The sequence below is a fragment of the Podarcis gaigeae genome (genome assembly GCF_964106915.1).
Source record: "Podarcis gaigeae genome assembly, chromosome: 2".
Classification (NCBI taxonomy): Eukaryota; Metazoa; Chordata; class Lepidosauria; order Squamata; family Lacertidae; genus Podarcis; species Podarcis gaigeae.
In genome coordinates this window covers 23,869,125-24,113,209 of record NC_139679.1, presented here as the reverse complement: position 1 = coordinate 24,113,209, position 244,085 = coordinate 23,869,125, and the positions used below count along the sequence as shown (strand labels likewise).

The window sequence follows — 244,085 nt, the reverse complement described above, 5'->3', positions numbered from 1 at the left end:
GCTGATCTGACTAGATCATTGTTTTTAATCACAAGCAGCTATCTTCAGCACAGACAGCACATTGTTCCCTAGGAATGCGTCCTTTTTAATTTTAATCTTTGCTCTAATATTCTTTGACCTGGAATTTTTTCAGTTAGTACAGCTGCAGTCCAGAGCCTACTTAAAAGGTAAAGGGACCCCTGACCATTAGGTCCAGTCGTGGCTGACTCTGGGCTTGCGGCGCTCATCTCGCTTTATTGGCCGAGGGAGCCGGCGTACAGCTTCTGGGTCATGTGGCCAGCATGACTAAGCTGCTTTTGGTGAACCAGAGCAGCGCACGGAAACGCCGTTTACCTTCCCGCCAGAGCTGTACCTATTTATCTATTTGCACTTTGACGTGCTTTCGAACTGCTAGGTTGGCAGGAGCAAGGACCGAGCAACGGGAGCTCACCCCGTCGTGGGGATTCGAACCACCGACCTTATGATTGGCAAGCCCTAGGCTCTGTGGTTTAACCCACAGCGCCACCAGCGTCCCTAAAGCCCACTTACCTAGGAGTAAAAAAAAGGTTAAAAGGTTACTTCCCTGGGAGTAAGCCCCATTGAATGCCGCAGGATTTACGTCCAACTAGACTTGGGACGCGGGTGGCGCTGTGGGTAAAACCTTAGCACCTAGGACTTGCCGATCGCATGGTCGGCGGTTCGAATCCCCGCGGCGGGGTGAGCTCCCGTCGTTCGGTCCCAGCTCCTGCCCAGCCCACCTAGCAGTTCGAAAGCACCCTTAAGTGCAAGTAGATAAATAGGTACCGCTTTCTAGTGGGAAGGTAAACGGTGTTTCCGTGTGCTGCTCTAGTGCCGGTTCGCCAGAGCAGCCTCGTCACGCTGGCCACGTGACCAGGAAGTGTCTGTGGACAGCACTGGCCCCCAGCCTCTAGAGTGAGATGAGAGCACAACCCTAGAGTCTGTCAAGACTGGCCCGTACGGGCAGGGGTACCTTTACCTTTTGACTTGGTTAGGTTGCACTTTTAATGCGCCTCAAACTACAGGGACTGTTAAGTACAGCTGCACTGCCAGGGCAGGGAGGGGCAATAACACATAATTTAATTTCCCCTGACTAGCACCGGGTAGAACTAATTTTTTTCCTGTGCTCATAAGCATCAGGGATAAACCATGCTTTGTTTAATACTAGCATTTTCTTTGTGCTGTTAAGATTTTAACAATCCCTGCCCCCTCCCAGGCTCACAATCGTAATAAACACAGCAGAAAAACACAAGGAACAGGGAGAGAGCAAGAGTTGAAGAACATGTGTTCCTTCTGTGACTGATGAATGGAGCCAGGTTGTCTTCTCTCTTCCAGGGATGCAGGGATTGCAGCCTCCCTACAGCCTTAAGTCTCACGACTGGTTGTTGTTGTTTAGTCGTTTAGTTGTGTCCGACTCTTCGTGACCCCATGGACCAGAGCATGCCAGGCACTCCTGTCTTCCACTGCCTCCCCCAGTTTGGTCAAACTCATGTTCGTAGCTTCGAGAACACTGTCCAACCATCTCGTCCTCTGTTGTCCCCTTCTCCTTGTGATCTTTCCCAACATCAGGGTCTTTTCCAGGGAGTCTTCTCTTCTCATGAGGTGGCCAAAGTATTGGAACCTCAGCTTCAGGATCTGTCCTTCCTCAGCTTCAGGATCTGTCCTTCCAGAGCACTCAGGGCTGATTTCCTTCAGAATGGAGAGGTTTGATTTGCTTGCAGTCCATGGGACTGGTAGCAGAGGCCAAAGTGTACTTCCCTTTCGTCTCTGCCAAACGTGGTGGCTGACACTCTTTAGTTCTCCTGAGTAGCGTTCGTGCTGGATACTGGGAAAGTATAAGTCGGCACCCAGAATCTGGATAAAAGGGAAAAATCTGTAATGCAGGGCAGTTGTCCAAGCTACACAGCTTGCATCAATGGATACCTCATTCATTCATGGTGCAAGCACATTGAGGAAGGCTCTGCGACAAGTTTGGGTCCCTTTCCTCACACGAAAGGACTCCTTTGATTTTTCCCTCTGGGCACACCTAGGCCACTTTACAGTATATAATTGGGCCCTTAGAATTTGTATGGCATGGGATCAGCCACAATGCCCATTCCATGCAAGCAATTCACACTTTTAAAATAATATATGAAATAATAAAATAATATACTTTAGAAATATTTCAGGACACACACCCCTTCCCCAATAATGGATGACTAAAATTCCAGGCTGCCCAGCCATCCGTGCAGGTGAACGTGCTCTGGGTTGATGCCCATTTTTAACAATTTGGGGCCCAGTTCGAAGAGTTCCTGGTCCTCCCTTTGCATGGTGACATTTTCACAGAACGCTGCCTCGAAATGCATCCAAAGGATGTGCCTCATCAGGAGGAGTGCATAAATGTAGCAGGAGCAAGGCGCTTAAAAAAAAAAGTGCTGTCTCGTTTCTTGAGTGCTTTGCATGATACCACGTCAGAAATGTGCGACTTGTTGTTTGTGTTTTAGGCACTGAAATAAAGAGCTGTAATACCTATAATTAATTAATTAATTAATTAATTAATTAATTAATAGGACCCTTAATATAATAGCCAAGGGTCTGCTAAAAGCTAGATCTATGTACTGCATGAAACTCAATAAGATCCATTTAGGTTGTCTCCATCGTGTGTTGATCTGATGCTGGTGAATGAGTCCCTAGCCAGCTGGAGACTGACCTCTATCAGTGAACATTGGATTAGGCAGCATCACCCTTTGATTCCTCTCTTTAATAGTATGATATAGCTAGCTTAATATGTGTGGTTTATGAATATGCTTCTCAAATGGCTTTAAACCATTCCCCCCCCCCCCAGACGCCTTCATTAAGAGCCATAGGAAACATTGTCACAGGGACTGATGAACAGACACAGATTGTAATAGATTCGGGAGCACTCGCTGTCTTCCCCAGCCTGCTTACTCACCACAAAAACAACATCCAGAAAGAGGCAGCCTGGACCATGTCTAACATCACTGCCGGCCGGCAGGACCAGATCCAGAAGGTTGTGGACCACGGGCTTGTCCAATATCTCGTTGCCATATTGACAAAGGTAAAAAAAGGAACCTAAACCTAATTCCCACCCCCCCAATGTGTCATTTCTGCCGCAGACGAACACTGCTTTTTAAAACTTTTAAGACCAATATTTTTGTTGCCAATATGTTTGGATCAGTTAGATCCCAGAGATTTGGGCTGAGGTTTGGAAAGCACACAGAGGTTAAAAGAAGTAACAGGAAAGAGCATCACTCTCTCAACTTCTTCCTTTTAGCCCTATGTATTTTTCAAGAAAGAAAAATGATAAGTTCTGCGGGGGCGGGGGCTCTATCTTCATGGGCACAAGGTGAAGGTTGCAAGAGTACCATTTTATTCATGGGCACCAGGTTGGTTGACCTCCGGCTTAGGGTAAAAAAAAAAAGGAAGGCCCTCTTGGGACACAGTAAAGCATATAAAAAAATACCATTGCTTTAATACTGCGTTTTTTAAAGAAAACTTTCCTCAAGCGCATTCATTGGCCGCATTTAACACATTCAACTATAATAACATTCATGAACTGGAACAAGCCCAAGCAACTCTTCACAACCATCAATGTGGTTTTTTAAAAAAATATTATTAGAAAGCACTTTGAAGGGCTGAACAGAAGCTGTAACAATTAGCTATAAACGGTTTCATTGACTTTAGTAAGCACCTCCCCAGATATTTTTTCCTGAGTTTTTCAACATGAAGTATCTCGTGACCAAACCTCCCTTTGACTTCTTCCTGACCATCATTGCTAGCTCTATGTAATAATACTCTTGTGTGTATTAAAACAGGGAGACTTCAAATCTCAAAAAGAAGCGGTGTGGGCTGTGACCAACTTCACAAGTGGTGGAACAATTGGCCAGATCATATACCTTGTTCAGGCTGGTGTGGTGGAACCACTGTTGAACCTGCTGGTGGTTAAGGATAGCAAAACCATCCTAGTGATCCTGGATGCCATTAATAATATTTTTGCGGTAAGTTGACCCAAAGAAGCCTGGGGGCCGGTTCCAAATGCTCAGTACTGTTAATAGTGAAGGAGCATCATTTAAAGAAGATTGAAAAATGTTTGTTGAATATATGGGGGGGGGGGTTGTGTACGCTTGAAAACGTTGGCAGCATTAAGATAAATTCAACAGTGTAAATAAGTTTTAATGGAAGTAATAATGGAATACTGAATGGTTTAGTTTATGTAAAATATGCAGTGATTTATGTTATGCAAAATGAACCATGGAAAGAGAAGAAGGTAAGTCATTGATATTTTAAGGTTGTTTAAATGAATATTCTGAATTGTTATACACACACATACACACACACAGTGCTTTTTTCTTTAAAAATGTTTAGGGATACTTTCATTTTGACACAATAAAAACCACCATTTTATAGTTCAAATTGTGAAAAATAAATACAGTAAATGGACAAAAATGTTTAGGGGTCTGCGTACCCCTGCGTCCCCCCCATAAAAAGCACTCTGTGTGTGAGTGTGAAGGAACATTGGCTAACAGAAGCTGCAGGTCTCAAGTTATTTTACCTGTGTGAAATCTCAATAATTTGCCTACTCAAAGGAACTGCCTCAACAGTATCCTGAAGTGTTGGGCAATTGCTTCTAACTGTAACAGCAAGAAAGCCCATGATGGTTAAAGTTGCATCAGCGCCTCTGCTTATGGTCATATAGGCATACACAGTATTTTCCATAACTGCTGTTATCTGTACTATAAGGCTTTGAATCGAGGATGGGGTTTGCAGATGGATCGATAACGGTGCTACCAAATGTTACGTATTATTCTGACAGGCAGCTGAGAAGATAGGCGAGACCGAAAAGCTTTGCCTCATGGTTGAAGAGTATGGTGGCTTGGATAAGATTGAAGCTCTACAGTCCCATGAAAACGAGCAGGTGTACAAGTCTGCGGCAAACCTGATTGAAAAGTATTTCTCGGCAGAGGTGAGCAAGCTCTGAGCTGGCCAAGTGGCAGCTGTACCATATAAGAGATTCCATCATACTGATCAGGGGTTAAAGCGTGTTCTGATAGCTGTCAGTGCACGGATGGTGCTGTGGTCTAATCCATTGAGCCTCTTGGGCTTGCTGATTGGAAGGTCGGCGGTTCGAATCCCGGGTGAGCTCCCGTTGCTCTGTCCCTTCTCCTGCCAACCTAGCAGTTCGAAAGTACGCCAGTGCAAGTAGTTAAATAGGTATCACTGTGGCGGGAAGATAAACAGCATTTCCGTGTGCACCGTTTTCCATCATGATGTTCTGTTGTGCCAGAAGCGGTTTATTCATGCTGACCACATGACCTGGAAAGTTGTCTGTGGACAAACGCCGGCTCCCTCGGCCTGAAAAGCAAGATGAGCGCTGCAACCCCATAGTTGCCTTTGACTAGACTGGGGTCCTTTACCTGTTTTTACTTTTACTACTGTAGGGTTTTAGCTGGTTGTTAAATTGTTGCACTGTAAATAAAAAGCAAAAAAAAAGCTATTGGGTGGCAAAGAGGAGGAATGTTCGCGCCAGATGTACAAAGGCCATCTTGCACCTTTTTAAAAAAAGGTTTGTATGTGCCAGCTTGCGCTAAATCAGGTTGAAGCTAATGGACACACTGACTTTGCTCCTAACTGGCTCTAGCCATCTTATTGGTTGTTGTATCTGCACACTGATTATTATACTTAAAAGTTTCTTCTGCTTGTTTAGGAAGGAGAAGATGAGAGTGTCGTCCCGGAATCCAGCACTGATGCATACAATTTCCAGATTCAGGACACTTCCAACGCGTTCAACTTCTAGCTGTTCTGTGTGACACCGCATTCAACCTCTCTAATCTGTCTTTGTCTGTCTCCTTCATCTTCTTTTTACTGCCTTTCTTGTTTTTTTTACGTGAAATGTGAAGTAGCACTTCGTTACAACTGAAATGTACTTGAACAGTTCATGGCAGAGTGTTTATGCTTTGCGAACTGGCCAGCTGTCTTCCTCTACCTGTTTTTTTGTATAATTGTAAATTCTTCAGTTCTGTTTCTTTGAACTAACCGTCAGCAGCGAAGGATTTGCTGGGATTTAGGCTGCTCCATATGGTATTTGGAAGACTTTAAAAACAGCATGTGGGATCTGGACTTCCCGATAACCTCCCAAGCCTGCTAAACACACATGCACACAGAGCACAAGGGATGTAGTCATATCCTGGCAACATAGCCATCTCAATGGAGTTTGTGCTTCCTTGGCTTTCAGGTCAAAGCCTTCCAAATACTATTTTTAAAGAGTTCTTGTTCAAACTTAATAAACTGGTATCTGCATATAAGCAAAGTTGTTAAACTCTTCTTTGAAGATGCAAAATAGTGCCTGTAGCTGTTGAACTATAAATACAATGATTAAAAGACGCAGTAACAATTCAGTTGGGAAAATAAAGCATGCAACAAAAGAGACAATTTGAAAGCATGATGAAACGGTTTTTAAAAAATTGAAATGAAAAAATGGGTGTGTAAAGAGGTAGGGAGCAATGCAATGGTTGGATTACTCCTCCTCTTCCCACAAAGGGCAGGCTCTTTAGGAGAAGCAAAGTGATCGTTTTTGCTTTTGTCACCATCTGTCTCCAGTACTAAGCTTGTTAAAGGAGTTTGGTTGCATGCTGTTCTAGATAACACACTTAGAATAGCGATAGCTGGTGGAAAAGGAGGCTCACCTTTGTCCCTGCCTTGCTGCTGGCTGGATCCTACCTGACTAGCTCCACCTGTTCTCATCTGCCTCTTAACTATAGTGACCCCAAAGACTGTTCCTTGGTAAGAACAGCATCTGGCATTGTTCTGATAGTAAATATAAAGTGTATTTGTGGCGCTGTGGGCTAAACCACAGAGCCTAGGACTTACCGATCAGAAGGTCGGCAGTTCGAATCCCCGCAATGGGGTGAGCTCCTGTTGCTTGGTCCCAGCTCCTGCCAACCTAGCAGTTCGAAAGCACGTCAAAGTGCAAGTAGATAAATAGGTACCGCTCTGGTAGGAAGGTAAATGGCATTTCCGTGCGCTGCTCTGGTTAGCCAGAAAGCGGCTTAGTCATGCTGGCCACATGACCCGGAAGCTGTACGCCGGCTCCCTCGGCCAATAAAGCGAGATGAGTGCCGCAACCCCAGAGTTGGCCACGACTGGACCTTACGGTCAGGGGTCCCTTTACCTTTTTAAAGCTACTTGAGCTACAGCTACAGGCAGTGCTAGAAATGGAGATATGAAAGCTAGGAGCTAAATGGCAACTTAAACATAGGTTGTGGGCCCAACAATGCAATGTCTAAGTGTGCTTTTTTATAGCAAGAATGCAAAGCTGAAAATGAATGAACTGCAGCTAAAATATTATGTTCATGTTTCACATGGTCTAGTCCCTCCCCTGCCCCACCGTCCTAATATTCATCTCCAGTCTTTAGAGAGTATCTGGAAGTGAGGAGGCAGAAAAAGGTCCTCCTTTTCTTCCACTCTGCAGTTTTTAATCAGAAATCTTAGACGCACACCCAGAGCTCTGAATTTGCTCACCTTAATGAAGTTCCCTGTTGCAAAATGCGCCTAGAACAATGGGAGTTTCAAACGCTGGTTAAAGGCAAGTAACTTCGGCACCTTGCCTTTTCCCGAAGCTGAAATGGCCATCTGCTGGCTTCTCTGGAAAAAACCCTTTAAATGTGAAATGGGTACTGGCTAATCTTCACAGATCAACATGGATGGAAACTGGGGAAAGCACTCTGTGCTGTTCTAGTGGGACTGGCACTGGCTTCTGCTAGCACAATGAATTAGTTGAAGGGCTTCATTGATTGAAGGAATTTCCTGGGTGGAAATGAGCTTTTGGGGGATAAATCTGTTGTGCTTGTGTTTTTAATATAATGGCTGTTTATATCCTGTGAGGCTCTATCCTTTAGTCAACAGTCAACCTCTTGTTAAACCCAGCAGAGCTTCAGAGTTTGTGATATAGCTGTGAGCTGTGGGGATCACTTCCAGAGTGTTAGCCTGGATCTATAATTCTTCATTAGACAATCAAGTTCAATATACAGTGGTACCTCAGGTTACATACACTTCAGGTTACAGACTCCGCTAACCCAGAAATATTACCTCGGGTTAAGAACTTTGCTTCAGGATGAGAACAGAAATCGTGCTCCAGCGGCAGCAGGAGGCCCCATTAGCTAAAGTGGTGCTTCAGGTTAAGAACAGTTTCAGGTTAAGAACAGACCTTCAGAACGAATTAAGTACTTAACCCGAGGTACCACTGTATTTCCTGCCTAGTGCCTGATCTTGACTATTAGAGTGTTGTCAATCCTGTGTAATCCCTGCCGCCACCGCCGAAAGATTAGTTGGGTTTCTCTCAACTTACTAAAATTATAGTCTTCCATTTTTCTTTTTGCAGTGTCTGGATGGTAGGGAAGTGTTGCAAAATGCTTGAATCAGGCTTCGAACAGGCATCAGCTGTCCAGGAAATACTCTGAATAGTTGCTTGCCCTAGAGAATAAAAAGCCAGAACGTTGGAATGTATTATTGCTCTCCTTTTTGTTAAAGGGGTGCGGGGCAGAGAGAAGTACTCTGAGGCTGCTGCCTCTGAGGCAGACAGCAACCTTGTAATGCTCTTCTTTCTAAAGGAAGTTCTCCCTTGCTACAAGATTGGCTTGGCAAGTATTGAACGCTACTTAAGTCTCACATTATAAAATGTGAAGAAGCTGAGTAATAGCAAGACTTCACAAAATTATGAGACCTTGAAAAAACATGTTTAGCTCTAAACCGCAGAGCCTAGGACTTGCCGATCAGAAGGTTGGCAGTTCGAATCCCCGCGACGGGGTGAGCTCCCATTGCTCGGTCCCTGCTCCTGCCAACCTAGCAGTTCAAAAGCACGTCAAAGTGCAAGTAGATAAATAGGTACTGCTCCAGCGGGAAGGTAAATGGCGTTTCCGTACACTGCTCTGGTTTGCCAGAAGCGGCTTAGTCATGCTGTCCACATGACCCGGAAGCTGTCTGCGGACAAACGCCGGCTCCCTCGGCCTATAGAGCGAGATGAGCGCGCAACCCCAGAGTCGTCAGCGACTGGACCTAATGGTCAGGGGTCCCTTTACCTTTTATTCCATACAATGGTAATAAGAAAAACATGACTGGAAAATCCAGGCCAAAATGCGAACCTTTAAGAGGAGTTCTACTTTCTTCCGGGTCGTTCACCTCCTGACAAGTGGATAGGAGGACTCTGTTGCAACAGAGAATGAAAACCAGCCTTGCTTTCACTGGATTTCTGCCTCGGCTCATTTATCTCTGACCGGTAATGAACTTGGGGAGATGGGCCATCATTGTAGGCGCACAGACACCCCTATGTTCTAGTCACAACCCCCAATGCATTTGAAACAATTGTGTGGACTGCAATTGAATTTGTTTTTAAGAACACGCACCCTCAAAGATGATTTCCAGGTTGCCAGAAGCGGTATCTTTCAACCAGCAAATACCGGGGTGAAATCCAATACTTTAAAAAATGGTATGCGAATGCTTTAAATATATGCTGTGGCAACTTATGACCCGAGCAGAATAGGGTACATCTGTCTGCATCTTTAGCAGGGAGATAAACAAGTGTGAAAAGGATGGAAAGCGCTTATGAGTACAGAGAACAAGAAACAATATTTCTAGTATAGTCAAACCTCGGTTTTTGAGCGTCTCAGAAGCCAAACCCTTGAAGGTGACCCGGAAACTGCAATTAATCCAGAATGCAGCAGCTAGACTGGTGACTGGGAGTGGCCGCCGGGACCACATAACACTGGTTCTGAGAGATCTGCACTGGCTCCCAGTACGTTTCCAAGCACGATTCAAAAGTGTTGGTGCTGACCTTTAAAGCCCTAAACGGCCTCGGTCCTGTATACCTGAAGGAGCGTCTCCACCCCCATCGTTCAGCCCGGACACTGAGATCCAGCGCTGAGGGCCTTCTGGCGGTTCCCTCATTGTGAGAAGTGAGGCTACAGGGAACCAGACAGAGGGCCTTCTCGGTAGTGGTGCCCGCCCTGTGGAACACCCTCCCGTCAGATGTCAAAGAGATAAAGAATTACCTGACATTCAGAAGACATCTTAAGGCAGCCCTGTTCAGGGAAGTTTTTAATATGTAATGCTGTACTGTTTTTAACACTGATTGGGAGCCGCCCAGAGTGGCTGGGGAAACTCAGCCAGATGGGCGGGGTATAAATAATTATTATTATTATTATTATTATTATTATTATTATTATTATTATTATTATTATTAAACATTTCAGAAGCTGAACACCAAAAACCCAGAAGTGAATGCACCTCGGCACCTCGAACGGCTTCTGAGGCACTTTTCTCAATTTTCCCCATTGATCTTGTTGACAGCCGTTCGATTCTCAATTTTTTTAACATTTCAGAAGTTTGAAAACCGTATTTCTACTGTACAGCAAACAAGTTAAAGAAAACGATATTGCAGGCATTGCAGAGGGAGAGATTATGAAAACAGTACAATGTTTTTAAGGAAGTAGAACAGGATCCTGGTATGATATATTTTGCACCTGTGCAGAGGATCTTGGGGTCTCTGATTTCTGCCCTCCAGACAGCACCATGGAGGTCTATGACAATATTTTCACTGTTAATGTGGAGACCATTTCAGTACCCTGATTTCTGACTGTAGTACGGAAGAAGGCCATGAGAGGGCAGTATGCCCTGACTTTCAACCCAGCTTTAGTAAGCTTGGACTTTTCCCAGCAGTATGCTTTACCCTGTATTGTGAGCATTACATCTAGACGAGGAATGACCCTGCACCTCCTAAGCAGCTTGCTTGATGTGTGTCCATCTTCCCAGGATTACAGTCAGGTGGTCAGTGATGGATTGAACAAGCCCTTGGGTTCCTTCCAATGCACAGGTAAAGTTGACAGGTTTTATATGGTAAAGACATTGTGCGGATTTCTTGGTAACCCTCTGGATCATGGGTAGGCAAACTAAGGCCCGGGGGCCGGATCCGGCCCAATCACTGTCTAAATCCGGCCCGTGGAAGGTCCGGGAATCAGCGTGTTTTTACATGAGTAGAATGTGTGCTTTTATTTAAAATGCATCTCTGGGTTATTTGTGGGGCATAGGAAGTCATTCATTTTTATTTTTTTATTTTCAAAATATAGTCCGGCCCCCCACAAGGTCTAAGCGACAGTGGATCGGCCCCCTGCTGGTAAAGTTTGCTGACCCCTGGTCTGGATGCTTCAGCCTATATCTTCATGCTTCACCCCCTTTTTATAGCAAGACATCTCAGCCTCAATATTCAATAGGAGCAAACCAATGTTTAGGAGAGAGTATCATTGAATGAATTAAACGAACCTTTATTCTGCCCTTTTTTCCAAGGCGTTCCGTCACCCCCGCCCATTATTTCTTTAAAACAGCCCAGGAAGGTAGGTGATTCAGCTACGGATAGTGAGTGACCGGCCAAAGTTCCACACTGAAAGCTTCATGCCAAAGTGGGGATTTTGTGTTGTTGTCATTTTGTAGAACTTCAGCTACAGGAGACAGAGGCACTACAGTGGTACCTTGGTTGTTGAATGGCTTGGCTCCTGAACAAATCAGCTCCCGAACGCCACAAACCCGGAAGTAAGTGTTCTGGTTTGCAAATGTTTTTCGGAAGCCAAACCTCTGACACAGCTTCCTGTTGAGTGCAGGAAGCTCCTGCAGCTAATCGGAAGCCGCACCTTGGTTTTTGAATGGTTTGACAACCAAGGTACCACTGTATTTGGTTGCAGGGGGGAAAGCTAGACGCATTGTGAAGAACTGTGCAATGGCTTTCCGGGTTGTAGTTCAGCAATTACATTGAGGAGAGATCACCTAAAGTCATGGATGTAGGCCCAGGGAGCCTCGAGGAACTGGAAAAGAGAAGGTCGAGAAAACTTCCTTAGCTTTTCTTCATCCCACTGAAATTCTCCCATGCCAATCAAAATCTTTCAGTAATCGGTTAAATAAGTACAGCTGGCCCAACACAAATGCAATGCGTAAGCGATAAAATGTGCACATCGTGGTGGGGGGGGGGAGAGAATTTAAGCTGATATGGCATCCTGTGCTTAAGTTTGCTTTCCTGATAGCTTGCTTATGCTGCTGTATTCAAATACTGTGAAGAGAGAGAGAGAGAGAGAGAGAGAGAGAGAGAGAGAGAGAGTACCCTGCCAGGTAAGAAGGGGTGAGGGAAGAGCTACATCAGGGACAAAGGAGGAAGAAAGATCAACAATTGGGATCTGTTGCCTCTGTGGATCCTACGACTCGAGTAGAGTAGAGGTACTCTCTTCACCTTGCCTCATGTGTGTTTGGAAAGGTAATAAGACAATGAACGAGCCTTCCCTTCTTTTGTTCTCCACTATCACATCCTGTGAAGGGACGGGGTGGCGCTGTGGGTTAAACCACAGAGCCTAGGGTTTACCAATCAGAAGGTCGGCAGTTTGAATCCTCATGACGGGGTGAGCTCCATTTGCTCGGTCCCTGCTCCTGCCAACCTAGCAGTTTAAAAGCAAATCAAAGTGCAAGTAGATACATAGGTACTGCTCTAGCGGAAAGGTAAACGGCATTTCCGTGCGCTGCTCTGGTTTGCCAGAAGCGGCTTAGTCATGTTGGCCACATGACCTGGAAGCTGTACACCGGCTACCTCAGCCAATAAAGCGAGATGAGCGCCGCAACCCCAAAGTCAGCCACGACTGGACCTAATGGTCAGGGTCCCTTTACCTTTACCTATCACATCCTGTAGGGGATTGATCATTTAGCAATATCAACAGCCTCAAGTCCACACTTCCCCAAGTTGTGCACTAGTCCAGATAGGAGGTGCTGGACTTTTTAAAAATTTATTTCAATAATTTTGCAACCAGTTTAACATTTCAAAACTCAACTTCCTTCCCCCTCTTTCTGCGGTTCCTTACATTTATTTATTTTTATTTCCTGCATATTCCAAATGAACTTCATCATTTGTTCCATCTACGTTAAACGTATACTCTTATAAAACTGCCAAGGTTCTTATCTGTTTACAGTTTGTTTGTCAATCAGAGGCTCTAGACCTGCCAGAAAACCATGAAGAAGAATCACCAGAGTGCTTCTCCATCATCTAGATAATGTCACCTTCACCCACTATTATGAAGCAGATGTAAAAAGAGTGCTTTTCAACCGTTGGATTGGCTAACACAGCTTTGGGCCACAGACAGCCAAGCAATCCTTCTCTTAGTGCTGCGTGGATTAATCAGAAGCAGTGATTCCCCATGAAATGTCCCCCCTTCCTTCCTTCCTTCTCTCCCCTCTCCGTCTTGGAGCAGAAACAATACTCGGATTGAACTTGACATTCTTCCTTTCTGAATAGACTCTCTAGGAATGGGGAAGGGCTTTGAATCACCTCCGCATACCATTTAATTTCCTCTAGTGGCTAGAAAAAGAACATTGTTTCAGCCAATATAACTTACCGCAAGGAGAGTATTAGAAAGAGTAGCATCTGCCCCCCCTGGGGGAAAAATGCAGCATGGCATGGAATAGATTATAGTTTTTTTAAATATATACATTTTTAGTTTTACTGCTTTTCTTATTGTTGTTTATAGTCACATTTTGTTATGCTTATTTGTTGGTTTTCCCCACCTCGGCACCTTATCTGTTGGTTCTGACTTATATACGCATGTTGTGCAGATTAATTTACACACACACACACACACACACACACATTTTCCGCTGCCCTGGAACTTTTGGGCAAAAAAACATTTCAAATAGAAACAAATAAGGACCTTTTTGCACTGTGAACATTGCAGCCAGGCTTTTTTCCAACTGGGGTGGCAGAAAAGGGCACAGTGTTAAGAAAATTAATATGAGAGGTAAATGGATTACTTATGGTGAATTGACAATGAAAGAAGGAGGAAAATGGAAATTAAAACCATAGGAACAAGTTAAAGAATATGTTTATGATTGGTTGCATTATTTTCAGGTTAATGAAATGTTTAAAAAAGATATTAAAGAATGCGGTTATGCAGAAAAAGACTCTAAGTTTCAAATTGATATAATAAACAATGATTGTAAAATTCTGTAAAAAATGTATGATATTGTTGGAATGGCATACTAAAGACGAAGAAGTTAAGTCGGTAATGAAACAATGGGCAAGGGATTTCGGTTATAATATACAATTTGAGGATTGGGAAAAATTATGGAAAGAAAACTTAAAATTCACTGCATGTACGGCGTTAAAGGAAAATGTGATGAAAATGTTTTATAGATCGTATATAACACCAGTAAAATTGGCAAAAATGTTTAAGACATCTAATAAGTGTTGGAAATGTAAAGAAAAAGAAGGAACGTTTTATCATATGTGGTGGGATTGCAAGAAAGTTAAAAGTTTATGGGAGATGATATATAATGAGTTGAAAAAGATGTTAAAGTATACATTTGTAAAGAAACCAGAGGCTTTTCTTTTAGGGATGACAGGAAATGAGATAAGAAGAAAAGACTGTAAACTCTTTCAATACACTGTTACAGCTGCAAGGATTCTACTGGCCCAGAAATGGAAACAAGAGGAAATACCGATGATAGAAGACTGGAGATCGAAACTGACGGACTATGCAGAATTGGATAAGCTAACTAGGAAAATTAGATATCTTAAAGACCAAAAGTTTATCGAAGACTGGGGGAAATTTGTAGAATATCTGAAAAATATATGTGATGTGCAAACAACGTTAGTGGGATTTAAAGAAGCACTGTGAAATTTGAGAGGTATTGTCAAAAGCAATAGCTGTGGGAGGGAAGACTAAAGACAATACTAAAGGAGAAGGAATGCGTAATTAAGAGGTATAGATGGATGATTGTCAGAGAAGCTGAAGGAAGTCCAAAAAAGAGAGAATTTGTTTGTTAAAAATTGGACAAAATTGTATATCTGTGTTGTAAAACAATAAAAAATTATTATATATATAAAAAAGAAAAGGGCACAGTTTTGGGCAGGAAAATGTATTGGGTGTAACAGTGTACATAGCTGAAGGTAGATGCTGTCTATTCAAACCGTGTGGCTTTCAATGGGATGGGTATTTTAATGGGCATCTTTGGCCAAATTCTGGCACAACTAATCACACGGCTAGATTTGGAGGGGGATGCTAAAATATTTCTTAACAACCATTGGGAAGGAAGATAAATTGGTCTTTGGTGGACCTGTCAAAGGATAAAAGAGTATTAGGAAATAATCATAATGAATTGAAAAAAACATGTTTAAAAGTACTTTTCCATTAAAAAAAAAAACAGAGTCCTTTTCGTTGGGGATAATTCAGAGGGCAATTCCCATATATCACAAATTGTTATTTATGTATGCCACTACTGCAGCCATGTTTCTTTAGCCCCCAAATGGAAAGCGAGCGAGGTCCCAACTAAAAAAGAATGGCAACTTAAGATGACGGAATATGTGCAGCTTGCAGACTTAACATATAGAATAAGAGAACAAGAAGAACATACATATAGACAAGATTGGAAAATGTTTATTGAATATAAGGGGAACTTGAAAACATTGGCAGCATTAAGATAAATTCAACAGTGAAAATAATTTATGGTGGGTGTGATAATGAAATACTGAAAGGTTTAGTTTTTGTAAAGCATGCAGGGATTTATGATATGCAAAATGAACCATGGAAAGAGGAGGGAAGTCATTTAAGGATGTTTAAATGAGTATTCTAAGTTGTAAAACGGAAAATTTAATAAAAATTAGAAGATGATAGATGATAGATAGATGATAGATGATAGATAGATAGAAGATAGATAGATGATAGATAGATAGATAGATAGATAGATAGATAGATAGATAGATAGATAGATAGATGGATGATAGATAGACAGACAGATGATAGATAGACAGACAGATGATAGATAGGTAGATAGATAGATAGTTTAGATAGATAGAGATAAATTGGTCTTAAAAACTAAATAATAATAAATCTATGTTAATGTGTTTCAGTGACCAAGTAGGCAGCTTCACAGCCCAGTGTTTTATGTATGTGAAGAGGCTCCCCCGCTATGCAGTTCAGGAGATCTTTAACCAGGTCAATATAGCCTTTTCTGCAGTTTCCAGGCTTATGCTGATGTGGTTCAAAGTACCCCAAACTGCATCAATGATCCACCATGCGGAAATCCCTCCAGGGCGCTTTGTGTCTGGCAGCCTCCTGCTCCATATGGCTGCTTGAAGATATGAATCAATACAGATGTTTCGCTAGACAACATCCTGATGTCGCAACTGGACAGGACTCCGTGTGGCAAAGTTTCTGCATGCGAACAGGTCAGCCTGTGAAAGGTGCTTAGCTGCTTATGCATTTCTGTAAAGGCTTCGATCACACAGGAATCATCATCATCATCATTATTATTTTTTAAATTGATTTCTGACCTGGCTTTTAGCATAAAGTCCCAGGGTTGGGTTACAACCATGTAAAATGCAATATTTGAATAATGGAAATGTTTAAGCACACAGTTTTGGTGATCCAGATCTTTGTAGATTCTTTTATTACGTGGTAGATCAGAACAGACAGTGTTATAGGGCTCATATCGCCTTCAGGCCGAGGGAACTGGCGTTTGTCCACAGACAGCTTTCCAGGTCATGTGGCCAGCATGACTACAGTGATACCTCTAGTTACAAACTTAATTCGTTCCGGAGGTCTGTTCTTAACCTGAAACTGTTCTTAACTAGAGGCGTGCTTTCGCTAATGGGGCCTCTTGCTGCCGCTGCACCGCCGGCACATGATTTCCGTTCTCATCCTGGGGCAAATTTATCAACTTGAGGTAACTGTTCCAGGTTAATGGAGTTTGTAACCTGAAGTGTTTGCAACTTGAGACGTTCATAGCTCGAGGTACTACAGTGGTACTTCGGGTTACATACGCTTCAGGTTACAGACTCTGCTAACCCAAAAATATTACCCAGGGTTAAGAACTGTGCTTCAGGATGAGAACCGAAATTGTGCTCCAGTGGCGCAGCGGCAGTGGGAGGCCACATTAGCTAAAGTGGTGCTTCAGGTTAAGAGCAGTTTTAGGTTAGGAACGGACCTCCGGAACGAATTAAGTACTTAACCCGAGGTACCACTGTACTGTAAACCACTTCTGGCACAATGGAACACCGTGACAGAAACCAGAGCACACAGAAATGCTGTTTACCTTCCCGTTGCAGTGGTACCTATTTATCTACTTGCACTGGTGTGCTTTTGTACTGCTAGGTTGGCAGGTGCTGGGACAGAGCAATGGGAACTCACCCTGTCATGGGGATTCAAACTGCCGACCTTCAGCAATCCCAAGAGGCTCAGTGGTTTAGACCACAGCGCCACCCAGATCAAAACAGATAGTGGTATAGAGCTTGGGCTAAACTCTCGGAACAGTTCCTGGAAAGGGGAAACTTTGTCAAAGGCCACATGCTGAGTCCGTTGGGCATTGCTAGCTCGCCAGGATTTCAGGGGGCTAAGGAGAGTGGAGACAGCCTTGAGCTATAAGGTCCATGGGTCTGACTAAGTCTGAAGCACACTTTTCAAATAGTGCTCAAAGTTTGGGAAGGGTGAAAAACACTTGACCTTCAAACACAACAATCAGTTGGGCTGGCCTAGTTTTGAATTAAGTTAGAAGAGGGGGAAATGCCAGAACAGGTGAGGGTTGGAAGACATTATTACCTTGCGCAAACAGGTACTACAAGCAAATAAATAATTATGGGACAAAGTTAAGAAAGACCTGAGTGAGACAAGGTATGGGGAAATCACCCAGTCCATTCTCCACAGCTCAGGAACATTTGCTTCCAATGCCATATTCCTCCCCCCCCCCCCAGCTTCCTTGTACTTTGTCCAGACTAGTTTTGAAATACTTTCGGTCTGGTGTAACCAAGAGCACATGTTGTATTTTAAACAAGCAGACAAGGCTCAGTTCTGTCTGCTGCTAGACTGCAGTGGCCTTTTACTAGATCAGTGAAACAGAGGGATGGGCACTCAAGTCTCTTGCTGCCATTCATAGGTACCTTATATTCCTTTGAGATAGTCCTTACTTTTATTTTTTTTTAAAGCAACAAGGAAAAGGAGAAACCCCGATTGCAGCATTCTTTGCACACCCAAAAACCTCTCTGAGTAACCGGGGCGAATTTCCGAAAAGCGGCGCTTTGTCCTGGATCTTAGGCAAGTTGATTGAAAAGCTCAACAATTTTCGGGATGTCCTAGTTTTTTGAAATAGGGCAATCCTACTACCACTGGTCTACACAGATAGGCAGTAGCTCTCCAGGATTTTGAATCAGGGGCTTTCCAAGCCCCAGTCATCAGAGACACTAGGGATTGAACCTGAGAACTTTTGCATGCAAAACGGAAATCTACCCCTGAGCTAGTTACCAACATGGCATTTTCAATTGCATTTGCCCAGTACCAAGCAGCTGGGCAAAATGCAGCTTTGGGTTTCTCAGCTATTACAAAAGACGCAACCAAGCCCATTTATATGTTTTCCTTTGCTCTAAATGACCCTGGATAACAGCTGAATAACGATGAACATGTCTGCTCAGCATTCCAAAACATCAGATGACTAAGAATTGTTTGCATTATTGTTTCCGAAATAGTTTCCATATTTGGAAAGCTAGTTAACATTTTTAGATGGTAGAACTAAGGTCAGGGATATGAACAGATAATTCAGTTCTGGGGTACGTTCACAATTCATATGGTATTCATCATCATCATTATGATGTAAAGAGACTTCTGAGTGGGTTACAGCAACTGGAAGTGAGACTAACATTCTGACTTCTTGTTATATTTGACTTTATTGTACCATTACATCACTGAACCTCTCTCTCTCTCTCTCTCTCTCTCTCTATATATATATATATATATATATGAGAGAGAGATTCAACAAAGTTTGGGAATAATAAAGTTTTAATAAGCATGCATACATTTTGGTTCTTGCATCATGTACACCCATAATTTCAAAACCTCGATATCTATAAAATAATAGATCTGATGGTGCAATGGTGCAATAAAACACAGACAAATAAAACAGAGACAGGACTATTTTCTCCCAAGCTTTCCTTCTTGCATCTTTACCAGCAGATGTTCAAGGGTATGATGTGACATATTAAAACATCCCAGAATCTAAGGATCTTCAAGGCCATCAACCTGACCATGGTTTTATGGATCAAAAGCTTCATCCACATTTCCTCAATGTTTGAAACTGCTTGACAAAACACAACATTGCAATCTGGGATGTGCAAAGGTTTATCTTGCCTCTTCCACCATTCCAAATAACCGTTTCATTTCGGGCCACTTTGAAAAGGAAAAAGTGATGAGTAGGAAAGTCAATTTATGAGTCAACTTTATCCTCAAGATAATTGGATAATTTGCAAAACGCGTCTAGCCACCTGGTGTCCCTGATCCTATATATTTGGGCAGCTGCAATGATGGCAACTCTAGCAAGTGCTTCTGCAGCTACATCATCATTTTGTGTCTGGTAAACAGGGCAGAGGAGACCTGCCAGTAGAAGCCTCATTACCCTTCCGACAGCAGGACTTAGGACCTTTCCAGACGATGTTCCTCTTGCATAAGGCATATGTAATTGTTATCGGTCTGCCGGAGGGCAACCAGATGATGTTCCTCCCACATAGTGTATCCGTTCCTAGGAAATAATATTTTCCCTGCGGTCAGAATCCAATCCTGAGAGGGAGCTAAGCAATGATGGGCTGCTTGTATAAAGGAAAAGTGACACACACACACCTCATTCTAAGCCGCTCCAAACTTTCGAACAGAAGATTGGGTTTTATGTACAGAAAATAAACACGGACATTTAAATATAGGACTTGGTGGTTACTTTAGTTACACAGAATTTACTTCACAAGGTCTCAAAGTAAATGCATTAGAAGTTCTAATTTTGGCATGCTATTGCAAGAGCGTTTTCCAATTTTTGGACCATTAATCAAAGATGTACTTCCGTTTCCTAATAATCTGTATCACCGCCTAGCAATATATTTTATCAACATAGTCACGCAGAAAGTTCCATCGATACAAGTAAGGAACTGAATATCTGTGCATCATACACAAATATGCCAAGGATGGACTTGCAGGGTGACTAACTGTTGGAAAATCCTGTTGAATGGCAGCTGCTCCCCCCCTTCTCCCTCTAGCCACAGCTGCAGTCATTTCCCTTTGCAGATGCATAATTTTCCCGAGACACATCCTGTCTCACAGGGCATTGGTGTCTGTGTCTGTTGCTCCAATTTTTTGTCTCATTCATTCAGCAGCTTGCCAATGCGCAAGGTTATCTTCAGATCCTGGTCTTAATGTTACTCACTAGTCTCAGTGACTTTTTACAGAAACACTTCTTTCTGCAACTCAGAAGGCCAGGATTAATCCTTTGGAACCTCTATAAGTGTGTTGGGTCCAGTACGAGGACATCAACAGCTTCAACTTTTAGTGGCACAACTGAGAAATGGGTACTATGACCTTTGAAGTGAATCCTAATAGTATATTTGTGATGAATGCCAGGGGCGTGTGGTCATTGGACTAAGGGGACTAAATAATAATAATAATAATAATAACAACAACAATTTATACCCTGCCCATCTGGCTGGGTTTCCTCAGCCACTCTGGGCAGCTCCCAACAAAAGATTAAAAATACATTAAAATATCAGTCATTAAAAACTTCCCTAAGGCTGCCTTCAAATGTCTTCTAAAAGTCAGCTAGTTGTTTCCTTGACATCTGATGGGAGGGTGTTCCACAGGGCGGGCGCCGCTACCAAGAAGGCCCACTGCCTGGTTCCCTGTAACCTCACTTCTTGCAGTGAGGAAACCGCCAGAAGGCCCTCGGCGTTAGACCTCAGTGTCTGGGCAGAACGATGGGGGTGGAGACTCTCAATCATGTATTCTGGGCCAAGGCCATTTAGGGCTTTAAAGGTCAACACCAACACTTTCAATTGTGCTCAGAAACGTACTGGGAGTCCCCTAAATGTTCCCCTGGCGCCTCCTTCTCAAAGCCTGGGAAGCTTCCGCCCGGCTAAGGGAGGGAGGTGCAAGGCTCACGTGTGTGATGTCAGGACGCCACAATGTCACACACATGACATTAATAATAATAATAATAATAATAATAATAATAATAATAATTTATTATTTATATCCCGCCCATCCGGCTGGGTTTCCCCAGACACTCTGGGCGGGCTTGTTTCAGATGTCTTCTAAAAGTCTGGTAGTTGTTGTTCTCTTTGACATCTGGTGGGAGGCGTTCCACAGGGCGGGTGCCACTACTGAGAAGGCCCTATGCCTGGTTCCCTGTAACTTGGCTTCTCACAGTGAGGGAACCGCCAGAAGGCCCTCGGTGCTGGACTTCAGTGTCCGGGCAGAACGATGGGGGTGGAGACACTCCTTCAGATATACTGGACCGAGGCCGTTTAGGGCTTTAAAGGTCAGCACCAACCCTCCACGCCCCTCGCACATTCTCTTCCCACTTTTAAGAACAAATCATAAAACTGTGAACTTATTAAGGTGTCTTGTGTTTTCACGGTGCATTTATACTTTGTTCATATGTCCCCTAGGATCATCCAGATCCCCGACAGACCCTAAGGATTTCTCCACTTGCCCTTCCTCTACACATTGGAGATACACATACTCAATTACTAGCCTTTTGGCGGCTGTGGGATGAGTGGAAGGAACTCCCTTTTGAGCTTGTCAGTGTTGTGATCATCCAAAAAGTGAGCTGTTGGGTGATACAAGGCACTCCCTTCCCTTTGGGACTGTACTCTTTACCTCATCTTGAAAGGATTTTGTTGCTCGGTGATATCAGCCTAGAGTGAAACAGAGACCACTTGACAGAATTTAATGTTAATACTTGAATGCTCACATCACAGAACCCACTCCATAAAACACACACAGTGACTCCTATTTCTTTCTTTCTTTTTATTTGCCACTTGGCTTTGAACGTTCAAATATGCCTCATACATCTGAGACCCTGCACAATCTTAATTTAAGAACGGATGCCTCTGTCAAAATGTAGATGATAGCAGGGCGGAGTAGCAGGGGGAATCATTAGAGGTGAAGACAGAAAACACCCTGAGTTACCGCCGGTCACAGAATTTCCATTGCATTATTTCATGGAGAAGGAAGACGACTGCTTTGTAGAAGTGCCAAATGTTTCATTCCATACCCTCCAGCATTTATCCGATGGAAATAGGGACGTCCCATTCCATAATGATAATTTTACTGTTTAAACCCCACATATCCCCACATATCCTACGTCCCATTCCATAATGATAATTTTACTGTTTAAACCCCACATATCTTACTGGGTTGCCCCAGCCACACTGAGCGGCTTCCAACATATATAAAAACATAATAAAACATTAAACTTTAGGCAAACTTCCATGTACAGGATTGCCTTCAGACGGCTCGGGAGTCGGGTAACTACATACCCTCCGACATTTATCCAATGAAAATAGGGACGTGTGGCGCTGTGGGTTAAACCACAGAGCTTAAGACTTGCCGATCAGAAGGTCGGCGGTTTGAATCCCCGTGACGGGATGAGCTCCCGTTGCTCGGTCCCTGTTCCTGCCAACTTAGCAGTTCGAAAGCACATCAAAGTGCAAGTAGATAAATAGGTACAGCTCCGGTGGGAAGGTAAACAGCATTTCCGTGCGCTGCTCTGTTTCGCCAGAAGCGGCTTAGTCATGCTGTACACCGGCTCCCTCGGCCAATAAAGCGAGATGAGTGCCGCAACCCCAGAGTCGGCCACGACTGGACCTAATGGTCTGGGGTCCCTTTACCTTTACCTTTAAGGAAAAGCAGAAGAATCTGGAATCAAACCAGAAACCGGGATGGTTTCTCTAAATCAGAGACATCCCTGGTAAATAGGGACACTTGGAAGGTCTGTCATTCCACTAACAAGTTGTGGCATACAGATGTTGTAGAACAGGGGTGGACTGACATCAGAACTGTGTGACGGTATCATTTTATCATCTTTATGTTTACAAAGCAAGAGCGGGTGCTTAGGATTTATCCACAGTCAACTAATCTCTGTGCAGTGATTCTGAGTAATGTTATGTACCTTAGCTCAAGAAGTGAAGAACATACCTGCTGAATTGAACCAAGTAAGGCCCAACTGGTCCCTCAACATGTCTCTCACAGTGGACATCTTGCTGTCCTTGGAAAACTCAGGCCCTAGAATGAAATGCATTATATACATGTAAAATATCAGAGGGTATGTAGCAGATTGATGCTCCCATCCTATATACTCATAAATTAAATAGATTTGTTACAGACTACAAGTTAAAGTCTCATAGCTCTTTTCTGCCCATAATAATTTAGATTAGAATGTATCGGTGAAAATATAACAGTCTAAAATGCAATACTTATGGTAAACCGTTATCTCTTAAAATACGTAGCAGGAACAGTACATAGACAAGAATTAGTATCAAGTGTATATAGCGGATGTATATAACACCGGTCCTAAAGGATCTTCACTGGCTCCCAGTACCTTTATGAGCACAATTAAAAGTGTTGGTGCTGACCTTTAAACCCCTAAATGGCCTCAGCCCTGTATACCTGAAGGAGTGTCTCCAACTCCATCGTTCAGCTCCGAGGGCCTTCTGGCAGTTTCCTCCCTGAGAGAAGCGAGGTTACAGGGAACCAGGAAAAGGGCCTTCTTGGTAGTGGCGCCCACCCTGTGGAACACCCTCCCTTCAGATGTCAAGGAAATAACTATCTGACTTTTAGAAGACATCTGAAGGCAGCCCTGTATCGGGAAGTTTTTAAGGATTGATGTTTTAGTATGTTCTGATATGTGCTGTAGCCACCCAGAGTGGCTGGGGAAAAAAAAAATAAAAAAAATATTAATTACAATTATAATAATAAAAATTATTATTTCTACAAAGGACTCCCCCACCTCAAAATCTGGACTGAGTGGAGACAGGTGGTTCAGAGATGCATAGTTACACCTATATTCAAGGTAGACAAGGTAGGATCACTGTGCCACCCTCTGCCACCTTTCCACACAACCCTATTGAGACAATATTAGCATCAATACCAGATATCCATTGAGGTAAATGGTTTTCAGAATTACCACAGCAGTTGCTGCCTTAATAACGAGGGACAGAAATGTGCTTGCTCTATTTCCTTTGAGCCGTTATTTGAAACACTGACTCGAGTCATGTTCTTCTAAGCATGCTTAATGCTGATACATTAAATAGGAATGATTGTTTGTAGGCCTGTGACATTCTTAAACCACTTCCAACGGGATTGCTCTAGAAGTAAGTACATCAGCATGGATGATGTAACTATCAGAATATTCAAAAGAGCAGAGGGGCAACTTTGAAGTTAGCCACATGCCACCTCATGTAGGGTGAGTAATAATAATTCTTTCTAGTGAACTAGTTGTCAGACCCTCTGATCAAGCTGCCCTGTGACATATGGGGATGGGTGGATGTTATTTTTTTGGCAGTTATCTGCAAGTGTACCTCATGGTTTCATTAAAGGTCAGGATAATAGGAATAGATTTGCTTCTGCCAGACTGTTGTAGAGTTAATAGGTGTAGATATTAAGAACGCTAGCTAGACATTCTGAATAACCCCTATAGAGATTAAGATATCATCCCCAAAATCTTCAAGAATTCCCAAAGATCATTCTAGAAGGACTGTGTAGGAGGGGGGAAAATCCTAGTGGAAAACTATACTTGATGAATCTGGTGTGAAGGTAATACATAAATTATTTCCTCTGAAACAATGGAGGATTAATTTTTGTTGTGAGTGAGAGGAGGAATATATGGACCTATGCTACAGGCAGAGTACTCCAATATGACAATATGAAGTTATGCCATAGACAGACCACCACCATTTTTTACCAGTGTATGGAGGGAGATCTGCCTAACTCCCATCTCTATGAGCATAGCTGTCAACGTTTCCCTTTTTTAAAGGGAAATTCCCTTATTCCGAATAGGATTCCTTACAAGAAAAGGGGAAAGTTGACAGCTATGTCTATGGGACGGGTAGGGCTTGCACCACTTCCGAAAGCTACTCAGCTGACATAACTGCAGCATAGGATTGCTTCCTAAATTTATGAGCTAACAGTAAGAGCGTAACAATTGATCAGAAATGGGAAGCCATCATTTAATACTGAAATATAGCTCTGCAAAGAATGAGATACTAATGCACCTGAAAATATATATTAAAACATAACAATAACAATAATTTTATTGTTTATACCCTGTCCATCTGGCTGGGTTTCCCCAGCCACTCTGAGTGGCTGCATGGCTTGGAAGACATTAAATTCATCAAAGGAAGCAGAGTAGATGCAGCTAACTGGTCCATCTAGCATACTGTAGGACTGTTTATTTCTTTTTTTAAAAAAATTCTCTTTATTAATTTTCATACACACATATGTACAGAAAATAAATTATTCATAAAAAAAACAATAATAAGAACAACATAACTTAATTATAAGAAAACAAACAAAAAACAAACAAACAAAGACAAACATGTAAGTTATTGACTTCCCTCCTGTTTATTTCAATGGCCAGAGGGTGTAGCAAAGACTTGATTTATACTAGCCTGTCACTTTAAGATCTCATTCTTCATTCCTTCCAAACAGGAGGTCAGATTTATCCTTGAATATACTGAATAGGTTCTGCCTGGCAAAGGAAATGCAGTAATGGGAGGTAGTTAACACTGTAATCTTTCCCATCTTTCTGGTTCCAAGAGGTGTCAGAAAACATCTCTGCAACTGACTCCTGCTTGACTAGACACAACCACTTGTCAATCAACTCACCTGGGTCAGAAACTCTTGATTTACATGACTGTTTCCAAACAGTCATTTGTCCTTCAAATCCCCCAAATGATCATCTGCTACAGGAGATCAGAAATCTGCCTGTAAGTAGCTGCAATAGGATCGTCTTCAAGGGAACTGAAACATTTCCTCCCTTTTTAAAGTACAATTGTGCCTTTACCTTTGTCCTCCTTTCTTTTCATTCAAAATAGACTTCTTAAAATTGGTGTTTGGCTCATGGGTACATTTCTGCTAGCCTCAAAGGAAATGTTCCCTTCAAGTGCCTGGATTGACTTCGTTCATGCTACAGGTGTGTTTAGGTGGGAGTTTGGCAGTGAAAAGCAGGCTACACCAGCCTCTGGAGAGAGACAGGCAAGCTGGATATTCTGTTTTCTCATGTATTTGCCTTGGATCCCAGGAAAGCACTTTCCTCTGTTTGGCATGACTGGCCTACCTAAAGTGGAAGTTGGGGAAGAAAGGGAGCAAAATCTCCCCCCCCTTGCTTTATCAGCTCTGAGATCTAACTAGAGAAGGGTTAAACGTGGTACCAGGGCCAGCCCACCCAGTGGGCAGCAGGATCCCCAGAGGCAACAGATCCCAATGTAGATCTTTTACCTCCCTCCTTGTTTCTGATGTAGATCATCACTCCTTCCATGGCAGGGAGGGGAATGCCATTTTGTGGTTCATTTCAGGTGCCAAAATGTCTTGGGTCAGCCCTGCCTGGTACCTCCTATACACAATGCACCGTGTGTGCCCTCTGGCACTGAGCTAAAGCTCCACCCCAACACCTTCTGAAGCACCCCATCCTTTGCCAGGCTCAGGTAAGTACCCTGCAGTTTGCCAGGTGAGAACAGTGCAACGGAAGCAGAGAACATGTGGTTCTACAGAGGTGCAGCTGGACTACAACTCCCCTGACCCCTGGCCCTGTTGGTTGGGAAGCAGGTAGGAGTTGGGAGTCCAACAGCATCTGGGAAACAAAGGATCAGCTGGTTAAAGTTTCAATGACCCACTGGACATAGGGCATGATATGGATTTAAACCTCTGGGAGAAACTTTGGAAGAACAATTTAAAATCTGCTGCATGCTACACATTGAAAGAGAATTATATGAAAATGATTCACAGGTGGTATTCAACCCCAAGTAGACTGGCTAATAAGAATCAGATCTGTGTTGGAAATGTAAAGAAATGGAGCTTAAAGAATACTGGGAAATGATTCATAATGAGATGAAAAAAATGTTTAAAGCTACCTTCCCGGAAAGACCAGAGGCATTTTTGTTAGGAATCGTTCAGACAGATGTTCCTAGGTGCCAGAAATCCTGCAATCCTGTGGACACCTGACTAGGATCAGGTAAGTACCACTTGTAAAAAGTGCATCAAAAGCTTTGGAATTCAGAGGAATCTTTATTTGCGCCAGACACTAGCCATAGCAATAAAATAAAATACAATGTACAGAAGATAGAGGTAAAAACTTAACTATACAAAATACATTCTGGAGGTTTACATCAATAATCAAATAATAGATCAAAATAAAAACAACCACCCAATAACCCCCACCCCTCAAAATACCCCACATTTTAAAAGGGCATAGTATGTCAATCAAATCAACCAAAGGCTGGTTAAAAATGAACGTTTTTGCCTGGTACCTAAAGTTGTATAATGAAGGCGCCAGGCAAATTTCCCTGGGGAAAGCATACCACAGTGGGGAGCCACTGCAGAGAAGGCCCGTTCTTGTGTTGCCATCTTCTAGATCTCTTGAGGAGGCACACGAAGAAGGGCCTCAGAAGATAATGTCAGGGTCTGGGTAGGTTCATATGGAAAGAGGTGGGCCTTGAGATATTGTGGTCCTGAGCCGTTTAAGGCTTTATAGGTCAAAACCAGCACTTTGAACTGGGCCCCGAAACTCAATGCTAGCCGATATGCTCAAACTGTCTTGCTCCAGCGAGCAACCTGGCTGCCAGATTCTGCATTAGCTGAAGTTTCCAAATCATCTTCAGGGGCAGCCCTACATATAACGCATTGCAGTAATCTAACCTCGAGGTTAGCAGAGCATAGTATACTAACAGTAGTCAGGCTCTCCCTGTCCAGATAGGGGACATTATCATTGTATTGCTTGATATCGTAGAGGGGCTGTCTGATGAACTAATGTGCTTTGCTGAAGCCCAGTGTGAAGAATTTGTGGCGGCGAAAGCAAAAGCTTTGGAGCTGTGGTGCCTGAAGCAGCTTCTTCTTCCTTTGGTGATCACTTGTAGCCAAGCAAGATTGTTTTCCTTGAACACGGTCTTAACAGTGTGTCCATAAGTGGAGGCCAATTCTGGATGTTCTCCAATTGGAGCGCTCGCAGGCGAGTGTTTCCCAATTGCTGGTGTTTATACTACATTTTTTAAAATTTACCTTGATCTGTAAACCCTTTTTGTTGACCACCAACATTATGCTTTCCATTCTTAAGTTCAGAATAGAGTAGTTGCTCTAGAAGACGATAATCAGACATCCGAACAACACAACCAGTCCAACGAAGTTGATGTTGAAGAATCATTGCTTTGACACTGGTGATACTTGCTTCTTCCGGTACCCTGGCATTAGTTCACCTGTTTTCCCAAGTGATATGTAAATTTTTTTGGAGACACCATTGATGCAATCTTTTGAGGAGCTGGTGTTTATAAGTGGTCCAAGCATACAGTAAGCTTGGTAGCATGATAACTTTGTAAACGAGCATTTTGGTTTCCCTGCGAACATCCCGGTCCTTAAACACTCTGCGCTTCCGTCCGGACAAAACTGCGCTCGCTGATGCCGGATTTTGGCATCAGCCTTTGCGGAAAGGTAGGAGAAGCGACCAACACTTTCCAACCTTACACCACCATTGAGTTGGGTTTGTGGTGCTGCAGAGGGCTTGTTGGTGCAGCTCGTTGGCTTTTTGGGGGATGTCGAGGGATAGACCCAGCTTTTCTAGGAAGCTTCTGCTGTTCCCCAAGTGGAGCGCTGGCAGATTGTTTCCCCATTGTGGGCGTTTATATGACATTTTTTGAGAGAGTTTTTAAGCTTCTTTTGTTGGACAGCCGGCATCACGGAGCTGGCCGTGCCTGGAGTTCTCGCAAAGCGCGCTGGGGGTCGGGCCCCCATCGATGTTCTTCCGCGCGGCCTCGGGAGGCTCCAGAACGAGGGGGCCTTTCACCTAAGGGCCGCCCGCGACGCCTCGCCGCCGCCGCCTTGAAAGGGGGGCCCTGTCGTTACTGCTGCTCCTTCACGAGGAGGCGAGGCCTATGAGGAACTGGGCCTGAGGCGGCGAAGCGGGAGGGGGGGGGGAGAGAGCGAAGTGGCCGGCCGGCCTTGGCGCGAGCGACTCCGCCGCTCCCCCCTCAGGCTTCTCCCCCGTCTGCCGCTTTGTTGTACTCGCCGCCTCAGCCTCGGGCGGGAAGGGAAGGGCAAGGCGGCTGTGCCTCCGCCTCCTGACGCTCATGGCGACAGTGGGCACATCCGGGCTTTTCTCCATTCGGCGTCGTGAGGCGCGTCCAGCCCGACTCCATTAGAGACTCTCTTTCCCTTTCCCTCCCGCGCCGCCCCCGTCCCCGGCGGCAGGGAAGGAGGGTTACCGCCGGGCTCTCGGGAGGGATTCCCGGGGGTCATGTCCAACCAAGGGGCGAGGAGGAACGGGCCCGTCAAGCTGCGACTGACAGGTGAGAGGAGCCGTTGCGCGCGGCGGGGCGGGCGGGCGGGCGGGCAGGCAGGCGGCGCGCACGCTTCGCTCCCGATACACACGTTACGAGGAGGAGAGCGAGGCCCGAGGGGCCTCGTTTGCCTTGTGGGGTGGGGTATGGGGGGGGAGCGGGTCGGCTTTGACAATGGAAGGGCCACCCGAGAAGAAAGAGGCGTTGTGTGGGGAAAGAAGGGTGTTGCGAGGGGAATATAATTCGGGTCTGTGGAGAAGCCGTTCGGAAGTTGCGGGACGCTGAAGAGGGCGGTGGGGGTGGGGAGAGAAAAGGGCCCCAGGTTTGGTGAGGAAAGGAGAGAGAATTTCGCCGTTTGTTTTCCAAAACAATAATAAGGGAAACGTGAGGTGTTTGTGTGTGTTTGTGTTTCAACCCACTGGCCGGGAGCCTCGAGGAGCGAGCTGCTTCCCCCACTGCCTTGTGTATGTGAGACTCTCTCGAAAGCTTCCAGGCCTCGGGAGAAAAGTAAGCTCTTCACCCCACGCTCCCACCTCGCGATCTCAGCTATCGTGGGTGGGGGGGGGGTGAAGAGTTTGCCGAGGGGTGCGAGCTTCCAGGTGCAACGGCTGCTGCACACGACGCCCTGAAGGGACGCATCCTGCAAAGCGTCGGACTCTTCCGATAAAGCCAGTCTGAAACTCCAGGGCTCGAGCATCGTGAGAGGTTTTTCCTTTCTCTATCTCTCCAGCATCTGGATTGCTCAACCGGTTCGTTAGGATGTGAGGCCGCTTTGGGACGTGGGTTTAAGTGTAAGTTGTGAAGCGAGGGGAGGGTTAGAGAGAGTTTGATCCTTTTCCTCTGGCAGCTTAAACTTGAATGAGTCTCTGCTGCTTTGCGCCCTTGTTTTCGCCCTGCTGGAAATCCACTTCCGCAAAGGAAGGTTGTGTAAGGTTGTGCCTTGATGAGATGGAGAGGGCAAGAGCACGAACCTTTGGGGTATTTTCTTTCTTTCTAATACTGTATATATATATAGATGTATGTGTTTGGGTCTCCAAAGAAGTCTGGAGATGGAAGGAAAGGCTTTTTGGAACAAGCTGGTTTGACTGGAATGTGCAATAGCTGTGGTTCTGTTTTGATGCTTATGCTACCATAGCGCAGAGCAAAAACTTGCTTTTAAGCTTTGAAAATAATATTTTTTCAAGTTTATTACTGTTACTGTTACTATTATTGATTTTTACAAAGTAATAAAAAAAGGGCCACCCCACACCCGATACCATTCCATCGTAACTATCCAGCCTCCCAACATGTCAACACCTCTTGCGATGGTTTGACCCCTTTCCGTTTAACAGTACAAATTCTACAAATACCTTCCATATCTCCTCAAAATAATTTCTCCTCATATTCTCTGTCTTAACCTTAATAGCACATCTTTTAAAATCTTCAAATGCCTTGATTGGAAAATGTTTTGAGGCAGTTGTCTTGAAGGACTCCTACTTCAGTTTCTATTTCCACCTCACATGTTAGGATTTAGGATTCATATCCATGCTTGTTTGTTACAGTAAAAAAAGACTTTTTAAACAAAAAAGATATGTGTTTTTAAGCCAGTGTCTCATCTACTAGATGAGAGCCTTGGGAAAATGATGATAGCGCTTTCTTTCTACTGTATACTGTGTACTGTATTTCAGGTAAACCTTGTGAAATACGGTCGCTTACATAAAATATTAAAAAAGTAAGCATAAATTAAAACTAACAAAACACACATATGTATGCTCTGGATTAATTTATATGAAAGTTAGATTGCATCTCCCCTCAGGGCAATATTGTTTTCAGGTAGCACTATGATGGCTGTAAATCATTATTAAAAGCAGACCTGTCCCCAGCCTGGCAGAGGTTGTTCTTACTAATAGCTTGTATTATCATCAACCATTTTTGAATGGTACCATCTTGCAGTCTCTATAATCTCTTGTGCATTTTACTAACATATGCATTCTTGTTTGTGTGGCTCTAGTTCTAATTCTGCAAGAACATAATTGGGAAATTTCCAAAGTTGATATATGCATATTTATTGGGGGGACGGGACTTGTGGCCCTGCACATGCATAGCTCAGTTGTCAGGGATGATGGGAGTTGTAGTCCAGCATCATTTGTTGTTTAGTTGTTTAGTCATGTCCTACTCTTTTTGACCCCATGAACCAGAGCATGCCAGGCACTCCTGTCTTCCACTGCCTCCTGCACTTTGGTCAAACTCATGTTAGTAGCTTCGAGAACAGTGTTCAACCATCTCGTCCTCTGTCGTCCCCTTCTCCTTGTGCCCTCCATCTTTCCCAACATCAGGGTCTTTTCCAGGGATTATTCTCTTTTCATGAGGTGGCCAAAGTATTGGAGCCTCAGCTTCAGGATCTGTCCTTCCAATGAGCACTCAGGGCTGATTTCCTTAAGAATGGGTAGGTTTGATCTTCTTGCAGGCGAAGAATGGATAGGTTTGATATTCTTGCAGCACCATAATTCAGAAGCATCAATTCTTCCGGTGATCAGCCTTCTTTGTGGTCCATATGATGTCCAGCATCATATGCAGAGCCAAAGAAATCAGGTAAAGCTGCAGAAAGAAGTTTGGGCAAATGCACTTTGTGGAGCGCAACATCCTTGGTCTAAAAATTGGCAGAAGGACTGTTTTGCAGCTGGTATTGCCGCTGCTCTGGAGAAGGAACAGTGAAGTTCAACAAAGACTGGATTTACCAAAGACGTGCTTTACAATCTTTTTAAACCAACAAGTGGATAGGTAGTCATTACGTCTGTCCCTTCCCCTTGCACATTTTCTAATGCTCTCAGATTTGTAATTTTGGAACTATAGAAGCTTGTCTCAGGGGAAGGATTAATTAGTATTCAAAGTACATTACACTACTTAAGTATTAGAAAAAAATTATAGGCAATTGTAAAATTATAGACAGCAAGCAGACACCCTATGACCTTTTAAAATGTGTTTTTTTGGGGGGGTGTTATTGGGTTGTTCATTTTATTTTGATTATATATTTTGTCGTTTTATATTTTGATTTTGTTCTGTGAACTGCCCTGAGACCCCCAGGTATTGGGCAGTATATAAATTCAATAAATAAATAAATAAATGCAGACAAAAACCCTTGATACTATTAAGATTAAATATTCTGTATTTTGGCTAACTTTAAATGTGCATGTCATGCATCACATTCTTTTTTGTAGGGAAGCTTTAAATACATAAGGAATGTTGCTATAGAAAAAATATTGTTAAGTATTTGAAAGTAAGTAATATTGAACTCAGTGGGACATCTAAGTAAACATTTATAGGGGTGGCTGAAAGTGGTTTTCTTAGGATTTGCTTTAGAATATCTAAATCTCATATACTTTGTGGTTTTGATAATCCATTTTGGTATGAAACATACTTCAGGAACTTCTAAATGCTAAAACTATATTGAGCTAAAGTTCTTCCTTGAGTGTGATTAGAAGTAGTTTACTATAAGAATGTTGACATATCTAGTTTCAGTGTTTTTAAATTTTATGAGGCTAGCAGTCTTCTGTTTTGGCTTCAACCTTTTTTTCTTGTCCCAGTTTAATTCTGTAAGCAATATGTAGTATTTATTTATTTCACATTTATTATCTTGGTATTTGATAGTATAGACTGTGAAAACTGGATTGGAAAAACTGGATTCAATTAGCAGTTTTCAAGACGTAAACATTAAAAGTTCTAGATGGAAACATTGTTTTGACTGACTGGATAAATGACAGGATAGTGTTTGATGTGAGGCCAGGAACTGATTTGGAGCTAATGCCCAACTTCTATGTCCATCTTGAGGAGCCAAATAAAATATTTAGCCTAGGCCTGATTTAGAAGAAAAGGTTGATTCTTTTGAGGCTTTAAGAATGTTCTGAGAAATGTTTGGCATACCTTTGCACTAAGTGTTTAACAGTTTATTTAGATCTCTGTTTTATAACCACTGTAGAGACATAACTTTGAATTTTACTGGATGTCCAGCTTATTCATAGTTCTTCTGTATCTTTGTTCACTGTGTGTCTTATTTACTTGTCAAAACATCAGTGTGCAGTCTACAACAAGTTGCCATGTGTTTGGCTACTGACAATGCGCCGATATATGAAAATAACACTAAGAATATTATTAGAATGAGAATAGGTTTCTGGTTGTGCACTATTTTTCAAGCAGATCTGAACTTGCACTTTTACTACTCTTGATTTATGGGGATGGGTCACCATCTGCCTTCTATAACTGGATGTTGAAAATGGGCTAGCTGTTTGAGAAGGCTATTCCCCCCCCCCAAAAAAAAATGCTATTGAATTAAGTTGGATATCCAAAATACTATGAAAAACTACGTTGTGTATAATGTATTTTAGTTTTAAAACAGAGTTTTGCTTTGCTGCCTATACTGAAACTGCAGCATTCAGAAGTGTTTCATTGCAGACGAAAAGTAAGGCTGAAATCCTATTTAACTTGGTGGGATTTACTTATGCATAAGATTGTGCTTCATGTATCATGAAAATGCTCTAAACTGACATACCAGTAATTAAAAGTTTGGGATGGTAATTGTATTGCTAAAGTATCAATCTGGATGAAATGTGCTGGTTAGATGTTTTGATGCATTAGGTTTACTCAGGTAACTGTAAATACTGCGGATATTTTCCTTTCAATTCCAGTATGAATTCATGGGTCCACAAGGATGCTGACTCCTAAGCTTAGCGGTGAAGTATTTGTGCTTTTTAAATAGATGTGGTGCATCATTAAGGACAACAGCAGAACTATTGGATAGCCACTTAGTTAATGAGACTGTGCTGCTGCTGGTGAAGTTTTAGTATAATCATATTAGATTCTTAGTTCTCTTTTAAAGGCAACTGAAAGGGATTTTTTTTTTATTGGGGAAGCAGATGCCATTGAGGAATATATCCTAATAAGGACTATATCACACATACTTCTGTACTTCACGTGAGAAATCCTGACTTTCCATCCAGTAACATGTATGGACTATAATGTGAATGCAGACTTGAAAGCAATTCCTGTGATTCTGTTGGCTAGAGAAAGAGCAGTTTCAAAAGTAGGACAGTCAGGATTGCTAAAGTGTAGAGTAAAATGTCTTCTCTAAACCTTCTTTTAGGTTCTTCTTCATTACATTATTTATAAACAACTAGTGTTTTCCCCCTTCTATAACCTTGTCTCTACCATTTGTAATTTCATATCTTTTCTTTATAAAAAAATCTCTCTTTCTGAGCTGTCATTATCAGTTTCGGCTTCTTCATATTTGTTATCATATTTATTATGGATTTGTTGTCTCTCATGAGCTTATATTCCTAGGGGGAACATGAAAACATAAAGCTTCTGATTTTTTATTGTTAACCCAAAAGGCCGAGACGATCTCAAAAGATTCCGGTTCTTTCTTAAAGGGGATGTTGTCAAAGGGTCTGTAACCAATAAGGCCAGGTCATCTGCACACAGATTTAATAGGTGGGCTCATCTTGTAATACTATTATACAAAATAATTTAACAAAATTAGTAAGCTTTATTGTACTTAGAAACACCAAATTTTCAATAGCAATTGAAAGGTACCCTCCTTTTTCCAATTACAGTGGTACCTCGGATTACATAGGCTTCAGGTTACATACGCTTTAGGTTACAGACTCCGCTAACCCAGAAATAGTGCTAAAGTGGTGCTCCAGGTTAAGAACATTTTCAGGTTAAGAGCAGACCTCCAGAACGAATTAAGTACTTAACCCGAGGTACCACTGTATAACTGATAGATATTATAATCACCAGGAAATTATGTTTCATTTATATGACCAAAAAGAATGTGCAAGGGATCTACTGAGAGTTAATAGCCTGTAATGTCCCTGCTCCTGCCAACCTAACAGTTCGAAAGCACGTCAAAGTGCAAGTAGATAAATAGGTACCGCTCTGGCGGGAAGGTAAACGGCATTTCCGTGCACTGCTCTGGTTTGCCAAAAGTGGCTTAGTCATGCTGGCCACATGACCTGGAAGCTGTCTGCGGACAAATGCCAGCTCCCTTGGCCAATAAAGTTAGATGAGAGCCGCAATCCCAGAGTCGTCCGCGACTGGACCTAACGGTCAGGGGTCCCTTTACCTTAATGTATTCTATATGATCCACAACTGATTTCCAAAATGTATTTCTTTTAGGACAAACCCAATATATATTGAGAGTGGCTAACATGGCATTCAAATGTTGTTAAACTACAGCTTCCATACTCTCTAACCATTTGCCAACTAAATGTTGCTGTTTGTTTTCTATACTTTATATCCCTTTCTTCTGTTAGAGCAGGAATGAGGAATCTGTGGCCATCCAGATGCTGTTGGATTCCATCTGTCCCAGCCATCCTGGCCAATGGTCAGGGATGATGAAAGCTGTAGTCCAACAACACCTGGAGGATCATAGCTTAGCCAGTCTTGTAATATATATTGATGAGATCCGCTCTGTCTGCTTGGCAGTGCCAACAAGTGTCCTTTGTTCCTGGGTATTTTCTACTTGGTTTCAGTGGTGTTAGATACCATCTATAAAAGCTTTTATGGGAACTTTCCTTAAGGTAGGCTTGCCATATTTCAAACAGTGAAAATACACAGAAAAGTTGTTGAGCTTCTTTTGGCAAAGTTGTTGAGCAGTTTTTTAGGTATTTTTATGGAAAGTCACCAAAAACGGCACTGCTGATATGGGCTGCCATACATCCGGATTTTTCCAGACATTTTAATGATTTCTGCCCGGACACTACTGAGGACTGCAGAATTCCAGATATGTCCGGGAAATCCCAGACATATAGCAACCTTACTTAAGGTTCATGCTTGAAGTCATTTGTGGGAATTCTATATACCTTTCCAGTTGCCTAGAGAAGTACTTATCTGTAGATCTCTCTCCAATTTAACTTCATAGGGATTTGGGTGCAGGTGTGACTCAAATAGCATTTTATATAGTTTACAATGAAATTCTCAAAATTCATTTATGTAGGGGGCAGTATTAACCATGGCTGATGTTAATTTAGCCCTATGACTAAGCATAGTTGAGGCTGGCAAGGGAGGGAAGAATTTTCATGTTCATGCGGAGAGCAGCTAGCTGGTATGATACCAGGGAAGAATAAGGTCAAAGACAGGAAATGCTTCCTCAGGAACTTCTGTTCCTATACCATATTGGTTTTTGGTTTTGTTTTTGTTCACTGCTTAAGCGCTTTCTTGCAATCAAGTGGCATATAAATTTTGTAAAATAAAATAAAATGCTAAGCCAGTGCTTGTGTCCCATTTCTGCTCCTTTCTCACTGAACCTGCAACTGAAAAAACACTTCCTTCCTTTGGAATCTCTGCCACTCTCTCCTTTCTATATTTTTTTCTGTCATGAATTAAGGATATCTCAGGGTGGATTGGTTTAAACTGGTGATTGAAATCATGATTTAAATTACCCTGGAAAAAAGAGAGATGCTTAAATCAGCAATTTAAGTCAACTTTCTGATTTTGAAAATCATAAAACAACTGCAACTTGCTAGTTCCTGGCCACCAGTATAAACCCAATTTATAAATAAATTTATAAATAAAAAACTAGCATACTATGGCTTGTGTTTGTTTATCAGATCAGGATTATAGATCAGGATTCCTGACATTACATCAGAACCAAGCTTAGATTCCTTACATTTAAATGCTATATTTGGATTAAACTGATGCAGGTTATGGTGTGAGTAAGTCCCTAAAGCAGCACTGTGTGTGGTATCTTTCTGCAAACTTGTGGACACCAATTGTAGTGCTGGTTTCGTCCTCTAGTGCCATATATGAGCCCAGTACATCTGAGATTGTTGCCAAAAGTCTTATTGCTGAGGGTCTTATTTATATTCCAAGCAAGGAAAACAAAGGCCCTTGAGAGGGGTAAGACCTCACTAGCTCTCCTATGCCTGTGAAATTTGCTCATCTTTGCATATCTCTTAGAAATGTCTTTAAAAAAATTTTTTTTAACTGGCTGTTGGTGGCTGAGGTTTTAACATTTGTTATGCACATTCATGTGTTTGTTTTCAGAAATAGGACATGGTAGAAAACATGGCAACTAAAATCTTGTTTCCTACAGCAAAAAATGTGTGTGTGCGAAACAGTGTAGGAGTATTTCTAAGATGTGAGATGCTTTTAGCAGGTGTTTGCTTTCTGGAGAGGTGGAAGAGTAAAAAAGACTTTGGATGGAAGAACAGGACTGGCTGAAAATATGTGCAACTGTGCCAAGGTGTTTGTGGACACAATTTAACTGTATAAGAAATGTGGCAGACTGCCACTGGGAATTACAGCCTTGTGTCAGATGCCCCATATCCCCCATAGTTTCCTTGTGTCCTGACACCATTACATTTGTTTGCTGTCTTGCTCCACAGGAGTGTGGGTAATTCAAAGTGTAATGGTCATCTACAGTTATGCAGTCTTAAATCATTTCTGAAGTTAAAGTGACATGTGACATTTGTGGGAAAGCTAGGGATAAGTAACTCATGAATAAATATTGATAATGAATTAAACCTCTCCTCCCATCCACATTTTCTGTGATTTTAGAATGATTGAGTTTTGATATTAAGTGTTTTAGTTAAATAGATATGTTGTTCAGAATGACATAATCTCCTCTCCCCCTTTGTACAATGTGAGTTGAAGTAAACCAGTAGATCACAGTGCTAATGATTGACTAAGCTGACTGAACAGATAGAGTATATTTCTTTATTTGCTGTATGTGTATAATATAGAGAGAGCAATAGTTTATGGATAACACATAGAGTATGTTCAGGTTAATTATCCTTGATTGTGCTAAGTGGGTCCAAAATGCTGGGGAATGTCTCCTGGCTCTTAAGGAGGAAAAAGCAGGTTTCTGAATACACTGCTGATCTCAGCTGATTGCTGTAGTTGCATTCCATTTTGTATAGTTTTTAAAACATCTGTGCTTGTTGTAAAAAGCACAAGTCGCCACAGTGAATATAGTAAGACTGCCGCAGTCTTTCAAACAGAATGAAAAAGGTTACTAAACAACTTACACTGTCTAGAAAGTAGCAAAAGTGACTTCAGACTTACTTTTGTGTCTGTTAATGTGCGGTAACTACAAAGTTAATAGTAGTTTCCTTTGCCTTAGCTCTCTAATTTCCTGTTCACCAGTATCAGTTGCTATAAGCAGCCACTTCTTTTATTTTGAACAATATTATGTAATACTGTTTGTATGATTTTCCTCCTTCTGTTTTATTTTGGTCTTGGAATAAAAGCTAGAAGCGCCTTTTATCAGTGCCTAAAGTGCCTTTAATCAACTGCAGTTGGTATGACAGCCACTACACTACCTGGACTGGGAAAGCTTGGCCACATTAGTTCATGCATTTGATTCTTCAAGACTGGTTCACTGCAGTGTACCAGTGTAGGACTTCCCTTGTGCTTGATCTGAAAGCTGCTGTCAGGGCAGAATCCCGGAGCACGTTTGCTGACAGTAGTGAGATCCTTTTAGAATAGAACATTTATGCTCAGAGACTTATACTGGTTCCTGATTTGCTACTGGACCAAGTTCAAGTTGTGACTATTAGTATATAAAACCCTTAACAGCTTGGGACTAGTTTACCTTTGAGGTCGCCTTCCCCCATATGTACCCACTTGACTGTTTCAATCTGTGGAATTGGCACTGTTACAAGGTGCCACATAATATTCATTCCACATTTGCAATAAATCAGTGTTTTAGTGTGACAACACCTAGACTTTGGAACTCCCTGTCTGTTGACATCAGTTTAAACAAACCTACTCAGGTATGTAGAATGCTAATGTGTGTTTTAATCTATTTTTAGTTTGTCACTGATTATAGTTTTTTTGAATGCTTTAAATAGTCTTTTTTAACTGTTTTTCAAATTATATTTTATTACTTTCTAAAACGTATATGAACAATAAAACACAATTTAGCCTGCAGCATATGAAACATAACTGGATTTCATAAAGTTTACATTAGAGTTACAAAAATAGATGTCCAGATTTGATACAATGTGTCAGTGTCAAAGTCTATCTGGAAGTGAATGACTGTATTCTCAAAGTATTTCACTGAATGATCACAGTCATTCTTTGGGGGTAGCAGAGGATTATCTGCCATTACTGGCCATTTTGTGATACAATAGGAGGTAAATTGTTTCAGTGCTTAAAATATTTGGGGGCATTGCTGAAATTGTTTCTGTGAATAACCCTAAAAATGTACCATATTTACTTGGATCTAATGCACAATCAAATCTAATGCGCACCTCAATTTTCAAAACCTTGAAACCAAAAAAGTATTTGCTGGTGAATGTAAATGTGCCATCAAATTTAACACATGCCCTAATTTTTGCGAAGTAGTTTGGCCGAAAGGTGCACATTACATTCAAGTAAATACGGTAATTTAATTTCAAGAGAATCAAGTTATTGGTTGGCTTCCATGGTTTTCTCAGTTGTCTATGTTTCAATTCTTAATAGAAAAATGCCTTTATTATTATTTTTATAACAAGCTGTTTTTTTATTTCCTTCAGTCTTGCATTGCCTTACATTATTAACTTGAAAACACTTTACAGAGTGCCATAAAGAAGGAACAATTATTTTTCTGCTTTCCAGTGATGTATTAGATTATCTATGTGCAGGTAGTAGCTACCAACATTCTTTATGGAATAGAAATGTAGTATTGAATACAACCCTTTTTTTCTTTTAAAAGTTTTATCAAATCAGCAATTTCCTGTGCAAATAGATTTTAAACTTCACAGTTTTTTTGTGAAATAAATATTAATTGAGTTACGTTTCTAAGTATTTGAATCAAAATGTGTAAGCCTACCACAGTCCTTCACTGTTATGCACATATAATCCTGTGGGAAAGGGGTGCACGGTTGTGGTTACTGGTTTTTACTAAGGACCTCAGCTACATCACCAAAGGTGTATAATTCTCACACTTAGTTCTCAACATTCTCGATGGGAAGTTCCCCTAGAAATTACATCAAAAGGAGTTTATGTGAGCATCATTACAGTGAGATTGCATGTCAGTATGTGTCTGTACTAAATCTGTATAATTTGTTAAAGTTTTGCTTATATGACAGGAAAAAGGGTAAAAACATTGCCACTTTATATTAACAGTAAGAATCATCTATCAATCCTGTCTTAAATGTAAAAATTAATACAAGAAGCCCATACGTTCAAATAGGTATCTAAACATGATTGTAAGCCATGTGTTCAAGTGTAGAAAGGGCAGTGAGAGCTTCAGGCCACAGATTAATGGATAGTGATTTTTAATCCTTTCAGCCTTGCCACCATAAGGACTCACAGGATCCACTTTTGTTGTCCATTTGTTAGTGTCCATGCCATAGGAATATAATTTAAGAGTGTCAATATCTACCAATATCAAGGACCTCTCCAAAGTAAAATTAATATGAACAATATTTTCTGACTTGAAATTGAATGACAGGGTGGAGGACAAGTCCACATTATATGCCTATTTGTGCCCCACACTCAGATTTCTCCTAATAACTAGCAATGCTAAATCTGGATATCAATGCATTAACTCTACATTTAATTTCTAAACTGAATCAGTGATCCATTTTTAACATAATGAATAACCATGATGCACCATTAAACACACCAGCCTCTGTGAACCCCAGTGAAGCCTCAGACTCAAGTGCTCCCTCATCCCTTCATCCGCATGGCTACAAATAAGAATAAACCACAATTCAGTTTCATTTTCCATAATTCCTCAGGTTTGTTAAACCAGTTTCAGAAGCATAATTCAAAGCCTGCTTTTTTGCAACTGAAGTTTGTTTGAGCTCACAGAAGCTTGTGCACAGAACCCTAAACAGTGGTTGATTCCTATGTGTGAACAAGGCTAATTGATTTTACCAGACAGAGTTAAAGGAGCCTTTTCTATGTAAACGAAGAACCAGTTTGTTCAGTTCTCATCTATGAATATTTACCCTCTACTTATGTATTTTGTTTTCACCTCATAAAAATGTAGTCTTCCCAGTAACTATCAGGTATTGTTTCAACATATCAGTCATGGACATTTCTTTTTTGCTTGCTGCTTTGGATTTGTGGTAGCAGAGTAAAAGAGAAGCACTGGAAAGAAGACAGTAGCATTGTTCAGCATGCAGATTCCTGCATTCTCATATTTGATCTCTCAAACTGTCATGGGCGCTGTATCGGAATATTAAAAAAAAACCTATGTGTTGCATTCAATGCTTCATGAATAGATTTCTGCTCACACAATAGAACTTCCCTTCTCCTGCAGCCTCCCCCCCCCCATAGGGTACCCAACAAGCTTTTTCCACTCATACAGTGGTAGCATTGGATACAACACAGTTCCTTCATAGGTAGAATGTATAAAATGAATGCAGTACAACAAAGAGATGCAAGGTCAGTTGTAAGAATAAAATTATGTAAGTGATACAAAACTTAATTGTTACTTAACATGGTTTAGTAGCCAGATTTGCACCATCGTTGAGGAAATATATGAAGTGGAAAATCTGTTTTACATCAGCACTTTTCTTGAAGATTTGAACTGCCATTATTTAAATTGATTCACTCTGTGGAGGAGTCCCCTTCCACAATGAACCCTTCCATTTGTACAAGGGACCCTCTGGGTACAACCAAGAGCGATAAGGGTAAATTGTTTCTTATTCTAGATTTCAATATTTTTAGGCAGTTGGAACAGAGGTAGAGGGTGACTTGGAGGCTTTCAGGAAGATGTCTAGACAAGCTTTGCTAATAAAAATGGGCATTTCACTGTAGAACGATATCCCTTTAAAGTTGTTACCTTGAGCCTGATGTGGTGATGCAAAAAATGAATTTTGGTACAGTACTGCTTTGGCCTTACCTGTTTTCTCCCTCCCAAAGTTGGGCTGAATCCAAATGTTCCCTTCCTACAACAGAGGAAGAAATTTACTAATCAAAATTCATTGTTAAGGCACTTAAGGGTATTCATTATTTGAGATGCAAAAATATAACTTGTGTTTCCAGTTTTCAAGACTATCCATTTCATCAGTTATCCTTCTAGTGCACTTGCATGGCATGAATCAAGGTTCACATTTCCATATGTGTATTTGAGTTTAATCACAGCAATAGCTACCATTGCTTCTAAGTAGCTGGTTTATCCAAGGCCCTTAAGGTGCAATGATGGGCCCTCTAAAAGTATTCAGATTGGAGTTAGGTCAGTAACACAGAAACAGGTTTACTTTTGTGAAACAGACGCTAATGACTTGTAAAACCTAAGTGTTGCTACATGTTGGTTCTCTTTAAAGTATGACTTTGTAGATTTAGCTTAGTTATGTTTAAACAGATAGGCTGCCAAATTCCTTCAGTCTGTACAGAGTGTAATTTTTTAATGCTCTTTCTCTCTCCTCTCCTCTCCTACTCTCTAAGCTTCTGTCCACACACACAAAAATAAAGATGAACTATTCAGCTGACAAGAATAACCCTAAGAAACTCCAATTTTACACTTCTCTGTATAGCGCCACCTTCAGAATTAGTGTCTTAAATCAGATACAGTCAATAAATTATTATTATTTTTCTGTTGGGGAAAAGCTGTGATTTATTCAAATTTTTCAGACTAAGGAAACCTAGAGTACAATATTTGGAAAATGGCGAACTAGGATTATTCTAAAGTGCTTCTGTCACTTTAGCAGAAAGGGATGATTAATGATGTCTGATAAAACAGCACAAGGTCTGGTCTGTCAATTGGCAGTAGGAGTTTTTACTTAAAACCAGGTATACAGAAGTAGTTAACCTATAACAAGGATACAGGAAAAGCCTCACAAGTCAGCCATGTAGGCAGAAAGGATGCCAAATGGGAAATGATTCACCGTCTCCGAATGGGATGAGCAATGAGCAGAAACAGTTTAAATTTCAGACTTTGGGCTGGATTCAGCTAACTGGTCCTGCTAGTGGAAGTTTGCATAAGAACTTCCGCTATTGCAGTGGGGTTTCCCCTGTCTCCTCTCCATGGGCACCCCCAAAATTGGCTGGGGGAGGGGTCAGGAGAACCTCCAAAAGAGCATGCGAGAGGAGAAGAGGGGAGATCTATCAGGCAAGCAGAAATGCTTGTATTGCCCAAGCATTCGGCTTATTTCTATGTTGAATTTCTACCTTATCATTTGGCTCATTACTAACAAAAAACAGTGGTACCTCTGATTGCAGACGGGATCTGTTCCGGAGGTCCGATCGGATCCTGAGGTTTCTGCAACCTGTGGACCGCTTCTGCGCATGCATGCGGCGAAACCCGGTAAAATACTTCCGGGTTTGCTGCATGTGCACCCCGAAGTTTACGTAACCAGAGTTACATAAATGGAGGTACAACTGTATATGATCATGCCTGTATCCATCTTACCCTATGTCTCAGTGTGCCCTGTGCTTCAAAATTCTTAATGAAACATGGATGAAAGGCTAGTGTAGTAGCGGCAAAGAAATCAGTTTAGTTTGTGTGAGGTATATATTTTTACATTCAGCAGATGTTCGTGGCCTTTGTAAATTATGCATGTGGCGAAAACCACACAATATAACGTGCCAGCTATTCAGATGACAATCAGGCTCTCAGATTGATTGTTTCAGAATGTGGAATCTTCCTGAGTTTCAGTCATGTATGTGCATGCAACACATGCGTAGACAAGTGCACAAACCTTTAAGAGTGTGTGCATCTCAATCTTGTACATCTTTACTTGAAAAGTTCCGCTTGTGAAGAAAGACCCTGATCTGCCCCACCATTTCTCTAAGGCAGCTTGTCACATATCTCCTGCTGGCCTCATCAAACACATGTTGGGGAAAGAGGGAGAGAATTAAGGCAAGCTTTATTCCACCTCCACCCCACTTGGAACCCCTTTTGCAATCTCTGCACCTTCCTCCTCATTTCAGTAGCTTCCTTCATCTTGTAATTCCCGGAAGGATCCTCGGCTGCCATTCTAGACTCACTTAACCCAAGAGCCTTAATCCCATTGAAGTCAGTGAACAGAGGGACAGTTAAGTCATTTTGGACTCTTGCCCTTGTGAGGGTCTTACAGGGGAGGTGGGCCCTGGACTTTTCACTTGCTTCAATAGGTGGATGACTGCTGAGAGGCCCTCCTACTTATTCTGCTGGGGGGGGGGACACTTGGATTTCTGCCCCACCCTGAGAATATCACTGTCGGTGGAATTATGGAATTGTATAGCAGGAAGTGTCCCCAAGGACCCCAACCTTGCAAGAATGCAATGCAAGAATCTCAACACATAGTCCCCCATCCTATTTGAAACCGTACCTGACATTGCTTAGCTTTACAAATGTGCTAGCAGTTTTGTTGCTGCAGGAGGTAAGTATATCTAACAGGACTGCAGAATGAGGGAGAGCCCGCCTCCTTTCTTTTGTTGCAATTTTAGGAAGAAGGAAAAAGCAGGGGAAGAAGAGAGTAAAAATAAAATGCCCCTGCCCTGCAGTCTTGGTAATATATTTTAAAGAATAATACTTCACATTTTTTTCCCCTTGATGGAGGCGATGATAGCCACTTCAAGCTACCCATTGCAAATAAACTCTGGGAAAGGGGGGAGCGCTGGAGGGAGCTTTGCACCATGGTGCCGGATATGCTTACGATGGCCCTGTCTGGGAGACACTCAGGGAGTGTGGACTGCTCTTCAAAATATGGCAATCCTAGACTGTAAGGGCAAGAATAATGGTAGAGGAGTATAAAATTCAGTGCAACAGTTGTGCTAGCAGAAACTTCCTGTTGCACAACAAGCATCAGGGCCACACAGCAGTCTGTTGCACAGCCAGCTGTGAGAAGTATGCTGACTTCATGTGCATTCTTTTTTGGAAGTCATTCTGCTAGTATAGGTAGTACTAAGGGCACTATATTGAATTCCTCCCCCTCTGCGCAATGGGACTTATTCACAGGAAGGTGTGCTTAGTATTATACCATTAAATCTTCAGGATCTATTCTAGGAGATGCCATGTTCAGATAACTGATGGGCAAATCAGGAGTAACATGTCTTTTGCTGCTGCTGTGCCCAGCAGACCAGCTGATTGCAGCCAGGCAGGTGGAGATGCTAAGTGTCAAGTGTGGCGATGGACATCTCCATCCAGTTACAAAAGGCCAGTTGCCAGTTGCAAAATGCGCCTGGCTAATTTCGAACGCTGATCTTACCAGGAAATTGTTCTTCACAATGTCGGAATCAGGCCTTTGGTTGTTGTGACACCCACCCTTCGGAATTTAATCCTTTCGAATATTAGGCATTTATGTTGTCTTTTGGGCACCTGCTGGAGACCTTCCCTTCCAACAAGCATTTTAAGTTGTGGTCTTTCCCAGTCTGCATATGCATTATAATTATTTTAAAGATTTTTTTTATTGTTTGTTAACCTTGGGCTTGTTGAGAGGAAGGGTGGGAGACAAATTTAATAAATAAATAGGTTAGCGTTTTATTTGATTTGCAGCTGGTCATGCACAAAGAAATGAACACTCATTCATACTCAGGAAGTTCAATTATAGAATCATAGACTTGTGGTGTTCTTTCTATGTGTCTGATTATGTTGTTACAAATCCATATGGCAGGTTGATTTTTGTGGGAAGGCATCTATAGTTATGTTGAACCCAGAAAATATCAGACACATGTTATAGACACATTCAGTGAGGAAAATGACAACATCCTTAGCTAATCTCAGACCTCTCACATTATTATAAATAATCTCATATCTACATACATCAGGGTGTCTAGATGATGTGCATTTATCATGTTGCTTTAGTTGCTATATTCCTATAATTTAAAAGTTCTGTCAAAAGGTTTTCTCCAGTAATGTATAGTAAACCAAAATGTATAATATATCCTTGTACTCTGAGGTTCTTTGCTTAAGCAAGAGGCAAACAATTAAGTGGGAAGGCACAATAATGTCTTACTGTGTCTTTGCTTCACTTCTAAATGAGAGAAAGGAGGAGAAAATAGGGGTCTGCTGCTTTCAGTAGCAGTCATGTGGCTTCCACATTCTTTTTCCTCCCTTAGAGTAGTTACTAAGATCACAAACATGAAAATGGAACACTGAAGGTAGTGGATTTTTGTCTTTTGTGGAACTGAAGGAGGAAGAGGAAGGGAACCTACAAAATTATTAACTTTGTTTTTTCTTAAAGAAAAGAGAACCTTGATCTTGGCAGGGAAATGGGAGGAAACTTTCCTATTCCTGAAGAGTTTATCTGTAAATGTAAATATACACTGGTTAATATTTAAGCCATTTACCTTTTCACACAAGCTCTGTGAATCCATGCTATGTATTGCAAAGAGAGCATAGTTTCTAGAACTACTGCAGGTAGTCTCTTAAGTTTCTGTACCGTTATTATAAATATTTCATTAGTTGTATCCAGTAACAACTAGATTGCTAGGATTTCTTGTGTCTTTCTATTCAGGATCCAGCATAACCCGTCCAAATCTTATTGTCAAAAATCTTTCTTTTTAAACTGTATATTAGAGTGTGCTTAAAAAAAAAAGGTGTAATCTCTCTCCTGGTTTTAAAACGTAACCCATGAGCAAGTTTTAGAGTGACATTCGATGTTAGTCGCCCTTGGAGTAGACCCACTAAGTAACAAGTCCATAAATTTCAGTAGGCCAATTTTGAGTATGACTTAGTTGGATATTACCCTGAGAGTTGAAGGTATCTCTTGGGTCATATAAAATATGAATAGTATTTGAATTTTTGAAAGTCACTTCCACGCTAATCCTGGGACGTAGCTATGTAATATTGTAAATAAGTTTTGAGAAACAAAAATGCAAAACAGTACAATTCAGTCCTGATTTCTGAGGGAGATGCAAAAAGATAAAATTCCTAAAACTCTTGTGTGAATGGGTCATCCCAATACGAGGCAGCACTGAAATTCTTTCCTAAAAGAATACAGTGGACCCTCTGGATACAAACGTAATTCATTCCGGGGGTCCGTCCGGAACCTGACAAGTCTGTATCCAGAAGCGCTGCTTCCGCTCACATGCACGACATGATAGAGCATTTCTGTGTGCTCACACAGTGCGAAACCCGGAAGTATACACTTCCAGATTTGCCACGTTCGCAACCCAAAGTTTACGTATCCGGAGGGATACATAAGTAGAGGTACGACTGTATAATGGAGTCTAGATTTATTTATTTCCACATTTAGCCGTCTCTCATAGAGATTTCCATTAAGGGAACAGAGCGTTGTCTGTTTCATACACTTTCCTTACCATTATCCCAAAGATGCAGTCTTTTAGATCTTAAAACATCCTTTGAATGACTACGAGCAACCTCATTTTTCAGTGTAATATGAGAACCACTGTATTATATTCAGAATTTAAGGAATAGCACTGACAGCTATGGGTGCCCACTTCTGCAAAGGATGGTAAATACTAGCTGCGATGCCCTATTGTCCAGAAGGTGTAAAATTGCTCTCAATTTAATTTTAAAAGTGAATTTGTTTAAGTATTCTGCCTTGTTACCATAATGCCCCCCGAGTGGCCTATAAATAATATTTCAATCAATACTTAAAATTTCAAAAATGTTAAAACAGCTTTTAAAAATATACAAAGCATAGTGTAGCAAAGAAGAAGAAGAAGAAGAAGAAGAAGAAGAAGAAGAAGAAGAAGAAGAAGAAGAAAATTGAGTTCAGTCAACTACTCTGAAACACTTGGGCATATGTAACCATATATTTCTGATGGTGAACTAATAGTTCAGCAAGCACCTGATTTGGAGAGAAAGTTCCCTAACAAGGTGCTGCTACTGAGATCACCCTGTCCTTATTGGGCACCCCCTAATGGCTCTCCTCACCCAGTAGTTGTCTTTTTTTGTATATATATTTTATATTTGCAACACTTTCTCTACTGAAAACTGAGGAATCAAACAGTAAGTTTCAAAATAACTTAAGTATCATGGCACTTTCAATGTTGTTTCTCTAGAAGAAATAAGAAATGTGTAATGGAGAGGCCAATCTATCAGTTTCAAAAGCAATATTGTTGACTGCTATTTTGCTCCCAAAAGGCTGTTGCCTCCAAGTATAGTAGTTAGCTAGTTCGAATCCCTGCGACAGGGTGAGCTCCCATTGCTTCCAGCTCCTGCCAACCTAGCAGTTTGAAAGCATGCCAGTGCAAGTAGATAAATAAGTACCGCTGCGGTGGGAAGGTAAACAGCATTTCCATGCGCTCTGGCTTCCGTCAGTGTTCCGTTGTGCCAGAAGCGGTTTAGTCATGCTGGCTACATGACCCAGAAAGCTGTCTGCAGACAAACGCCAGCTCCCTCGGCCTGGAAGCGAGATGAGCGCTACAACCCCATAGTCACCTTTGACTGGACTTAACCGTCCAGGGGTCCTTTACCTTACCTTACCTTACCTGGTTAGCTAGTTGTCTAGTTTCCTTTAAGGAACTGAAAGGCTGAGACTATTTAAATAGAGAATTAAAGTTTACCAATGGAGATTGAATATAATTTACACAAAAGGTAAGCAATTTCATTTGCTTAGGCAATCAGCGAGTTCAGTGTTCATTCTGAAAGATGAATTTTGTTGCCTTAGCTTATAGCGGCGATGGTTTTAGTAAGTGTCTTCTGATTAAATAAAATAAACATAATCCAATTTAAACAGTGCGCGTAAGGTTAAACGGGAGCTACCAAGAGCAACACAACTCATTGCTTGTTCAAACACATGGGTAGTTTGACAGATACTATGTATCTCATACTGCAATTTTCCAAGAACCTAGAAGTAGCAATTAGTAATTTCTAGACTGGGGTCCTCAAACTTTTTGAACAGGTGGCCAGTTCACTGTCCCTCAGACACTGTTGTGGGCCCGACTATAGTTTGAAAAAAATACAGTGGTGCCCCGTAAGACGAACGCCTCGCAAGACAGAAAACCCGCTAGACGAAAGGGTTTTCCGTTTTGGAGGCACTTCGCAAAACGAATTTCCCTATGGGGTTGCTTCGCAAGATGAAAAAAATATTGCGAGTTCCTGCGGGTTTTTCCCGCTTTCCCCCCCTTTTCCTAAGCTGCTTAACAGCTGATCGCTAGAAGCCGCTAGACTGCTGTAGCGCTAATCCGCTAAGTTGTCAATGGGCTTGCTTCGCAAGACGAAAAAACCGCTAGATGAAGAGAATCGCAGAACGGATTATTTTCATCTTGCGAGGCACCACTGTATGAACAAATATTTAACTCACCTGCTTTTGAAGGTTTGTGGCCTTCCCACTCCCCAGCCTTATGGCAAAAACGCAGGGAGGCTTTGCTACAGCTGGCTGGAAGCATGTCCCACCTTTAGCTGGCACTGAATCCTCGAGATGCCCGTCTCTCCCTGGAGCCTTCGTGCAGAGGAGGAGGTCCTCCTCCCCCCTCGGGTTGTTCTGCCTTGGAGGTTACCTCCCCCAACCCCATCCCTTGAGCACATGCCTGCTTTTTCTACCCTGCCCCGCTCCTTTGTACCGGTACCCGTAGAGGGACAAGGCCAAAGGCAGCAAGAGGCCTCTTGCCAGTGCCCTGGAGAAGTGCTCTCCCTTGCAGGCAGGCTACCAGCCAGGTCCCCCAGCTGGGGCAGGAAAAACCCGGGACTCTCCTGGCCTGCAGTCTTTTGGGGGTGGGTGGGGTGGGGGTCCCGCTGCTGCTACTGCTGCTGCATTTGGAGCCCTTAAGTCTTCTTGATTGCCGCTGCGGCAGCCAATAGACAGTTGCCCTTGTTGCAGCAAGTGGGAGTGTGATTGGCGGCTGCTGGTGGCGATTGGGCACCTGATAGGTGGTTTCTGTGACGCAAGCAGTTGTGTGCTGCTTTCCAGCGGGTGAGCGATTTTCGGGCCCCCCCCAACAATCAAGCAGCCAATGCCGAAAATCACTCACCCGCTGAAACGAAGTGCGAGCCCAAGATTGTAAGCGGCGATTGGCCGCTTGATTGTTGGGGGGGGGGAGGATTCTGAAATCGCTCACCCACCTAACCACAGCACACAGCCACTGGCGGTGAGCGTGAGGAGGAGAAGTCCAAGAGCGACCCTGCCAGACAGCGCCCTATTGGTTGGCGCCAAAGCCCGTCAGACGTGTTGCGGTGCTCGGATTGACTCTTTCCATGTTAAACAGCGGTGGGTTCTGCAATGGCCGGGCAGACTGGGTTCAAGACCCTGGCGGGTTGGATCTGGCCTATGGACCATACTTTGAGGACCCCTAGACCTCATGTGGTGCCTGCTCACGTTGCTTGATAGGCAAATATTGAGAAAGATTGCTTTGATATACTGGGATTTTGAATCTTTAAGCAGGCATTATGTATTCATATATACTAAACAGCAACAAGCAGTGGAAATTTCCTCTGTTTGCTGAATATCCTAGATTTTTTAAATGCTAAATAGGGGTTGACCTTACCTGGGATGTTGCTTGTGCCTTTTCCCCATGCTAGTCAAAAGTGCAGGCAAATTGTGCACAGGGGGAGTGAACTCTGGAGTGTGAAACCAACAACAATGGCATCAAATACTTGTGAAATCCTGTTCATATGAGGTGCTCTTTGGTTTCAGGATTTAAACACTTTACAGAGTTGCCATTGGTGGGGAAGCAGACATCTGAAAGAACTTTTAGAGACAAAGATTTTATTTCTCAAGTTTTTATAGAAGGTGCTTTCAAGTTTAATTTCCAGTGTTCTTTTTGACAACTGTATTAAATTAGCGAGCAGAACTAATGCAAAAATGACATGAATTCATCATTGATCACATTGAAGAAATATGAATGTATTATGTCTCTGGGAATTCAGTGTGCATGTTTTCTTTTTTCTTTTAATTTTGGCTTAGAAAGTAGAAAATGGGAGGAGGAGTGGAAAAGGAAGCCTTTTGTTTACTTCAAAACAATACTGTGAAGTAGACATGATGTTTAAAACAGGAGTCTAAACATGGCAAATGTAGGCAGACTGTGTCCACAAGTTACTCAGGAATCCTAAGTGCAGATTGCTGGAGTCTGATATTTCTGAAGAAAATTCAGATTTACTTTTAAGAGGAAATTTACCCCAGAATTTTATCACATTCATTTCCAGGTTTGAAGTGTTTGGGTTCCAAATAGTTTGAGAACTAAGCTGTTCAAAAACCGAGGTACCGCTGTATTGCTCCACTCTCTCCCCACATGGATGCACCAACCTCCCCTTCTAAACTAAAACCTTAGTACAGTGGAACCTCTACTTACAGACGTAATCAGATCCAGAGGTCCATCAGTAAGTCAATCCGGGTCGCTGGTAGAAGAACTTTTGTTCGGCAGCAGCGCGCTTCTGTGCATGTCAGATGGCGGCAGCCGCTTCTGCGCATGCGCAAATGGCAGAAGCCGCTTCTGCGCATACACGAATCGCAGCAAATCCGGTACAGTGGTACCTCGGGTTACAGATGCTTCGGGTTACAAACTCCACTAACCAGGAAGTGATTGTTCCAGGTTAAGAACTTTGCCCCAGGATAAGAACAGAAATTGTGTGCCAGCAGCAGCAAGAGTGAAAGCGCGCCTCAGGTTAAGAACTGTTTCAGGTTAAGAACGGACCTCTGGAACGAATTAAGGTCTTAACCCGAGGTACCACTGTATTTACTTCTGGGTTTGCCATGGTCGCAACTTGGATCGGGCCCAAGTAGAGGTGGTTGTAAGTAGAGGGTCTACTGTATTCAGGTTAAATTGCCGTGTTGGCACTTTGCAATAAATAAGTGGGTTTTGGGTTGCAGTTTGGGCACTCGGTCTCTAAAAGGTTTGCCATCACTGCTCTAGAGACTCTGTGATGTTACATAGTGGATGTAGCAGGAAAGGAGACTTGGTATAAAGTGGAGAACCCTCCCTTGAGCTGTCATTTCATTGGATTCAAGCCATTGCGTGAAGGGTGGGGAGCTGTTGCAGTTGGTAGACGGAACATTTCTCAACAAATTTAATTCACTTTTGCCACATGTTTTCTAGAAAGGAGAATATTAATGGCTAAAGTTTTATTGTCAAGTGTTTCCAGCTAGCTACAATTCCCTTTAGAAAGCTTGGTTCATATCATCTCTGGAATTGTGATGTGCTCTGGAAGGCAAATCACAGAAAAAATGTAAGTGGCTGTGTAGCTTGCCAGCAGTTCAGCAAAAACATAGGAATTTGGTTAGAAGTACTGAAAAAAAGCCTAGGGTATTCTCTGTGCTCTCTTCTGAAGTTTTTCTTTTTCTAAGAGACCTCTTCTATAAAGCCTGGTAAAATGTCGCAAACATTTAAACATGTATTATCAACGTGTTTAAATTGCCAGTGTTGCTCTTAGGTTTCAGAAGCATATTTTGAAATAGAGAATTTCCTATTTTTTTCCTCTCTTTTCTCTCCAGCGCACCCCCACCCCCTGCCCAAGTAGCTTCATTCCAATCAGCAGTGTAATTGGAATGCAACCACAGTCTGGAGGAGGAAAGGAAATTTTTGGCAAGAGGCAGCAGAGCAGTTGGGAGATTTATTCAGATTAAAGCATAGTCTATTCATTATCAGCGCAGCGCACATTAACAGCAGTGTAGCATTGTGTTTCTACAGCTGGGACCTATTTTTAATTATTATATTCCTTGCATAATGCATGCAAAACAGCTGGGAACCAATCAGCAAAAGCCATGGTAATGAATTTCAGTGAAAGATTATTTTGGATAGCCTAGGGATTTCCCACCCACCCCCCTCAAGCTTGTGGTGCAGAACTTACCCTTTTTTGTCTTGTCCTCTTTCTTACCAATTTTAAAATGCATCCTTTGAGAAGCAAGAATAATGTATTATTGAATCTTTTGTTTTATTTTGGTGGAGCTAATGATTGACTTCACAAAGATTCAGTTGTTTTCCTGCAGTGATGACATCAGAAAACTAGAGGATTAGAAAACAAATTTATCTTTGGACCAGGTTACTTTTTTCTGCTGTAATGTTGCTGTTTGCCAGCATGAAATTTGTTACTTTCAGACATTAGTAATAACAATAATGTAACAGTTCATAGATCAGCCTTATGTTTCAACAGTGGATAAGACTTAATGACTGTCTTTGATTTTTTTGTTTTAAAATGGTGTAAAATTATAAAAATGAAAACAGGATTATAAACATTTGTTCTATGTTAATTGATGTTAAGCATGTTAATTGTATGGAGTGTTGACACTAAAGACATTTTAATTTAAGGTCTTCTAAGTTATTTACGGTATATGGGCCTTTAAAAATTCCAAGTGCTCGGTTGCCCAGGTTTCTAAAACCATGATGCTGGTGCCTTCATATGTAAACATTTTCTCAGTTTGTTCCTTGAAATTGGATATATTTCTCCAGACATATTATTGATTACATTTCAGGGCTTTTTATGCAGTGTTTTAGCATGGAAACTTTAGTAAGCGCTGCATAAGAAAATCTACAAGAAAAAGTATAATTTTAATAATGTTAGTTGCATTCCATTTTTAATGAAAAGAAGCTGTCACTCAAACTATCCCCAGAAAAGTGCTTCTCATTCAATTAAATGTTCACCAAAATATTTTTGCTTGGATTATTTCTGCTTCTGTAGACTTTTAGTTTTGAAAAATATTCAATGTCAAGTAAGCTGTTTGCCTGAGGCAAGTTGCAGTTACCCTGGATGGAAAACAGTAAATTCATGTAGGCAGTCATCATCTGAGCTTGGCCTTGAGGCTTAACTGTGTTTGTTTTTAACTTTGAACAAACCACACCTGTAAGCTATGGGTTTTTTGTTTATAAACTCTTGTTAAATTTAACTGTGTTGTAGTGTTAGGGGTGAGTCTGGTCCTTGTGTTGTTCTAAGGGGGAAAGCATCGTGTGTCACCTCGGAAAGCAGATGAGTGCATTTGCTTGTGGTATGTGGATTGGGCAAGTAGGGTGACTGTCTCCTGAACAATTATTTGCAAGGATTGAATTAAACATTAGAGTGTAGGGTAGACTCTACAGTGTACCTAACAAATTCCAAATTCTCAGTGGGAACGCAACTATTTAAATCCAGATACATGAGTTCCTTAAAATTGCAACCCCTCCCCCCCTTTTCCTTCTTTAATGGCATTGCACTTTCTGCCTCCAGCGATATAATATTTGTTCAGATTGATTGTTCAGCATGTTGTTTATAGTCAGTAAGAACAGCAGTTTCAAAAATGGTTCTGCCTCTATCAACTTTTCTCTCTCTACTACCTGCCCCCTGATTTTGTGGTGCTTTGCAAGAAAGGAACATGCAGAACTACACCTGCAACAAATGTTGCTTAGAGAGAGCTTCTGTGCCCCCCTCCCCATAAACTAAAGCTTTACTTGATTATAGTAAAAAGGCTCATTTACTCGTTTTTTGTTCTGGTGCCCTTCTACAACTGGGAAGAAAAGATAATACTGTAGTAATGTTGGTTTCTGGCAATTAATAATGAGTTCTCTTGCTTCCTCCAGTGTCTCAAAAAGGCACCTACATTAAAATTGTTTGGAGTGTGCAATTCAAATGTTTGACAGCTCTAGCGTTTATGAATTTCCTTTTGGAAAGTTTGATTGTAGGATTCCTGGTTTGGAGGCAAGGGAAGACAATGGCACTCATTTTTTAAAGGCAAATGATTTTTAAAAAATTTCTAAGGACCTTAAAAAATATTGGGTACCTTCCCATTAATCTGGAGACACTGTAAATTGCCATAGCTGCAGACAGAATGTTGGGTAATGTGGACATATGTTCTTTAAAAGTCAAGTTGAGTGGAGTTTTGGTTTAGTCCCTGAGCATGAACCAGAAACAGAATGCCATATTTAGGATCCCAAAGGAATTTTTCTTGGGTCAAATTAAGGAGAATGTGATTGCCTTCAGTGTGTAGCGTGTGCCCTTGTTTGATTACGTCATCTGCAGTTCTGCTGGTATCTTTCTGTAGAACACCTACTCTGCTTGTGACATATTTAAGGTTAGGAATGTATAGACCCGGCTTGCAATAGAGGTTTAGACCTTGTACTCCTTACATGTTGTCACTTTATAATATAAACCAATCTCCAAAGAAAGTTCTATTAAAATATAGGGATTGGATTCGGAGACTCCCTGGGTGGAGTTCCGCTCACAGGATGTTCTTGTTTATGCCCCTATCACCCCCTGTGCCCTATAGAGAAAGTGTAATGCAATGTGGTTCTGAAAAAGTAAAGTGTCAATGGTTGCCAAATGTTGTTAACCTGTGCTATGTCTTTGGCTTTTCCTGAGAGGCCCAGGTAATGAAAGCCACGTGTTTCTTCCCTCCCTTCACCCCAATTATGAACAAAATGTGTGAAATTGCAATGTATACTTGTCAGGATTGTAGTAAATGTTTGGAATTAATATGCATATTTGGAATGAATTAGAAATATCTGTTCAGACTAGCAAGAATGAAAATATTTATTTGAGTGTGGGCGAGATGCTCTAAAAATACTGTTCCCCTTAAATGACTAGGAGAGGTTCCTAACACTACCAGATAATTTCTCTTCGCTGTAAGATGCAAATGAAATTGTCGTTCATTGCCCACAACTCAAGAGGTATAACATTTTGTGTGTGTGTGTGTTCAGATCGCTATGTTCCATGCACAAAGTTGGCGGGACATAGCCCATTGGACAGTGTTGTTCTCTCCCCTTTCATGACTCTTCATTGTTGACACACAACCCTCTCTCAACACTTCGAAGTGGGTGCTTGTTACCACCATTTTAGCATTGTGGGTGTATGTTTGTTTTTACGAGTTTCAAATTGGTGCACATGCACTGTTCTTAATTTTGTGTGTGTATTCCACCACAGTGCAATTGCACAGCTCTGAGAACTGGATGTTTTTACAAACCGTTTGTGGCAGAGGGCAAGAGGATTACAGTCTTACTTTCCAATAAACATTATTGCATTCAGACTTCAGGTCCTGAGTTTTTCTAGTAAGTTTCACCACCCAACTAGGAAACTTGCCCACTTGTTTTTTCTAGTCAGTTTCACAACACCGTTAGTTAATATTGTTATTCCACTCTTACTATAATCTAAAAAAGAAAGGACAGGGAAGCAAGCAGTGTTGTGGGAGTTGAGGACAGCTCATACCAAGAGAAGAAGCAATCAATTAAACTTTTTGAGAGCTGAAATCCATAAGCAAAACATTGCAAAGGAGCCAAAAAGCAAAGCTCTTTAGGGAAAGGACTTTCAGTAAAAGAAACGAAATGGTTCTACAACTGGTTGATGGCAAGAAACCTGATGGCAATAAATAAAGGAAGGGCCTCACCAACACGTCATCCAATTTCCCCAGGGACCACTTCTCTCACCTTACCTCAGTTGTACATTTTTCTGTTTGCACCTGGAGAGAGATTGCTATGTTGCTCTTTCCCTCCATAATGGATTTTTCTGTGGTAAGAAAAAAGATGCAGCAGTGGGAAAATATAAGTTTTGTACAAATGGATCATAACAACTTGCTCCCTTTGGTGTAATTAAAAGAAACAAACCATAGCAATTGGACAATAAGCATATTGTCTGGAAGCACTCTATGAAAACAATGACTGCAACCATAACTGAGGTCAAAGCCCTGGTCATTTTAATGGAATGATGCAAGTGTGTGGAGAAATGGGGCATGTGTTTGAGGAAGAAAGACAAAAATACAATTCTGATGTGTTAACATATTAGTTCTATATCTTCTTCTTTCTTTGGTGATCACTTGTAGCCAAGTAAGATTGTCTTCCATGAACATAGTCTTAATGGTGTGTCCATAGGTAGCTGTGGATTCCAATTCTGGATCCACATGTGTGGTAGGGTTATAAGTTTCTGGGCAGGAGTTGATCATGGTGAGGGTTTTGCCAAATGTGCCTTCCTCTTTGGTTGTTTCTGCCTTTCATCCTGAGTTTGAGTGTCTTCAGAGTCCATTACACCTTTGGTAAAGGCTGTTCTCCAATTGGATTGAACAGTGTTTCACAGTTGTTGTTGTTGTTGTTGTGTTGTTGTTGTTGTTGTCATTTTTAAAGATTTGCCTTGAAGAGAGTCTTTAAACCTCTTTTGTTGACCATCAGCATTACGCTTTCCATTTTTAAGTTTAGTATAGCATAATTGCTTTGGAAGACAATAATCAGGCATCCAAACAACATGACCAGTCCTGCAAAGTTGATGTTGAAGAATCATTGCTTCGACACTAGTAATTTTTGCTTCTTCCAGTACACTGGCATTAGTTCACCTGTCTTCCCAAATGATATGTAAATTTTTTGGGAGACACCATTGATGGAATCTTTTGAGGAGTTGGAGATGGCGTTTATAAGTGGTCTGTGTTTCACAAGCATACAGTAAGGTTGGTAGTACAATAATTTTGTAAACAAGCATTTTGGTTTCCCTGTGAATGTCCCAGTCCTCAAACACTCTAAACTTCAGTCAGGAGAAAGCTGCACTTGCAGAGCTCAGGCAGTGCTGGATTTTGGCATCTTTGTGGAAAGATAGCCGCCCAGGTAGGAGAAGTGATCAACATTTTCCAACATTACACCATTAAATTGGATTCGTGGCATTGCAGAGGGGTTGTGTTGTGCTTGTTGGTGCAGCACTTTGGTTTTTTGGATGTTGAGCAATAGACCAAGCCTTTTGTAAGCTTCTGGAAAGATATTTAGGATGGCTTGGAGGTCATCCTCTGAGTGTGCGCACACTACGTTGTCAGCATATTGAAGCTCTGTGGTGAAAGTTATGGTCACCTTCCTCTTTGCTTTCAGCCTACTCAAGTTAAAGAGCTTTCCATGTGTTTGATATACGATTTCTACCCCGGTGGGGAGTTTCCCTTTGACAATGTGTAGGATCTTGGCAATGAAAATAATAAGAGTTGGGGCGATAACACATCCCTGTTTAACACCTGATCCCACTGTGAATGGTTCTGTATACATCTTCACAGATCATGATTTTCTATCATGCAAATGAGTTCCGATTTGTGGTGTTAAATTGTCGGGCTTGCTGGCTTAACACTAGTATGTCCTGTGTACTAAGGAAATAGTGTTTGCTATAAAATAAACAACTGGTGAATTTTTCTCCAAGTCACAATCATTCAACCTTCTCCCCCAATTGTCATTGCCATTATACATAGCGCTCTACCCAGTAGCATAAGCAAAAAGACAATTGTCTCTCTGAGGATCTTCATTTACATTTCATAAAGGGAAAAGCAAGAGAGGAGCGTGGTGTTAGTAGAAATGAATGAAAATGAGGACGTGAGTTAGGGTTGATCCCTAGTCCTTAATTCAAATTTTATTTTAGCTGAAGTCTTCAAGGGAAAGGTGACTTTTGAGAAGGGATTTGAAGAAAGAACTATTCAAGGAGTGTAGCAGTGAGTTTCAGCGGAATAGATAGTGTCATCTGGGTGGGCAGGAGACACTGAATTGTCTAGAGGGTGGTAAAGTTGCAGGGACAATAATTATAGGCAAGAACATACCGTAAATTTCGCTCTATAACACGCAGATTTTTTCTCCTAAAAAGGAAGGGGAAATGTCTGTGCGTGTTATAGAGCGAATGTGTGGTCCCTGGAGCCGAAAAATCAAGCAAAAATCAAATCGCGGGGCTGCACGCTGCACAGAGAAGCGAAACTTGAAAAGAGGAAGCGGCTGCTTTCCTGCATTCTGCCTCAGGGTCTTACTGCCCACCCTTCTCTGTTTCCTTGCTGTGTTTGCTGAAACGGAACAAAGAGCAGGGAAAGCCCCTCCCCTCCAGGCAAGCTCCGGTGCTGCTGGGGGAGAGGGAGAGAGAGGGGGGAAGGGAGAGAGAGAGAGGGGGGGAGGGAGGGAGGGAGGGAGAGAGAGAGAGAGAGAGAGAGAGAGAGAGAGAGAGAGAGAGAGATGGCTGGCTGGCTGGCTTGGGTGGGGGAAAACTTTTGCCTTCCTTTCCTCCCTACCCCTCTCCTGCATTCTTATCAGCTGCTTCTCTGCACACCCCTCTCCTGCTCCTTGTCCCTTCTGTGTTTTTCCTTCCCTCCCCACTTAAAATGTGGTTACAAAGCATAGATCCTCAGGATCCTTGCATTGGGTCACCCCAAATTCACCATCAGATCACATAGCATGTCCATGGCTACAGCCTGCCCCCCCAAAATCACGCACCCACTGTTGCCTGGGGCTGCAATGGTGCAAAAACGTGGTTAAAAAGCATGGATCCACAGGGATTCTCAGGATCCTTGCATTGGGTCACCCCAAATTCACCATCAGATCACATAGCATGTCCATGGCTACAGCCTGCCCCCCCAAAATCACGCACCCACTGTTGCATGGGGCTGCAATGGTGCAAAAACGTGGTTAAAAAGCATAGATCCACAGGGATTCTCAGGATCTTTGCATTGGGTCACCCCAAATTCACCATCAGATCACATAGCATGTCCATGGCTACAGCCTGCCCCCCCAAAATCACGCACCCACTGTTGCCTGGGGCTGCAATGGTGCAAAAACGTGGTTAAAAAGCATGGATCCACAGGGATTCTCAGGATCCTTGCATTGGGTCACCCCAAATTCACCATCAGATCACATAGCATGTCCATGGCTACAGCCTGCCCCCCCAAAATCACGCACCCACTGTTGCATGGGGCTGCAATGGTGCAAAAACGTGGTTAAAAAGCATAGATCCACAGGGATTCTCAGGATCTTTGCATTGGGTCACCCCAAATTCAACATCAGATCACATAGCATGTCCATGGCTACAGCCTGCACCAAAAAAATCACGCACCCACTGTTGCCTGGGGCTGCAATGGTGCAAAAACGTGGTTACAGAGCATGGATCCACAGGGATTCTCAGGATCTTTGCATTGGGTCATCCCAAATTCACCATCAGATCACATGTCTGTGGCCACAGCATGAAGCCCAAAAATGATACATCCACTGTTTCATTCAGAATGTTTTTTCCCTTGTTTTCCTCCTCTAAAAACAATGTGCGTGTTATGGTCAGGTGCGTGTTATAGAGCGAAAAATACGGTAATTGGAAATAAGGATAGAGCAATAGTGGTTAAGGCTCTAGATAACTATGAATGTACAGACAATACATTTTTGCTGGATCAGGAAGGGGATGAGAAACTGATGTCAATATTTGGGAAAGACAATCACATGATCTGATCAGGAGAAGTTACCATAGTTCAGGTAATATGCACAGAGAAGCAATAGGACTTGGTAGTGGATTGAATACTGAGAGCAAAGGAAAGGCGGAAATCAAAGATAAAGCCTGGGTTTCATGCTTGGTCAGCTAAATGGATGGTGACAATATCAGTTGATACGGGGAACAGTTGAGGAAATTACTTGGCACAGTTGAGTCTTGGATGCATAGAATTTGAGACAATGGTAATATCCATTCAGAAATGTTGGAAATCCTTCTAGGATTTGGTCAGGCTATATAAAGCATATTCTGAATTGAAATGTTCTGTTTAGGCATTGATTGACCTCTCCTCTGTGAGTTTATCTGGTCTCCTTTTAAAGCCATCTGAATCAGTGACCATCAATATATCTTTTGAGCATGAACTCCATAACACAAATAGAACACTATAATAATAAGTAGAAGCTTTTATTTTCAGGTGGTCTTGGCATGTGGGTGTCTTTAGAAAGTCTGTCTTCAAACATAAGTCATTTTGGACAGATAGTGACATTTAGTACTAATTTGTCATCTTTCACTGATGAAAATTGAACCACAACTACAAGATATACAGGATACATGTTAGTAGATTATATGTAGATAAACTATTTGTATTCCATCTGGTGTGCTCTGTGTTTTTATTCTCAAATGAAAACTGGGGATTTTAAAAAGATTTTTTAAAAAAACATGGTTTGTTTAAATCAGGAGATTCAGAATATGCAGGCCATATTTACATGTGGGTGGGACCAACCACCTGTCAATCACCTGACATCATAGGATACCAGGGAATTCAAAGTTCAGTCTGGAAGCAGGGAGAGGCTTATTTCCAATCTTAGCACTGTAGTTCCACAATATGGATTAACACCAGGTGTTTTCAGACTGTTACTGTCTGCTCTTTATTATTTAAGATTGCACCTAAAAATCTGATAAAGTCTGATAAAATCCTATGAACATTTCTAATAAATCATATACAGATGTGGGCCTGGTTTGCATGTCACATTAAACCATAGGGTTTTTTATTTTAAAAAAACCTATGGTTTATTGTGAATGTTCAGAAATGAACCATAAGCATAGGTTTGGATGTCTCAACAAGCCAGACTTCTTTTTGGTGGCATGGCAGTGGTAGGAACAGGGAAGCGGCAGAATGAGAACCCTTTGCATTCACATTTAAGTCATAGTTTATAAATGTGGATTAACGTGATGTTTAGCAATACAGTACATGTGATTGTGTTGCTGTTCTTTTGTAAATGCTTTATAGATAAATCTTCATAATGTGTTTTGTTTTTCTTACAGTTCTGTGTGCAAAAAACTTGGTGAAAAAAGATTTCTTCCGTAAGTAAATGCTTATGTATTTGTATCCGAATTCTGTTACACAAGGTTTGAATGTCTCTTTGCCTTGGCTACCATGTGGTAATCAGCCAGCTAAGTCAGAGAGCACTAATGTGATTTTAAATGAATGGCCACAATTTTTGTGGTAATCTAAAGTTCAAGGCAATGATCCAAAGGGCTATGCATGTTTATTGCACACACAATGCACAGAGTTGGGTTTTTTTTTGTAGTATTGCTTTTTTAAAAGCTGTTATCTCAAAACATGAAAAGAACTCAGAAAGAAAGGTGGAAATTATTAGGAGAGAAGCTGAACAGGGGGGCAGCAGACTAGTGTGAAGAATGCTTTCATTCAGGCTTCCCTTTAGTAAATGTGGTGTGAGATCATGTAAAAAGCCTTGGTTCTAGCTGTAGTCTCTTGTGTACTATGTAATATTTATAAATTTGTAAATTGTTATATACGTTACTTAGTCTGTGGTTACATAATCAGGTGTATTGATTTTGGAACTACTGAAAGAGTCTTCCCATTCTTTGAAGTATTTGATTAGTGAAAACATTTGTAAAGAACCACTTTTCTTCTAGTATTTGGGGATCATGGCCTACTGTGTCTTGAGGCACCTATGCCACGAGTCCAAGCAAGCAAACTCTGAATGGCATGTGAGTTGTAATAAATAAGTAAATAGAAAGGCCAGGCTTATGGACTTCCTTATGGACTTTATTGTAGAAAAGGCACCAGGGGGTCTCTCTTTTTCCTTTTTTTTTCAATGTTACATTTGGCAACAATGCTGAAAGGTTTGATGCCTTGAAGAAGAGAGATGACTGAGTTACAGAAGCAAGTTGAAAGGCTTCGAAGTTTCTTAACATTCCTAGGATAATGTAAGAATACTAGTACTGTTCAGTGAAAAAGGGATAACTTGGAAGAATCAAAATATGTTATAAAAAGCCAATATTTGGCAGCCATTCATGATTAAGATGACCTAATTTAATTATACTCCCACCCTATTATGTATTTTTCCTCCCTTCTGACAGGGCTTCCTGATCCATTTGCTAAAGTGGTGGTTGACGGATCTGGCCAGTGCCATTCTACAGATACTGTGAAGAATACCCTTGATCCAAAGTGGAATCAGCATTATGACTTGTAGGTGTTGATAGGAGTGATCACAATATAGCTAGAATTCGAGCTGGGCATTGATTATAGACTAGAAATGTATAGCATTAGGTAGCCCCTGATAATTTATCTGAGAGTTGGTAAATGTTTATTAGCTTTTAAAAGCTTTAAAAGCACAGTAACTAGCTAATTCTGTTGTGGTGCTTTTACATCTGTAGCTATCAAAGTGCTTAATGGACACGGTGAGTATCTATTCTGACAATTGATGAACACAGGCATGGGATGAACAGCTGTGCTACCATACATACATGTGAACGTGCACACACCTCTTTCTGGTCTCTCAGTTTATTTGTGCAGTATGTTACTGGCATAAAATTAGTTAGGCTTTTATTGTAGCGTTTTCTTTCGTACGTAAAATATTCTGCATCTACTTGCATTATAGCCCAAAAAGAGTCAAGATCATAGAAACAGGATTGCAGTGTTTGAAGGGACCACAAAGGTCTGAACCCCCTACAATGCAGGAATCTTTTTGCCCAGTGTGGGCCTCGAAGCCACAACCTTGAGATTAAGAATCCCATGCTTTACCAACTGAGCTGAACAGGAGGAAAATTGGTGAGGGAAATGCTAGACAGTATTGTGCACCACACAGGGGAATGCGAGGTCCAGGAGCAGTGAACAGACTGAGGCCTGTAGTGAGTTAAACATGGCCACAACTTTATCGGTTACAACATACCAGAACTTTTCATGCATAGGGCAAAACTCCTTCTGCTGGACAGCCTGCCCACTGGCAGATGTTTCTTCCGCAGCCTGCCTGCAGGGGAAAGAGCCGCTGTGCACATAGAGTCTCGACCCACTGCAATGCAGACTGCTCTGGTTGGCCCCATCCACAACATGACCGTGTGGCAGCCAACCTCAGCCCTCTGAGTGAAGCTGTTGGCACCTGCAGCTTGGTACAAATCTATATCCCAGACGTGGACTGTATAAGTCTCTCTCCAGTCTGCTCCTCAGGCCTCCTGTCAGACAGCTAGCCAAAGCCTCTGATTAGCCCCAAGTGGGGTCAGGGGTCTGTCTGGTTGTCCCCTTATCTGCCTTGGTAGCTGAGTCTGTAGAAAAGAATACAAGCCCCATGTTGGGCAAAAGATTCCTGCACTGCAGGGAGTAGGACGAGATGACCCTTTTGTTCCCTTCGGACTCTACATTTCTGTGATTCTCCATTTTCTCTGCAGACAGCATAAATGAGGCTAGCTGTGGCAATGGCATTGTCTAGGAAGTTCTGCTGTTTATACTTAAATAGTTGCAGCAGAGGGGCAAATGTTGCAGTTCTGTATTAGCCTGGGTTTGTGATTCCCTAAAGTCAGGAGGCTTGTTGGGTCACAAGGTGACCCAACTTTTCATACCAAGTGGGCCACAAGAGTACCTTGACACTGAACACACGGGCCGCACACTGCCTTGTCATCCAATGGGAGGTGATGAAGTCAAAATTTGACACACCCACCCTCCCCTCTTGCTGCCTTCCTAAAAGTGGGCTGAGCAATGCACCGGGCTTTTTGAAGGAGGCCCTAGGGCTGGGACGTGAGGCGACAGATGTTACTGAGGGCCTCAGGGCTGCATGTTGGACCACCCTGGTTTACTAAGTGCTTGGGTCCCCAGCTCAAATGTTTGTATGTTGACAAATGTATGTTGACAGCATACATTGCTATGTCAGGACAAAAGTCCTGGGACTAAGTCCGGTTGGATCTAACGGGCTTACCTCTGAGCAACCATGCATAGGACTTTGCTGATGATCTTTGCTTTTAAGTAACCTTACAGTAATTAAGGGTGTTGATGGAGAAAGGATGCAACCCCCCAAAAAAACCCTCCCATGTCATTTAAATGTATTTATTTCAACATAACTTGGCCTTCTGTAACCTGATGAGCTTCAGCTGTTTCAGACTACAACTCCCATCAGCTGTGCACTGGATAGAGTTGATGGGAGTTGTAGTATAAAAATCAAATCAAATCTGGTGGGCAGCAGGTTGCAGAAGGCTGACGTACGGTAACTCTTGCAAGTTCCCAACTCTTTGTGGAGAACATATATTCAGTATTTCTTTTCATTCACAGAAAATTACATAGTACAGGTAATATGTAGTTTTCTGCCAAACATTGGTGATTAACCCAGAAGTCTGTGATTATTTGCTGTACTATCCATTTCATACAGTAGATTTTGAAAGTATAATAATGTTTACCCTAACAACACACTGTTGCATGGGAATGCTGGTCTCTGACCTATGACACATTCATAGTTATAGGAAATAACTTGCTTGGCAGTCAGTGAACATTTCCCCCCCTTATGGATACTGAAACTATGGCTGTGTACATAGTACACATTTAAACCACATAGCTTCCCGCAAAGAATCGTGGGAACTGTAGTTTGCCCCCAGAGTTATAATTCACAGCTCCCTCAACAAACTACAGTTCCCAGGATTCTTTAGGGGAAGTAATGTGCTTTAAATGTGTGGTGTGTACACGGCCTAAGTGTGAAATGGATTTGTTGTGATGTGAAACAATGTTTAAATTGTGTTGCATGTACTTGGATTTCTGTAAACTCTTTTAAATTATATTTTGGTATTACAAGAGGCATGAAATTAATGTAATATCTAACTTAGGTTTTGATGAGAGGGAACTGAAATAAAAAGATGATAGAATTAGTTCAGACTAGTTAGTGGAAAAATCTAGGCCCTCTTCCAGAATTATGTCCTCTTTTATGTCATCAACTTGAATGTCAACAAAATGTTGCCCATTTTTGTTAAGCACTCCTCTAATGCAATCTTCTTATTTCCCATTTCTTAGAATTTTCAAAAAAACAAGCATGACGTTGGTTAGATCAATTTGATGCTGTAAATGGAGACGTCAAGGCAATAAAAAGCTTTTGTCAGAGAGGATTAAAAATCAGTTTCTGTTGGTTTCTTGCTGTAGATAGAAATATTGTCTCTATCCTGACAAGCAAAGTGGGCTTTTCCAACACAGATTTTTCATACTTAGTGGCTGCCTACATTTGGTTTCCCCCTCCCAAACAGAGTTCTGTCACAGATTTTTAGTTGGGTGAAGAACACAGTTGGTTAACCAGTTTGTTGAAAATTGGATCCAGTGAAACAAATATATTGATTTATTGTCTAGATTTGAAACTAGTTTCTGGGACACTAGCATTCATAACTTTGTCTTTGCTCACATACATGCTTCCATTATCCAAATTTATGTCAAAGATTAGAAGACCGAGGAGTGATGTGCAGCATTAGATGGATAAATAATGAGAGAGTCAAGTGAATGATTGGTCTTAGCTGCTATTTGGTACAATTTCTGGTTTTTCATTTTTTGTCATTGTTTCGTTTCAGTTTGATTCAAAATAAAGATACATAATTTTATCAGCCTTCAAGTGAACAGTAGGCTAGACGAAAAGCTTTTTTTCCAAAAAGCTCAACGCAACCATAAAGGAAATGTTTTTCTTCCTCTGGAAAAACATTATTTACTTGGCAAGACGACTTTGCATTGATTCCTATGCTAAACACAGGGACTGTGTGTCCTTTAGCAATTCCTCAGTTTCTTTGAATCAGCTAGATCCAATAGGCATAGCAGCCTCTATCCTGAACAAACAAGACTTGCGCAGAACATTGTAATAGCAGAAAACGTAAATATATTATATTTATAAAGTTATGTATTAAATACATTTACCATATGCCTTCATGTTATGATTTTTTTTTAAGAGCGCTGGAAAAGGCTTTACAGTGAGCACAGTTTTTATTTAGCGCCCTGTAACTTGTTATGGTTTAAAGTAGGCGGACAGAATATGAAACAAGATCAGCTTCACTTTTCCTATTGCTTATCGAGCACTCTTGACTTCTGAATAGAATTATATTGGAATAGTCAAGGTGGAATAGTCAAGGTGAAATCAAAATATGACCTGTCAGAAAACTACATTAATTTCTGTTTATGTGGCTGACAACTAATAATTTATTGCCTTCCTCTTTGGGGAGGAATGGTGGGATATAAATTAAATAACTAAATAAATAAAATTAAATAACTGAATAATACAAAGCTGTGCATTGCTTTAAATCTAAATATAACTAGATTTCAATTCCACCCCCTTCTCAGTAGCACTGTTCCCTCCTGTGATTGTTTGCTGATTGTTATGCAAGCTGCCAACAGAAATCTTGGTCCTTTTTTTGCATGCAGGCCTTCAGATAGTGTGGGGCAGGGTGGGGGCAGCAGTGAGGTGGGAGGAAGTGTTCCCTGAACTTGAAAAAAAAAAATTACCCTTGTAAGTCTTGGAAGGTACAACAGGGTTTTGGTCTGCCAGTCCTGACAGCTTCATTTATGGTTAGATAACTAAAGATATATTACAGCTCTGCGGGTGGGGGAAGTAGATAATTTAAATGGGTGAATGTAGGAGGATATGCTTTTAGTAAGTGAAATACTTGGATGTTTGTACTAACAGGGAATGTGTAATGGAAGAAGACTGCTAAACATCTCTCAGGGAGAACCATAATTCTTAAATTTTATATCCCCCCCAGGATTAAACACCCAATGATATACCAGCCATTTGCACTTAGACATACTGTCATTGTCTAGCCAAAGGACGACCGTGTTTGATTTACGCAAGACATTTTGAAAAGCTCTTTTGAAATTCCTTCGTGTAAAATCTGTTTTACAAATAAATTACTTGGGGAGCTTTTGCCAATCTGTAGCATGCAGTTCCTGTGAATCTGACCTCTTCTGCCAGGGGAAACCGTGTTTACACTTCTTAGCTGCAAAAACACACTGAAGTAAAAAAAATAAAGTGTATTCCATAGACTGTCCAAAGAGTGCAGTTAACAATTTGTGTTGCTCCAATTCTTGTCCTTTTTCAGATACATTGGGAAGTCAGATTCGATAACGATCAGTGTATGGAACCACAAGAAAATTCATAAAAAACAGGGAGCTGGTTTTCTGGGCTGCGTAAGACTTCTTTCCAATGCCATAAACCGCCTTAAAGACACTGGTTGTGAGTAGACCCTGCTTTGGAATGAGCTTTTTAGAATTTAAAATTTATTATTATATAAAAGCAATCTTTTATGAAAACAAGCATGCTTTCCCCTCACTTAATAAAGTACAGACATGTTTAGGCAAAGAATGATGCACAAAACTTTATAGTATATGCGAGTATTAAGTGATTGTTGTAGATTGTAAGCTGTGCTGTTTTTCCTCCATAGATCAGAGGTTGGATCTGTGCAAACTTGGGCCAAATGACAATGATACCGTTAGGGGACAGATTGTAGGTAAGTGCAGATTTGATTTTGCTAATTTGAATATGTGGTTTTAACACGTAGTTAAAATATCAAAGATTTTAGCATCTGAATTTGAAAAAGTGTGCACGCAGAGGCCAGTTCCCCCTATTACTGACATGTGTTTGGGCTCCTGTGTGGAGAGCCTGCAATCTTAAGAGGCATGGGGTTTGATGAATCCCTACTCAGTTTGGGCAGAAAATCCCACTTACGTTGTGTGATGCAGCTGCCATAGCTACGAAACATAGGCAAAAGTTTGGCAAGGCTGTCATGGTACAGACTTGGCTGTAGTTATGATTTTATGATTTATTGCATTTATAGCCTATCTTTTCCCCCTCCTCAGTTAATCCCCACAACAAACCGGTGAGGTGGGCTAGGCTGAGTGGCAGTGACTGAACCGAGGTCACTCCTTGAGCTTCATGGCCAAGTGGGGAATTTGAACCTCGGGCTCCTGGGACCTAGTCCAACGCACTGACCACTATACCACACTGTGTCTTACTAAGTTGTTCCTGCCTTTTTCCTCCTGCTGCATATGGGACACGTGAGGCAGGACAGCCTTTTGGAGAGCTGTACAGTACAAAGGTTTACAGTGTCCAAAAGAGGGTCGGGGGGGGGGGGATGGAACATGCTGGGAATCACAAGATTGGACTCAGGTCTGTTTTTGGGCTTCTCGTGGGCATCTAATTGGCCTCTGTGAAAAGAGGATGCTGAGCTGTGGATCTGATCAAGCCGGCTCTAATATTGTTCTTAGAAATGGAGCATACTAAACCAGGTTGTATCCAGTATTCACAGAAGATTCTTTGATCCAGTGAAGTATCCCATGAACAAAAGCAGAAGTGCGGTATTTCTTCAGATTCTCCCGCAACCCCCTGTTTACCTCCCAAACTATTCTCAAGGGTTATCCAAGTCTCTGTAGCAGATTGTGGGGGGCGGGGAGTGGGGAGCGCAGAAGGAAACAGGAATAATAGCCTCTCCCTGTTCTATTCATGAAAATGTCTGCTGGCTTAAATTACCTTCTGTGAATGGAAAGATGGCATTGGATGCAATCTTCTAAATCTGTGTATCATCTTCCTTGCATTTATGTTTGTGAACACTATCTTGATTTTCTTCATGGATAATAGAATGAACTCCATTGCGAGCCTTTCCTAACGTGTTATTATTACTACCTTTATTTGATTGGGAAAATGTCTAGCACCCATAGATTTTGCAATGATGATGTATCAGGCAAGGATTAAGGTTCTTTTCGGAGATTTAAAGTTCAACCTACTTTGAATGCTTTTGAAGCTTCATTAATTTGCAGTGGGAGAGAGATAAGCAGAGTACTATTTCCCCATTGAAATCAGTAGGCCTTAACATTGCTTAACTTGAGCTGGATCAAATCCATTATATTTCAGCCCTTGAAAACCTACCTGCTGCCTATGTGAGTGTTTTGTTTGAATAAAGGTAAAGGTAAAGGTACCCCTGCCCGTACGGGCCAGTCTTGACAGACTCTAGGGTTGTGCGCCCATCTCACTCAAGAGGCTGGGGGCCAGCGCTGTCCGGAGACACTTCTGGGTCACGTGGCCAGCGTGACAAGCTGCATCTGGCGAGCCAGCGCAGCACACGGAAACGCCGTTTACCTTCCCGCCAGTAAGCGGTCTCTATTTATCTACTTGCACCTGGGGGTGCTTTCGAACTGCTAGGTTGGCAGGCGCTAGGACCGAGCAACGGGAGTGCACCCCGCCGTGGGGATTCGAACCGCCGACCTTTCGATCGGCAAGCCCTAGGCACTGAGGCTTTTACCCACAGCACCACCCACGTCCCTTTTTGTTTGAATAGGAACAGACAAAAGTTAAGTCTGCAAATGTTGCTCTGGTGCTTTCAAGTGATGGTGCCCTGAAAGAGGAAGCTATTTGACAACATCATTGTGAAAAATAACACATTATATATTATACATTATGTTTTTAGACCATTACTGCATCTATGATAAAAAAGAACAATAGTGGATTTTACCTAAAGGTCCTTGGATGGAATGAATTTCCATTCATAGGAGGAGACTTCACAAAATGGAGCCTTTGGATCCAACCCAGAATATCTTACAGTTTGATTTAATTTTAAGAGCTCACTTATGTACTTAAGTGGTTGAGGTGAAATGATTTGACTTAAATGATACAACAAAGCAAAGTACTAGATTATGTTAATTGATATCTCGGTTATCTCATAACATTTGCATACTCAAGTCTGCCTGGGGAATGTTGCCACTTGGGCAAGTGGATCTGCAAGGTTTTTGTTTGCAAATGGTGCCTCCCATTCAGAAAGTTGGCATGTCTTTTGCTTGAAAGGGGGCCCAGCTTCTCTTATTATCTTTTGCTGGACAGGTGCTCATTTTGGTCTAGACACAAGCATTCACTTCCAATCTAAACAGGATTAGGAAAAGCACATTAATCTTAATGCCACAGAAACCACAAATAATGTCGTGTGTTCAGTTTCATTCTTGACTAACCTGTTTATAAAATAAACCTAGCTACTTAGGCTTTCACAGGCAGCCTTTATTTTACTGTTCACAGCACTTCAGGCACAAAATTGCCAGGCTGATGTTCTATTGAGAAAAATCTTCAGGCATAAGAAATACTACCAAATGGATAAAGCTTACCATTTTTTAAAGGGATGTTCATATGTATTTTTTCTGGAACTGTGAGCTGCGTATTTAGACCCTTTTTACTTCTACAGTGTTCTCTGTCCAGCACTTCTTATAGGCGTATTTAATGTCTAAAAGTAATACACTGCTTTGTTTCCATAATGCTGATCAAGAATCTAAATACGGTTCCATCTTGTAAAATACAAGTGCCAGTCCATATTAAAGGGCAAAGTAATTCTAAATTCAGTGAGGATTCCATATTTTAATGATTCTTGAAGCCATGTTTACTTTTGGTGCTGTGGTCTTTACAGAAACATACTCTTCTCCCTATAGGGTTCTTGTCAGTGGAGGGTAGACCCCAAATATTAAAGAGTGATGAGTTGGTTGAGATCCTACTTCATTTTTAAGTTCAAGCCAATCAGCCAAACCTCTCTGTGGAGGGAATTCCACAAACAGGGCACCACCACTGAAGGCTTTTTCTCTGGTTGCCACCCACCTTACCATAGATGGCAGAGGTACCTCCAGAGATGATTTCAGCATGTGGGAATATTAGTAGGTGTTCCTCATGTACCTGGGTCCTAAATTTTATAGGGCTTTAAAGGCCAGTACTCTGAATGGCGTTTGGAAACAGACCGGAAGCCAAGTGCAGCCTCATGCACAACCACACCTAGATGTCACCAAGTGAAGCTGCAGCTGGTGTACCAGCCTCAGTGGATGAAATGCACTTTTACCAGAGAGGATACCTGGATTCTGGGTTCATGTATCATGAGAACCCAAGGTTATTGCAGCTTTTTGGTCCCACTTGTTCAAAGACAGCAGCAAAGCTGGAATGATTAAGTAGAGTGCCCCAGTATGCTGCTTATTCCCAACAAACCAGAATAAACTGTCAATCCTGCCTCAGTATGGCATTTGAATGGGGCCAGTCTCATCATGTCTCTGTTGAAATGGTGTGTAAAAAAATAATCAACTGAAAAGAAGGCTTTTAAGATTGAATCAACAAGTTGTGTCATTTCTTTCCAAATACAGTTGTGATTTGAATTGTATTGTTGTATCTCTAATTTTGGCCTTTGTTTGTTTGTTTGGTAGTAAGTCTTCAATCCAGAGACCGGATAGGTACTGGAGGGCAAGTTGTGGACTGCAGTAGATTATTTGACAATGATCTACCTGATGGGTAAGGTAACCCTTTTTACATTTCATAAATGCCGTTTACATATTTGTCTGATAATTGCAGTGATGAAAAAGGGAGGGAAGAATACTAGTGTGTTCTAAAAAAATATTTTACATGTAGACTTATTTTGGAGTTAGAGATGCCAACCAGCAATTTAACTTCATCAAAATACTGGACTACAAACTCCCATTATCCCTGAGCATTTGCGATGGCTGCTTGAGTTCAAAACATCTGGACAGCATTGGTTGGAAAAGGCAACTTCACCATTAGAAGAAACTCGGGGGGGGGGGTGAATCCTGATAAAACTGAAACTAAATCCTGATAAGATAGACACAGTAAGCCCCCACATCCAGTAACTTGTATGTTTGCTTACCCTCAACACTGCTGTCCCTGAAAGAGCAGGTATGTGATTTGGGAGTGCTGCTAGATTTATCACTTTCAGTTGATGGGCGAATGACCTTGATAGCAAGGAGTACCTATTACTAACTATGGTTGCTTTGCCAACCGCCGGCTTTCTGGATAGAGTCAGTTCAGCAACTATGATATATGCACTGCTAACCTCATGATCTTCTAGATGGCACTGTAAAGCCCCAAACAACTTGGGTCAAGGTTAGCTAAAGTACTGTCCTTCTCTGTACAGCCCCCTATACAGTCAGATATATGGAGAAGGCCTTTCTGATGGTGCATTCTGCAATATGCAGAATGCCACCTACTGGCAACATAAAAGAGGGCCTTATCCCTGGTGGCTCCTACCCTTAGGAATGTCCTCTCCTGTGATTTGGGAGGTACCAGTAGTTGGGCACTTCTGAAGTTTAGTAGTAGCCATGTTGTAGAAGTTGATTAGTAGCCCTGATGCTACTGCCCTATATTATGGCTTGTCTCTGTAACATTAACATTATTTTTAACTGTATAGTTCTTTTTATCTTTGTAAAAATACATTTAAATAAAAATGAGTAATATAAAAATAGTGTGGATAGTTAGCCAACCGTAATGTTCATGTTATGGTATCTGTTGGCTAAAGACTTATTTAAAACAAACTTCTTCTAAATATGGTGATTTTCTTTCAATGTATAATTCTAGTTGGGAAGAAAGGAGGACGGCCTCTGGAAGAATTCAGTATTTAAATCATATTACACGAACAACACAGTGGGAGCGACCAACCCGGTAAGAATTATTAGAGAACACTGTACAGTAAATTTTTCAGTGACTCAAGCTGAGCACTTGGGCTTCTTGTGGATTTAATTGGTAGGAGCCCATCATTCCCTGAAATTGTTGCTAGTTATTACCTCAGTTCCACATCTACCAAATAGAGGTTCCTCCCAAATATTGCTCCTATAATGTAAATCCTTCCTATATCCCTCTTACAGAGTCGGATGTGGATATAATGGACTTGCGCTGCATTACTAGAGTTTATAAATGGGACACAGGTGGCTCTTTGCTTGGCAGTTAGAATCTGTGCAACCAGATGAGCTCCCGTTGCTCTTCCCAGCTTCTGCCAACCTAGCAGTTTGAAAGCACACCAGTGCAAGTAGATAAATAGGTACTGCTGTGGTGGGGAAGTAAACAGCATTTCCGTGCGCTCTGGTTTCCGTCATGGTGCTCTGTTGCTCCAGGAGCAGCTTAGTCATGCTGGCCACATAACCTGGAAAGTGTCTGTGGACAAACACAGGCTCCCTCGGTCTGAAAGTGAGATGAGCGCTGCAACCCCATACTCGCCTTTGACTGGACTTAACTATCCAGGGGTTCTTTACCGTTATCTACCTTTTCCTGACTAGAGTTTATATTGCTAGGCCATTCCCACAAACCCCTCACCCCTGCCCCACAGATAGGGTTCTGGCCCACTGGCCCCCAAACGTTCCCTGCCCCTCACAAATGAAAACTGTAAAATAAGAAGGCAATGTTGGCATTACTGTTTTGCATTAGATAAATGACACTTGGTTATGAGCCAGGTTAGTATACTTTTCCTTGTGGAAAGTAATTTAGTAATATGGGAGAAGGGAATTGGGAATCGGGACTGGTCCATATTTGAGTTGCTGCCATCAGGCCATTATTTCATTCAGTGAGGATTAGTCTGTACGTTAGTTGTCACACATCAGTTTTCTGTTGGCTCCTTACTTGGTTTTAAGTATTACTTATTATGTTGTTAGATTGTGCATCTGTTGAAAATATTGTCAGGTCCCTTATCGTTGCACGCTCTCCCACTTGCTCCATATGTAATAGGATACAAGCAGGGCATATGTTTCTCTGCAAAATAGCTCTGGGCATCTTGTGGCCACAAGCGGCACTTGATTTTTATTACCATGCTTCTGAATAGCATAGGAATCCAAACTTGTGTGTTGCCTCGGCATGTGTATTATATCAGTGATGCATAACTTTTTAATTGAAGCTACCCACAGTTTAGGAGTCACCAGTGCGATGACCGCAGGCATCCATGTACTCACAGAAGACTTTGCTCAGAATTCCCTGCCCTTGCTGATGAAATGAGTCTTGAAAGAAGGGTGATTTTATAGCCAGAGAGTACGGTTGTGGGTGTGTGGTTGCCTAGAACAATTTCTCCCGTTTGCAAATTGCCCCATGCATCCAAAATGGTTGGCAATCTATGGTTTAGAGACAGTTCTCTAAAACAGAGAGGTCTCAAAAACATTATTACTGTTAACAGGCCAGCATCGGAATATTCAAGTCCAGGTCGACCACTGAGCTGCTTTGTGGATGAGAACACACCGCTTACGGGAATAAATGGCGCGACATGTGGACAGGCATCAGATCCCAGGCTAGCAGAGAGAAGAGTGAGGTCTCAGAGGCACAGGAATTACATGAGCAGGACCCATCTACATACACCTCCAGATTTACCGGAAGGATATGGTACGCATTTCTAAAACTGCGTAACTATCTGTCTATCTGTTTTTCAAAGGCTATGTACTTCAAACGACTATTATTCTGAAGATCTAATGAGAGGGATTTCCCCCTTCACACTTTCATGATACTGGCCCCAGTCCAGCTCTGGTGATTTAATTACTGTATGGTACACCCATGGTATCCTGCTGGAGCTTTGCTGTGTGAGAGAAAAATAGTGTTAGTTCCTATTCTGCCCGTTGCTTCTTTCCCTTCAACCATGGAGTGGTGAAATTCACTAGTCCAGATCTCAGGCTTCTAATTTAATCAGTCTCAGTGCAAGGCGAGGGAAGAACAGAAAACTTTTTGAACGGAATAGGTGATATTACCAAGAGAGAGCATAACACATTTTGTGTATGTTTCTTTCTCAAAGGCTTAAAGATGTTATTTTTTAAAAAATGAAACAACAAATTTATGTTTATTGTCCAGAAAAGCACACCTGTTATATCTTGTGCTAAGATTTTATCATGTGTTGTAAGTAGATGCTTTCCAATGTACATGTATAGGAAAATCTGTGTTATAATTGAAATGCATTCCCAAATTAAGCATGTCTGAGGGACTGGTAATAAAGATTAAAATATTTTATTTGAATTCAGCTTCTGGTAGCTTTGCTCACAGAACAGAAAAATTCTCTGGCTGCAGTGGTTTCTAAATCGTAATTATGTAGCAATAGCAACAGTTTTAAAACTTTCCTGCACCTAAATTATGCTTGGTGTAAAACTTGGTGTGGGATTTTGGATGAAAGGAGAACTTGGTCTGATCACAAAGTTTTTAAATTCTTAGTTTATGACTACCCAGATGAGCCACTACGGTGGTATCTTGGGTTAAGTACTTAATTTGTTCTGGAGGTCCGTACTTAACCTGAAACTCTTCTTAACCTGAAGCACCACTTTAGCTAATGGGGCCTCCCACTGCCGCTGCGCCGCTGCAGCACGATTTCTGTTCTCATCCTGAAGCAAAGTTCTTAACCTGAAGCACTATTTCTGGGTTAGCGGAGTCTGTAACCTGAAGTGTATGTATCCTGAAGCGTATGTAAGCCGAGGTACCACTGTATTTTGACCTGCCTCTGGTTGGAGTACCTCTCCAATCCCTTGTATAGACATTGTAGAGGAATAAAATGGGCAGGCATTAATGAAACATCCAGGAAGACATGTTAATGAACAGAGCTTTGCTGCAGATGGTGATAGAGGCATATTGCACAGAGTATCAATAGATGATATGAGGGAACTGGGAATGGCCTTAGAGAACTGCATTAAATGCTAACCACTTCCAGGTTACGTCCCACCATTAATGCCATTGCATGAAAGGCAGTGCAGAAATACAAGAAACAGCTTTTCTCACTCTTTGAGAGAAAGTTTTGGTGTTGCATTTTTCCTTGTATCCTTGAAGGCTAATAAACACCTTTAAAATACCTAGACATATCCTATAGTACAAAGCAATGGGTTGGAACAGACCAAAGTGTGTTACTTTGGGCCTATTGAAACTAATGGGACAAGTTAGCAATGGCTAATTCAATCTGGATCCAGTCCAGTGTATTTTATGGTATGGCCATAAATATGCAAATTTCCAACTTTCTCTTTAATATGATCCTCTATTATTACACCAGTTTAGGGAAAGGTAAAGTTTAGGGCTGCGTGTGGTGCTATGGTCTAAACCACTAAGCCTCTTGGGCTTGCCGATCGGAAGGTTGGTGCTTTGAATCCATGTGATGGGGTGAGCTCCCGTTGCTCTCTCCCAGCTCCTGCCAACCTAGCAGTTCAAAAGCATACCAGTGCAAGCAGATAAATAGGTACCGCTGTGGTGGGAAGGAAAACGGCATTTCCGTGTCCTGTTGTGCCAGAAGCGGTTTAGTCATGCTGACCACATGACCCGGAAATCTGTCTGTGGAGAAACACCGGCTCCCTTGGCCTGAAAGTGAGATGAGTGACGCACCCCATAGTCGTCTTTGAGTGGACTTAACCATCCAGGGGTCCTTTATCTTTAACTTTTGATACCAGTTTAAGAATGTAACTCCATATGTGTTAAAAATTCTCAGGAAAAATTAACTCGTGCATTATTATACTACCCTTGACTTCCAAAGAAATTCTTCAGAATTTTCAGTTCATAAAATATTTCAAAATCCTTTGAGACCCACTTTAAATTGCAGTTCACTGATGTTGCTATGGCTCAGTGTTTCCACGTAATCTTCCTCTCTGTGTATATGTGTGTCTCCTGCCCTATGATCTAATCATAAGGCGAATACATGAAAACTTTACCTCTAAAGTGAGAGTTTCAACCCCACCCCAAGCTGCTCCAGAGGATTAGGGGAAACCCCCAGAATAGATGATGGGTACAGGGGAAAGAGGAGGAAATGTCCTGCTGAGTCGGCAGAAACGCGTTTTGCTAAGGGGACAATTTTGTTGGATCCAGCCCAGAATACAATAGCCAACTGGGAAAATATATTGTTTAAAAATTAAACTACCTCTACTCTTGCTTTGCTCTGGCTATTAAAGCTAGACCAAGCACGAAAGTATTTAACTGTTCTTCTCAAAGACATTCAGGTTTTGACAAATCTCAAGGGGAAGGGAATTTATATAGTTATTTCAAGTCTGTGAACTTGTTAACCTTTTGCATGGGATTTTCACTAGTAAACGAAGTAATCTTTTGTTTCCACTTTGGCACGTCTGAATGAACAGAGCAAAGGACAACTCAGCAAGGGCAAGTGTATTTCCTACATACTCAGACTGGTGTAAGCACATGGCATGATCCACGCGTACCGAGGTAAGCGGATAATCTGCCCTTTGATGCTGTAAGTTAAATAAAGTTGCTGTACAAATCAAATTAGTAATATATACATTGGCTATAATAGCCTGTTGGCAGGATGTATGTTATCTATGAACCTGTGCAAGCCCAGATTTTGGAAGTGGTATTAGAAAATTCAGACTCCTAAGAAGCTCTGATATAATTTAAAGCAAGAGAAACAGAAAGCTTACAGCCCCAGACTCTGAAGCAATGTAGTGTTTGCAGTGCTTAGTGAATTCACAGAGATCTGAGAGGGACGGAGTCAGACTTTTCACTGATCAGATTTTAGTGCCTTCCATCCTTTCCCTTTCTGTGTCAAGTGAGCAGTTTAAAACAGACCTGTGCAGAACCTTTGCATACTTGCCTCAGAATTCTAAGGGAGGTTTTTTGGGGGGCACAGAATATTCAAATATTTTTTAACAGTATGCACAGCGCTGACTGATCGCTGAAATGTTGATTATGCATTTTTTCTTTTAATATTAATTGACACGGGCATAAAGTAATTTCGGTAAATCACCTGCTGTGTACATATTTAGAGCTAACTTGTTCAGTTCCTTGCAGCACTAGCATGGTGTAGTGATCTGAGTGTTTGACTTGGACTGATGAGATCCGAGTTCATATCCCCACTCGACCATGAATCTCATTAAGAGACCTTGGGCTAGTCCCTGTCTCTCATCCTACCCTTCTTTACCTTTACCTAGTGAGGGCAAAATTTTTGGGGAGAGCCATGTAGGCTACCTTGAGCTCTTTGGAAGGAAGATAGGATATGAATGATATAAACATTGCTACAGGTTAGGATGTTTAATCTCTTTAGTAGATTGGGAGGTCCTGTACAGTGAAAACTGTGTTATACAGAGCTTTAGTGATGGAGTGCCTGAAATCACTAGCCCCAGATCCCTCTGCCTGATTTGAGGCAATTTCTTCCCCTTCCACAGCAGTTCTGTTCAGGCTCCCTACTCCCCAGGAGAGCATTTGGGGGGGGGGGGACAAGAGGAAAAGAGAGACTGAGGGCTCAGCTGCTACACAGCTGCAAATAAAATGTTTTAAGTGTGTTTTAAGTGCAACATACAATGTGACACTAGATAGTGATGGTGAGCCTTATGGAAAATTCAATGTATTTTTAAAAATAAAACCATTTTTCAGAATGGTTTTTATATGTTTGTAGATTCCACCTGACTGTGTGATTGTCTTCTAGTCTTGCAATAACTGGACACAACCCTTCTGGGATTATGTTTTTTTACGACAACTAGTGGCTAGTTTTCTTAGTTGGCGAAAATTGTCTGTGGCACACATGCATAAATCTTCATGGAAAACACCGGTATTGACAAATGTGTCTGTCCGCCTCCCACTGTTTCTAAAAAAACCAGAACTATTCCGATGTCCTTTAAAAACTGGCATTAAGAACATGCAGCTCCTGTAGGAAAAGGGATTTTGTTTTCGTTTTAAGTCAGTATCCCATTAATTACCGATGTAGTTATTTTCTTTTTAAAGCAAAAAACATAGGTTGCGCGATAACAGTTTTTCCAAGACCAGTGTAGCGGGATGTTTTTCTGAGAGTACGCTTTTCTTTTCCTTTGGTGGGCTTGCTCCTTGAGAGTAGACATTCCAGCTGTATAGATCAAGTTTCCGAAACAATGCATACTCTCAGACTTCATGGAATTGTAATGTTACTTTTACACTGGTTTGGCTCAGAGGCCAAATACTGAGGGTTTTTTTCTCTCTCATTTTTATGTTTGTTTTTGCAGGGATCTTAGCAACATCAATTGTGAAGAGCTTGGTCCTCTGCCTCCTGGATGGGAGATCCGGAATACAGCAACAGGCAGAGTTTATTTTGTTGACCATAACAACAGAACAACGCAATTCACAGATCCACGGCTATCGGCTAACTTGCACCTGGTTCTAAAGTGAGTTCATGATGTCACCAGCACATGCAGATTAATGTTTTGGAGCACGAAAGTGGTTCTCTGGGAATGTGCAATAGGTTGATTCTGCCACCTTGGGTTATATAACTCCTTTGTGTTGACTTAAGATCTCTTGAGACTTTGTAGTCCTGGGGGGAAGCAATCTGAAATATATATTATTGAGGGAATATGTGGAAGAATAATTATACAACAAGGTATTACTGAAGCTTAGTGATTTGCATTGTCTGCCTTTAATATTTTAAACCAATACAAAATAAGCGCTTAGAAATAATTCTTGGTAGACAAGATTTTTTGGTTTCACTTTGAAAGAACTGATTGTTGCCCTCGAGGAAGAGTTTTAATCTGAAACGCATAGGGCAATAAAATGGCCTTGTCGTCACCATCTGAGCTCTTCTTTCCATTCACTTTGCGTTTAATGCCTTCCTTGCTTTACTCTGTTAGCCATGTTTCCAAAAGCAGAAGAGACTATATAAATCAAAATTGCCATTGTCTAGACAGAACGATCCGTTTGTTCAGACACTCCTGGAATTTTATTTCATTGTTCTTCGCTTTAACACCTTTTAAATGCTATTTTAGGAAACACCTGCATAGTATTAAGTAAATACTCCACAAAAGCTGGGTGGCTAGAATGTGACTGGGCATAAGAATTTGCAGAGCTAGACTAGTGATGAGACTCTGGCACCACTTTTTTATAGGAAGGGAGGCTGTGGAAGGTAAAAAAGTAAAAGTTAAATTGTCTTCAGTATAACTGAAAATGCTTAGTGTACCTTATGTGCAAATATGCACATAGTTTTGTAAGCTATTACAGAATCAAATTTCTTTGGAATTTTTTTTGGGGGGGGGGTTTTACTCAGACCCATTAAAATTAATGAACACTAACTTAGGCCCATTGATTTTAATGGGTCTACTCTGAGTAAACATTAGTTAATTAAAGTCTCAGGGCTGTGGTCATCTCTTGGCTAGAATGTTGAGCGAATTCAAATATAATGTGTGATATTTGAGGAGTCTGTAGTTACCTACTGAAGAAGAATGTAATTTTAAAAATATATATATTCCTATTCTAAGATAGTAATTTGCATTTGTTGTTGTTTTTAATTTTCAGTTTCCTAGCAGTAACCAATTTACATCTATAAAATTGTGATCCTTATAGATTTCCAAGATAGCTTTGACAACCTTCAGGTTGTCTTTCAGTAGGATAAACCTCAAGCTGCAAAATCACAGATCTTTTTTGCACTTCTCAGCCTTTTGCTACAACATTTAAGCTTTTTCATTCATACATCTGTCTTTCATTATGAAAGGATTTCAGAAATCCAACCAATAGTGTCATCAGCAAAGTCCTCAGTCTGATAAATTTTCTCCAGTGTGTGTTACTGTCTGCTACAGTAAGGCGAGATATGTGAAGATGATTTCTCCCTTCTTTTCACTAAAGGGGAGATAATTTTTGTGGTTTCGATATATCCAAAGCTTTAAATTAGTTAAAAAAACAAATGTATCTGTCTCAGTGAAATTATACATGGCTTCAGTTGCCTGTCCAACCTCAAAGTACGTAAGTTTAGCATGTAGTGTTAAATTTAGGGAACTCTAAATTTAAGAATTGGGGAGTGGAAGAACAGAAACTTCAGAGCTCAGTGTAAAAAAAAAAAAATAGCCAGTATAAAGTGGACTGGGTGGAAGTAATTTGTTGCTGACATACTAAGTGCTCTCAGGGTCTGCTGTCCAGGCAGACGGATGGATAACTGAGCAAAGGCGTGACTCGTTATCATGGCAAGTATAAGCCAATCCCACTGTACCTCAACCCAAGGGCAAAGCTGGAAACAGATCTTCATGGTGGATGTGGACCAATTAGCCAAGCCCCAAGAACCAGCATTTCTTACAAGTTGCAGTTTATTTTGGAGCAGAACAAATTGCAATCCCTGGTTTGGACATAATGTTAAGCAAGGAGTTGTGGTTCACTTCCCACACTCAACACTAGGACAGAGTGAAGCAGGAGCAACCTGGGCATTCCCAGTAAACCGTTAACGAGAGCTTCATTTGCATGTCACAATGAATCACAGTTAAGTGCTATGCAGATCTCAGGTGGTACTAAGGGCTGCTGGCCAGGTACAATCTTTGTCAAATGTTCTGTGCAAGCGTTTTTGTAAGCAAATTCTTCTTTAAAATGTAAGGTTGTATCAAATTTAAATTGGCTGTGCCTCGACCTAACCCTGAACATTGACATGAACAACAATAAAACATGCAAAACAAATATGAAAGAGCTTCTGAGCAGCAGGTTGTCAATATGGTGCTGCAATCTGCTTAGCAGAAATGTTCAAAACCCCTCAAAGCTGGTTGAAAACGATCAAGACAGACAGATGGATATGTTCTTAGTCTCCTTTAGGAAACATTAGTGGAAAAGCAGGACACTCACATAGAAACCATTGTTACACTTGCCTCAAAATGTTGGTTGAAAGGCATATTAATTTATTGGGGGGGGGAGATAATGGGAAGTCTTGAATTACTGACAGCAGCTGCCATTCTTTTCAGTCGCCAGAACCAACTTAAGGATCAACAGCAGCAGCAGCAGCAGCAGGTAGTATCGCTTTGCCAGCTTCCAGATGAGGCCGAGTGCCTGACTGTGCCCAGGTATAAGCGGGACCTTGTGCAGAAACTCAAGATTCTGAGACAGGAGCTATCCCAGCAGCAGCCCCAAGCTGGACACTGCCGCATAGAAGTCTCCAGGGAAGAAATTTTTGAGGTAACTTTCGGTAGAGTTATCTTAGGTGTTAAATAATGCGGGGGAACATCCTGCCGCCGGGATGGATCTTGCTTTTTTTGGCAATGTGAATGGACAAAGATTATGTGGAAACGTCTGAACTACAGCACATTTTTTGAGATTTCATGGTGAGCAATGTGATAAAGTGAGGAGGCTGAATCTTATTCGTGTATCGTCAGGCATCATTCATGTATCGTCAGGCATCATTTTACTGAATCTAAGGCTGCAGTCCTATACATGCTTTCTTGGAAGCACAATCTATAATTTAAAGCAGGGGTCTGCAAACTTTTTCAGCAGGGGGCCAGTCCATTGTCCCTCAGACCTCGTGGGGGGCTGGACTATTTTTTTGGGGGGGGGATGAATGAATTTCTATGCCCCACAAATAACCCAGAGATGCATTTTAAATAAAAGCACACATTCTACTCATGTAAAAACATGCTGAAGGCCAGACCGCCCACGGGTTGGATTTAGAAGGCGATTGGGCCAGATCCGGCCCCTGGGCCTGAGTTTGCCTATTCATGATTTAAAGCAAGCACCTGAATTTTACAGGCATAGAATCAGGCTGCACAAACTTGAGATGGTTTCGGTGCACTGATGTATGAACTGCCCCCCTTTCTTGTGGCTGTAAGGAATAAACATCCAGCCATGTTGGACCAGGATTGCTTCTTGTGTTCTCATTCAGCAAGGATTGTGAAAACCTTCTCACCACAAACGTATTATGCCAAACTACTTTTCAAGTACACCCAGAATAATCTCAAAACATTAGCAATTCATGTAAGCTGCGCAAGAAAATGGGCAAGATACCCCTGCAGGTTAAAAGGCATTTTTAAATGCATGTGGCAATGACAAAAGATCCTCACATGTCTGCTTATATATTATGATGCCACCTGCTGTAAGTTTTGGATACTCTGATTTTTTCTTTCTTTAGAATCATGAGCAGAGGAACATCAGAGTAAGGACTATGATAATATTGTTAAATGTATTATCTGGTGTAATTCCAGGAGTCTTACAGACAAGTCATGAAGATGAGGCCCAAAGACCTGTGGAAGAGATTAATGATAAAATTTCGTGGGGAAGAAGGCCTTGACTATGGAGGAGTTGCCAGGTAAATAATAATAATGTGCTACCTAAAATGCCTTAGGTCTGCCTCCTAAACCAGGATCAAGCAGCATCCAGAGTTGCTGTTGAAATAAATTCTGATACTTGGAGATTGATCTGAAGGCCCTGAGAACAGCAGAGCTCAGCAATATATGGCAAGTCTGGGGAGAGAGGGAAAAACAGGCATGCTGGTTCTCTCCCTACCCCTATCCTGGCTCCCCAAGTTCATTCATCTCTAGCAGTAGCCTGTATTCAAAGCCCAACCCCTTATTTTGATTGTCAGGAATGAATGCATTAGTATATATTTACTCTTAGAAAATGAGCCACAATTTTTCTTACTCTCAGAAGAACCTCTCTATGGTCGGAAGTAATTTATGGTCCTACTGACCTTGAGACTCAAGGCATGTTATCTGCCAACACTCAACATACTACAAATGGTAAAATTTCATTAATAATGGGGGAATCAATTGTTGCATGTAAGGGTTTAACGGATTATGTTAGAGCTCTGTCAACTCTGTTGAGCATATCCGTTTCAAGGTAACAGGCTGGATAAAACTGTTCTGTGAATGGTGGTCGTCTTCCACTCCCGGAATGGAATCTTGGCTCCAATATGTTGTGATTTCCCCCCATCTAGTTAGTATAGATTAGAGAACAGAAGGTTTGCAATTTTTAAATTTTTTAAAAAAGGTTTGCAATGTTAAGAATTGCATTCTGTGTTAATAATTTCTTGCAAGAAGGAAGGTCCGTGTAGGCTTCAAACAAACAAGGAAACGGGAATGACCTTTCCCTGCTTGCTGCATACCATGAGATCTTTTCTGCTGTGTGTTTGGACTAAACATTCAGTTGCCGCAATTCCAAGTAACAGAATAGGGCTGGGGAGTGCAACACTACATTTTCAGAATCAGCAATGCAAGTAGGCTCTGACCCCTGATTGTGAAACAATATAATGTGGAGTGTTTTTAGTGTGCTGTGGCTTTTCTGTTCACAAAAGGGACTGTGCGAAAGAGCACAAGCTACAGCCTGGAACATGAGAGGGAAGGGAAACTAATCACCCAAGGACCAACCCCTCCTTTTTCTTCACCACTGCCACCAAGTGGATGTCTTTAGTAGGAGGGAACTAGTTTTACAGTTTGAATAGCTATCCATAAGCTCAAACATATGCATTCTGCTATACCTCTTCTATAATGTTTCCCTATCTAAGCCAATACTCATCAATTTGCATCCCTTAATTGAGCTTCTGCATCCCTTTGTAGTTCTCTCCTGTAGTATCCAACTCTGCTCCCTTAACATTTTTTCAACGTTTCGGCCCTTTTCTCACTTGCAGCTTCTCAACTCTCGTTCTTGAAGTTTCCGACTCCGCAACCTTTTGACCAACTAGGCTGTTTCCTAGCTTGACTTGCGCACAATATTTTCACTTCTCCACCAAATGTGTTAGCGAATCAGGAGGAGAGGAGTGTTTCAGTTGTGTTTCTATTCCCCCTTAATTGTCAGGATAAATCTTTGACCCTTCTGTGCAGATGTGAGCAAGATACCCCTTGGCACTTTTAACTCTCCTTGAACTTTTGATTCCCATATGCACAAAACTCTTTAAAGCCAAAAGTAACCATTTTGCAGCCCAAGTTTTCCAACCAGAAGCCCACCACAAAATGACATAAAATTCTATTCCTTCACAGACTATTCCTTTTCAGTGCCCACAAAGCCCTCTTCAGCCAAGGCCTTCCCTTATCAGCCCCACACCTGATGTCTGGTTTAGGGCAGGTGGAAATGTTTTGCCCAAAACTGCCTCAAAGCATGTAGGGTAACAGGGATGAAGGTTGGCAATTAATTTCAGATTTCAGGTGCACTTCTTATCACATTGTTTGAACGGAATTCTTTTTATTTTACATCCAGATATGTTAAGACTGCCACTCAGGGGTAGTTTTTATTATTCAATATCTGCCCTCAACTTCGCTGCTCAGAGGTTCCCAGCAGATGTTTTTATTGGGTTTCTTGTAACATCACCAGTGGGCCTTTTCTCTCTTTTCTCCCCCTAACTCCACTGGCAGGATATGAGCCTCCCTTTCCTTAAATTCCAAAGCACCTGCATTTACCTCCAGCTTTCATTATGGACACCTAATAGTTGAACAAATGCTTGTAGTTCAGTTACTTATCAATTCCAAAGACCAGAAGCAGAGGAGTGTTCTCTCGGGTGATCTGAGGAGTCTGCCATCAATTCCATTTGGCATAAGCTGGCCTGTTGGCAATGAGCTTTAGTGATCCGTGCCAGGAAAGTAAATCTCAGAAGCGCTGTGAAATTCTGTGAATTTTTTTGCTGTTAGCTATACCAATATTTACCAACTGGAGCAAATTTATTTAGCACTTTAAATTTTAAGCTTTTAAAGTAATAGTCCTTCAGGTAATGGGTATATTTCAGCATACAGTTAATATCTGTTCAGTACAGTGCATTAAACTGCATTCAGTGTGACTATCACAATCTGAAGAAGGTATCTGAAGAAGTGTGCATGCACACGAAAGCTTATACCCAAAACAAACTTAGTTGGTCTCTAAGGTGCTATATATATATCACAATCAGAGTTCTATTCACACTATGCTGAAACAGTAGAAGGTCTGTATTCAGTTAATTTAAAGCCTTCCAAAAGAACTGTGAATTAGAATGTCAATTAAGCTCTTAAGTTTCACATTTAACAATATATAGATACTCCAACTTTGTTTATGATTGGAACAATGATCTTAAAAACTTTCTTTACATATTTTTTATTCTTTTTCCTTCTTGTACATTTGCAAATCTGTATGTTTTGTTAATAAATGAAAGACAACAATGGCTCCCTTTATCTAAAAAATTATTGTCTTTTCACCCCTGCTTGAATCATGCCATAACCTTCAAGTGTCCCGATTCCCCTGGCACATTCCTGGAATTTCAGAAGCCCCCCTGGTTTCTGATTTGATTCTGGGATATCCCATTTCCCCCCTCCAGCGCCACCATGGAGCTGAAGGAGGAGGATGAACCAGTGCTTGCAATTGCAGTGGTCCTGCAAGGGTATCTTATACAGTGGTACCTTGGGTTACATACGCTTCAGGTTACAGACTCCGCTAACCCAGAAATAGTACCTTGGGTTAAGAACTTTGTTTCAGGATGAGAACAGAAATTGCGCAGCGGTGGCAGGGGAAGGCCCCATTAGCTAAAGTGGTACCTCAGGTTAAGAACAGTTTCAGGATAAGAATGGACCTCCGGAACGAATTAAGTTCTTAAACCCGAGGTACCACTGTAGTAGGAAGCAAGCTAAGGTGTGGTGTGGCGCACCCAGACCTTTTCTCGCTGCCTTCTCAGGCCCGGCCCTGCTGGAGTGGATGTGCGCAACCCTCTTATTGGCCCCTCTGCTGCCGCCACTGTCCTGGCGGCCTGAGGTGCGGCGCAGGCGGAGGAAGCGAGCAGAGAGGTAAGGGAGCAAGCAACTGCCAGGTAGTGGATGCAGCAGGGGAAGCAGCCAGCTGACTCGTGCAGCGGCAGGGCACACAAAGGGATGTGCCTTTTGGCACCGTGCTCCGGCTTGCGTGGGAACGCGGCACCAAAAGACACGCATCCTGATTTTCATCTCAGGAATATCAGAAGGTTAGTCTCCCATACGTCCCGACATTTCCCCGGACATTTCTGAGATTTCAAAGGCGGAATTGATGCCTCAGGGGGTGGTAGTTCCCAAAATGTGTCACTTTGTCCTGGATCTTAGGCAAGTCAATCGGAAAATAGTGGGTATCTTGGTGTTTTTTCTTTTAATTTTTTTTTTAATAAAAGCTCAATGACTTTCGGGGTGTCCTGGTTTTTACTTTTTGAAATATGGCAATCCTCCTACCACTAGTCTACACAGATAGGCAGTAGCTCTCCAGGGCTTTGGACCAGGGCTCTCCAGTCACCAGAGACCCTAGGGATTGAACTAGAGAACTTTTGCATGCAAAACAGGGGCTCTAGTTACCATCATGCCAAACTTTGTTGTCTAAAAAACAAGCTCCACAGCTTTGGGGTTTCCTTTAAAAAAAGCAAGCTCAACAATTCTGGGGATGTCCTGGTTTTTACTTTTTGAAATATGGCAACCCTATTGGAGGGTAAGTCACGTACTATATAAGTTTTTCTTTGTCACTGCTTCCTTCCCTGTGTGGTTCTTTGTTTTACATCTTTTTATTCTGGTGCAAGGTACGGAAATAGTTGCTTCCTTTCTTTTTGCCCCCTCAAATCCCCACCCCCAAATTCAAGCCCATCTTCAACACCCTGTTAATAAAGGGCACACAACCGATTACTGTGCATAGCTAGTGCAGTTATACAGCACACAGCTTTTGACATATGCAACTAAAGAGAGTGGACAGGTCTGCAAGATGCATAGTTGAGAGAAACTGAAACAAGAAATTCTGAAAATGTGCTTATGAGACAGTTGTGAATAAATGCTTTTCCCATTACCACATTCTGTTGTCATTGATTAAGAAATTATTTATCACTGAAGACCTGTGTTTTTCTGCATCAGTTTAACAGTGTTTGACCCTTAAAATGTTTTCTTTTTTTCAGGGAATGGCTCTATTTGCTCTCCCATGAAATGCTGAATCCGTATTATGGCCTTTTCCAGTATTCGCGTGATGACATCTATACACTACAGATAAACCCAGATTCTGCTGTTAACCCGGTATGGAAATGTATCCCATGTTTGTGGCCAGCAGTTCCTTTTTAATAGTTTTGGTGTGCTAGCTTTATGCAAATCTGAATTACTTTAGTGACGTTCAACTTCTTTTTTAGAACAGATAGAAACTGCTTTGGGAGTTCCCTTTTTGTTTTTGCTTTGAAGTGCAGGGTATAATCATGAAAATTAATGAATGCTGCAGGTTTGTTAAACCTTAGACAAGAAATAAAGGTGTTAAGTTGTAGCAGGAAACTTTGAGGTCAAATATAAGAGGAAGTGTTGTAATCCTAAGAATAGCTGTTTAGAGGAAGTGTTTTCAAGTGAAAGTGGAAGTTTATACAACACTAGGGGCTGCACCCTTGCTCACTAGCCAGTATTGTTATGCAGCACAGCAAATCCTGCAATAGGGACTGTACAGTCTCGTATAGATAGATAGATAGATAGATAGATAGATAGATAGATAGTCTTGATGGAAGTGAAGCAGGCACCTTAACATATTTTAAAGCTTTTTATTTTATTTTTCGGACTCTTCATTGTAACTTTTAAGTAAATCTTACTGCATACTAAAGAAAAGGTTCTTGTTGAAAAATCTGAATGCTTCATCAGTTTTGGAATCAAGCCATGAACCCTAGCATGAGTACATTTTTCCCTTCAATTCTAGGAACACTTATCCTACTTCCATTTTGTCGGACGGATCATGGGGATGGCTGTGTTTCACGGACATTATATTGATGGGGGCTTCACATTGCCTTTTTACAAGCAGTTGCTAGGAAAGCCAATTACGTTGGATGACATGGAATTGGTTGACCCAGATCTTCACAACAGCTTAGTATGGATACTGTATGTACTGATCTCTTTGAAATGATGCTTATTATTTAGAATGGTTGTATTCTGCTTTAATTCATTTGCTATAAATGGGCAGGCTGTAAATAGAATTTTTGCTGGGGGGGGGGGGACTATAGGTAAGCCATGGGAACTTAAGTCTTCTAATCCAAATCATTATTAGAAAGACTGGGACAGATGTAACGTGACACATTTGGTAGCCCCATTGGGGAAGCCTGCCAGTTTTAGGCAATCTGAGCCACGATGGAGTGACTTGAGGTATGTGTGTGTATTTTGCATAGGACTGGCTAGGGAACCAGCCATAGTCTTCTACAGAACGTTCTTCTTAGTTGTCAAAACAACACGGCTACCTATCTGTAACTTCTTAGTTGTGTCCTGGCACATAGGGTCTGTCCTCCCTTGTTACTTCTGAGCATTCCACAAGCTTTGTAATCAGAGGGGATTTTTATCATGGAATAAAATAATTTTGGGGTACATTTATGTTAAAGAATACACACCCTCCAAAGTATTGGATTCATAGAGGCAGTATAAGCAATTTTATTTATATATATATTTTAATGGCAGGCTATAGGATGTATGGTTAGGTATGCCTGAGACGTTTAGAATTCATATAATTTTGCTTTCTCTACTTCAGTGAGAACGATACTACTGGAGTCTTGGACCATACATTTTGTGTGGAACATAATGCGTACGGTGAAATTATACAACATGAACTGAAACCTAATGGCAAAAGCATTCCTGTCACAGAAGAGAGTAAAAAGGAATACGTCAGGTATCAAAAACTATAGTCTTAAAAAACCCCAAAAGGTTTCTGTTACAGTGCTCTGTGCAGAGGGTAATACGGTATGCTTAAATTAATAGAGTGACTTTGTCATGTTAATGGCTGCTTAACTTTGGCCCTACAGATGTTGCTGAACTATAACACCCTTTATCTCTGACTACTCTGGCTGGGGTTGATGGGAGTTTTAGTCCAACTATTCCAACAACATTTGCACGGCCTCTAGCCTGTCTATGTAGATGCTTGGTTGAATAGTTTGTAGTAATGTTTGCAGCTTGGGATCAAGCATCTAAGTTGTTGAGTGGGAAGACACTCCTTTGCAAATAGGACTTGTAATTTATTGCAGGCTTTATGTAAACTGGCGATTTTTACGAGGGATTGAAGCTCAGTTTCTGGCTCTGCAGAAGGGATTTAATGAAGTAATCCCACAACATCTGCTGAAGACATTTGATGAGAAGGAGCTAGAGGTCAGTACATTAATGATATGCTAGGCCATCAAGTGTAACAAGAAAAAAAGCATTCTTCTTGAATTTTGCGTATGCAAAGTTCATCCCCAATGCTTCTAGGGATGAAGGATTTGCAGTACCGTATTTCTCGCCCTATAGGACGCACTTTTTTCCCCTCCGAAAATGAAGGGGAAACCTGGGTGCATGCTATGGGGCGAATGCAGGCTTTCACTGAAGCTTGGAGAGCGAGAGGGGTCGGTGTGCACCGACCCCTCTCGCTCTCCAGGCTTCAGGAAGACGTCCGCAGCCTAGGCAGCCCTGCGGGAGTTCCCGCAGGGCTGTCTAGGCTGCGGATAGCAGCCTGCCGCCCGGCGCGAAGGGGACCCTGAAGCAGAGCGCCCCTCGCGCCGGGCAGACATCGGCCAGCCCCACAAGCTCGGGGGACAGCAGGGAGGCGCAGCGCCGCCATCCCGCTGTTCCTCGACCTGGTTCGGTTTCCCCGACCTGGTTTTGGGGGGAAAATAAAGGAAAATTTCCCCCCCTTTATTTCCCCCCCAAAAAACTAGGTGCGTCCTATGGGGCGGAGCGTCCTATGGGACGAAAAATACGGTAATTTTAACCATGGTTAACATACCAAATCACCAAAGGGTTGGGATTCCTTTTTTCTTTACATTTTGTAGACGGGCTTCTTAATAATACTCTTGTCTTGCTAGTTAATGACTTTAAAATGCTATTTTTGATAGAATACATCACATACTTTGGAGGGCTATTTTTTATTTCCCTTAGCATTATTTTGAGTGTTTTACAATTCCTTTAAGAAACAGATTCTTAATATTGTACAATAAGTGCTGGATGATAAAAGTTGAAATAGTAAAATTTTGTAGTTCTTAATGGTTGGGCAGAAAAAAACCTAAATTGTGCGGTGTGAGTCAAAGGATATCTTGGAAACTAAAATGTGTCTCTGTAGGAATGTATTTTCTGGTAACCATAGATAAACATATTCTATTTCCTGTAGAGAACATATTGGGGAGGGTGTCTGAGCCACCCTACTATTAGTCCCATTTGCTGAAGATAGCACAGAACATGCAAGACACCCATGGGAACTCTTTCATTGCCCTCTTCTTCTTCGGCGATCACTCGTAGCCGAGTAAGATTGTCTTCCATGAACACGGTCTTAACAGTGAGTCTGTAAGTGACTGTGGAGGCCAATTCTGGATCCACACGTCCTTCCACAGTGGGGACATAGGTTTCCGGGCAGGAGTTGATCACGGTGAGGATTTGCCAAGCATGCTCTTAGCTCATTCCTCCCTTTTGTCCTGAGTTCGAGCATCTTCAAAAGTCCATGACGCCTTTGGTAAAGGCTGTTCTCCATCTGGAGCTCTCGCAGGCCAGTGTTTTCCAGTTGTTGGTGTTTATAGTACATTTTTTTTTTAGATTTGTCTTGAGAGAGTCTTTAAACCTCTTTTGTTGACCACCAGCGTTACACTTCCCATTTTTAAGTTCGGAATAGAGTAGTTGCTTCGGAAGACAATAATCGGACAGGAGAGAGGCACAAACCCACACCTCTTGTTTTTACTGTCCTGTGCATGTGTGCCAGCCAAGCAGGGCATGTGAGAGAGGCAAACACACATGAGACTTTTATATGCTTTGCTCCTGGTTGGGGCAGGAGGGGAATTCACGGTGCATGAGAGATGGGGTGATAATGGCACATGGATACACCCGTTTACCCTATACAAAACCCATGAAGACCTTATTCTTGGCTAGGCTGCCTTTCTCCCATTGCTGCCCTTGCTCCCAACCACTCATCTCAACCCTTTTAAATGTTGCACGCTATAATACCCCCTCCCACCCTCTTTTCGGGAAGGGATGATGGAGATGCATGGCTGTCGGGTTAGAAAGTTGTAGGGGAATAGAATGTGTGGGAGAAGGAAAAATCAGCCCAAGAAACCTGCATATAAGCAAAAAGGGGGCTGGATAGCAAGGGCTTGCTATGGATCAGGATCTGTTCGCTGCTCACCTTTGGTGAAATCTGTTTCTTATTTCTAAGACTTCTATAATGCACAGATGAAGCTGACTATATTGTTTGCTATTCCACTTAGAAAACTAGGGTTATGTACTTTGCAAGCTTAAACTGACTTGTCATTTCCTACTGGCCAACATTTCATATAACAAAAGTTTTTTAAAAAAGAAAAGAAAAAGAAAAGTTTTGTCATTTAGAGGGATAACTTTCTATTTTTGGCAGATTTGTGGGGGTGGGGGTGGGGTGTATTGACTGCACGCAGTCCTCCACTGACTGATATTTGTACCGTTATGAACAGCTCATCATTTGTGGCCTTGGGAAGATAGATGTTAATGACTGGAAGGCCAACACCAGGTTAAAACACTGCACGCCAGACAGCAACATTGTGAAGTGGTTTTGGAAAGCCGTGGAGCTCTTTGATGAAGAAAGGAGAGCCCGATTACTGCAGTTTGTGACTGGGTCATCCAGAGTACCTCTGCAGGGTTTCAAAGCATTACAAGGTTAAAAAAAAAAAGCACAAAAGCAAATTTCTTTTGAATCGCTGTCCACAATCCCATTCCTTTTTTCAGTTACTGCTTTTTCAATCTTGTAACATTTGTGGTATATTCAGAATACATTATGAAATGCATAGCTATGACTTTCCGTCAAAAGTCTTAAATCTGTAGGCTTGTGTGTGTTTTTGTCTGGTATGCCCGATGCACTGGTTTCCCAAATGCATCTACTAGTCCAACTACTGCAGCATTTTATCATAAATATATTGATAACTGTTGTTCCTGGCTCTGTGTGATTTTCTGGCTGTTATAAGACTTGGCAGCATATGATGCTCAATTCAGAAGGCCTCTTAAGATAGCCTACCTTACAGCATAGCTGTCAAGCGTCCCTTATTTGGCGGGACAGTCCCTTATCCCAGTGCCATGTCCCGCCGCTGTCCCTTATTGATGATGTCCCTTAAATAAGCTACTGAAGGTAATGGGGCCCTTTCTATCTCCAGCTGTCCTTTGTCAACAACAAATTGTTGCTGTTTTTTGTGTTGAATATATGCTATATGGTAATTTATGGACCTAATAGGTATCTAAAGCCATTTGCATGCAACAGAATATGTATTTTATCAAAGTAATTGTTGGTCCCTTATTTTGGCTGCTGATCCCTTATTTTCGAGGCTGCTGGTCCCTTATTTTCAAATCTGTAAGTTGACAGCTATGCCTTAGAGCTCTTGTAACATGGTAAGGGGCAGTCAAAAGCCCTTTGCGTGTCTGTGTATCAGAGCCATCGTTTTCACTTACTGAAAGGAATGGAAGGTTGGGGGGTATATGGGGTATTCACTTTTCTAATATGTTCTAGAAAGCCTTAAATCGGCACGTATCAAATTGGAGATGTACAGGTCACACTCCATGGATGCTGCTTTGTCTGTCACCTTCCAAAGCTTGCTTCTCTGGCCAGTCTTTTACATGTTTTGGTTGTGCTCCAAAGTACTGGACAGTAATGCCCAATTTCTGATCCATTTGCAGGTGCTGCTGGTCCAAGACTATTCACAATTCACCAGATTGATGCTAGCACAAATAACCTGCCAAAAGCTCACACTTGGTAAGCTTTATAGATGCATTACTGTGCTCATTCTTTTCTACATGAATATTGAATTTGCCACTAATTAGAGAAGAAATTCATTAATAATCCAGCTTCAGAAATAGGTTACTATGAATAATCTACCTGCATATAATTAGCATATCATCAAAACCATTAGAAGAAAGAAATAAGCATTTATGATTTTTCTTTCTGCACATTGTAGCCTAGTCATCAGTAGATTCTCTGTGCTACGTTTTTGTGGGAAACTGTTTTTTTCCAGCAGTCTTTATCCATTCATTACTTACAACACCATGTGTGTTTTTAATTCTTTGTCAAAACGGATCAACATGGGCATAGTTCTATTTAGAAGACAATGTTAGCGGTGGGGGAGGTAACTGTGTTCTTTTAACTGTAGCAGCCTGCTTGAAATATATTACTTATTACTGCCATTCAGCGTAAATTCAGTGTGTATATATTATTGAAAGCCTATTAAAGCTTTTGTTCTCTGTGTGCAGCTTCAATCGAATAGACATTCCTCCTTATGAAAGCTACGAGAAGCTCTATGAAAAGCTGCTAACCGCCATTGAAGAAACATGTGGGTTTGCTGTGGAATGAACATTTGCAGACTTACCTGGGACTGTATTTGTACTCCGTCAAGCAGAAAATCCTCTCCTCAGCCATGACACAGTTAAATGCTTGAAATATAGGAAACTTTTTCCCCCCACTCCCTTTTCTACTTTAGGACGATATGAGGGAAAGGACAATTTTTGGAGTTCTTCATTCAAGAAAATGTCCTGTGGCTCCTGCCAAGGAATCATTCAGCTGCTATTAAAAACAAGTATCTTGAATATACAGAATGCTGACTTTTCCTTCCTTTCAACAGCAGTATTCTTCTCTCAAAAAGACGACTACTATTTTTGTAAAAGGTGATCTGATCTATTTGCTTACCTGATTTCTATTCTCACAGGTCCAAGATATAGCTGTCGGTACAAGTCACGTTCCAGCCTACTTAAGTAAACATGTGATACTGAACAGCATCTATACCTGCTATTTTTTTAAATAAAATATTTTGATTATTCTAATTTTTTCATATAATTGGCTAAGCAAACCATAACCCTTTTAAATTAAGGCCACTTAACGTACAAACTGTGTTTTCTTATAGTGAATGATTTAATTCTCTGTTATGAGTTAAACTTCAATGTTACTTCTATAAGGATTTTTATATTTCTCAAGCATGAATTACAGGTTTTGGCTCCTGTTTTTCTCTTGTCCAGTTTCTTTAGCAGAATCCTAGTCGGAGTTAACTTGCACTGTATTTGGTACAGTACTTTGTGGTAAACGTGGAAACCCCCCTTTTTTAAAGCATCTAGCATTTTTTAAAATGAGCGTTTTTGTAAAAAGTCAATACTTGAGTTTTTTTTAATTTGCTTTCCATTTTAAATGGAACTTGCTGCATTTTGTAAACTCCTAAATGTATGTTGATGATATCAACAGCCTTCTGCCAGGTCGTCAGTTCATTTTTCAAAACTCTCTGTGGATGTCATACCAACCAAAGTTTTTCTGTTCCGATACAGTGAATCTGCATTGTATATTAGTTGTTGCAAAACAATATTATCAGGTTAAAACGTCTTTATTTTAAATGGCGTGTGACATATGGGTTTGTGCTAGCTACAACTAAGGGAAAAAATAGTGATGCAATGGACTTAAAAGCAGAGCTTCTGTACATTTTGTGATGTGCTCCAATAAATAGCTGACTGGAGCACCCCAGAAATCATCCTTGCATTGAGGGTAAATATATGCAAAATAGTTAAAATAAAGGGGGCACGTTTAGATGAAATATATTGCACAGTTAATTGACAGTCATGCAAGGAATAATATATATCAATAACTAAAGTGGTTGAGCTTGTAACTTGGGGATAGCTCATAAGTACACTTCTCTTTGCAATAGTGTGTTTAGTTGCTGTGAAAAGTGCAGCTTCTCTTGCTGAAATCATTGCTGGCTGTTTCTGGTACGCTGGCAAGCACAGATTATTTCTTCCTAGTTTTATGTACCCAACTGCGTGGAGAGGAAAGCGGAACTTGCATGTGCAAACTAGCTCTCACTGAACAACATTGAGAACGTCTAGCGAACTGTCAGCACAGTTGTTCGGTTGCTCATCTTCTCGTGCAAAAGCAAGTAATGACAAACAACAGCAAGGCATATGGTAGTAATTAATCACAAGTAACCATCTAAAACCACCCACTTTTTCTGTGTGAATGATCAATCAAGTGTGCCACGTATATGGAGGCAACAGATTGAAAACTATTAGCGCAGCCCTGCTTATCTTGAAGGTTTTCTTGGAGATGGCCTTTTTCCTTGTCTAAAATTGGGATAAGAGAAAGCAAGTTAAGTCAAAAGGACATTCGCTAGATGTAGACGTGTGTAGCCTGCTCTGACTTGAATCCGGCAGGTTGTACGTTAACAACCAGTCTTGTAGGCTCAAGATGTAGAAGTGGGAGAGGCGAGGGTGAACAATCATTTCCATTTGTTGCATTGGTTCCGAAACAGCCTCGCTCCTACGTCGTATTGAATTATGCAGCAATTACACAAATTAGCCATAGTAAAAATAAATAAAAGATGGTGACTGGTGGTCTGTTTAGTATTAGATGGTCCAGCATTTGGAATAGCTAAGTCTGACTTCGTCTTCCTTTGCTCATGGACTGCAGCAGAACTGTAAGTCTACATTGATTGCTCCGAGTAGACTTAAGGCGGATTTTGGAATGCAAGCCTAAGTCCCAGTTAGGGAATCTGCTCTGGTTCTAGGCTGGCAGATACGATCCTTTCTATCGGAGCAGATCCATCTGCTTCCACTGTTCTTTCAGGTTTCAGGAATAGCATTGTGTTGATTTCTCTCTACTGTTGTCTTAAATTAAAAGCTGGTAGAATACTGGTTTCCATATCCACAGCCGTGTGCGGCTACTGTTCTGCATATCTTTCAGGAGTTATCGTTCTGCCTGTGCACAGGTTGATGTAGGGCTTCTTGTTAACCATGTTTTGTACCAGGCCTTACTTGCTGCTTGTCAGCTGTGTACTTCCTTCTCTGAAAAATTATCACTTGATCCAAGATGATAGCCTCGCCCTTACCTCATGGGAAGATGCCTCTTGTTCTGCATCAGATTGTGCTGAATGTTGTGGCCTCCACTGCTCATCTTACAATATCTTGTATTATTTCATAAGGAGATGTAGCCTAATAACCACAGAACGATTAACGAGAGCCTGTGACAGACCGCACTGACAGGTCTCCGGGAAGGAGTTTGCGTTACAGGGTTTTGATAAGGCGGACTCAAGTCGGGTCTGAGATCAAAACTTGAGAGCAATTTCATTGTCGTCCTGCTTTAAACACATTGTGTCCAGAGATTCTTCCGTCATTACAGGGCTAACTTTGCAAAATCTGATTCTAATAGGCAAACCACGAACATTTCTGCATATTGCTTTGACTGCTATGCTGAGCAGACTGATGCAAATTGAATATCGGGTCTCCTGAGTGCCTTCTTATCTGCATAACCATTAAAATGCTTTAAATCACACAACCTGTCAGAAGCTTCTCTAGACCCATTGAGTGTAGTCCCACGGCCATGCCACTTTTCCCGTTGACAAGTGCTAAACCCAATATTATGTTAAGACCTTTGGATTTTCAACCCAGATTTAAATGTGAATATTTATTTCCAGCTTGTCCCTCTTCCTACACGGTTTTTTCATCCATCCTAAATTTGCATTAAGTGGTTAAGAGAGATGCATTAAATGGTTACAAGAGAGATGTCACCTCACATTTCCATGCTTCCTTTTCAGAAATGAATGTTTTTTAAATATAGTGACTATTTTGTAGGATTCAGATATACAGTACTCAGTTGTGTTTCAGATTTAATTTTTAGATGTAAAGTTTTGTAATGGTGCTTTGTACAGTATGTATTCTATTTTTTTGCACATAGGTTCAGTTTCCCTAAACCGATCATATTTTTACCAAAATGTTGTGTTGTACTGGAGTCCAGAGCACACAGGATGCCCCCCCAACACTACATCTGTTAAACCTCTGGTGCATTAAAACTGGCTGCATTAATGGAAGTAAAAGCGTTGCTTCTATATCATACATCATAATGTAGCATGACCCCGTTGCTTCAGACTTTAAACCGCACCATATAGATAACAGGTGCAGTTTGTACTTAACACAATCTCTTTATTAGATTTCCGACTCTGCCAAATTCTAAGAGCTTTGTCTATAGCTAAAACTAGTCTATATTTGGTATGATTTTTCCTTCTTCCACAGACTGGGGTTTTTTGTTCTTTTTTAGTTGCATTTCTATTGTATTTATTGCAGAGTGTTTTTAGCATTGATATACATTGTATTTTCACCAAGCTGTTACATGAGCTTTAACAATACATCTGTATAAAATGTTTTTTTGTTTTTAAAAAAGTATGTACTCATGCAGAAGTTGAGCAATAAAATTGTATGCTGTTTGCACTGTCACAGCATCAATGGTTTTTAAAAAACTGGGATTTTTTGCATTTACTTCATTTTTAAGTAAAAGCAACACTGGTGATCGTGTAATTTAGTTGGTATGTTTTTAAAGAGGATACGTGCAGAGGCTCCCTGGATATGCTTAACAGCAGCTTTATGTGGAGGAAAAATAATCACTTGCAACAGCTGTAACCACTGTATTATATGAAGAAAAAATTGAACTTTTTGAAGGTCAGTTCATTGATGTTCCTTTAATATACAGACGTAAGAAGAACCTGCTGGATTTAGCCAATGGCCAATCTAACCCAGCATCCTGTTCCCACAGTGGCCAAGCAGGTATCTATGGGGAAAGCAGGATATTCACACTTGTGATTCCTGGCAACTAGTATTCAGAAGGATACCGCCACCAACAGTTGGGGGTAGAACACAGTCATTGTGCTTAGTAGCCTGGTCCTCCATGAATTTGCCTAATCCTTGTTTGAAGTTAGTGGACATCACTGTTTCTTGTGAGAGTGAATGTTTTAATTCTAAGTACAGTGGTACCTCGGGTTACATATGCTTCAGGTTACAGACTCCACTAACCCAGAAATAGTACCTCGCGTTAAGAACTTTGCTTCAGGATGAGAACAGAAATCGCGCAGCAGCGGCGCGGCGGCCCCATTAGCTAAAGTGGTACCTCAGGTTAAGAGCAGTTTCAGGTTAAGAACGGACCTTCGGAACGAATTAAGTACTTAACCCAAGGTACCACTGTATGTGCTGCATGAAGTTCTTTTTTTGTTGGGTTGCCGTATTTCAAAAAGTAAAAACCACCATTTTTTTTTTTTTTGTTTGCTTGCCGAAGATCCAGGAAAAACTGCCCCCTTCCAGAAATCCCCCCTGGACGCCACTTCCACCTTTGAGCTCCCGGTAATGTTCAGGGAAATCCAGACGTACGGCAGCCCAATTTTTTGCTTTCCTTCTCTGTCCCGAATCTGCCAACATTAAGCTTCCTTAGACATCCCAGAGTTCTAGTGTTAAGAGAGAGGGCGAGAAGCTTGTCTCTCCTCTCCTCATGCCGTGCATAATTTTATATAACCCTATCATGTTCTTTTTTAGTTGCATTTCTATTGTATTTATTGCAGAGTGTTTTTAGCATTGTCCTTCTCTCCAGTCCAAAATATTGTAAACTTTCCTCATAGAGGATTTGTTCCATCACCTTTTTCTGAATCTCTTCCAGCTCATTTTGAGGTGAGGCGACCAGAAATGTACACAGTGTTCCAAGCGTGGTCATAAAATATCGCATTTACTCCAATGTAATGCGCACCTTTTGGGGGGGCCAAATTGATATTATGTTTGCTAGAATTTATCTTTTAAACATGCCCAGTCTTGATTTAAATGCATCATCAGTTAGCTATACTTAAGCAATAAGATTAATAAGATTAATATTTGGAGTAACCTGGAAGAAAGCTTCACTAGCTTAGTTTTGACGGTTGAGAAGGTAACCTTTATTGAAAAAGTCTTGCTTTTTAAAAAATCATTTTGAAAATATCAGTTCAATATTTCCATGACACTGTCTATGGATTCTGGGCAGCAAAACAAGCTACTAACTTCATACTTCAGGTTGTGTACCACCCAGTATCATTTTTAAATATAAAAAGCATATTTGCCAGAAACAAGAGGCATTCCAACACTTAAAGGAACTGGTAGTTTTTGCTATATTGAAAGGAAGCCACTAGGAGTCTGGTTTTTAGGCGATCAGCTTCCAGTTCTCGGAAGAATGAATCATCATCATCACGTGTGATCATGTCCTGCAGTTCTTTAATCTCCTTCTCCATCTTTGATCTCAGCTCACGTTTCACTTTGTTTAATGTCTGAAAGAGACCATTAGGATTAAGTCTAGTACAAGGTTTCCCTAACATGGGTCTCCAGCTGGTTGTTTTTTTGACTACAATTCCCACCATCCCTGACCCCTGGTCCTGCTAGCTAGTGATGATGGGAGATGTAGTCCAACTGCAGCTGGACGATTTTGGGAAACACTGGTCCAGGAGTTGGTCAGCAAGGCAGAAAGTTTAGAGCAATAAGACTTACTGTTGCCTGTGCTTTCTCTCTGGTTTGGATTTCTCGACGTTCTTCAGAAACAGCTTCTGCCAGCATTGAAAACTAAGCAGAGCGCAAGAAAAACAAATTAATTAGGTGAAGATTACATTAGTTTATCCTTGTGTTGTAAGGAAGAAGCAAGCCTACCTGGTCCTTATAGTAGCACTCCATGGCCTCTAGCTCAGCCTGATGTTCTCTCTTTTGCTCAGCTCGCTTGTCCTTGGCATACGATCTCAGCTCATGCAGCCTCTGCTTCTGAATTTCCAAGCCTTCTTCAAACAGGTTTTTAAATATCTGCCAAACAAAACATGGCAGCCGCAAACATAAGAAAACCTCAGCCCAGGTGACCAAGTGAAGAAAGCTAGTGACGCTCAAACCTATTAGTTCCAAGAGAACGTAACCTGCTTTGCAACAGGCGGTCAAGTCGGTTTGCTTCCTTGACCGTGGATCAGTAGCTACAACGTGTCAACTAATATTTTTTTTAGCTTATTAAATAAGACTTGGTGATTACATGGTTCATTATGTGAAAGTGCATTTGCGTGTTCCTAAAAGGCACCTTTGAGATGCTCAAAGTAGTGTAGGAACTTAAGCTAACAAAGTCACAATTCATTTTACTTTCTTGACAAGTTTCCCCCTAGCTCTTAATCTCAAAGGAGATTACAAAGGAAATATCTATGTATTATCGCCGTCACAAAGCTGATCTGCAGTGGGCAGGTCTCATCCCACCCTGCCAAGGAATGGGTAAGCTAGATCATGTGGTACTTTGCAAACTAGTGTCACAACCCCAACAGCACCAGCACACCTAGTGCAAGAAATAGCCATATGATGGCAGCCTACTTACATGATGAATACATTCCTAAGTTACCAGAGTGGTGGGAGAGTTGCCCATGGAGAAGGAGGAGCTATGCAGCTGCGATCAGAGCATGTTGGAAAACATGGAAGCTGGCCTGCAGTCTCAATACAGTCCTTAGAATCTCAGCTGGACTTCCTGAGAGGAAGAGCAGGAGTCCCCCTTCCTGCGGCGCAGGTTCCCCTCAACTTACACGTTCCTCGCGTGTCCTGGCTCTCATCATCTTTGCCCGCAGCTGAACTCTGTAATCCTGGTAGTATTTTTTGGCTCGGACAATTTGCTGTCGTCTCTCCTTCATTTTGTTCTGGGCACATTTCTGCCGATTTATGTGTTGCTTCAACTCTTGCTAAAGACAAAAACAGAGAAACACAATTCAAGTTTCCCTAAGGAGAAGAGAGAAGGTATTAACTATTTTCTGAAATAGGTGCAGAGACCAGAAAAGATGAATTCCCTTCTTGATCTTCATCTAGAGGAACTATAGCTGGGCAAAAGAGTTTAGGTGGGAAGGCCGTTTTTCAGAAATTTGGCTGTCTAGTTTTTCACTCCCATTTGCTGCAGGATTATAGAGCACAATGTCCTGCTGAGCAATTGGTAAATCCCGAAACTAGATGAGGGTGTGGCAATATGCTTCACCCAGCAGAATTAGGGGTGTCTGAGGACCTGGCTCGCCCAACTTGAAAGCATTGCTCTGAGAAAATAACTCACGACCTACCAAACCAAGTGCAGTAGTCTTTCCCCCCCCCCCCACAAAGAAGAAACGTTTGTGGTCCCAAGCAGGTGCCATAACCAGCCCCACCTCCTGCAAGATCTCTGAACATACCAGTCTCCTGTTATGAGCCTGCTCTTTCTTAATGAGGTCAACAAGCAGTTCATGCCTTTTCAATGTTTCTAGTGCCTAAAAGTGGGGGGAAGTAAAGAAACCTGATTAATATTGGTTTTGCACATGTCAATCTTCTGCATACTATAATGAACTCATAAAAGGACCCTGACCATTAGTTCCAGTCGTGACCGACTCTGGGGTTGCGGCGCTCATCTTGCTTTATTGGCCGAGGGAGCCGGCGTACAGCTTCCGGGTCATGTGGCCAGCATGATTAAGCCGCTTCTGGCGAACCAGAGCAGCGCATGGAAATGCCGTTTACCTTCTCGCCGGAGCGGTACCTATTTATCTACTTGCACTTTGACATGCTTTCGAACTGCTAGGTTGGCAGGAACAGGGACCAAGCAACGGGAGCTCACCCCGTGGCGGGGATTCGAACCGCCGACCTTCTGATCGGCAAGTCCTAGGCTCTGTGGTTTAACCCACAGTGCCACCCGCGTCCCTCAATGAACTCATGTAACACCTTAAAAACAAAAAGTGCCCTTCCTCCTTTTTAACCCACGTTTGGATCTACAGTTTCTCTCAGAAACTCTGTATGTTCTCTGCTCCCTCTGTGAGCAGGAAAGCAGTCACACTGAAAGCCGATCCACTTCCAAGAGGAAAGGCGCATGCCGCTCTAAAATCCCCTTCTGCTTTCCTCCAGTCACCCTCTCTCATCTCTTGCCACAGCAGGAGATAGTTGAGCCCTGCCACAAAGGTACCTAGCTGCGTGGTCCAGTTCCCTCTTTGCTTCCCATCTCTTTTATGCCTCAACCTCCTCATCTCATCAGAACTAGCTCCTTGTGGAAAGAATTTGCTCAGGTGGAATCCGGAAAAGTCTCCTCCCCCCCCTTTATAGCCTTATCAGTCTTGCAGTGAAGAAAAACCAAGCAGAAGACTCGGGTACCGATCAGCACATTTTGCAATGCCATCTTATGCATTTACTCAAAAGAAAATCCTTCTCCCACACCTCTGGAAGGCATGCATAGGATTGGAGCCTAATATGGCTGGAACACACGACCCCACCTGATCTTTAAAAGACCGTGACCTTCCTTGGCCTGAGCAGAGTAACTCACTTCACTCTGCAGTTTGAATTTGTTTTTACTGCCGGTTGACTTCAGGTGGTCTATCTGTGCCAGCTGCTGGTGCCACATCTTGTTCATGACAGGGCGGGAAATGTGTAGGTGGGGGAAATCCTCCAGGAGCAGAGGCAAGAGGTCGTTCTCCTTGACCTTCACTGCAAGAGAGAGAAAGGCAGGTGTCAGCCACCCAGCTCTGGAAGACAAGGGCAGGGCAGCATAGCCTGAGGTCCCAGTCCTCAAGCTGTCAGCATCTTGTCTAAGGAAGATGTTGCAGGTCTATGTCCCTGGAGAATAAATATGTACGGAGGGCATTGTTAAAAAGGAAAAAAGAAAAATAACTGCCTCAAAGTGTGGGTAGGACCTAGCTATTATGTTTGCTGCACGAAGAAACAAACTCTGCACAGAAAAATGGTGGACATTGGAAAAATTAAGCCCAGGCTCACATTGTCTTGTCTGTGCTTTGTCTCAAAGCTGTTTCCCCCTTTTTTTAAAAAAAAAAAGAAGCAGCTGTCAGATTCTGTTAGACATGTGCATGTAATGTGCAATCAGTCTCTCAAATACCATTTTACTCCATGCAATACCTCGAAATAGGGAGCTGCACACTTATTGGAGGTATCACACTTGACCAACAAAGCTGGAGTCGCTTGGACTGTGGCTTTTCACTGCAAATGGAGAACATGCAAGGTGAAAAGTGAGCGTGCAATTTATGGAGCGCGCTCTTTTCTTGGACAGCAACCTCTCCCAGCATTCTTGCGGTGACCACCACAATTGCAGCCTCTGTTTTCCTAGTCAGCTACAGGTGTGGAGCAAAGGAAAACAGGTTTGCCCATATTGGCACAGATGCTTTCAGTATCTTTCGGAAGAACATCAAGCTGTATAAGCACGGCTGGCATATGTTGCTTGGGCGCTTAATTTTAAAGCAACAAACCCTTGCCAGCTCCCGAAGCAGAGAGGAGTGTGGTGGTGGGAGCCTTGGCTTCTCTGATGGCTTTTGGGAAAGGGGTTGGGATGAGCTGTGTGCCCTTGGTTAGAAACTGGTACATGAATTTGCTTCCCTTACACAAGTCTAGACATATGGAGGTCATAAGGCAAGAAGCCAGTATTCTTGGCCTTCAGCCGACGCTTTCAAAAGGTGCCAATCTTTCTACTAAGGAGCTCTCTGTAGTTCTTACTTGGAGCTGCTTTCTTTGGCTTTGCAAACCCTCCTCTTGAAATCCACTGGCTGAGTTTGGGATTCCGAGGACCATTTTTTCTAGAATAAATCTTTGCTGCTTGCGAGGCTCTTGGAGGTTCTTTAAATAATTTCTCCTTGTATTTTTGTTCCTGGATGCAGACAGACACGAAGAACAAGTTACTGAAAGGCAAGCATTTCCAAAAATAGCCACTGGCTACTTGTAAGGAGATTTACGCGGACTGGGCCAAATTCTTCCTGTAGGGCAACTGGATTCTGAGCAAGGAAGAGGAGCATTTCTATGCACCTTGAAAGAGAGGAAACCCACCCTCAGAATCCCAGGAATTCAGAGACCAGTGCAAGAGAGACACACCACCCCCAACTCCTTCATTCTCTTCTTCTCCCCCTTACAATTTCCTTCGCCTTGGCTTTCAGCTCTGCCAGTTCGAATTTCTCACGAGCCTCGTAAGCTCTTAATTCATCCTCGTAGGCTTTGGTCAAGAGCTGGAAGGCAAAAAACAAAGCCTGGTCAATGTCCACAACAAGTGTGTCGATTTAGCAAAACATTCTATGCCACTTTTCCACGTTTCTACTCCCAGGGCAGGTAAACATCAATTAAACCATATAAAAACAGCAAGTCAACGTACCAAAGCAGAATCCAAACATAAAGGTATAAAAGCTTCACAGAAGAATAAAAGGTCTGGGTTTTTTCAAGGCCTGGGAAAATAGACCGGCCCCAAAACACAGCTGCCAGACGAGCCTCCACAAAGAAAACACAGCACAGCTAAGGCAGGACAGCTCTTGCCAGTTGCTGCAACTCTCCTCTCAGAAGGCCAGAGCACTGAGAGGAGGCCCGAAAAAGGTTAGCTTTAATGCACAGGCAGAGGAATGCAGGGTACCAAAGTCCCAAACCATGTAGAGCTTTAAAAAGGTAAGGGTAAAGGGACCCCTGACCATTAGGTCCTGTCGTGGCCGACTCTGGGTTTGCGGAGCTCATCTCGCTTTATTGGCCGAGGGAGCCGGCATACAGCTGGGTCATGTGGACAGCATGACTAAGCCGCTTCTGGCGAACCAGAGCAGCGCACGGAAACGCCGTTTACCTTCCCGCCGGAGCGGTACCTATTTATCTACTCGCACTTTGATGTGCTTTCGAACTGCTAGGTTGGCAGGAGCAGGGACCGAGCAACGGGAGCTCACCCCGTTGCAGGGATTCGAACCACCAACCTTATGATTGGCAAGTCCTAGGCTCTGTGGTTTAACCCACAACGCCACCTGCATCCCTTTAAAAAGGTAGGGGTCAGGAATTGGAACAGTGCTCAGAAACAGACCCAACAGCCAGATTGGCCCTTGTATGACTCACACCAATTAAGCCCAATACCACCAGTGCAGAGAACAGCCATGAAGTAGAGGCTTAGGTTTGCAGGGTGATGCTTGTATTGTTATGTGTCAGCAAAAATATATTCAGCACTGCAGTTCTGTTGGGCCAATGGACTTCTCTGTGTGCATCTAAGGTTCCCCTTCCTCCCCCTGCACACCTTCAAAATCAGCTCCATGGGGCTTGGGGGAACCCCCTGGAGTAGACTGTGGGGTCATAAAGGAAGGGCAAGACTCATAATCCCATCAGAATTACATGTATGTAGCACTGGGTACAACCCATAAAAACAAAGCAATTGGCAAATGAAACTGAATGTGTCTCCCCACAAAGTGAGATCTATGTTTGCTGCAGCTAATATTGGGAATGTTAATGCATATGCCGTTGCCAATTCATATATGTTAAAAAATACCAAGCTGGCACATATGAACATTTCAAAGAGCTAGTTTCTTAATAGCTAACAGCACCAGGAGGCTGCAGCCCACTGGACCCCCTGCCCCCGCAAAGCATCAGATGTGGGAAGGAATTTTGCTAAGGCCTGAACCAAACCTTTGCCTGTACTGGGCTGGATCTTGCAATGCTAATCTGGGCATAAGATCCTTTTCAAGAAATTAGAAAGCCAAACAATCCAGAAACATGGCGGCAAAGATTAACAGCCAGTCAAACTCTGACGCAGTTTAGAAGAGGGTATTTGATAAGGGAAACATCAGAAGTCAGCACATCAGAGAAATAAAAGCTGAAGAATTATTTAAGCTGTTTTATTACTTGGCTGCTTAAGTACAGGCTAGAAAGCTGATAATAGGTGCCAAAGCACTTTGCTCAAGCCGCGTAACAAATCCAAAACAGAATTGAATGCCTCTTGTTTTCCAGGGTGTCTGTGTCACATCACAACTCTAGCAAATTCACAGGGTGGATGTTGAAGCAGATAACAGATCTCTGGGCATGCTTCCCACCCCCCCACCCTTTTTTAAAAATAAAACCTTACAACCTCCCCTATGGGCAAGCAGATAAAACATCTGCATCCCTAGTGCCAGAGACCTGGGAAGGCTCTTCAGTGTTGGGTATGCTTACCTGCCTATTGAGGCTATCGGCCATTCACCCAGAAGGCTGCATTTTGCAATCCTGCTGCCCTTACCTTTGCTCTTAACTTCCTCTGGTCTTTTTCCTTTTGCACACGGTCTCGCATTCTTCCCATTGGCCCTCGTACATCTTTCCAAAGTGCACCACCCGATTCAGGGGTTAGGTGGTGGCTTGATGGAGGGGGTGAAGCAGAAAGTGACCGCCGTCTGCTGGGTGCCCTTCCGAAACGTAGCACACCTGCAAAAGAAACTAGCTCTGAGAGTTCCTAGTAGCAGCAGCAGAAACGAGAGGCGCTTGCAGACATGCTCTTATTTGGTTCGCATGTAATGTGAAGGCAGATTGGCTTTGGGCAGAGAAAAGCTGGCTCCCGCTTTGCTCCTCCTTTGGTCCTGCAAGCTAAGCCACGGCTTGGCTTAGTCTGTTGTCTGAACCCAGGTTCATGGTTTGTCTTGCACCAGACAAACCATGAGCTGTGAAATGAGGTTTGTTCATTGGAACAAAGCAAAGCATGTCCCTGGGTTTGGACAGCATGCTAAACCAAAGCATAGTTTAGCTCAGGGGTCAGCAAACTTTTGCAGTGGGGGGCAAGTCCACTGTCCCTCAGACCTTGTGCGGCGCCAGACTATATTTGGGGGGGGGGGGGAGAACAAATTCCTATGCCCCACAAATAACCCAGAGATGCATTTTAAATAAAAGCACACATTCTACTAATGTAAAAACACACTGATTCCCAGACCGTCCATGGGCCGGATTTAGAAGGCGATTGGGCTGGATCTGGCCCCTGGGCCTTAGTTTGCCTACCCATGGTTTAGCTCGTGGCAATTCAGCACAGCTGAAGGAGGTTCAAAGCAACTGTACTTCCTCAGGGAGCCACACAGTTGTGAATTTGTGTTGAGCTAGGGTTGCCATATTTCAAAAAGTAAAATTTGTGACACCCGCAAAGCTGTTGATTTTTTTTTTAAAGAAACCCACCAAAATTGTTAAGCTTTTTTAGGGGAAACTGTCACAGAAATTGTGATTTTAAGCTTTCGGAGCGGTTTCTGCTGCTTTTTCTATTGCGTAGCCATACATCTGGGTTTCCCGACATTTTGCCAATTTGGCAAAATTCCCCCCAATGTCATTTTTACACCCCAAAACCAGGGCATGTCAGGAATTTTCCTGACCTATGGCAAGCCTATATTAAGTCATGGTTTATATTAACATCGTGTGCCAGCTGAGCCACAGAGGAGTGAGAGCTCTTTACGGTGAATGCCCTTCAGTTGCCAGTGGGACTCTCTGGGACCAAATACTCTACTGCCTCATATTCCAATGTAACATTCCTTCCTTTCACTTTAGGCGTTGGATCCACACTTTGCCAATCAAGGCTCAGCAGCAGGCTTGCAATTTACTGAAGGAATCCAAATGCACATGCAGAAGGAACAGCTGGTTTTCGCCTGGAGGGCGTTTCTTTCAGGTGTTGGGACACACAGCATTGGTGGGTTGTGCTGCCCCTCTTGTGGCCATCTGCATCCTCTCTCTTTCACCACAAGAGGGCAGTATAACCCACCACAACGTGCGCACATCACCTGGCAAAGAAAGGGGCAGGTCACCAGGATGTCGTCAAACTTAACACTCTGAATTGTTACCTGATTCCGGTTTCCTTCGGCGGTAATCCATGATGCTATCGCTGTGCTGAGAAAGATTATCTTCATCGGCTGATGACCCTTCCTCCTCCTCCTTGCTTTGCTCGCCCAGAGCATGCTTTAACATCTGTCATTTAAAGAGATCTGTCAAGAATGCATTCCAGTGGCACAACCTAGTACTAACTGTTTAGTATAATAATAATAATTTATTATTTATACCCCACCCACCTGGCTGGGTTTCCCCAGCCACTCTGGGCGGCTCCCAACAGAATGTTAAAAACACAGCAAAACATCAAACATGAAAAGCTTCCCTAACCAGGGCTGCCTTCAGATGTCTTCTAAAAGTAATATAGTTGTTTATTTCCTTGACATCTGATGGGAGGGTGTTCAAAACATCCGTCCGGTGTTCAAAACATCCGTCTGAAAACTTCAGCCTCAAGTATATAGTGTCATATTTACTACCAAAACCAAGGTTGGCACCTTGCGGTAACTTGCTTGAATTTATTGCAGCCTGGCCTATGCATGCGGCAGAATGGTTGGCAGAATCACAAGGTGGCAGAACGGACTGTGCCGCTACAGTACTACTACAAAATGCAGGCAGGAATGCTTCCGAGTACCGCAGGAGAGTTTTCTGCAAGCATCTGGGTGGCCATTGCGAGAAGAGGATGCTGGACGAGGTGGACCTCTGGCCTGATCCAGCAGGCTCTTCTTATGTCCTTCAACTTCTCATTGTTTTGGGTAGCAGTTTTTATACTGGACTGTCTCTCTTTGGAAAAAGTCAGTACAAGGAAGGAGTAATTGACCTAACATGCTACATATATTGATTTTATTAGAATGTTTAGTAAAGCCCAGGGACGCGGGTGGCGCTGTGGGTTAAACCACAGAGTCTAGGACTTGCCGATCAGAAGGTCGGCGGTTCGAATCCCCATAACGGGGTGAGCTCCTGTTGCTCAGTCCCTGCTCCTGCTAACCTAGCAGTTTGAAAGCACATCAAAGTGCCAAGTAGATAAATAGGTACCGCTCCGGCGGGAAGGTAAACAGCGTTTCCGTGCGCTGCTCTGGTTCGCCAGAAGCAGCTTAGTCATGCTGGCCACATGTCCCGGAAGCTGTATGCCAGCTCCCTTGGCCAATAAAGCGAGATGAGCGCCGCAACCCCAAAGTTGGCCATGACTGGACCTAATGGTCAGGGGTCCCTTTACCTTTACCTTTAGTAAAGCCCAGGGTGGACACCAAATGGTTTCCCATCTGGTCCTTGGATACCAGGGGCTACTAAAGGATTTTAAATTCACCCCACCCCTTTAACTAGGTTTTCTCACAAGTTGTTGACAACAGGAGAGCTGCACTGTATTGGGAGAAGGTGCTGTCAAGAATAGATGGGGCTTACTTACTCCTTCTAGTTCGTTCATCCGGCGGGACAGTTTGTCCGACATCTCCTTCAGCTCCTGTTCAGACAGCTTTTCCTTTTCCGTTTGGTGTGAAGAAGCTTCCTCTGCAAGCGAGTCTGTGATGGAGCGTTCTTTCTGGCTGAGAAACCACATGGGGTCAACAGGCTGAAAATGAATCTTGCTTTTTCTATCAAAGACCTCATTTCAGCAACACTCGGACAGCCTTCCCAGGAGTTCATCTTGGCAGCGATACAATGAGAGTTCATACATGGACCCCAGGGATCACACTGGCCTCCCTAAATATTTAGCTACATATCTGACATGCTATTTCTTCCGATGAGGGGGGAAAACTTGTGTTGCAAGAATCAGTGCCCAGGTTGCATGAATGGGCTTTTGAGGAAATAAAGAATATGACAACTGTTATTAGCATGTACCACCTTAAACTGCTGATAACATCGCTGGTTTGGGAGGAAGAGGCAAATACTGAGGTTTTAAGACAGGAGGAAATAACCTTTTTTTTGTTGTTGTTGAGGACTACATTCCCCTTGGAGGGAACCTACGTGGAACAGAGCCAGATCATCAGCACTTCAAATACCCTCCTTTTCTCTCTCACTACCTCATACTTAATAATCTTGGTAGTTCCCCACCTCTGTCTTAAACAATGCAAGAAAACCTTTAGGATTTCAGACGATCTAGGAAATGCATACCTTTTCCCAGGAAGCAGATTCCTTTGTTTTGGTCTTGTGCTTTGCTTTGTTGCAAACTCTGGCAACCTGCCCTTCTCAAAGCAAGGAGCTGGTGTGTATGGAACATTCTCATTCCTTTCCTTTTAGATGAGAGGGAGGGGAAAAAAGCTCTCACTGAAGAAGTCAAGAATAAATTAAAGAGAATGCCTGGTGTTAAAACTGAGCAGTGAGTACCACACCATATACTGAGGGGCTGCCAAATGGAATTGCTGGTAATATTAAAGCAGCTTTTAGGGCATTAGCAGTCCTTCAAAGGATGATATTCATTTACAGTGGTACCTCGGGCTAAGAACTTAATTTGTTCTGGAGGTCCGTTCTTAACCTGAAACTCTTCTTAACCTGAAGCACCACTTTAGCTAATGGGGCCTCCTGCTGCTGCTGCGCTGCCGCACAATTTCTGTTCTCATCCTGAAGCAAAGTTCTTAACCCGAGGTAATATTTCTGGGTTAGCGGAGTCTGTAACCTGAAGCGTATGTAACCCGAGGTACCACTGTATTGCAGTGTTGTTTGTCAGCCTAGAAATATATTTTGGGTGTTGTTTGTCAGCCTAGAAATATATTTTGGGTTCTGAGAAGCCAGCACTATGTGTACTCTCTCTCTTTCTGAGCAAAATGAAAATCAGAAATGCAGCCTTTTAAAATCTAAGCATTCCTGAGTTTGACTCACAAGCAAAACCTGTCAAATGTTTTAGAATCTTAGAGTTGGGCCCAAGGGTTGATTCACCTAGTCCAGCCCCCTGCAATGCAGGAATCTCAGCGAAAGCATCCATGACAGATGGCCACCCAACCTCTGCTTAAAAACCTCCAAGGAAGGAGAGTTCACCACCTCTCGTGGGAGTCGGTTCTATTGCTGAACAGCTCTTACTGTCAGAAAGTTTTTCTGAATGTTTAGTCAGAATCTTCTTTCTTGCAACTTGAAGCCATTGGTTTCGAGTTCTACCCTCCAGAGCAGGAGAAAACAAGCCTGCTCCCTCCTCCATGTCGCAGCCCTTAAGATATTTGAAGATGGCTATCCTCTCAGTCTCCTCTTTTCCAGGCTAAACATACCCAACTCCTTCAACTGCTCCTCATAAGGCTGAGTTTCCTGACCCTTTGTCGCCCTCCTCTGCACAAGTTCCAGCTTGTCAACATCCTTTTTAAATCGTGGTGCCCAGAACTGGACACAGTATTCCAGGTGTGGTCTGACCAAGGCACAATAGAGTGGTACTATTACTTCCCTTGATCTGGACACTGTACTTATGTTGATGCAACCTAGAATAGTGTTAGCTTTTTTTTGGCTGCTGCATCACACTGTTCAAATACAGTCATACCTCTTGTTACGTTCGATTTAGGTTACATCTTTTCAGGTTGCGTCCCGTGGTGACCCAGAAGTACCAGAAGGGTTACTTCTGGGTTTCGCCACTCATGCATGCGCAGAAGCGGCAAATCGCAACCTGCGCATGCGCAGGTTGCGTTCCTTTCAGGTTGCAAACAGGGCTCCAGAACGGATCCTGTTTGCAATCAGAGGTACCACTGTACTTTAATTCAAATACTATAAACATGTAAGGTAAAAGATAAAGAACTCCTGGATGGTTAAGTCCAGTTAAAGGCAACTATGAAGTTGCAGCGTTCATCTCGCTTTCAGGCCGAGGGACCCGGTGTCTGTCCACAGATAGCTTTCCGGGTCATGTGGCCAGCAAGACTAAATGGCTTCTGGTGCAACAGAACACCATAACAGAAGCCAGAGCACACAGAAATGCCGTTTACCTTCCTGCCGCAGTGGTACCTATTTATCTACTTGCACTGGCGTGCTTTCGAACTGCTAGGTTGGCAGAAACTGGGACAGAGCAACGGGAGCTTACCCTGTCGTGGGAATCCGAACTACCAATTTTCTGATTGGCAAGCCCAAGAGGCTCAGTAGTTTAGATGACAGCACCACCCGCATCCCTATATAAACATGTATCTACACCCAACAGGGTATGAATTAACAGTTACCTTTCCTGCATCATCTATGGTGTCTTCTAGCACTGACTCATCAGCTTCTTCATTCACACCAGTTTCAGATGCAGGTTCATTATCTACAGCTGGAAGAGCCAACAGCAGAAGCCACAAGAAATTAGTTTACATAATTCACTTCTTTACGCAACTAGAGACAAACCCAAGTCCCAAAAAACTAAACACACTTGTCACAGCATATGCAAACAGGATAACACAGTGACTAGTGACTTGTAAAACTACCTCCACATGAAGACTTCTATAATTTTTTCTGCAAGGATCATTGGCAACAATAAGTTTAACTTGTAAACATAATACAAACCTCCAAATAAGAAGTTTGGTGGGGAGTCAATTTGTTTTCTCTGGCTGTGCCTATCACATGATGGTTAATCACATTTTCTAGAATGGTTTCTGTTCAGCAATTTTTTTTGCTAATGTTAGTTCAGTAATGTAATTACCCAAGAAGGTGAGCAGGGAAAAGAAAGGCTTAAAGGTGAAAGATAATCAAACGTTCTTGCCAACAAGAATTGGTGCCTTTGTTAATGCTGCATTTGAACTGTGTTTAAAGTGATAAAGGGTAGCAACATGGTGCCCTCCAAATGCTGGACTCCAATTTCCATCCGCCTCAGCCAACGGCCAGGGATGATGGGAGTTGTGATGCAGCAACATCAGTACTGGTTTACAATGCAATCCTATATAATCTGCCAAAGAAAGTAACTGACACTGAGTTCAGTGGGACCAGCTCCTGGTTTGTTGAAAAGTCTCTTTGGGATAATGCAGAGCTCTTGGAGGGAAGTGAGTTTCTGACAGAATTCGCCATACCGTTATAAAAACTTCACTACCCAAGGTATCCTTGGGAAGGTGAAAAATGAAACTGAACATAGGCATACAGTGATGTTCCCTGGCAAATGAGAACATTTTGAAAGTACATTAAAAAGAAAGAAAGATAGATCCACAAGTAGTTGCTTTTACAAGCACTTTTCAAAAGTCTCTTTCTCCCTATGTCAGTAGCTTTAATTAGAGTAGTAAAAGTAAAGAGGACCCCTGACCATTAGGTCCAGTCGTGGCTGACTCTGGGGTTGCGGCGCTCATCTCGCTTTATTGGCCAAGGGAGCCAGTGTACAGCTTCTAGGTCATGTGGCCAGCATGACTAAGCCACTTCTGGCGAACCAGAGCAGTGCACGGAAATGCCATTTACCTTCCCGCCGGAGCGGTACCTATTTATCTACTTGCACTTTGACATGCTTTCGAACTGCTAGGTTGGCAGGAGCAGGGACCAAGCAACAGGAGCTCACCCCGTTATGGGGATTCGAACCACCAACCTTCTGATCAGCAAGCCCTGGGCTCAGTGGTTTAACCCACAGTGCCACCTGCGTCCCTAATTAGAGTAGTAGAAGAGATATTAAGATTACACTTTTCAATAACTCAAGGAATGTTCTTACCGGAAGTGATCGTGGATAAAGAAAGGATGTCACCTGAGAGAGTTCCAGACTCTTCCCCAAGGGACTCTGCAGGCTGTTAAAAAATGTGGGACATGTAAATTTTGTGTGGCATTTGCTTGTTTGTTTTTTTAAAATGCATATATGAGCAACTTCCTGTTTGCATGGGGGTTGCATTCCAGGTCATCGTGCATGTCAACAGTCGCACGCCAATCAAACACCTGCAAAATGGTCACTGCTTGTGCATAAAATATTATCCAAACCGTAAAAATAACCAGATGTATTGACACCACATTAAAATTTATTTGCGTTTGGTGTAGGCCTTGTCACTTCTCATCTAAATAGCTAATAACACCGATGGTATATTATGACCGACACACACACTCCAAAAGTAAGTGAAATAATTGCCAATTCTCTTAACAGGTTATTCACCTTATTCATCCTTTCTCTTCCATCCAGATACGAGTTTGCTTCAACATACAGAGAACACCCCTGATTCTCCTTGTGCAATTAGAAAGGCTTTGGCTTACTTCCATTGACTAGTCATCTCATTCCTTGGTACTGCTAGTAGATTAATCATTGCCTTTTGATGTCCTGTTCAAACAATATCTTCTATATTCCCTAAATGACTTATTGCTTTAAGAGGAACTCACTATGAAGATGTGCCTCTTCCCACACCATTTGGACAGTGTTAGAAACTGAGATATTAAAGCTAGGAGCTAAAGGGCACCTTAAACCCAGGTTGTGGGCCCAACAATGGAATGTCTAGGCGTGCTTTTTTATAACAAGAAAATGAATGAACTGCAGCTAAAACCTTATGTTCATTTTTCACATGGTCTAGTCCCTCCCCTGCCCCACCCGCCCTAATATTCTTAAGAGGGTCTCTTCTCCAGTCTTCAGAGAGTAGCTGGAAGTAAGGAGGCAGAAAAAGGTCCTTCTTTCCTTCCACTCCGCAGTTTTAATCTGAAAATCTTTGGTGCAGTTCTGCGCCCAGAAACTGCATGTCCTAATGAAATTCCCTGTCGCAAAATACGCCTAGAACAATGGCAGTTTCAAACACAGCATTTGAGACTCTATCATGATTCTTATATATTGGTTTTATCTTAAATCAGCAGGTGTGGTAGTGGTTTAATACGCTTAGACAGCGTACTGTAACTCAGTCAGAAATACACTCTTCCACCTACGTTCTGAAAGTGAAACATACTGTATTTTTCGTTCTATAAGACGTGCCAGGCCATAAGACGCACCTAGCTTTTGGAAGAGGAAAACAAGAACAAAAAAAATTTTAATCCCAGAAGCCAGAACAGCAAGAGGGATCGCTGCGCAGCAAAAGCAGCGATCCCTCTTGCTGTTCTGGCTTCTGGGATAGCCGCGCCAAGCCTCTTCAGGACAGGGGGAGTGTTCCTCCCATTGCATTGAAGAGACTTCGCAAAAGCAATGCAAAGCCTCTTGAGTGAAGATTGAGGAGCGCTCCCGCTGCACTCAAGAGGCTTTGCGTGGCTATCCCTGAAGCCAGAAGAGCAAGAAGGATCGGTGTGTGTGCAGTGATCCCTCTTGCTCTTCTGGCTTCAGCGATAGCTGCGCAGCCTGCATTCGCTTCATAAGACGCATACACATCCCCCCTTACTTTTTAGGAGGGAAAAAGTGTGTCTTACAGAGCGAAAAATACGGTACATATTGAGCTTCCTGGACAAAGGAAGGCCTAGCAGCGTTAACCTGGAAGCAGTCTGAATTAAGGATCCCAAGGCAATGCATTTCTACAAAGGCTGACAATACTAACAGAAAAAAAGGAAACTTGAGCACTTACATCAGAGGACGCAAGTCTGCAAGGTTTAGCTGGTGGCGGCGAACGTCTGCCTGAACTTCCAGCGCCTCTTTCAGTTAGGTAAGAGGGTCTGGTTGCAGAAGGCTGGAATGGTGGCTGCAAAGGAATAGCTGGGCGGATTGGTTCCCCAAGCTTTTTTGCATTAGAACACAACTGCTCCTTAGACGACAAAGCAGTTTTGGCTGTTCCTTAGGAAAGACAAGCAGTTTAGAGGTTCAGTCCATGTACTTTTAACAAAAGGGGGGCATATAATTATTATAATTAATCACTCTGCTGGGTTTCCTTTAGAAATTTTGGGCCCAATGCTGGAAGCAAGCGATTTATGGGATTTCATAGAATTGATTAGGATATTTCCCTCACAGGTCCTATCAACTTAGCCCAGCCAGACTTTTCACACACAAAAAGAATGGCTTTATTTAACTGAATAAGATGCACAGGTAAGATGAAAGATAGTAGCAAACTTAAGCCAGTTCTCTTTCCCCCACCAGATCACCCAGGTGGTAAAACAAAGGGAACCCTTACTTGATTAAAATACAATGGACACAAGAAAAGGCCAGTAATATATTTTAAATATATATTTCTGAGGTTCTTTGGTATACACTCACCTTGAGTTTCTCTGACAAGAGCTCTTCTGCCACTAGATGGTCCCCCAAAAGCCACAAGATCTTCAGGTTTTGTAATCTTCTTCGAGATGTCTCTTTCTGCAGGTAACTCTGTAAGAAATTGAAATTTTAAGGGCAGCATTTGGAGGTGACTACGTGCAGAGGGAGCGCGCGAGTCAAACATTTGTGTTTGACTCTTTCACTGCTAATTACGAAGAAGATGTATTATCCAACCAGACTACTGCTGTAACAGGGAGCAGAAAAAGAGAATAAAATATTAAGTTGGCATTTTGTGCAAGGAATCCCGCACATAGCAAATGCTGCCAATTCCACCATGCTGCAGCCCACAGTGCTTCATCTCATTGCATTTCACAAGGTCCTTTAACCCTCAGGAGCAGCTTGGGATATATGTGTAGATGCTGAGAGCAGAAATAGGAAGGAGCCAGGTAAGCCCCACAGCTCCCCTGGCACTTTTTGGGTTCAACCCAGTGAGGGATCCTGAAAGTTACCATATTGTAAGTACCCTTATACATTTATTTTATTTTATTTTATTTCTACACTGCTCTCCATCCGAAGATCACAGGGCGGTTTTCAATATAAAAGCCACAAAGATACATACCATAATAATAAACCAAAACAATACCCCCCCAGTTTAAAAGGTCACAGACTGTTTAATTAGCCAAAGGCCTGGGAGAAGTGGAATGCTTTTGCATGGAGCAGGAGATATGTAATGCAGGCACCAGGCACCTGGAAAGAGCATTTCACAAGCGAGGAGACACTGCAGAAACATCCCATTCTCGTGTTGCTGCCCTCCAGACCTCTCGCAGAAGAGGCACACCAATAACAGCCTCAGATCATGATTGCATGGTCCAGGTCAGTTCATAAGGGAAGAGGTGTTCCTTCTGGTATTGTGCTCCTGAGCATTACCGTATCTTGAAAATATGCATGCTAAGGTTTGGGGAACATGCAAAAGCCAGTGTAAATGTTCAAAACTGATGGGTTTAAATGCAGATCCAACAACTAAAAATCTTGAGTAAGTTAGTAATTTAATCAACCACTCAGTGTGCTATCTGACTAACACCCCAGCAAGTTACCATTTTTATCAACCAGCTTGTTCCATTTAATCACAAAATGTCCAAGAACCCAAAGAGAGAAACAGACAGAGAAATGTAGACGGTAGTGTGTAAATATGTCCTGGATGAGTCCAAACCCAGCAATGAACTCTGGAAGTCGGGAATTTACAATAATTCCAAGTCAGCAAGTAGTAGTATTTCCATAAATGACGATTAAGATATGATCTTCCCGCAAAAGAGGGGCCAAAAGGGACCACTGGTTTCCCCACATAACTTTGTGACTCGGCATATTGTTGCATGAATCTGACATAAACATTATACCCCGTACTTCTGCTAATACTATCTGCAGCAGAGATGGGTGTTTTTATTTATAGCCTGCCAAATGTGTTGATTTCAAGTATTAGTTACTTGTGGAGTTATATAGACTACTCAAATGAATTACATCTCTAGCTTCCCGTTTCAGGCCATTAAGATGCTGGTTTCAATTGTATGCTAATAAGCAGAATTGGTGGGGATCTCAAACTTTGTTCAACCTCTTACACTATTTCGATCCTTGAGTACCAGCTTCCAATTGACACCAGGATCTTAAAAAAAAAAAGTGTTTTCATTTGTGTTTGTAGTTAAAGGGTTACAATTTATTCCATCTACTGATCAGAGTGACTGACCTTGTGACTCTTCCGGTTTTTTACTACTGCGCTAGAATATATTACAAAAAACCACAGATTTCATAATCGTTTGTCTCATGCCTGTTCATCTCAAGTAATTTGTGAATGTGGGGAGAGAAACTGCCAGTTCCCTGTAGCAAGCTGCTGCATACCAACAGTTTTTGTTTGCGGGGAAAGTGCCTGCACAGGGAAGAAACTATTTAAAGTGGTCTCCATTCAGTTACTCGGATCTGGCTGCTCTTGTGTGTTGCTTGAACTCACCTTCATTTCTTAGAGAAAACAAATAAGCAGTGTCGCCAAGCTTAATGAGCTCACTTGTAGATTCCGAACCATCTACCTCGTATGATGGAACGTCTATCTCTGACAACCGAGAAGACCTAAACAGAATGCAAGGAAGTAAATTTGTTTACTTGACTTGGCCACAAGGTGGTGCTTCTAGCTGAGAGGAGCACACTTCCAACGCCAAGGATCACCGCTACATGTTTATCAACTGAAGAACACCACATGAACTGGAGAAAACGCATTTTCCCAGGTGACAACTACGTTTAGCCATTCTACACAACTGGGAACAGGGACAGCATCTGGCAATCGGTTGCACCAGTGTGTTGGTTGCAGAGCCAATGTCATGTCATGGCATTGCGGTGGAGGAAGAAAGCTGCAGCAATATCCTCTCTGAGAAGCCAAGCAGAAATGTTGAGTTCAGTGCATTCCATCAGCTTGCAGAGGCTCTCAGTGTTTCTCAATCTGTGGGTCCCCAGATGTTGTTGGACTACAACTCCCATCATTCCTAACCAGCATGACCAGTGGTCAGGGATGATGGGAGTTGTAGTCCAACAACATCTGGGGACCCACAGGTTAAGAACCACTAACATATCAGAAATGCAGAAGCAGTTGTGGAGCAAGCAATGGTGGGGAGCGAGAAGAAGAGAGGTGTTAACTGTATGCTTCACAACTAAAGTGGTGACCATGGTCATCGAAAGGCCATAGTCTAAAATTTACCTAGCTGCACCACTGCCTCACCTATGGAAGCAGAGAACAGTGGTACTAACATGTTGCACACTCTGCAACCTAGTAAAGACTTGGGAAGCTAAGGGAACTATGAACCTGCCTTACCCTGAGGTAGACGGAAGTGTCAGGGAGGGAACTGGCACATCATGAACACCATCTTCTTCCTTTTCAAGACCGGTAGTCTGGACTTCATCTTCAGCCCTCTGGTTAAGATCTTCTGTTCATAAACAAAACTATTATGAGCAAGGAGCAAGACAGACTTCTGCCTGCCACAAAGATGACCGTGACAATATCAATCCCCTCCTCAGCCCACACATCTGCAGTGGCATATTGGTCAGCGTATGATTAACACAGCAAAATATTTATTCTGGCACAGAAGCTTATATGATGCACTGTCTGTTTATGTAAGGTGTGCTGGCACTGTTGTAAAAACCCAGTTTCATCCGGTACCAGCCACTTGAGCTTTAAATCTGACAGGCTTGATTGCTTTGCAACCAATATTGTTAAATAAAAACTACTTGCTAAGAAATTTAGCATAGTTTTACTCCATATTTTGTGGTTATATATTTTGATTTTGTTGTGTGAACCGCCCTGAGACCTCTGGGTACAGGGCGGTATATGAATTCAATAACTAATAATAAGCTTTTTCTTTCTTTTCTATTCTTTCCTATGCTCTTATTTTTTTGTTCCTGTGATTACAGCCTGACAGTGACTGAGAGGCACTGCAAGTCTTTTCACTTTATACCAACATACTGATGCTAAGCAAGGCACTGAAAGTGCTCTCTCTTTTTAAGAATACCCCTCTAGGTGCAAAAAGTGATACTACTACATACAAATAACCAGAATACACTATCTGCGCAGAGGAAGCACATGCCATTGATTATGCCCCTTCTCTCACCGCCATTCTGAGAAGCCGTCTCACTGATTTCTTCTGTCAGGTACTCGAGCAAGCCATCAAATATTTCCAAGAGATTTCTGATGGACTCCTTATTTCCTCTCACAATGTTCTCCCCTTGACAAAAATCAGTGTTAATAGATTGGCAGAGAATGGGGGGGGGGGACATGGGTAGCGTATGCCTTTCACAACCGGGAGAATGATGGGCAGGGCTGGGCTCCATGCAAATGGCTCAAAGTCCTGCTTGAATCAAGCCTAATGCAACAGTCGGCGTAAAGGAATCCGTGTTGTGGATTGTTCTCTCTGCTCATTGCGATTAGATGAAGTAAAGGGAAAATCATGCAGAGGATGTTTTCCTTTCTCATTCCAAATCCCTCAGAATGCCTTTTTAAAAAAATTGGAAGCCCTTGGGAAACATCTGAGGCTGCTCTGTGGAGCATAGTGTTGGAAAGGAAACTCACAACAGGTTTCAAGTAATCTCACCTCTGAGTCACAGTTCTAAAATGGAAGGAAAGGGTAGCAGCAGGGAATGTCAACTCTGTGGCTTTGTTTAATGAGCTGCATTAGAACACTTGGGGCACAATCCTGCATGCCAAGAATTCTTGTAAGCTCCATCTCCCCAACAAGGTGCAATTGTTTTGCTAGGAGAGGGATAACCGTTTCTGACATAAGTATATTTGTATGCCTTGGTGGGGGCTTGACCCTCCTTCCGGTGCTAACAAGAGAGATCCATGAACAAACCCATTATCCAAAGCAGTGACATTTCCTCTTTAGATAACTGCTGATATAGGGAAGAGTCAGCCAGAAAGAAATGCAACTGGTATTGTGTCCCAAATGTCTTTCATGCCTAACAAAATCCTTGCGCTAACAGAGCTACTTCATGGGATACTGCCCTCTGAATGTGTTTTAGCTAATGAAAGATTTAGGTCCTAAATCTTTCAGTAAGTTGGATATACTTCCTAGATTTTAGGAAGGCCCTATCAATTTGTCTTACTGGGAAAAGGTGCTCTATTGAGCAGCATGATCCCCTGTGCGCTTTTACGCAGAAACACAGAGACGCACTCCCTGGTGTGTTTAGGATTGCAGCCCAGGTCACACATTTCCAGTAAGTGAAAACATTGATTAAAAATGTGGGAGGAGGAAATTGCCAAGTTCATACAGAGACTAAATATTGGTCCCTAAGTGGACAGGGTTATATCCTACCAAGTTATTGCAGAAGCAACCCCCCCCCCCCAATCTCTCTCTTCTTCCCTTTCCTACAATATGCTCTGTATTGGTTCCCACAACCAAGACACATGGAGTTCCTCAGTAAACTGGACTGCAGTTCTTTATATACCACAGATTCAGGAGGCAATGGGGATACATGTATCATATCAAGGTGATACTCTTAGTATCTTATCATCATAAGCCAACTTATCTTATCAAGCCCGTATCAACTTGAGACCAGTTTACCTACGAGATCGCTTTACCCCACAGGTGCCCACTTGAACCCTTTGATCAGCAGAATTGGTACAAGAGCCACGTAATACCCCTTCCGCATCTGTAAAAACTTGATCATTTAGTTTGGCAGCGCCTAAATTTCAGAACTCCCTGCTTATTGAGATCAAGCAGGTGTCTTCACTGTACAGTGGATGCTCAGGTTGTGAACGTGATCCGTGCAGGAAGCACGTTCGCAACCTGTATCTGCGCATGTGCAGGTTGCGAATCAGAGCTTCTGCGCAAAGCGCGATCTAGCACTTAGGCGTATGCGCAACTGCCGAAACCCAGAAGTAACCCGTTCCGGTACTTCTGGGTTTCGGCAGTCCATAACCCGAAAAAATGCAACCTGAAGCATCTGTATCCCGAAATATGACTGTATTCTTTTTGGTGCCTGCTAAAAGCATTATTGTTTAGAAAAGCCTATCCAGATACTTAGATAGTTGAGGTGATCTTAATTTGCTTTAGTACTTTAACTTTTTAAGGAAATTTTTCTCCATTTTATCTTTTTGTAAACCACTTTGAACTTTTGTTTATAATTAAGTGAATTCATAAAGGTTAATGAACTTCATGAAATAAATAAATATTGCACTGTCAGACTTACATACATCCAGCATAATTAAATTATTGCTCGCACCAACCATAAAAGTACATATAATTTTTTATTATTAATTTTTTTTCAATAGCAATCATAGAATGGTAGAGTTGGAAGGGCTTCTGAGGGTCATCTAGTCCAACTCCCTGCCATGCAGGAATCTCAACTAGATCACAAATGATAGGTACCCACCAGTTATATGCGATAAGCTGATCTGCAAATAGTCCAAAGCCAAAGAATCTATTACTGCCTGCACATTATGGGCATCGTCTTCAGGGCAAAGAGGTGTGGCTATGACATCTATAAAAGAATGGGAGTGCATCATGCTATTATTTCACAGAACGGTATACTGCGTAAGCTGCTTTCTATGGAATCTGAGAGCAAGTCTGCACAGACCCCCATGAGTCACTTGGCAGAAATCTATATAACAGCGGATTGTGTATAATCGTTCAGAGCTTTCTTGTGCCAATGTTGTTAAAAAGAAGTTTAGAGCAAAGTTTCCATTTGTGTTTAGCTACAATTGGGGGTATATTCAGAGATATATATATTTCTCATTATGTTATTAAAAGCTCTTGGATATAGAACATATGATGCCTATTTAAATCCAAATCTCACAGCATTACTATTTATTTCAAATATACATAGACAATAGGGGGGGAAACATTACCCTAGAAAACAAAGACATTGTTGGAGGCATGCATTCTTACCTGGCACTCTCTCTCCCAGTATCGATTCATAAAGATGAATAAACACTTTAGCTCCACAGTCAGAGAGATTGCTAACATGCAGATCTATGTTACATTTTGTCAGGAGATCATTGGCAACATTGACCCATTCTATTAAAATAAGAGAGATGAAACATTATGGCTTTTCAGAGAATGTGTTTGCATAAAAAAGGCTACAAAATCTTCTATCAAGGACCCAAAAAGGACTTAACAATTTTTTTTGAATCTCCATCAAAAACAAGTTTTCTGAAATAATGGGTGCAAAATTGCCATTTATCTCATAATGCATATATTAATCTCCAGCAATTGAACTGGTAGGCCTATTTGTTAATTACCAATGCAGTAGCGCATGATGAACCAACATTCTCACCAATCTTGTTGGGTAGGAAAAGTGGTGTTTGGAGGTCAAGATCAAACTCGTATAGGAGTATCAAGTCTAGTAATTAAAAATATATTTTAAAAAATATATTATCACATTTTTAAAATAACTCTCTAGTCTAGACCTTATCATTCATCTTATTACAAATGCATGTAAAATACTAGCTTAAAATGTAGCATGTGTTTCTTCTGTCAGCCTGGTATGATACTGCAGACAATTCAGGAAGGAATATGTAGTAGTGTTGCTTCTTTTAATGATTGATTTATTATCTTCAGATTCCTTTTTTTATGCTTAGAGGGATTACTAGAAAGAAAAAAGGTAATATGATAGTTGATTGCACAATTCTCTTCAGGCTGCATGCCATCCAAATGTAAGAATCTGGTCTTTTCACATTTGTCTTTACTATATTTTTTCAGCTGTAAGCCCTTTGGAAACAGCAATGGAAAGTATTTTTTTCTACCCAACACTAACCATGCTGGTAGGGAATCTGCAGGTCAAATTAAGCACCCGAGGCTGCCTAATTTGGCCTGTGAGGCCATTTTCATTCACACCAATCAGATGTGGGACTCGTATAGTTGTGGGTGCCAATGAAGAACCAGGAACATAAAGCTCAGTATATGCTCCTGATTGTTCCTTCTCAGCAGGCGTTTGCATTCCTGAGCAGATCCAATTATTGCCAAAAGTAATTGCACTTGCCAACCGGGCATTAAGTGGTGTGTCAGTCATTTTATAGTAATAATAATTCACTGACAAATTTAAGCAATGCCAAATGTCAGCCTTGCTGCAGAAAAGCAATCAGGAGAGCATGGCTTAGAATCATAACTTTGAATCATAACTGCAGGTGACTGACAGGTGGGTGGCCCCACCCTCCTGACAAATGTGGCCTGACAAAAGTGGCTCCCCATCCCTGACCTAGCATTATGTTGGGTCTATAACATGCAGTAGGAAACCAAAACTAAATATATTTTGATGAATGATAAAGGTTGTAATGCCATTGTGACCATTTTAGTTTAGCTTTTGCAGGCATTGTTTTAATGATCTAGACCACTTCGGGTATCAAAACATTGGTGAGCTACTATATTTAGATTGTGATGTACTAAATCTTATTTCTGAGTATAAATAAATGGTTTAAGAAAGAAAAATATTAGTGAGCCTGCAAACTTTTAGCCAATTTCCAGTTTCTGAAACAAACTCTGTTAAAAGACTACTACCTAATTTGGGATGCATTCTGTTCTCAAATATATGGAAATCTGATAAACCTTGCCAGATAATATAAGTTTAATATAGAGCCCTGTGAACCAGTTCTGGGATATCATGTTGCAATTGCATACTTGTTTTTGTATAGTCACTGTCAAAACCTGTTGGAAGGAGCTGCAAGCAACAGATCTCTCAGAGCAATGCCAAATATACTCTCTTAGATTAATGCCAAGTGAGGAAGCCAAGACAAAAACCAGGACAGCACTATGTGCTCAGTTTTCTAAGAACGTGAGCTTCCCCCCCTCCCAGTGCAATCCTATACAGATATACTCAAAATTAAGTGCAAATAACTTCAGTGGGGCTCGTTCGCAGGCAAGAGTGTTATTCATACACATAAGATACCTTGTAAAGGCACAAATTAAAGAGAAAACATACACAACCAACGAAAGCTTGCTTATATTGCTAAATGGAAACATACATGTTAATTACAAATATAATGAAAAATGGTTGTTTCCAATGTGCTAAAAGAAGCAGCATTTTATCAGGTGTTTAGTTACCTGAAGGCAAGGAATCAATCATATATTTATTGTAAGCACTCACAATTGGAATAGCCATAGGGATTGATTCCCTTTTAACTGTGCATTGTTAAGAGAACAAAATTCCTCTAAGAGTAGCTTTCTCATCTGTGTCATCAGACAAGTTAAAAGAATTACTGTATTTACCAGCACTTCACAGGCAAGAGCGATAAAGACATGCAATAGATTGGTCACATATATGTGCTTCTTGGTCACCTTGTGTTTTCCTAGATGAGGGCCCTCCTCACCATACCTGATGAAGTTGGTTCAAATCCACAGACACTTATACCATACTAGATAGACTTAACATATAGCTCTCTTGACTTTGCCAGTGTGGAGTCAGATTGTATGCCTAGAGATGAATTACAGGGATGTGTGGTGCAGAATTCCCCTCCAACAAATTCATTATTAGCAACCATTCATGGATACTGATTGCAAAAACAATATTGGGCAACCCAGTATTTGTGTTGATTGGAAGTTCGGCTTCTGCCCACCTTGCAGTTCAAAAGCAGATAAATAGGTACCGCTGCAGCGGGAAGGTAAACGGCGTTTCTGTGCACTCTGGAACGGTGTCCCATTGCGCCAGAAGTGGTTTAGTCATGCTGGCCGCATGACCCAGGAAAGCTGTCTGAGGGCAAATGCTAGCTCCCTTGGCCTGAAAATCGAAATGAGCACTGGAACCCCATAGTTGCCTTTAACCGGACTTAACGGTCCAAGTGTCCTTTACCAATTTACCTTTTTACCTTTACTGGGTTGTTTCAAAGTTGGTTAGGTCTTTTTTTATAAAAAAGGGAAAATAACCATGTTAAATTAGATCACACTGTAGTACAGCACCAGAAGATTTCCAGACAGGAACGGGGCTGGGAGGATCTGATGCTTTTTCTATCGAGATAGGGGCTGATGTGGCCCCGCTGTTTTACATAGGTAAAAAGGTAAAGGACCGCTGGATGGTGAAGTCCAGCTGGCAGAAGCTGGGACGGAGCAATGTTTGGAGTTCACTCCGTCGCGCGGATTCGAACCGCCGACCTTCCGAACAGCAAGCCCAAGAGACTCGACGGTTTTGCTCGCTCCCGTGCTAAGGGAGAGCAATACGGACAGCATTATTACCACAGGGAACGGGAACCTGTGGACCCTCCACCCCGGAGCTGTTGAACCCCGACTCCTGTCAGCTGAGGGGCAACAGGTGTTATGAGAACGTGGGAATGGGGTGAGGGAGGAAATGGGTGTCGCCCTCCCTACTCCCGCCTCCGAAATTAGGGTCCCTCGCCTTCGGGGGGGTTCCTTCCTGCGCCCCCCCCCCGCCCGGAACTCGTCGGAGCGGGCCCGCCCACCTCTTTCAGCGGCGCCCATCTTGGGACGCGGAGGCGACTTAATCTCCCGCAGCCGGGCCCAAACGAGCAGCCCCCTCACCTCCCGCTTCCTTCGCCCTTAAGCGATGCCCAGGGATATTTAAACGATTGGCCCGCTCAACGGCCTTTTGCTCTGCGATTGGCCAGCCGGGAGCGGAAGAGGCAGGACTTCCTTTTGTCACTGTCGGCTCGCGCCTTCCCCGCCCCCCTTCCTGCCCGCCTTGTTGCCGCGACTGTTTATTTTCCAGGCCGCTCCGGTTGCCGTGGCAACGGCGGCGGGGGAATTGATGGCGGGATGGAGCGGGAACGAGCCTCCCGTTTTGCCTTGTTCGATTTGCGTGCTGGTTTTTTTGCCCTGCCTTTCCTTCGGGGCCCCTCAGGGCGTCCTCCCCTATCCCACGCGCTCTTTATCCGCACAACAACCCTGTGAGGTGGGCTAGGGAGACAGAGGCAGCGAGCGGCCTACGGTCACACACACAGACACAAAAACACCATGCGGCCCAGCTAGGGTTGCCATGCGTCCTCTTTTTCCAGGAAACATCCTCCTTTTTAAGGTAAAGGGACCCCTGACCATTGGGTCCAGTCATGAACGACTCTGGGCTTGCGGCGCTCATCTTGCTTTATTGGCCAAGGGAGCCGGCTACAGCTTCCAGGTCATGTGGCCAGCAGGACTAAGCTGCTTCTGGCGAACCAGAGCAGTGCACAGAAACACTGTTTACCTTCCCTCTGGAGTGGTACCTATTTATCTACTTGCAGTTTGACGTGCTTTCGAACTGCTAGGTTGACAGGAGCAGGGACCGAGCAACGGGAGCTCACCCCGTCACGGGGATTCAAACCACGACCTTTTGATCGGCAAGTCCTAGGCTCTGGTTTAACCCACAGCGCCACCCGCATCTCCTTTTTACAGGTATGTAAAAGGAGAGTCGTCATAGTTAAAAGTAGAAGTCAGCAAAGGTGTCCTCTTTTTTTGCAGACCTAGGCCACTGCCCAGTGGTGCCTGGGTCCACCGACAGGTTTCCAGACAGGGCAGAAGAAACCGCTTGTCTTCGGATGGTGGCATTTGTGTCGATTTTGAAAGATGTAAACCAGCGGAACAGGCCCCTTGGCAGACCTTATTTTGGATTATCAAGGACATTGTGCCAGCCTTGAGAGCGCCTGCTCCTGCTGTCAACTAGCCACGGAGCACATGCTTATAGGTTGGAAGGCAAGGGAAGGTGGGCAGGAGAATTAAGGCTTGCGTGGCACATTGGGCACATGTGACTTAACAGAGAGCCAAGACGAGCCTAGCAAGGTCAAAACTGCAGGAGTCTTGGAAGGCGATTCCTCTGAGAAAGAGAACAGTTTTCAGCATTTCATCTGAGGGATCTGAGGAGTTTGCTTGATATTCATTTGATTTTAGAGTGTAAGCAAAATTGGAAGTCTGCTATATCCCATCCTAGGCCTTTGTTCTTAATGTTCCATTGGAGTCTATAAAACTAACCTTAACAATTTCTATTCTCTAGCTGTCGTAGAACCATTTTGCTTAAATGCCTATTCCAAAGAAATAAAATTGAGAAGCGTGATAGTTTCCCCCCAAAATCTTCATTTGTGACTTCATGGAATTCACTGTTTTATCCATTCATGTTTCACATTGTCCAGAAACATAACACTTGATTTTAGATTTATAACCTTTGTATACTATTGAGTTTTGATAATAATGGTTTTGGATTTAGCATCCATGTTGTAGCTGAGTTCAGTCACAACAGAGATAAAGCTAAAGACTGAAAACACTTGATTAAAATGAGTCTAATGTCTCAAAACATTGTTGTATTTCCTTTAGTCCAGGAAATACCAGCAACACATGCTGAACTACACAATTGTGTGTAGTTTTGCAATATCCTAAAGTAATATTCATTGTCCTGGGCATTGCCCAAGTACTGATTCTACATCTTGACTTATGGTAGGTTGTACTTGGAGTAGACCCATTATTATCAATGAATATGGCTAACTTGGGTCCATTCATTTCAGCATTGGCTACAACCTTGTGTAAACCAAGTATGTACTTCATGGGTATTTGTGGATACAGTACTGTCACTTGAGGCCTTGGTGGTGAGAAGTGTCTCTTTCCAGTTTCAAGTAGTTCACCAGCTACAACCGTTCCTGTACAGGGATAGTCTGACCACAGTGGTCCTTGCCTTGGTAACTTTCTCTTTTGATTATTGCAATAAATTATCCTTGAAGCCAGAGAGTCAATTAGTGCTGAATGCAATTACCAGATGTTTAATAGGTATGGACAGCATGGTTCATATTTCACTGATCCTTAAAACAACTGCATTGGCTGCATATTCAATTACAAGCCCAATCTAAGGTGCTGATATTACCTTTAAAGCCATAGCTACATTGCAACTAAAAACACGAAGTGGTACCTCTCCCTGTAGTAGTCTGCTGGTGCTTTAAGATCCAGGGGTGTGGTGGATTTCTCTTTATAATTTATGCTGTACTGATAGGACTAATAAAGTCCAGGCTACAAACTTTTGAAGAAATAAAGACTTATGCTTGGGGAATTTATCTGGGACCTGTTGCATACTAGAGCTAGCACTGAGTTTTTGCTTTCCTTTTCCATGTGTGGTTACTGCTTTGATGATGCAATCCCTTAGTCTGTTGTAAGCCTTTAGCTGACACTTAAACTAGTGTACACATGTACACACACACACACTGTCTATGATAATTTGAAATTCCCAAGGTAGGTATAGTGTGGGGGTACAGGGGTGTGGGGGTGCTCAATCACCAGTATAGTATTAGCACTGCTGATTTTATAAACCTGACCTCAGCTCTCCTTTTCCAAAAATGGATTCTGCACTTAAATGGTGTTGTTTGTAGCTGCTGTTGGGAGTCCCACTGGTATCTTTATCCAGAGGCATGAAGGTCTTCTGGGAAATCTGATAATTGCTGTACTGTTACTCTGCTTTTTGGCTTTGTTTGTTGCTTTGTTTGTTGTATGGGTATTCTTTGCTTGGCTCTGTGCGCTTTCAATGTCTATTCCAATCATCATTTTTCCTTTATAATACTAATAGTCCTGGCACTCCAGTCATGTTCTGCACCCTTACTCAAACTGAATTGATTCCTGGATAATACCAAAATAGGCTTTGGATGAGTAAATAAAAATAATAAAATGTGGGGGGAGGAGTTATTCTTGTTTTTATTATTTCTTTTGTCTTTTTTTATCTTGTATATGTTGTGAACCACTCTGAGATCTATAGATAAAGGGAAGTGTACAATTTTTTATTATTATTATTATTAATAATAATAATAATTTTGTGCTGCCATCTTGTTTCCAAAGGGTAGTCTTTAGATAGGTTCTCACCAAACGTTTAAAGCACATCCAATACACATCATTCCTCAAAAAAACCCTGAGACCATAGCTATAATTCCCAGCACCTTTAAAAAACCCCAAGTTATCAGGATTCTTTGGGGAAGTCATGTGTTTTAAAAGTGTGTTAGATGTGCTTTAAATATAGGGTGTGGATCAGCCTCAAGTTTCCTGTGAGTTGTGTGAGAGCAGAATGCTATGGTCTTATGCCATGTGTCTTATTTCTTTTTAAATACCTGTTTTGGCTCACCCTCCATCAGATGACCCCAGGGCAGTTAAAAACACAAATGTATGCACTCTCTTTCCTTTCTACAGCTCATATGCACTTCTGGTAGTGACCTCTGCAATGACTCTTTTCAGTGCTGCAAGTTGGCCTGTTACATTCCAGTATCGTGATGGATGCTGTCATCATCCAGAGGGGTGTGCCCTTCCCCTCTCCTATCCTGTGTTAAGTCCTCTCTGCTGCTGCTTTTGTACCACTGGTGCCATCCACATAACCTGTTGTTTCATGTTCTGAACTACATTCAAGACAAAATTGTCATTATTGCTACATGTTTTGGCAAGTGAAAAGGGAAGAGAGTGGGGTGCTTGGGAATGGGGAAATGAGCCTGTTGCCTTGGGGCAACACTATTCCCGCAGAAAGATCACTCTGCAGTTGAAATTTAGAAGCAACTTTGCTGAAGAGGAGCACGATGCACAAAATTAATAGGATTGGGTTCTCATCAGGTCAGGGACGCGAGACTTTTTTATTACTGCTGTTAAGTGCAGTGCAGTCAGGGGTTCTTGCCCTGACAATAGGATTGGACTTTCCAAAGCGGGTATTGTGGTGAGTAGGCCTTTTGTTAGTGGGCAGAACCTGAGTTTGCTAGAAGGCTGATCGCCGAAGAATTGATGCTTTTGAATTATGGTGCTGGAGGAGACTCTTGAGAGTCCCATGGACTGCAAGAAGATCAGACCTATCCATTCCAAAGGAAATCAGCCCTGAGTGCTCATTAGAAGGACAGATCCTGAAGCTGAGGCTCCAATACTTTGGCCACCTCACAAGAAGAGAAGACTCCCTGGAAAAGACCCTGATGTTGGGAAAGATGGAGAGCACAAGAAGGGGACGACAGAGACGAGATGGCTGGACAGTGTTCTCCAACCTACGAACATGAGTTTGACCAAGCTGCGGAAGGCAGTGGAAGACAGGAGTGCCTGGCGTGCTCTGGTCCATGGGGTCACGAAGAGTCGGACATAACTAAACAACGAATAGATTGTGGGGGCAGCTGCCCCTCGCTTGGCTAGGCCCATAGCGGATGTTGTACTTTTCCTGGAAACCTATGCGCTAGGAAGGGCTTCCTCCGTTACCATCGCTTTGAAAGGCTCCCTAAGCCGGGAAGGGTTCACCATTACCGTTAATCGCACAGTATTTCTCTTCCCGGGGGCGCAGGCAGCTCGCTCCCTAAGGTGTGCGGGGGCGACCCTCCTTTCGGTTTTAAATGGGGGGAGTAGCATAAAGTGGGGGGGGGAGGAAAGCCCTACAGCTCGTTTCAGGCCGAGACTCTTCCTGGGCCGGCGCTGATGGCTACCCGGACAAGGAGAGCCGCTTCCGTTTGGCCTAGTTTACAACCACCCGGCACGCCGGCCGGCCGGCTTCGAGGACGAGAACGTGCGCATGCGCGCCCCCTTCCCTGCCCCGCCTTTCGAGGAACAGCAGAGGAGAATCTTGCGGGGGCGGGGGAAGAGGGCGCGAACGAGCTCGTCGCTGACGTCACGAGCCGGCTTCCCGGCATTCGCGGCGGCGCCGGGTATATAACCGGCATCCGCCCGGCCGGACCCTCCCCATTCAGTCGCCCTCGTCATCGGCGTTTCGCTTGTGGATCGTCCGTGCCGTTTCATCCTCGACGTCTTGATCGCCGCCGTCGCCGTCAGCATGCCTGGGTATTCCAGTGAGAGGGACCGCGGGTGAGCCTGAGGGGCTCGGTTCACTTAACACGCGGCCGGCTCCCCGAGGCTCCCGTCTTAAAATACCGTCTGGGGCTGGGATGGCGGGGGTCGTTAAAATGGCGGCGGCGAGAAGCAGCCGTTTCCCGGCGACCGCTCGAGGCGCACGGAATGGGGGGAGGGGGCGGAGGAGAAGGATGAGCGACCGCCTCAGGGACGTCGTCGCTGGCCGAGGCCCGATAGTTAGGATGGGCGGGGGGGAGAAACGGGAGGTTAATTTGACGGTGGTGTTCCGCTGAGGGGGGGGAGAGAAAAAAGGCGATTTAGGCGGGGGGCGGGGAAGAGAAGCGCAGCGGGCAGGAGGCGGAAAAGGACGTGCGGACTGGAATTTATCTTCTCGCCGAAACCGGTTTCCCCTCCCCCCCCTTTTTTTTTGTCTCTGGACTCGGGCGGATGTCAATGGCTGGCCCCGCCATGCGGCGACCGAGGGGGAAATCAAAATGCCGGCGGCTGCCTTTGTTCCTCCTCCTCCGTCTGCTTCTCTCTATCCCCGCCCCGGCGTCAAAATGGACGCGCCGACTAGAAAATGTGGCGTAGACGGAAAAGACAAAAGCGGGAGGGAGGGAGAGAGAGAGATGGAGGGAGGGGGGAGACGCCTCTCGGCCTCCTTTGTGTGCGGTTTGGCGCGTTTGGGCGGGCGGCCTCCCCCGGCGCCACCCCTCTCCCCTGCCACGCGCCCCGGACAAAAAAGCCCAGTCTAGAAATGGGATTAATTTAGGGGACGAAGGTTAGGCAGGGGGTAGGCTAAGCGGGATTTAGAAGCCCTTTTGGGTGCGCGCAGGCGCCTTAAGCGCCGTGCTTCGAATTTCTCCCCCGGCTCTGAATGAAGCGTTAAGATATGTGTCTAAAAAGAGAAGTAGCCTAATCCCGCCGCTTGAAAAAGCTAGCTTCTTACCGGAACCGTATAGGTTTCATAACCATCCCCGCCCACTTAGGAGCCTGACGCAAAGAGGGAGTGCCCGGCAATTACCGACGGCGACGTTTGTTTTTGTAGCGTTAACCCAACTTCAGTTCTCTTTTCTAGTATCTTACCAGCTCTGAACCTTACTGTGTTTTTAACTTTTGGGTTGGAAGCTATGGGGTACATAGATGCCAGCGATCGTTTTTTAATATGTCCCTTAACCATGGCTACTTATGACACTGAAATAAATTTTGCTTTGGCAGGTTTGGTGGCCCTCGTTTTGGAGGAAGTCGAGGGGGATCTTTAGGTGGGAAGAAGTTTGGGAACCCTGGAGAAAAGCTTACAAAGAAAAAATGGAATCTAGATGAGCTTCCTAAATTTGAAAAGAACTTCTACCAGGAACATCCTGACGTTGCCAGACGTCCTATGGTATGAAAACTACTAACTTTGTAGACAATGTTGCTTGAATTGTGCTGTAATTAAAGTGTGCTTAAATCACTGCTTTAGTGAATATTATGCCTGATGAGTCGTGGTTTTTTTATTTGCAGCAAGAGATTGAACAATACAGAGCAGGAAAAGAGATCACAGTTAAAGGCCACAATTGTCCAAAACCAGTTATGAATTTCTATGAAGCTAACTTTCCAGGTAAGTAGTAAATTTATTGGTAGTAAATACATATTTGTATAACCTCTTTAATAAAGTTGTTGGACTTAACTAGCATACTTCCTTGCATTTTAGCAAACGTTATGGAAGTTATTCAGAGACAGAACTTTACAGAACCAACTGCTATTCAGGCACAAGGTTGGCCTGTTGCCTTGAGTGGACTGGATATGGTTGGCGTAGCACAAACTGGATCGGGGAAAACACTGTCTGTAAGTACTTCTGTTTAGCTGTTCAGATGACTTAAATGAATATTTTTTTCCTTGAACTAAGATCCTTCCTTTTTCCCCAACAGTATTTGTTGCCTGCCATAGTACACATAAACCATCAGCCATTCCTAGAACGAGGAGATGGGCCCATTGTAAGTATTGAGCAACATAAAATTTGTAGTGTGGCAGGGGTAACGAAAACTTAACCTTGGATGTCATGGCTGTAGAAACTTGTATTTGTGATAGGATCAAGCTGAAAGTTTGGTTTTTTTATCTTTGGGCTCATGGGGGTGCAGCTTGAACAGGAGGACTAAAACGGGCAGGGATCTCCTGTTGAAAGTTCTGCGAAGAAATAATGGGAGCATGTCTATTTCATTACCTTTTAAAGCTGCTGAGTCTTCTCAGCAGCTTCCATTTTTTCCTAGAGTGCCACAGAACAGTACTGCCACTGCAGTATTGATGAGTTTTGCTTTGCTCCCTATAACCTTCCAGTGGCCAAATTCCCTATTACAGTAGTATAAACACAGTTCATTACATCTTCTATAGCAGTTGTTCAAGCCATATGATTTATTTGTCCATCACAAACTTGCAGACAGATGGAAAAACGCTAACCAAAAGGCATAAAGTCGTAATGAGCTTTACTGCCATAAGTGAATCTGCACCAGTGTATTTACTTTACTTTGAAGAATGAAGTAAAAAAGTAAAGAAGAATGAAGTAAAAAATAGAATGTCCTATCATTTTCAGTGCAATCTGTACCAGTAATTACCCAGAGTACAGTATGACTATATTTGTACTTCTGTTCCACAGTGTTTGGTGCTGGCACCAACTCGAGAGCTGGCTCAGCAGGTGCAGCAAGTGGCTGCAGAATATGGCAGAGCCTGCCGTTTGAAGTCTACTTGTATTTATGGAGGTGCTCCTAAGGGACCACAAATACGTGACCTGGAAAGAGGTATGAAAATGACAGCTGAGCAAAGTTCTAGTATGTTAAGCCTCACCATGATAGCTTATAAGCTACAAAGAGTGTAAAATCATTTTGAGAAATGACTACTAAGTAACTTATATTTTGCTTTCAGGTGTGGAGATTTGCATTGCAACACCTGGTAGGCTCATAGACTTCTTGGAAGCTGGAAAAACCAATCTCCGGCGATGCACTTACCTTGTTCTTGATGAAGCTGACAGAATGCTTGATATGGGATTTGAGCCTCAGATTCGAAAAATTGTAGAACAGATTAGAGTAAGTTCACAGTATTATTGGACACAGTCGGGAAGTTGTGCCCAGGAACTTGCTAGTTCTAGGAGCTGGGCAACTGACAGAATGTTAAAAAATATCCATTTACTTCCAGCCTGACAGGCAGACTCTGATGTGGAGTGCAACATGGCCCAAAGAAGTTAGGCAGCTTGCAGAAGATTTCTTAAAAGAACATGTACACATCAACATTGGCGCATTGGAACTAAGTGCAAACCACAATATTCTGCAGATAGTGGATGTATGTCATGATGTAGAGAAAGATGATAAGTAAGTAAAATTGGAAATGCTTTTAGTTGAAAGAATAGTTGAAGCATTCTGCAGATCTTTAAATGTCTTATACTCTGAAGTAATTTGCATTAATCCCATACTTTTTTGATACTACTGTTTCTTACAACAGGCTTATTCGGTTGATGGAAGAAATAATGAGCGAGAAAGAAAACAAAACTATTGTCTTTGTGGAGACCAAAAGAAGATGTGATGATCTTACTAGAAAAATGAGGAGAGATGGGTAAATATTTCCAGTGAACCAAATTAGCATAGGCATTTGAAGGAATAATTCAGTTAATTAAATATGAAAAAAATTGTATACCTGAAATGTGGGGAGGGGTAGCCTATTCCGTGGTACCCATGCTGGTGCTGCAGAACCCAAAGCAGTTATGTCTCCCTACCATAATTCCAGAACTGTCAGGTCAAGATTAATATAATTCTATATTTCAAGAGCAATGTTTTCCAATAGATTTTTATGAAGTGTGAATTTTGTAGCAGGATAAGGACTATAGAAGTGTCTTCCTGATAAAAGTGGAAGAACTTGCTGGGGTAGGGGTGCCATGTACGTTTACTGGCTGTGCAAGGACAAAATAAAAGGTCACTGCTTATGTATTACTGGTTAATTTAGTGACTTTGATAAAAGATACTTATGTGACGGTAAATATTACTGCAGGTGGCCAGCAATGGGTATCCATGGTGACAAAAGTCAACAGGAGCGCGACTGGGTTCTAAATGGTGAGTAATTCAGAACGGCTTCTAAATTATGAATTCAGAGGGTTATTCTGCTAGAATACCAAATGTTTTTTTAAAATGAATTAATACGGTTTTCTTTGTTTCAGAATTCAAACACGGAAAGGCTCCTATCCTGATTGCTACAGATGTGGCCTCCAGAGGTCTAGGTTAGTACAACTATTTTGGGTGACAGACAACTTTAAAGAAAGTTCGTTGCTTTCTTTAACCTCTGCATTTTTCTAAGTTTTTTCACATAAAGGTGCAGTCTTTGTGGCAAGGCCTAGGCATGACAATCGGAGGACTCGAGGGGGATGGAGGACTAGTGGAAGTGATCGTCTGGACGCTTCCAGTCCAATAGAGAGGTGAAAGTTGAACATTGTGTGCCAGTAATCTTCAAAAGGCAAAGACAAAAACTACGAGCCCATAAACTGTTCTCTCAAACGGTAGCATCATTCACGGTTCACTTTTGCCCGGTTATTTCTACTGTTCCATGCTTTGCATGACTGCCATGGTGCACTGCTGTTTAGTCTGTGTGCATACTGTTTGCTGTGGTCCGTGAGTCTTTGGATTTCAGTGAGTTTGCTGAAATGTCGAAGAATTAAACTACAGTGATCTCTGGTTTTTTTTCCAACCTTTGAAATGGAGAGAGAGCAGCTTTAAAATGTACTGAGCCTTGTACAAATTGGTGAGTACTGGCACATGAAATTTGAAAGTCCACCTCTCAATTTTACAAGTTGGGGTGGGAAAAGCAGTGGCTTTTCAAACCTGGAGTTCCTCCGTCACCTATACCCTAACCGTCATGTCGAGACCTGCCAGAGAGAGACACACACTCAAGTGAACGCTGGCTTCTTGGAAGCGCTTGCCTAGACGAGACACAGTGCATGAAAACAACTTGATGACCTTTCAGGGACAGGTATGTTTTTCTTGCAGCTGCGGTTGAAAGGTCTTGGCAAGACAAGCAGTGTGGCCCTCTATTAGAGCTTCTGGTGTGTGGCAAGGCCTCTTTTTTTTATATACCGAGGTCCTTTGGAGCACACGGAAGAGGCTACTGTGAACTTATTTGGTCTTACTGCAAGAAGCATTCAGATGTCACTTGACTTGTTAGGGGCACTCTGGTAAGGATTTAGATCACGGGGTGAATTGCAAAGAGGTTCAGAGGAGGGAGAGCATCCATGATCTCAGGTGTTGTGGTTTTTATTATTTTTTAATTTTTTTCAGGAATAGATAATTAACATTCTTTACAGCAGTTACCATCTTAAAATCTATTACTGTCTAACTTGCTTTTTCATCTGGCTGTTGTGGTGTGCAAAATTTTGTACATTGCTTTTTGCCGCACTGCAACACTTTACAGATGTGGAAGATGTGAAATTTGTCATCAATTATGACTACCCTAACTCCTCTGAGGACTATATCCACCGAATTGGACGAACTGCCCGCAGTACCAAAACAGGCACAGCATACACATTCTTTACACCTAACAATATAAAGCAAGTAAGCGACCTCATCTCTGTACTTCGTGAAGCAAATCAGGCAATCAACCCAAAATTGCTCCAGTTGGTTGAAGACAGAGGTTCAGGTAAATCTTGTCTTAGTATATTTCTAGGATTTGATTCTTCCATTGCATGTGTTATTTAATGGACATCAGAATTCCTTTTTGCCCTAAAATGGATCTTCCTGAAATATCACAGTAGAAAATAACTCTTTAACAGTAGCTTTCAGTGCTTAAATATGTAACCAGTAATGACGTGTTCAGTTCTAGTCCTTATTCCTTTGTGGTTGTATTGTTTTTAAGCTTTTTCAAAATACAACTTTTGCCTTGCTCCCGTTAGGAGTTGGAGATCCCAAATTGCAACAAGGGGTTTTCTTAACTTGCCTTCTAATTTTTCTGCAGGTCGTTCCAGAGGTGACCGCCGTGACAGATACTCTGCGGGCAAAAGAGGTGGATTTGGTTTTAGAGAGAGGGAAAACTTTGAAAGAACCTATGGTGCAGTGGGCAAGAGAGACTTCGGTGCAAAAGCTCAGAATGGTGGCTATGGTGCTCAAGGTTTTGGTAACGGAACTGCCTTTGGAAACAACTTTGGAGGAGCTGGCATGCAGGGTGGATTTAGGGCTGGCACACCAGCTTATCAGAATGGTTATGATCAGCAGTATGGGAATAACATGGCAAACATGCACGGTGCAATGAACCAGCAGCAGTATGCGTACCCTGCAACTGGCACCACGCCAATGATAGGTTATCCAATGCCAGCAAACTATACCCAATAACTTAGAAGTATATTTAAGTGTCTTGTTTTTCATAATTGCTCTTTATATTGTGTGTTGAGACAGGATAGTTATTTAAAATCTTATGGAACATGCAGACATGTCTGCAGTGCAGCTGTTAACTATGGTGCACTTTTCCGCTATTTAAGTTGAATATTCTCTACATTCCTGAACAATTTTTAGTTTTTTGTACTAGAAAATGCAGCCAGTGTTTTCACAAAGTAAATGTACAGTGATTTGAAATACAGCAACTGGGGGCAATGCATGGCCTTCCAATAAAGATATTTGAAAACACAATTGGTGTTCTATATGATTCTGAGCACAAATAAATTAAGCAAGCTGACGATCAGTGGTGAACGCTTTCTATCTAATGGGGGGGGAGGGGACTCATACTTGGAAGGACAAGAAAGGTTTAACTACTTTGAGCTCTTCATTTTGCTCTAGCTGCTATCCAACTAAATGGTTGAAAAAGATGGGTTGGTGTGGACTGGAAGTAGCTCCCACAATGTTAATGTTTTGATCAGTCCTTCATGTCTTAACTGCCTCCCCCCACCCACACATTTTTCTTGGCGGTTTAGGAGACAAAATACCATTTCTCAAACTTAGTGTAACACAGCCTTTGCAGCAACAGGGAAACCTGATGAGCTAATAAAGTAACAGTAACCAAATTTCCAGTGTCGAAGCTCCCCTGCCCAGCCTGTGGCGGAAGGCAGGATGATGAACCTTGGCTTTGTGTTGGATTTCCTTTGCTAAAAATATTTCATAACCTCTGGATTTTGACATAGTGATCTCATACATGCTTTGTCTTGCATTTCCAGTTTACTGGTTCACCCATAATAGGATTACTCGGATTCACTGTAACTTAACAATGTCTGATTTCCCTCCATCCTTGATAACAAGCTCAGCAGGTTTAATGCTGCTCCATAAGCTCCACCTAATGGAAGTAGGTTATAACCATGATTTAACAAATCTTGTATGGTGGAAATTTCCACTGGCCTGCTGATGAGTCAGTGCCAAACGAGAATAATTAATGCTGGCAAAGCAACCTTACATACTTCATCCTGTGGAGTATACTTCTAAATCTGGTTTACCGATTAGTAACTCAACAAGAGGCAGTCAACCACAACAAGATTTTTATTTTTGTTTGCTTTATACCTAAATCTCCAATGCACGGCCCTAAGGGGTCTGGAGTTTCAGCATTAGACCTACATGTTTCAGCCAAATGACTTTCAGATACATGTAACGCTTTGCTGTGCAAAGTTTACACGGATAATGTTCTGAATTGGAAGTGTGTATCTGACTAATCTGTTCACAGATCTCAAGATGGTGAAAGAAGGAACATGTTGCTTATGCAAGAGAGTTTCACACTCCTGTTAGCTGTCCCAGCTACCTGTCTGATCTGGCTCCCTTGCTGTCAAACACACCTCTCAAGATGCATCAGCTGTTACCACTTAAGCATGCTGTTAATGCTGCAGTCTTCTATTTGTGCTCTTTACCTTCTAATGGTCCTTGCTTTGATCAGCTTACTAGCTGTACCCCTCTAACCCAGATCTCTCTCTTGCACGCCCCCCCCCCCACTTCAGTCCAGCAGCAGTGTCAGTCAGCAAATCTGCACACTTATCAGTGCAGGTCATCTTGAGCTTAGAGCAGCATCCTTTTTCAGTACTTGCTTGAAGACCTGGCAGGGAGATCTCGCTCATCCCTCTAGGTAAGCCCCACTTAGTTTAATGGGGCTTGCTTCCAAGTGACTGCATAGGTACTGATGCAATATTGGAGGAAGCACTAAAAGTGCTGCTCTGCTACCTAGTTAACACACATTTGTCCACATCAGTAACACATGAACTGAGCTATGGTGATGAAGAAATCAGAGGAACAACTAAAAAAGACACAAAGGTACACCTTGGGTTGCAGCAAAGTCCAAGCTAATTTAATTGCTACTTCAAATCTGGCTCCAAATAAGCAAATGTGCCTTCACCACTTGCAGACATGGTAGTGTCGACACTACTCCAGTACCATCAATACAGCAGGAACATGCATGACGCGCCAGCACCGGAAGAGGGAAAAGCTTATAGCAGTTTTTTCAAAAAATAGACCAGAGGCAATTGTACTTCATCCAGCATAGCTTTACTGCTACTGAACTCAAATTAGCATAATTGTCACAAATCCAGTACATGCAGGATTGGCACAGTCCATAAAATCCAGTTGCAGCACTTAACAATAAAACTTACAGAAACAAGACTAAACCTTAACACGATAGCATGCAGAAACACTAGAACAAAGTGAGTGAAAACCCAGGCTCCTCCTGGCCTGACTTACAGTCAGTACAACCTTGACAGAAAGATCAACCAGTTTAAACCAGCTGTATTCAGCTTCCCAGAAGAACAAATCCAAACAAGAACCTTCTGCCTGTTTCTTTCACATAGAAAGAAAACCACCTAGAATCCTCTTGAATTAATCAGAATAGGAAAAATCTCTACACATCAGATCATTACTTTCTGTACTAAGAAATGAAAACTGACATTCCCTCCATTTATTAGGTGCAGGAAGTATAAAACACATATAGAAAAATATTGTATGCACACCTTCCTTCCCCAATAATAAAACCTAACCTTTTGTTGCTACACCTGCAATTCAGCAGCAGAAAAACAGCCTTATAAGGTCTTCTGTTACTCTAACCTTCCTGCCTCTATGTTCCTAAAGCCTTCGCAATCATGGAGATCAATGGGATCTGACACAAAACTTTATTTTCCTGTCTTTACTAGCAATCACAGCACACCACAGTCCTCATTCTACTTTTAATTTGAAAGCTGCCATAGCTGAGTGTCTTGTCTCCATCAATGCCTACCACATTCAATCTGGAACCAGAACTGTGGCCATGATTTCATTTACTCTTGTCTTGGATGCTTCCCAATGGCATGCAAAATGTTTCTACTGAACCATTTTTTTACCTAAATGAGCCACCCCTTGGTTCTAATTGAGAACACATTTTAAAATACATCTGGGGTGCAAATGGGCACTGTGCAAATCAATACAGAAACTCGAGATTTCATCACAACTGTGATTGGACAGCATTAGCAAAGAGAGGAACTCATGATCTTCCTAACTCAGGTCTTTTGTGATCCATTACTGTATGAGGGATGCGGGTGGCACTGTGGGTTACACCACAGAGCCTAGGACTTGCCAATCAGAAGGCTGACAGTTCGAATCCCCGCAACGGGGTGAGCTCCCGTTGCCTGGTCCCTGCTCCTGCTAACCTAGCAGTTCAAAAGCACATCAAAGTGCAAATAGATAAATAGGTACTGCTCCGGCGAGAAGGTAAACAGCGTTTCCGTTGTGCTGCTCTGATTTGTCAGAAGCCGCTTAGTCATGCTGGCCACATGACCTGGAAGCTGTATGCCGGCTCCCTTGGCCAATAAAGCGAGATGAGTGCTGCAACCCCAGAGTCGGGCATGACTAGACCTAATAGTCAGGGGTTCCTTTACCTTTTACTATATCTCCATAATGCAAGTTGGAGGAGACTAATTTAAAAAGTGGTTTACAACAGCCCTATAATGTATAATTGATGTCAGGTTGTGGTCAGGAGACTGCTTTTCAACATTGCAATGTACTCTGCTTCTATTACCATATTGGAAATGAGTATGAGAGAAGCTTATAACATCTCTGCAGTGTTGTCCATTGTTACTCCCACATTTCAAGTTGAGGATCCCGAGAGAGAAGCTTATGATACTGTAAACACTAGAGGTCAAATGTGGGGTTGAGATTTGTATGGCTTTCCACTCAAAATTCATCCATATAATCCCCTCCCATCGAGTTACAACAAATTCGGTCTACATTCATTCATTGATGTACAGTATTAATAGTCCGCTCTTTCATTGTATGTCAAGGCTGTATACAGTATATACATGGTCATAATAAAACCAGTAATTTTTTTACAAACAAATTGTAAACAAATTAAGACATTAGCAGGATTATTGTAAAAACTTGGAGTTTCTAAAACATATATGAAACAGATGAGGAAAAGAATAAATAGAGTTAACCGGGATATGCAGAAGTAGAAAAGGTAGGTAAATTCATGGAACCTCTGAAAGGGGGGAGGGAAGTCGAGGTTTGATAGGTGAGAATTGTTTTAATTTTTTGTTGAAATGCTTATTTGTTAAAAATGAAAATTATAAACTTATAAAAAATAAAACCAGTAAAGCACAAATTAAAAGCATCAATAGTGGCTGGTTAAAAGAGGCAGGGAATTGTGTTGTAAAGGCCTCTTCAAACAATAGTTTTCAGGAGAAAAACCTAAAATGCAAGGATAGCTCTCATCAAACCGCATTCCTCCTGAAGAAGAAGAAGAAGAGTTTGGATTTGATATCCCGCCTTTCACTCCCTTTAAGGAGTCTCAAAGCGGCTAACATTCTCCTTTCCCTTCCTCCCCCACAACAAACACTCTGTGAGGTGAGTGGGGCTGAGAGACTTCAGCTAGATTCATAGGCCTCCTACTGCTTTGACTGCTGAGTTGTTGACAGACACCACTTTGAAATACCCCCAAAGGAGGTTGCAATCTTATCCCCACTTACCTGGGAGCCAGCCCTTTTGAACTCAGTAAGTATTAATGTGCTGCTCTGGTTCACCAGAAGTGGCTTAGTCATGCTGACCACATGACCCGGAAGCTGTACGCCGGTTCCCTCGGACAATAAAGCAAGATGAGCGCCGCAACCCCAGAGTCGGCCACGACTGGACCTAATGGTCAGGGGTCCCTTTACCTTTAAGTATTAATGCATACATATGATTGTGCTGAAAAGGTCTCGCATGAAAAACAAAGACTAATGTCTTCCCCTAAGATGATAGAATTTGCAAAACTAGCAGGTTTAACATACAGAATAAGAGAACAAGAAGAGACTCTATATAAATAGAGGAGTGGAAAATCTTTGCTGAGTATTTGGAAAATAACTGTACAGCTGAAGATGCAGCATTAGGAGAAATTCAACAGTGTGATTAATATTTGAATGATGTAAACTGGAGAATGACTAAAATGGTTACAGTAAAATATGCAGGAATGCTAGGCAAATAAAATGAACCATGGAAGGAGGGAAGTCACTGCATATATGCTATTATGTGCTTTATGAATTCTAAGGTCTCAAATACAGAATAAATGTTCATAAATATACAATGCAAACAGACATACATAAGTATATAAACCATGTGTCTGAAATAGTACAGGAGAGCAATTCTGAAGCCATTTTGACTCTCCCAAATTGACCTCAAATATTTCTATGTAAGGAGGAAGGAAATGGGAAAAGCTTTCCAATTGTCTTTGGATTGTAGGGGCTTACACCTCCCTGCAAATACTGTCTGGCAAGTATCTGATAAGCTGAGGAAACTATCAATATGTGTAAGAGATTAAGGAACTAAGGTACCGTATTTTTCGCCCTATAGGACGCACTTTTTCCCCTCCAAAAATGAAGGGGAAATGTGTGTGCGTCCTATGGGGCGAATGCAGGCTTTCGCTGAAGCCTGGAGAGTGAGAGGGGTCAGTGCGCACCGACGCCTCTCGCTCTCCAGGCTTCGCAGACCTCTCCGCAAGCAGCGGGAGCCTGACACTGGGCTCCCGCTGCTTGCGGAGAGTTGCCTGCATGCGGCTTGCAGAGAGCTGCCTGTTTGGGGCCTGGGGTTGGGGGAAGCTCGGGCTTCCCCCGCCCCAGCCCCGCGCCTGGGGGAGAAATAATTCCCCCCCCTTTATTTCACGCCCCAAAAAACTAGGTGCGCCTTATGGGACGGTGCGTCCTATAGGGCGAAAAATATGGTATTTACCATCTTCAAGGAATGACCCTACCCAGAAAATGCAAACAAGTAAGGCATTATCAGGTATCCTGGCAGACAGGAGAGAAGCAACACTCAATTTTCTGCCCGAGACACCTCCTGTGATGTATGTAGGATGTTTTGGGGTGGTGGTCTTGGACTACAGGGTGGGCAATTTCAAAAGTCTTTATAGGAGCTTTGCACACCATTGTTCTATGTTTCTCTTGCCTCCTTGCTAGGAAGGAGGGAGGGGACTCTGTTGCAACAGAAAAATAAAGATTTGCCTTACAGTCATACCTCATGTTACATTTGCTTCATGTTACGTTCTTTCAGGTTACGTCCTGCGGCGACCCGGAAGTACCGGAAAGGGTTGCTTCTGGGTTTCCTCGCTCACGCATGTGCGCAAAATGACATCACACATATGCGCAGAAGTGGCGAATTGCAACCCACGCATGCACAGACACGCCACTGCAGATTGCGCTCTTTTCATGTTGCGAACAGGATCCATTCCGGAGGTACCAGTGTACTTTCCACTGGATCTGGCCCCCATCCATTCATCTCTGACCGATCATAAACTTTAGAGGACTCAGTCCCTTGGGGAGTTGGCCAGCAAAAGCCAACTACCTCTATTTTTCCACATGTAAAATGTTTGAGATGTATAATTTGAAAACTTAATAAAAATAAAAAACCAAGAATCCTGACAGCATACAAATTAATCTGGTTTACCAGACCAGGCAGCAGCCAAGCACAGACAACCAACCACACCCTGCCCCCCAATACCTCACTACCAAGGAAATGTAATAAACGTATAGAAAGAGAACCTACCCAGTTGACTCTGACACAAAACCCCACATTTACACAATACAAAATAATATAAGCCTCTCCCCACCCTCCTTTCCCCCTATCTTATACTGTACACGACACAAAAGCCTCACAAAAAAGGTAGCTGATTTGTAAGAAAGGCTGTACAACCTGAAAAAAGGCAAGGCATGTACCTTTGTAAACCAAGAAAATATTTAATATATATATATATTTTAAAAACCCACACACAACAACCCTGTGAGGTAGGTTAGGCAGAGAGAGTAATTTCATTGCTTATGTGGGGATTTGAACCTGGCTATTCCCAAACCTAGTCTGACACTCTGAGGTAGATTATAATAGGAAAAAACCCAAAACCTTATTCTCCCTACAGGCCACAGAGGAGCAGGGAACCCCCCCCCCCGCCATGAAACCGGAAACCAGCCCAGTGGTTGCGTCTAGGAAGTCACATCTCTATGCACCGGCCTCTGCGTTCCAGCCCACGGGGTCTGAGAAGCGGCGCAAGCGCTACGCGGCTCGCCTGTTGTTTCTTTTTGAAAAAAGGGGGCGGGGCCAGCAGAGCGCCGCCGCGCTTCAGAGACATGTTACCCCGCCGCTTCGTTTCCTTCTTCAGCACCGGTGGCTGTGGTCTCCGCAGGGTCCAAAAGCCCGTCCGACGCGGGTGGCCGGAGGGAGAGAGGCTCCTGACAGGAGAGCGCGGGGGGCAGCCGCCGGGGCGTTTCCTGAGCGGCTCTGCGGGCCCTGTGTCTTCATCCCCCGGCAGCGCCGACGAGGAGGCCCGCGGCTTTCCCGAAGCGCTCCTGGGCTTGTGTCAGAGGAGGCGCTTCCTGCGAGGAGCCGAAGGTCCCCAGAAGCTCACCTGGGACTCTCACCTGAGCGGGGAGCACCCGGGATTGGGGCCTCTGGGCGTCGAGCTGAGGAAGAACCTCGCCGCCCGGTGGTGGGAGTCCGTGGTCACGTCCAGGGAGCAGGTGCTGGGGGTGGATGGCCCGCTCTGCCGTTCTCCTCTCGCGGGCCAAGGGCCGCCCGCGGAGGCTCTCCTTGCGCTGCGCCCCAGAGGCGTTCGGGAAATTTTGGAGAATGACCAGCTAAGCAAAGAGCAGGTGCTGGGCTCTCTGAGGAAGATGCTGGAGGCGTCTAGGGTGCTGCGGGACAGCCTCCTTCACGGTATGGCTCTCTGTCTCTCTTTCCAGAATGCCATTGTTGTTGTTGTTTAATCGTTTAGTCGACTCTTCGTGACCCCCTGGACCAGAGCACGCCAGGCACTCCTGTCTTCCACTGCCTCCCGCAGTTTGGTCAAACTCATGCTGGTAGCTTCGAGAACACTGTCCAACCATCTCGTCCTCTGTCGTCTCCTTCTCCTTGTTGTGCCCTCCATCTTTCCCAACATCAGGGTCTTTTCCAGGGAGTCTTCTCTTCTTGTGAGGTGGCCAAAGTATTGGAGTCTCACCTTCATGATCTGTCCTTCCAGTGAGCACTCAGGGCTGATTTCCTTAAGAATGGATAGGTTTGATCTTCTTGCAGTCCATGGGACTCTCAAGAGTCTCCTCCAGCACCATAATTCAAAAGCATCAATTCTTTGGTGATCAGCCGCCTTTATGGTCCAGCTCTCACTTCTATACATCACTACTGGGAAAACCATAGCTTTTACTATACGGACCTTTGTTGGCAAGGTGATGTCTCTACATACCTAAGTTTTATCACGGATGGAGGGGTTGTATTAGGATGGCAGCCCCTTAACACAGGTCCTCTTATAGTAGGTTTGCAGACCGGAGAACGAAAGGTTTGGTGAAAAGGCAGCTGTTCGAAATGGTGAAAAGCATCTTGAAAAGGTTCCTTTCTTCTCTCATCTGTAGGAACGAAAAAGTTAACATATGGACCCACAAAGGGGAAGGGGGGGAAGTCCAGGGGATTCTACAGAATTCTTTTTATTTTGGTTGTTTGACAATTGTTTGTAAATTTTAAAATTTGAAAAACTAAATAGTTTTTTTTAATAAATAAAAAGATTCCTTTTTAGCTGCAAGGGGGGAGGGGAATATGAAGCAAACCTGCAGCACAGATTAAAAGATGTTAAAAAGGCTGGGGTGAATAAAAAAGTATTTTTTAACTTTCTTTGCACTCCTATAAAAAGTTCGGCCTGCATCTTTGACCGCAGTAATTCCTCCTCTTTTCTTTTTTAAAGATGGAAAGGTGAGGTTGAGCAGCATCAGCTCAGCCAAAAATAAATATGTCATTTTAACAGATGGCAAAGGTCTATTTGGCAAAGTGTTTTGTGACTATTCCGAAATGCAGGTGTTTATGTTGGCAGATTTGCTGTGCAGTAGTGCTGTCCTCTACAATTAACAAACCAGGTGCTGTCTTCGATATACAGCCTGGCTGAAAGGAATGCCTACTAGATCGTCTTCAAACCCTTCTTCAACAAACCTGGTATTAAAATAGTATAAGGACAAGCAGATGAAGGTTATTTTATTGACCGTTTGTACTGTTTCATAACTTGCAGCAACAAACACTGATAACTAATGAGATACCAATAGAAAACTTTGGTGATAAAAAAATATTTCACCTATTATGCAGATGCCTTGTTTCAGAGTCAGCATCTTGAATTGTTATATGAAACACTTGTGCTGTATTTCATTATAGAAAATGCAGGCATTTAGACAGCTGGTTGATTTATGAACTCCCCATTGACTGCTTCTGAAGTTGCAATGCCCAAAGACTTGCTCACATTTGCGTATTAGGTTAACAGTGGAGCGTTCTGGGGAGTTGGCTGTGTTGAATTAGTTACGATGAATTCTGCCAAACCTGCAGCTCCAAAGGTGTTATATATCTATATATATATATATATTGTCAAAAGTGCCTTTCCACCACTCCACACCATTTGAAGTTTAGTGCTGCAGTTGATGGGATATGCAACTCCCCAAGTACAGCTAATGTTCTGCTACCCCTCTGGAAAATATAGCTAAGGTTTTTGTATCTCAATGTGCGCATGCTGGAATGTGTCAATTCTATCACACGTTTATATTATAATATTGGAACTTTCAGTTGAAAAAGGGTACATTTTTTAACACTTCTCTGAAAATACAGATACAAAACATATTTAAAACATAGCACTAAACTCAGAAGTAACCCAGTGTACAGTTGTATATAACAAAGTAATTGTAAGTTTGTGTGAAAAGGTAGTGTATAGCTGTGACACTACTTGGTGTAGTTGCTAGGCTGTCTATGTTCCAGATTCTTTTCCATTATAAAACAGATTAACATATAGGAGCTGTTAACACTTCCTATGAATGCTGACGCCTTTTTATTATTGATTGATTGATTGATTGATTGATTGATTGATTGATAGGTGCCTTACAGCAATACATTGAGTGCCTGGAACTGGTCAACAAGAGATTGCCTTTTGGGGTTGCTCAGATAGGAGTATGTTTCCATCCAGTAAGAAATAATGAAAACGTGAATTACATGAGGTACGTAATTTATGTTCCTAAATAGGCTTTGGTAGAATATTTGGCCACAGGTGCTTATCTCTGCATGTCTCTTCTATTTCTGGAAGAAAAATAATCTCTTCCATTTATTTGTGTTTTAAAGTGTTAATTTGATGGCCTCATGCTGTTGTTTAAAGCACAGGTGAAAGCACGATGACTTCCCTAGTGTGGTACAGCTCTGCTAGAACTGCTGGACAGTGGCTGGACTACTGGTTACGTCAGCGTCTCCAGTGGTGGAGAAAGGTATTCAGTATAGTACTTGCATTATAAGCTTTTAAGGTACAAAGAGAGTGAATTGTCTGCCACTGTTTTTATATGTCCTAAGGAGGCTGCTGAAGGTTAACAGGCTGTAGGTCATTGCCTTCAATATTAGAATAATGATGAACAAACCCACTTTTAGCACTCAAGCAATCATTTGCTTAATTTAAAATATATGAAGCCAACAAGATCCTCAATTAGACTTGCAAGTAGTTCTGCCTCCCGCAGTTACTAAAAATTAGATCCAACTATATGCAAGGATGTGACTTACTAAAAATTCTTCTGGACTGGCAACTAACGTAGAATTATTTGCAAGCTTTCCAAACAAAAAGTATAGTCCAGCAAAAGGAAAGTAAGGCGTTACTGCTGCAATCCTAGATGGCGTTTTATACTTCAGCTCGCTACATTGTCTTTCACAGTCTGTGTATGGTTCCTTCCCACTAATGGATAGTATTCTTGTCACCTCTGATCTCCGTCTGACATGAGAAGTTGTGAAGCATTGGGCATTAGTCTCCTGTGCTTTGAATTATCAGCCAAGTTCTCACCCTCACACATGCCATCCCCCCATGAAATTACAGCTGAAATTTCCCCATGTTTGTTTTACTCCACACCCTGTCTCCACTGATATACACTCCATCTATTCCTTGCATTGGAGTAGGTTGTGGAACTTCTGACTGCACTGTGCCAAAGAAGCAGTTTTTGCCAGGATTTAGGTAGGGAAGGAAAGGGCTAATTTTCTCCCTTGCTCCCTGCTACAGTTCTAATAATTCCCCCAGGGCAGGGGTTATCAGCCTATTTAGGACTTGAGAGCACTTTTGCAAACTGGAGAAATTGTGGTGGGCAACACCTATCCTATTGGCTATAATGGATTGCTTATTTCATGCATAATTGCATCAAAGATAGGGACGCTGTATTGCCCAGGAAGGAAAGGTGTGGGTGCACTTGTGGGGGTCACATTGGTGACCGCAGCATAGTGGCTACTGGTTGTTGTGCATTAAATGTGTGTCTCGTTTGTCCTTGAGCCACAGCCGATATACAGACATGCCACTTTCTGTCAGAGTGAAAAGACAGCTAACTAAAGAATAAGGTTAAACATTAATGCATATGCTTCTGTTTAGACCAGGAAAAAACACAGTGTAGTTAGCATAAATGTCATCTGCACATTCACAGATCCTTCTGTTACTTTTCTGTAGTTTGCAATAAGCCCATCCAGCTTCACCAGTAGTGATCATCATGATGAAGAAGGAAGAAGAAGCAGCAATCTCTATTATAACTTTCCTTGGGGGAAGGAAGTCATAGAAACTCTGAGCAACCTAGGGGATAATGAACTGCTACAAATGTATACAGGAAAAGAATCCAGTTTGCATGTAAGTTTTATTAAATTTATTTTATTTTAAGAGCATTTCTAGGCAGCTTTTCAGTCCCAAACAAGAGCTGCCAAAGTGGTTTACAACATGCATTGCTTAACTAATATACATTCAAGTGAAGCAGATGGGATAAAAACTTTGCCCGGGGGACAGTTTCAAGACTATAAATGATCAACAAGACTCGAAGTAGAAGCAATTCCCCAATTCGAAGTCACTAAGTGCAGAATTATCATGAAGGTGGCAAGCAGGAAGGCAGCAGGTGCTGAGTGGCGTGTTTCTTTCATTGGAAATGAACAAATTAAATATGTAGACACTTTTTCTCTGCTCATCACACATTCCAGCTCTTTTAGAAACACCTTTTAACCTATCTCCCCTTCTCTCCCACCATCACTGTGAACTCTTTTTTTATTGAGTCAGCATGTCAAATGAATGGAAGTTAATCTGCTTATTTACATCTTTCTTATTGTAGAATGTATTCCTGGGTTTTAAAGATTGCCAAATGCACATTTTTGTTTTTTCTCCTTCAGGGTCGAGATGGGAGGAAGAATGTTGTTCCTCATATCCTGTCTGTGAGTGGCAATCTGGACTATGGAGTGTTAGCATATCTCTGTGATGGTATGCAGTTGGCTGAAAATGCTTCAACAAGGAAGAAAGCTCTGCAGAGAAAGGTGATCTTCCTCTTAATGCATATGTAGGCCAGCTAGGAGGTTGAAAAATTAATATACACTGTGGCAGCCTATAACTAAAACACTTGGGTCACTCCTACACAGATGAAAACTAATGGGCGTTATTCTTGTGTTGGATTGTGACCTAGCATATTGCATTATGTGATTAGGGTATTGAATTTTCTATAAAAGGTGATATTGCCCATATTCACTCACCATTATAAAGCATATTCCAGTGCCAAGTGAATGAACAGCAGCAAGCACCGGGCTCAAATGCTACTGAGTTCAGAATGTTTGTTTTTGCCTTAATCAAAGGCAAAGTGCAGCTTGGGACGTGGGTGGCGCTGTGGGTTAAACCACAGAGCCTAGGACTTGCTGATCAGATGGTCAGTGGTTCGAATCCCCGCGAGGGGGTGAGCTCCCGTTGCTCGGTCCTGCTCCTGCCAACCTAGCAGTTCGAAAGCACGTCAAAATGAAAGTAGATAAATAGGTATCGCTCCGGCGGGAAGGTAAACGGTGTTTCCGTGCGCTGCTCTGGTTCGCCAGAAGCAGCTTAGTCATGCTGGCCACATGACCCGGAAGCTGTACGCCGGCTCCCTCGGCCAATAAAGCGAGATGAGCGTCGCAACCCCAGAGTCGGCCACGACTGGACCTAATGGTCAGGGGTCCCTTTACCTTTAAATGCAGCTTGATCTGTTATATGCAGCCAGAACTGTAGTTGAACTCAACTAAGGTTAGTTTAAGCAAGCCTACTTCAATTGTTAGAAGTTGTAACCAGCCATCGCTAAAGTTAACCAGTTTATCAGTTCAGACAACACAACAAACTGGTCAAGCAAAAGCTGCCAAGCTCCTCATTCTTGCCACACAGGAAGGGCAGGGGAAGCATGCAGTCCTGAGAATGTAAACATTCCCATTCTCTTTCTTAGGCTTAACTGGCCATGTTAATTCCCTGGCTTGGGCTCCATTTCCTATGGGTTCAAAAATGAAAATGAACATTATATACTGCCAGTGATTTGTATAGTCCTGGGAATGTTTCATGGTTGTGTATCTCTTTTACTGTTTTGCATTTCAGGTACTTAAACTTCACCCATGTTTGACGCCAATCAAAGTAGCTTTGGATGTGGGAAGAGGCCCTACAATAGAGCTGAGGCAGGTAAGCTATGAAAGTAGGTATGCATATTTTATTCTAATGCAGGAATTTTAATGTAGATAAGCACAGCTTCAGTTCATGTGGCTCAAATGCTGCATCCAATCTTTTTGTCCTAGCTACTATGAAAGGCACTGGCCTTGTTTGGCCAACCAATGGATTACTTAAGAAGGATTGCACAAATGTGCAGGTTCTCAGAGTCACTTGCTTAAAGGTAAAGGTAAAGGTACCCCTGCCCGTACGGGCCAGTCTTGACAGACTCTGGGGTTGTGCGCCCATCTCACTTAAGAGGCCAGGGGCCAGCTCTGTCCGAAGACACTTCCGGGTCACGTGGCCAGCGTGACATCGCTGCTCTAGCGAGCCAGAGCCGCACACGGAAACGCCGTTTACCTTCCCGCTGGTAAGCGGTCCCTATTTATCTACTTGCACCCGGAGGTGCTTTCGAACTGCTAGGTTGGCAGGCGGTCACTTGCTTAGGCACGTATAAATCTTGTCCCTAGTTATTACTTTCTTGCAGGAGTTGTACTGGGGATAAACTTCACACAGCTGATGATCCTAGGGATTAGCATTAATTGCTTAGGAAGCAGAGTAACTGTATACAAAATAAAGAGGGAAAATATTTTCATCGGTTCCTAAGTTAATTTCTATTGCCAAAAACAAGGAAATGTCAAATATATTTGAGGTAAATGAACCAAGGTTAAATTGTTGACATTAGGTGATTTCTTTTTTTGGCTCTTTCTCCTCCAGAATGTATCTTGAATGTTTTTACATCATTAATACTGTCAATTAATTTATTATAATTAAAAAGCTCTGTTTGTTTTCCAGTTTAACATTCCAATCACCGACAGTGTTTCCTTCTTGTAGGTGTGCAAGGGATTGTTCAATGAATTGTTAGAAAATGGGATTTCTGTTTGGCCTGGATATCTCGAAACCGTGCAGTCGTCACTGGAGCAGCTTTTTGCAAAGTAAGAAACATGGGATCGTAGAGCTGTAGAGCTGGAAGAGACCACAAGGATCATCCATTCCAACCCCCTGCAATGCAGTAATATTTTGCCCAATGGTGGGGGTAAAGCTGTGATATAAAATCCAGGCACTGGTCCAGAGACCACATAACCTCTCCTGATTCAGATGTTATGGAGAAATAGTGCTGATCGCGCCCTTCCCCAAAACTTCTAATGACCACTCCCAGCAGCTTCTTATAGCTATTACGTAACATTAGTGATAAGAGAGTACTCTGCAGCACCACATAATGTAACCATTAGGCAGCCAAAAAGCACTCTTCCAATGCTGCTCTCTGGACTCTGCCCAGAGGTAGGACCAGAACAACAGTAACACAGCACCCCCAATTCCCATTCCCCAGAGCCAGTAGGATACCATGGCCAATGGTATCAAAAGCTGAAGAGAGATTAAAGAGCAGGAGCAAGGTCCCGCTCCCACTGTCCCACTGTCTGCAGAGATTAGGGTTGCCATATGTCCGGAATTTCCCTGACATAGTCGGTATTCTGCCCTTGTAAACAGTGTCTGGGCAGAAATTGCTGAAAGTGTAGATTTTGACGGATTTCATTAATATTAGCTCAAAATCTCATTTTTAGCCAAAGTAGCTCAACAACCTTTGTGTCCAGATTTTCACTTTTTGAAATATGGCAACCCTAGTGGAGGTCCTTCAACAGGGTGACCAAGGTTGACTCACTGCCATGTTTTAATAATCATTTGTTACAATATACTCAGTACACTGTCTTGCTTGCCTTAAAAAAAATACCTGAACTGCTTTTGAGAAATCCTATTTTTTATTATCTTAGCATTGCAAATACTTTTGCAGTGGGTCATCACACTTCTGCAGCCTTTCTCCTACCAACATGCTATAGCCCTAGACTGTTTTGTGGCTCCTACACTGGCTCACAAATTGGTATAGCCTTCTATTGCTGTTCTCAGGTTGGGAAAGCAAGATATGGGAATACCAAGGCTGTTCATGCTCTCTGTTGTATCCTTAAAAGTTCAGAGATAGCAGGGTGGTGGCCTGTGGGAGATGAACAGGATAGTAAACGGTGTCTGGGAAAGAAGGAGCCCTGTGCAGTTTTCTTAGAGACAGTGGGCAAACTTCACCTCTACATTACCTTCATCTGCTCCAGTATTGAGTGACTCACTTGGCGTGAAATTGATCTTGGGTTAACAATGGCAACATTGAATCCTGAAAATCTTTCAACAGGTCAATTAGTAAACAAACCCTTTTCCCCCCAAGGAGAAGTGAATGCCTTATAGCAATATTTCTGTAAGTTATTTTTAAAAACCACAAACTCCTGGAAAGTGCTGGTTTTTAATGTACAGAATGCCTAGCTTATTCTTTCAGTGTGTCTCCCCTAATATAAATTTGTCATACTGCTACTGAATACAAGAGCACCAGTTCCACAGGCTTGTTTTTTTGTTTGCAGGTATGATGAAATGAGTATCCTCTTCACAATCCTTGTCAGTGATACCACACTAGAGAATGGTGTTGTCCAGCTAAGGAACAGAGACACCACAATGAAAGAAATGATGCATATATCCCGATTAAAGGACTTCTTAACCAAGTACATTTCAGCAGCTAAAAACATCTGACCTTACAATAAAGACAGTTTCTCTCCTTCCTGACTGAATGGATCTTTCCCCTGATTGTAGCTAACAAAAGCCAGGAAAATTGACTTCTTTTTCTGATACAGTGGTACCTCAGGTTACATATGCTTCAGGTTACAGATACCGCTAACCCAGAAATATTGCTTCAGGTTAAGAACTTTGCTTCAGGATGAGAACAGAAATCATGCTCCGGTGGTGCGGCGGCGGCAGCAAGAGGCCACATTAGCTAAAGTGGTGCTTCAGGTTAAGAACAGTTTCAGGTTAAGTACGGACCTCCGGAACGAATTAAGTACTTAACCTGAGGTACCACTGTACATTGTTCTGTTCTCTAGGGGGCTCTCTTGCATCATGCAATAAGATGAGGCAAAACCATGCAAATGGAAAGCCACAGCTTTCAGTTCATAGTAATATTACAAAACATCTAAGAAGCAGAGGGCAAGCAAAGATATAACTATCCTTTGATAACTAGCAGTTTGGCGCCTTCCAGACCCCAGGAGATCTTAATATTTTCACAACATAGCAACATCTTCATCTGAAAGGAATTAGTGCACTGTTGATCAATAAATTTGTCTTTTTATATAGTAGAAATAGGCATGGATGACTTGTGTGCAGTGGAGCAGTTGTCATCTGAACATGGACCCATCATAAACTTGTTAACCAAATTAATTCTGCTTCCATTTCCAACATAAGCATATATAAATGGCATTCCCATAAACTGGAATATACATTAGCTTAAGTGTCCCAGGTTCATATGCAAAATCATTCTCCATTGTAATTGAATGGTGGGGGGGGGGGGAGAGACTTGGAACCAATGAAGTGAGGTGGTGGTTTTCCACTTCCTTGATTGCTGATGTGTCAGTTTGAATAAATGCTGAACATCAGGTTGGAGACACGTAGCAGGGGCAAGCAGGTAATATTGAACTTGTCAAAAGGTAAAGGAAAGGTTCTAGATCTGCTGTGTCATCTTGGCTGTAGTATCTCGAGACAACTGGTATCAAACTAGAGTCCTGTAAAGACAAACAAACGGACATGGGCTTTGTTGAAGAATATTCTAAAGCTACTGGGAAACAGTCAGGTTTAGAGGAACAATTGGCAGCTTCCTACTGGTGGGGTAATCTAATCAATATATGAAAAACAATTCTTAAGAGATTAGGTGGGGAGTAAGGCAGTGACTGCAAAAAAATTGAGTGATTTTATATATATATATATATATATATTTGAGTGATTATATATATATATATATATATATATATATATATATATAAAATAATATTGAAAAAATGAAGGTTTCGCTGCTGTTTCTACACTCTTGAGTAGTATGCCTTTTGGTTTGTGGTTCCTTCCCACACCCCATATTTCCCCCCCAAGGCGTTGCAAATCACTAGAAACTACTGGTATTTTTGGATATAATACTCGAGCTTCAGTTTTATAAGCTTCCTCCTCCCTTTATGTGTTCTGAATCCCTCTTTTTTGCATCCAAATTATAGTTTGTGCATGTCCTCCAAACCACATTTATAAATCATAGCTTGGTTCTGGTGGTCTGTAATATAGAATGAAGTAGTAGAGTGTTGGGGACAACAACGATGACAAAATGAGACCAAGTCTTGCTTTTGTCTGAACCAAACTTTGGACATTCCAGTGGCTGAATTGGTTATCTAGCATTTAAGAGAAAAAGAGGATACTATCTTTAACACATGACAAATAGTAAGTAAATTAAAGATTTGTGCCTACCCACTACAGGCAGAAACATTATCAAAATGGACATAATTGGAGAATCTGAGAAAAACCCCAGTTGCTTGTGAATAACGAGGAAGGAACTACCTTTTTATCTTCGGATGACAACTTCTGCATAGTCCACAGTAGTATCCCCATCAAGGATCACTAGAATAAATAAGAAATGAAGTTAACTTTTTTAAAAAAGGCTGTGTACACACTATATATTTGAAGCACAATATTTACCTCTCCCAGTTTTTCAATTGCCAGCAACCCTTAACAAATTGCAGTGCCCAGAACTGTTTGAGGGAGCAAGTGCTTTGAATATGCTTTAAAGGCATAATGTGTATATAACCTTAGTCATATCAGTTTCCATGTTGGTATATCCTGCCATTCCATAACTATTACAGGTAGCATCACATTCATGTAATTCAGGGAAGCAGCATAGTTCCAGGTTTCATTGGGGGACCTTCCATGTCTTCCCATCTAAACTTGAAAAATGTAGGGTGCAATCCAATAGTACTTGCCATGTGCATTGTCTGCTAATTTTGGTGTCAGTTGTGGATAGCAACTTGTACCTTCAAGTGTTTGCATTTTTAAAAGATATTTTTGCTATAATATGAGCTGAAAGGTATTTGTAATATGTGTCTAAAATACATTTTTTATGTGAATTTTCTCCTACCTATTTGCGGGGACAATGCCTATTTATAAATCCTCCATTTCTTCTATGTAAAATGTTTCTTTTTCAGTAGGGCCAGAATTCCTTAAGAACTCGTTGTAAACAGAACACAGCATCTTGTGAGATACCAGTTTGCAGCAGTCATTATAATAAGGCTGCAATCCTTCACAAGATAACAGCTGTGTTATTACTACTACAACAACAACAACAACTTTTATTTACGTATATCCCACCCTCGCTGGCCAAGACCGGGCTCAGGGTGGCTAACATCAAATATCTAATACATTAAAACATAAGATCAAACCATCAGTTGAAATACAGCTTAAAATCAGAATAAAATCAGATGGCAACCCATGAATTATAACTATAACTACTTTACTATAAAGTAAAGTTCTCCAAAAACAAACATGAAATGCAAGAATATGAATGTTCCTCAATGTCACTGTAGAGCAGCCTGTTTGTAACAAGCAGAGAACTCACTGTAAAGTAGCAAAGGATGCATTGGGTACAAATCTGGAGTTCTGTACTATGTTAATTAAAAAATATCTCAGTTCAATTCTTTCTCTCCTAGGAAGTAAATTCCATTGAGCTAAATAGGATATTCACAGCATAAGACTGCAGCCTTAGACTGCTTATTTAGGATAGGGATGGGGAACCTGTGGCCCTCCAGATGTTGAACTACAAATCTCATTAGCCACAGCCAGCATTGCTAGCGATCAGGGGTGGTGGTAGTTAGTCCAGCAACATCTAGAGGGCATAGGTTCTCTATTACTGCTTCGAGGTAAGGTCTTTTGGGGTAATTCCAAAAAATCATATATATATTGCTGTGCTCACTAACATGGTTGTAAGCGGTAATGAATCATAAAACTGGTTTCAAAACTGAAATAAATATTTTCAGTACCACTAATATTGCATGGTGGGGGCTATTTCTGTTTCAATATATCATTTCTTAAAGGTTGCAAACAAAACTAAATGTTTTGTCCTTTTAATTTTTTTGTTTTTGAAATGAAAGTTCGTGGAGTTTTGAAAATTTTCTCATATTGATTGAGTTTGGACATTATTTTTAATCATAATGCGCATGAGCTGCATGCTGGTAGTTCTTTTTCACTTCTTTCTTTGTTTAGTATTAACTCACTAATGCACATAATCTAATATAGTTTGCTTTTAGTAGGATTGTCCAACTCAGGAGGGCAAACCTGTATTCAACCTAGCATTGCTTTATTTAGGGAATTCAAGATAGACTTTACCATTTCTGTTGTCTTCCTTCTTGGTTTTAAGTTTCACATTGCAATACTCATTTTCTTCACATACTGAATAGAATGCAAGAAAGAATAAGTGAAAAGATGAGTTAACTGGCATTTCTGGCCTGCAAAAACAGTTCAATTTTTTTATATGTTCTGCCTCAAATCAGAAATTATGTTCTTCATCCTTAAATCCATGGTCTTGAAAGGTCAGGAATGTGATGGGACTATTTAACAAAACTGAAATTAAATCTCTGTTAAGATACAGGGAAATACTAAATACAATTCTCAATTGCATGATTCCCAGGATGAGGTTTTAATGATTGATAGGAATGAAACTGGGCATATTTTGTACTTCTGGAAGTGCTAAAATTGCTTTTCTATATATCCCTTTTCAGGAAAGAGTTATTAGAGTTTGGGTTTGTCAGTTCTTTGCATTTACTCCTTCACATGAAAGAGTTCCTTATTAGCTCTTTTCAGAAATATGTTCCACTTATATGAGAAAAGTACCTGTAGTTGCCATGAATGCCCCTCATAAAATATCTACCTTGAGGCTTTGGAACACAGGGAGGTACTAGTCTACATAAATCTTCAGGCTCTCCTGTTCTTGAGCCTTATGATTTCAGCATTAGGCCTACTGCAACTCTTTTCAGTCCTGTTTTCTATTCTCTCTTCTCAGCCAGCTTTCAAAGCTCTTTGCACCAGCTCCTGATAGTCAGCTGGCTATATGGTTTGGCCCATTGGCACATGTCATTCTACACACTACAGGGTATCATGTGCTGCTTCCGTATGAGCTATAGTGTCCTTTATAACATGTGCCTAAAAGATTTGTTGTGTGTGTTTCTACCCCCCTACCCCCTGTGGTGATGTTACAACAAAGGATTTGTAAAATATTCATTCCCCTTGCCATATAGAGTCAGAATTCCTAGAACCAAATCTTGTTTCTTTCAATAGAATACTTTGTCTTGGTTTCCAGAGTGGCTGGGTCAACCCAGTCAGATGTGTGGGGTATAAACAGTAAAATTATCATTACGGAATGGGATGTCCCTATTTCCCCCGGAGAAATGTTGGGAGGTTATGGAATTGCTCGGTCTTTACCAGTATCATAAACGTCACCATTGTCACTGCTTGGGCGATGGGCTGAAAAGACAACAGCTGGTTTGCTGCCTGTACTCTGTTTTCCTGTGAAATATAAGCAAAATACAGTGATAGGGTTAAAATGTGTTTCTGATAAGGAAGGCCTCTCTTTCCCCTGTGAAGTGCATCCTCTTCTCTTGGCTCTAGGTCACGGGTGACGAATTTGGGTCTAATTTAATGCAGTTGGGGGAGCCCAGAGAGACATGGACAAAATAATGTGCATGGGCTGAAACGGATGAGCAATGGAAGGATGAAGTGGGAGAAAGCCCATGTTCTTGCCAAGGCTGTCCCTCCCCTAGTACAAGGAGGAGAAAGATGAGTGGTGGAAAGGGAGATGCAGAGAGAGGGAAAGTGGGTGGCAGTAAGCGTTAATTGTAAGGTCAGTCTTCACAGGCCCTGCCCACTGCCAGTACGCCACCCTGATCAAGGGATGAGGCCTACAACAAAAGGTTCCCTGCCCTTGCTCTAAATACCGGAACCATTTCAACTTAGCCATCAAACAAATGTGCTATGCAGTGGTACCTCGGGTTACATACGCTTCAGATTACATACGCTTCAGGTTACAGACTCCGCTAACCCAAAAATAGTGCTTCAGGTTAAGAACTTTGCTTCAGGATGAGAACAGAAATCGTGCTCCGGCGGTGCAGCGGCAGCAGGAGGCTCCATTAGCTAAAGTGGTGCTTCTGGTTAAGAACAGTTTCAGGTTAAGAACAGACCTCCGGAACGAATTAAGTACTTAACCCAAGGTACCACTGTACCAATCTTACATACATGGGTGAGGGACCTCAGGCCTTGGGTGCCAATGCAGCCCTTGACGCTTATCTTTACAAGTCTCAAGGCTTTCTCCAGGACACACCCATAGGAACATAGGAAACTGCCTCATCCCTAGTCAGGCCATTGGCCCAACTAACACCATGTTGTCTACTCTTGACTGGTGACATTCTAGTCAGAGAAGACCAACTGAAATGAATCAGCCAAAGTTAGTCGTGTCTATAACTTCAGCGGGTCTGTTCTAAGTAAGGAACGGGTAAAATCCTGGGCCTAGACGGAAAAACCAAGCGATGCTTTACGAGATGAATTTTGGCAGCTCGGTGGACCAGAGAGGTAGCTATGAGGTTGCTAAACCCCGGGTTTTCTATAGGCCTTTATGAATAGGATTAAGGTGCATGGAGACCAGAATGACTAGGCCCCAGTTCACATTGCCACAGTGGCAAAGAGAATGCATGTCGCCGTCTCTTGTTTGGCCTAGAACACGTTTCAAGGCAAAATTAACAACATGGAGTGCAGATGCGATCTGGGGTGAAAGAAAAGTGAGGAAAGGTCAGGGAAGTTAATTCAACCTAGGCTTGGTTTCAAAATCGCCGTGTGGTTCTGAATGACATTGTGAAAGCTGTCTGTCAGATGCTCAAGCACTTTTATCAGGAGGAAAAGCTGATAAGGATTCTGCCAAAGCACAAAGATGTCGCCACACCAGCGCTACTCAAGGTAAGGAAAGATTGCTCTCTCATTATCAAATGCTTTGTTGTGAATTAGTTTGCCGGTACAGTCAGCACACCAGAATAAATCTGCATGGTTTTTTTTTACTTTTCATCTTTGTGAGTGTAAAACCAAATGCGAAGTGCTTGTTCCCTCAAACCTCAAGTTAATATTTGTGTGTACCATGTGCTAGGGTACATGACTCGCAGAAGGTTTAGGAGCACCATGAATTTTCTGGACAGAAATAAGTTTGTCTTGCCAGGGAAGGGTTCAGCTTAGCTCGCTTGGAAGGGAGTTGATTTGATTTGATTTATACCTGGAGGTCTCAGGGTGGTTCACAGAACAAAATCAGAATATAAAACCACAAAATATATAATCAAAATAAAAACAACAAGCCAATACGCTCCCCCCCAAAATACCTCAGCAGCACGCTGAGAAAGCCCTCTCTTGCATCCTCGCCAACGTGTCTCCGAGGGTGATGGGACCAAGAGAAAGGCATCTTACCTAGATCTCAAACCCTGGGCACATTTGTCTGGGAGAATATAGTCTCTCAGAACATCGAGATCCAAGCCGTTATTTAAGTTGTTAGAAGATACGTTAAATAAAAAATGAATATATATCATATATCATGCTATGCTTTGCGAAAACACTTTCCACCTAGACAGGTGAAACTAACACCCTTGACTAACACCTGCCTTTAAATGCATTTGACACTGCAACTTTTTTAAAAAATCATGTGTTTGTTATAAGTTTAGCTTGTGTGGAGTGCTGAGTGTTGCCAGGAAGCAATGCCTTTTTGGGCAAAGTGCAGCAACTTTTTGATTAAATTATTTTTGTTGTTGTTGTAGCCCCCAGTGATGGGGAATTCTGAAAGAGTGTGTTGGAAATCTTCTACATCCTCTGATACACATGTTGGGTTGCCATGCACCTGGAATTTCCTGGACATAGATGGGACTTGGCCTTTAGAGTCCGGTAAAATCCAGATGTATGGCAACCCACATTGGAAGGGTAAAGGTAACTCACTCTAGAGGCCGGGAGCCAGCGCTGTCTGCAGACACTTCTGGGTCATGTGGCCAGCGTGACAAGCTGCATCTGGCGAGCCAGCGCAGCACATGGAAACGCTGTTTACCTTCCCACTAGTAAGTGGTCCCTATAGGTTGGTAGGCGCTGGGACCGAGCAACGGGAGCGGGGATTCGAACCACCGACCTGACAATCGGCAAGTCCTAGGCACTGAGGTTTTACCCACAGCGCCACCCGTGTCCCTCATTGGAAGTGTAGGTTTTGGCAACTTTTGTGTCTAGATTTTCGCTTTTTGAAATATGGCAACCCTATATTATCCTTTAGATAAGATTGTCATTGTTGTGGAGTCTTTGAATAAGCTAAATTTGTCTCTACAGACATCTTTCGTGCTGTGGGGTGTTTGGGAATATATCACATCATTCAAGTGCATAATCATGGCACCAATCTGGTAAAAGTTGCTGGTTTCAGTTGACTACAGACATAAACTGCTATAAGCTTTGAGATACCGCCACTGATGTCAATAACATTAAAAGCTAGTTAGCTGAATTAACCTTAATTCAAGAAAACGAAAATGCCCACTCCGTGCCATTGCTATTGCCAATATCATGAATATCAAGCCAGAATTTACAGAGAGGTGCTTAAGAAGAGGAAATAATTTCATGATGAAATGACAGAAACAGTGGCAGAAATCCAAAGGATCTATTCAAGACAGATGTTTTTATGTAATTGTTGATAATCTAATTTCCAGTCTTAAAAATCATTATGAAGTTGTGGAGCTTTTAGACGAGAAACTTTGGGTTTCTGTGGGCATACACCAAAATGACTAAAAACCAGGTGGAGTAAATGTGCAAGTCCTTCACCAAAGAGCACCAAATCACAACAGATTTGTTTAAAGAAGTGAAGTATCTGAAAGCAATTCATTTGTTTCCCTTTGGAAAAACCGTTTGGTACCATTTAACCCAGGGGTCAGCAACCTTTTCCAGCCATGGGCCGGTCCACCGTCCCTCAGACCATGTGGTGGGCTGGACTATATTTTGAAAAAAAATATGAACGAATTCCTATGCCCCACAAATAACCCAGAGATGCATTTTAAATAAAAGGACACATTCTACTCATGTAAAAACACACTGATTCCCAGACCGTCTGCAGGCCAGATTGAGAAGGCAGTTGAGCCACATCTAGCCCACGGGCCTTAGGTTGCCTACCCCTGAATTAACCTTTCAAATAAGATTAATGAACTTAACATTTCAAGCTTATTTGTGCAGTTCATATCTTCTGCACTCTTGCAGTGACGGTAGCTAAAGCAAAGAGGTCACTGGGCACTTTGGCATGTGTTCAAAAATGGGTCAAGAGCACATCACAATTTTTGGAACCTTGGTCACTGAATCAAAACAGGAAAGTAAACTAAACTTCCAGTGTATCTGAAGAAGTGTGCATGCACACGAAAGCTCATACCAAGAACTAACTTAGTTGGTCTTTAAGGTGCTACTGGAAGGAATTTTTTTGTTTTGACTATGGCAGACCAACACGGCTACCTATCTGTAACTTAAACTTTAATTATAACATTTAAACATTTCCTAATAGAAAAACCTGCACAGGACTGTTAAATGTGTTGTAGGCAGATAGACTGATGGCCAGTAGGGTGATATCAGAAATTAAAGTCTAAAAAACAACAAAAAGGGATCCTCATATAGGTAAAGCAGAGTCATACTTACTTGCTTTACACCAAGGAAGAATCAGCAGTGCAATTGCTGCACTTACTGCTAGCAGCAACAACAGCAGAAGTAAGGGAGGCACAATGTATGCTACCAAGTTTTTATTCTTTTTCTCTTCTGCCACTGGGAGAAATATAATCATATGGATGTTAGGTAAACATGGATGAGGTTCCTGTCCAAATGGGATGCATTTTTAAGTAAAATGAAACAACAACAGCAACTAAATAGATTCTAGATTGTTTAAAATTTGTGCAAGAGGTGGCATTCTGGCAACTTTCCATGTACAGTCCCCACACCATTACAAATAGTTCTCCAATTCCTAGGAACAGATTTGTGAGGAGTCTGCAAGGGGGAAGAAACTTCCATTTCCTCATAAGCAGAACTCTGTGCCGTTCACAGAAAGGAAGTTAGCCTAAGCCAATGCTTTTTAACCATGGGTGCAGCCTTAAGCCTGTCAGTAGGGACGACTGTTCTTATACAAGCCATATTCCATTCAAAGCTCTGCCGGGAAATCCCTGGTTTTTGCTGGTGTTTAGTCCCAGGTTGTTGTTTTTGTGTATGTGTCCCATTCTTATGTCTTTAAGTGCATTTTCCTTTTAACCTTTAATTTGCTCTTTAGCCATGGATGTTTGTATGGCAAATGTAGACTCTGGCCCTGTGCGCAGAGGTCTTTCTTTTTGAATTTGGGCGCACTGGCTTTTCAGGTGCAAATGTCACCTGTCATGACAGGCTCTTGGGTTCTTACAAGCTGTAAGTTCTCAACACGGCAGGCTCATAATTGATGAGAACACAATGAGGATTCCCAACTGAGACTTTTCAAGATCACACCCTAAAACCAGAACTCTCGAGATATTAGAAAATACACATACCTCTTAATGTAATGTTGAGTCCACGGCTGTACCGGGTTTCATTAAATCTTTGAGCTTTACATTTATATTCACCCAGATCGCTGTTGGACATGACTGTGAGGTTAAACACAGCCCTTTCTTCTGTCCTGTTTGTTGTTGCATAGCCCACAGCCTTGGTCTGGTTTCTGAAAAGTGTGTAGTTAATTGGCAGCCAATCAGTCTTTGAGTAGTAGCACACCAGGATCACATTCCCGCCTATGATGGTTTCGTTTGGATGGCTGCAAATGCTGAAAACAGCTTTGGACCCTGAGCAAGTAGCGAAATTGTCAGGCACATCTGTAATGAGAAGTCAAGAAGCAAACAACTCCTTAGAATATGCTGTGTGCTGAATTGGAAAATGCATTCGGGCACTGTTGCTCTGCTCCCCAGCAGCTGGTTTTTGCGTTGTGGCATTGAGTGCCTGTGGAACACGGTATTTCCATATAGACATCCTGATCAAAATCACTAGACCATGAATTGATAAGATAACCTCTGGAAGATATCTAAGTGTCTTCTGTCAGTGAATTCCATTAATTCCAAATAAGGGCAAAGACACTGCAGAGGGGGAGAATCAGCTTTCAGGAGTGAGTTGGAGTGGACATTGTAAAGCGGGGGGGGGGGGGGAGAGAAGAGAGGTAGAACACCCTGTATATCTACTTCATGGGTAGGCAAACTAAGGCCCGAGGGCCAGATCCGGCCCAATCATCTTCTAAATCCAGCCCATGGACGGTCTGGGAATCAGTATGTTTTTACATGAGTGGAATGTGTCCTTTTATTTAAGATGCATGTCTGGGTTATTTGTGGGGCATAGGAATTCATCCCCCCCAAATATAGTCTGCCCCCCCTCAAGGTTTGAGGGACAGTGGGCCCAGCCCCCTGCTGAAAAAGTTTGCTTACTCCTGCTCTACTTCAAATCCCCCCTCACAAATCAACATTTCCCAAAGTGAAACAATCGCTGCTGTGTCAGAACTTTAATGTACATCTTTGTGTGTAGTACGTAACCAACCCCGAGGTCTTTGCCAGTTATCAAAAGCTTGGGCAGAATAGTATTAGCAATAGCAATTGTAGTAATTCACTTATATTCTGCTCTTGTACAGACACACTCAGAGAGTGGTTTACAGCAAAAAAGAGAGAAATACATAACCATAAAATACATTGAAACCTATGCTACAAATTAACAGCAGCAATGTCACAATATATAGCTGTAAAACCCAACACATAGAGAAAATCACTACTTGACAAGCTCCTTTTCTGTAAGCCTTAATTAAAACTTTAGATCAGATTTGAACAGATGATTCTATATTTTCTGCTCAGATTGGTGTTTGATACACAGAGGTTTCCAAGAAAGAGAAAGGTGAAGAAAGACCTCAGGACCTTATAGGCTGGACTCCACCCCTCACCCCAAGTGATATACCATTAACTCTCTTGTTGGAAGGACTTCAGGTGAGAGAGAGGAAGGGAGGGAGGGAGGCAGTCTGCCTTATTTTCCTCCACCAGAACAAATGTTGCTCAACCTTTTTAAACCCACGTCCACTTTTAGCTAACATAAATATCCCAAAGCCCTTCAAATCTAGCTCTCCTAATTCTTTTTTTTTTTAATTTCCAAGTGGATTGAAATTTTGTGACTTTTGATTTTGCACTTATAGTATTTTTGGAAACACCCCTCCCCCCAAATAGCTTCATACACTCCTTTGAGGGTGTCCTCTAGTTGAGAAACACTGACCTTCACTATCTTCTCCCCCACCACAGGGCTATTGGTGCTAGAATAGCACCTGTGGGAAGGATCCTGATGACCTTTTCTATTTTGATATTGTTTGTTGTGGGTTTTTAAAACAATTTAAATGAGATATACCAAGCAGCGATCCCTCTTGCTGTTCTGGCTTCTGGGATAGCTGCACAGCCTGCATTCACTCCATAAGGACGCACACACATTTCCCCTTACTTTTTAGGAGGGAAAAAGTGAGTCTTATAGAGCAAAAAATACGGTAAGTAACTGAAATAAAGTAGAATTATTGCACTAAGTAAGAAAGAATTATTGCAATGCGCCAAGGCAAAGATGATTTACTGATCTTATATACATATAGTTGAACATACCATCTATTCTAGTATAGCATTTTGAATCTCACTACTGTAAGTTGAAGGAGAAACTTACCTTTTTGATCAACATTGTTACCACCCCTGTAATCCAGGTTGGGTAGACTTGAATGAGCTGAAAGAAGAAAAAAGAGGTTAATCAAATGGGCAGCATTGTAGAAATAGGCACCACTAAAAACAGGAATATTTCATACCACATACTAAAGGGAGACACACAAACACTAAGCACTTCAGCATTTTTAACAAGAATGGAGAAATGGTTTAGTTTTCATCCTCAAAGCAGTGGTTCTGCTAAATAAGTATTGTCTGAATAACGTTGAGCAATAAATATGAGGAAGCTGATTTAGGGGAAATAGATTTCTGTTTGCTGAAAGAAAGAAAAAAAAGTCTTGACATTTATCTTGTGTTCAGATTCAAGCTTGATCGTTCTGATGATCAAACATACATACTACCTAGTATTCAGAAAGTGAGTTGTGAGGGATCTCAGACTGTGATGCACTGTATAAATGATCTGAGAAAGATCAGCCTCCGACGCAAACTGCATTGCTTCACCCGCACAACCCCTTTGTAGCTTGAGTTGCTGGCTCAGACAGCTATTTTGCATGTATGTGGAAGGGGGAAGCTGGACTGTAGTGCAGCTGGAAGAAAAGGAGAACAGAAGAGAAAGGGTAGGAAATGACGTTTTGCTTAGAAAACAACTTTCAAGTCAGCACAGGCACTTGGGTGTTGTACAGGCATCCCTGTTGTGCAGGCATTAGCAAACTCCGCCCCTCCAGATGTTTGGGACTACAATTCCCACCATCCCTGACCACTGGTCCTGTTAGCTAGGGATGATGGGAATTGTAATCCCAAACATCTGGTGGGCTGGAGTTTGCCTATGCCCAGTGGCGTAGCGTGGGGGGTGCACCTGGCGCAACATCTGGGGGTTAGGGTTAGGGGGCGCAAATCCACGGGTTAGGGGGCGCAGATTACTTGCCTTGCCCCGGGTGCTGACAACCCACGCTACGCCACTGCCTATGCCTGCTGTTGTGGAAGCCCCTCTCATCCCAAGTAAGACTGGTGCCCACTCACTTGAGTTTATGACACCAGCCAAAGGTGCTAAAGACTTATGTATTTGTCTAGGCCGGGGGTCAGCAACCTGCGGCTCCAGAGCCGCATGCGGCTCTTTAACGCCTTTGCTGCGGCTCCGGGGCGGAGGCGAGGGGAGGAGGCGCATTTTCTGGGCGGAAACACGCAAAAAGTCGCTTATGATTGGATCACTCCCTTATCTACTGGGGGCGCCTTGATCGCGCCGAAAACCTCTCAGTTTGGATTGCTTGCTGCCTATCCAAGTCGATTCGCTGCTGGGAGCCCAGCGCGCTACGCAAGCTCATTGCCGCATTTTACCTTTCCTGGGGAGGACTCGGCGCGCCTGGCGGATCAGGTTGTGGGCGGATCAAGTCGCGGTCGCGTGGAATTTGTGCTTTGTGACCGTTTGAAGTGGGGTTTTTTTCTTGGGAGGCTGGGCGGCGGGAAGAGAGGGAGGCTTGTGGTAGTGTCGGGGCTTGTCTCTAGCAAAGTAAGTCCTTGCTATTTGGTCACATGCGCAGCATTCTCCTTGTGGGGGTGAGGTGGCTTCGGCGCTCCAACGCTTGCTTTGCCGGCTGCTTTTAAAAGGATGTAACCCGTCAGAAGGCCATTCTGGCTCAGAATCATAAATGGAGTGATATTGAAAACCTTCCCAAACAGGACAAACTTGTATTCGAAACATGGAATGCCATCCCCAGCACTTATATAAACATGAAAAAGTATGCATTTGGAGTCCTGTCGATCTTCGGTTCCACATATGTATGTGAGCAGGTCTTCTCCAACATGAACTATATTAAAAACAAACATCGATCACGCCTCACAGATGACAGCTTGCAAGCCTGTGTGAAAATGAAGGTGACGTCTTACAGCCCTGATGTGCAGACACTGAGCACTGAGGTTCAGGAGCAAAAGTCCCATTAACCTGGTTACCTGGTTGTAAATTAAATATTTTAATTAGCTATTAATTTGTCCTTTTTTCTTGAGATTGACAGCTGACTGCACGATCCTGTATATATAGCATTAAGGCAAGAAACAATATATACAGTGTTATATTTGTTTTAAATGTTGCAATGTTTTTGCGTCTCCCAGTTGTTGTTTTTCTTCGGAAACGGGTCCAAGTGGCTCTTTTTGTCTTAAAGGTTGCAGACCCCTGGTCTAGGCCATTGGGTGAAAAGAATTTATTTATATCATTAAAGGAGCACAGCCACTGCTGAACCACAGCCAGCCCATTTTGGTCAGCCACACAATCAAGAGTGGAGGAGAAACTGCCTTTGCTCATTAGCAGTGAAAGGCTATGGAAGGAAAGGGTCTGACCAGCTGCACTGAACTGCCCACTAGATGGTGCCATTATGCAATTCAGTGGGTTTAAAATGACTATTTCAGCACACGCAAAAGGATATTTTGCACACGCAAAAGGTAATTTTGTGTTCTTTCGGCATTGCTATTTCTGGCGGATATTTTCGTCTCTTCAAAGGGGTGTGTTCTTAAAGGCATTTGGTTGGGCACAGTATGGACAGCGTGCAGAGCTATATGAACCTTTTGGTCTCATTCAGCAAGGCTCTTCTTAGTTCTTAAGGCAAGCTGATAAAACATCAGCCTCTAGTACCCTCTAGTAATACATACAATGATATATATTGACAACAAACCGGGGTGGAATCTACGCACACATAAAAAACGCTGTGAAAATGCCATAATCACCAATGTTGATTATGTTGATGTTGACTGATGCATTATTATTTCAATTTATTAGTCACCTAATGCACCACACCTCTGGGCAATGTAAATAATACAACAGCTATCAGGTAACAATAAAATAATATTCCCTGGCCCACACAGAGAGAAGGAGCTGTAAGCATGATTATCACAATCCCTCAAAAGCCTGGGAAAAGAGATTTGTCCGAACCTATCGCTGAAAGGATGTTAATGTTGGCAGCAGTCAGGCTTCACTGGGGAGAGCATTCCATCGCTGCAGTGCTGGAGTGGTGAAGGTCAAAACTGAAAAGGTCCTCTTCTTTGTTGCCACCCTCCAAACCACTCTCAGAGGGGGCATCTGGAGAATGGCCTCTAATTGATTGATTGATTGATTGATTGATTATTCTATACCTCTTAATATATATTAACATATCTCTAAGCGGTGTACAGTATCGAAAACGGAAGCAACAATAGGCAACTTAAACAAAACATTACAAAAATACGCAGCTACATAAAACACGCTACATTGTTATATACAAATATATAAAAATCAATATCAATTCATGTTGCTTCTTACACTCCCTTCCTCTCAGCCTCTGTATTCTCACCCAGGGTCCAAACAAACTCTCTGTGCCAATTATTTTTATTGATTTTCCTTATTTTTTGGCAAATTGTCACCAAATCAATACAAATTCTATACAAATTTAAAAGCCTACTCCCCCTCCCCAGATGTCCCTTCTATTTTCCTCTCTCCTTTGCTGCTCCCAGTAAAATAACTTTTCCAAGTATCATTTCAAAATACATTCATCCCTTCTCCCTACACTTCACCTGTTCAATTACCAGTTTCTGTCATGGCTTTTATACACTGTTACAACCTGTCCTGAAAACAGTCGAGCTGAGTAAATCCTGTTTTATCTCTCTATAGTAGCCATTCATCAATTTTGAAACATATCCTTCTGATACCTCTTGAGTAACACTTTGCTTGAGAAAAACAGACCTTGCTTCCTCCCAGACAACATACAGTCATACCTTGGTTCTCAAACACCTTGGAACGCGTATGTTTTGGCTCCCGAACGCCGAAAACCTGGAAGTGGGAGTTCTGGTTTTCGAATGTTCCTTGGAAGCCGAACTTCTGATGCACCTTCCATGGCTTCCAATTACCGTAAGTGCAGGATGCTCCTGCAGCCAATCGGAAGCCGCGCCTTGGTTTTTGAATGTTTTTGGAAGTCAAACAGACTTCCGGAATGGATTACGTTTGAGAACCAAGGTACGACTGTACACACATTAGGGACAAGCAAACTTTCAGCTCACCCATAAGTCACACAATGAAAAGAGTTCCTGGAAATCATGGACATCACCCTAGTCTCTCATTCTTGACTTGCTCTTTATGGACAGAACCAAGGTGGATGGTACTTCTTCAGGCTGCCCACGTTTATGTCCCATTCAGCTGCACTCTGCACCCCCAGTTCCAGGTACAGCAGGTTTCCCATGGAGTCCAAAGGATCAGAAAAGCCTCCCCCCTCCCTCCACTGTCAGCTCTTTCTTCACCCTCTGTCCTCTTCCTCCTCCAGCTGCTTTGGTCTGATTCAGAGGGATAGTGGATACAAGATCTAGATATGGTCTGGTTCAACTTGGAAGAGGCTTATTGGGTGAAGCAGTCCATTAGATTGCAGAGTCCTGAACCAGGTAATATTTTGTAGGTTAAAATCAGTGCTTTCAATTGAATGCAGAAATGTATAGGCAGCTAGTACAACTGTGTCAAACCACTTTGCTTAGCAGTCTGGCTTCCACATTCTGTATGAGCTGCAGTTTCTGAGTCATCTTCAGAGGCAGCCCCACACATAGCACATTGCAGTAATCCAGTCCAGAGGTTACTAGAGCATAGATTACTGGAGCCAGGTCATTCCTGTCTAGATAAGAGCATAGCTGGGCTACCAGCCTCAGCTGGTAGAAGGCATTCGAGTGCCTCTGTGACTACTGTGCCTTCAGTAGCAGTAGAGAACCTTCAAGTGTGATCCTGCCAAAACCAAGCATTTTCAAAGACCAATGATTTAGGGATAGTACTGTATCAAGTTTGTGTTGTCAGTTTGTGCTATTATTGTTACTGTGGTTTTTTATTGTACATGTCTTTTTAGTTTGGTGTTTGTACTGATTAGAAAAAGTGAATAATAATAAAAAAGACCAATGATTTAAAATATGGTGCTAAAGACATGCTTGAAACATTCTAGGTAAAACCGGACTTAAAAGTGTTGCATCACATCCTTTGGCTGCATCACAGTCACACAGACTGATCTAAACGACAATGTTGCTGACCGATGAAGTCCTTGCTGCTGTTCCAGTCACAACATCCAACTAACAATGGCCCCGTGGTTGGTAGAAGGGCTGCACACAGAACCCGTATGACGCAGGCTTCCAAAGAGAAAGATTAAACTCCTGCTGTGGCACCAGGTTTTCCACACCCAAAGAACACTGGGCAGTTTGTATGCAGCATATTTGTATCGGGTCCGGAGTTAGCAAGAGGAATAAGCATGCTGGAAGGCAGCCATGTAGATAAGGAAGAACGGACACTGCTACAGCAAGTTCACAGGAGATAAGCACTGTGACCTGGCCCAGTGGGAAACAGGAGCTATTGACTTCACTCTCATACTTTGGAAGATCCAAGTGTGGCCTCTGCAAGACTGAATGTATGTCACTGATAATGAAGAAGAAGGCTATCATTATCTGCTAGCCACAATGGCAATATTTCATCTCCAGTGTCAGAGGCAGTGTGCCTCTGGATACTAGTTGCTATACAAGATCAGGAGTGCAGAGAGTCCTATTGCACTTACGTTCTACTTTCAGACTTCCCATAGATATCTGGTTGGCTACAGGGAGAATAGCATTCTATACTAGATGAGCCTCTTATTGTAGTCCTTAGAATGATTTTAGATGTGAAAAGTAGACAGAAGAGGAGTAAAACTCGAGACTCTTACTTTACAGAACGAAACTTCAACCAAAGTCAGAGGATCAGAGAGAAGGGAGACCTTTGTTATTTCAAGGGATGTGGGTAATGCATGCAGGGCCAGATTTAGGTTTGATGAGGCCCTAAGCTACTGAAGGTAATGGGGCCCTTCATGTGTCCAGCTGCCCTTTGTCAACAACAAATTGTCACTGTTTTTTTGTGTTGAATATATGCTATATGGTAATTTATGGACCTAATAGGTATCTAAAGCCATTTGCACATGCAGAATGTAGGCACCCTATATATAGAAATTAGCAAACCAGTGAGAATTTAGGGAGCAGGCTAGCAGGCAGGTCCCATTACCTATATCATAGGAGCTTACACAACACAAAAGACTGTTGCTATATGTAGGCTTTATTTTATTTGTTTTTTATCTTATATTTTGGAAATGTACAGGTTTTTTTCCTTTACATTTTTGGGGCCCCCCAAGAGAGTGGGGATCTAAGCTATAGCTTGTTTAGCTTATACATAAATCCGGCACTGAATGCATGCCCCATTAGTCCATCTGACGCATGGGATCATTCTAGCTATGATATTGTATGTTCCATTAGCTATGATATTGCATGTGCCATGAGCCTTCCTCATGAGTAAAAGGGCAATTAGTGAACAGGGAATAGTTAGGCTAATCCATGTAAGTTAAGTAAAATATTGGACGATGAGACAAATGTATTTGGCAGAAACTGAGCGGCAGAAGAACAGGTGGATAGAGGCAGGAATGGAAATCATTTTCTATCATCCCTAGTGATGAACCACCTGTAGTTACTAGGCAAAGCGAGTCCTCTGTTACTCGTTATTGTAAGCGCAAAACAGTTTACAAAAGAGAAAAGCCTTCAGCTCAGTTACTTTACTAGTCCAGGGATAACAAAGGTAAAAAGCAAGGATGCTGAAGTTTTGTTGCTCTTCTTCACCTTTAGTCTCTTAGCTCTGGAGGTTCTGGAGACAAGTGATCCTGTGCATCAGGTTCAGAAGCTGGTTTGCATTACAGTGGAGTTGCTGAGCAGGGCAAAGTCAAAGGAAGCAAGCTCTGCCAACATCCTTCCAGCTGGTTCCACAACATCATCGTTCTCCCTCCCTCCCCGGCTGGAACTCTGGGCGCTCAACTCTTCATGGGGTGCCTCCAAAGGCAGCTTATTGTGAATTTCCATTTGTGGAAGTTGTACAGGATCTACAAAATGTCATCCTTATCGAAGACACCATCCGATTTCCCTCCCACCTTTTTGATCCAATATTTACAATTTCAGTGTTGTGAGGACAATGTCAGGTGGAAGTGACCATGATCTCCAGCCATGGTCTGGAGCAGACATGTTAAAGGTGACAGATCAGGAATCCTTGTTAACAGCACAACTTTCGCTGCCGGATCTCATTCAGGCTTCCAGCTGATGATTCGTACTCGATTGTTTTCACGCAGCAGGTTAGCGGCTTTGGGGAAACTGGCATTCCTCAATCTGTATTGTTTTTAAATACTTTTCATTCTTGTGCTTGTTACCAGTGGGGAAAAGTTACTGATTTTTGTTCTTCATGCTTGAAGTGAAGTGTCATTGCAAGAGGTAATTGTGCGCTCCCTGTATGTATTTCCCTTTCTTTCTGGTGTCTGCGACATTAAGATCAGTTCCAGATTTCCCCACTCTTTTTTGCCTGGGTTAAAAAAAAAAGTGGGAATTTTACAGATTAAAATCTACACCTATTCTGTGTTATTCAATATTTGTTATATAGAAGGATTAGTTTAGTTTTCTTATTTAAGCAATTTTTAAATAGTTCAGAACTACATATAGAATTGACATTTTATTTACTACATTTGTACCCCACCTCTAAAGAACTCAAAATAGTATAAAAACTACTTTATATATAAAGTAAATTAATATATAATATAGTAAATTAATATAGTAAATTATATATACATTCAATAAATATAATAATAAAAATAACGTACTATTTCCCCATTTTGTTGTCACAACAACCCTGTGAAGTAGACTAAGCTGAGAGGTAGTGACTGGCCCCAGATCACTCAGTGAGATATATAGCTAAGTGAAAATTTGGATGGACACTAGTTAAACACTCTAAGCCAGGGGAAGCCAATCTAGGTAAAGGGACCCCTCATCATTAGGTCCAGGCGCAGACGACTCTGGGGTTGCTGCACTCATCTCGCTTTACTGGCCGAGGGAGCCGGCGTACAGCTTCTGGGTCATGTGGCCAGCATGACTAAGCCACTTCTGGCGAATCAGAGCAGTGCACGGAAACACTGTTTACATTCCCGCCAGAGAATGGTAAATAGCCAGAGTGGTAGCTATTTATCTACTTGCACTTTGACGTGCTTTCAAACTGCTGGGTAGGTAGGAGAAGCCAATCTAGTGCCCTCCATATGTTGTTGAACTATTTTAGCTTATCCACACTTACCTATTGCCCTGCTTTTCCAGGCACAGGTCCACACTTGTGTGTCTGAGTGCCCCCTTGTTTTTCCCTTGAGTGGATTGCCATCTGCTCTGAATAAGCTTTAAAGAGCAGGTTTTCATGAGGAAAGCTCCGGTGTGTGTGTGTGTGTGTGTGTTCAGACGCAGAGCTTTAAAGTGTGAACCGTACTTGAAAAGCGTGGAGGAAAAGGTAAGTGTGCATAATCCCTATGCCAGTTGTGGATAATGGGATTTGGAGTCCAGCAGCCTCTGGAAAGCACCATGTTGGCTACCCCTGCTCTAACCACTATATGGCGCTCTCTCCCTCTGTCCCTGAGTGGGGATGGTCTGTGCCTGCTCCTTTACTTCTGCCTCACTGTGTAGAGATAGAATGGCATGTGGCCAGTGTTTCAAAGCTGTGTGATAAGTATATTTAAAGAAAATCAGGATAAGGAACAAACATCATGCTAACAAGCCTCCAAAAGTTGCTTCCTGGTCGTTTATTGCTATGGCTACTGTGTTATTTTTTTATTGTAAAATTGTGACTAGGGTACTTTGCTAGACCTTGTTACCCATAATATTTCCTTCCTGCTTCCTGTTGCAAAATGCCACAGAAATGTGTGTAACAGAAAGACTCTAGCACAGATTACACCTGAACTTATGGATTTGGGCAGAACACTTCCCACTCAGTACAAGAGAAACAAAGGACGCTTTATGTAAACACGGAAGGCTATGAGAACAAAGGCCATGCTTTGTGAGACTTCCTTGATTTATACTGCCAAGGGCTAATGTACATTACAGCTTAAAACTATATTGATTTTGCAACTATTAATGGGGTGCCTTTTGAGTTTGTAGCCCATTCTTTTCTCTTTCTCCAAAGTTTACTTATTAACCACCTTCTCTTGAACCAAGAGGCAAGAGTATTTTTGTAGGGTGGGTCGAACGGGTATCTTGAGGCCTTCTGGATTTTGTGAGTTGTATGCATTTAGGCATTTGTTTTTTTATCCTAACCTAACCACTGTGAATATATATATATATAAAATGAAACATACATGCCACCACCAGGTTCTTCTGCAAAAGCAATTATATGTCTATAATTCTGGCTTGCTGTGACATGGGAACCCGAATTCTTGGTTAGTTTCCTCCAAATGAACCATGAGCAGTAAGTCAAGAATGTAGCTAGGCTTCCACTTGTGGTTTGTTTGGAGAGAAATGAAGTATGAGACTGAGTTCACTTATCAGAAAATAAGTTAGAGTCAGGCTTGGTTTTTCCCTGACCCAGCACAATCAGGAGGAGAGAGGAACCAAACACTTACATATATGTTTAAAGTTGGGTGCAAACTAGGCTCAAATACTGTTTTGCACTTCCCCAAGTGGTAAGATGTTCCAGGGTAGTGTGATAAACAAAAATTTCCCTTTTCCCTTATGGGGTATCCAAGAGCCCATATAGAGTCCTACATAGGTTCCCTGTTGGTAGGAGAGAATAACAGAGGCCATCCAGAGAATATTGAGAAGCAAAGCAGCTAGTAAGCTTGATCTTTATTGATCTGTTGCAACAGGGTGCTCCCCTCACCCACAGGAAAGGAGGAGGAACCCAGAAAAATGGTGCGCAATGCCTTATAAAGACTTTTGAAATTGCCACCCTGTAAGTCAAGACCACCCCTAGAAACATCATACATACATCACAGAAGGGGTGTAACCTAAGACCACCCCTCAGATACATCATACGTACATCACAGAAAAGGCGGTCTTAAAACAGAAATTTGAATGTTGTTTTTCTCCTGTAGTTGTTTATCTCCTGTCTGGCAGGTTACTTGCCTGGGTAGCCTGGCCAGTCTTTTGTAATGATAAATACTTAGTTCCTGGGCCATGTCACAGGCTCACACCCTATTCAAACACAATACCCTTAAGACAGGATTTGTGAAGGAAAAGACAGTGGGGAGGCTTTCCCACTTTGACCTTGCAGAGAAAACATTTGCTCAGTTTAGGAATCAAAATGGTTCCAGGTCAGTCTTCCTGTACATGCTTGGTTGGTACACTTATGAACATTACCATATATCTAAGACCTCAAAATTCCTATCACAGTAGCACTTTTTCGCTTTGCTTTGCTTTTGAGAGCACAGGAGACCAATGTTCCTTTTAAAAATATTGATTTCTTTCCCATCCCACCCGTTCCGTAGTTTTAAGGATTTATCCCACTGACCCATAAAATAGAACACATATCTTTTACGTGTGATCTCTTATTTTTATCTCCTCTTCCCCTTTTGTCTTTTTTTGTGTGTCTTAGTTTCATTCAAATGGGGTAGATTTTGGAGACATGTCATGAATTTGAAGAGGCTGTATATAAACTTTGCACGCAGACGTTGCAAACGGTTGTGAAGTAACCGGGGAGTGATAGTACACAAACTCCGATTAGCAGAGCCTGTGGAAAAATTGACTTCAGCTAAAACAAACATGTCTTGATCCAGGCCATATGCTGGGTGTGGGAGAGAGTGTGGAGGGAAACAAAAGATACTGGGGTTTCCACTTGCTAAGCTTAACATTTTTGAAACCCTATGTACTCTTCTTTTAGTCTAGGACATAGCTAATTGCTGGTGTTCCTTTCAATTTGTACGCATTCACACTAAAAAAAACAACAACACATTGCACATCTTCATGATTTAATTTCAAAACGTTAGAGCAAAGACTGTCTTTAGCATCGCTGTTGAAAGCATTCTTGGTTATTGCTCCCTATAAAGTTCCACCCTGTTTCATGTAACAGTTGGCTTCAAAAACAGCGTATATGGCTGAGCTATATGTAACTTCTAAGAAAACTTATATATACAATACTGTATATATAACATGAGTTAAAACGTATCCAGTATATTATTCCTTGGGAAATGAAATGAAATAAAAAGAACATTGCTAACTTTAAACAGTTGAAGAGTGATTGTAAACTAATGAACAGAGTCACCGGAAAAATGTCACTGGTACTTCTTGTTTTCCATATACCTTAAGAAACTGAACAAAGCAAATGCGTTCACTGACTCCCTCAGGAAAAGGCCTGTCATTTCCTGAGCAGTAATCTGCCTGTTTGCAGCAGAGAGATCCTCATTGTTTGCCACTTCCAGTTTCCAGTAATGGGAATGATTACTTGACCAATATCTAGCCAGTTGGTGTTAGGGTCCTGGAAAATCTAGCTGCTCACTTCTACAGTGAAACTGCACTGCCAGACCTTTTACTTTCAGAAAATAAACTGAAAGTTCTTCATAACTGAAGGTCCTTGAAGGAGGGAGCTACCAGAACTAATGACAATTTCTTCATTTTGGAGTCTCATGTCTGCTTTCCGATGACGAGATGTATTGTGTTTTGCTGCTAATCTTCTTGCACTGTAAGTTAAGGGCTGAGCATCTCAATTTTTTGTAAAAAAGCAAAACAAAACCCTTACTTTTATACTTTTTTTTTACAATGTTCCTTTTGCTTTTCCAGGCTGCACGCTGAAAGCTCAAAGTAATGGTAAGTCTCCAACTTTTTAAATTGTATGTTTTTGCAATCTAAAGACTTATGGGGTTAAGTAGAGAAACATTGGTTGCTCTAGATTTGTATGTATGTAACAGAAGAACTTTGTTCTGGTAGAAGTTCAAATGAGTTCTATGAATTTTTCGACAGGACGCATAGACTTATATATGCCTCTTTCTACCTATCTAGTTTATGGGTATGTGATATCTGCTGATTGAGGTTACATGTGATAATCCAAAATGGTCAGTGTAATTATCGGCCTGAATCGTAATACTTCACTGAAGGGGAACTTTAGCCGTATACCCAAGGCTGGCCAAAGATAGGTTCCTCCTTCAGCCAAAGGACAAAATGCTGTGCCCCTCCACCCCACATACAGAAATGGTTCGTAGCAGAAGCTGAATCTTACCTCAATGTTGGTGCTGCAACATCATTCTCCAAACCTGCAACCACAAACTAAATAAGGGGTACCATTTTGTTATAGTTCAAAAAACTCCCTGCTGTGTTCTCTCCTTAACCTCTTCCCCATAAATCATCTCTTTCTCTCTGCTGTATCATACTCTTATCTTTTACCTCCTCTCTTTGAACTCTCCCCATCCTTCTCTCCCCAGTGCACATTCAAACTTTCATTCTCCAGTGCACATCACCACAGGTCCGCACCCCACCTTTCAGCTACTCCCCTTTTCTCTTTTTCACCACCTGAAGGACTTTCTAAGCCATGTGCCAGTTCCCCTTTACTTTTTTTTGTCCTCTCTCCACACCCCACCAATACTCCTTGCTGAGTTCAGAAGGAGTAACTCAAAAACATGAATACTCCCAACAGTTCACATACTGGTACCGGTTGGCTGTTTGCAGCAGGTTGCAAATGATGCCACCAGTGGCCAACCACACCGTAAATCCAAAGAGAAGGGGAGCAATGCAGAAGATGTAACACAGCAATTCTTTCCTTCCTCTTCCATGTTTGATTGGCCTTGGAGAGCCCTATAGGGTAGCCATTTTCACCTCGTCACAATAAAAAGAGGAAACAGGTCACCCAAAGAAGAGGCAAAAGGAGGGCAGAGATTTACATAAAATATGCATAGAATCATATGTATAAATGCAATAGATTTAGACATTTAAATAGGATTTCAGCCCTTCTCACCAAAGTTGGGAAGACTGTGACCAGGTGACCTGTGTGCCTACTCATTTTTGCTGGTCAAGTGCTAAAACGCAGGGTCACCTGCAAGGAAGTGAAAAGAATCACAAGTCATTTAGAATTCCACCAGCAGGCCGCTGGAAGTCAGGAAAGATGGGCCTATGGGATGTGGGCCTGATTTAAGGCATTGCCTACAATGACACCATCAACATTATGTCTTGTTCCAAAGGTTATCACAACGACACGCAAAATAACAGAGAACCGTGCTAGTTATTAAAATACGAGATTACACAATAAAACAGCAGCTCCTAGCCTATTCAGTTTACCATCAATTCAGTGGGTCCCCTTTCAGTTTTATCACAGTACATTGAAGTTAAACCTTGTAAGTCTTTGGGCTGCTAACAATGACAATAAATATATTTCAAAGGGAGTAAGATGGACACGGACACTGCATTATTTTGGCACCAGATTAAGATGCTTTTATTTGCCCAGGCTTTAAAAATGTACCATATAGCCTTAGCTGCTTAGATCAGTTGTTGTTGTTGTTGTTGTTGTTGTTGTTGTTTCTATGGTTTTATTGTGGTGTTTTGATTTTTTAAAATGTTGTATTGATATTAGGTTTAACTGGCAGTTGGTGTGCAAAAGGTGCAGTTTAGACATTTTTCAATTTATGAAAGGGGCAATAAGAGACATCCTTGGGGTATAATGTTCTGCACTCCCTCCAATGAGGACTTTAGGTGTAAATATGTGTAAAATAAACCATAGTTCTTAAAGACGCTAACCTCTACTGTGCCTCCATTTTCCCAATGCAAACACAACCGTGGGTGAGCTCCTGAAACCACTTGAATTTTGCTTCTACTTGGCAAATTCTACTAATTTTTTTCAATTTAGATACACTATTCAAAATAAATGACAGCAGTCATTGATAACTTTTGCCCTCTGAAATGAAGACTGAAATGACATGTAACAGCAGCCAACCTGTTCATTTAAACTTGGCCAGGCTCAATGACATAGAAAGAAGGAGGATTCGGGTTTTTAGAGAAGAGCTAAATCATCGTTGTGCCTACTGCTGATTTTGATGGAACTGCAACCCCCTCCCTCTACACACACATACCAAAGCACTTTTTTTCTCAGCTGGGTTCACTGCCTGGATGAGAGTCTAGTTGGAAATGTAACAATCGGGAAGAAGCGCTTTGGGGAAGTAAACCAGAGTTTTATCATACATCCCACTTACCTACCCTTTTTGCTCTAAAATGTAGGTTCCCCTACACCCCACCTCCGATTTATACTGTTATAAAAGTTGTGCATTGCTCAGTCAGTAGAGCATGAGACTCTTAATCTCAGGGTTGTGGTTTCGAGCCCTGTGTTGGGCAAAAAAGATCCCTGCATTGCATGGGGTTGAACAAGGTGATCCTTGTGGTCCCTTCTAACTCTACAATTCTACGAGCACCCCCAATCTCTGCCAAGTAGTAGCAAAATTCTCAACCACCCTCTTCACTAGGTCTTCCTTTCCTCAACTATGGGCAAAAATAGGCTTTATTTCACCCGGGTCAAAGACCCAGTTTGGCACCCCTCTACACCCATTTGCGTACACACAGAGAGGGGGGCTGGGACCCTCAATGGCACCCTTCTGGAGCCTTCATCTGGGGCAAAAATCCCATCTACCCACCCCCAATAACTACAGCACTGCCTCAACTACTTATCTTCTCTGCTCTTGTTTTACTCAGATTTTTACCTTGCAATTAGCCTTCCCTAAGGTGCCTTCATCTTACAGCACTACCTACTCCAGCACTGCCTTCCTTTATCCATTTTGTCTCCACTTATAATCTTCCTTACATTCCTGGAGTACTTCCTCCTTAGCTTCCAAGCCCTCAGCCTATCCCTATTTCCTCACCGTTCCTAGGCCCAATATCTGTTTTTAAATACCTTTTTTATTGTTTTATCCCTTCTTGTTTGATGACAGGCCGGGCTCCTTTGGGAGGAAGGGTGGCATATGAATTTAATAGAAAAATAAATATGAGTTTTGAGTTCCAGGCAAACTAACACCTTTCCCTTAAAGAAGTCAAAACAAAACATTATACAACTTACCGGTAGTTCATAGAATAAATGACATTATAATAGCTCAGTGAATTGCTGCCAGAGGTTTCATCACAAAAGTCAGCAGCACTTTACATTATACAGTGCTGTGAGTTTGCAAGGAGTTTGCTTTGTGCGTGAGTGTGAAGGTTCTGAGACAAAGGACTCTGAGGCAGAGCCTTAATTTTGTAGATAAGGGAAGCAAGCTATTATCAGGCTGATCACAACCCCAGAGAGGAAATCTATCATTTTGTGGACCTGCTGCAGCTACTAGATAATCTGTTGATTAAGAATGAAATTTTATACCAGTTTTAGGCTGCAATCCTAAATACCCTTACTATGAAATAAGTCCCACTGGACACAGTGAGACTTACGGCACAATTTATGTGCATCCATTATGGAGTATCTTAGCTCACCCAGCCCTGTTTTACAAAGTTCAGTTGCTGATCACTCCTGCATGGCAGTTTATTGTGAACTTAGTGCTGCTTGTGCTTTCACATTTTGTGCAGCATCCACAAAACATCATTCTTATCAAAATGCTTTCCCATATTATTTACAATTTCCATGGAAAATCTGATAACTAAAAAGGCTTTGGAGAAAGGGTGAATCTGGAATAAATAAATTTCTTTGATCAATAAATTGCGAAAAGGTAGCGAACCTGAGCAGCACCAAAGCTGGGGAAAACTCTCCCCCCAAAACCTGCTACCCATCTTTGGAAGGTGAGGCCTTTCAGGTATTGGGAGAGAAAGCAAAATAGTGTCAGGAAGCGCTGGGATACAGGAATCCACATGACCATTGCAAAAATCAGAAACAGGATCAGCAATGTTGCCTGTTCTAGGAGTCCATTTGTTTCCGTTGTGCACTGGTGTAGATTTGTGATTTATTTGTTAAATTATCACTGATATGCCAAAATGTTTTCCAACTACAAACTCAATGAAACATAATGAAAATGCAATAAATCAATATTTTTAATATTAAAATTTAGAAAAAGGAAATACACAATAACAGTTCCATTGGGTGCTAAAAACCCCTTAACTAAAATATAAAATAAAGCAAAAATTTAAAGAGCATGATAATTAAAACAAAACAGTTTTTTCTAAAAAACAACAACAACAGTTAAAACAATAACATCAAAAATTCAGTTACAGGAATGCTTGAACAAGGGTATTTTCAGGAGCCGGCAGACCTGCCAACACTGATGGGGTTTCTTCTTGTGATTTTAATAAGTACTGCAAAATGTGCTCTCACTGAAAGGAAAGGAAACCCTGCAGTGCTTCTCCTAAACTTTCACCATCATCTTCTTCATAATCAAGGCTACTGTATAAGTCAGTGATATTTATTATTGTCAAAAGGACTAACAATCATATGACTTTTCACAGACATCTGAAGGCAGCCCAGTTTTGGATTTTGAAACATGTTTTCTGTTTGGATGTGTTCCTTTATACTTTGTACTTTATACCAGGCATAGGCAAACTTGGCCCTCCAGATGTTTTGTGACTACAATTCCCATCATCCCTGACCACTGGTCCTGTTAGCTAGGGATCATGGGAGTTGTAGTCCCAAAACTTCTGGAGGGCCAAGTTTGCCTATGCCTGCTTTATACTGACTGGAGCAACCCAGTCAGATGGGTGGGATACAATATATTTATTGTTATTGTTATTGTTGTTACTTAACTCCTTATCCTGCTTTCTGCTCCTGCATAGAGGGTACGTGTACCAACCAATCGCATGCTGCTGCCCCAGCTAGCTGGGGAAAGTTTGTTTCTCCTTTAGCCATCATGGACTCCATAAAGATAGCGAAATAACTTGGCACCTGGGGCAGCCTGAGAGGGGGGAAGGGAGCTTTTGACACCTATAATTCTCCAGTTCCACCCACTGCTTCTGTTGGGATGGAAGAAGGTGTCGTACTTTTGACTGGATGAGGAAAGCACCCCCTCTAAAACATCTGTTTGGTGACTCTTTACTTGGGAGTACTGTGTCCCATGGGATGTGGGTTAAACCACAGAGCCTAGGACTTGCCGATCAGAAGGTCGGTGGTTCGAATCCCCACGACGGGGTGAGCTCCTGTTGCTCGGTCCCTGCTCCTGCCAACCTAGCAGTTTGAAAGCACGTCAAAATGAAAGTAGATAAATAGGTACCGCTCCAGCAGGAAGGTAAACGGCGTTTCTGTGCATGGCTCTGGTTCGCCAGAAGCGGCTTAGTCATGCTGGCCACATGACCCGGAAGCTGTACGCCGGCTCCCTCGGCCAATAAAGCAAGATGAGCACCACAACCCCAGAGTCGGCCACGACTGGACCTGATGGTCAGGGGTCCCTTTACCTTTACTATGTCCCATTGTGGATGGCACCACAGTTTAGAAGGATATTGGCAAACTAGAATGTACCTAGAGGAGAGTCACGAGGATGGTGAGGCGCCTGAAGGTTGCACCCAGTGCTCTTCTCACTCAGCGTGGACCCACTGAAGTTACTGGACCCAAATTAGTCAGAAGACTAATTGTATTTACAAGAGCCCTGGCAAAAGGCACCATCTTAGAAGAGGCATTCCTCCTCCTCCTCCTCTCTGCCAGTGGATTATAAATTGTCACTAACATTTCTCCTCCTTTCCAGTGTTCACCATCAATAGCGTGACACTCCGTGCTGCTCCATCTGTGGAAGTGAATAATGGAGAGTTGGTCACCCTCAACTGCTCTGCGGACATCAGCAAGAGCGAACAATTCCAGATGAATTATACTTTTTCATTTATCAAGTATGGACTGCTTCTGGTCAATAGTTCATCAGAGCAAGAGTGGGCAGATTATACAATCCCAACGGCTAGATTTTCTGATTCTGGAGAGTATAGCTGTGCGTTGGATGTGGAAGGGAAGAAAAAAGCCAGTGGTACTGTGGCTGTTCAAGTACATGGTGAGTGCTTCGTATTCATCCTCCCTATGTTTTCTCTAATATGACTGTATGCTAAAATAGCACCATTGCTTATATCAGAAGTAGCTGATCTGTGGTCCTGGACAATCAACCCCAGCCAGAATGACCAATGGCCAGGAATGATGGGAGCTGTAGTTCAACCAGTTCTAGAGGACCACATGTTGGCCAAACCTGGTTAATGCATATGAAATATTGACCACTACATTCTCAATCTACCTTTGTGTAATCGTTTCCTCTACCACTGACACTCTTTCTTTTGATTTCTCTGTTGGTGTCCTTCCCAATTATCTCCTTGGTCCTCTACTCTTTTTCTGTTTAGTTTCATTATATCTTCTCTTAGCATTAATATCATTTTTACTCAGCTGACCTTCAGCTCCCCCACCCCTGCTTCTTCTGTTATTTTCTCTCAATTTCTCACCATCGTTTCTTCACGTCTTCCTGCAGTTTCTTCCTGGATGTCCTGTCACTGCTTAAAATTCAGTTTATAACTGGGCTTCACCCCCCCCTAATTTCTACCTTGTTCTCAATCTATCTCTCCCCCTGCTCTCTCAACAACTTTGCTATTTCCCCCTTTCCTCCCTTCTTTGCTTTTTTGCTTTTGTTTACACATATGGCCCTCCAGATGTTGTAGGACTACAACTACCATCCTCCTTGACCATTGGCCATGCTGACTAGGGCTGATGGGAGTTGAAGTTCCACAGCATATGGAGGACCACACTGGTTCCCCACTTCTCGTTTAAAGTATTTCTTATTTGCCTTTCAGTATTAAGTTTCCCCCCCATCAAGGGACCTTCCAACAATAAAAGCATAATCAGTACAGTGGTACCTCAGGTTACGAACTTAATTTGTTCTGGAGGTCTGTTCTTAACCTGAAACTGTTCTTAACCTGAGGTACCACTTTAGCTAATGGGGCCTCTTGCCGCCGCCGCACGAATTCTGTTCTCATCCTGAAGCAAAGTTCTTAACCCGAGGTACTAGTTCTGGGTTAGCGGAGTCTGTAACCTGAAACGTATGTAGCCTGATGTGTATGTAACCCGAGGTACCACTGTAATTACAAATAAAATCACAACAAAGAAAAGTCAATACCATTGAATACTATCAATAAAACAATAGTAGCAGCAGCTATAAATAAGTAGAGATTATGTCACTCATTAAAAGGTTGGGAAACTAAAAAATGTTTTGATTCAGTGCCTAAAACCTAGTCATCCAGGGCTGGCTATGAGTCACAGTGAGGTGACAGCCTAGGGTGGCAGGATCCACAGGGGCAACATATGATGTTGATCTTTATTCTCTGCCTTGTTCCTGATGTAGATCTTCACTCATCCCTTCTTCCCTGGCAAGGAGCGGGGTGCGATTTTGCGGTTTACCCCAGGTGCCAAAATGTTTTGAGCTGGCCCTGTAGGCACCAAATGAGCTTCTCTGGCATCACCTTACCCCATATATGACCACCCGAACCACTCTGATCTGTGGAACTGGCCCTGTTACATGTGCCACATAATGCTCATTCCACACTTGTAAGAAACCAGTATTTGGGTGTGGCAGCACTTACACTTTGGAACTCCCCACCTATTGAAACCAGTCACATGCCTTCACTACGCCTTCTCTTTCCTGCTTAAAATATTTTTGTTTGGGCAACTGGTAAACCTATCCAGACATTTCAATTTAGATTCGTCTAAATCTGTTTTTAACTTATTAATTAGTTTGGAATGTTTTTGAATGCCTGTTTTTAACTGTCTTTAATCAATAATTTTAATGTATTACTTTTTTTGTAAACTGCTTTGAGGTTTTATTCCAATCAAGCAGTATATTAATTTTTCTAAAAAAAATATTAAAGACTTGGGACATCACAGAAAAGGCACTGTCTCCAGTCATCATCTGCCATCCTTCTTCAATTTACAAATATGATCCAGGGAAAAAATGCTTACCTTCCGACTGCGTCTTCCCAGATATACTAATAACTAATATTTGCTTTCGTAGATTTTCACGGGTACAGGAATGCAGGTTTTGGTGTCCTCGGGTGTCTTCCCGTGTAAAAGTTGGGGTGTCTAGGCGACGTTTCGACAAGGTCTCGAATAATAACTAATATGTCTACATAAACTCACCTTTTTAGGGGCCTATTCAGATAAGGGGAAGCAACATCTGATCAGGCCCCTATATTGTATCCAGTGTTTTTGTCTCTTTGTTGATTTCATCAAATTTATAGCACAACAGTACTGCTGTGCAACCCCTTTATGAGACAGGCTTGCTTGCTTGCTCCCTCCCTTATTATAAGTCATGTTTAAATTCTACTCATTACATGCTGTGTTATCTTTATTTAGATTAATATGAAAAATGGAAAATAAAAGAGAAACTTGTCTAGTCCTACAACTGACTGGATAGTCTTGTGTTTTCTGCTGTAAAGGGGGAAAGTAGGGCTTGAAAGGTAAAATTCATTTGCAAATGGATCCCAAAAGACGTGTGTTACAGGAGGGTTCTGCTTCAAAATGATCAGGAGGCACTGTTTTAAACATGTAGGCAAATCCTTTGCTTGGGATTACCTGTGTGTTTTGATTACAAAACATCAATGTCGCCCACTCCAAGATTTTTTGTAGGCTTTTCTGAAAAAAAAAAAATCTCCCCCAGCTGCTCTTTGCACTGAGAGTTCAGTTTTTTGGTGAGAAACTGGGATGGGGAGAGGTCTAGATCCATGTGCCTGCACCCGCTCAGTGAAGGAGCTTCATGCTCTGGCACCGGGGGGGGGGGGAAGAGCAGGTGGGGCGGAGCTGGCACGCATCCCGGGGGCATGAAGCGCTGTCTGTAGGGGCAGGATGTGCATTCTGGGGGTGGGGGGTGGCACCCAGCGCGGGGGGGGGGCAGCCACGATGACACCCCGCTGGGATTGCGCTGCCGGGGGCGGTGCGCTCCCCCCGCACGCCTCTTCCTCCGTCAGTGCACCTGCTTTCTCTGTAAAAGCTAAAGAAGAAAGGTACCAGCAATCCCATCCAAGGGGTATTTAAAGTAACACCTAGTTTGTACCTCAGATAAGCATGTTCTGATTAACATCTCATGTTTGCTTTCATTTCAAAAGGAATAAGGAAGCCCATTCTGACTGCCGAGAAAACAGAGGTGATGGAAGGCGAAACTGTGTCTTTAAGCTGTAAAGCACCAGAAGAAAAGCCCCCATTTTATTTGAAATTTTATAAAAACGACCAGCGTGACCCTGAACAACAGTGGGAGAGGCATGCATTTATACAAAACTTTGCCAAACTGGAATATCAAATTAATGCGGGGGACACCATTTTGTTTTTTGAATGCGAGGTCCATAAGACTTTGGGGGCTCGATCTGAGAAATCAGAGCGCAGTGACAAAAGAATTGTAACTGTCATTGGTAAGTTGGTCAATTTTTAACCTTTATTGTCCTCCCTAAATATTTAAATAATTACTCCTGCATGTGTAAAAGGATTTCTAGTCAAAAGCAGGTGTAGGAATGAATGGTAAACTACCAAAAGTAAATCTTATACCATCTGTGCACATGTTGTTTTATTTAGGCTTGGTTTAAATATATATATTGGTTCCGGCCCCCCTTCTGTTGCAGAACCGTTTTCCGTTCCCACCTTAACCGTCCACCCACCACAGAACATTACAGAAGGAGATCACCTGCGTGTAGACTGTACAACCATCGCACGTCACCAGGATCGAATCAAAATTGAGATGATAATCCAGAAGAACAAAACGATTCTTAACAGCACAAAGTCTGGTCCGTCTGTGCAGTACTCTAAAGTAGCCACAATGGAAGACAATGGCAATTATATGTGTAAAGTGGAACTTGGGAGCGTGTCCAAAATCAGCACAGTAAATGTTGTGGTGGCAGGTAAGAGCTTTCTCTCACTTGTGCGAATTCACACACATGGAATGCTTTTATTTGTACTAGGTCTGGACTTGTATGAGTATCCAGGGTTGGAATAGCTAAAGATCTAGATTTATAACCTGAAAGATGAAAGTTCTGGTCGCAGTTGCTTTGGATGAAGGTGACTGAGAGAGGGGTAGTAATATAGGCGAATACCGTATTGGCCTGAATATAAGCCTCACTCCTCACTCTGCAATTGGGGGAAAGGGTAGTAGCCGATTGCACAGTTCCATGTACTTGTGTGTAATGTGTAATCTGGCCTTCAGGCAAGCTGCAGCCATGTTCAGGCAATGCGGTTCAACCCAAAGGTTGTGTATAATCTCCACTAATAAATCAGTTCTGTTTATCCAGCTGAAGTCTGAAGACTCCCCCCCCCCCCCAAGGGTTTAGCAGACAACGCAACTAGTTTAGGGACTATTTCAAATAAAGCAATAGACCCAAGAGTGCTTTTTAGAAATCTCACATAAGTTGCAGGCACCTACGAGTAATTGCAATGTAGTCAGGCCTGCTTCTAATTTGATTCAGGCCTTGCCATGCTGCAAGGGGAGAATTTCAATCACGTTTAATGTCTGATGTGCTATTACTGTTCAGTTATAGCTGCTGATTTATTTGTGTGCTTTAGAGTTTTAGAAACAACTGTGTTTTGCATTATGTACTTGGTGCCTTTGTGTGGAGACAAAAAAAAAATGTAAACTGTGAACTGAAAAAGGAACAAACTAAAACCAAAACTTTTACAGTCATCTAAACAAATGAGTAGGTGAATGAACAGGTCCATTTGTAATAAAAGAGCAAAAATTAATCATCTTGACTCCACACAGCACGGCATGGCATCTCCTGAAAATTAGAAATGGAAGGGGCAGGGAAAGCTGTGAAGTGAATGTTCATACTGTGCATGATTTGTGACATTACTGAGCTGTGTGACATTAAACAGCATTTTTCGTATAACTTGTTGAAACACTTGTCAATTAGTGATGCCTTGCAATATAACATGGCACTTTCATACAAGCAAGATCAGTCTGAGTTTATACCATCTGTATTCAATAAGCAGAGGGTACTTTGATCTTATGGGACGCAAATGGCGCTGTGGGTTAAACCACAGAGCCTAGGACTTGCCAATCAGAAGCTCGGCGGTTTGAATCCCCACGACGGGGTGAACTCCCGTTGCTCGGTCCCTGCTCCTGCCAACCTAGCAGTTCGAAAGCACGTCATGTGCAAGTAGATAAATAGGTACCGCTCCAGCGGGAAGGTAAACGGTGTTTCCGTGCGCTGCTCTGGTTCACCAGAAGCGGCTTAGTCATGCTGGCCACATGACCCGGAAGCTGTATGCCAGCTCCCTTGGCCAATAAAGCGAGATGAGCGCAGCAACCCCAGAGTCGGCCACGACTGGACCTAATGGTCAGGGCTCCCTTTACCTTTTTACTTTTATCTTAACACATGTAAGGAATTCCAGACCTTGAACTGGAAATCTCATGGTCTGAGTCCCAGGCTTGGCTTTTTTTAGGTGCCTGGGACTATATAGACCTCTGAGGTGCCCCATCAATATCGAACGATTGCATATTTATTATATTATAAATGGATCACGTAAGAAGGCTCTAGATATCTAACTTGTTTGTTCCCCACATATCTTTTGCAGAACTGTTTTCCAAGCCGATTCTAGTTCATAATCAAACAAGATGGGATGAAAACAGTTTGTTACAAATTGAATGTCGAGTTAACAGCTCACTGCCAATACATTTCTCAGTCATAAAAGACGACAGAGTAGTGGCAAGCAGAGATGTGTATACTGTTACCAAGGTCCGTGTAAGCGACACTGGAGTCTATGTTTGTCGAGCTGAGATAAATGGGATTGCCAAGGAGAGTGCCCCTGCGCAGCTACATGTTTATGGTAAGTTGACTGAGAAATATTAAAGTCTTTCATCTGATGAAGCGATATAGTAGAATTATTTGCAGAATGGTGGCTTTCCTGGGTATGCTCACTAATGCAGATAGCTGATGGCCCCAGCAAAAGAGAGATCAGTAGCCCCGCTCAGACAAGAAGGCAAGGTAAAGCAGCGTCAGCAACATGGAGAGGGGTCTAAGTATGGGTTTCAAGGAGCACAGCTAGTGATCCTGCAGCTAGGACAGGCCACACAAGTCGTCTCAATCTCAACGATGCCCTGGATAGATAGATAAAACTTTATTCGCATTAGCCAATGGCCATAGCAACAGTAAAACATTACAATATATGCAGAAAGGGAAAATTGATATAAGAGCACAATTTAAAGTCCTGAATCAGCAGTCAGTTTGTGGCCCTTATTCTGATTGCTCCTGCTGTGAACCTAGCAACCTTTGCTGTTATCTGCTCATTTTGATCTGATAGAAGAAAGGACATTGTGGCAGTGGTTGAGCACCCTGGGACGGTTAGTACGAGTGGGGTGATGATCTCGTTCCTCAGGTCTTTGTAAAAAGTGCAAGGCAGGAGGACTTGTGCCACTGTTTCGATGCTACCATCTCCACAGGGGCAAAGACGTTTCTCAGGTGGGATCTTTTGGAATCGACCCTCAAGTACCGCAGATGGCAAAACACCCAGTCTTGCAAGTGTAAAAGCACGTCTGTATTTTGGGATAATAAGTTTGCCAGAGAATCAAAATGGAAAGGTAGAAAATGAACGTACTAAGGACAGAATTTCTTATAGTGGCCAGGTTGTTCTGATGCTCGATATCTTTTAGATGTAGACCAGTTAGACTGTTTGCTTTAGTAGGGCCCATAGTGACTAAGTGTTGTGGGGATAGGCCACAAGAGTGAAGTTTTTGACAGACGGTTTCAAGCCTGGATCATTACAGCCTGGGCTAGGTGTTCAGGTACTCAAGGCCCCACCTCTTGAATACTGCATCCGGCCCCATGCAAGACTGGTGCTTTCTCTGCAGCTGTTAGCTGCTTCTAGGCCCTGGGGTTTCAAACTGTGGGGCTTGGGTTTCTTCTGACATCATCAGCTCTATTTCAGGTGGCATTCAGCCTGCATCAGTCCTAATAATACTGTGCTGATATTATTCATCATAATCACCTCTACAAATGAGAGCTGGAAGAGTAGTGTGCTTTATCAGGGTTTAGCCTTGGGAGTTGTTTTCAAAAAAATGAGCCATATTTCCTGTATCATCAGATGTCAAGGAAATAAGCAACTATCCTATTTTTAAAAGACATCTGAAAGCAGCCCTATTTAGGGAAGTTTTTAATATTTAATGCTGTATTGTTTTTAATATTCGATTGGGAGGCGCCCAGAGTAGCTGGGGAAACTCAGCCAGATGGGCGGGGTATAAATAATAAATTATTATTATTATTATTATTATTATTATTATTATTAACATAGTCGTACCTTGTTTTGTGACTGAGATCCGTTCTGAAGCCCTGGCCGCTAGCTGAAAAGGACACAGGGCAAATTGCCTTGTCTGCGCATGCGCATGGAGCAGTTTGCGCTTCTGTGCATGCGCGAGCAGCAAATTCGGAAGTAACCCATTCCGGTACTTCTGGGTTTGCTGCAGACGTTTGCCAGAATGGATGCTAGACGAGGCGGACGTTCACGGAGGTATTACTGTACGTTGGCCTGTGAGGTTTTCCCTCTTGAAGGCATTTTAAAGAGGGAATGTTCCTGAAAACATGCACAGTGCATTTCCCTTGGTCTCTAAGGTGCTACTAGACAATTTTTTAATATTTTTTAATATATTTTGACTGCTCTCTGTGTGATTAGAGTTCTTCAAGTGCACAGAGCATTGTTTCCTGGCAGCTTTGTGCATTTCTCATTGCTCACCTTATGAAATGCTTATGCACCTATTTCATTTAATTCTTATTCCAGCTCCCGTTTCCAAACCAAGACTTTCCCCACCGACTTCCCAAGTAGCAGTATTGGGGAAGTTATTCACTGTAAACTGTTATTCCAGCAATGGAACTCTACCTATAACATATACTTTGTACAGAGGAGGCATATATGTTAACAAGACAGAAGTAAAAGTAAATGAACCCGCAAAGTTTTTGGTCAAAGCAACCAATGCACATGTACCAGAAGACTACAGTTGTGAAGCTAAAAACGGCCATTCCGTTCCACAACGAAGCACTCGGGTAAACATTACAGTGATAGGTAAGTGTCTGGTGCTTTTTTAAAAGAGGCACTTTGTTTCTGTTTTTGTTTTAGAATGTTAAATGCTTTAACTCTTCTAAGCAATACACTTCACTATACATCATTTCATATCTGTAATAATTGTAATAATTTTGGTATATACACTTCGACACAACTTTTTAATACATTCAGAAACACTTATCTGACTGTTCATTGTTGCTTTAATTTTAATTTTAATTTTGTGTAATTGTTGGAAAGATGTAACTCAGTGCAACTATGTTAAACAGTGACTTCTTTGAACTCAAAAACAAGGAAACAAAAGTACTAAATAACTAGGTTGTATTGGCGGGGGTTCCTCCCATGCTAGTTAGAAATGAATTCTATGTATAATTGCTCTTAACTTAACCTACTTCCAGCATTTATAATTTGCCATCTAGCCAGCACTTCTCCACTGCTGTTCAGCCTTTTCTCTGTACTTTATTCCACAGCACCAGTTGGTAGCATAAGCTTGGGGAGACCTTCACATGGAGATGTGGAAGATGGCAAAGAGCTTGCAATCTCCTGCTCTGTTGGTTCAGGATCTTATCCTATTGAGTTCACCTTCTTTAGAGAAAACCACCCCAAACCTTTGTATAAAGTAACAGAGAAGACAAAACGCATTGCTGTTTGGTACAGAGATAGCCTTACAAGCCAAGATGGCGGGAAGTACTTTTGCAGAGCTGACAACCAAGCAAAATCACCTGTAGAGAGCAACATGATGACTGTCAATGGTACGTTCTGTTCATGGATTGATTGATTTGGACATATGGTGCCATAGCATTCAAATTGATGAAATTCTTTAAATAGCACCTCGGGTATTAATGCATTTTGATCCAAATGCTACCCATACTTCAGGAGGCTCCAGATAGGTGTATTCCAAGGTAGCCTAGTTTGGACAGTTATTGATGGTCACGGGTCTCCAGAATTGTGTACATTGACAGTAAATATGTGTGGTGACAGACTGTCTTGGGCCCCAAATCCTCCTTCATTTTTATTTGCATTTTCTGCAAGGATATTCTTGGGATAAAGGGGAAAGAGAAGAGTGGCCAGAAGCAAGGAGGATGAGGCTCACGAACCTCTTCAAGGCACACCTGCAGTGTAAACTTTAAAGGGGTTTTAGCAGATGTTTCCTCATTCTAGGAAACCCTGGAAATGTCGTTCGGCAAGGGTACCTTGGGGTTTCTAGTGGCGAATTGTCAGCGCCCTCGTGTCATGTCAGTGGAATATTGCTTCTTCCTGATGTTAGAAGGAGGGAAGTCAAATAGGGGGGTTTGACAACATTACTAGAGCCAGGGCTTTTTCGGCTGTGGCTCCAATCTGGTGGAACGCTCTGTCCCAAGAGACTAGGGCCCTGCGGGACTTGACATCTTTCCGCAGGGCCTGCAGGACAGAGCTGTTCCACCAGGCCTTTGGTCAGGGCACAGCCTGACTCCCTCCTTTGGCAATCTTCACAGAACTTTAGCCTAATGGTTGCCATCAATTTGAGTTGAATTAATTTTAATGAAATGATTTTAGAATGTTGTATTATTTTATTGTTGTTAGCCACCCTGAGCCCAGCTTCGGCTGGGGAGGGCGGGATATAAATAAATTTTATTATTTATTATTATTACTACTACTACTCCCTACATCAGTGTTGCTTAAGTTCCAGGAGGCCTGTTCATTGAGTATTTGTCCTGATTTGTTTTCAGGGAGGTTGGACGGATTTGTGTCAAGCAAATATCCCACATTTTCCAGTGCATCTTCCTGTCACTTTCCTTATTGAAAAAGTCTGATTGGGGGAGTGGGAAAGGATGAATGCTCAGTAAACAGGTCACCTGGAACTTAAGCAACCTGAGAACAGGAATGATTTTGGGGGTGGCAATATTTGTACACATTTTTTATACTGATGTGGAAATGCACCCCTGAGCATCAGAAGAGATTTGTTGCTTCTTGTGAAGGATTGGTGTTGTTGCGGGTGATGGTGGTGATATCATACCATGCCTGACACGTGATCTGCTTTTCCCTTAATTCTTAGTTGTTCTGGCTTCATGGAAGAAATGGCTCATTGTGGTAATCATCATTCTGATTTTCCTTGCTATTGCCATTGCGGCTTCCTGGTGGTATGTTCGGAAGAGGGCAAAAGGTGAGATACTTTCTTTAACATTCAGATGTGGGGTGAATAGAACAGATGCTTTTCTGTTTATACCCAGGGTGGCTATAGACTAGATGCTGCCCTCCAAATGTGTTGAACTACAACTGCTGCCATCCTTGACTTTTTACCATGCTGGCTGGGGCTGATGGGAGTTATAGTCCAATGCTAAATAGTGCTATTCTGATGAAAGTAACAATATTCTGGTCAAAACTGTGGGTTGGTCTTTTTGATTGCTATAGTGTGACAGCGAAGTTCATGAAAGTGGTATTTAATGCTCATTACATTAATTACTGTATTTTTCGCTCTATAAGACGCACCAGACCATAAGACGCACCTAGTTTTTGGGGGACTACAAGAAAAAAAATATTCTGAATCTCAGAAGCCAGAACAACAAGAGGGTTCGCTGTGCAGCGAAAGCAGCAATCCCTCTTGCTGTTCTGGATTCTGGGATAGCTGCGCAGCCTGCATTCGCTCCATAAGACGCGCACACATTTCCCCTTACTTTTTAGGAGGGAAAAAGTGAGTCTTATAGAGCAAAAAATACGGTAAATGATTCCTGTTTGCTTGTTTTTAGTTTAATCATTTTATTCGTATTTGCGATAGCTGACAAATAAAATTCAATGTTGCCTGTTCCTGTGTACCACTGTATACATTCATACTGTACACATAACTTTGTAGGTTAGTAACCACGAGTTGTTATTAACAACCAAATACCAATGCTCATTGTTGGACATAAGGCAGTGCTGGGTGAGCTACAAACTGTTTGTATTAAGAATTCTTCATCCATCAGTGCAGCAACAACGTATGTGCTAACATGGTTTGCTTGTTCATTTATTTATGCAATTGACTTTCTATACATGTGGTATATGTTAGTAACTTGCTGTTATTTTCCCTTATGAAGCTAAAGGCAATCCTTTGGAGTTGACTAGGTAGGTTGGCTTTCTTACCGTGCTAATAGTGAGTTATTTCTAATAAATGTGGTGATGATGTGTCCCTGATGCTGTCTTGTGCATAGGCATGTTCAGGCATTCACCTGAACATTCAAATGCTCAAAGGGTGGACAGGAGCAGGAGTTCACATGCAAACACTGCCCCAACATACTTGCGCACAACCCACCCACCCCAGCCCCCGTCTTCCTCAGACTGCATGGGGTTCTTCTCATACCTACCTGAACGCATTCTTGCGTTATCAAAAGCCCTGCTTTATCAGAGTCAGCAATAGTAGGAGGTGTTCTATTCATATGCACGAAAATGCCAGCAAAAGCCCTTTGCAGACATCACCCATACAAGAGGAGGAAGACTGGGGGCTGGCAGGGTGGGTGGAATGCAAGGAGCACATGGATGTTGGGGATAAGGTTTGTATATTCACCTCTGCCCCGTCCACAGATGTGTCATTTGCCTGTGCAAATCTTTTGTGGTAGAAATGGTAACCGTAATCCAAGCAGATACAGTGGTACCTCGGGTTACATACGCTTCAGGTTACATATGCTTCAGATTACAGACTCCGCTAACCCAGAAATAGTACCTCAGGTTAAGAACTTTGCTTCAGGATGAGAACAGAAATTGTGCTCCGGCGGCGCAGCAGCAGTGGGAGGTCCCATTAGCTAAAGTGGTGCTTCAGGTTAGGTCTGGTGCGTCTTATAGAGCGAAAAATGTGAGTCTTATAGAGCAAAAAATACGGTAAGTACTTAACCCGAGGTACCACTGTATAGGAGTTTGTGTTGAGAACGTCAGAAGAGTAAAGAAAACAGAAGATTATGCCACCGAGGTGCTATCCTCTCCCTGCAGTCATTTTACTGCCTTTCTGCTAGTGTGGTTTTAAGTGTTAAAATACTAAAGCAGACAAATGAGATAAAATATAAAGTTGGCCTGGCGGGGTGGGGGCCGCAATCTAACTGCAGCAGGGAAGCATTATGCCTCAACAACCCAGGCAAACAAATTAGTTTGTTTCCAAATAATTATGTTGCTTTTGGATTATTCATATTGTTGTGAGCCACTTTAAAGGCAAAGCAGGACACCCCCCCCAAAAAAATGGCACATAAAAATAATATAAATAGTAGTTTATAAGAATAATTTGGCTTTTTATCGTCCTTCAGATCTGAGGCTCTTCTGGTATCACATTTCCAATGAAAAATGGCCTACCTGGGGCCAAGGCAACCTAGATTGTAATTGCCAGGGACTTGTTATAAGGGTAAAGGTAAAGGTAAAGGACCCCTGACAGTTAAGTCCGTGTCATGTGGCCAGCATGACTAAGCCGCTTCTGGCGAAACCAGAGCAGCGCATGAAAACGCTGTTTACCTTCCCACCTGAGCAGTACCTATTTATCCACTTGCACTTTTTTGCGTGCTTTTGAACTCCTAGGTTGGCAGGAGCTGGGACTGAGAAACGGGAGCTCACCCTGTTGCGGGGATTCAAACTGCCGACCTTCTGATCGGCAAACCCAAGAGGCTCAGTGGTTTAGACCACAGCGCCACCCGCAGCCCACTGTGATAAGGGTGCTTACCATCAAAAGGCACATCCCATGATGCCTTTGCACATCTATGAAACAGCTTAGTGTCTTAGAAGCATTTGTGGAAATCCGTGATTCTTTAGATTGCATGTCCCCAGAATTATATCCCTGAGATCAAGGGGAAGACTGAGCTTTATTAAAAGATGACCTTCTGTTGTTAAAATACCAGTGCTTCATATTCTGTTCTTCGTTCTGTTTTTCTTTTCTCAGTTCTATAGCAGCAACCAATTCAGTGGGTGAGAAGCTGACACCGCGACAGAATAATGAAGGGGAATTCTATTTCGGTAGCTTATGGCTAATGACCTTATTGATAGTGTCTGCTTCAGACTCCTTTTCCCTTTCTCTCTCCTAGTCTTAGAACCTCCACCTTGAAATCATGCCATTATTCAAACCTGACCCAAACGAAAGATTCTTATTTATATACCCAAAAGGGTTGACTGTATTATGCTTTTCAGATGCACTTGGCTTTGATAGATACAGTTACATAGGGACATGGGCCACATATTTTGTTATTATTAATTATATTTATATCCCATCTTTTCCTCTAAGGAGCTCATGGTGGCATACATGGTTCTTCAGTTTTTTGTGTGCTTACAACAACCCTGTGAGGTTACCTCCACATGTGGTGGGAATGCCCTAAAATCCAACCCTTCTGGACAGCAGTCCTACAAGAGATATGCAAAATAACTAAACAGGTATTAGAACTCACCCCAGAACTGGCCCTACTGAACCTCTTCCATCATAATGACCACTCACATTATATACATTTTATAACCCACTTACTCTCAGCAGCCAGAAAGAAGCCTCATAGTCAGACACTGGAGACACGAGTCAGGAGTAAACATGGACCGATGGTATCAAATTGTATGGGAAACGGCCTTAATAGAAAAGCTAACTAATAAACAGAAACTGACATGGGAACAAATAGAAGAGGACGCCTTCACCCCAGTATGGCTCCCCTTTATCACATACACAGCCCAACAAGACAACAAGAATCCACCAACAGCATGTGAATCAACCTGGCTTACCTGACTCACCAAGCCCTCCCCACCCTCACAAATGCAAACAATCCCCACTGCAGCCAAGCACAGATAACAAACCACACCCTGTCCCCCCAATACCTCTCACTACCAAGGAAATGTAATAAATGAATAGAAGGAACCTACCACATACACTATGCAAAAGAATATCAGCCTCTCCCCACTCTCCTTGCCCAACCTTATACTGTACTCAACACCAATGTCTCACAACAAATGTAACTGACTTGTAAGAAATTGTTTAAATTGTTATTAAGGAAATGATTATTTTTCTCCTTCCAATAAAGCAGAAAAGTTGTCCAAATATAAACAGTTAATTTATTAAACCTCACAATAATTTCATAAATACCTTTCTATGTATTTCTAATAGTTTAACCAAATTGGTAATTTTTGAAATAACTGTAAAAAACTACTCTGAAAATTTTTTATTCCAAAAACAAAACCTTCATCTGGTTGTAAATATTAAGGTTATACCAGCAAGAATGAGTCTTTCTGTAAAAGTAAATAAATGATTTAAATCAAGTCTTACTGACTAGTGATTTAAATTGTGATTTAAATCAAGCATCCTCTGCACCTTTCAAAGGATGTGGGTGAAGTAAGAGAGTCTTGGGAGGGGGCTTCCCTTATCCCTTTAGCTTCAACTGTAGAACCTGCTATGCCACCCTGGCCCTCAAGTAGGGATGGAGGAGAAAATAAATTCAGTCCGAATTAAAAGGCGGACCTACTCAATCTGCACTTCCTAAAACAATCCGCAAACCGAAATACAGCTAGCCTTCATAATTTGCATTTCTCTGAATTTTGTAAAGAATACAAAAATGCATTTGATTAGCAGTAACTAAGATTACACTGGTTTCAGATGTCGAAGTAAACCACATTTATTGCTAACCAGGAAAGGGAGGGATTCAGGTAGGGAGCCATGTTGGTCTGATGCAGTCGGGGGGGGGGGGGAGGAGGAAAAGAAAAAGCAAAAGCTTATAAGCTTATACCAGAACAAACTTAGTTGGTCTATAAGAAGCTACTGGACAATTTTTTATTTTTTTAATTTTTTATTCAGGAAAGGGAGGACCAAACACACCTGAGGAGGGTGTGAGCCTGCTAGACAATCTCAGGTGGACTGTGTATTGTGTGTACTAGACTGCTAAGTATGATGTTCAGACACAGGAAATTAAGCACAACACTCTTATATCAGTTGGCTTGGCTTGGCTTGGCATGATCCTAAAATGGAGTCTTTACCTGTTAAAATGAGACCCAGTAATGTCAAATTGATCAAACCTTAGCTGTCATAGTCAATCTAAGCAAAGTTCATCATACAGATGTGTAGTCAAAAGCACAGCAGAGTTGTCACCAGGTAATCAGCATACCTTCCAACATTTCTCCGATGAAAATAGGGACATCCCGTTGCATAATGATAATTTTACTATTTATACCCCACACATCTTACTGGGTTGCCTTAGCACTCTGGGCAGTTTCCAACATATATAAAAACATCATAATACATTAAACATTTTAAAAAATCTTTCCCATATAGGATTGACTTCAGACGCCTCGGGTGTTGGGTAACTCCATACCCTCCAACATTTCTCCAATGAAAATAGGAACATCCTAAGGAAAAGTGGGACATTCCGGGATCAAATCAGAAACTGGGACAGCTTCTCTGAATCAGGGACGTCCCTGGAAAAGAGGGGCACTTGGAGGGTCTGAATTAGTTCTAGCTGATCAAAGGAGCTTAAAGAGAAGCAGAAAAGATGGGACAAACAAACAAAAAGCCCACGAGAGCCTTTCAAAGAGCAGGGCATAGGAAAAGGGAATAACCATCAGTGGAGCAGGCTGCAGAGCATAGCTCAAGAATCAAATGAGGGGCCTGACTGTGAGTATTTATAGCAGGCAAGGATAAGGAAGATTCAAGGATGGGGCACACTGGAGACTGTGGAGGGCAAAACCCCAGGTTAAGACTTTCTATACGTGATATGTGATGATACAAATATTGTGCTTAAAAGGGAGTTGTAGCTGTTTTTAAAACTGCTGCTAATTAGTTTGTCTGCTCATCTCTTGTTTTGTTTTTTTAACATTTTAGGGTCAGGTTATAATGAAGATGGTGAAAAAAATAATTTAAAATCAAACGAGGATGGTCAAGGTAATTTCTGGGATTTTATTTTTGAGTGTATTTTTAACTTTTCAAGACAGTATAGTTCATTGAGGATTAGAACAGAATGTATTCCAGCTTGGAGTGATTTCACTCTGCTTGTATATCTTTTCCGGGGATAAATTTCAAAATACAACAATTTACATGGATGCCACTTGGATTCAGATACTGAAAGATTCCACAGAAAGCCCAATCAGGCTTGTTCCTGTTTTACAAGTGTTAAAATATTTTAGAGGGACCTTTCGATCCTTACCCACTTCTTTTTATCATTGCTGCTTTGACATCACTTGACATTTTGAATATGCAAAGAGATCTATTATGATTTCTATCACCCACCAACAACGTCCCCACAACAAAGCAAACCTGCCACCTTCCACCATATGTTTTGTTGACACAAGGTCAACACTATTAGCGTAGCATATGAGCAAATGCGTTTAATGCTTAGATATATCCCTGCCATGTTTTATACTGATTGTCAATCCAATGACTGAGTAGAAAAGCTCAAGTTAGCTGTTGTCAAGTCTTGCTAGATTCTACTAGGCACATTATAGATTTAGTTCCATATACGAATTACAGGCATGGGCTCCTCGATCCATGTTGGATCAGAGAAGGGGCAATTGGCTAAAACTCCACATGCTAGGATCTCAATCCAGATTGGAGAAATCACACCTGCAATTTGTGTTAAATATGCTGCACTTAAGGGCACAGATAGGTAGTTAATATCTCCTCTAGTCTAGCTCTTAGAAAGACTGATACCTCCATTACGCATTGGGTTGTGTCTGACTTTGTGCTAGACTTCCTTTTTGCTTGGTTTAAAATTAGCTGATACTGCCTACTCAACGAACTTTTAAGCACAGCCTCCTGTTAATCAAACAGTTATAAATAGCACATTGTTGAATGAATTAAGATCTGCATGTTATTTATATATTTTAAAATAAATACATATCCTCTGAGAGAAGTAACAACTATAAATAAATATAAATAAATCTAATTGCAAGTTATCAGACATGGCTCTTTCATGGGTTGCTTCTTCAGAAGCAATTTATTTGAAAGGTGGGATCCATATTTACTTAAAATTAAAACACAATATTAAATATGTATTTGAAGTTGCCACTTCTTGTTTCAGAGCCCCAAATAAAGGGGGAGAGATTCTGTGGAAGGAGAGGTCGGGTCAAATGTATCATGGCTTCTCTTCCTCCTCCTCCTCTCCACACATACAGTACATGGCAAAAGCAAGTCCCTACAAGTCTCTCCAACTCTCTGGGTGGAGGGAAAATCTGCTGCATTTATTGGGATTCCAAAGCAGGAGGGGGAAAACTAAAAAAATCTGAATTGTAGATGTAGTGTACACAAGCTTTGTTTTTGCATCCTCTAAAGTCAATGGGAGTGTGACTGGTTTATTCCAGAGATACCAAAAAAACAGGCCCTCAGCAAGTTCAGAGTGCAATACAAAGAAACATCTTCTTGCTATTTTTGGGGCAGGACCTGATCTTGAGAATTCCGAGGTGGAATATACTGTCGTGGAAGTGTCGGCTGCTGATGCTTACAGAGGTAACTAAATAGCTGACTTGTGCCGTTACATATAGCAGAAAGAGCAATGAGCTTACCATTGAGTAAAGGTAAAGGTAAAGGTAAAGGTACCCCTGCCCGTACAGGCCAGTCTTGACAGACTCTGGGGTTGTGCGCCCATCTCACTCAAGAGGCCGGGGGCCAGCGCTGTCCGGAGACACTTCCGGGTCACGTGGCCAGCGTGACATCGCTGCTCTGGCGAGCCAGAGCCGCACACGGAAACGCCGTTTACCTTCCCGCTGGTAAGCGGTCCCTATTTATCTACTTGTACCCGGAGGTGCTTTCGAACTGCTAGGTTGGCAGGCGCTGGGACCGAGCAGCGGAAGCGCACCCCGCCGCAGGGATTCGAACCGCCGACCTTTCGATCGGCAAGTCCTAGGTGCTGAGGCTTTAACCCACAGCGCCACCTGCGTCCCGTTACCATTGAGTAGCATTTCCCAATTCATTTTAGAAGGAGCAGGATTATATCTTAAAACCGTTGTTCCACACTACTAGTAAACAGGAAGAAATAAAGCTTCCGCGTCAAGGATCAGCAGGTGTTTCTTCATAAACAGGACGCTGCAGCCACCTGCATATAGTCAGAAATCCAGAAAGGACATCAGAACCATGCAGTTCTGCTCGCAGCCCTTGACATACCCCCTGCATCCCCTATAGATGAATCCACACCATCCTAATTGCAGAGAGCAGGCGTGCATAAGGTGCATCCTTCCCATTGGTATTTTAGAAAAAAAGAATGGGTTAGGGAAGTGAGCTAACCCACATACTATAACCAGAGTCCAAAAATCCCACAGGAAAAGGGGAAAACAAGTGAAGACATGGTTGCTTTATTATGCATTCCCAGATAATCTTAACAGTTGGGTTCCTTTTTTTCTGAATAGCTCCCCATATTCTTCAGTGTTTGATTCTAGCACAAGTCATGGTGATCCATTCTGTAGTCACAGAGATAAGATCACTGTTAATCCACTTTCACAGTAACAATAATATGCTGAGTATGTGTCCTTGTGTTGTGTATGGAAGTGTAGGCAAAAAGGAGCAGCCATTGCAATGTTGCTCTCCCCGCAAAATGGCATGCCAGCACTTTTCCTTTTTCAATAATACGAGCATGAATATGTCATTCCCAGGCTGAGTGTAGTAGGTCAATTGATTTATAGGCTTATCATCTGCATGGAGCCATATAAATAGAAGCTGAGTTTTTACTCTTTAAGAAAAAAAAGGCTTACATGTATGGCATTAAGAAATAGTCTAACTGATGATAGTCTTTGTGCCCACAATATAATTATTACATTGACCATGGATTAGTTTTACTTGGTAACATTAGCCTGTGTCTGGTCTGGTGTCAAACTAACTTTTTATCCCAATGGACGAAGCAGCATGCTTGGTCTGTGGGATTTGTTCCTGGGAGTGAAAGCCCCTAGATGGCCAGCTCAGTGTCAATATCTTGAGCCAAACAGGACTTGGCAGGGGATGAATTGTCTGAATCAAGGATGTTGCTTGTTAGAAGACCTCTTTGGCAAACCATCAGGAGGAAGAAATAGGAAAAGGCAGCGGCACAGATCCTGCATTGCTTTGACCCAAACAGTCAAAAACCACTGGCATTGCTGCCAGTCTCAAACATGTTGGCAGAGATATGCTGGTAAACGTAAAAAATAACCAAACCAAATTTAGAACAACTGGATAGAAGTGTATGGTTAATGGTGTGTTTTGAAAACAAACGTGCACATTTCTTGAAATGGTTGGTATTAAAAGTTCAGCAATACTCTGCTACTTCATAACATATCCTCCAACATTTCTCTGGTGAAAATAGGGATGTCCTATTCTATTATTATTATTATTATTATTATTATTATTATTATTAATAATAATAATAATACCCCACCGATCTGACTGGGTTGCCCCAGCCACTCTGGGCAGCTTCCAACATATATAAAAACCATAACAAAACATTAAACATTTAAAAACTTCCCTATACAGGGCTGCCTTCAGATGTCTTCTAAAGGCTGTAGAGTTACTTATCTCCTTGGCTCGGCAGTCAAATAGGTTTGTGGCCAGCAGCTCAGCTAGGCAAGTTATTTTCCACAGAGCACAGTGATCCGATTTACGGAAGTGACACATATTTTGTCAGCTATAAGACCCGCCTCTTCACACACTTCCTCCCACTAAGGGCTGCCTCGTTGACTTCGTTGCACCTGAAGGGGCTGGAGGGGTGCTGCTGCAGCACTACCCTCCTGACAATGATATTGCTGCTACTTAAGTGCAACTGAGGTGGGCAGGCTGCTGCGCTTTCACTACTCCAACTTTGCCTCTGCCCCTGCCCTGCCCCGGGTAAGTGGCAGTGATGCTGCTGTCAGGAGGCTGGCTCTGAAGCCTTGCTTCGTTGTTTATGGTTGCTTTTGTGTTGCGCCATAAACAGAATTGGCTAAATAATTGGAAAATTACTGAGGTACGTTTTGCTCATATTTGTGTATCAGAATCCAAAATTGCACCTGGGTTATGGATAAACATTGCATCTATTTATAGTGCACTTTCAGGTCTGGACAGATAGTAAAGGCCATTTTCCTAATTGGTAGCCATGTGCTTCCTTCTTTTGAGATGACAGGGCAGTTTTAAAACACGCACCGCAAAGTAACTGATTCTATATTGATACCTTCCCCAGCTCCTGTTGTACAGAAGCCTGAAACAGTTTATACTGAAATCAGAAAAGCTACTAATGGTAAGTAAGGCCAGGGGAAAAGATCAAACACATAAATAATACAGAACCCATGTGGCATTTTTATATGTTTCTTTGAGGAAGAAAGCATTTACGACGAGTTCATTTGGAAACTTACGAAAGAGCTACTAACAGAGCAATCCAAGCCCCCCTTATGCTGGTCTGGGGAGCGTGTGTGCTGGAACAAGCAGAGGTATCCTTCTGTTCAACTTAGCCAACTGGGTTCTGCCAATCTTCCCCTTCTGCCAACCAAACTTTTGTGGAAATGTAGAGAACTGAATTTAAGATTGGACAATGAAAAATCAATGCAGTCAAAAACTGGCTGATTTTGCCTGCTCCTTAACACTGACACTACTCTTCATCTGCATAGGTCACTCTAGGATTCATTCTTGTTCATACTAGACTGCAACAAAAAGGAACCCATAGTCGCCTTTGACTGGACTTAACCGTCCAGGGGTCCTTTACCTTTAACCTTACAGATGAATACGCCAGTTTAAACATTTAGGGTAGCACATGTGAAGAAATGTTACTGAGCACAGAATTCTTCCAAGGCTAACATGAACTACATACCCTCCAGCATTTCTCCGATGAAAATAGCGACGTCCCCATTCCATAATGATAAGTTCACAATGTATACATCACACAACTTATTGGGTTGCCCTAGCACTCTGTACAGCTTCCAACATATATTAAAACATTAAACATTAAATAAAACCTTCCCTATACAGGATTGCCTTCAGACGGCTCGGGAGTTGGATAACTCCATATCCTCCAACATTTCTCCAATGAAAATACAGTGGTACCTCGGGTTAAGTACTTAATTCGTTCCGGAGGTCCGTACTTAACCTGAAACTGTTCTTAACCTGAAGCACCACTTTAGCTAATGGGGCCTCCTGCTGCTGCCATGCCGCCAGAGCACGATTTCTGTTCTCATCCTGAAGCAAAGTTCTTAACCTGAGGTACTATTTCTGGGTTAGCGGAGTCTGTAACCTGAAGTGTATGTAACCTGAAGCGTATGTAACCCGAGGTACCACTGTAGTGACATCCTAAGGAAAAGTGGGACATTCCGGGATTAAATTGGAAACCAGGACAGCTTCTCTAAATTAGGGGTGTCATTGTAAAATAGGGACATTTGGAGAGTCTGGAACTGTCCTCCAGTTTTTTAGGGGCCTAACCTTGCAAACATATCCCCCAACTTCTTGAAGTGTAATATCCAGCTCTATACGAATAAGATAATTGCAAGATTTAAATCAGCTTGCACTAGAGATCTGCCTCTCAAGAAAATGGATGTTTCTCTGCTTTGTACCCTATTAAACGGCAAAGTGAGAATTGGTATAACTTCCACAATAAATCTCCTTTATCTGCTCAAAGGGCATATGTTACTTAAAATCCTTTTAATCAATACTTTGTTGTAGAGCCAGAAAGTCCAGTGAAATGAGATTTGATTAAAAGTGGGAGCTGGATTAGGCTGACGATAAGCAAGCACCCCCTTAATCTTGCATTCCACCTTCTCTCCTACACATACCCAGCTACAGCTTCAGTTATTTTTGGAAATGTAATAACAGTGTATTGTTCTAATTGCGCCTGCTTTTCCTGACTGATACACAGGAAAAGTGTTTCAAACAGATAAGCAGGGCATCACACAACAGCAAAGCCATTTTGGAGGCTTACTGCATTACTTACTGAAACAGAACCATGTTGACTTTGTGTATGGAGATGATTATTGATAGCATTTATATAAAGAAGCACACACCCAGATGAGGCATGGCTCATAAAGAAGGCAGGGTGTTAAAAATGGGGGTGACTAAATTTCCTGGCTTTGGAGACACATTTAAAGCTCTTCCAAATTGGGAGCCTTGCAACAAAGCTCTTTAACATTCTGCCATTCTTTAGAGTATAGCCAATGAAGAATCCATGGCAGAACTATGCAGCTAGGATAAGGTGTTGATTCTTATTTATTTTATTACAGTACACCCCTACTTTCTTCTGTCATGGAACCCAAGATGGTTCCCAGAGAGCTTCTCATCTAGTATAACTTCAGCAAGGCAGTGGCCTCGTGTGCTTCTGCATCAAACTTATTGGAACAATATGAGCAAAAAGCAAATTTAGTTCCCATCTGTATGCCTCTAGAAGTATAACACTCATGAATTTCCTATGGGACAAACTAAAGAGCTCTGCTTTGGAGGCAGTGTTGCAGCATATGCGTTGAGGGGGCCAAAATCTGAATGATCCAGCCATCAGCCGTGGGGAAGAGTATGTCTCCTTTTCCTTTCTGAAGGCACCTCCCAGAGCAGGGGTCAACAAGGTTTACCTTGCCTCAGTGGCGTAGCGTGGGTTGTCAGCACCCGGGGCAAGGCAAGTAATTTGCGCCCCCTAACCCGTGGATTTGCGCCCCCTAACCCTAACCCCCAGATGTTGCGCCCGGTGCGGCTGCCCCCCCTGCCCCCCCACGCTACGCCACTGCCTTGCCTGGGCCGGATCAGTCCTGCGGAGCCCCCTCCGTGGGTCGGATAGCAAGCATGCGTGAGCACCCCCCCCCCGCAATTTTCGGAGTCTGCACAAGCACAGATTAGCGGTGCGGGGACTTGCCGAATGGGTGGCTCAGTTCTGTGGCAGCTCATGGGGCAGTTAAACAGCCTCTGCGGGCCATTTCCGGCCCATGGACTGCAAGTTGCTGACGCCTGTCCCAGAGCATACTTTCCCTCCCCTTAGCAGCAAAATTCATTTTCCAGGTGGTGCACAGCCGTTTTTCTAGCTTACTGGCAGGTAGGTCAGTGTTGCTTACAGGGAGGGAAATAGGGAGAGGTATTATGTCAGAGAAGTCAGGACGGTGCAAATGCACCAGTGGAACTAATCCGGTGCTTCTATTGATGTGTTTGCACCACACCAGTTTCCTCCCCGCCTTGACCTTTTCTTCTTGGTAAGTAACTGTGACCCACTTGCCAGGAAGTTAGCTCCACTCCGCCTGGAGGGATGCTGACTCACGTTCCAATAGGAAAAAGTGATTCATACCTGAGAACTCTCCTTCTTTCCTCCTTTCCTTCCCGTCTCTCTGATGTCACCAGATTTGTCAGATGTGTGGTGGGATCTTTTCTAAGAAGGTGTCTGGAATGTTGCCTGCCAAGAGACAATATGTTGGAGTAGGGATTCCATTGCCCATTTGTAGTTGGAGTCTCTTTCAGCAAGCATGCTAATGCTGCTTTTGGCTCTTTGTTTTATTTGGCCGTTTTCACCCAGGAACCGTGCAGTAGTGTCACTTTGCAGCAATGTTACATCAGGGCCTAGGCTCCTTGGTGGGAGAGTTGAATGGTGGTTTGCTGCAGACCCCCAGAACTCCTCTCAATGTCACCACTGCTACTTCTGCTACTGCCTGAGTGCCGGATAGCTGCGGTGAGCAGCTGTGTCATTTTCCTTGCGCCTTAAAATACTTGGGCGCAACATGCCATCACTGATCTGCAGTGGCACTCAGTGGCGTAGCGTGGGGGTGCAGGGGGGGCCGGCCTCACCGGCCGCAACATCTGGGGGGTAGGGTTAGGGGCCGCAAATCCACGGGTTAGGGGCCGCAAATCCACGGGTTAGGGGCCGCAAATCCACCGGTTAGGGGGCGCAAATTACTTGCCTTGCCCCGGGTGCTGACAACCCACGCTACGCCACTGGTGGCACTCCATGGCATCTGGCCACATTGTGGGAAGTTGCAGTGGCCTGTTGAAGCTGCCTGGTACACAGAGAAGCAATTGCGGCGCTTCGTGTCCCTGTCTCATACTTCCGGCCGTTGCAGATGCTACTCTATGCGCTGCCACGTCCGGAGGAAGGGGGTGTGGTGAGTGCGGTTTGCCCTGGGTGTCATCCCTGAGGGGGGTGACACCATTGCCCCACCCGCTGGATGCTAGCCCTGCCCCCGTGGACAGCTAGCCCCACCCCTAGGTGCACAGCATGTGTGCCGCTCCGGGTGCTAGAGCAGCTAGCTCCGCCTCTGTGTACTGCTACTTCCTGGTCTGTTGATCCCACTGTTGCCACCTCTGTTTAGCACTGCAGGCCTGCCCAGCACCATGTAACCCTGGTGTTATGTACTGAGTTGAATAGGATCCAAAAGGCAGCAGTCTGATTGGTCCACAGGAGCCACCAAATCCAGCTCCAGGTGGAAGTGAATCCGCAACCTGATTGGCCTACAGGAGAATCCCAGAATTAGCCAATCACGTGGGGCCCATAGTGTAAATAATGTATATAAAGCAGACATTCTGGGGGAACTTCCATTCCTCCTCACCACTATGAGCTGAATAAAGAGCATGAAATCCACTCTCGACTCTGAGTATATTTCACCCGCCCAAGGCCATTGGAGGATCACTGTAAGAACTTTCCCTATAGGCTCTTCAAAGCCAGCTGTGATGGGAAGAGGTCCTAAATGAGGGCCAATTCACAACTCCAGCTGCCCACTATTGCACCCAGGACTAAACCTTTTACATGCATTGGTGTACATCGTTTCCCCTTGACCATGGAGCCAGCACCAGGATTTTCACATGGTTGCTGTGTGCCAGCAGACTTATAAGATCCTGTGAATGCCTTTTTTAAGGAGGACTGTCTCAGCTATTGTTTCCCCATTAAATTCTCTTCTCCCTTGAAGCCGTTTCAAATTAATGCATCTAAAATTTGAGAATCAGACCATGCAGAAATCCGTTCTTCTTTTTCCTTATAACCTGGGATAAGGAAAACCTGATCAACAAGCTTCTGCATGGGTACTTGCACTGGAAAAATGAGTCAGTTGCTGGGAGGCGGTTTCAGTGTCCAGACAGGAAACGCTCACAGGGTCCCATTGCCACCCACAATATGCCGTGGAAAAACAAATGTTCTCAAGCGGAGAGAGGCCTGAGAAATCCTTGCTGCCTTTCTCACTTTGGAATAAGACCCTAGAAGTGGCTTTGTGCCTCAGGAAACCTGTTCTACCAGTTTCCTGCTTTCAGACTCCAGACATTACCCCTCCAAAGCGCCCTCTTGTTGGAACTGAGATGTTTCCTAACAGAAGGCCACAGTAAAGTATGTGCCATTGAAAGAACCTCTAAACTTCTCATATGCTAATCCAAAGATTATCCCATCTGTGACTATACACTTGCAAAATATTTGGATCATTTTATCGTTCTTTTCATTGGGTGTCCTTCAGCTAAGTCAGGGGTCGGCAATCTAAGGCCCATGGGCCGCAAGCAGCCCACGGGGGTCGTTTAACCGGCCCCTGAGCTGCCCCCGAACCAAGCCGTTCCCTCGGCGTGTCCCCACGTGCTGCATTAAATCAGTGTGGTGCAGGGACTCACTTCCGCAGCACTGGAAATCGTGTCTGCGCAAACACCGGAAATCGAGGGCGCGCATGGAGGGATCTCCGCTAGAGTGAACCGGCCCAGGTGAAGTAAACCTTGCCGACCCCTGAGCTAAGTTTTATTCAGTGTAGAATGAGTATTGGAATGAATAGCCCTAACTTAGTCATTTGTTGTTGTTGTTGTTTAGTCATGTCCGACTCTTCGTGACCCCATGGACCAGAGCACGCCAGGCACTCCTGTCTTCCAATGCCTCCCGCAATTTGGTCAAATTCATGCTGGTAGCTTCGAGAACACTGTCCAACCATCTCTTCCTCTGCCGTCCCCTTCTCCTTGTGCCCTCCATCTTTCCCAACATCAGGGTCTTTTCCAGGGAGTCTTCTCTTCTCATGAGGTGGCCAAAGTATTGGAGCCTCAGCTTCAGGATCTGTTCTTCCAGTGAGCACTCAGGGCTGATTTCCTTAAGAATGGATCGATTTGGTCTTCTTGCAGTCCATGGGACTCTCAAGAGTCTCCTCCAGCACCATTAGGTTCATTAATTTTAACAAGTATGCTCTGAGTAATGTTTAGTTAAATACCACCCATTGTAATGCTAAACTGTATAGCATGGATTTGCGGTTGTGCAATTGAATGCCATTCTCTTCCCCCCTGCATGCCCCCTAAATCTATTCTAGGAGAGGGCAGATTTGGAGATGGGGTGGAATTCCATTGCACAAGCGTAAATCTTTCTGCCGGTGGAAAGAGGGCTCATCCACACTTACTTTTGTTCTGCATTTCTAGGCACAGGTCCGGGCTTTCAAGGTCCGTGTCCGACAGGAAAGCACGGAGCAAAAGGTAAGTGTGGATTAGCCCTTAGCGGAATACCACCCACCACTGTATTCAACACAGTTTTGTTGTCTAGGCCTTTTTCTTAAAGTGAAGGGAAAGCTGGTGATGATAACAGTGAATAAATTGTTGGAAACACAATATTCAGAATGGAATGTATAAGTGTTTTCATGCATTCCACGGAGCTGGATATCCGCTGTATATAGTATGTGAGCAATGCATCTCTCGATTTTCAAAGTTGGGACTCATACCTCATTGACTTGTAGAGGATGCAATGAAACCTGGCAGCCATGTCCATTGCTTTTGTTTTAGGCAGATTTTGGGGGCTAAACAATCATTTAATTGCATCACTTTATTAAAGTTGGAGGATATCTGCACCAAAGAATTGGTTGCAGATAAAGACACACTTGTAAAAACCTCTATGAGACATACTTGTAGACCTACTCGTAAAACATTGCTGGCCACCTAGACTTTTGATTTAGGGTGACAAAGACATGGGATATCCGTTGGTTTCCCCCGGTTTCCACACCCACCCAGCCACAGTATAATTAACAAACATCCCTTCATTTGAAGCTTTTGAAATACACAAAATTTATAATTTCCTCTTTCCTGGTAGTACAATGCTTAACATGCCACATGTGACTTTAATAAATTGTTTCAGATTTGTATATTTCAAATGGCTCTTTGATCTAACTGTTGGTGAAAGGAGCTGTTCTGAACTGCATCTACTTCAACAATCCCGAATGTTGTGCCCACGTTATCATGACCTGTCAGTATGAATTACGGAGTTGAGTCAACTACTCCATCTCCCCCCCTCTGCACATCTCCCCCCTTCACATTACAAGACCAACCCTGTATTTTGGTGGGCAGAGCGTAGAATGGGAACTGGAATCAGTGCCAGCTCCTGACTGTTTGGAAGCTACTTCAGCACAATATAGTGGAATAGCATTTAATTAGCACTGGAATTTTGTGCAAGGGCAAGGCTGCCATATGTCCAAGATTACTGGGATTTCAAAGGTGGAATTCCCAAAAGGTGGCGTTTGTCTAAAGAAAGCTCAACAACTTTGGGGGGGGTGTCCTGGTTTTTACTTTTTGAAATATGGCAACCCTATTTTATTCTGCACAGAAAGAGAAATGAGCATAATATGTAGGTTGCTCTATAGTAAAAACTTACGTTAGCTTTGTATCATTTGTTCCCATTTACAATTATAATTTTTGAAAGGAGTTGACCGACTTCCTCTTCTCGCTTAACATAATTAGTTTTCTGCTTCATCGTAAAAACCTCTAAGCAGTTTACATGGAATGGAATACACTTTCAAATTATTCATGAATGTTATCAAGGTAAGAGGAACACAAAACAGGGAATCAGGATAAATTAACAAAGATATCACACCGTAACACCTTCCCTCAACGAACCTTGGGAGCTGTAGTTTGATGAGAACAGCCTGGTGCCATCAGCAAACCTCGCTGCTTCACTGCTCACCCCTAACTCTAGGTCATTTATAAGCAAATACAAAAGGGCAGGTCCTAATACTGATCTTTGTTAGGATTCCACTTCCTCCATTCCTCTATTGGGAGAACTGTCATTTCATTCCTACTTTCTGCTTCCTGTTCTTTAACCATCTACAGATCCATAAAAGGACCTGCCCTCATATCCTGTGACAGCTAAGCTTACTTAGGAATCTGATGCAGAATTTTATTGCAGATTGTTTGAGATTCTAAGTACTGTACACAGTGTTGACTGGATCACCTCTCTATGCTTGTTGACAATCTCAAAAGAACTAAAAAAAGTTTAGTGAATATGGATGTATCCTTGCAGAAATCTTGCTCTTCTATAAGCTTTGATAATGCTTTCCACCCAGGAACAGGTGTGGGAGGTGTCTGGTGTACATTTTCTGTAATAAAAACAACAACAATATACGTTTAAAAACATAATGCTTTCCCCCAGTTTTCCTAGAACTGGACATTACACTATCTGGCCTGTGATTTTCCAGTTCCCCTTTGGATCCCTTTTAAAAAACTGGTGTCATATTGGCCACTTTCCAGTCCTTGGGTGTGGAAGCTGGACTATGGGACAAATTACATATTTTTGTTACAGGATCAGACATTTGAACACACTATGGTTACCAACAAAGGAATGCCACGGAATTGGCAAAGCAATTAAAATGTTAGTTTTTGCTTCTACTTCAAAATTAAAATCAACCACTTTGACAGTAAAAGCTTTTTAAAAAGGAGATTCTGATTAAACAGCAGGAATAACTTGCTGGCAGTAAGAGCTGTTTGGCAGTGAAACAGACTTCCATGAGAGGTGGTAGACTTTCCTTCCTTGCAGGTTTATAAGCAGATGTTGGAGGGCCACCTGTCATGTATGAACTAGCTGAGATTCCTGCATTGAAGCGGGCTGGACTAGATGACCCAGGAGGTCCCTTCCAATTCTACAATTCTATGATTTCATGATATGTTTATTGCAAATGTAACTGTGAAAGCTAGAAAGCACTCAGATAAAAATGGATTCCAGACCTCTTGTTTGTACCTTGATGTGTACATTTGCACTGTTTTGTTAACTCTCTTACCAGTTCCTAAACTAGATTTTTTAATTTTCAGATGCTGGAGGAAACAGACATTCAGTAAGTATGCATTTTATTTCAGCCATAAGAACTTGGGAGATAAGAACTTGATTGTCAAAGCAGAAGCCTAGATTTCTGTTTTAAGAAATGCTTTCTGTATTCTGTTCATTCTTACAATGTATACTTACAGTATATATACTGAGCTGGTAAACCTAATATGAATAATAAGCAACTAGAGAGACATTTTGTAAACTATAGGTTTTTTTAATGTTTGAAATAATTTAATTATTGCTTTTTTATTCCCTTTTTTATTTTATATCTGCGCCTTTCCCCAGTGTAGTTCATAATATAAATTAAAACAGATACAACTAAAAACACAAATGTAGTAATGATTGCCTCCAGTTCCCTACAAGAAGCATGTCCCCCCCGCCCTCAGATCCACAATATACATTTAAAGCACATGACTTCTCCCAAAGAATATTAGAGACTATAGCTTTTTAAAGGGGTGCTGGGAATTGTAGCTCTGTGAGGATGAAATTACAGGTCCTAGGATTCTTTGGAAGGTCATGTGCTTTAAATGTATGTTGAAGGGCTGTGATCATAAAAACCACCAACATAGTTTATAGTACACCAGTCAGAGCTGGGTTTTTGTTTGTCTGTTTTTTGCACTTTTCAAATTGTATCAAACTGCTCTGAATTTAAATTGGATCAGTTCTTTCTTATGTTTTAATCGATTATAACAGAAGCTCTAAGAACCACTGCTTTGAACTTTTTAAGCTGCAGGGATATATGGAATTTAATATATGCCCCTGCATCCCATAATAATCTCATTGTTTGACCTTATGGATCTTCTTCTAATTGTTCTAATTCAGAATTATAGATGTCATATATTGCATGTCATGCATGGGACTTGTTTGCAGATGCTTCTACAGTGCTCCTTGCCCCTTAATGAATTCTGTCTCAAGCTAGTTTTGAAAGTATCATGGGCAAATTTTGAATTACTCAGAAAGGAACTGGGTGGGGGTTTCCTTCCTGGAATCAGAGCTGGCAATCTTTCTGTGTTATTTAATAGCTGCCACCAGTTTCTGAAAACATATGAAAAGGAAATATCTTAACAATGAGCAACCACTTCTTCAAATACTAATTTGGTATTGTGCTTGATTTGCTTCAGCAATGCAGCTTGACTTTATCAACATTTTCCCCTCCATTACTTTGTCTCGTTGGTTTGCTTTATTTGGTCTAAAGCAAAATACAGCCAGAACATACTTTCAGTGTTAAATTACTATAGATTTAAAGGGTGCCATGTTGGAAGATGATATCTACTATCTACCTCTTTGAACAGCTGTCCATTTGGGACACCTTCTGCTGCCCTTGTGGTCAAATGAACCAAGCCGCTCTGGGAAAATTCTGAATTGCAGCAAAGATGCTTTTCAATAACTCAGCTACTCTAAGAAGGGGGTATGAGTGTTTTCATCAGTACCTAAGAAGAAACTATGGGACGCGGGTGGCGCTGTGGGTTAAACCACAGAGCCTAGGACTTGCCGATCAGAAGGCCGGCAGTTCAAATCCCCGCGACGGGGTGAGCTCCTGTTGCTCGGTCCCTGCTCCTGCCAACCTAGCAGTTCAAAAGCACATCAAAGCGCAAGTAGATAAATAGGTACCGCTCCAGCGGGAAGGTAAACGGCGTTTCCGTGCGCTGCTCTGGTTCGCCAGAAGCGGCTTAGTCATGCTGGCCACATGGCCCAGAAGCTGTAAGCCGGCTCCCTCGGCCAATAAAGCGAGATGAGCACTGCAACCCCAGAGTCGGTCACGACTGGACCTAATGGTCAGGGGTACCTTTACCTTTAAGAAGAAACTACTTATGATGGAACAACAAATTATTGTGCTGAAGGCATCCATTTTAAATTCCAGGGAAAACATTACACTGTTGTTGTGGAGACACAAAGAGAGACATAGTTAAAAACCACATAAAGACTACAGAGTGGGAACTATAGGTACACTTTGGTATGTCTTTTGTGTGGAAAGGAGCAGTCCATTTTGCTCAGATAACCTTACTTTCAAGTACATCTTTATTTACATGTCCATTGGTACCTGTTGGCTGGGCAGAAAAGCCACCCCAAATGCCTTGAGGGGAGATGGTGCTGACCAGTTCATGTTGCCCACCATTGCAGATGTGCAGTAATTATGCAGTAGGGAAGGAAAAACACATGCTTGAAAAAACTCTCTTCTTTGTCAAAGGTCTTTAGAACATATTCCAGGCTCTAATTCAGGGGTGGGGAACCTGTAACCCTCCACATATTGTTAGATTCCAACTCCCTTCAGCCCTAGCCAATCATCATCATTTTTAATTTGTATACCGCCTCTCTATCTTACAATACTCAAGGCGGTTTACAAGCTGAAGAAACAAAAAATGTACATCTTATAACAATCTAATGCAATACAAAAATGTGATAATAAAACATAACTTTAAAATAGGCAGCCTACATCAAAATAGTAACATTCAACAATCAATTAGAATAGTATAAAATAATAATAACATATAAAAGTTAAACAGAAATCCCCTCAACTGTTACAATAATAGCTAAACTATAATCAATAAAACAACGGCAAGCCACAGTACATAAAACAATACAATACACATTGAGAAGCAGAGGGCAGAGCAAGGCAGATGGAAGGAGGCCTTGCCTGATGGAGTCTCTCCCCTCCCCAATGTGCATTGCATAACTTTCCAAAATAGATTTTACATGTTTTTAATTTTTATCAATCTATTTATTGGGTCCAGAGGAGTGTCCTATTTTGATGTGATATTTGATCAACATGTTGGATTTGTGCTTACTGTGTTTTCTTCCCATTGTTTGCAGCGAATAGAAAGTTCTCCTGATGAGACTTAGAAAAGCAGGCAACAGACACCTGTGAAAACAAGGAGGAGGACGATCTACTAGTTCCCAACATTCTGCAGCATTTAGGTGCTCTCAGAAGTCACATTTCGCTTGAGCTGTTGGTAACCCCCGTGGGGCGAACCTAGCACCATCTATACAGTGTTATTGCTGTTCTGCCACTGCTACTGCTTCGCATAGGGCTCACCCACACTTCCACTTGCCCCGCTGCTTCCTCCAAGGAAACCTGCTGTTTTTACAAACCTCAGTAGGGCTTTCCACAGATTGACATTTGCTTCAGTTTAGTGGTAAAGAGTGGTTTTTTTTCTGGGGAAAGCGGCAGGGCAAACGGAAAACCACTTGGACCTGTGTTTTGCATCCATCAGACAAGCATGAGGATGTGGGTGAGCCCAGAGTGATGTACCCTCTCCCAACGTTTGAGCTGTATTTGTTTTTAATGCCATTCTAATCAACAGATGTGTGTGTACATATGGAGACTGTTTGCCCACCTCTCTTGTTTTCAGTCCTCCAAACCCTTATGGAGAGATGATATGCCTGCCAAAATGTGAAGCTACATCTGGTCACTTCCCTATGATCCCCGAAGATGGTGCAAGCCACTCTGGCAATTGATTTGTGGGCATAAATGCTGCTGGTAGCAAAACATTAGAGTGGGTTTTTTTTTTTCCGGACAGAGGGGTGTCTTACAAACATGACACTCTTTCACACATAGGAAAAATGTCCAGTGTGTTTAGTAGCATTGACATTTCATGTCCTGTTTGCATCATCCATGGAATGCCTTGCTGCTCTGTGGCTAGGGTGGGTGGGTAGAAAATGATTATTAAACACCCATTGTCTGCCCCCAGCATTCACTTTCTGAAGGTGTACAATAAATAAGTCCTTAAAGGATTTGCCTTTTTTATATATACAGAAGTGCTACTATTATAGCTGTCTGACAAAGCAGGTTTTTGCTTTTGAGACTCAACCTCATCTGCAGACCTGGGCATGTCACAGTTGAACCAAATAACTATATTTTAAGTTGAATATCTGTGCAAAGTTTCTGACTTTCCTAAAAGAGTAATGCCAGTGCAACTGTGAGCTTCAATTGTTCTTTGTAAAACAACTTCTTGCATCGAGGGTTCTTTCACATGCTGCTTAATAGTTCACTGCATAAATTACTCTTCTTCCCATGAGTCAGATGACACAAAGCAGAGATCACTGATACATTATAGGACTGTGAAGACGTCATATTACTGGGCAGAGCAGGAGCACACTTGCTGTATCCACCCTCTGTGACATTCAGCACACTGTCTAAAAGAGTCTCCACATGTACAAACTGCACTTGCATATTCCTGCTTGCACAAAGGGTACACACAGACAGTTTGTACATGCTTAGCTTTTTCAGAAATTACATTGAACATATGTTGGATCTCTTTAGATCCTTGGTTGGGATTTGAAACAGACCTTGATTTTACATTTGCAGTGTTTTGCCATTCCATCCTCTCTTGAATATATCTCTGGAAATCAGAAATGATTCCGGGTATGGGAGGGGAAGCCAGGATTCCATAATTCCAGTTCAAAATGTCCCTCTCCTTTATTTGTGATAAATTTTAAAAGACACTAAGATGATGAAAATGCTGTACTTATATGTGGCACATCTTTTATAATAAGGATTCCATTTAAAATATGTAGCGTGGATTGGCTCGGGACAAGAGTAAGGATTTTGTTTTAAAGTGATTGCTATGATACAAAAAGCTGCAATGCTTATAGCCCAATAAGTAGTCTCACTTTTTATTGGACTTACTCCCAAGGCAGTAATCCTAAGGCAGCCTTTATGCTGGTGCAAGCTTCCATTGATTTCAGCAAAGCTTCTTCTGTCTGTCTACTGTGATATTTGTGCTGCTCATAAAAGCAGGACGTAGACTCCAGCAGAAAGTAATGTGTAAATGCTCAAGCACATATAACACCAGTCAATAATTTATTAATGTATTTAGCCACAAAAACCATGAAGCTACATATAACAAAGAAGTGAAGAACACTAATATCAATGAAACATGGCTTAAGTCATGTTCCTTGTGTTAAATGATCTATAGGCAGATGTTGGGACTAATCTAGTTACCTCTGTGGATTGGTATCCATTTTTCAAGCAAGGTTTATTACGAACCACAAAAAAAGAGTGAGCCACACAGGTTCTTGCCGATGTGATATATTTTAATTAATCTCCCTTCAGTTGCTGCATTGCACTTTTGAAGACTCGCCTTTTTAAAAGTTTAGCAGTGGCAGGCTCTTTCCAACACTTGGCAAATGCATTTAGGAGAACCTTGGCCGTGCTTCCCCATTCAAATGTTATTACACTGAATTTGATGAGGTATTTAATTAAAGAATTGACTCAAATGTAATTTGTGGCGGAATCTTTTCTTATTACATTTGTCACACGTGTGTGAGAATATACAAGTGCGGACATTAGATAGGCATCAGACTGAGAGCTGCGTTGAAAGCTTCAGTGATGCCGTTAGCTAATTTTAGACTCTGAACTTCATGGTTTTGGAAACAGTCTGTGTGACTTTTCTTGGATACAGCCTCTCTGTAGCCAGGCGTGACATTCTGGCAATAATTCTGTGTCTGGCAGCCCGTCTGTGTTATCAGAAATGTTTGGCGCAACCCATCCAGCTGAGTCAAGTTATGATGGGAAAAAGCTACGGCTTATGCCATTCCCACTATTGTCCTAGTGCTATCACTTGTGTATGTGTACCACTGACTGAGGGCTAAAGTCCCTTTAGGGGACTTTTCCCTGTGCAAAGGGCCAAGAAGCCCATCCCTTGCACTAGCTGAAGGCACTTCAATGTGGTGATAAAAACATCCCTGGAAGAGGGCAACGAGGTAAGCACACTGAAAATGAAAACACAATATAGGGTCCACTGGCGTTCTTGTTTTGGTTGATACCAGCCCTTTTGTTAGAAGCTGGAATTGGAATGCACACTATTTTGGGTACAGCTGTCCAAGGTTTGGGAGGGGTGGAGGTTTTAAGAATATCTAACACCTTATGCCAGAAGGACTGTTTTGGTTCTCTTTGCAGCAGCTTATTACTTTGTCTAACCATGTCTTTGCATCCACCCACCTACCCTTGCCTGCTTTGCAGGGCATGGGGAGAAGATCAGCAACCTGCTTCTCTATGATGATGACCAGCTGTCAGTTGTGCTGTCAGGGTAGGACTTTGGGGCAAGACCCAATTCAGCAGAATGCAGCAGGGTTGGCTTCCTCTGTGTTGAAGTAAGTGAAATAACACATATTAAATAGCCCTCTCCACTCCAGTAAGACCATCAAGCTCCAAGTGTAGCACTGTGGAAAGTGGCCTGTGTAGAACAGGACACATTCCTGTACAAATGCTCCATACAAGAGTTCCTCTGAACCCTAACAGAGCCACCTTTAGCATCTTAGGACTCAGCTAAAAAAGGTAAAGGGACCCCTGACCATTAGGTCCAGTCGTGGCCGGCTCTGGAGTTGCAGCGCACATCTTGCTTTATTGGCCAAGGGAGCCAGTGTACAGCTTCTGGGTCATGTGGCCAGCATGACTAAGCCGCTTCTGACGAACCAGAGCAGCACACGAAAACGCCATTTACCTTCCTGCCGGAGCGGTACCTATTTATCTACTTGCACTTTGATGTGCTTTCGAACTGCTAGGTTGGCAGGAGCAGGGACCGAGCAACGGGAGCTGACTCCGTCGCGGGGATTTGAACTGCCGACCTTCTGATCAGCAAGTCCTAGGCTCTGTGGTTTAACCCACAGCGCCACCCGCATCCCTTTTTAGGACTCAGCTATACAGCTGCATATGGGTTAAACCACAGAGCCTAGGACTTGCTGATCAGAAGGTCGGCGGTTCGAATCCCCGTGACAGGGTGAGCTCCCGTTGCTCGGTCCCTGCTCCTGCCAACCTAGCAGTTTGAAAGCACGTCAAAGTGCAAGTAGATAAATAGGTACCGCTCTGGCGGGAAGGTAAACAGCGTTTCCGTGCGCTGCTCTGGTTCGCCAGAAGCAGCTTAGTCATGCTGGCCACATGACCCAGAAGCTGTCTGAAAGCAAACGCCAGCTCCCTCGGCCAATAAAGCGAGATGAGCGCCGCAACCCCAGAGTCGGTCACGACTGGACCTAATGGTCAGGGGTCCCTTCACCTTATACAGCTGCATATATAACGTTTAAAGTGCATTATACAAATGTGACACTAGATGGTGCCAGGGAGCTAATGGCAAATTCCACATCTATTTTAAAACATTTAAAATATATGTATGTGCAGATTCAGCCTTAGTTACTATTCTCTCTGTACTATATATATGTTCCAAGAGTTTTTGAGCCCATATTCTTCGGGCCATTCTAGGACTTGATTTCTTACTACAGTATTATTAATAATAAACAAATTTGTGGAAGATTTTAAAGCACAAACCTCCTCTTCTTGGAAGTCTAAGTGACTTAGAACTCTCAGTGAGTTCAACGAGGACATAATTATTCAAGGGCTACTGGAAAGCACCATATAGAATGCAAAGTCAGGGTAGGAATAGCTTATAATACAAGCATCTCCTACTGAAATGTCCTTTTCTACATAAGTATTTAAGGTGCAGCATCCTGCATTGTTTTCACCTGGTCATCTTAGCTTGTAGCTACTGCAGATATATATATATATATATATATATATATATATATATATATAAGTTTCTGTTCCCTTTTACAGATAGATAAGGAAAAAGGTGGTGGAATAAGTGTTTTCTTTTTTAAAAAAATATTCTGATCTGAGTTGGAGCTGTCTGTACTCCTCTTCATGTGTTGCAGAATGAATATACACTTTAAGGCTGTGTACACACTGTACTAGAACTAGAATTCCCAGCACCCTTAAACTACAGTTCCCAGGATTCCTGGGGGCAAAAAATGTGCTTTAAATGTATGGTGTGTAAGCAGCCTTAGAAACAACCCTCGCCAGCCTCCCTCACAGAACTGCAGGTCTCTGAAGAGAGTCAATTGATTAAGCCAGCTTAAGTCTGTGGCACAGCTAAGAACAAGCAAAGTGAATGCATTTTCATACCTACATTTGTAGGTACAGGTATACCTACAGAAGTAGTTTGAGAAGTCCACCCTTGTAGAAGGGGGCTGGAGTATTCAAGAGGTCAATGTCCTTTTATTCAGACAAAAGGTTTTGGAAGCCAAGAATGTCCATCTGGCAGCTAAGCATAAGACTTTGGAAAGATCTTTGTGTCGACTCAGTTCAAATTTGGGCTTGGTTTCAACAAGATGCAAACAATGAGCCATTAAAACTCTGGATGTTTAGTTCTCTGTGTATCTGCTGTCTCGCCAAGGCTGGATCAACAGCCATAAAACAAAATGTGGTTGACCTTTGACGAGACCATTAGCAAGGCTTCACCACTGAAATTAATTGGGTTCATTTAAAAGATGTTTGAGGGGACAGTAGTTCTCAAGAAAAGCAATCTCATAAGGTAGGAATACTCCCTTGAGTGTAATGTACTGTTTCTGTTTGCCTGGTACTATCCTGAAGTGAGAAGAAATTGGGCGACCCTTATCACTGAAGACTGTTGCCTTTTACGAAAATACGAGCTAAGGAAATATTTTCAGATTGCAGGCAACTTGTTTTAGAGCCCCCCTCCCTTTTCTGGAAGGGGTATAGACTCTTTGCGATCAACGTTCAGTAAGAAAGGGTTTTCCAGAGAAAAAAAGTAACAGGGGCTGCCTAATTTACTTCCTGTTGTCTGCATGTAACATTGCAGAGAGAGAAAAAACACAGAAAGCGCAGATAAAACATTAAGTGTCTGAATCCAGCATGTCACACTCATTTGCATGTTGGATAGAATTGCACTTCATGTTTTATTGTAACTGTTGGACTAAGTTATTGAACGGAAGGGTGCCTGGCCTCCCTGTCAGCTACCTATCCTCAGTAAGAGTGCTGATGTTGGTTCATCTTGAACCAAAGGGACCTCTGGGCTCTGGAGAGAAGGGGTCACAGATCTGGTCAGGGAGAGGGGAAACTTTCTCTTTGTGAAGGCGAGAGGGCATTGAAAAGCTGGTCTCCCGCTGAATGCTTCAGTTACAGGATTGCTAAACATTGCCGGCTGGATCACCACAGACTAAATCCCTTTTGCTGAAGTGAAATCCACCTAGGAGGGGAAGCAAGAGCTGCCCTAGATCAATCTTAGAAATTCATATTGGGTTGAAGTTGCAGAGCCACAGAAGCCTCTGCTGTCTCATTCTGTAGTTCCCTCTTGCAATGCTCACCAGTTGCTGTTGCAAGCCTGTCTACTGCTGTCTGCTGATTGGAGTTCCAAGCTGTGATGTTCTCAAATTCCGCATTTAGAAAGAGGTGAGTGGGCAAGTTCTGAGTTCCAGACTATCCCCCACCCTAGGGCTGCAGTTTGTCCGTACATATACAGAATACTGCATCTATGTCGGCAATGCTGTTTCCCCATAAAAATAGCTCTAAAACGACTTTTTTTGCCCAAAAAGCTTAACAACTGGGTAAAACTAAAAAAAATTCACCAACTTTTCTGTCCGGATCTATTTGAAATAGGGCAACCCTACCCCACCCCCATTCATGGGAGGGTGAGGGCTTATTATTATTATTATTATTATTATTATTATTATTATTATTATGCATTCTGTGTTCTCAGTTTGTATTTTTATGTTGTAAACCAGGTGAAAGGTGGTATTCAAATTTAACAAGGGTAATGATATCATAACTTTTAAGTCTCAGGTTATTCCAGGGCTGGTGGGATACACATGGCCACTTTGCACCTCACAGGGCATGCAGGCAAGCATAGGGTTACCAGATGTTCCCGGGGACAGTCCCCAATTTGCAAATCTGTCCCTAGGAAACGTGGCAGCGACAGCCTCAGCAGCCCGGAGCCAGCCTGGTAGCACAGTTGGCTCTGGCTGGCTTCGTTGGAAGTCCTCATATGATGCGTCTTGTGCACAACACATCATATGGGGACTTCTGGCGAGGAAAAATGGTGGGCAGCTTCTGAAGCCAGCCGGAGCCAACTGCGCTACCAGGCTGGCTCCGGGCTGCTGACTGCCACTGCTGCTGCTGCTGCCGAAGGGGAACCGGGGACGTCCGGCGGTACAGGTCTGCCGCCTTCCCCCTTTGTTTTGACTGATATGGGGAGGCTCAGGAGTTGTGGGCCGCCGTTGCCCAGTTTTTTAAAAACTGCATTTATGTTTCACAGGGTGCGAAAGAAGGGCTTTGCACCTTTATACAATATGCATGTGTGCTTGGGCCCAGGGTCTTTTGCCTCACCATCCCCACTACTGATTCCCTGTTGCTACTCAGCTTCTCACCCCCCCCCAAAAAAGTGTCCCTGGATTCACTGAAAAAAATCTGGTAACCATAGGCAAGCAGCCTTCCATTCTTCTCTAGTAGCTTCTCTGCTTTTATGGCAAGGGAAAGAGCCCATTTGTAAAAGCTTGTATTTGGGGGGGATGCAGAGAGAAATTTCTGAGGAGATGGGAAAGGTCCATGACTGCAATTCTAATCTCACTCACCCGGGAGTAAGTCCCATTGAATTCAGCAGGGCTTATAGAGCTCCGTCAGAGGAGACATAGTTAGCACTGCACTACAAGTATTCTTTATTCACCAGTGCACATTTACAGGGTAGGCAGTAGGGGTGAAGGGAGGAGGATTCCGGCTAAGAAAGGGAGCAGGAAACAGTAACACTTCTTGGTGTGATTGCCTTGAGACAGGATATTTGTGCGGCACTGCAATGGAAAAAATCACACCAGGTGTGATGCATCATTGATGAAACTTGCTAATGAGAAGATTTGGAAAGCTCGCATGAAAATGATTGTGTCTGAATTCACCCTAAAAGTGTGATCCTGCGCATGTCTACTCAGATGAAAAGACCATTGAGTTCAAGGAGACTCCTTGGTAAGTGGGGATAGGACTGCAGCCTGAGAAACTGGTCCAAAGTCATTGCAGAAAACCTGGCTGACTTCCGTGAAATCATAGGTCAGGAACTTACTGAGCTCTTTGGGACACATTAAGCCATGTTCCAAGTTTTCCTGGTATATCTTGGCACAGCAGCACAGCTGGCTTGCTTCAAGTCTTTCCACTTGAAAAAGAATCAGCGATAGCCTATCACAACAGAAGTTCAGAGAACACTTCTCTTTCCTCAGTTGCCAGTGGGCTTTCCCTCGATTATAACTCAGTGGAGACTCTCATAGTATTGCAGTTTTATTCCTCATCTTGGTATTAAGTTTGCATATTGAACATTCTACCCCCTTAAAAAAAACCATAGTTATCAATCACCCAAAAAAACACAGGACGATCAGATGCCATAGAACAGGACCCTTGCACCTTCAATAACTATGTAGAAGATGGGATGTTTTTCCATCCCTGCAGCAACATGACATGGCAAACTATACCTGCCAAGGGTGCATCTTCAATGCAATTATTAAAGGTACTGTACTGTGGTTCAGGGGTATCCAACATGATGCTCCAGGCAGCATGAACAACTGTGAAGGATGATGGGAGTTGTAGTCCAACAATATCTGGAGGGCATTGCGTTGGCTTCTCCTGCTCTGGTGAATACAGTCCCCCCCCAAAAAAAACACCTTCAGCAGCCTGCCTTGGGCTCTGCAAATGGGCACAGCTTCTTGAAATCCTGACTCGGCACAAAACGATGTGGCGGGGGGGGGGTCGTATATTTGTTCTCATTTCAGACAGCCAATCATCTGTAAGGATTACACAGATGGGCACAAACACGCCCACCTATCTGTTGGATTACTCGATCTGACCCTAATTTCTTATGCACCATCTTTACTCTACTTGGAACAAGTGGAACCTATTCATTTGACTTACCAGCACCTGATTTCCAGTTGCCAAAGAGATAAAAGATGTGCCTGGCAGTGTGCTTTCGTGCTCTAGGAACACTGGTGCCTGGTGTGCTATTTCTTGATGTGCTGCAGGTCCCCGGAAGGAAGAGCCGCAGGTACTGCAGCAAGAAAGTACCAGAATGACAAACTCTTTATCACTTGCGATAGCTCACATTTCCGCATCAACAAATTTCCTCTTTGTTTGCTGATTTCATTTTCTCTTGGAGCAAGCACTCTTCTGTGCTACCTCTCTGCTGTCTGTTTTATGCTACTGCTGCTGCAGCAGAAGAAAATAAACAGAAGGAAATTCAACTTTGCTTGTTTGCTGGAATCTTGAATTCCTGAGGCATGAAATATGTTGTTGTGATATTAATAATCTGGTTCATTTAACACAGCATTTCTTGGCACAAAAGTGGAGACAAGAGATGGCATTGTTAGGCATCACTTCTTGCGGGCGGCGCCTTGATGCATAGTGTCCTCAAGCAAGAGGAGACAGGTGGCTGGTTACTTAGCAACCCACCAATTTTTTCCTCTGTTTTTTCCCCTCTTCAGCCTTCCCAGAGTGGGCCCCATGCTTGAGTAGTTTGCTATGATTCTGCAACAACTATGACAGTGAGACACTTCCTGTTTTTATTGGCTGCCTGGAATTGTAGGGTGTCTGCCTAAACTGCAGGTAGGAAAAACAAACACCTCTACTCATAATTGGAAGGTGATGATCTCCCCTTCCTTCTCATGTTTTGCCACATTGCAAATGGCTATTCTTCACCTGACAGTTCTTGTTTTGGCGTGTACTATATTTCAGAGGAAGCTAGAAGAACAAGCATTGTTCTTGGATTATCCCAATTAGCAACTTGTGGACAGACCTGCAGGTCTCTTGGTTGTGGCAGGTGTGCAGATGCGACTCAGTCTCCCAATGCACAACCCTTTTGCTGACCATTCCGTTTTTGCAGGGGATTGGAGACCAGGTTTGCTTTCTCCATCTTTAAATTAGGAACACAGAAAGAAAGATGCTCTGTATTGAGCCAAAGCACTGGTCCAGCCAGCTCAGGACTGTCTACACCATGGGTAAGCGAACTAAGGCCTGGGGGCCAGATCTGGCCCAATCGCCTTCTAAATCCGGCCCGCGGACGGTTCTGGAATCAGCGTGTTTTTACATAAGTAGAAAGTGTCCTTTTATTTAAAATGCACCTCTGGGTTATTTGTGGGGCATAGGAATTCATTCATTCCCCCCCAAAAAAAGATAGTCTGGCCCCCCACAAGGTCTGAGGGACAGTGGACCGGCCCCCTGCTGACAAAGTTTGCTGACCCGTGGTCTACACTGACTAGAAGTGGCTCTCCTGGGTTTTTGATTGGCGTCTCTCACAGCCCCAACTGGATATGTTGGGAATTGAACCTGGGAACTTCTGCTGAGCTACCACCCTTCCCTGACCACTCTGTTTTTAAGGTTTCCACAGGAATGATGGCTAACAGCTGACCCGTGCACCACAACAAACTTGATATGCACCATGCCAAAAATAAAAAAGGAATAACCCAACAAACTTTACATGCACTATGGAAAAAATAAAAAGGTAATAAATCTTTTGCTAGAGTAGCCCAAAGTTCTCTAGAGATAATAATAATAATTTGTTTGTTTGTTTGTTTGTTTGTTTGTTTGTTTGTACCCCGCCCATCTGGCTGGGCTTTCCCAGCCACTCTGGGCAGCTTCCAACAAAGACCAAAAATACACTAAAATGTCACACATTAAAAACTTCCCTGAACAGGGCTGCCTTCAGATGTCTTCTGAATGTCAGGTAGTTGTTTATCTCTTTGACATCTGATGAGAGGGTGTTCCACAGGGCGGGCGCCACTACCGAGAAGGCCCTCTGCCTGGTTCCCTGTAACTTGGCTTCTTGTAACGAGGGAACCACCAGAAGGCCCTTGGTGCTGGACCTCAGTGTCTGGCAGAACGATGGGGGGTGGAGACGCTCCTTCAGGTATACTGGGCTGAGGCCGTTTAGGGCTTTAAAGGTCAACACCAACACTTGGAATTGTGCTCGGAAATGTACTGAAGAGAAGAATATTAACCATCAGTCATTACATTAGAATTACCTCCTCTGGAAATTACTTCCTCTGGCCAAATTTCCGCAGTCTGCTTGTTCGTTCTCTGATCTGAAAGGAAATATCATCATTTAGTTAGGAGGTGGGAAGCTCCTACCATTTGAGTGCTATGCCACTTCTGACCCCTGGTGGCAAAAATGTTTTCATGGGCCATTTGTTAAACATTTCGGCACCGAACTGAAAGCTCTAATTTATCCATCCCTTGCTGAGTATGGATGACAGACTTTGACTATAATTGCGAGACCTAATCATCCCCGTCATGTCATGTTCTTTGAAACACTTCTATATTTGGTTTCAAAGAGGTAGCTATCAGAGAAACACTAATGTCTGATCTAGCAACTTCTAGTTGGATGGTCAAGAAAAATGAAAGGGACGCAGACCTCGCTCTTTAATTATTTCTTGCTTGTCTTTAGATGTTGAACCAAGATTGGCAGTACTTGTTCCTACAGAAGAAAGGCAAGAACAGTGTTAAGACATTCAATAACTTCTCTGGATTGCATGAGTAACATATTATTAAGGTAGCCTATCCTGCTTACTTTTTATTTTCCCCCTCATAATTATTTGCTGATTTTGTTGTCTATGAGAAACATGAACATGAGCTATCATCTGTGTTGCTATGCATTCCTTTCTCCTGAAGCAATGAGAAATTTCTGGGTTTAGGTTTGTAAAGAGGTGTGCCAATCTGAACTTCTTCTATGGTTTATTTCTGTAGATTGTGGCATGAGTAAATGTTGACAAACATAAGGTAAAGGACCTCAGTCAAAGGCAACTATGGGGTTGTGGCGCTCATCTTGCTTTCAGGCCAAGGGAACTGGCGTTTGTCCGCAGACAGCTTTCCAGGTCATGTGGCCAGCATGACTAAACCGCTTCTGGCACAACGGAACACCGTGATGAGTGCCAGAGTGCATGGAAACGCCATTTACCTTCCCATTGTAGTACCTATTTATCTACTTGCACTGGTATGCTTTCGAACTGCTAGGTTGGCAGAAGCTGGGACAAAGCAATGGAAACTCATCCCACCATGCGGATTTGAACCACTGACCCTCCGATCAGCAAGCCCAAGAGGCTCTGTGGTTTAGACCACAGCGCCACAAATCGTACAATCTTTATCTTGAACATGTTGTAGAAGGCTACCTGGGCTCCTAATACTTTATGTAAATGATCACCACCAGTGGCGTAGCGGGGGTGCGGTGCGGGGGGGGGGCCCGGCCGCACCGGGCGCAACATCTGGGGGTTAGGGTTAGGGGGCGCAAATCCACGGGTTAGAGGGTGCAAATTACTTGCCTTGCCCCGGGTGCTGACAACCCACGCTACGCCACTGATCACCACAGTAATCTAGTGTTACCAGCAAAAATTAATTAACGTCTCATGTAAAGATAATGCGTTCCTCATACATAAAATTGCAATGAACCTAGGCCCCAGGACAACCAGTTGTTATTTCTCACTCGGGAGAACATTCTTTCAGTTACAGCTGAGCAGTGTAAACAAAATGGGAAATGGGAACTTGTATGGAAAAATCAATGAAACAAAGCTATATAGGTGTTACAGCAAATCACTTATCCCAAAGACCCCCTCCCCTTTCCATAACCTAACATTGGTTCAAAGTGGTATTTAAACCCTGGATTTCTAATGGTTGGTTAATTCTCACAACCTCCAACACAGACCTTTTTTTCATCCTGTGCTCTCAAGGACCAGCCTGGCACTGTGGGCTTCTCCACATTTCCATTTCTCCTGTGCCTAGAAAGCACAAGTCCGAGCGGTTTTCTGCTTGTCGCATGTTTTCCTTGCAGTTTCCCCTGAAAAACAAACTCTTTACCACTAACTCGGAACAAACTGTGTAGTGACCTCATCAACAATGTGCCTCTCTCTTCCCCCAAGTATCAGTTATGGGAGGGCAAGGCCTGGAGATGATGTCTTTGAGAAACACAACTTGATGTTTTACCTTCCTTTCTATTCGTGATATCTGATTATGGGCTTGTGTGCACTGGGTTTACTAAGAGGATGCTTGAGTCCTGGGGGAAAGCAGAAGTCTGGATGAGCCCTTAAACTTTACGTGCTAAGCCAATTAATGGGAATCAGGGCTATACAGTAGACCCTGTCAATAGCCCCAAACCAGAGAAATATACTTGAACTTGAGTCCCATTAATTTCAAATGAAATAGAATGGTCTATACTTAGCCAGCCAGCCCTAGTATTTTATTTTTGTGTGTGGTAGATTTGCTTTGTTTAAATCCAATTTTCATGTGGTGCTAGAGCTTGGGGCACTTTCAGATGAAAATACGTTGCTGTAAATCAGAAGAAATTCCTTTGAAATAGAACCCCAAGCAGGCTATGTATATACCAGCTCCTGAATAGGTTTTCACCTCTCCCTGATTTGCGGAAATGAAACCAGAAGCAAAAGTAACAATCCCAGACTGCCACAAATCCTGATTTGTATAACTGGAGAACAAATATACATTACAAAGCTAATGATGGGGTTTTTTTATTTTTTATTTGTTTTTAAAAGAAGATCTCATTTGCCTGACAGCATTACTAAATGGATGCAATGTAGGATGCTCACTATTCAAATTTGTTTAAAGTAAGAACTTTTAGATGTCTCTGGATTGTGCCTCTATTCTTCCATACTACTCTCCAAAGAAACAATACTCCAACAGGCTATTGTTGGTACAATAAATAGGCAGTGATTGCATCCATTGAGAGTTGGTACCTATGCAAAAGTGACATTCTCTTATCTGTTAATTAGTCTGCATAATCCAAGAGTGATGCAATGCTTGCAGTGTAAGCATTAATAATAGTTTAATCTCTCTCGCACAGAGCATTTACTGGCAATTTTGTATACCAAGTGACTGGGGTTTTTTCAGCACTCCCTGTATTGTCTACATACTCATTCCCCTTTGGGATAAAGATCCACAGCTCCACTTTCATAATTGAAATCAACGACATGATGCAAGAGAGAGGGCAATGCTATGAAACACAAAAGCATAAAGCGTTACTTATATACCATTAATGTCAACTGTTCTCATGGTGGGCAAGAAAGGAAACCGTATTTTGAGCCTTTAACCTTCCCCACCTGCAATTGTCAGGGACTGCAGGACTTAGGCCAGGAACCTTGCGTACCCTTCAACATATATCTGATGAAAATAGGGACATCAATAATAATAATAATAATACCCAGCCCATCTGACTGGGTTGCTCTAGCCACTCTGGGAGTCTTCCAACATATATAAAAACATAATAAAACATTAAACATTTAAAAACTTCCCTATTCACAGCTGCCTTCAGATGGGTAACGCCATAGCCTCTAACTCGAATGAAAATAGGGAGATCCTAAGGAAAAGTGGGACATTCCATGATCAAATCAGAAACCAGGACAGCTTCTGTAAATCCGGGACTGTTTCTGGAAAATAGGAACACTTGGAGGGTTTGAACTTGTTGTCAGAGGCCAACTAGGCTGTGGGCTCAGGTCTCAGAGCCCACATCAGATGTAGAAGGAAATAATGGCTTCTGCAATTGGCAACTCTGTGAAGCATGTGTATGGGCCAGGCCTGATATAAATATTATGAGCAAGCAGACCTTTTGCTTTCCCCTTACTCAACAGAGCCAGAACCTCCTCCATCTAACCAGTAATGTCAGACACCTTGAGACCCCTGGAGACCCTCCTAGCCTCGTTTCAGGTATTGTTCTGACACTAGCTTCCCTTTGAATGATATTGGTTATCAGAAGGCTCTCAATCATGTCTCTGGGAACTTTAGGGAATGCAATCTGGCTCACAACCTGCTAAGCTGGTTGTGTGCAGGCTGGTTCTGTGAAAACCTGCCTGAAGCAAAGTTCTTAACCCAAGGTACTACCGGTATTTCTGGGTTAGCAGAGTCTGTAACCTGAAGAGTCTGTAACCTGAGGTACCACTATATGATTCTATTATTAAGACCTTAGAAAGGATGCTAGGCTCCCTCTCTCACACACAAAATATGTTATTTGGTGCAATCAATAGTTTCAGAAGACAATAGCTCTTTCCTGATGTGTAGCGATAATGCCCATGCAAAAAAAAATGTGTGGAGCAGGATTGTCTTACTGTCCCAACTCCACGTTCATTATTCATCAATGAAGAGAGGCTATTCCTGTACCAGCTGTATTCTGGAACCCTGGAGAATGCAGGGAACGGGAGGCATCATACCACTCTAGCCATTCATTTGGTTCCCAGATGTTTCAAAAGGGCTTAGATGCATCATTGGATGCCCCCTTTCCATTGTAAACCAGACTCAAGGTGGCTCACATCAAAAGGTTTACACAAGTCACCAACAGTTACGGGACTTGGCAAAGTTTAAATTGTCATAAACAACAAGTTAATGAAAGCAGCTCATATTAATGTACATACCATAGAATCAAAACAATTCACTGATAATTCATAATAAAGTCTAACATTAAAAATACAAGAATGTAATCCAGATGACACCAAAAATAACACTGCTGCAAAACTAAATCTTGACCTAAACTACATCACAGAATGTGATGAGCTTTCTTAAATTCCTAACTGGTCTCCAATGGGACATATCAGAGTTAGAAATTAGAAACTGAAAAAATAGGAAAGATTTTTCTGCTAAAACTGTCTTTCCAGGTTGATGCTTACTCCCACTTTCATGTTATGGTCTAATTTATATAATCGTACACAGCTGTCTGTTGGATTTAGCAAAGGAGACTTGATTAACTGTCCCCTGCAAAGGGAAGGGTATAATTTATTCTTCTTAATTATATGTTTCCTGTATTATGGTATTTTTTCAACTCTGCATCATTAACACATAATTTCGGTCTTTATGCAATTGCTGCCTTTTTATACTGTACAGTACACAGCCCACACGTTCACATCTGATGCTTATTATGTATGACATTCTAATCGGCACCCTGGTTCTACACGACAAAGGCCTTTGGTACTTCCACCCCATCACATCCAAATATGGTTCCATTCCGCAGAGACACACTTGAAGTGCAGTCCTAGTCATGTTTACTCAGAAGTGCCATGGTTGTCGTGAGCTCCACAGTGCTGTCGGGATCAGGCTCGATGGGGCAGGCTCTAACACACTTAGGAGGGACGCGGGCGGCGCTGTGGGTTAAACCACAGAGCCTAGGGCTTGCTGATCAGAAGGTTGGCGGTTCGAATCTCCGTGATGGGGTGAGCTCCCGTTGCTCGGTCCCTGCTCCTGCCAATCTAGCAGTTCAAAAGCACGTCAAAGTGCAAGTAAATAAATAGGTACCACTCCGGTGGGAAGGTAAACGGTGTTTCCGTGCGCTGCTCTGGTTCGCCAGAAGTGGCTTAATCATGCTGTCCACATGACCTGGAAGCTGTACGCTGGCTCCCTTGGCCAATAAAGCGAGATGAGCGCTGCAACCCCAGAGTCGGCCACAGCTGGACCTAATGGTCAGGAGTCCCTTTACCTTTTTAATGCACTTGGAAGGAGGAAGAAACAGAGGGGATTGCGTGGTGGTAAACTGAGTTGAAGGAGAGGGGCTCTTCCCTTTTCACGCCAACTTCCATCTCTTGGAAAGAGGAAGCAGGGATGTCACCACCACCACCCAACTTTCATGTAGAGTAGACAGACTCAGTAGAGGTTCAGGACGGAACAGGAGCCCAAACAAGAAAGTGCAATATTGTTGCTTAGAATTAGGTACCACATTGCAGATGGGAGCAGACGCACTCCACGGGAGCCAAGGCAACAGATTCCCGTGTGGCTTACTCCCATTGTAAGCATGCATAGGAGTATAGCCTTGGGGCTGTTCTAATTCAAAGTAGGGAGTTGTGGCTCTCCAGATGTTGGACTACAAATCCCTTCATCTGTCACCATTGGCTATGCTGGCTGGGGGCTGATGGGAGAGGGAGTCCAACAACATCTGGAGGGCCACAGGTTTCCCCTCCCTGATTTAAGGGTTGCCATTACATTGTTTTACCTATTCTTTTCAGGGTTTCCTCTTGCCCTGAAGAAGAACATTTATTAGTTTCAGTCCATCAGCTTGTGCATGTATGCAAGTGTGTGTGTGTGCGCGTGTGTGTGTGTGTGCGCCTGGGTGAAATAAAGCCTGGTTTCGCCCCTGCAAGAGAATATCACACCCATCTGCCATGTGAAATCTAGTTTTGCATGACCATAAAACTAACAGATTTCACTTCAACTGATGATGGAAGAGGATGGAACAAGAAGGAAATTTTTGCTTTTATTACATTTCTATCCTGCCCTTCTTCCCAAAGAAAGAAAACGCCAAAGCAGTAAAACAATGTGATTAAAAATGAAGCAAAAAAAAAAACTTACCTAAAAACATGTAAAACAGTCACATATCCTCACAGCTTAATAATGCCAAAGTTGCAGCTAACTAGCTACAAGCAGGTAAAGCGTGGCACCAGGACTCGGGTCTATTGGGCACAGCGAAAAAGAAAATAATACACAACCACCAAACCACCCACCTGCACTGGACTCAGATCATAGATAAGGTTGCTCTGAAACTGATATCAAAGAATCTTCCACATGGGGGCCTTGTTCTACAATGAAAACCATGCAGCTCTCCTCTACGCTTGTCACTTGGCACTATCTCCTAAATCAGGCATGTCCAAAGTCCTAATTTGGCTCAACGGTCGGTTTAATCCAGCCCCTGTGGCAGTTTATTTCCTGGGGGTAAAAAAAAGCTCAACAGCTTTGGGGTAAAATCCTAAAAAAAGCTCAGCAACTGTCATTTAGGCACCCCTGTCCTAAATGCCTAAATGTTTCACTACACATAAGATGAAACCATGTCATGTGAGGCATGTATTTTCCTTGCTTCCCTAACTATAGAAGCAGCAGCAGCAACAACAGCAGTTCTCCCATAGTTTCCTTCAGGTGATCTACAACACAGCTGAGAAGGCTTTCAAAGAAACATAGAAGAAGCAGTGCAATGTTCATATGACTTCACAATGCAAGAGCGCAGCAGTCTCCTGCATTCGTCGTTCGTAGAAGCTCTCATTTGCTTCTGTGTATCCATTAAAGACGTGTGTCAGTTTAAAAGTCAGGGCCAACTCCAAGTTTCAAGGGGCTCTCCACAAAGCCTTCTTTGTATGTGGGCTGCATGCACATCTTACCTGGTGGCAACAGTGGGTGGCTTCAAGCTGCCATTCGTTGTTTCCCACAATGTCCCAGAACAACACTATGTTAAGCACTCCAGAGCATTGTGGAAAGGGGAAGGGGCAAATCTTTGTGCAAATCAATGTGCAAATCTTTCTCTTTCCTGTAGTTCATGCAAAAGTTGCTGAACATATCTTATAAATACCGTATTTTTGCTCCATAAGATGCACCTAGTCAGTGGCATAGCGTGGGTTGTCAGCACCCGGGGCAAGGCAAGTAATTTGCGCCCCCTAACCCGTGGATTTGCGCCCCCTAACCCTAACCCCCAGATGGTGCGGCCGGCCCCCCCAGCACCCCCCACACTACGCCACTGCACCTAGTTTTTAGAGGAGGAAAACAAGAAAAAAAAATTCTGAACAAAACACTGGATGTATGATTTTTGTGGTTCATGCTGTGGCCACAGACATGATAAGTGATTTGACGGTGAGTTTGGGGTAGCCCAATGCGAAAATCCTGAGGATCCATGTGGATCCATGCTTTGTAACCACGTTTTTGCGCCATTGCGGCCCCACAAAACAGTGGATGCAAGTGTTTTTTTTGGTGTAGGCTGTAGCCATGGACATGCTATGTGATCTGATGGTGAATCTGGGGTGACCCAATGCAAAAATCTGAGGATCCATGTGCTTTTACATCCCCCCTCCCAGGCAGCCTCCTTTATCGCTAGCGTCCCTTATCTCCCTCCTGATCGCTTGCCGATCAGCTGCTCAGCGGCTTCGTTTCAACACCCCCCTTCCCTCTTTCTAAAAATAAAAAGCACGATCTGCTTTTTGCCCCTGGCCAATTCAGCTCCAGGGACCACGCATTCGCTCCATAAGATGCACAGACATTTCCCCTTACTTTTTAGGAGGAAAAAAGTGTGTCTTATGGAGTGAAAAATACAGCATATTAAAATAAATTATAAACAAATCTATAAATAATGAACATCGCAAAGAGCACTCCTCATAAAACACGCCCACAAAGGTGTGTCTGGCTTCTTCACTATAAAGTTTTCAGCAAATGCTGAAAAGACACCTCTTTATCCTGGCCTTTGACTTCTGAGGTGTGTGTTTTCAGGCCCCCACCCTATTATTGTGACTGTACTCTGTTTTAACTGTTTTTAATTCTGAATTTTAAATAGTTGTAACCCGCCCTGTGACTTGCTGGTGAAGGACGGGTGATGATGATCATCATCATTCTTGAAAAGAAATACTTGCAAGCTGCCACACGGCTCTGTGAAGCAGAGCTTTCAACATGCACATCAAAGGGGTGCTATTTAAATGACCTTTATGTAAGTACCGGGAAGTCCATTTCTCTCCTCTGTAATTATCTGCAACCTTTACAAGATCAGCTTGGGTGCTGTCGTACATTTCCTAACACACGGGCACACCCACAACTAATCCCCATCAACTCAGGTAAATGTTATGGTCCAAGCCAAAGGCCATAACAAAAAAATGCATGGACACATACACCATTAATCAGGAAAACAATAGGGGGCCCTAGATAGGCAGCTGTAACCTTTCCTTAAAAAACAGAAATGTTGCTCTCCTCAGATGCCATCTAACTTAATTGTAATTTGGTATTACACTCCAGTGAATTTGCTGGGTCAGAAGCAGGAGGAAGGTAAATATCTACCAAGTGATGAGTAAAGATTTGGCAGGATATCTTTTAATAGCAGCCTGCCTTACTGTTGCTAAACACTGAAGAGATGTCTCACTCCACATATGATACTGTCCTCCTGGTACCAAAAGGTTTGGTGCCTAGTGAATATGTGAAAACTGGTTTTGCATGATATTTCAAAATTTCATAACTTTATTCCAATGTGGTTTTTATTACCTATGTTTATGTTAAGAAAATACAATATAAGTCCTCTAGCGCAATATGGAAGGCATAATAACCCCTAAACTCAGTTTAATTAACTTCTCTTCACCCTTCTTCAATTCACTTTCTGCTACTTCTCCAGTTTCTCAATGCTTTTTATTTGAATAGAAACCAACCGTATGCAATTATTTCCTTGCCGTCTTTGGTTCACAGTCAGTATTAAAAGGATACAGTACTGTGTTGTAAAGGGAGGGAATTCTCACAGTTTCTCAGTTTGTGTTTTTTTTTTAAAGCTGTGTATACGTCAAAAATGATGTTATTTTCTTTATAATTAAATAATAATATTTTAAAAAGAATAAGGAAGGCAATATTCAAGGAATGCATCTATCACCTGAATTTAAAAACTGAGACACTATAAATCTTTGGCTCTCTATTATCAAGGATTGCTGGTATAAAAGGCTGCGGGAAGGATCTGAATTTATAGCGGTTAGTTGCTGTAGCCTTCAGAGCAACTATTAGCTCTCAAGGTTGTGCCAAACAGTCCTCAAGAGGCTGTTCCTTCTGTGTCTAACAGCTCTCCTCTCCTCTTGCAAAGCAGGAGAAGGAATTGACTTCCCTATCATGTTCCAACCCAATACCAGTCATTTAGAGTTGAGCAACTGCCAAGCCCTTTAGTTATCGATATACCAGCACATGTAACCTTCCTGTGACTTTGGCAGCTGGCCTGGCACATGGCTGCACATGCATGGCATATACAGGTTTGTGCTTCCCTTCAGGGAGACAAATGGTGCAAGAAGGGATGGGATTGTCAACTCTGTGCCTAGGTAAAAAGGTAAAGGGACCCCTGACCATTAGGTCCAGTCGTGGCCGACTCTGGGGTTGCGGCGCTCATCTCAATTTATTGGCTGAGGGAGCTGGCGTCATGTGGCCAGCATGACTAAGCCGCTTCTGGCGAACCAGAGCAGCGCACGGAAACGCCATTTACCTTCCCGCTGGAGCGGTACCTATTTATCTACTTGCACTTTGACGTGCTTTTGAACTGCTAGGTTGGCAGGAGCAGGGCCTGAGCAACAGGTGCTCACCCCGTTGCGGGGATTCGAACCGCCAACCTTCTGATCAGCAAGTTGAAGGCTCTGTGGTTTTAACCCACAGTGCCACCCGCGTCCCACTTTACCTGTGCCTAGGTAACATGGTCCAATTAATGGATGCTTTGCAGGGCTTCAGTTGAGACAAGGTTCAAATCCCAGAACTACTTTTTGATGTTATGGTTTAGTACTGGAGTAGGAACAGAATGTCCCTGAGTCATTTCTTCACCACAGAGAAATCACGGCCTGCCTCCACCCATCTGAGACCTCTTCCGTCTATGCAGGTTTGAGCCCTGATGATGCCCTTTTTGGAAATGAGCCCCCAATTGCTCTTGAGGTTACTTGATTTTGGTGAAGTGCAACTTTACATAAAAGCATTGCTGAAGATACTCTCCTTGCGTAAGATGCCTCTTGGGCAAAAGGTATGTTCTTTATGTTCCTGTCCCTGGTCTTCAAAAACTTGTGATGCAGAAGAAGCATTGAGAGGGACGGGATACACATGATAGAGTTTGGTTGTATTTTAACCACGATTAGCTTTGCGGGTGGTGCTGTGGGTTAAACCACAGAGCCTAGGACTTGCCGATCAGAAGGTTGGCGGTTCGAATCCCCGCGACAGGGTGAGCTCCCGTTGCTCGGTCCCTGCTCCTGCCAACCTAGCAGTTTGAAAGCACGTCAAAAGTGCAAGTAGATAAATAGGTACCACTCTGGCAGGAAGGTAAACGGTATTTCCATGTGCTGCTCTGGTTCGCCAGAAGCGGCTTAGTCATGCTGGCCACATGACCCAGAAGCTGTACACTCGCTCCCTCGGCCAATAAAGCGAGATGAGCGCCGCAACCCCCGAGTCGGCCTCGACTGGACCTAATGGTCAGGGGTCCCTTTACCTTTACCTAGCTTTGCAGAAGCCCCAGAAGCTGGAAACACAATTGTTAATAAGAAAGCACACCTCAGACCTTCCCAGTGGCTTAAATTGGATGGAGACCTCTGTGGAATAATTTTCTGCATCTCCACATCTTCTAAACATGAGGTAGATAGCAGGATCCAGATGGAACCAGAACTGACCACACATTCCATGGCTTATTTTGGGCAGGTGGGCATAGCCACCCACCTGTCAATCATCTTAACATCACATGACATCCTTTGTCCCATGGACAACATTCTTCCTTTGCGACTTCAGCTTGAACACTGTAGATCCTACTTATAACGATAGCAGATTCTCACCTGGAAGGTGAGGTACCGATACCTTTCTGTTCTCTGAACCTGAATCACGAAGCGAGATTCTGATGCTGTGCATCCTACTAACCCTTCCTGCACCGATCCCCTTGTGCAACATTGCCTACTGGGAAATGATGTGAGATGTGCAGCAGCCGCCTTGAAACATTTCAAGCAGGGCTGATATTCCCCCCCCCCCCGAGTTCTCTACACCCTTATGGGCAACTTTCCTGAGGCTGGGTGCCCAAGGCAGAAAAGGAGCAGAGCAACAGATATATCACTTATCTCCCCACAGTTGGCCACATTACATTGCATTCTAGCCATGCAAAAGTAAAAGGTTTCTGCCCTCTTCTTCTACATCCTAGCAAGCATCATCACCGTTCCAAGGACCAGTGAGAGGTCTAGTCTGAGGGGAAGGGGAGGTGCAGTCTAGGGAGAAGGGCTAGATAGAGAGGCCTGGAGGTTACCTTTGCTTGTTTGGGCCTGAAGTTCCACACCCCTGATTTAAAGGCAAGGGCACTGTTTCTGGGCGATGACCTGGCAACTCCCAACTGATTTGCTTGCAGATATGCAGGGGTGGGATGCGGGTGGCGCTGTGGCTTAAACCACAGAGCCTAGGGCTTGCGGATCAGGTCGGTGGTTTGAATCCCTGCAACAGGGTGAGCTCCTGTTGCTCGGTCCCTGCTCCTGCCAACCTAGCAGTTCGGAAGCACATCAAAGTGCAAGTAGATAAATAGGAACCGCTCCTGCGGGAAGGTAAACGGTGTTTCCGTGCGCTGCTCTGGTTCGCCAGAAGCGGCTTAGTCATGCTGGCCACATGACCTGGAAGCTGTACGCCGGCTTCCTCATCCAATAAAGCGAGATGAGCACTGCAAACCCAGAGTCGGCCACGACTGGACCTAATGGTCAGGGGTCCCTTTACCTTTCCTATGCAGAGATGCAGGTGCTGTTCTTAAAAAAATAAAATGTTTCTCCTGTGCAGCATTCCCCTCACATTAATATCACATGCTACAACTATTACCATACATGTCCAGTGGATGGTAGGAATATATATGAAAATACGCCCATCCAGATAGATGAGGGCTAGCTGTTTTTCACTTCGGTGTGCCTTACATTTTCTTGATGCTTGGCTACCAGGCTTCCTTAAGCATATGCGTCTTCACTCCTTTTTCCTTGGCGTGAAATGTGTTGGTTGCTAGGCATGCAAATAATGCTAAGAGGAGTGTAAATATTGCTATAAAAGCTTTGGATGTCACAAAGGCACTGAAGGCTCCCTTGCGTTCGGAGAAAGCAACAATATTCTGCTGTGCAGCCAGGAGGTGGAATACAGGGAAATAATCTCCCAAGCAAAAGGTTTATTTTATATTTCTTTATTGTCTCTGTTTACTCTTTGACACTGGCACTATTTTCAGATGGAATTCAATCATGTACCAGCAATTTCAGGTTGAACAATTAAAGTGGATTTGGCAGTCTCTTGCGACAAAGCACCTTCCCAAAATTGGACTTTGTGTGATAAGGAAAGTGACAGGAAATTGGGAGATGATGTCCCATGGCACCCAGTTTTTGTCTTGTTAACCTATCTGGAAGGTTCAGTGAGGCAAGAACACAGAGAACTGATTTCGCATTAGTTAGGCGCAGCCAGAATTTTATAGGAGGGAAAGTGAAGATGAGCAACGACACCATCTATCAAAGAATATGGGATTAAGTTTCAATGGCTAAACTAATTCTCTTTATTAGATTCAGACTGCAAAAACAAAGGAAGGATAATTTTAGGTTAAGGTGGACTGATTTTAGTGATCATTGTGAATATGGGCTACTAACAAACGTATGTCATGGGTTTACAATGTTCTGAGGGAATAAAATTTATGACAGAAGGAAATTTGTACTATGAAAGGGCATAAGAGCGATATCAACAAGGACAGTTGAATAGCTTACCTCTCGATTATACATCAAGCCCGCAAGTTAGGCACATTTAACTCGTGCACATTCAGCTTTACGCACATGGCAAAAAAATAAAAATAAAAAAAATTAAAGTGGCAGAAAGTGGGTGGTTTTCCAGGAAAAATTACTTTGGCAATCCAGCCCACCATTGAACCTATATACAGTGGTACCTCGGGTTACATACGCTTCAGGTTACATACGCTTCAGGTTACACACTCCGCTAACCCAGAAATAGTGCTTCAGGTTAAGAACTTTGCTTCAGGATGAGAACAGAAATCATGCTCCGGCAGCGTGGCAGCAGCAGGATGCCCCATTAGCTAAAGTGGTGCTTCAGGTTAAGAACAGTTTCAGGTTAAGAACGGACCTCCGGAACGAATTAAGTACTTAACCCAAGGTACCACTGTATACGTGATTTTTGCTTTATGTATAATCCCCAGAACGTAACCCCCGCATAAGTTGCAGGCTTATTGTATCTTTCTTTCAAAGCTTATGTACCGGTAACTTATAATATAGTGAAATTGAGATATGCACGCATATACGTACATATATACATACATACATACATACATACATACATACATACATACGATTGAGGAAATATGCTGGAAAGTGTGGGAAAACAATTGTTTGATGCGACATTTGTGAAGTTGGGGTCGTAGATATTAGTAACATGCATTGAAGGGACTGAAGTGGACTGAATGACAGGCCGGAAAGGATAGAACTGGGCACCACAGGGCATGTGACAAATGTAACAGGGTACGTGACAAAGAGACAGCAACGAGCATGGCCTGGTCAGTTAAGTGGGAGTGAGGAAGCTCAATTTCAGAGTGATAAGCAGATGACTGGCAGGAAAGGTAAGGAAAAGGAATTGGAGAGGTTCTGTCATATATGCTTATATTTCACAAAGGAAGCACTTCTGTTCCTCTGAAGCGTTTAAATGACAGGTAGACGTGAGGCTTATTCAAAGGAGGAAAGGGGAGAGGCAGAGTCATTCAACAGCCACCTAAACTCCCTCCGCCATCACCACCTGCTCAAATGTGTCTGGGCATGTGCAGAAGCTTGACAGTATTGTGAGGATGACTTAAGTAACGAAGCACACAGGTCTTCAATCTGGGCACTTTTAATATCCTGTTGCACCACAGAAAATAAAATGGCAAGGTGGAAGAGAAGAGACACACGGTTGCAGCAAAACACCCCCAGACACATCTGGGTACATATCCAACATACATGGAGGTACCTGAGTGGAGGCACATTACGGTGGTTTCCAGGGTAACGCAAACAATCCCCAGGGCTCTTAAAATAAAAAATATCAAACACCAAGCACTTGAGCAAATAATACAGTTGAGAAGCGAAGATGTGAAGGCTGCCAACACAAGCAAGCCAAACACTCTTTGAGTCTCTCTTTGCAAATGGTTGAGCAACCCGTTCTCAAGTTACATTGATTTAGTTACACACCACCTATTCCCCTTTTATGTACAATTTTAATGTGCTGAATATATACTTCATATTGTGCACCAGTGTTGGGATGGGCTGGCCACATGACCCAAATAGCTGTCTGTGGACAAACACCGGCTCCCTCGGCCTGCAAGCCAGATGAGCGCCGCAACACAGTACGTTTCCAAGCACAATTCAAAGTGTTGGTGTTGGCCTTTAAATCCCTAAACAGCCTTGGTCCTGTATACCTGAAGGAGCGTCTCCACCTCCATCGTTCAGCCCTGAGGTCCAGCTTCAAGGGCCTTCTGGCAGTTCCCTCACTGCGAGAAGTGAGGTTACAGGGAACCAGGCAGAGGGCCTTCTTGGTAGTGGTACCTGCCAGCAGATGTCAAGGCAATAAACAACTATTTTACTTTTAAAAGACAACTGAAGGCGGCCCTGTTTAGGGAAGTTTTTAATGTCTTATGCTGTACTGTTTTTAATATTCAGTTGGAAGCCGCCCAGGGTGGCTGGGGAAACCCAGCCAGATGGGCGGGGTATAAATAAATAATAATAATAATTATTATTATTATTATTATTATTATTACCCCATAGTTGCCAGGGGTCCTTTACCTTTACCTTTACCTCTGGCAGTTCTCCCTCTGTGGTAGCCACCAGGAAACCAGGAACCAGCAAGGTATTTTGGAGTAGGGGCAGAGTGCCACAGGCTTTGCCACAAGAAACTGACCAAAATGGAAGGGCTTTGGATACAGCAGTAGGTATATATATTTCTATACATTTCTATACTGTTATTCACACACACAAAATCAGAGCAGGTCGACAACAATTATTCATAAAACCATGCAATGATAACTATATAAAAAGTTGGAATTAAGCAACTATTATGGAAAGATGTAACCCTGACTGCTTGCAGAAGCCTGGTGGAATAGTAAAGTTTTCAGCAGGTGCTTTCAGATCCACAGCTACCAGGTTGCAATCCTATGCGCACTTTCTTAGGAGTCCCATCAAATTCAAATAGGCTTACTTTGGAGTAGACATGTAGAACAGAGTCTATCAAATTAGACCATATCAAGAGAGAACAAAATAAAATACATTTCAACTCCACGTAAAAGGAAAATAGATTTCTCACATAACATTATACATAAGAGACTTGTATTGAATGGCACCGTAAAATATTATTATAAACGTATATGTCAACACTGACGGATAAGACATTTTACAGAGTAACAATCTTACACCATTACTTGCAAATTCACTGAATTTTCAGATAGTGAAAACTAATAATGGGGAAGTGGGGAAGCAATTGCAACAGTAATATATATAATGGAGAAAAATCCATGGTTTCAAAATAATGGTTGAAACATTCTTTGGTGGGGCATGCCTAGTCCCTTAAAGCATTTCTTACAAAGTATTATTTAAATTGATTGATTGATTCTGTTGTTAGCTGGTTTGGCTGTTAGCAGTATATAGATGCTCTAGATGTAGATGTTTGCAACCAGAACTTGAAAAGCACCAGTTGCTGAATCTGCAGCACATTAGGCCAGGATTGGGTACCTTTGGCCGTGCAGATGCTGATGGAATCCAACTCCCATTAGCCCAATCAGCATGGCATGCATAGTAGAGTGTGTTGAAATTTTCAACTTCGAAATTCCAAAAATGAGGAGTGCTAAAAAGTCGTAACGTGAGTTGGGAAGTCAAAAGACATTTTTGTTAAATTAATATAACTTAGTTTAGCTTGTTAAGTAAAATGCATGTAAAATTGCATAAATATAATTTAAAACCTGCAACTATATCATGCATTATTATTATTATTATTAAGCATTACCAGACCTTTTCAGAAGGTAAAATTAAAAATTATTTGGTTTTCTTAAAGTAGTTTATGTGCTTGGTAGACCTACCAAGCTAAATGTTATATTCAATCACAAAACTGAATTCTTCACACCCCAAAACGAAAATATGACCCCGCACTGAAGAAATTTGCTAAAATTAAGTTTCAGCCCCTAAAATGACACACTCTGAATGCATATGATTACGATGTGCATTCAGCTGTGGGTATCCAAATGCTGCTTTTCCATGGCAAACCAGACCCACATAATCATCAATGTCTCCTGTCTCTTGACTAGTTAATTTATGAAGCTTAGGAACAAATCTATTGATTTCAGAAGGAGCTTCATAATGTAGTCAAGAGGGAAATCACATAGAATCATAGAGTTGGAAGAGACCACAAGGGCCATCGAATCCAACCCCCTGCCAAGCAGGAAACACCATCAGAGCACCCCCAACATATGGTTGTCAAGCCTCTGCTTAAAGACCTCCAAAGAAGGAGACTCCACCTTGGCAGCAAATTCCACTGTCGAACAGCTCTTACTGTCAGGAAGTTCTTCCTAATGTTTAGGTGGAATCTTCTTTCTTGTAGTTTGGATCCATTGCTCCGTGTCTGCTTCTCTGGAGCAGCAGAAAACAACCTTTCTCCCTCCTCTATGTGACATCCTTTTATATATTTGAACATGGCTATCATATCACCCCTTAACCTCCTCTTCTCCAGGCTAAACATGCCCAGCTCCCTTAGCCGTTCCTCATAAGGCATCGTTTCCAGGCCTTTGACCATTTTGGTTGCCCTCCTCTGGACACGTTCCAGTTTGTCAGTGTCCTTCTTGGTGCCCAGAACTGGGCACAGTACTCCAGGTGAGGTCTGGATGACATGACATGGATTTAAAAAAAGCACCAATAAGCTTTACCCTGTAAGGAAGAAACTGCAGCAAGGACATGGCGTCAATCTAATAATAATAATAATAATAATAATAATACTCCACCCATCTGGCTGGGTTTCCCCAGCCACTCTGGGCGGATCCCATCAAGAGTAAAAACACGAAGCAGAAAAAAATTATTGAGCATTCCTTTGTGCAATACATCAGATCCTATTGCTGCTGTGTTCATGTTAATCTTGAATTAAATGAACCAAGAAGGCAAAGGGATCAGAAGTCTTCTTTGCTGCATACTTTGCTCCTCTCTGAGTAAACATCATTTGCTGCAGGATTCCTTAACGGCTTAGTAGAAAACTGCTTTGCAGTTGTACAAAATGCCTTCCGACAAAAATCCAGCTACGTAGTTTTCAACTGTCTTAAGCCCAAGTCAGAAATAAACCCTGCCAGGAGGAAAGCTTACAGGAAAGCCCAGGAGAACCAGGAGCAGGAAGATGGTTTAAACACAGAAATCAGAAATGGCTGGTGGGTTTTGCATGCTTTCCCACCAGCTGTTTTTCTGTTTGGCAGAGACTATGGTCTGGCCGCC

General features: G+C 42.5%; 7 protein-coding genes and 3 long non-coding RNA genes across 22 annotated transcripts in view; 8 read left to right on the top strand and 2 right to left on the bottom strand.

Annotated features, from left to right (window-relative positions):
- The first annotated feature begins 2,803 nt into the window (after positions 1-2,803).
- LOC310839252 (importin subunit alpha-1-like) lies at positions 2,804-6,304 on the top strand. Its single transcript, XM_083727843.1, has 4 exons — positions 2,804-3,055; positions 3,813-3,995; positions 4,811-4,960; positions 5,702-6,304. Exons 1-4 carry the CDS (start codon positions 2,966-2,968, stop codon positions 5,789-5,791), a joined length of 513 nt encoding a protein of 170 aa, XP_083583969.1. The 5' UTR covers positions 2,804-2,965; the 3' UTR covers positions 5,792-6,304.
- Positions 6,305-27,087: 20,783 nt separating this feature from the next.
- SMURF2 (SMAD specific E3 ubiquitin protein ligase 2) lies at positions 27,088-97,649 on the top strand. The gene is made up of 19 exons (XM_083727518.1): positions 27,088-29,371; positions 61,572-61,610; positions 62,634-62,742; positions 67,596-67,729; positions 67,938-68,003; positions 71,713-71,797; positions 72,875-72,958; positions 74,454-74,656; positions 77,362-77,446; positions 79,213-79,371; positions 81,913-82,123; positions 83,143-83,246; positions 87,792-87,906; positions 88,562-88,740; positions 89,378-89,515; positions 89,868-89,988; positions 92,286-92,487; positions 93,496-93,571; positions 94,066-97,649. Exons 1-19 carry the CDS (start codon positions 29,320-29,322, stop codon positions 94,163-94,165), a joined length of 2,262 nt encoding a protein of 753 aa, XP_083583644.1. The 5' UTR covers positions 27,088-29,319; the 3' UTR covers positions 94,166-97,649.
- Positions 97,650-99,506: 1,857 nt separating this feature from the next.
- On the bottom strand, positions 99,507-126,216 carry CEP95 (centrosomal protein 95). 4 transcript variants are annotated; one of them, XM_083727466.1, is made up of 22 exons: positions 126,045-126,216; positions 122,545-122,673; positions 122,030-122,137; positions 119,770-119,883; positions 118,977-119,085; positions 118,125-118,240; positions 116,129-116,236; positions 115,506-115,711; positions 113,702-113,774; positions 112,260-112,348; positions 110,248-110,366; positions 109,544-109,679; positions 108,159-108,282; positions 106,589-106,770; positions 104,493-104,585; positions 104,083-104,233; positions 102,905-103,065; positions 101,793-101,867; positions 101,166-101,318; positions 100,270-100,416; positions 100,114-100,185; positions 99,507-99,896 (listed from the first exon to the last, which is right to left on the bottom strand). In XM_083727466.1, the coding sequence occupies exons 1-22, from the start codon at positions 126,061-126,063 to the stop codon at positions 99,717-99,719; spliced, it is 2,664 nt and encodes an 887-aa protein (XP_083583592.1). In that variant the 5' UTR covers positions 126,064-126,216; the 3' UTR covers positions 99,507-99,716. The 4 variants fall into 4 exon arrangements, with proteins under 4 accessions (XP_083583592.1, XP_083583591.1, XP_083583589.1 ...); XM_083727465.1 differs by having other exon boundaries at positions 118,977-119,088; positions 126,045-126,214; XM_083727463.1 differs by lacking the exon at positions 126,045-126,216 and adding an exon at positions 124,696-124,768 and having other exon boundaries at positions 118,977-119,088.
- Positions 126,217-126,758: 542 nt separating this feature from the next.
- Positions 126,759-127,624, top strand: LOC310839361. The gene is made up of 2 exons (XR_014561474.1): positions 126,759-126,969; positions 127,036-127,624. It is a non-coding gene; the product is annotated as an uncharacterized lncRNA (long non-coding RNA).
- Positions 127,625-131,162: 3,538 nt separating this feature from the next.
- On the top strand, positions 131,163-137,972 carry DDX5 (DEAD-box helicase 5). 4 transcript variants are annotated; one of them, XM_083727573.1, is made up of 13 exons: positions 131,163-131,331; positions 132,559-132,724; positions 132,844-132,940; positions 133,034-133,167; positions 133,251-133,316; positions 133,973-134,114; positions 134,239-134,399; positions 134,509-134,681; positions 134,812-134,922; positions 135,355-135,416; positions 135,521-135,580; positions 136,765-136,989; positions 137,305-137,972. In XM_083727573.1, the coding sequence occupies exons 1-13, from the start codon at positions 131,324-131,326 to the stop codon at positions 137,676-137,678; spliced, it is 1,779 nt and encodes a 592-aa protein (XP_083583699.1). In that variant the 5' UTR covers positions 131,163-131,323; the 3' UTR covers positions 137,679-137,972. The 4 variants fall into 4 exon arrangements, with proteins under 4 accessions (XP_083583699.1, XP_083583697.1, XP_083583698.1 ...); XM_083727571.1 differs by having other exon boundaries at positions 131,187-131,355; XM_083727572.1 differs by having other exon boundaries at positions 131,188-131,331; positions 135,352-135,416.
- Positions 137,973-144,721: 6,749 nt separating this feature from the next.
- Positions 144,722-153,839, top strand: POLG2 (DNA polymerase gamma 2, accessory subunit). The gene is made up of 8 exons (XM_083727608.1): positions 144,722-145,451; positions 147,631-147,751; positions 147,907-148,012; positions 149,221-149,394; positions 149,922-150,062; positions 151,132-151,212; positions 152,071-152,171; positions 153,636-153,839. Exons 1-8 carry the CDS (start codon positions 144,740-144,742, stop codon positions 153,799-153,801), a joined length of 1,602 nt encoding a protein of 533 aa, XP_083583734.1. The 5' UTR covers positions 144,722-144,739; the 3' UTR covers positions 153,802-153,839.
- MILR1 (mast cell immunoglobulin like receptor 1) lies at positions 152,975-166,082 on the bottom strand. 2 transcript variants are annotated; one of them, XM_083727833.1, is made up of 9 exons: positions 165,974-166,081; positions 165,838-165,894; positions 163,668-163,982; positions 162,799-162,921; positions 158,548-158,631; positions 157,456-157,518; positions 155,638-155,697; positions 154,127-154,823; positions 152,975-153,893 (listed from the first exon to the last, which is right to left on the bottom strand). In XM_083727833.1, exons 1-7 carry the CDS (start codon positions 166,014-166,016, stop codon positions 155,642-155,644), a joined length of 741 nt encoding a protein of 246 aa, XP_083583959.1. In that variant the 5' UTR covers positions 166,017-166,081; the 3' UTR covers positions 152,975-153,893; positions 154,127-154,823; positions 155,638-155,641. The 2 variants fall into 2 exon arrangements, with proteins under 2 accessions (XP_083583959.1, XP_083583960.1); XM_083727834.1 differs by lacking the exon at positions 162,799-162,921 and having other exon boundaries at positions 165,974-166,082.
- Positions 158,638-244,085, top strand: part of LOC310839343 — a 292,189-nt gene continuing 206,741 nt past the window's right edge. The window contains exon 1 of the long non-coding RNA XR_014561456.1: positions 158,638-159,216. This is a non-coding gene — a long non-coding RNA (uncharacterized lncRNA). The remainder of the gene's footprint in view (positions 159,217-244,085) is intronic.
- Positions 159,436-217,622, top strand: PECAM1 (platelet and endothelial cell adhesion molecule 1). 5 transcript variants are annotated; one of them, XM_083727523.1, is made up of 17 exons: positions 159,436-160,071; positions 177,396-177,422; positions 183,239-183,532; positions 186,618-186,917; positions 187,125-187,400; positions 189,070-189,321; positions 191,266-191,547; positions 192,015-192,296; positions 193,580-193,687; positions 194,598-194,625; positions 196,415-196,488; positions 199,316-199,375; positions 200,867-200,935; positions 203,607-203,663; positions 209,744-209,797; positions 212,393-212,415; positions 215,217-217,622. In XM_083727523.1, the coding sequence occupies exons 3-17, from the start codon at positions 183,352-183,354 to the stop codon at positions 215,244-215,246; spliced, it is 2,076 nt and encodes a 691-aa protein (XP_083583649.1). In that variant the 5' UTR covers positions 159,436-160,071; positions 177,396-177,422; positions 183,239-183,351; the 3' UTR covers positions 215,247-217,622. The 5 variants fall into 5 exon arrangements, with proteins under 5 accessions (XP_083583649.1, XP_083583646.1, XP_083583645.1 ...); XM_083727519.1 differs by lacking the exon at positions 159,436-160,071 and adding an exon at positions 176,949-177,297; XM_083727520.1 differs by lacking the exons at positions 159,436-160,071; positions 209,744-209,797 and adding an exon at positions 176,945-177,297.
- The window catches only part of LOC310839333, a 29,125-nt gene continuing 3,149 nt past the window's right edge, over positions 218,110-244,085 (top strand). Inside the window, exons 1-4 of one of the 2 annotated variants that reach the window (XR_014561445.1) lie at positions 218,110-218,498; positions 224,646-224,766; positions 226,604-226,708; positions 236,495-236,632. This is a non-coding gene — a long non-coding RNA (uncharacterized lncRNA). The remainder of the gene's footprint in view (positions 218,499-224,645; positions 224,767-226,603; positions 226,709-236,494; positions 236,633-244,085) is intronic. The other variant, XR_014561444.1, reaches the window with a different exon arrangement.

Excerpts from the sequence above, each read along its gene's own strand:
- LOC310839252 (XM_083727843.1), top strand. The coding sequence starts at position 2,966 with ATGTCTAACATCACTGCCGGCCGGCAGGACCAGATCCAGAAGGTTGTG. Across the intron at positions 3,056-3,812 it reads TCGTTGCCATATTGACAAAG|GGAGACTTCAAATCTCAAAA; the intron begins GTAAAAAAAGGA and ends GTATTAAAACAG. Across the intron at positions 4,961-5,701 it reads AAAAGTATTTCTCGGCAGAG|GAAGGAGAAGATGAGAGTGT; the intron begins GTGAGCAAGCTC and ends CTGCTTGTTTAG.
- SMURF2 (XM_083727518.1), top strand. The coding sequence starts at position 29,320 with ATGTCCAACCAAGGGGCGAGGAGGAACGGGCCCGTCAAGCTGCGACTG. Across the intron at positions 83,247-87,791 it reads GACTATGGAGGAGTTGCCAG|GGAATGGCTCTATTTGCTCT; the intron begins GTAAATAATAAT and ends TCTTTTTTTCAG. Across the intron at positions 93,572-94,065 it reads CTGCCAAAAGCTCACACTTG|CTTCAATCGAATAGACATTC; the intron begins GTAAGCTTTATA and ends CTCTGTGTGCAG.
- CEP95 (XM_083727463.1), bottom strand. The coding sequence starts at position 124,753 with ATGGCTATTCCAATTGTGAGTGCTTACAATAAATATATGATTGATTCC. Across the intron at positions 122,138-122,544 it reads ACTGGGAGAGAGAGTGCCAG|ATGTCATAGCCACACCTCTT; the intron begins GTAAGAATGCAT and ends ATTCTTTTATAG. Across the intron at positions 101,868-102,904 it reads AATTCAAACTGCAGAGTGAA|GCACTAGAAACATTGAAAAG; the intron begins GTGAGTTACTCT and ends CCCCACTTTTAG.
- DDX5 (XM_083727570.1), top strand. The coding sequence starts at position 131,324 with ATGCCTGGGTATTCCAGTGAGAGGGACCGCGG. Across the intron at positions 134,923-135,351 it reads AGAAAAATGAGGAGAGATGG|CAGGTGGCCAGCAATGGGTA; the intron begins GTAAATATTTCC and ends TAAATATTACTG. Across the intron at positions 135,417-135,520 it reads GCGCGACTGGGTTCTAAATG|AATTCAAACACGGAAAGGCT; the intron begins GTGAGTAATTCA and ends TCTTTGTTTCAG.
- POLG2 (XM_083727608.1), top strand. The coding sequence starts at position 144,740 with ATGCACCGGCCTCTGCGTTCCAGCCCACGGGGTCTGAGAAGCGGCGCA. Across the intron at positions 149,395-149,921 it reads GAAAAGAATCCAGTTTGCAT|GGTCGAGATGGGAGGAAGAA; the intron begins GTAAGTTTTATT and ends TTTCTCCTTCAG. Across the intron at positions 150,063-151,131 it reads AGAAAGCTCTGCAGAGAAAG|GTACTTAAACTTCACCCATG; the intron begins GTGATCTTCCTC and ends TTTGCATTTCAG.
- MILR1 (XM_083727833.1), bottom strand. The coding sequence starts at position 166,016 with ATGCTGAAGTGCTTAGTGTTTGTGTGTCTCCCTTTAGTATGTG. Across the intron at positions 162,922-163,667 it reads ACTCAACATTACATTAAGAG|TGGCAGAAGAGAAAAAGAAT; the intron begins GTATGTGTATTT and ends TATTTCTCCCAG. Across the intron at positions 155,698-157,455 it reads GAAGGAAGACAACAGAAATG|TGATCCTTGATGGGGATACT; the intron begins GTAAAGTCTATC and ends TATTTATTCTAG.
- PECAM1 (XM_083727519.1), top strand. The coding sequence starts at position 177,264 with ATGTATTGTGTTTTGCTGCTAATCTTCTTGCACT. Across the intron at positions 186,918-187,124 it reads AAGAATTGTAACTGTCATTG|AACCGTTTTCCGTTCCCACC; the intron begins GTAAGTTGGTCA and ends CTTCTGTTGCAG. Across the intron at positions 192,297-193,579 it reads CAACATGATGACTGTCAATG|TTGTTCTGGCTTCATGGAAG; the intron begins GTACGTTCTGTT and ends CTTAATTCTTAG.